At 47.2% G+C, this 242,251-nt stretch overlaps 10 protein-coding genes and 2 non-coding genes across 29 annotated transcripts; 7 read left to right on the top strand and 5 right to left on the bottom strand.

Moving 5' to 3' along the window:
• The first annotated feature begins 22,658 nt into the window (after positions 1-22,658).
• On the top strand, positions 22,659-30,927 carry ZNF324 (zinc finger protein 324). The gene is made up of 4 exons (XM_049900417.1): positions 22,659-23,084; positions 25,667-25,793; positions 26,204-26,326; positions 27,115-30,927. The coding sequence occupies exons 1-4, from the start codon at positions 23,049-23,051 to the stop codon at positions 28,572-28,574; spliced, it is 1,746 nt and encodes a 581-aa protein (XP_049756374.1). The 5' UTR covers positions 22,659-23,048; the 3' UTR covers positions 28,575-30,927.
• Positions 30,928-30,961: 34 nt separating this feature from the next.
• ZNF446 (zinc finger protein 446) lies at positions 30,962-48,225 on the top strand. Of its 3 annotated transcripts, XM_049900422.1 has the most exons (9): positions 30,962-31,896; positions 32,241-32,372; positions 33,166-33,436; positions 42,999-43,379; positions 43,472-43,673; positions 43,922-44,016; positions 45,676-45,760; positions 46,047-46,136; positions 46,240-48,225. In XM_049900422.1, the coding sequence occupies exons 3-9, from the start codon at positions 33,167-33,169 to the stop codon at positions 46,743-46,745; spliced, it is 1,629 nt and encodes a 542-aa protein (XP_049756379.1). In that variant the 5' UTR covers positions 30,962-31,896; positions 32,241-32,372; position 33,166; the 3' UTR covers positions 46,746-48,225. The 3 variants fall into 3 exon arrangements, with proteins under 3 accessions (XP_049756379.1, XP_049756378.1, XP_049756380.1); XM_049900421.1 differs by having other exon boundaries at positions 30,962-32,372; XM_049900423.1 differs by lacking the exon at positions 46,047-46,136 and having other exon boundaries at positions 30,963-32,372; positions 46,240-48,223.
• A 7,497-nt stretch (positions 48,226-55,722) lies between these two features.
• LOC126086407 (U6 spliceosomal RNA) lies at positions 55,723-55,833 on the top strand. The gene has a single exon (XR_007519495.1). It is a non-coding gene; the product is annotated as a U6 spliceosomal RNA (small nuclear RNA).
• Positions 55,834-60,784: 4,951 nt separating this feature from the next.
• SLC27A5 (solute carrier family 27 member 5) lies at positions 60,785-67,732 on the bottom strand. The gene is given in 10 exon segments (XM_049902338.1): positions 60,785-61,014; positions 61,846-61,936; positions 62,039-62,233; positions 63,510-63,551; positions 63,553-63,629; positions 65,870-66,028; positions 66,415-66,624; positions 67,044-67,364; positions 67,367-67,673; positions 67,675-67,732. Coding segments are annotated over 10 exon segments (1,689 nt in total). The 5' UTR covers position 67,732.
• Positions 67,733-70,185: 2,453 nt separating this feature from the next.
• On the bottom strand, positions 70,186-76,825 carry ZBTB45 (zinc finger and BTB domain containing 45). Of its 3 annotated transcripts, none has more exons than XM_049900428.1 (3): positions 76,487-76,570; positions 73,362-74,661; positions 70,186-70,963 (listed from the first exon to the last, which is right to left on the bottom strand). In XM_049900428.1, exons 1-3 carry the CDS (start codon positions 76,487-76,489, stop codon positions 70,707-70,709), a joined length of 1,560 nt encoding a protein of 519 aa, XP_049756385.1. In that variant the 5' UTR covers positions 76,490-76,570; the 3' UTR covers positions 70,186-70,706. The 3 variants fall into 3 exon arrangements, with proteins under 3 accessions (XP_049756385.1, XP_049756387.1, XP_049756386.1); XM_049900430.1 differs by lacking the exon at positions 76,487-76,570 and adding an exon at positions 76,374-76,458; XM_049900429.1 differs by lacking the exon at positions 76,487-76,570 and adding an exon at positions 76,746-76,825 and having other exon boundaries at positions 70,187-70,963.
• Positions 76,826-100,268: 23,443 nt separating this feature from the next.
• Positions 100,269-106,413, top strand: TRIM28 (tripartite motif containing 28). Of its 2 annotated transcripts, none has more exons than XM_049900380.1 (17): positions 100,269-100,688; positions 100,941-101,053; positions 101,295-101,427; positions 103,186-103,321; positions 103,411-103,527; positions 103,607-103,721; positions 103,814-103,960; positions 104,061-104,175; positions 104,262-104,368; positions 104,455-104,491; positions 104,591-104,636; positions 104,722-104,974; positions 105,062-105,381; positions 105,460-105,583; positions 105,666-105,752; positions 105,842-105,979; positions 106,078-106,413. In XM_049900380.1, exons 1-17 carry the CDS (start codon positions 100,358-100,360, stop codon positions 106,252-106,254), a joined length of 2,496 nt encoding a protein of 831 aa, XP_049756337.1. In that variant the 5' UTR covers positions 100,269-100,357; the 3' UTR covers positions 106,255-106,413. The 2 variants fall into 2 exon arrangements, with proteins under 2 accessions (XP_049756337.1, XP_049756336.1); XM_049900379.1 differs by having other exon boundaries at positions 104,588-104,636.
• A 973-nt stretch (positions 106,414-107,386) lies between these two features.
• On the bottom strand, positions 107,387-110,799 carry CHMP2A (charged multivesicular body protein 2A). The gene is made up of 6 exons (XM_049900455.1): positions 110,691-110,799; positions 109,378-109,585; positions 108,110-108,289; positions 107,902-108,032; positions 107,753-107,814; positions 107,387-107,586 (listed from the first exon to the last, which is right to left on the bottom strand). Exons 2-6 carry the CDS (start codon positions 109,543-109,545, stop codon positions 107,459-107,461), a joined length of 669 nt encoding a protein of 222 aa, XP_049756412.1. The 5' UTR covers positions 109,546-109,585; positions 110,691-110,799; the 3' UTR covers positions 107,387-107,458.
• A 738-nt stretch (positions 110,800-111,537) lies between these two features.
• UBE2M (ubiquitin conjugating enzyme E2 M) lies at positions 111,538-114,199 on the bottom strand. Its single transcript, XM_049900461.1, has 6 exons — positions 114,018-114,199; positions 112,933-113,027; positions 112,762-112,800; positions 112,545-112,648; positions 112,185-112,248; positions 111,538-112,092 (listed from the first exon to the last, which is right to left on the bottom strand). Exons 1-6 carry the CDS (start codon positions 114,124-114,126, stop codon positions 111,952-111,954), a joined length of 552 nt encoding a protein of 183 aa, XP_049756418.1. The 5' UTR covers positions 114,127-114,199; the 3' UTR covers positions 111,538-111,951.
• Positions 114,200-115,935: 1,736 nt separating this feature from the next.
• On the bottom strand, positions 115,936-128,175 carry MZF1 (myeloid zinc finger 1). 2 transcript variants are annotated; one of them, XM_049900389.1, is made up of 6 exons: positions 127,933-128,175; positions 126,054-127,320; positions 125,419-125,584; positions 124,607-124,677; positions 124,358-124,478; positions 115,936-118,857 (listed from the first exon to the last, which is right to left on the bottom strand). In XM_049900389.1, exons 2-6 carry the CDS (start codon positions 126,447-126,449, stop codon positions 117,425-117,427), a joined length of 2,187 nt encoding a protein of 728 aa, XP_049756346.1. In that variant the 5' UTR covers positions 126,450-127,320; positions 127,933-128,175; the 3' UTR covers positions 115,936-117,424. The 2 variants fall into 2 exon arrangements, with proteins under 2 accessions (XP_049756346.1, XP_049756347.1); XM_049900390.1 differs by lacking the exon at positions 127,933-128,175 and having other exon boundaries at positions 126,054-126,514; positions 127,237-127,914.
• Positions 128,176-130,108: 1,933 nt separating this feature from the next.
• On the top strand, positions 130,109-137,287 carry LOC126086075 (tigger transposable element-derived protein 1-like). Of its 5 annotated transcripts, none has more exons than XM_049902128.1 (3): positions 130,109-130,234; positions 132,144-132,269; positions 133,826-137,287. In XM_049902128.1, the coding sequence occupies exon 3, from the start codon at positions 133,923-133,925 to the stop codon at positions 135,831-135,833; it is 1,911 nt and encodes a 636-aa protein (XP_049758085.1). In that variant the 5' UTR covers positions 130,109-130,234; positions 132,144-132,269; positions 133,826-133,922; the 3' UTR covers positions 135,834-137,287. The 5 variants fall into 5 exon arrangements, with proteins under 5 accessions (XP_049758085.1, XP_049758087.1, XP_049758088.1 ...); XM_049902130.1 differs by having other exon boundaries at positions 132,144-132,277; XM_049902129.1 differs by lacking the exon at positions 130,109-130,234 and adding an exon at positions 130,245-130,362.
• A 53-nt stretch (positions 137,288-137,340) lies between these two features.
• Positions 137,341-219,387, top strand: LOC126086076 (putative CENPB DNA-binding domain-containing protein 1). Of its 8 annotated transcripts, XR_007519407.1 has the most exons (9): positions 138,100-138,110; positions 146,830-146,909; positions 152,994-153,123; positions 156,648-156,797; positions 200,176-201,707; positions 202,498-203,016; positions 212,492-212,640; positions 215,860-216,008; positions 216,694-219,387. XR_007519407.1 is itself a non-coding variant. In XM_049902134.1 (4 exons), the coding sequence occupies exons 3-4, from the start codon at positions 146,874-146,876 to the stop codon at positions 151,128-151,130; spliced, it is 768 nt and encodes a 255-aa protein (XP_049758091.1). In that variant the 5' UTR covers positions 137,361-138,110; positions 138,685-138,810; positions 146,830-146,873; the 3' UTR covers position 151,131. The 8 variants fall into 8 exon arrangements, 3 of the variants coding, with proteins under 3 accessions (XP_049758091.1, XP_049758090.1, XP_049758092.1); XR_007519408.1 differs by lacking the exon at positions 212,492-212,640; XR_007519409.1 differs by lacking the exons at positions 200,176-201,707; positions 202,498-203,016; positions 212,492-212,640.
• On the top strand, positions 148,293-148,395 carry LOC126086403 (U6 spliceosomal RNA). Its single transcript, XR_007519492.1, has one exon. It is a non-coding gene; the product is annotated as a U6 spliceosomal RNA (small nuclear RNA).
• Positions 219,388-242,251: the final 22,864 nt, after the last annotated feature.

Raw genomic sequence — 242,251 nt, 5'->3', positions numbered from 1 at the left:
CTGGAAAAGGCCAGGAAACGGATTCTCCCCTAGAGCCTCCAGAAGGGAGTGCAGGCTGGCCAATCACTTGATTTTCCTCCAGAGTTGTAGGATAATAAACGTGTTTTAAGCCACTAGGTTTGTGGTAACTACTTACAGCAGTAGTAGTGGACTAATACAACCCCCTTCTATCTCAGTGGTTTCAGTTCACACAGTTCCCACAGACGATGTGTCTGCAGGAGTGGTAATGAGTGAGTGTCTTGCTGGGAACAAGAACAGTGACCCTGAGCATTCATCAGGTTGGGGCTCATGATCCTGTGTTTGTACCTGTGGCCTGCTGCCCTGAGGGATGGTGGGGAGCGCCTGGCATTGACGCCAAGTGACTACAAAAATCTGGGTGGGGTCCCTTTAAGAAGAAGCAAAGCCTGCCCCCCCCCCCCCCTTTGTCAATCTTGGCCAATTATTTCCCGATTCCCTAACCGGTCCGCCTGACTGTTGCCGGGGGGAACAAGTAGGGTGCATTTTTTGTCAGCACGGAGCGCAGGGCGAAAATTGCATTACCCAGAAGGCTGTGCCATGCACCTGGCTCGTTTCCGCCGGCCAGTGTCCGCGGGGCGGGACTTCTGTAATGGCCCTGGGGAATGTCACTGACAGCTGGTTTTTCCGCTGTATGAGATGGACGGAAGCGAGCTGGCTGCTGCTTCCCAAGAGGTTCTTGGCCGCGGCCACTAGATAAGAACAAGGCTGGCTGCCGCATCTTTGTGTTCCGTAACTTCCAGCGAACATCTTTGGGCAGGCAGACCACAGTGCCCGGTTTCCTGTCCCTGTTGCTGCCTCTCATGGTCCTGTTCCACCCACACGTTCCGATGGCGGCGACGGCACTGATGGATTCAGTGCAGGTGGCGGAGGGTCCCTCAGGCTCCTATCCAGCGGGATTCCAAGCCCTAGTGTCCCTGCAGGAAACAGAGCATGAGGGGAGAAGTCGTGCCTCCAGTGGCAAGCTGAGTAGCTGGACCTTCATCCCAAGGGTGCCAGGAGCCAAGAAGAATTTTGGAAAGGAGAAGGACATGATCTGACTTAAGATTTAGATTCTTCTGGCTGATTTTTAATGAACAATCTGTGGGGAGGTGGAGGCAGGGAGCCCAGTAAGAATGCTGTTGCACTAGTCCACATGAACAGGGATGATGGCTGGACCAGACAGGTGGCAGGGTAGTGGAGAAGTAATTGGATTCTGGATGGGTTTTAATGGTAGAGGAGGCAGGATTTCTTGCTGCGTCACAAGTGGAGTGTGCTTGAAGGTGTAGGGTGAAGGACCATCCCAAGTGTTTGAAAGAATAGAGATGCCAGAAGTTACTAGGAGAAGCTGAATTGTAGACATTGTGACCCCAATACCACCCAGCACGTTTTCTCCTTTTTCAAAACAGGCAACTGAGAGCTTAACTAAGGCCATGATAAACCTATAAATTGTTTTTCCTCTGCCTGCCTCTTTCATATACTTCTGTTAATGACTTTGTTCTTTGTTTTAAACTCATGCAAATAACCTTTTGCTCTGGCGGGACTACCAGTGGCATACAACCCCCACAGGAAAGTTGGAGCCCAGGTATCAGATATGTATGTCTAATAAAGAAATGTCTGGCAGGGGACTACAAAGACACTTGTAACCCTTGAAAGATTCTGTATAAGCTCTAATGTAAAACTGCTCCTGGGACTCCATAGAGACGGTCTGTGTTGCTGCTGGGTCCCCGGTGTTGTATGCATCTCCTTAATAAACTTTCTCACTCTTTCTGACTTGGTGTATGTTTCATTGGCTCGACTGTTCCAGGGCACGGACCCTAATCTGATAACAAATTTTTGGTACCCAATGTGGGGTCAAATTTTTCAGGCCCTAGTTCTGTCTCCCTAAGGACCGAGCCCTGGGATGGACCCGGAAAGAGAGAAGGTGCACCCCTCCTTGAATTGTGGAGGTCTCTCAACCTGTGGTGGCCCAGAAGTCTGGCAACGGGGGAGGACTCTACGGCAGCGAGCTCCAGACAGAGGGAGAAAGTTTCTGTTGACCATGGTAGGTAACTGGGCATCAGGTGGTAAATCCTCTGTAAAAGCCACAGAGGCGTCGGTTCTCATAGACTCCCTCCAAGAATGGGTGACTAGGTCCTGTGAGGTTGGACGAGAGACCGGTGAGGTTCCCTGTTGCAAGTGGGTATCCAGGAGGTAAGGTTCCGGCCAAGAGTCCACTAAGAATTAAACTTATTTAGGATGGGATTCCCTAACTAGGAGACATCTTAATATTTGGCATAATCAAGTGTGGTCTGTAAATGGTTCTGGAGATTTTGGTACTATTGTAAAGCTTGATCTGTTCTGTACTTGAACTAACAAGTGAGAGGAAAAACTGTATGCAGGATGTTTTATGACTTTATGGCATGGAAAAAGGATAAAGCCTCTGTTTTAGCCCCTCTTGTGCAGGTGAATGATGATGATGAGATAAGAGATGAAGAACCTGAGGATGTTCTTATTCCCCGACCTGGAAAAACCCCATTTGTGACCCCTCCCCAGTGGTATCAAAAGATGAGAATGGGAAGCCACTGAAAGGGGGGCACAGGAGGTGGGACAGATATGGCCTCCCCACCCCACACTAGCAGTGGGGTGGAATTCGGCCTAGTTCCCCCAGGAGGCCTTTACCCACTCCAGGAGGTGCCAGTCCCCGCTGCAGAAGGGCCACCTCAGATAATGTGAGTCCATAATCCGTCCCTGGCTTCTGAATGCATTTAAGGTTTTTACCAACAGAGATCAGGTAAAAGAGGTCGAGAAAAAGAAAGGAAAAGACCAGGACATAAAAAACAAGCCAATCTACTGGCCGCTGTTCTACGATCATCTGGAGGAAGACAATGAGACCAAGTACAAAGAGTGGTTGATGCTGTGACCCCCTGGGTTTGGGCCAGTGGCCAGCCAGGACGACCTCAGACGGTCCTCCCTGTGACTATGGAGCTGTACCTCAACGTCGTGCCTCCTCAGATTAAACAAATTGAGGCTCTGCTCGCCTAGGGCTGCAGGGACTGACCACAGGATACCTAGAGTGAGGACTGTTGTGGGAGTGCCGATCCCCATTCAACACTCCTGTTCTCCCAGTGAAGAAGACATCGACTGGTGAGTACTGTTTTGTTCAAGATTTCCTGGCTGTTAACAAAGTTGTGAAGATCTTATACTCACTAGTCCTGAACCTATATGCCCTACTATCAGCCCTTCCACCTTCCGGTACTCAGTTTACTGTTTTAGATTTAAAAGACTCTTTTGTATCCTGCTGACTGCCAAGAGTCAGCTAATCTTTGCTTTCAAATGGAAAGGGGACAAAACGGAAGAAACAATTCTGTTAGACTGTACTACTTCGAGGATTTAAGAACTCCCTCACTATTTCTGGAACAGTGCTGGCCCAAGGTCTAGAGCGATTACCTCCCTTCAGCTGAGGAATATTCCTGCAATATATGGACCTCCTGATAGGGAATAAGTCTGAGAAAGACTTTTACAAAAACTTTAACTGTCTTAAACTTTTTGGATGGAGTGTCATTAAGAAAGTTACAAGCTAACCTCTATCAGGCTACTCAGGGGGCAGGGAGAGATCCTTTCAAATGGATTCCTGAGTGTCAATGAGCCTTTTGAGATTTAAGGTCCCCCTTTTTTTAATAAAAGCCCCAGCCCTGGGGCTGCCAGGTTATCAAAAATCCTTTGAATTATATAAATAAAAGAAGAGGGGTAATCGTTGGTGTATTAACCCAGTTCTTGGGACCGTAGAGACACCCTGTCGCCCACCTATTTCTCTGAAAACCTAGACACTGTCTCAAAAGGTTGGCAGGCTTGCCTCCCAGCAGTTGCCACTACTAACATTATCAAAGGTGGTTGAGTTAATTTCTTTGGGACATGATACTATCCCATTTGTCCCTCATGCAGTGACTGTAGTATTGCAACAAAAAAGACATTTGTGGCTCACCGCCAGGCAGCTAACAGTACATCAAACACAGCTTTTGAGAGAAATCAAATTTAGCTTTTGTAAAGGGTTCAAAACTAAACATCGGATGAAATATTTACTGGCGTGTGTAGATTCTTTTTCAGGATGAGCAGAGACTTTTACCTGCCAGACCAAGACGGCTAGAGAAAGGTACAACAGGCTTTAACTGCCTTAAGAATAAAGTGGAAACTCCACACAACATGGAGATCTCAATCTATCGGAAAAGGGTGAAAGAATGAATCAGACCATAAAATGTCATCTTAGTAAACTGTGCCCTAGACAGACAGATGTTCTGCCACTGGCCCTCCTCTGAGTCTGTATTGCACCCGGGGGAAAACTTAAAATTAGTAATTTGAGATACTTTATGAGAGACCAGTTTGTCTCCACCAACTCTCCCCATGATCCTCCACCCAGCTCCTAATATAATGATGTCTAAGTATTTGCTTTCTCTAACGAAAATTCTTTCAGTTATATCAGATAAAAGTTCCCTCTTGAAATAGCTATGACCAGGTGCTCCTCTGGAAGTAAAAGGACCTCCTGTTACAACCTAAGTGGACTGGACCCTTCACTTCACCACACAGCACTGACACAGTTGTGAAGCTTGCAGGAGTCAAGCCCTGGATCCATCATTCCAAGTCAAGCCCTGCCGGGCCTACAGTGACAAGGAGTAGAAAGTCCAACAGATCAATGGCCTGAAGTTAACACTTTTTAGGGTTAAAAAAGTAAAAATGTTTTTAATGCTAACTTAAATGAGACTACTGTTAGGAGCCAGAGAGACTTTTGCCCAGGGAATCTTTGTCCCTGAGATAAACATACCCCAACCCCTTGTTAAAAAATAAAAATTTTTAGATCTATATTGCTAGGGAAGTGTTAAACATTACTGATTTCTGTCTGCCCTGTCTGGACATCGGGTTACATGGCTAACTCGGCCCTCAAGTCCTATCTCATCAAAGTTTGTACTCTTGTACACAGAGTTAATATTCTAATATTTATAGCTGAGAACTTACAAAATTCATGAAAAATTTAATTTTTCTTGACTGCCAGATTTTACATGGCTAAAAGCCTTATTTATTAATGAAATTAAATTGGTTGTTATAGGGCTGTTAATGTTACCCATCTCCAATTTATGCTTATATGTAAAATTACATTCTCTGTCCAATAGATAGCTCAAACCTGTCACAGGCAAAAGGCCCAGTTCTATCACCTGAAACACTGTGATCTATAAGGAATAGGTTGAAACTTGGGATAGGTGAATATGGTCACCCAAGTTTCAAAGGTGGGAATATGTGACCGCAATACTACCCAGCATGTTTTCTCCTTTTTCAAAACAGACAACTGAGAGCTTAACGTAACTAAGGCCATGATAAACCTATAAGTTGTTCTTCCTCTGCCTGCCTTCTCATATACCTCTGTTAATGACTTTGTTCTTTGTTTGAAAGTCATGCAAATAATCTTTTGCTCTGGCATGCCTACCTGTGGCATACAACCCCCACAGGAAAGTTGGAGCCCAGGTATCAGATATGCATATCTTTAGCCTAATAAAGAAATGCCTGGCAGGAGACTACAAAGACACTTATAACCCTTGTAAGATTCTATATTGGAAACCCTGGTGGCTTAGTGGTCAAGTGCTAAGGCTGCTAACCAAAGGGTTGGCAGTTTGAATCTGCCAGACGCTCCCTGGAAACTCTATGGGGCAATTCTACTCTGTCCTATAGGGTCGCTATGAGTCAGAATCTACTCGACGGCACTGGGTTTTTTTTTTTTGTTTGTTTTAAGATTCTATGTAAGCTCTATCTAATGTAAAACTGCTCTTTGGGACTCCATAGAGACAGCCTGTGTTGCTGCTGGGTGATATATGCATCTCCTGAATAAACTGTCTCACTCTTTCTGAATTGGGGTATGTTTCATTAGCCCCACTGCTCCATGGCACGGACCCTAATCAGGTAACATCTGTGACCTGTGCAAACCTGTCTTCAAAGAGAGTTTGCAGCTGGCTGAGGACCAAGGAATACACGCTGAGCAGAAACCATACATGTGGCAAGCATGTGGAAGAGACTTCTGGTTCAACTCAAGCCTTCACCACCACCAGCAGCAGTACAGTGGAGAGAAACCATTTAGATGTGATAAGTATGGGGTCTCAATTTTGACAAACTAGTTCAGATCAGACATTGCAGAGACCATATATCAGAGAAGTTTTTCAAATGTAGGGAATATGGCAAGGCTTCCTGGGACAAGTCTAGCTTCTCCCAGCACCATGCCACCCACAACGGGGGAAAGCCTTACGGGAGCATGAAGTACAAGGAGACCACACCCAACTCTAGTCTTGGGCAACAACCCTCTAAGTGCAACAACTATGGGCAAGCCCTCTGGAGGAGTTCTGCTCTCTTCAACCATATCAAAACACACAATGAAGAGAGACACTGTAGATGTGCAATATATGGAAAAGCCTTCAAGGAAAAAGCAATTTTTTTCATCAAAAAATTCATACCAGAGAGAACTCCCATGTGTGTAAAAAGTGGGGGAAGGTTTTCAATGACATCTCTAACTTGAGAAAGCACCAGGAAGTTCATACTGGAAAAATACCTTACAAATGCAGCTAGCTACTATGGGAAGGCATTCAGCTACAGTGCTCCTATTTTGACACCAGAAAATTCACACTGGAGAAAGGCCATATGAATGCAGCCAATGTGGTAAAACCTGTAACCATAGCTCCAATCTCACTGAGCACCAGAGATTTCATACCAGAGAAAGGTCTTAAAATTGCTCTGAATGTGGGAAAGCCTTTAGCCATAGTTCCACCTTCTTTCAGCACCAGAAAGTTCATACTGGAGAAAGGTCGTGTAAGTCATATAAGTCCTTGGTGTTCTTCATTCTCCTTTGCTCCAGTTGGGTTGAGACCAATTGATCCATCTTAGATGGCTGCTTACTAGCGTTTAAGACCCCAGACGCCTCTCTCCAAGGTGGGATACAGAATGTTTTCTTAATAGATTTTATTATGCCGATTGACTTAGATGTCCCCTGAAACCATGGTCCCCAAACCCTTACCCCTGCTATGCTGGCCTTCGAAGCATTCAGTTTATTCAGGAAACTGCTTTGCTTTGGTTTAGTCCAGTTGTGCTGACCTCCCCGTATTCTGTGTTGTCTTCCCCTTCACCTAAAGTAGTTCTTATTTATTATCTAATTAGTAAATACTCTTCTCTCTCCCTCACTCCCTCCCCCCTCTCATAACCACAAAACAATGTTTTCTTCTCAGTTTAAACTATTTCTCAAGTTCTTATAGTAGTGGTCTTATACAATATTTGTCCTTTTGCAACTAACTAATTTCACTCAGCATAATGCCTTCCAGGTTCCTCCATGTTATGAAATGTTTCACAGATTCATCACTGTTCTTTATCAATGCGTAGTATTCCATTGTGTGAATATACCATAATTTATCCATTCATCTGTTGATGGGCACCATGGTTGCTTCCATCTTTTTGCTATTGTAAACAGAGCTGCAGTGAACATGGGTGTGCATATATCTGTTCATGTAAAGGCTCTTATTTCTCTAGGATATATTCCAAGGAGTGGGATTGCTGGATCATATGGTAGTTCTATTTCTAGCTTTTTAAGGAAGCAGCAAATCGGTTTCCAAAGTGGTTGTACCATTTGACATTCCCACCAGCAGTGTCTAAGTGTTCCAATCTCTCCACAACCTCTCCAACATTTATTATTTTGTGTTTTTTGGATTAGTGCCAGCCTTGTTGGAGTGAGATGAAATCTCATTGTAGTTTTGATTTGCATTTCTCTGATGGCTAATGATCATGAGCATTTCCTCATGTATCTGTTGGCTACTTCAATGTCTTCTTTAGTGAAGTGTCTGTTCTTATCTTTTGCCCGTTTTTTAATTGGGTTATTTGTATTTTGTAGTTGAGTTTTTGCAGTATCACGTAGATTTTAGAGATCAGGCGCTATTCAGAAACGTCATAGCTAAAAACTTTTTCCCAGTCTGTAGGTAGTCTTTTTACTCTTTTGATGAAGTCCTTGGATAAGCATAGGTGTTTGGTTTTTAGGAGCTTCCAGTTATCTAGTTTCTCTTCTGCATTGTTAGTAATGTTTGTATGCTGTTTATGCCATGTATTAGGGCTCCTAACGTTGTCCCTGTTTTTTCTTCCATGAACTTTATCCTTCTGGATTTTGTATTTAGGTCTTTATCCATTTTGAGTTAGTTTTTGTGCATGGTATGAGGTATGGGTCTTGTTTCATTTTTTTGCAGATGAACATCCAGTTATACCTGCACCATTTGCTAAACAGACCGTCTTTTCCCCACTTAACTGACTTCAGGCCTTTGTCAATTATCAACTGCCCATAGGTGGATGGATTTCTGTTTGGATTCTCAATTCCGTTCCACTGGTCTATGCATCTGTTGTTGTACCAGTAACCAGGCTGTTTTGACTACTGTGGCAGTATAATAGGTTCTAAAACCAGGTGGAGTGAGGCCTCCCACTTTGTTCTTCTTTTTCAGTAATGCTTTACTTATCCGGGGCCTGTTGCCCTTCCATATAAAGTTGGTGATTTATTTCTCCATCTCATTAAAAAACGTCATTGGAATTTGGATCTGAATTGCATTGTATGTATAGATCGCTTTTTGTAGAATAGATATTTTTACAATGTTAAGGCTTCCTGTCCACAAGCAAGGTATGTTTTTCCACTTAAGTAGGTGTCTTTTGGTTTTTTGCAGCAGCGTCTTGTAGTTTTCATTGTATAGGTCTTTTACATCTCTGGTAAGATTTATTTCTAAGTATTTTATCTTCTTGGGGGCTACTATAAATGGTATTGATTTGGTGATTTCCTCTTCGATGTTCTTTTGTTGGTGTAGAGGAATCCAACTGATTTTTGTATGTTGATCTTGTATCCTGATACTCTGCTGAACTCTTCTATTAGTTTTAGTAGTTTTCTTGGGGATTCTTTAGGTTTTCTGTGTATAAGACCATATCATCTGCAAACAGAGATGCTTATACTTCTTTCTTGCCAATCTGGATGCCCTTTATTTCTTTATCTAGCCTAATTGCTCTGACTAGGACCTCCAGCACAATGTTGAATAAGAGTGGTGATAAAGGGCATCCTTGTCTGGTTCCTGATCTCAAGAGGAATGCTTTCAGACTCTCTCCATTTAGAATGACCTTTGCTGTTGGCTTTGTATAAATGCCCTTTATTATGTTGAGGAGTTTTCCTTCTATTCCTATTTTGCTGAGAGTTTTTGTCATGAATGGCTGTTGAACTTTGTCAAATACCTTTTGCATCAATTGATAAAATCATGTGATTCTTGCCTTTTGTTTTATTTATATGATGGATTACATTGATTGTTTTTCTAATGTTGAACCATCCCTGCATAACTGGTATGAATCCCACTTGGTCATGGTGAATTATTTTTTTGATATGTTGTTGAATTCTATCGGCTAGAATTTTGTTGAGGATATTTGCATCTAAGTTCATAAGGACTATAGGTCTGTAATTTTCTTTTTTTGTGGTGTCTTCACCTGGTTTTGGTATCAGGGATATGCTGGCTTCATAGAATGAGTTTGGGAGTATTCCGTCCTTTCCTATGCTCTAGTAGTACTGGTGTTAACTCTTCTCTGAAAGTTTGGTAGAACTCTGCAGTGAAGCTGTCTGGGCCAGGGCTTTTTTTTGTTGGGAGTTTTTTGATTGCCTTTTCAATTTCTTCTTTTGTTATGGGTCTATTTAGTTGTTCTACCATTGTTTGTGTTAGTTTAGGTATGTAGTGTGTCTCTAGGAATTCATCCATTTCTTCTAGGTTTTCAAATTTGTTAGAGTACAATTTTATGTAGTAATCTGATATGATTCTTTTAATTTCAGATGAGTCTGTTGTAATATTGTCCACCTCATTTCTTATTTGGGTATTTGCTTCCTCTCCTGTTTTTCTTTTGTGAGTTTGGCCAATGGTTTATCGATTTTGTTAATTTTTTTAAAGAACCAGCGTTTGGTCTTGTTAATACTTTCAATTGTTTTTCTGTTTCTATTTCGTTTAATTCTGGTCTAATATTTATTATTTGCTTTCTTCTGGTGCCTGAGGGTTTCTTTTGTTGCTGTCTTTCTATTTGTTCAAGTTGTAGGGATAATTCTTTGATTTTGGCCCTATCTTCTTTTTGGATGTGTGCATTTATTGATATAAATTGACCTCTGAGCACTGCTTTTGCTGTGTCCCAAAGGTCCTGATAGGAAGTGTTTTCATTCTCATTGGATTCTATGAATTTCTTTATTTCACCCTTAATGTCTTCTATAATCCAGTCTTTTTTGAGCAGGGTATTGTTCAGTTTCCAAGTGTTTGATTTCTTTTTCCTGTTATTGATTTCTACTTTTATAGCCTTATGGTCAGAGAAGATGCTTTGTAATAATTCAATGTTTTGGATCTTGCTAACACTTGCTTTATGACCTAATATGTGGTCTATTCTAGAGAATGTTCCATGTGCACTAGAAAAGAAAGTATACTTGGCCGCTATTGGGTGGAGTGTTCTGTATATGTCTATGAGGTCAAGTTGGTTGATTGTGGCATTTAGATCTGCCGTGTCTTTATTGAGCTTCTTTCTGGATGTCCTGTCCTTCCCTGAGAGTGGTGTGTTGAAGTCTCTGACTATAATTTTGGAGAAGTGTATCTCACATTTCAATGCAGTAAGAGTTTTGAAGCCCTCTTATTGGGTGCAAAAATATGTAATATACTTATATCCTCCTGGTATATTGTCCCTTTAATCATTATGTAGTTTCCTTCCTTATCCTTTGTGGTGGAGTTAACTTTAAAGTCTATTTTGTCAGAAATTAATATTGCCACTCCAACTCTTTTTTGATTGTTGTGTGCTTGATATATTTTTTTCCATCCTTTTAGTTTTAGTTTGTTTGTGTCTATCTAAGTGTAAGGTGTGTCTTGTAGGGAACACATAGATGGATCGTGTTTTTTTAATCCATTCTGCCACTCTCTGTCTCTTTATAGGTGCACTTAGTCCATTTTGTGCTGTCATTTTGATGTCATTTTTTGTGTGTTGTTCACAGTTTCTTTTCCCCCTTAATTTTTTGTGCTGAGTAGTTTTTCTTTATATATTCTCTTTTCCTCTTATTCATTGTTGTTGATTTTTTGTATTTTAGTTTGATGAGTAGGATAGTTGGCCTCTTTGTGGTTACCTTAATATTTACCCCTATTTTTCTAAGTTAAACCTGACTTTTATTTCTTTATATCACCTTGTCTTCCTCTCCGTATGAAAAGTCTATGACTACATTTCTTAGTCCCTTTTTATTGTTTTAATGTCTTCTTTTACATAATAACATCACTGTTTCCTCTTTTGAGTGTTTTTTTGTCTTGATTTATTTTTGTGAATTCTCTGGGTAGACATCTGATTGCTCTGCCCAGTGTTCTAGTCTTGGGTTGATACCTGATATTATTGGTCTTCTGACCAAAGAACTCCCTTTAGTATTTCTTATACTTTTGGTTTGGTTTTTACAAATTCCCTAAACTTCTTTTTATCTGGAAATGTCCTAATTTCACCTGCATATTTGAGAGACAGTTTTGCTTGATATATGATTCTTGTCTGGCAATTTTTTTTCCTTCAATGCTTTATATAAGTCATCCCATTACCTTCTTGCCTGCATGGTTTCTGCTGAGTAGTCCAAGCTTATTCTTATTAACTCTCCTTTGTAGGTGACTTTTCATTTATCCCTAGCTGCTCTTAAAATTCTCTCTTTATCTTTGGTTTTGGCAAGTTTGATTATAATATGTCGTTGTGACTTTCTTTTAAAATCTACCTTATGTGAAGTTCGATGAGCATCTTGGATAGATTCCTTCTTATCTTTTACAATATCAGGGAACTTTTCTGCCAACAAACCTTCAACAATTCTCTCTGTATTTTCTGTTATCCCTCCCTGTTGTGATACTCCAGTCACTTGTAGGTTATTTCGCTTGATAGAGTCGTGCATGATTCTTAAGGTTTCTTCATTTTTTCTAATTCTTTCATTTACTAGATGGTGCCTGGCTACAACTAATGACTGCCCTGACAGGGAACACAACAGAGAACCCCTGAGGGAGCAGGAGAGCACTGTGTTGCAGACCCCAAATTCTCATAAGACCAGACTTAATGGTCTGACTGAGACTAGAAGGACCCCGGTGGTCATGGCCCCCAGACCTTCTGTTGGCCCAGGACAGGAACCATTCCCAAAGCCAACTCTTCAGACATGGATTGGACTGGACAATGGGTTGGAGAGGGATGCTGGTGAGGAGTGAGCTTCTTGGATCAGGTGGACACTTGAGACTATGTTGGCATCTCCTGCCTGGAGGGGAGATGAGATGGTGGAGGGGGTTAGAAGCTGGTGAAATGGACACGAAAAGAGAGCGTGGAGGGAAAGAGCGGGCTGTCTCATTAGGTGGAGAGAAATTGGGAGTGTGTAGCAAGGTGTATATGGGTTTTTGTGTGAGAAACTGACTTGATTTGTAAACGTTCACTTAAAGCACAATAAAAATTCTTTAAAAAAATTATTTCATCTGATTTTTCTTCAAATATACTGGTGCCAAATGCTTTATCTTCAAGCTCTCCAATTCTGCCTTCCACTTGCTCAGTTCTACTCCTCTGACTTTCTATTGAGTTGTCTAATTCTGTAATTTTATTGTTAATCTTCTGAATTTCTGATTGCTGTCTCTCTGTAGATTCTTGTAGCTTATTAAATTTTTCATTATGTTCTTGAATAACCTTTTTAATTTCTTCAACTGCTTTATCTGTGTGTTCCTTGGCTTGTTCTACACATTGCCTGATTTCCTTCCCGATGTCTTGAAGCATTCTTTATATTAATTTTTTCAATTCTGCATTTGGTAATTCCAGGAAGGCACCTTTATCTAGATGATCCATTGATTCTTTTTTTCAGAGCTTGTTGAGGTGATCATGGTCTGTTTCTTTATGTGATTTGATATTGACTGTTGTCTCTGAGCCATCTGTAAGTTATTGTATTAGTTTATTTTATGTTTGCTTACTGTATCCTAGCTTATTGCTTTATTTGAGTGAGCTATTTAGATTATTTTCACCTTTGAAGCTCGGACGTCCTGTCACCAGATGGCTAGAGCTATTTTCAGGTATGTCAGTCTAAAAGTCCATTTACTTTTCTTGTATGAATTCAGCTCAGGTGTCCAGGTAGCTGGTTATCAAGTGTGTGGCACAGGCTTTGTCCTACAGTCTTAGAGGAGCAGGGTTGATTGGTGTAGGTATTGGTATCTGGTTGCAGCAGTGGATCATGCCCTGAACAAGGCAGGGGGCTGAGAATCGTCCCCCGAGTGTCTCTGAGGAAAGCGCATCACTCTTCTCTACAGCATACAGGTGGGTAGGTTCTGCAGACAGCATGGGCAAGCAATGCTTTTGGATGTAAGGACTGGGAGGTACCAGTTATCCCTGGACCCCTGTCACTGGTGGCTGGGTGACCTGAGTGGAGCCATCAGTCCTTAGGCCCCTGATGTGGGTAGGTGAGGACCCTGTTTAATAGGCAAAGAGGTGTCAAACATCAAAACCCACCTCTCCACCACACAGCTGAAACAGTTGTTGTCTGCCAACAAGGGCCTATTCTCCTGAAATAGGCCCACACAGGTTCATGCAGGGGGGAACGGTATTCAAATGTTTATGCTTATGCCTGGACAGGAGCCGCTTCTGTCCTGAGCTCCCCACATTAGTGGAACTGGCAAATTATCTTTTCCCCCAATTGTGTATTTATTCCTTCTCTAAGAATGGCTCACGGTGCTCAACAGGGCCTGTCTCAGGCCTAGGGAAATCAAGAGCCTCTGAGTCTGGCTTGGGGGTAGGGGGCACAGTAAAATATACGAAAGTACTTAGCTTTTGCTGAGAGCACCGTTCTTCTCTGGTTCTGGAGGTGTGAGTAGGCTGTGCGGCTGGCTGCTCCTCTGTGAGGAAACTGCAGCCAAAGGCTACTACCAGCCTGCCGCAGCCACTCCCAGGAATGGTGCCTGAGGGGTTCCGGCAATTCAGGTGAGGCAACTCCTCTCTGCTTCTGAACCGTCTCTCCCTTCCCCTGTCACTTAGTCTGTTTTCTAACTTTGCCTTTGATGTTCAGGGCTCGTAGCTTGTCATAAATAAAATTGTTTCACTCGTTTTTTCAGGTCTTTGTTGTAAGAGGGATCGCCGGAAGCGTCTGGCTATCCCGCCATCTTGGCCCTGACTCTCTCCTTGTACAAAATCTGACACCAACCATCACACCCACAGCCCTCTACTTCTCTCCTAAGTTCAACAATTTGTTGCAATGGCCACACAATACTCACAGAGACCATACTCACAGTCAAGAGGTTGTGGTTTAATGGATTGCTTTTTGTATGTCCTTTCTAGCCATGGTCTTATAACTTTCACCCAGGTGATTGGATGGGACTGTGTGATAGGGTAATTGTGGCCCACAATGGGGATCGGTCAGTTTTGCCACCCTGCTGGGCTTGAAATGAGCCACCCCAGAGACAGGAAAGAGAAGAGCTCGCTACGACCAAGAAAGGAGAGTCCTGCGGGAGAGATCTGTAGGAGAGATTGCAGTGGGCTTTCCAGCCCATGGAACAAGAAAGCTGAGTGGCTTTGGGCAGAGACTGAGGGCCAGGGAATAACCTCCACCTGACTCATTCATTTGGGACTTGCCAGCCTCCACAACTGCATGAGCTATTTCCTTCATAAGGTTTGTGAGTTCTGTGAGATATTGCAACAAATCAGGGAAGCCAAAGACAGACGGGAGAGTGCTGAGGAGAGAAGGATTAGTTGATGTTAGAGATGATGGAGTGATACAGCAGCTTGGAAAAGCTGGACCTTTGGGACATCGTTAACCTCTACCTTGTAGGAACCAGCTTTGTGCTGACACTTTTAAATAAATTATTCATTTAGGAGTTTATTAGGGAAGTAACAGGTTACAATTCAGGTTTAGGAACATTCAAGGTACAGTTCTTTCATCAGGATGGCCTCTTTTCAGCCATGCCTGCAGGCATGCCTCTCTCTGGCTACTGGCTTTTGGCCTCTCAGCCCAGCCTCTGCCCTGCTTGAGCAAGTTTTACAAAGTTCTTTTAGCTCTGCTGATAAGTGGCCAGAGGCATCTCATTCCACCAGGAAGCTTCCTGCCTGAAGGCACCCAGCTCTCTGGCTATATGGGTCACTGTAACCGCCTTGCTCCATGGTCCAGGAAGCCCACTGCGTGGTCTCCTGCAGTCTCCTGGTTCAGCTGCCTCCATTTCTCTGCTGCTGCTTCTTGCCATCTCTTGCTGTCCCTGGTGTTACAGCTCTCTCTCTCTCTGTCTCCTGGGTCTAGGAGGGTCTCAGTGCAGGGATCCTAAGTCCAATGAACATGCTGCTTTCCTAGTTCTTTCTTGGTAATAGTAGGTCCCCCTCTGTGTGGGATTGACTGTTCTTTTAAGCCTAGCAGGATGGTAAAACTGACCAATACCCTACATAGGGTTCCATATACCTTATTTGCATGGTCCCCCCTCCACAAGGTCCATGTGTATAGTTCCCACTTATGTTGGTGAAAAAGGTGTTTGTAATGAAGGAGTCGTTTCTCTTGCAAAATTCTATCATGCGATCTCTGGCATCATTTCTATCACCAAGGTCATATTTTCCAACTACAAATCCTTCTGCTTCCAACTTTTGCATTCCAATCACCAGTAACTATCAATGAATCCTGATTGCATGTTGATCAATTTCGGACTACAGAAGCTGGTAAAAATCTTCAGTTCCTTCATTTTGGCCTTAGTGGTTGGTGTGTAAAGTTGAATAATAGTTGTACTAACTGGTCTTTCTTGTAGGAGTATGGATATTGTCCTGTGACTGACAGCGTTGTACTTCAGAGGAGATCTTGAAATTTTTTTTTGATGATGAATGCAATGTCATTTCTCTTAAAGTTGTCATTCCCAGCATAGTAGACAATATGATTGTTTGATTCAAAATGGCCAATATCAGTCCATTTCAGCTCACTAATGCATAGGATATCGATGTTTATGCATTCCATTTTATTTTCAATGATTTCCAATTTTCCTAGATTCAGACTTCATAATTCTACACTCCAAATATTAATGGATGTTGCAGCTATTTTTTCCCATTTTGAGTGGTGCGAAATCAGCAGATGAAGGTCCTGGAAGCTTGACTCTATCCACGTCATTAAGATTGACTCTGCTTTGAGGAGGCAGGTCTTCCCCAGTCATCTTTTGAGTGCCTTCCAACCTGAGGGGCTCATCATCTGGAACTGTATCAGACAATGTTCCGTTGGAATGCATAAAGGTTTTCACTGGCTAATTCTTTTCAGATGCAGACTGCATGGTCCTTCTTCCTCATCTGTCTTAGTCTGGAAGCTCAGCTGAACCCTGTCAACGATGGATGACCCAGCTGATATTTGAATACCAGTGTCCTAGTTTCCAGCATCACAACAACACACGAGCCCCCACAGCAAGACAAACTGACAGACACATGGGGGCATCACTTCTTCATTGCAAATACCTTTTTTTTTAAATAATTTTTATTGTGCTTTAAGTGAAAGTTTACAAATCAAGTCAGTCTCTCACATATAAACTTACATACACCTTACTACACACTCCCATTTACTCTCCCCCCAATGAGTCAGCCAGCTCCCTCCCTCTAGTCTCTCGTGACTATTTTGGCAGTTTCTAACCCCCTCTACCCTCCCATCTCCCCTCCAGACAGGAGATGCCAATATAGTCTCAAGCAAGTGTCCACATGGTGCAAGTAGCTCACTCTTCATCAGCATCTCTCTCCAACCCATTGTCCAGTCCAATCCATGTCTGAAGAGTTGGCTTTGGGAATGGTTCCCGTACTGGGCCAACAGAAGGTTTGGGGACCCTGACCACCAGGGTCCTTCTAGTCTCAGACCATTAAGTCTGGTCTTTTTATGAGAATTTGGGGTCTGCATCCCACTGTTTTCCTGCTCCCTCAGGGGTTCTCTGTTGTGTTCCCTGTCAGGGCAGTCATCAGTTGTGGCCGGGCACCATCTAGTTCTTCTGGTCTCAGGATGATGTAATCTCTAGTTCAGGTAGCCTTTTCTGTTTCTTGGGCTCATAATTACCTTGTGAGCTTGGCAAATACCTTTTTTCACCAACATAAATGATGGCTATATAGGTAGACCTTGCCAGGTGGAACACATAGGAATCAAATTGACTACATCTGTGGAAAGAGACAATGGGAAAGTCAGTATCTTTACTCAGAATAAGGCCAGGGGCCAACTGTGGAAAAGACCATCAGTTGCTCATATGCAAGTTCAAGTTGAAACTGAAAATTAGAACAAGTCCACAAAAGTCAAAGAACAACCTTGAGTATATCCCACCTGAATTTAGAGACCATCTGAAGAATAGATTTGATACGTTGAACACTAACGACCGAAGACCAGTTGTGGAATGACATCAAGGACATCATGAAGAAGGCAAGAGGTCGTTGAAAAGAAAAGAAGGAAAAGACCAAAATGGATCTCAGAAGAGACTCTGAAACTTGCTGTTGAACATGGAGTAGCTAGAGCAAGTGGAAGAAATGATGAAGTAAAAAAGCTGAACAGAAGATTTCAAAGGGCAGCTTCAGAAGCCAAAATAAAATATTATAATGGCATGTGCAAAGACCTGGAGATAGAAAACCAAAAGGGAATAACACACTCGGCATTTCTAAAGCTGAAAGAACTGAAGAAAAAATTCAAGTCTTGAGTTGCAATACTGAAGGATTCTATTGGGAAAATATTAAACAAAGCAGGAAACATCAAAAGAAGGTGGAAGGAATACACAGAGTCACTGTACCAAAAAAGAATTCATAGATGTTCAACCATTTCAGGAGGTAGCATATGATCAGGAATCGATGGTACTGAAGAAACAGGTCCAAGCTGCACTGAAAGCATTATCAAAAAACAAGGCTCCAGGAATTGATGGAATACCAATAGAGATGTTTCAACAAATGGATGCAGTGCTGGAGGTACTCACTCGTCTATGCCAAGAAATTTGGAAGACAGCTACTTGGCCAACCAACTGGAAGAGATCCATATTTATGACAATTCCCAAGAAAGGTGATCCAACCGAATGTGGAAATTATCGAACAATATCATTAATTTCACACTCAAGTAAAATTTTGCTGAAGATTATTCAAAAGTGGCTGCAGCAGTATATCGACAGGGAACTACCAGGAATTCAAGCTGGATTCAGAAGTGGATGTGGAATGAGGGATATCATTGCTGATGTCAGATAGATCATAACAAATTATGGATAACATTGCGAAGAATGGGAATTCCAGAACACTTAATTGTACTCATGACGAACCTGCGCATAGATCAAGAGGCAGTCATTTGAACAGACCAAGGGGTTACTGCATGGTTTAAAGTCAGGAAAGGTGTGCATCAGGGTTGTATCCTTTCACCATGCTTATTCAATCTGTATGCTAAGCAAAATATCTGAGAAGCTAGTCTACATGAAGAACAGAGTATCAGGATCAGAGGAAAGACTCATTAACAACCTACATTATGCAGATGACACAATCTTGCTTTCTGAAAGTGAAGAGGACTTGAGGAACTTACTGATGAAGCGAAGACTACACCCTTAAGTATGGATTACATCTCAACATAAAGAAAACAAAAATCCTCACTATTGGACCAATTAGCCACATCATGATAAACAGAGAAAAGATTGTCAAAGATTTCATTCTACTTGAATCCACAATCAACATCCATGGAAGCAGCAGTCAAGAAATCAAAGACACATTGCATTTGGCAAATCTGATGCAAAGACCTCTTTAAAGTGTGAAAAAGCAAAGATGTCACCTTGAAGACTAAGGTACTCCTGACCCAAGCCATGGTGTTTTCAATAGCCTCATATGCATGCGAAAGCTGAATGATGCATAAAGAAGACTGAAGAAGGATTGATGCCTTTGAACTGTGGTGTTGGTGAAAAATATTGAATATAACATGGATTGCCAGAAGAAGAACAAATGTGTTTTGGAAGAAGTACAACCCGAATGCTCCTTAGAGGCAAGGATGGCAAGACTACGTCTCACATACTTTGGACATGTTATCAGGAGGGATCAGTCTCTGGAGGACATCATGTTTGGTACAGTAGAGGGTTAGTGAAAAAGAGGAAGACCCTCAACGAGATGGACTGATACAGTGGCTGCAACAATGGGGTCAAGCATTACAACGATTATGAGGATGGTACAAGACTGGGCAGTGTTTCATTCTGTTGTACATGGGGTAGCTATGAGCCAGAACTTACTAGACAGTACCTAACCTAACAACAACAACCCCCACAAGTGTACCATGCACCTTATTTATATTATTAGCAAACTATCAGATCCTCTTGGTGGGTCACAATCACTTCATTTGCACAGTCCTCACCCAATCATTTGGTGAAAATTACAAAGACTGTGGCTAGAAGGGCCATATTAAGTAATTAATTGCACCACAACTCTCCAGTCCCTCACCACCAAGATGGAGCTGGCTCATTCAAGGAGTAGGGAAAGAGACTGGAATTGAACATAGGGTCTTCTTTTTTTTTTTTTTTTTCTCCAAAGTAACTAAAATATCTAGACCTTATAGATTTAATAAGTGTTGGCCCCTGTATTTTTTTTTTTTAATATTAAATAGGATGTGAATTCAGAAAAACCTATATGTAGGCTGTACATAGATGCTTTGGTTGCACAGTGGTTACATGCTTGCCTGTTAACCCAAAGGTTGATGGTTCAAACCCATCAGCTGCTCTGCAAAGAAGGATGTGCCAGTCTGCTTCCCGAAACAATTATAGCCTGAAAACCCTATGGGGCAGTTCTACTGTGTATTATAGGATCACTATGAGTCTTTTTTTTTTTAATGAGTCGGAATTGATGGCAGTGGGTTTGATTTTTGGTTTAGGATGTAGATGTTAATTTTGGCTACTGGTTTTGGTCTCTAGATAAGAAAACCCCTCCTGGGATGCTACAACACAGGGGCTGAGCACCCACTACCTCTGTTCCCCTCATAGCCCCCAGTGATTTCTCTTTCATTTCCCAACCCAATGAGTGGCATTGTTCTCAGGACCTGGCACTTCTCAATTTCTCTAGCCTTATCTCTAACTGGTGACGACCTGGGAATCCCAGCTCCAGCCCCAAGGTAACAGGAGGAATCAAGGCTCCGAGGAAGTTTTACAGATTAAATCATTGCCAGATGTAAAGACTGTCCTCCAGGTTTTGGGTTTCTCTGGATATATCTAGCAGCAGTGGCCAGATGTCTATGGTGGTGTCCCCTGGAGAAAAGACCCTTACTCTGCAACTTACCATAGTTCCTACACAGCAACAGTCTACTGCCACACAACTCTGCCTGTTTCTGGGGTTGTGGAGTGAGTGACCCCTAGTTTCCCAGTTTCCCTTGCCCCTCAGGATGAAATCTAAACCTGACAAAGACTAGAAAGGCCCCTCAGTCTTCATCCCCTTTCCTCCTTTCATCCATGCTCACCTACCCAGCACAAAGGAAGCCACCTCAGCCACACGGACTTCTCACCTGTACAGACCCAGGCTATTCCACATGCAGACACTTGTTCAGATAAACCCTTCTGCTAGGATTGCTCCACCTCATTTTGTTCATGAGAAAAACCCCTATTCTTCCTTCCAACATAACAGAGACTTAAAACACACATACGCATGCATTTAAAATAAAACAAAATCTAGCTCCAAGTTAGATGGAACACCCCATTCTGTCTCTCTCACTGAATGCAGCTATAAAACCTAGAAGGAATGCATAGAGTGACTATTTGAAGATTCTGAAAAGTAAATAATAGCAGGCAGATTTGGGAAGAAGATCAGAATTCAAGTACCACTGAACCATCAGTGAATCTGTCATTTTTTTCCCTTTAGTATCCCCGGACCTGAACAGCGCCTCAGGGATCTGTGGAGGAAAAACAAAAGGTTTAACATTTGTGTCACTGGAATTCCAGAAAGAAGGAAGACAGAGTACGATGTAAAAAATATACACATGTTTTCAGGAAAAGTTTTATCGAAAGGACTAATGGACCACAACTACCACAGCCACCACCAGACTGAGTCCAGCACAACTAGATGGTGACCTGCTACCACCACCGACCGCTTTGACAGTTATTCATAATAGAAGATCCCAGACAGAGCTGTAGAAAAATGTAGAACAAAATTCTAACTCACAAAAAAGAGAGAACTTGCTGGTCTGATAAAGACTGGGCAAACCCCAAAAGTATGGTCCCCGGACATCCTTTTAACTCAGTACGGAAGCCACTCCTGAGGTTCACCCTTCAGCCAAAGATTACCCAAAAAATCCATTGCTGATGAGTCAATTCCGACTCATAGCGTTACCAATCGCCAACCTAACAGAAAGGGTCCTTGTCTTTTCCTGAGTAAGAATACATGCAAAAGACAAACATTATCTTCAGCAAGCTTTATTTTGCTTGAGTCAAGCACAAAGAGTCAGTGGGGGGCTAAGCCTCTCCAAAAGGCTGACTCCACAAGGGAAACAAGGCTAGAGCTTCCATAGATTCGGTGGAGACAACAGAGTAATGAATATTTAGCAGGCTTCTTTCAAGGAGCAGGTACTTCTCAGAATGGCGGTGCATGTTAATTAGGTTGCCCTGCATCTGGAATCCGAGATGGAACCCACTGATATTCAAGATGGAGTCCTCTCAGCAGCCCTTGGCATCACTTATTATGGGATATAGCGCAAGTGCACTTATCTTTGGCACTACATTGCCATTTTGGGAGGGCTAAGAAAGGTTAACAGCGGTTACACTTTGTTCTGGGAATGTGGGAGCTTGTAAAGGAGGAAGGGACTAGAAATACACTAAGAAGGAGATAGTAGCTGTTTCAACCTTATCTCATGTTGACAGAGTGTGGTTCCTGTTTACCCAACCTCTAGATGGTAATCTTTTAACAGCTGTTTTTTTCTGCCAGCACAGTTAACCCTATCTGTCTCAACAGTGACCCTATAGGACAGAGTAGAACTGCCCCATAGGGTTTCCAAGGAGCGGCTGGTGGATTTGAACTGCTGAGCTTTTGGTTAGCAGCCATAGCTCTCAACCACTGTGCCACCAGGGCTCCATTATGCAGATATGATCAATTAAATCAATATGCATGACTGCATTAGCACTGCCCCCCCGCCCCCCGAAGTTAGTTTTCCAGGGGCCTTTTGGTTTTTTGGAGTTGTACTTCTTCCCATAAATCAAAACCAGACTAAACTGGCACACCAGCCCAGAGGAAGGGACGACAAGGCCAGAGGAGACAGGAAAGCTGGTATTGGGGAATTCACGGCCAAGTACGGGACAGTGTTGACAGGGTTGGCAACCAATGTCACATGACAATATGTGTACTAATTATTTAATGAGAAAGTAATTTGCTCTGTAAACCTTCATCTAAAATACAAAAAAAAAAAAACTACTTCTGGAAAAAAATTAAGCATTAAAACTATATAAAAAGAAACAAAAATATACTTATATGCATGTTTTCAGCCATGGAAGTAGGAGTATGGCCTGGGGACTCCATTTCCCAGCTCCCGGCTGCAGGGGAGCTTGTTTGTTGCCATGGAGATCTGGCGGTGAGCCGGCCACCAGAAACAAGAACTACACTACCCTTAAGGCGTTGTGCGCGTGTTCGCGGCGCGCGTTGAACCAATGAGGCCCTGGAAGGGGCTGGACTTCCGACGTTCAGGACTGTCACTTTGCTACCCGGCGGAGGGCCACACCGGCAGTCGGTGTCGGAGCGCGGGGTAGGGTACAGTGTTACAGTAGGCTCTGAGGACCAGAAGCGACCGCAACGAGGAAAGCACAAGCGGAGGCCCCGCCTCTCTCCTGCTCCTGTACACGCATCGTTAGCGCAGGAGAGTGGCTCCTCTCCCCCAGCCTCGGTTTCCCGAGTGTACTGTGTGCGGCTCCGTGGGACTGTCGGTGCGCGCCTCGCCCCGCGTGCTCTCCGGGCCCTCAGCGGCAGCCGGGAAACATCACCTCGAACATTCTGAACACTTGACAGACGGGGAGACAGGCCCCGAGCTGCCCGGGAGTGGCTGCAGGTCAGGTCGCCTGCTCCTCTCTGCCCGCTTCAGGTATCCGATGGCGGCAGCGGCGGCGCTGTCGGACCAGGCGCAGGTGAGTGGAGGTAGCTTCATACACCCACCCGCCCGGACCCCCATCTGTCATGGACTCGAGTCCAAACTGAGGGAGGGAGTTTTTCTGAGCGTCTCGTCTTTCTCAATCGCTGCCCGGGAGGGACTTGCGTCCCAGTCCGTGGTGTTCAGGGCAATGGGCTGTGCTCGAGTTGGATCCCCACTTTGGCAGCCAAAGGTGTGAGCTCTGGCAGAAAATTCCAAGGAAAGAGTCCCACACATGTAAAGACTGGGAGGTGAGACTGAGCCTAGGTGGTTCTAGAACTGAGTGTTCTCAACGCATCTAGTGAGAGCCGAGCTGGGGAGAGGAGATACGTTTGGCTAGAATGAGTGGCCGAGGAGCTGGGACTTTATCCTGAGGGTGCCAAAAGCCATGGAGGGACATGCTCTGAGTTAGAATTTTAAAAGTATCCCAGCTGTTGCTGAGTGGAGAACAAACGGGAGGGAGGGAACAAGGAGGATACTAGTGAAATAGTGCTATTGTGGGACAAAGAATTTGGTTTGATTCCTGTGTCTGAAAATAATTCCAGCAATAAAGATGTCTTTGTTTTCCAAAATAGCTGGGCAAGTAGGCCCCTGGAAAACTAACTTCAGGAAGGGAGGGGGACCTAATGCAGTCATGCGTATTGATTTAATTGACCATATCCACATTATGGAGACCCGGTGGCACAGGGGTTGAGAGCTGTGGCTGCTAACCAAAAGGTCGGCAGTTCAAATCCACCAGCCACTCCTTGGAAACCCTATGGGGCAGTTCTGCTTTGTCCTATAGGGTCGCTATGAGTCAGAATTGACTCAACATCAATGGGTGTGTGTTTTTTGGGTTTGCATTAAGGTCCAACCATGCATATTCATCACGGTCCCAATGACTAAGGGACCCTGGGCCTTGGAACTCTGTTTTTGGGGCCTCCAGATTTGTGAGAACATCCTTGCATGGGAAGCTGAGTGGCATGTCCCTAGGAGCCTTGTGCTGGGAAATCTCCCAAACATTGCCTGATGCATCTCTTTGCTTTTATCCTTTCTGATTATAATAAATGAGTAATAAGTATAGATAATAGTCTCTGGATTTTGTGAGCTATTATAGAGAATTAATGTACCAGCAAGAGCAATGAGGCAGCAGCACATGGCAGGACAGAGTCGATTTGTGTAGACCCAGCTCCAGGTAACTAGGTGGTAGAGAAAGGCTGCACGTACAGTCAATGAAGGAGGATAAAGTCCTTCTAGCTTGTGACCTAGTCCCAGGAAACTGGAGAGAGAGAGGAGGCCACCAGCTGGTCTGATGTACAGGGAGTTGTGCAGACTCCTGAGCCTATAGCTGCTCCCCATGACCTGGCCTCAGGTGGCCAGGGATGTTTTGACCCTGCTCAGAATAGCTGATCTAACTCTGGGTTGTTAAGGTCAGAGGTTTTGCCATGGAAGTGCCTGCCAACAGGTGGAGATGCAGGAAGGTGAGGCCTGGATCCATTTCCAGGTGGGAATTAGATTCATGCTGATCCTTGCCATGAAATTAGTGATAAAAGTGGGAGCTGCCCACCTTGCCCCTTTTATAGTACACTTTGTAGCACAGTCTTGCACCTGATAAACCATGATGGCAAGTGGACTAGAGAGGGGCAGTGGCAGTGGGAGAAGTGATTAGATTCCAGATAGATCTGCTGATACATCAGGGTCATACCACAAGTGTAGTGAGTGGAGACCATCCTAAGTTTTTTAGCCTGACCGCCTGGAAGAATGAAGCTGCTCTAGACAGAAATGGGAATTTTGAGGGAAAACAGGTTTCAGAAGGAAGATTTGGAGTTGGATTTGAGACCTACTGTTGAGTGTTTGATGGCCCAGAATAGAGGCTTGTAGTTGTAAACATAGAAGACAAGGTCCTTGTGGCTTGGCCTGAGGCAGAGCCTGGGAATTAGATTTAGGAGGGAGGATCTTAGAAATTTTGTAAGGGATGGTGTGTTGGGGCTTGAGCGTGGGCTGAGGCTCTAAGGCCAATTGTCTGGAAGGTAGCCCAGGGAAGGGAGGCCAGAGGCTGACCAAGGAGATAGAGGGGTGAAGCTGTGGAGAGAGAAGGGGACTGACTTCTTGTGTGCCCACCACATCCTTGGGGCCACCCTTGTGAAGACTGGAATTGGGGATCTCTCAGGCCCAAGGAGTAGCCCTGGTGTCCAGCAAGCTTCAGCCAGGGATGGCCCCAGGGCTGGGCTTGGACAGTTGCTTGTAGCAGGAGCAGGAAGAACCAGTCTGACTACGGAACAACCTGTGCAAAGGCTGAGGCATGATTGGACACCTGGGGATTCCGGCTGTCTTGTCCAGGGATTTGCTTTGGCCACCTTGTGCAGAGTGGCCAGCGGAGAGGCTGAAGTAATGACTGTGGCCTGGACATGGAGGTTGGAGGGGTGGAGGTCTGGACAGATGAGAGAAGTGCCATCCATAGATAGACTAGCCTGGGACAGGGCCTGGGGGAGGAGGGTAAATGTCTGAGGGACATCAGAGGAAGTGGTCACTGGAATGGGGAGCAGCATCCTGGGTCACAGAGCTCAGACTGTGTTCATCTCCTCCTGCCTGCCATTGTAGGGCCTGGTGGCCTTTGAGGACGTGGCTGTGTACTTCTCCCAGGAGGAGTGGAGGCTCCTTGACATGGCCCAAAGAGCCCTGTATCACCACGTGATGCTTGAGAACTTCGCCCTCGTGGCCTCACTGGGTAAGGCCCTGAGTCCTCCGTGGGAGGTATGGCTGGTGCTAGGCTGGGCCACCAGCATGGCCCCCTCACCTTGCTGGTGGCCCTTGAGCAGCCCCCATCTCCACTACCTGGGGGCCATGTGAGGCAGTGGTTGGGACCAGGGAGCCTCGAAATCTGGCCAGCTCAACTACTCCTTAGCTGAGTGTCCCTGTTTGCACTCTGCACCCTTCTTCTGACACCATCAACACAGTTGATGTCTAGGGGGACAGCTAGGCTGTTACTGTGAACCCCACCCCATGGTGCATGGCAAGACATGATATGACCCTTGGGTTTCCTGGTTACACAGATGACACGAGTTTCCTGCTATCTGTTGAGAGGTGAATTGTCCTGAGCAGGGGCCAGCCCCTCTCCCGCCTTGTCCTCCCCCACAGGGCTTGGAGCTTCCCGACCCCGAGTGGTTGTCCAGCTTGAGCGTGGCAAGGAGCCCTGGGTTCCCGATGGGACGGACACGGCCCCAGTCACAGCAAGGGAAGTCCAGGGGAGGCCTAGCCCTGGTGAGTGGGGGCTCAGGGTGTGGGTGAGCTTGGCACTTGACTTGGCTGAGCCTCCATCTCCCTTTTCAGGCCCTTCCTAACACTCTCCTCTTCCGCCTTCCCGCCCAGCTTCCTCTTCCTCTCCCTCCACTATCCTCTCTTGGGAGCTCCCACCTTGGCTGCTCTTGAAGGTCAAGCTGAGGGTACCAAAGCTGGGTTCAGACACAGGTCACTCCCAGGCCATGGGGAGGCTTGTTAAGAGCCCAAGAGGGCTATACAGCCTCAAACCTTCCCAGTCTTGTTGCTGTATCTGTGGGTCATTGCTTCATTCCCTCATGTATTTGTTCATCAGTATTTCTTGAATACTTGTTGTGGCCACACATGTTCCAGGCACAGAGGACACGGCCTTGACCAGGACACTTGTAGCACTGTCTTTGGGAACAGCAAACACAAAGTCTGGGTACCATGAGGTAGTGCACCACCCATCTCCAGTGGTGACCGGACCTGGCCTGCAGCAGCTGCTCAATGGCTAGTGTCCTTCTCGGTTGGGGCCAGGGCCAACTCTGCCCCTGCCCCTGCATTCTGGGCTTCAGGGCTAGTGTCTTAACTATGGGGGTCCCAGATGCCATGGGTGGCATGCTTGTCACAGCAGATGCTTTTCTCAGCCTGGTCAGGCCTGGGCCCGTGCTTTTCTGCCTGTTAACACACCTACCTCCCAGGGTGCCCACTTTGCCCTGTGTGTTCTACCTGCCCTGGCCTCCGCCTCCTGGCTGGGATGACCCAGATAACCACCATTTCTCTGCTTTCAGGTCCGCGGTGTCCAGCAGATGATGGGGATGTTTACGGAAAAGCAGCATTGCTTGGGGCCTTCCTGGGTAGCCCCCCTCTGACAACGCCTCCCAGAGTCCTTCCCTCTCCTGGTGCCTGTGACCTGGGGAAAATCCTGGAGGGACAGCAGGGTGCCTTTCCATCTGGGGAGAGAAAATCCACTGGGGTGTCCATGATCTATTGGGAGAGGCTCCTGTCGGGCTCCGGCAGCGGGGAGGAGAGCATCAGCTTGAGGCTGACTGCACCCCTGAGGGCTGCAGAGGGCAGCCTGCCCAGGGGAAGGGCCCTCACAGACTGCCCAGTGCCGGGAAAGCAGCTGAGGGTGCAGGAGCAGCAGAAGTCACATATGAGGGAGGCTCCTGGAAGTGCCCTCCCTTGTGTCCCAGTTCACGCTAGGGGGGATCTTCCCACATTCAGGGAGGAAGAAATGGCAATTCTGACCAGCAACCCTCAGGCACTTCCCACTGGCCAGGTGGCCCCTGCTAGGGACGAGCTGAGGGAGGCCCTCCACACTGGCGCTTGCCTCCTCCCTGGAGATAAGCCCTTCGAATGCAGGGCCTGCAACAAGGTGTTCGTCAAGAGCTCTGACTTGCTCAAGCACCTGCGCACCCACACGGGGGAGCGGCCATACGAATGCGCCCAGTGCGGCAAAGCCTTCAGCCAGACGTCGCACCTGACGCAGCACCAGCGCATCCACAGTGGCGAGACGCCCTACGCGTGCCCGGCCTGCGGCAAGGCCTTTCGGCACAGCTCATCGCTGGTACGCCACCAGCGAATCCACACAGCCGAGAAGGCTTTCCGCTGTGGCGAATGCGGGAAGGCCTTCAGCCACGGCTCCAACCTCAGCCAGCACCGTAAGATTCACGCGGGCGGCCGGCCCTACGCCTGCGCGCAGTGCGGCCGCCGCTTCTGCCGGAACTCACACCTGATCCAGCACGAGCGCACGCACACGGGTGAGAAGCCATACGCCTGTGCGCTCTGCGGCGCTGCCTTCAGTCAGGGCTCCTCACTCTTCAAGCACCAGCGTGTGCACACGGGCGAGAAGCCCTTCTCCTGTGCTCAGTGCGGACGAGCCTTCAGCCACAGCTCCAACCTCACGCAGCACCAGCTGCTGCACACCGGCGAGCGGCCCTTCCGCTGTGGGGACTGCGGCAAGGCCTTCTCTAAGGGCGCCGTGCTCATCAGCCACCGCCGCATCCACACTGGCGAGAAGCCTTTCGTGTGCTCGCAGTGCGGCCGCGCCTTCCGCGAGCGCCCGGCCCTCTTCCACCACCAGAGGATCCACACCGGCGAGAAAGCTGGGCGGCGGCCCAGGGCAAGCACTGGACGGCCCCCTCAACCCAAGCCACTATCCATATTATCGGAGGGTGCGCAAGGGAAGGAAACCGATCACACTGCCCCCTCAGGCCCAGCCGCAGGCCCAAAGCCCATGGAGGCCTGAGATCGCAACTCCGACCTAACATGAACGCAGGGAAGGGAACCCCAGGCAAAGGACTACAGATCCACACAGGGGAGGAGCCCTGTGCCTGCGAGCCAGGGACGCAGGAAAGCTTTCGTGTGCACGTGGAGACAGGATTTGCTGCTTAGCCAGAGTGCATCACACCTGCTCCAACCCCAACACTGCACAGAAGTCACCAGAAGGACAGGGCAACCGGGAATTTGCTGTCAGAGCTGGAAAGGGCATGTTGGGGCTAGGATGAGGGCAAGGGTGAAGGGAGGAGGAGACTGGAAATCATCCCTGGGCTTTCTGGGTCAAGATAGCAGACTGGACACATTTCGTCTGTCTTGGCTCAGAAACAACACTAAAACCAGAAAAGAAAAGGCTTAAAACATAAACCCACAAGTGTGCGGATGGTGGAAAAGGGGCTAATAGTAACACCATTTTGAAGTCAGAAGCAGATGGGGATATTGTCACTAATTTAGAGAAAGCCAAATACAGCATTGGCACTGGAGGAAATGGAGGGTTGTCTAAGCAGGCTTATACTGCAGAATTCCAGCGGCTTGAGAACCAAAGTCCAGCACTTATGGAATGAGAAGCCAGGGGACCTACGACAAAGAAGACTGGGAGAGACATGAGAAGCAAATAAACAATAATTAGAACACTTGATCTTTCCCTACGTGGTGTGCAGTGGAAGATTCATCTCTGGGGATTCTACACAGTCTCAGAGAAAAAACGTAAGGATACTCCCACTGGGGTACTTTCCCTTCCAAAGGGCGTATGCTGATAATGCTACAGAGAAGCTCAAGGTTGACAAGTCCCACCCACACACAGGCACAGAGCTTCCAATCAGTGGAATTCATCATGGGATTATCAGAGGACACCAAAATGGAAACAATTTAGGGTTGGCTAAATAAGTCACAGTTCAGCACTTGATGTGGAGAAGCAAAACTGACCCTGTCCCACAGTCAGACTTAAACAGTTACATTGCCTATTGAGATGAACTAAAAATACTGCATGGTTTAGAGTCAGGAAAGGTGTGCATCAGGGTTGTATCCTTTCACCATATTTATTCAGTCTGTATGCTAAGCAAATAAAATGAGAAGTTTGACTATATGAAGAAGAATGGGGCATCAGAACTGGAGGAAGACTCATTAACCTGTGATACGCAGATGATACAACCTTGCTTGCGGAAAGCAAGGAGAACTTGAAGCACTTACTGCTGAAGATCAAAGACTACAACCTTAAGTATGGATTACACCTCAACATAAAACAAAAATCCTCACAACTAGACCAATAAACATCATGATAAATGGGAAAAAAATTGAAGTTTTCAACAATTTCATTTTACTTGGATCCACAATCAATGCCCATGGAAGCAGCAGTCAGGAAATCAACTGACATATTGCACTGGGTAAATCTGCTCCAAAAGACCTCTTTAAAGAGTTAGAAAGCAAAGATGTCACTTTAAGGACTAAAGGTTTGCCTGACCCAAGCCATGGTGTTTTCAATCACCTCATAATGCATGCGAAAGCTGGAAAATGAATAAGGCCGAAGAAGAATTGACGCCTTTGAGTTGTGATGTTGGTGAGGAATACTAAATATACCAGGGACTTCCAAAAGAACAAACAAATCTGTCTTGGAAGAAGTACAGCCAAAATGTTCCTAAGAAGGGAGGATGACAAGACTTCATCTCACATACTTCAGACATGTTATCAGGAGGAAACAGTCCCTGGGAGATCATGCTTGGTAGAGGGTCTGCAAATAACAGGAAGACCCTCAATGAGATGGACTGACACAGCAGCTGCAACAATGCACTCAAGCATGACAATGAACATGAGGATGTCCAGGACTGGCTAGGGTTTTGTTCTGTTGTACACAGGGTCACTAAGAGTCAGAACTGACTCAAAGGCACCTAATGACAAAAATAACAGGTCACCCTTCTAGTTCTGGTCCCCAAAATAAATGAAACGTTGAGCACCTCCCCTAAGTCTAGGCAAAAGCCTGCACTCTACTTCGGATAGCTGAAGGTATGATAATCATGGGACAAGTGTGCTACTTTCCTGCCACCAATGGGCTAATGCAATCTCAGTCACTTTGGTAATTGTGCAATTTTTGTTTGGTTTCTTTAAATACCTGCTGCATTCTGCAGGTTGCCCCTCTTTGCAAGTAAATTTCTTTTCCAAATGCTTTTGTCTCTAAGCTTTCCTTCTAAAGATATACAGGCTTGTGCTGCCTATCATGTCATGTTTACTGGAAATACTGAAATTAGTACGTAAATGTTTATTAGATATGAATATACTAGTTTAAGGGGTAAAAAACAGCACAGAAAAGCATCCGAGTTTGAAGAGTGGCAAAGTGGGTTGTGAGATTACTTTTGAACTTTTCTGTTTTCCAAAGTCACTACAATAAGCCCATATTGATTTTTTACTATAATCTTATAATATCAATTTTATTAAAAATGGTCTGAAGAATCATGGCACACAGTGAGGGCCTTATGTAACTGTTGAAGCAGTTTCCTCTTCAGTAAACTGGCGCCTACCGGAGTCCTTGTTACCCCGCACGTCCGCAGGGTGCTCAGTGGAGGTCAAATGTCAGGGCGGAGGAAGTCTACGGATCAGGACTGACGACCCGAGCCTAGCCATTCCCAAGCCCACTTACACGCTCGTCTCAGTCTAACTAGACGTAGCGGCGGAACCGCCACTTCCGGCCTCTCTAGGGGCCGGGGCGACTCTAGCCGTTGCCGTGGAAACAACTAGAGGCTGCAGAAAAAGCACTAGCAGTTACTAAGTGGACCGCTGGGCTGCAAGGAAGAAGCCTCACGGAGAGCTCTAGGGGAATGGCTCGGGCGAAGCGCCAGTTCTGACTGGTCAGGACGTCAGCCTCCTCGTCCGTCACCTCGCCTGCCAGTAGGAACCGGACCCGTTGTGCACATGCGCGATATGCCAAAGTACTGTCCAACTTGACAGTTTGTAAGTCCTGGGGTTCGGGTTTGAGCGAAAAGCGACCGCTGAGGGGGTGGGCCGCAAGCACTTTGTGACCCTTCGGGCCCCATCGTAAATGGGACACCTCTCAGGCATAAGAAGCCTCTGGAAATGAGCTCCCACTGGTCGAGACTGGGACTCCGCTTTTTTGCTGAGGCTCAAGGGAAACGTAGTCCGAAGGGAGAGGACGGTGCCTTTGGGGTAGGCCCCTGATTAGCCAGGGCAACGCGTGGGAGGGGCGAGTCGGTGCGTTCTACGCAAGCGCGTGGAGAATGGCGTGCGGAGCTGGCGCGGCGCCATTTCCCGGAAGTTACCTACGGGGCACCGGCGCCGCGGTAAAGGTGAGCGTGGCCTTTCCCACCCCCTGGAGCGGCGCGGGGCCTACTTTCGGGACCCGGCCGTCCCCTACGCTCGGCCTTGAGCGTCAGTTTCTGTCCCGACGTGCCGTGCGCGTCCGCACCATCGAACGTAGTCCAGGCCGTTCCTGCCTCCCATGAACACCATTCTGTATACCCGTACCTGGGCCCCCGCCTCCGTGAAGACCTCCTCCCTCCTTTCCCTTTTTGGGCGCCCGCAAGGGACAGACAGCAGAGGTCAAGGGCCCCTCGGACAGGCCGGAGGTTGGGCCTGAGCTGAACAAACCTCCTCCGAGCTTAATTTCCGGTCCATGCTTGACTTCTCACAGTAAAGCGAGCTGTGCCTACCTGATGAAGATGTGAGAAACGCTCGACGATTGAGAACTCGTTAGGATTCTGAAAGAGCTGGTTAAATTGCATCGAGTTCTGAACAGAGTTTTGTGTGAACGGAAATTTGCCAGGTGAGTGTAAACATTTTAAACGTACATTATTCACATTTTTTAAGTGTGATATTTAAATTCAAGAAATAGAAAATGCCATGTGATTTATTAATGGTTCCTTTCTTGTATCCAATGTCGATTTAAATGTACTATCACACATTGTACTTATATGTTTGAACTGGGTATTTATCTCGCAAATTTAAATGTTAACAAACATAAGCAACTAGTGGAAAGAAAACGTTTCCGTTCTGATAGAGGATTATTTCACTGAAAACAACTTGATGGCGTCACTATTAAGTGAGATTTTCTTCAAAAGGTGCCGAATAAACATACGAGAATGTTGTAAAGTGGGACTTTAAATGTAGGAAGTTAGCAAACCCTGTGAATGTAAAAACAAAGTTATTGCGTTTTTTCTAATATACTGACAGCTCGTGACTAGAACCGTTGTAATATGTACCGGCTCTGATTCATTTCTACAAATGTATTTATGCATTCTTTTTATGTCATCAAAGTTTAATACTCATTTTTAACGTAACGTGATAAAAACAAAACTGCTTGCCGTCAGATGGGTTTAGACTTATAGCGAGTCTATAGGACAGTAGAACTATCCCCATAGGGTTTCCAAGGCTGTCATCTTTACGGAAGCAGACTGCCACATCTTTCTCCTACACAGCAGCTGGTAGATTTGAGCTGCCAACCAGACACTTAGAAGCTGACCACTTTAATGACTGCGCCACCAGACCTTTTTAAATGTAATATGGTGACTATAAAATATGCTCTAATGTTAATATTATTTTTTGCCCTTGAATTCTAGTATGGGACGAACCAGAGAAAACCCATGTCGAGAATTTTTCAAGTATGAAAAGATTGAAAATAAAAGCACGTGTAAAATTTGCAACACAGATATGGTTGGAGACCATGCAGCGAATTTAGAGAGACACCTGAAGCGTCACCATACGGATGAGTACAATGCAGTGCAAAGCAAGAAGACAAAGAAGATTGAAGAAAGTGTCAGAAGCGTTCCGAATAAGCAACAAAAAACTTTAGAGGAGTTTATGGAGTGTGCTGTTCCAGAATGCCTTAAGGTGAAATTAGATGAACAAGTAATTGTTGATGCATGTGTTGAATTAGTTACTGTTAGGGGTTGTTTGTTTGAGTTAATTGAATATTCAGGATTCTGTAAAATTTTAAATCTAATTACAGGTACGTCTCCCATCCAAAAGTTTGCCTTATACCACTTCGTTTTTACAAAAGACCTACATTAGTACCTGTTTTCGCTAACTGAAAGGAACCAGAAGAGGATTTTCTCTTTTGGGAAAATAGCATTCTTGTATGTAAACAGCTAATTTGGGGGTGTGCACATGCTGCTGATTGTGGGCTTAGTAGGTGAAAACCAGGTCAGTGATGCTATATGGGTGCCAGTTCTCTGCAATCATCTTGCCAACTTTGGGGGTGCAGTAGTCTGGGAACTCGAAATACAACATGCCTGAAGGGGGTAGCAGGTCCAGGTCAAGGTCCAGTGCCCTCCATTCCAGGCTGGCAGGGCCAGGGGCCAGTGTCTGTAGTGCTGCTATAACAGAAATACCACAAGTGGATGGCCTTAACAAACAGAAATTTATTCTCTCACAGTCTAGTAGGCTGTAAGGTCAAACTCAGGGCATTAGTTCAAGGGGAAGGCTTTCTGTCTCTGTGGGCTGTGGAAGAAGCTCCTTGTCATCAGTCTTCCCTTGGTTGAGGAGCTTCTCAGGCTCAGGGACCCCGGGTCTGAAGGACACATTTTTGGTTGTATGAGGTTTCCCTGTCTTTCTGGTGGCTTCTCTTATATCTCAAAAGAGATTGGTTTAGGACAGAAATTAATCTGGTAGACCTCATTAACGTAACTGCCGCTAATCCATCGCATCAACATCATAGTGATAGCATTTACAACACATAGGGAAGTCATATCAGGTGACAGAATGGTGGACGATCAGTCACACAGTACTGGGAATCATGACCTAGCAAAGTTGACAGGTACTTTTCAGGGGAACAGTTCAATATGTGACAGGCAGCCTGGTCAGAAAGTCCAGCAGCTCCTCCAACCCAATGCCACCGTCTCTTCCTCACCTTCCTCTGCTGCTACTCCCTCCTCCTCTTTCTCTGGCACCTCTCATTTTTCAGTGGTGATAGCTGCCACCGCCTCACCTGATGGCCCCTGGGCGTGCTCCAGTGGTCCCCAGGTGGACCACCCTGCAGGGACCATCCTTCACAGCTCAAGTCTAAGTTTTATGTGTTAATTGGTAAGGTTGGTAGGTTATTTTTTTGAGTCTAGGAAAGCTCAGAAATTTTTCCCATGTGAATTAGTGGTAATTATTTCTTCATTTTACATCTCTTTGGCTTATGGAAAGTTTCATAGAACTTTTAGATAGTGGGGAAAACCTGTATCGCTTCAGTTGTTCAAAAAATTTCAGTCAACTCATAGAATATTATGGAAATGATACATCAATTGCCCTTTAAATTTAGCTCCAAAATGAGTAGTAATCTAGAAAAATAATTCTCTTGGAAAGTGGATGATGCCGGTAGATTGAATCTGTCAATTCTAGGAATTAATGCTTAGTTTGCGCAAGACAATAAGATGCTTCTGTTGACACTGGGAATGAAAGAATTGAAAGACACAGATCTGTACATAAAAAACACTGCGTATCAAATTTTAGAGAAGTGCAGGGTTGATTTACAAGAAATTTATTGTATAACCATGGTGAATGGCTCTAATATGATTAAATTTGACTTGCTCAGAAATGATAGTGAAATTGAATGGCAAATGTCAGGGAAAAATAACTTTGAAGACTAACTTGCAGACATTAGCCATTGCAGAGTGCGGTGAAAGTGAAAAAGTTTATAAGATTGCCTGGTATAAAGCATGTTGCACAAATGCTCCAGGTATCAAGCAGCAGTAAAGGGTGCTGAACTGGAAGAATTTTTAGGAGACTGTCATGGACTCATCAGAATACTTCATTTTCCAACATTGTATACCAAATTTTCAGAAAATCAGGAAACCTGTACTGGTGTGGTTCAGTGGATATCACTTTTATATGGTTTTTCTAGCCACGGTCTTGTAACTCCCACCAAATGGTTGGGTAGGGCTATGCACATAAGGTGCTTGTAGCCCACCGAGGGGATTGGACAGCTTGCCAATAGTGCAAATAAGGTGCATTGCACCTACGTTGGGGTGGGACCGTGCAATAGGTATATGGAACTCTAAGGAGAAGACACGAATCAGGGAGAAGCCGTGGTAGAGAAATGAGAGCAGCAGAACCAGGAGATGACACGTTGGGCTTCCCAGCCCAAGGAGCAAGCTGCTTATAGTGGGTGTGCTGATCCACAGAGTGAGAGAGAGCTGAGGATCCTCAGGCTGAGGCCTACTGGCAGAGTCAGGTCCCCCTAGACACTTACTGACAGTGGTAAAGAGCTTTGTAATACTTGCCTCAGCAGGACAGAGGCCAGGCCAAGGACCAGAGAGAGGCTGGCCTGTGGATATGGCCAAGGAGCAGTCTTGACGGAAGAAATGCATCTGAGTCATTCCTGATCCTGAATTGTAACCTCTTACTTTCCTAAGACACTCAATAATCATGGGTATGGTCTGTGAGTTATGTGTGACCATTTCAGTCAATTATTGAACCAGCAGAGAAGTAGAGAGTGCTGTGGGAGGGACAGCAGGTGCCAGAATTGGTAAAAGGGTTGGAGAGAGAAAGGGCTGTTGGTCTGAAGTACAGGGAGTTGTGTAGACTCCTGAGCCTATGGGTGTTGCCCATTGACCTAGCCGGTGGGGACTAGGGATGAGAGAGCGAAAAGGGACTGACTGGTCCCTATTGGCCTAGCCCATGAGGGTTATCGATGAGCTGACCAGATCCTGACTGAATGAAGAGAGAAATGTTTGACACCGTGAGCTAATGTAAATTGCTGCAATTTGATGGTTTCCTCTGGACCGGATTTTGTTTATGGATGCAGGTGCTCTAAGTTCCAACTGGAATAGAAGATTCTTCAGATCAAGGAACGTGCTTGTCTTCTTAGTACTGGCTTGATAAATGGCTTGATAGGTATGGGTAATTTGAATAGAGGCTATCTAAAACAGGAGGAGATAAAAGCACGAATTGTCTGGCTTACACGCTTTCATGAGTGTTCTTTTTTTAAATGAGGGGGACAAGGGAGTATCCGCACTGGATAATTTCCCTTTTTCCTGATGGGTCTGGTTAGGAGACCGTGGGGGAAATGCTGATATGTTTACATGATTCAGTTGCGAGTGTTGATTGTTAACAGAGTTAATTGTGGTTGTAAAGACTGTAATTGTAGAAGGAGTAACTAAAAGAGTGGACTGAGGGGAGGTACTGCTGGACCAGAGTACAGAGGCCAAACATAAAGTCCCTCTTTAAGCTGATACCTCATGAGGCTCAGAGCAAGGGAGTAATCTCTCAGTTAAATTTTATCAGACACCAGAAAGGGTGAAGCCCAAGATGACTTTTGGAGAACCTGACCATATCAGGTGGACACCTACAGCAGACCTGAATGGCTGGTACCTGAGTAACCTCAACCTGAGAACTCTTTGTGCTACTGAAGGACTAATTGTTAATGACTGTTTTGGACTGGAAAGATGATAGGGAGGGGAAAGTTATCCTCCAAGTATGAAAGAAGGATGACTAGAAATGCCAGGGTGTAGCCTGCAGTGCGATGGATTGCTTTTATATGGCCTTTCTAGCAGTTGTCTTGTAACTCCCACCAAATGATTGGACAGGGCTATGAAAATAAGGTAATTGTGGCCCACCAAGGGGATTGGACAGCTTGCCAATAAGGCAAATAAGGTACGTGACACCCTTGTGAGGGTGGGACTGTGCAGCAAGGTATATGGAACTCTAACAAGGGGATTGATCAGTTTTGCCATCCTGCTAGGCTTAAAATGAGCCATTCCATATGTAGAAAGGAGGGACCTAACTAGCACCAAGAAGAAGAGAGCAGAGTGTGTCCTTTGTATCCGGGGTTCCTGATCTGAGAACCTCTTAGGCCCAGAAGAGAGACAGCTTGTAACACTGGGTGCTGCAAAATGGTGAGAAACAGCAGCAGCAGAATCAGGAGATCGGCAGGGCTTCCCAGCCCACAGAGTAAGGTGATTACAGTGGACATGCTGACCCACAAAGCTAGAGAGCTGAGTGCCTTCAGGCTGATGCTTACTGATGGAGTGCAGTGCCCCAGACACTTACTGGCAGAACAAAAGAGCTTTGTAACACTTGCCCAAGCAGGGCAGAGGCCAGGCTGAGAGGCCAAGGGTCAGAGAGAGGCCTGCCTACAGGCACAGCCAAGCAGCTGTCCTGACTGGAGAACTGTATTCTGAGTCATTCCTGATCCCGAATTGTAATTTGTTTACTTCTGTAATAAACCACATAATTGTGAGTATGCTCTGTGAGGCCATTGCAATGAACTGTCAAACCCAGCAGAAGAGTAGAGTGCGCCAGGGGAGGAATGGCTGGTGTCAGAATTGGTAAAAAGGTTGGAGAGAGTAGGCAGGTCTGATCCCCACCTCACAGGAATCAGCCTTTGGCTGTTGATCTTGATTATCCTTTCTCATTATGAAGTTAGAGGACATCAGTCGCCCCTGCGCTACTATTTTTACAACTGGATGCTCAATAAGATGGAACAGTATAAAAACCATATTAGAAACCTTAGTAGGAGGCAAAAATCTCTGTGATGTATTACCTGAGAATAGTATGAATAGTTTTCTAATAATGGGCATATTTCAATTTAATCTTGGTAACTTTAAAACCTTTACAGAAAGTTCAGTAAGATTGCAAAGTAAACAGTTAACCATGAGTGATGTTGTTGGTATGTGGAAACTAAACTAAAATTAAGAACTCTTAATAATACATTTGGAAACATATTGATTGAAAAATTTCATGGCCGGGAAAAAGTTAACATTGAAAATGATAGTGTATTAGGGGCAATTTATTTAGATTGACATTATCAAATTCTAATTAGTTCTGAACTTAGTCTGAAGGCCATGTTAATGTTTAAAAAGCATTTGGGAAATGGTAGAAAATCTGAATTCTGTGAAGAAAACCATTCACAATATCCCCGGTTATATGCAGTTGCTGTAGTAATTTTGGGTGCATCAGCTCCTCACCACTCGTCTGTCAGTTTGACATATTGTGGTCTGTGTTGCTGTGATGCTGGAGGCTATGCCACTGGTACTTCAAAGACCAGCAGAGTCACCCATGGTGGATGGACAGGTTTCAGCGGAGCTTCCAGACTAAGAGTAGCAAGAAGGACCTGGCAAGCTACTTCCGAAAAAATTGGCCGGTGAAAACCTTACGAATAGCAGCGAAATGTTGTCTGATATAGTGCTGGATGATGAGTCCCTCAGGTTGGAAGGCACTAAAAATATGACTGGGAAAGAGCTGCCTCTTTAGAGTAGAGTAGCCTTAATGACATAAATGGAGTCAAGCTTTTGGGACCTTCATTTGTGATGTGCCATGACTCCAAATGAAAAGAAACAGCTGCAAGCATCCATTAATAATCAGAACATGGAACATTTCTTAGTTGTCTAGGGAAATTGGAAGTCATCAAAAATGAAGTGGGACACATAAAGATTAATACCCTTAGGCATTAATTAGCTGAAATGGATTGGTATTGGCCATTTTGAATTGGACAATCACATGGTCTGGGAAGATACATTCAGAGCATCAAAATGTGTTCTTGAGATGGTCTCTAAACTCAGGTGGAATACACAGGAATCAAATCAACAACACCTGTGGAAAGTGACAATGGGAGAAGCTCGGTATTGTCAAAAACAAGGCCAGGGCCAGACTGCAGAACAGACCATCAGTTGCTCATATGTAAGTTCAAGCTGAAGCTGGAGAAAATTAAAACAAGCCCATGAGAGCCAGGAATGACCAATTGAAGATGAATAGTATTGCATTCGTCTTCAAAAAGAACATTTCAAGATCTATCATGAAGTAAAACACTGTCTGCGATAGGATAATATCCATATATCTACAAGGAAGACCAGTTAATGTGACTGTTACTCAAATTTACGCACCAACCACTAATGCCAAAGATGAAGAAATTGAAGATTTTTACCAACTTCTGCAATCTAAAATTAATCAAACATGCAATCAAGATGCATTGATAATTACTGGTGATTGGAACGTGAAAGTCTTTCAGCAACATAAGCGGGACTGTACACGTGGACCTCGCCAGATGGAATACACCAGAATCAAATAGACTGTATCTGTGGGAAGATGTGATTAAGAAGCTCAATATCATCAGTGAGAACAAAGGCAAGGACTGGCTATGGAACAGTCCATCAGGTGCTCCTGTGCAAGATCAAGTTGAAGCTGAAGAAAAAAAACTAGTCCATAAGAGCCAAAGTATGACTTTGAATATATCTCACCTGAATTTAGAGACCATCTCAAGAATAGATTTGACACATTGAACGCTAATGACTGAAGACCAGACAAGTTGTGGGATGACATCAAGGACATCATACATGAAGAAAGCAAAAGATCATCAAAAAGAGGAAAGAAAAGACCAAAATGCATGTCAAAAGAGACTCAGAAACTTGCTCTTGAACATAGACTAGCTAAAGCGAATCGAAGAAATAATGAAGTAAAAGGGCTGAACAGAAGATTTCAAAGGACAGCTTGAAAAGACAAAGTATTATAATGAAGTGTGCAAAGACCTGGGGTTGGAAAACCAAAAGTAAGAATACACTCAGCATTTCTCAAGCTGAAAGAACTGAAGAAAAAATTCAAGCCTCGAGTTGCAATACTGAAGAACGCTGCACAAAATATTGAATGATGCAGGAAGCATCGAAAGAAGATGGAAGGAATACAGTCACTGTACAAAAAAGAATTGGTTGACGTTCAGTCATTTCTGGAGGAAGCATATGATCAAGAACCGATGATATTTAAGGAAGAAGTCTAAGCTGCACTGAAGGCATTGGTGAAAAACAAGGATCCAGGAATTGATGGAATACCAGTTGAGATGTTTCAACTCCTCGATGCCAAGAAATTTGGAAGACAGCTACATGGCCAGCTGACTGGAAGAGATCCGTATTTGTGCCCATTCCAAAGAAAGATGACCAACAGAATGTGGAAATTATTGAACGGTATCATGAATACCACATGCATGTAAAATTTTGCTGAAGATAATTCAAAAATGATTGCAGCAGTATACTGCCAGCGATTCAGCCTGGATTCAGAAGAGGACGTGGAACGAGGGGTATCATTCCTGATGTCATATGGATCATGACTGAAAGCAGAGGATACCAGAAAGATGTTTACCTGTGTTTCATTGACTGTGCAAAGGCATTTGACTGTGTGGATCATAATAAATTATGGATAACATTTCGAAGAGTGGGAGTTCTAGAACACTTAATTGTGCTCATGTGAACCCCATACATAGACCTAGAGGCAGTCGTTTGAACAGAACAAGGGGATAATGACTGGTTTAAAATGAGAAAAGGTGTGCATCAGGTTTGTATCCTTTTACCATACTTATTCAATCTGTATACTGAGCAAATCCAAGAAGCTGAAGTATATGAAGAAGAACAAAGCATCAGGATTGGAGGGACTCATTAACAACCTGTGATATGCAGATGACACAGCCTTGCTTGCTGAAAGCTAAGAGGACTTGAAGCACTAACTGTTGAAGATAAAAGACTACACCCTTCAGTAGGATTGCACCTGAACATAAAGCAAACAAAATTTCTCACAGCTAGACCAATAAACAACATGATAAATCGAGAAAATACTGAAGTTGTCAACAGTTTCATTTTACTTGGATCCACAGTTAGTATCCATGGAAGCAACAGTAAAGAAGTCAAATGATGTATTGCATTAGGCACATCTGCTGCAAAAGATCTCTTTAAAGTACTCAAAAGCAAAGATGTCACTTTGAGAACTAAGGTATGCCTGACCAAGCCATGGTATTTTCAGTTGCCTTATATGTGTGTGAAAGCTGGACAATGAACAAGAGTGAAGAAGAATAAGGAGGACCTTTGAACTCTGGTTTTGGCAAAGAATATTAAATATATCATGGACTGCCAGAAGAATGAATAAATCTGTCTTGGAAGTATAGCCAGAATGCTCCTTAGAAGCAAGGATGCAAGACTTTGTCTCACATACTTTGGACATATTATCAGGAGGGACCAGTCCCTAGAAAAAGACATGCTTGGTAAAGTAGAGGATCAGCAAAGAAGAGGAAGACCCTCTATGAGATGGATTGACACAGTGGCTGCAACAGTGGGCTTAAACATAGCAGCAGTTGTGAGGATGGCACATGACCAGGCAGCGTTTCATTTTGGTGTACGTAGACTCGACGGCAGTGGCAGTAGGGTTGCTATGAGTTGACTGGCCGGCACCTAGCAGCAGCAGCAGCAGCTACTTAGGTCAGTGTTGAGAGAGCTTTCGCAGGTTTGAAATTCATCTTGGGAGACAAGGATAGCTTCGATGCAGAAATATCAGAGGATGTTCTTTTAATTAGGTGTGATTTTTGTTTATTGCAGTGGTTTTTTAGTGTTTTTTTTTAATGAATTGTGTAATTGTGTATGAATTAAATGTGTATGTGTAATAAAATGTTTATTTTATGTAATGTTATGGCAGTTCTTCAGCTTAGAACTGGAGTGAATATTAAAGTATTAAGTATTTTCCTGCGCTTTGCATTTATGTATTGATGTATTTGGAGCCCTGCTGGCACAGTGGTTAAGAGCTCAGGCTGCTAACCAAAAAGTCAGCAATTCGAATCCAGCAGCTGCTGCCTGGAAACCCTAAGGGGGAGTTCTGTTTTGTCTTGTAAGGTTGCTGTAATGGGTTTGGTGTTTTGTTTTGCCTTTTTTTTTTTTTTTTTTGGTATTAGTGATGATAGCACACATTGTATTTGTACTATTTCATTAATAAGTTCTTATCGGTTTTGTGTGTTTATCATACATTAGTAGCGAAATGTTGCCTATGTCAAAATTAAATTTGTTTTCAGTGTATTTTATAGTATTGAGAATTTTCTACTAAAAAAGTATTTAAAATCTTCAATTTTATATTTATAGGGCATGTTAGGGGTATTTTTATCACAATATTATTTTTAAAGTGATTCAGTGCTGCAGTGAATTCTAGTGTATTTTTTAAAAAAAAGAATTTAAAAAAATTAATATTTTACATTGTGTTTTTCTTTGTATTGAAATGTTTTGAGACAGCAATTAAAATTGAACATCATTGTCACTTTAGATTCAATTATTAATGAATGTAGAAAGAAATAATTTAACATTTCTACTTTCAAAACTATAAAATTTTGTCACGAACATAATTCATGTTATTATAAAAATGCAATATTATTTGCAGTATAAGCAACCAATTTCTTGGCCGTATTCTTCAGATGAAATTGTTCCAGGTTTACCATTTGTAGAATACAAATTTGAGATCGGAGAGTGAAAACCAGGTTCGAACCGGTTCAGTCACGGTCGACAAAGCAAAACTAGAACAGAACCAAATTTTTTAAATTTTGGTGAACCAGAACAATAACTAGAATGGAAAAAATACAGTTTGAAACCCTGAGGCTGGGCCTGGTTATACCCATGTCTGTCTTCCCTAGGCGAGGTCCCTGGCCAGGAATCTGACTCACTTTTTTCTGCAGGTCCCTCCTGGCAGCTCCAACAAGACCTCCCACACAAGAATGCCATCCCCACTGGGCCCCCTGCGCCTACCCACTCTGGACCCCACAGCTACCCTGGAGGAGCTTGAGGCTGCACGCCTGAGCTTCCGGCAGTTCCGCTACCAGGAGGCAACAGGGCCCCATGAGGCCTTGGCGCGGTTGCGTGAGCTCTGCCACCAGTGGCTGCGACCTGAGGTGCACTCCAAGGAGCAGATGCTGGAGCTGCTGGTGCTGGAGCAGTTTCTGGGCGTGCTGCCCCTCGAGATACAGGCTTGGGTGCGGGAGCAGCTACCAGGCAGCCCTGAGGAGGCCGTGGCCCTGGTCGAGGAGCTGCAGCATGACCCAGGGCGGCTGCTGGGCTGGGTGAGTATAGCCGGTGCTGTTCCAGTCTTGCGAAGGCTTTTGGAAGGGACAAAGCAAGGCTAGAACCCCGTGACTTGCCTATTCCTCCTCAGATCACAGCACATGTCCTGGGGCGAGAGGTTCTCCCAGCAGCCCAGAAGACAGAGGAGTCCTCAGGGAGCCCCCTCCCCTCAGGTACAGTGGAGTCCTCTGGTGCAGCCCCTGGAGAGGGGCCCCAGGTTGCCCAGATGGAGGGGCCTGCCCAGCTCATCTGCAACGTGAAGGAGGAGCCAGATGCCGACGGGCAGGAGATGGGTGAGGCGGGACCACACTGGCCCTGGGGGCTCATGGAGGGAGCTTGGACATCTCCGACTGGGGTGGGATCCTGGGAGGGGCCTCAGAGTTGGGTCCCAGGGTGTCAGGAAAAAAAGGCAGGTGGCTGGCACAGGCAGTGGTCCTGCTTACTGGTGGAGGAGGCTGAGGTAGCAGCACCAACACTGGCAGCTCACCTTCCCCAGCTCCCGTAACAGCCCTTGACACTCTCTGTCAACCTTGCTTCTTAGCTCTCCCAGACCCCCCGCTTCCAGCCCAGTCCCCCGAGAGGCACCTTGAACATCAGAAGCCAGCCTCCACATCCTTCCTCCCTCCCAGGATTCAGGTAGGAAGCCCCATATGGGAGGGGAGTGTCCCTAGCAGCTGCCCTGTGCCCTGCCAGGCTTCGTGGCTGGTGACTCTTGTGCTCTGTGCTGCCCAAAAGTTGAGTCTGTGTCAGCAACGCTGGCCACAGATCTTGGAAGATAGAGCAACAGACTGATGGTCTCTACCGTGGGAAGAATTTTGACCTCAGGCCCTGGAGACCCAGTTTAGAGTGGCTGAATCTTGTAGAGGTTGGTTTTCTCATCTAAAGAGAAGTCTGGAGGTTCACAGCTCCCGCAGTGCTGGGCTAGCTCCTGGTGATTTGATGCTACGTGTGCAAGTGGGGAGGGGCCAAGATGATGGACCGTGATGGTGGCTCCTGAGCACCATGAGGCAGCCCCTCTTCCCTGTCACACCTGAAACTGGTACGTGACACTGTCCTTCCTGAGAAATTCCCACAACTGCCTTTTTCCTGGGGGCTTCCTCAAAGGCTGAACAGCTCAGCTGCAGCTGTTGAGGCACAAAAGCTCAGCTTGAGGTCCCTGCTACTGTGACAGGCGCTTGGTTCCTGAGAATATCAGTGAGTGTGGGTATCGAGGAGCTCTGTCCTATCCTGGCTTCTTTGCTTTTAAGCCACTTCACATGGGAGTGTCCCCAGCTGAAGAGCTTGTCGTTAACAGGCTTTGAGGCTGAAGTCTGGTCTCTTCCCCCATACTCCCTCCCTGGCACAGTGGGAAAGGCTGAATACTCCACAGTGTCCTGTCTTCAGCTGTGGTTGTTCCTGCCCTGCTGCTGGGACCACTGTGGCTTGCTGCTCAGGGTTGTTTGTCTCAGTCCAGGAAGGCTTCAGATGATGGGACTTGGGTGGCACAGTGGCAGAGCCTGCAGGCAGGCAACACCTTTCCTGGCAAAGCCAGGCCTCCATCCCCTCGTGTCCACACCAGTCCCTGAGGCCGGGCTCACTGTCTCAAGACGGTGCTGAAATCAGCATGAATGAGCCAGCCCATGCTGACATCCTGAGCTTTCCCCAGCATGCCCCTCCCACACACGTGCTGTGTCCTAAGGTGCACCAGGCAACACCTCTTAACATGGATCCTCCCCACCCTCTACCTCCATTCAGCCAATCTCCCTTCAGTGGCTCGAGCGAGAAGGGGTCTGTTTTTCTTTTAAGAAGTGACTTGCCAGGAGGTGGCTCAGTTGTTTGGGGCTAGGGTCTCTGCAAGTCCCCTGCTGTTCCCTCTCCCTGTAGCACACCCTGTTCAAGGCAGGGTGATGGGGAGGAAGGCAGAGCCAGCCGTATCTGTCTCTGCCCCCTGTGAGGAGTGCCCTTTCTTGAAGCCCTCCCAGGTGTCATCAGTTGCAGGCTGTCAGGCCAGAGCCTGGGGTGGGAAGAGCCAAAGTGGGGAGGGGGCAGGCGGCAACGACCCAGGGGACCCGAAGGAAGCCCCCTCCCTGTGCTCGGCATCTGCACCCCCTATCCACACTTCACACTCCCTACCCACACCCCATACCCGTGCTTAGCACCATTACAACTTCAGCTTTATCGTGTTTAGGCAGAGGGTGCTTAGATAATCTGCCTGCATCCTCAGATAACAAGTAAGGCTGTTAACAACTAGACTGAGGGAACCGAGGATGGGACCTGGGGTGGGCAGGCACAGACTGACCAGCTGCGACCCTGCAGGAGGAGTGGGGGCTGCTGGACCCGTCGCAGAAGGAGCTGTACTGGGATGCGATGCTTGAGAAGTATGGGACGGTGGTCTCCCTGGGTGAGGACCTGAGCTTCCTGGTTGCTGCATCCTACCCCCACTGTCCCCCTGCATGTTCTGGCCTAGGCCTTATCACTGGCCCTGAGGGCTTAGCATCTGCTGGAAATGCCTAGAGAGGGGGGTGTTCTCACAGTGATGCCCTTCCCCATTCACAGACGCCTCCCAGTCCTTGCCCACATTCTCTCTCCTTCCCAAGAGGCACCTCTGTCACCTTTCTCAGCCCCCACACCCTGCCCCCGTTCCCAGTTCCAGCCCCTCTCCTGACTGCTCTGCCCCACTCCGGCAGGGATGCCGCCCCCCAGGCCAGAGGTGCACGCTTTGGCCCAGCTGGGGGCCCCGCATGTGGGGATGGGGAGCCGCCCAGGCCTCCGCCCTGGTGAGTGCTACTCCGTGTGCCTGCCACTCCTGCACGCACGTCCCGGGTCACAGGGGCTGGCTTAGGACCCCAGGCTTATGGTCCACCCTCTCCCCTCCCCCAGGAGACGAGGGCAGGAGCCCCTGCGAGGCCCCCCCTGGCTGTGCAGAGGCCCAGCCACCGTGGGGTCCAGCTGCTGTGCTTGTTTCGCTGCCGCAAGCGCCCCCTGTGCAAGTCCAGGCCTCATCCCCTGGGCCTGGTCCAGAGCCAGGTGTGCTGCGCAGGAAGGCCTACACGTGTGAGCAGTGCGGCCGTGGCTTCGATTGGAAGTCAGTGTTCGTCATCCACAGGCGGGCGCACGCAGGCGGGCACCCAGCTACAGGGGACATGGAGAGGCCACCGCCAAACACCCGAGAGCCACTGCGCTACCCTCGGCGTGTGCCTGCAGGCCCCCACAGCTACCCATGTGAAGAGTGCGGGCGCAGTTTCAGCTGGAAATCGCAGCTGGTCATCCACCGCAAGAGCCACGTTGGCCAGCGGCGTCACTTTTGCGGGGACTGTGGCCGTGGCTTCGACTGGAAGTCCCAGCTAGTCATTCACAAGAAGAGCCATCGGCCTGAGGCCCCATGAATGAACAGAGGACAAGGCCCGGTGCAGCTCCCAGCCCCTGCTTCTCAGCCTGGGTCTGGGAGACTGAAGGTGGCAGAGGGTCTCTTGCACCAGGCCCTGTCAGACCTGAGGAAAAGAAGCCTCTGACTCTCCTTCCAGCTCCTGCCCTCTGGAATGAAGCCTGAGTTCAAATCTACTGCTAATTGGAGACCATGGGGTAACCTGTGTGCCAGCCCCCCAGTTGTGACAGGGTATAGGCCGAGGATGTTCAGAAACTGCCCTTCCCTGCCTTTCTGGGAAGTGGCTAAGCTTAGGTCTGTGTCAAAGGCAGCAGAAGCCCTGAAGGTAAAACCGACTTCTCCCTGGGGAAGAGGCAGCCGAAGATGTGGTTCTGCTGGGCCTGGAAGGCCCTAGGCAGCTCCATGTGACCTGTGGTCCTCCTGGCCCTCAGCGCGTGTTTTAGATTTTTTAAACTCCATCGCCTGCTTTTAAAACCAGGAGCTTCTGGATAAGAATCTCAATTTCTGACTTCTGGAAGGTCAGAAGATCTAGCAATGCTCTCCTGACAGCTGGATCTGCAGAACAGCTGTGCCCAGGAGGATGGCCATCCCCCCCCCCACCCACACATGGTCCCTGAAATCCCCCAGCCACCCCCTGCCCCCACTCCCACGTGCCTTCTTGCCCATTGGCCTCTGGCCTTGAGTCCTGCTTAGGTGGACAGTTACAGGAGTTCCTCCCATAGCTAAACTAGTGTGACCACCAAGAGGGGCCCAAGGGTGTGAAGTGGGTTGTCAGCCAGGCTTGGATAAGGCCATCAGCACCTTTGGGGCAGGCGTTTGCTCCCACAGCCCACATGATAACCCAGAATAATCTCCCCCTCTCAGGAATCTTAATCACATCTGCAAGTTCCCTTTTCACAAAATGAGGTAACTTACGGGTTATAAGGATTAGGACGTAGAAATCTCTATGGGACCATTATTCAGAGACAATAAGGATGGTGGTAGGGGGTAGTAACCACACTGAGGGAGGATGGGTAGTTTTTTAATAAAGTTTTTCATATTTAAAATTATGTTTCCTTAGAAAAATTTGAAATATACAAGAGGGAAAAGAAGAATATGAAAATGGTCTCTAGTTTCACTGTCTCAAGTTAACACTAATTCCAGGCAGGAGCGTTTTTTTATATAGCATCCTGTGAGGTTACGATATATTGTTTTAAGTCATATTCTTTTCATTCCCTCATTTCCCTAGGTTATTGAAAACTTGTTTTTAAAGGCCTGGGTGAATCTTGCATTTTTTGGTCCGTGCCGTCATGTCTACCAAGCCCAGAGATTTGCCTGATGTACCCTGTGGCACACAAAACTCTAAGGCACCCAAGTGTGTACCTCGGGTATAACTCTGGCTATCTCCTTAGGACAAATTTCCCAACGTGTTTTTCTCTGTATAAGTCTTTTACATCCCTAGTTAGATTTATTCCTAAGTATTTTATCTCTTGGAGGGGCTATTAAATATTGTTTTCCTGATTCCCTTTTCTGAGTCATCCTTGGTAATGTAGATGTTTGTATGTTGATCTTTTACTTTGCCACTTTGCTGAATCCTTTCTTTCTGTTTCAGTAGCTTTCATGTGGAATCTGAGATTTTCTATGTATAGAATCATATCTGTGAATAGGGATAGTTTTACTTCTGTCTTACCAAATTGTTGTTAGGTGCCATCGAGTTCACTCTGACTCATAGCAACCCCATGTTCGACAGAATGAAACACTGCCCTGTCCTGTGCAATCCACACAGTTTTTACTATGATTGAGCCCGTTGTTGCAATCACTGTGTCAATCCATCTCATTGAGGGTCTTCCTCTTTTTCACTGATCCTCTACCAAGCATGATGTCCTTCTCCAGGGACTGATCTCTCCTGATAACACGTCCAAAGTATGTGAGACGTAGTCTCGCCGTCTTTGCTTTTAAAGGGCATTCTGGTTGTACTTCTTTGAAAACAGATCTGTTCGTTCTTTTAGCAGTCCCTGGTATATTCAGTATTCTTCACCAACACAATTCAAAGACATCAGTTCTTCCTTATTCATCGTCCAGCTTTCTCATGCATATGAGGTGATTGAAAACCATGGCTCGCGTCAGGTGCACCTTAGTCTTCAAGGTGACATCTTTGCTTTCTAAAACTTGAAAGAGGTCTTGCAGCAGGTTTGCCCAGTGCAGTCTGTCATTTGATTTCTTGACTGCTGCTTCCATGGGTGTTGATTGTGAATCCATGTAAAATGAAATCCTTGACAACTTCAATCTTTCCTCCATTTAGCGTGATGTTGTTTATTGGTCCAGTCGTGAAGATTTTTCTTCCCTTTATGTTGAGATGTAATCTATAGTGAAGGCTGTAAGTCTTTGATCTTCATCAGTAAGTGTTTTAAATCCTGTTCACTTTCAGCAAGCAAGGTTGTGTCATCTGCGTAATCCAGGTTCATAATGAGTCTTCTTCTGATCCTTATGCCCAATTCTTCATGTAGTCCAACTTCTTGGATTACTTGCTCAGTGTAAAGATTGAGTAGGTATGGTGAAAGGATACAACCCCGATCCACGCCTTTCCTGACTTTAAACCACACAGTAGCCCCTTATTGTGTTTGAACGACTGCCTCTTGATCTGTATACGGTTTCCTCATGAGCATAATTAAGTGTTCTGGAATTCCCATTCTTCAAAATGTTATCCATAGTTTGGTATGAATCACACAGTTGAATGCCTTTGCATAGTCAAGAAAACGCAGGTAAACATCTTTGTGGTATTCTCTACTTTCAGCCAGGATCCATCCGATATCAGCAATGATATCCCTGGTTCCACGTCCTGTTGTAAATCTGGCTTGAATTTTTGGCAGTTCCCTGTCAATATACTGCTGCAGCCACTTTTGAATGATCTTTGGCTAAATTTTATGTATCCATTTTACTTACCAATTTGGATGCCCTTTGTTTCCCTTTCTTGCCTTACTGCTTTAGCTAGAACTTCCAGTACGGTATTAAAAATAAGGGTGGTGATACTGGGCATCCTTGTCTGGTTCCACTTTTCAAGGGGAATGCTTTCAGTCTCTCTGTTGAGACTAATGTTGGCTGTTGTATGCCCTTAATTATATTGAAGGATTCTCCTTCTATTCCTATTTTGCTGGAATTTTTATCAGGAAAGGGTGTTGAATTTTATCAAATGCATTTTCTGCACCTATTGAGATGATCATGTAATTACGCTCCCTTTGTTTTGTACCTGTGGTGAATTAACACTGATTTTCTAATGTTGAACCATCGGTGCATACCTGGTATAAGTCCCACTTGGTCATTATGTATTATCGTTCTGATATGCTGTTGAATTCTATTGGCTAAAATTTTGTTGAGAATTTTTGCATCTGTATTCATGAGGGATATTGGTCTTTAATTTTCTTTTTTAGTGGTATCTTTTTTTTTTTTATACCTGGGTTTGGTATCAGGGTTATGTGGGCTTCATAGAATGAATTTGAGAGTATTTCTTCCTTTTCCGTGGTCTGGAATAGTTTGAGTAGAATTGATATCAATGTTTGGTAGAATTCTCCAGTAAAGCTTTCTGGGCTGGGGCTTTTTGTTTTGTTTTTTAACTGTGCTTTAAGTGAAAGTTTACAGCTCAAATTAGTTTCTCATACAAAAATTTTTACACACACTGTTACGTGACCCTAGTTGCTATCCCTATAATGTAACAGCACACTTCCCCTTCCACCCTGGATTTTTCATGTCCATCCAACCAGCTCCTATCCCTTTCTGCCTTCTCATCTTGCCTCTAGACAGGAGCTGCCTATTTAGTCTCATGTATCTACTTGAACTAAGAAGCACAGTCTTCACAAGTATCATTTTATGTCTTATAGTCCAGTCTAATCTTTGAAGAGTTGGTTTCGGAAGTGGGTTTTAGTTCTGGGTTAACAGAGTCTGGGGCCATGTCTTCTGGTTTTCCTTCAGTCTCAGTCAGACTGTGAAGTCTGATCTTTTTACTAGAATTTGAGTTCTGCATCCCACTTTTCTCTTGCTCTGTCAGGGACTCTTGTGTTCTCTGTGAGGGCGGTCATTGTTGGCAGCTGGGCACCATCTAGTTCTGGTCTCAGGATGGTGGAGTCTCTGGTTTATGTGGCCCTTTTTGTCTCTTGGGCTAATATTTTCCTTGTGTCTTTGGTGTTCTTCATTATTCTTTGCTCAAGATGAGTTGGGACCAAGTGGTACATCTTAGATGGCCGCTCGCTAGCTTTTAAGACCACAGACGCCACTCACCAAAGTGGGTTGCAGAATATTTTCGTAATACACTTTGTTATGCCCATTGACCTAGATGTCCCCTGAAAACATGGTCCCCAGGCCCCTGTGGGGCTTTTGTTAATTGGGAGTTTTTTAATGATCTCTCCAGTTTCTTTTTTATGGGTCTATTCAGATTTTCTATCTCAGTTTGTTAGTTTATGTAGGTAGTGTGTTTCTAGAAATTTGTCTTACAGGTTTCCAAATTTGTTGTACAGTTTTTCACAATATTCAGTTATAATCTTTTTTGTCTCATTTGGTTCTGTTGTAATGTCACCCATGTCATCACTTCCTTGAGTTATTTGCATCGTCTCCTTTTCCTTTGTCAAGCTGGCCAGTCAAATTACTGCAACGACAAACACATAGACCAGTGGAATAGAGAACCCAGAAGTAAATCCATCTACCTATGGACAGCTGATCTTTGACAAAGGGTTGAAGTTCATTAATTGGAGAAGATTAGGTTCCGTAATGGTGCTGGCAAATTGCAGAAAAATGAAAAAGGATCCATATCTCACACCATCCACAAAAACTAAAAATGGATCAAAGACCTATGTGTAAAACCTAAAACTATAAAGTTCATGGAAGAAAACATAGGGACAGACCTAGGGGCCCTAATTATGTCATAAATAGACTATCAAACATAACTCAAACTGCACGAACAGCAGAAGATAAACTAGATAACTAGGACCTCCTAAAAATTAAAAACAAAAGACCACCAACAGAATAAAAAGAGAATGTATAGACTGGGGAAAAGATTGTGGAAACACATCTGACAGTCTGATCTCTAAAATTTATAGAAAACTTCAGCACCTCAACAAGACAATTAAAAAATGGGCAAAGGACATGAACAGACACTTCAACAAAGAAGATATTCAAGCAGCTAACACGTGAAAAGATGTGATCATTAGCATACCAAGCCAAGTTAATTGCTGTCGAGTCGATTCTGACTCAGCAGTGCTATAGGACAGAGTAAAACTGCCCATAGGGTTTCCAAGGAGCAACTGGTACACTCATACTGCTAACTTTTTGGTTAGCAGCCAAGCTCTTAACCACACTGTGCTACCAGGGCTCCCATCATCCATTTGAGAGATGCCAATCAAAAGTACAAGGAGATACCATCTCACACTGGTAATAATGGCACTGAAAAAAAATAACATGTTACTGGAACCCTAAATGGGACTGGTCAGTTTTGCCATCCTGCTATGAGTTGGAATCAACTCGACAGTAATGGGTTTGGTTTTTGGTTTTTCAGGGATGGGAGGGGAAGGGAAGGAAAATTGGATTTTTTTTTTATACTATCTAGTTAGTGAGTTTTCATCCCTTTCCCTCCCATCCCTAAAAAACCAAACCCATTGCCATCGAGTTGATTCCAACTCATAGCGACCCTATAGGACAGAGTACAACTCCCACATAGGGTTTCCAAGGAGCATCTGGTGGATTTGAACTACCAACCTTTTAGTTTACAGCTGTATCTCTTAACCCCTATGTCACCAGGGTTTCCAACTAGATAGTAGACAAGTGTTAATTCTGGTGAAGGAAAAGGCAATACACAATATGAGGGAAGCCAGCACAACATTACCCAGGCAAAGGAGGACACTGAGAGGTACACAAGAATAAACGGCAACTATGGTAAATGCTGTAACAGACGATCCTGCAACAACAGTAATAATTTGTGCATAGATGCATAGGCAAATATGCATGTCAGATAGATGTGGGAAGTCATGGGAGTATACCCGCGTGCATATATAGGTATGGTTGTGGATATTTCTACATAGTTGTAAATGGTGCATGTATATTCATATATATATATATCAGCACATAGAGAGCATGGTTGTAGAATCTACTTAAAGACATCAGGACTGAACTACTGGGCTTGAAGGCTAAGGACCATAGTCTTTGGGGACATGTAGGTCAGCTGGCAAAACAGTTCATTAAGATAATGTTCTATATCCTGGTCTGGTGAGTAGCGTCTGGGGTCTTAAAAGCGTCTGAGTGGCCATCTAAGAAACAACTATTGGTCTCTTCCCACGTGGTGCAAAGAAAAATGAAGACTCAAGGAAACAACTAGTCCAAAGGACTAATGGCCCACAGGAACTACAGCCTCCTCTATCTAAACTAAGATCTGAAGAACTAGATAGTGTCTGCCTGGCTACTGCTACCAACCTCTCTGACCGGGACCACAAAAGAAGGTCCCAGTTAGAATGGGTAAAAATGTAGAACAAAATTCAAAGTAAAAAAAAGACAAGACTTACTGGCCTGATAGAGACTGGCTGAACCCCTGAAACTGTTGCCCTAAGACAACCCTTTGACTTGAAGACACTCGTGGAGGCCACCTTTCAGCCAAAAAATAAACAAGCCTGTAAAATTAACACCCATGAAAAATGTGCTGCTTAGAACAATTGAGTGTACAAGACTAAAAAGGACAACCAGAGATGAGACTGCAGTAAGGGACAGGGGAACTGGACGAATGGAACTGGAAACCTAGGGAGGAAATGGAGAGTGCTGACACATTACACGCCCTGTGACCAATGTCATGGAACTATTTGTGTTAATTATTGATCGGAAACTAACTTGCTATGTAAATTTGACCTATAGCACAATAAAATGTTAAAAAAAAAAAAAAGTCCCTAAGTGGGATAGTTGAGTCACAGAGGGCATGGGTTTGTTTTTGCCTTAAGACAAGTTTTTTATAGCTTTGGAAGTCATCTTCAACATGGGTTTCATTGAGCTAAAATCAAGATGTTGGCAGGCCTGGTTCCTTCTGGAGGCTCTAGAGGAGTGCAGTGCAGTGGATTATTTAATATGGTCCTTCTAGCCATTGTGGCTCCCACACAATGATTGGGCAAGACTGTAAATAAGGTGTTTGTGGCACCAAGGGAATTGGAAAGCCTGCTAACAATGCAAATAAGGTGCATGGAACCCTTGTGGGGTAGGACCATGCCAATAAGGTGTATGGAACGTTAAAGGGGAGTCAGTTTTGTCATCCTGCTAGGCTTAAAATGAGCTCATCCTAGAAGTGGAGGGTGGGGGGACCTCATTACCATCAAGAAGGAAGAGCCAGGAGTGAAGTATGTCCTTTGGACTCAGGGTCCCTGCACTGAGAATCTCCTAGACTCAGGAGATGAAGACAGAGAGCTATAACACTGGAGAAGGCATGAGATGGGGAGAAGCAGCAGCAGAACCTGGAGACTGTCAGGAGATGGCACGGTGGGAATGCCAGCCCACGGAGAGAGCAAGCTGAGCACCTTCGGGCAGGAGGCTTACTGGCAGAGTAGGGTGCCTCTAGGTACTTGGCGGAACTGTGCTTGATGACCCATGGAGAGAACTGAGCCCTTTGGGCCCAAGGCTTACCAGCAGAGTTGGGTGCCTCTGGACACTTAACAGCAGACCTAAAGAGCTTACCAGAGCAGAGCAGGCCCGAGAGAGAAGCATGTCTGAGGTCATGGCAGAGAAGCTGTCCTGACTGAAGAACGGTATCCTGAGTCGTTTCTGATCCCGAATTGTAACCTGTTAATTCCCTTATAAACCCCATGACTATGAGTATGTCCTCTGAGTTCTGTGTGGCCATTGCAATGAATTATCAAACTGAGAAGTAGAGTGCCATGGGAGGGACACCTGGTGTCAGAATTGGTAAAAAGGTTATCTTCACCTCATAGCAATCAGGCTTGGGCTGATTTGTTCTTCCCCTTATGAAGTTAGATAAGGAGGTCAGATGCCGCCATCACACCATTTTTACAGGAAGAATCCATTCCCTCGCCTTTTCCACCTTCTAGAGATCCTCTGCATTCCTTGGCTCATGGCCTTTCCTCCATCTTGAAAGCCAGCAATGGCCAGTTAAGTTTTTTTCAGATTGCATCACTCTGATTTCTCTCTCCTTCCCTCTTCCACTTTATAAGGACTGTTGTGATTACATTGGGCGCACCTGGATAATCCTGAATAATCCCTTCATCTCCAAGTCAGCTGATGGGGTATGGGATTTTTAAGTTCCTGATGGGTGTGGTCAAAGTGCCTTAGTTATCTAGTGCTGCTATAACAGAAATATCATAAGTGGATGGCTTTAACAGATTTATTCTTTCACATCACAGTCTAGGAGACCGGAAGTCTGAATTCAGAGCACCAGCTCTAGGAGAAGGCTTTCTCTGTCAGTTCTGGTGGAAGATCCTTGTCATAAATCTTCCCCTGGTGTAGGAGCTTCTCAGCGCAGGGACCATGGGTCCAAAGGATGAGCTTTGCTCCTGGCACTTCTTTCTTGGTGATATGAGGTCTCTCTCTCAGCTAGCTAGCTTCTCTGACCTTTTATCTCTTGTAAGATAAAAGGTGATGCGGCCACACCCCAGGGAAAGTCCGCCTACATGGATCAGGGCTATGACCTGAGTAAGGGTGTTGCATCCCATCCTAATCCTCTTTAACATAACCTAATATTGCCCCATTAACCACAGGCAGAGATTAGGAATTTACAAGACAGGAAAATTACATCAGATCAAAAAATGAAGGACAACCACATAATATTGGGAATCATGGCCTAGCCAAGTTGACACATTTTGGGGGGACACTATTCAACCCATAACAGTGCCTTAAACAAAGTGGCGGGGGGGCGTTTTGTCTTCCCTCCAAAAGGGCTTCTAACACCCTTTTCAACCTTGGGCTCTCATTCTTTACTGTCCTCCCTTCACTAGAATCCAGGGAAATGGAAATTTAAGTGGCTGTGAGTGCTCATTTTGGCAGCACATATACTAAAACTAACTGGAATCATACAGAAAAGATTAGAATGGCCCCTGCAAGAGGATTATACCTAAAGTTGTAAAGTGGCTGCAAGCTGTGACTCCCCCTAAAAAAAAAAAAAAAATTTTTTTTTTTTTTTTTTTTTTGAGGGCAGAAAATAGGATAACCTCTTGCTGTGAGTTACCAGGAGGACTGTGACCTACTGCAGCCCTTTTGGAAACCAAGCTAGCAGTACCTATTAACATTTGTAAATTGACACTTTGACCCATCCCTGCAACTTCTCTTCTTGGACTTTAACTTACAAAATACATCAGTAAAAAAAGATAGGTGTTTGGGGTCGCTATGAGTCGGAATTGATGGCAGTGGGTTTGGGTTTTTTTGGTTACTGTGTAGGATTTGTTAAGGCATCCCTAGGCAGGGCTTCAAACTGGTTTCTTCTGGTTTGACCCCTTGCTGAGAATTTTAACTTTCACCCCCAGATATACTGAGTCAGAATCTACATTTTAACAGGATCCCCAGGTGATTCATATCTGAATCTGGGGTGGAAATGTAAATTTTTTAGCAGGAGGTCAAATTGGAATGAACCGGTTTGAAGTCCTGGCCCAAGGAAACTAATACACTTGGTAAGTAATTTCTTGACTGCATGGATTTCTTTTGTTCACATCCCAGATGCTGGTTTTGTCTGATGGTAGGAAATACAGTGATAGGGCCTCACTAGGTAGGGCTTGTTGAACTGGGCACCCCAGGAATGCAGTGTTCCTCACCACGGGGATGGCAGCAATTTAATGCCCACTCAGCATAGTATATGCAAGAGTGATGGAGACATGGGTTCAGGCTGGCCTCTAGCACAGAGGGTGGAATGGCACAGAGACCCAAAGAAGTATGGAGGACAGGGCCCAGCAGTTCTGGAGAGATAGTAATACAAAGTGGCTGGAAGACTGGGCCTCTGTGGCCTCTGCTGTTTCATCCACACATTCCAGGCTCCCTTTCTGGCTGACCTCTGTCCCAGAAAGAACAAAGACCTTAACAAAGACGTACTGTGTGTAGAGGGAACCCTGGTGGCACAGTGGTTAAGCGCTGGACTGCTAACAAAGGTTGGCAGTTTGAGCCCACCCATCAGATTCTCAGAAGAAAAAGGGTTGTGATCTGCTTCTGTAGAGATTACAGCCTTGGAAACCCTATGGGGCAATTTTACTCTGTCCTATAGGGTCACTATAAGTAGGAGGAACTGACTCTAAGGCAACGGATTTTTTGCTGTTTAGGACAGAACTGGGCCCCTGGGGGATGGGGTGGGGAGGGCGCCAGCTGAGCTTTTCCTGCTATGTGCCAGCTGGGGTCCCCCAGGGTGTCAAATAATATTGGGCCTACAGTACACCAGAGGAAGGCGGGCCTGGGCCGAAGCAGGAATGGCAGAGTTCTATGTTCACGAAAACCCCAAGCTCCCTTCTCTACCTGGAGTTCCTCCTGGAGGCGCTCTCCTGGAGGCAACAGGAGTGTGAACTAATCTTACAATCTATGGTAGGGGAAGAGAGCTGGACCACAGGGAGCCTGGATCCAAGTACGCTGTCTGCACCTGTGTCCGGAAAGGGTTGCGGTCCTGCAGTGAACACAAGACCCCCTCTGCCACGTAGGGCATAAAAATAGCAAATGGCGGCTAGAACGACCATTTCGTAGGTAGTAATCACAAGCAGCCTGCTTCTATAAAGATTACAGCCTTGGAAACCCTATGAGGGAAATTCTACTTCATATAGGATAGGTATGATTCAGAATCGAACTGACCGCAACGGATTTTGTTTTTTGGAATCACAGGCCTGGTCCTGTGGTGCCCGGCCTCCACTGAGCTCATGACTGCGCCCAGACCGCAGTCACCACCAACGACAAGATTCTCATAGCTGAAGCCGAGCGACCAGAGAGGCTCCAAGTGGGAATGATAAGGCAGGGCTTCGCTTGCGCCAGGGCTCGCAGACGCATTACACGTCCCCATGATGACTTCTGTGCGGCCCCACTGCGCCACTGCTGTAGCGGTTAATACCGTCACCTTCACCGCGCCGGCTGCGCGACGAAGACCAGCCCATACTCCAGGTACCGGACGTCAACCCACTCTCAATCTTGTGGTCAGCCACATCAACTGCACCGCCCCGCCGCAACTGCACTTGCGCAAGTCACTCCGCCTACAGTTCCCACAATACCCGGGCGGTTTTTGCGGCCTCGGAGGCGGCACGGAGTACGCTTCCCGGAGGCCTGTGTGCCCGCTACCTTTTGCTACAGCTCAGCAAGGCCCAGAGCGACAATTCCGGCTCTTCAGCCAGCGGACTCCATTTCCCAGAGGACTCGGCGCCTTCGGGTCCCTGCTTACAGCTCCCACAACTCACCAGGCCTCACTTCCGGTTCCTGAAACAATGTGGACTCATACTTCCTAGAGCTCTCGGCGTTGGCTCATTGCCTTGCTCCCTCCCACCCCACCTGCAATGTCCCGAGCTTTACTTCCGCTGCTGAAACAAGGCGGACTCCATTTCCCAGAGCCCTCAGCGTTTGCGTCTTCCCTTATCCCCGTTTACAGCTCCCCCAGTGACAGCACAGCATTTAAAGCTCCTGACACGATGGGAAATTCACTTCCAAAAGGCTTGGAGCCCACGGTGACCCAAGATTTACTTTCGCCCCATGAAACACCGCGGACTCCATTACTCAAAGGGCTCTTCGCCTGCCAGTCCCTGCCAAAAAAACCCAAACCTGTTGCCATCCAGTCGATTTTGATTCCTAGTGATCGCATAGGGCAAAATAGAACTGCCCATTGGGTTTCCAAGGCTGTAAACTACGAAAGGAGCGCTGGTGATGTAGTGGTTAAACGATTTGGCTGCTAACTGAAAGGTGGGCAGTTAGAACCGACTAGCTGCTCCAAGGGAGAAAGATGTGGCAGTCGTATTCCATAAAGATTTACAATCGCGGAAACCCTATGGAGCAGTTCTATGTTCTACAGGGTCGAAATCAACTTGAGGCAATCAGCTTCGTATTTAAGCTTAACGGAAGCTGACTGCCACATCTTTCTCCAGCAGAGTGGATGATGAGTTGAAACCGCCAAACTTTCAATCAGTAACCAAGAGCTTTACCCACTGCAACACCAGGGCTCCCTGCCTATGTTGTTTGTTGTTAGGTACGGTGAGAGCAGTTCTACTCATAGCCCCTTACGTACAACAGAAGATACACTGCCTGATCTTGCACTATCCTCACAATCATTATGCTTGAGCCCATTGCTGCATCACTGGGGCAATCCACCTTCTCGAGGGTCTTCCTCTTTTTCGCAGACCCCAGGTCCAAAGGACACACTATTCTCCCAGCTCTTGTTTGTTGGTGGTATGACAAAATGGTGGACAACCACACAATACTGGGTATCATGGCCTAGCCAAGTTGACACACATTTTTGGGGGACACAATTCAATCCATAACAATGAGTCTTCCTCCAATCCTATTGCTGCGCTCTTCATAAAGTCTATGAATCTCCGTAGAAGATGGGGCCTGTGGGTGGGGGGCCGAGGTCATGGGGCTTCTAGATCCTGGCGGAGGCGAGGCTGGAGAAGCCAGAGTTCCTGGTCTCTTAGGAGGTGATTCTTGGCAGACATGAACAGAGTTCCACCCACTCCCAGGGGCATGGTCACAAACGCTGGCTTCTCCCCCGTAGATGGAAGGGGGGAAACGTGTCCACGCAGGAAGTGGAGAGTGTGTTGCTACTCTTGGACTTCCTGCAGGAAGTGAACCTCTACCGCGTGTCTGTGCCAGGTGCGGAGGGCTCTCCTCATTTTAATCCTCTAACAACCTTGTGGATGGAGGGTTATTATTCCCATTTTACATGCGAGGGAAACTGCGGGGCACAGAGAAGTGTAGAGACTTACTTGCCCAGTGGACCAGTGATCGATTGGTGGAGCTGGGCCAAGCAGGAGGATCAGCCGTTGCCCTCACAGAGGGCTTGCAGGTGAGGCAGGGACGAAAATGATGGGGACAACAATGGCTGGTGTACTTCCTAGGGTGTGAGGGCAAGGTGGGCATGGCTGCCGTGCAGTTGGCCCCCAGCCGAAGGTTCGACGAGCAGCACCTGTACCAGTATGTCCGCACTTGGCTCCCTGCCTATGCTGCCCACCCCCACCCATTTCATTCGTATTCAGGTGAGCCCAGGATAGCAGAATTCCAGAGCAGGTGGGTGGAGGTGTCACAGCTGTGGGGGTCACAGTCGAGGGTTTATGGTTATCCCTGCCGGATGTCCTAAAGATCACAGGCACCTTCAAGCTGGCAAAGTCTTGACTGGTGCGTGAGGGCTTCAGTGTGGGTATCATTGCTGACCCTTTTCATACTGGGCCACCAGGCCCAGGCCTTCCAGTCCCTGACGCCAGTCATGTACAAAGCTGCGTGCAACGGAACCTGGAGACTGACCACATGGTGAGCCCGCAGGACACCCAAAGGGGCAGGGCACCATGCCAACCACCAGCCCAGCCTACAGTGTTACCTCCACCCTGTACCTGCATGGGGTCTGCATGATTCCCAGACTGGCCAAATCCCCAGCCACACTGTGAGACATAAGGACACTGGACCAGGAGACAGAGGGAGAATAAACTCAGATGTGTATACAGACGTCTGCTTGTCTCTAAAGTAGGAGTGAACATGCAGGACTCCCCCCCTCCCCCCCGCCCTTGTCTCTCCACCAGGGACCTCAGCCTGCCTGGAGGGGCAGCTCCATCTGGGAAAGGCCAGGGATATGGGGAGGATCTGGCCAGCCTCACATCCACACTGGGGTGCACATATAAGAGCTCTGACTTCACAGTGATCGCACAGGACAAAGCAGAACTGCCCATTGGGTTTCCAAGGCTGTAACCCAACCACCCACAAACCCCATCTCCTACGGAACCGAGTAATCCTGAGTCCCCAGGTCTCTTAACTACCAGAAGTCCCGCCTCTCAAGCCCTGCCCCCTCCAGGAACAGGAAGTCACGCCCTTTCAGCCTTGCTCTTTCCAGGCTCTGAAGCCCCGGGGGTTCCGCCCTTACCCGAGAAGCCCCGCCTCCTAGTCCAGCCCACAAAACCCCGCCTCAGACCGGAAAGTGTCACTGAGGCAGTCTAGGAAGTAGAGGAAGCCCTCGCGGTCCGTGGCCAGCAGGCCTCCGGTGTTATAGTAAACGTCGCCCGGGTGCCTCACGTCCCGTACCAACTTCCGTTCTAACAGCTCTCGCGGGCCTCTGTAGCCCATAAAGGGAGAGAGTTTCGTCACCCGGGTCACCAGCAGCCCCGCCTCCCCTGGGGATCAGAGTAACCAAAGAAAAAATAATAACTATGAACTAGAATCCCAGGAGCCCACCAGCCCCCCGCCGGGGGTTTCCAACAACAGTGGACTCTTCATCACCTAGGACTTGCCAGAGACAGAGACAGAGACAGAGGCAGAGAGAAACCCAGAGTCAGGGAGATCCAGAGATGGGAGAGGCACAGAGACAGATACCTAGAGATGGGGAGACAAAGTGACTCAAAGAGAGACAGGGATGAAAAGTGATACGGAAAGCCATGTAGAGAAAAACAGAGATAGGTAGAGACACAGAGATGGGAAGACCCAGAGACTGGTAGAGACATAGAGACACAGACAAGGGCAGGGAGACACAGAAAGCAAAAGACAGCAAGAGAGAGAAGGCAGCAGCAGGGGAGCCCATAAGAAACAGGGAAAGAGTAACAAGGGATGAATGAGGAACAGAGACAAATGAGATGAGAGGGACACAGAGCCTTGTAAGGCCCTATGAGAGAAGACATAGGAGAAAGTTCAGGACAAGAGGAGATTAATGACTCAGAAGACATAATCCTAACAGAAAGCTCAAGAGAACAATTTAGAGACAGATGCCCAGAGACCCAGAAGACCAGAGTGAGAAATTGAGTCAGTGGGATCAGAGGGAGCACCAAGAGACAGATGGCTCCAGAAGGGTGGCCAGACAGGCCAGGGACTTGGGGTCTGAGTGAGAGCTGTAAATACCCTCGCTGGGGTGACTAGTGAGTGTTGGGACTCTGGGTGGCTTGTTGCAGTCAAGAAGGAGCCTGAGGGTACCCGCTTCTCTCACACTCAGGGAAGATTCCCCAACCCCATACCTGGCTCTGTGGGGATGCACAAGCGACGATCATCACTCATGGCCTCCACAGCCTCCGTGTCAAACTGCATGAGCTCAAAAGGGGACAGTAACTGTAGGGGGTGGGGAGGAAGGTGTAGGGAGCTGTCAGCAGAGTCTCTGTGGGCTCTGCCCCAATCAGGGACACTGTCTTATTAGGCACCTGACCTACTCACTCAAAGGAGGGAGTTCACCTTGCCCAGGGCCCTGCAGTGCCCCGGGTGGTTGACGAAGCCACTGTTGTCCTCTGTGGAGCCATAGCCTTCCCAGATCTGAATGGGACCGAAGTGCTGCTGAAAGGTCTTCCACACTTCTGCCCAGAGTCCAATGTCCACAGCCAGACAGACCATGTGTTTCCTGTCTTTGGGTTGCTGCAGAGATATCCCGATGGGTGTGAGGAAGAGGCACTCTTGGGGCATGCCTTGAAACCCTTACCTTAGGGGAATTACCTAGGGGTGCTACTCTCAGATTCTTAGCCTGGGTTGCAACCTAGGGAGATGACTGAAGGCCTATACTTAGGGAGCTATTTGGGCTTCTTACATGAAGGTAGTTACCTGGAGTCTTTACCTGGAGGGTTACCTGCAGTGGGGTACCTGAGACGCTTGCTTGGGGGGGGGGTAGTTACCTGGGAGTTACTTGGGGGAGTTACATGGGGTCCTTTATCTGGGTGAAATAATCTGGAAATTTGCATGGAACTTTTACCTGTAGGCCTTACCTAGAGGTTACCTGAAAGATATGTGGAAGCCCCATCTGGGTGGTTCCCTGGGGCCCTTTACCTGAGGGTGGAGTACCTGGGGTTTTACCTGTAATTACCTGGAGGGATTAGCTGAGGAACTTACCTAGAGACAATTACGTGGGTTCTTTTCCAGGGAGGTTACTTGGGAGCCTTTACCTGGGGGTTATCGGGGGGATATCCAGAGGCCTTATCTTGGGAGGGATTACCATCATCTTGGGAGGGATATTGGGGAAATATCTGAGATCTCACCTGGGGAAGTTACCTGGGGGCATTACTGGAGAGTTACCTGGAGACCAGACCTCAACTGCTCTGTAAGGATGAGGCTGGCTCACATCTAGTGAGTTTACCCTGAGTCACACCCTGTTCTAGGTACTTTACATATATTTAAAACCACTTGCTCTTGAGCTGATTCTGACTCCTGGTGACCCCGTGTGTGTGAGAGTAAACCTGTGCTCCATAGTTTTCAATGCCTGGCTTTTCAGAGGGAGATCACCAGGCCTTTCTTCCAGGCACCTCTGGGTAGACAAACTTTTAAACTTTTGGTTAGCAGCCACGTGTATTAACCATTTGCACCACCCAGGGACTCCTACATATATTTAACTTGTTTAATTCCCACAGTACTCCTAGAGGTAGGGGCTATTATTATCCCCATTTTCCAAATGAGGACACTGAGGCTGAGAGAGGTACCCAAAGTAGCACAACTGGTCAATGAGTGAGCCACAGTCAGGTACTTTGTGTGGGACTCATTATCTGGGGCTTTTCCCTGGGGTGTTTTACCAGGGGGACCTTGCTTAAATCCTGTACCTTGGTTTATACCTAAGACCTTTATTTGGGATGTCAATAACTGGGGTGTTCACCATGGAACCCTAATCTTACAGCCTCACTGGGGGTCCTCTCCCAGGAGCCCTCACTTGGGGACCATTACACAGGTACTGCAGGATCTCGCCCACATAACAGGATCACAGTCACACCATGCTTCCGACAGTCATCCCAAAAGCAGGAGGCAGAGAACTTCGGGGCCAGGATGGCTCCTGAGGGTAAGGTTAAGGGGAGTTCAGGTCACGTTTCTAAGCCACTGTGAGAAAACACTTTGATTCTCTGAGTGTGGCCCCCTGAGCACAGGGACAATGTTGGGTTTATCCCTGTGTTCCTGGCCTAGCCAGGATTGCATCCATGGCAAGAGTTTAATGAGTGGCTAAGCACACAGCTGCTGCACATAGACAGGGCTGGGTTTGAATCCCATCTGCAGGATGTGTGAAAAGGGTGCCTGGTACAAAAAGAGCACCCACTAAATGAGGACTGTGAAAATTAATCACTATTGAAAATGATAAATGTTTTACAAAAGCCCAGCTGGGCTAATGGATGGCTTTGAGCATGGATGGGAAATATCTGAGGTCTCACCTGGGGGTGGTTATCTTGGATGTGTAGATGAGAAGGCAAGTGAGTGGGTGAATGGATGGATGGATGAGAAGGTAGATAGATCAATGGATGTCCACTTGGGTGAATATATTTCAGGGGTCACCAAAGTCACTCCAGGAAAGTGATTCCTTCTTTTCTGATCTCCTCCTATGAAGCTGTCTCTGTGGAAGGCATTCTCCTTACCTTATCTCTAACCTACACTAAAACTCTGCAAGCTAAATGTCATTATCCACACACCCAAAGGGGCAACTGCTCATGTGCTTGTGGGGGTAACAACTGTGGGTCTTATTTGAGGCCATTATTTTCGGCGAGGAGGTAAAATATAATGGCCTGTCTGTGAAAATGGATGAAAATGTTTCCAATGCCAAGTCCTTGAAAAAAAAAAACAACCAGCTCTGTTTGCAATCCTTAATAAAACACCTGACACAAGAAAGGCTTTCAAGGGCAGGTAAAACCAACAGGGGAAAGGTTGTTACTCAGTTTTTCAATGAATGGTCCACCTGTTGTCACCACCTGAACCTCCCAGTCCATCTTAGCGTCTCTAAGGTAGGACAACAGGCATGAGCTGCTTCCAACGTGATGAGTTAGGAAGCACACAGCACCCCCTGGAAGGTTCTTGCCAAGAATACTTGAACCTGAATCTAACAACGCCTCTGAAGGGAATTTCCAGTCTAGCAGAAAATGCAGGGAAAAGAGAAGGAGAGACCTAACAAGTAAATACAATGGGGAGACTTTGTTTAGCTGCAAAAAGACAATTAGACAATTGGGGAAATTTAACCATGGATTGGGCTGTAGATGATATTAAAGGGTTACTGTAAATTTTGTCAGGTATGATAATCACTTTGTGATTACATTTTTAAAGTCCTTATATGTTAGAGATACCTGCAGTAGTTACAAGCAAAAAGATACAATGTCTAAGATTTGCTCTAAAATAGTTTAGGAAAAAAAGAGGGAGTGCATATAAATTGGCCACATGTTAACAGTTGTTGAAGCTAGATGAGGATATGTGGGATATCATCAAACTATTTGCTCTACTTTTGTGTAAGTTTGAAATTTTCCATGATAAAATGCTTTAAAACAAACAATAGAGTAAAAAAGACAACAACAAAAAAACCCGGTTGCCATCAAGTAGATTCTGACTCATGGCAACTCCGTGTGTGTAAAACTGTGCTCCATAGGGTTTTCAGTGGCTGATTTTTCAGTCGTAGATAGCCAGGCCTTTCTTCCGAGGTGCCTCTGTGTGAGCTCGAACTTCCAACCTTTCGGTTAGCAGCAGAACCCGTTAAGCATTGTATCACCCCTGCACTTCAAAAAAAGGCAAATGGGAGGGAATAAATGAAACAAGCGCAGCAAAATGCTGATGGTGGCTGAAGCTGGATGGTAGGTACATAAGGATTCATAGTGTGTGTGTGTTTAGAAATGTACATAATAAAAATTTGAGAAAAAAGACAATGGAGAAGTCCAAGTCTGAACTCCAAGTCAGGTGTCCAGGTAGACAGCCCAAAGGAGACTTTGGCAAGCATTCCCTCACTGGCTTCTCTTTGGGCCATGTCACAAATCTGTCACCAGCATCTCCATTGCCTACCGAGTACCTTCAGAAGCTTCCCTGATGCCTGTGTCTGTTACTCATTTCAGCTTTTGTCACCTCATAACCAAAGCACAGCCATGCTGGGCTGTGTGAGGGTCCAAACCTCTCTTCCAGTAGCCCTGGGACTCCTTTCTTTGAGTTCCTTCTCAAAGCTGAGAACCCGGGGTGCTGGGTAGCCTATATGGTTTTGTCAACTTGATAGCCCCACCTTGAAGCCCACACTGGGATTCTGTGGATTGGAGAGGTCCTCGGGCAAAGGCTTACCGAGCTCCAGGCAGCCAAGGACTCCAAAGACAAGCCCCATCACATGATGCAGAGGCAGGACTGTGTAGATCACATCATCACCTGTGACCCCAAACAGGGACAGCATCCCAAACATACACAGCAGCTGCTCATGTGTGAGGATAACCGCCTTTGGGAGTCCTGGAGGATGAAGGAGTGGGAAGGGTGGGGTAGTGAATGGTCAGCACAGAAGCAGGGTGGGTCAAAGATGGGCCAAAGGTGGTAGACAGGGGTGGAATCTCCACCACCAGGGTTGTATTGGGGTTTGAGGATCTCAGAGTGTGGTCAAGTATGATTCATGGTTGGGTTTGGGGGGACAAATTTGATTTTCACTTCAGAGGCTAAAATCCAGCTGTGGGTAATCAATCAAGAACAGAGGCAGTATTTCAGTGTTGAACACTGGAATCACGCTGGGAGTCAATTGAGGTGAGGATTAGAGGGCAGGGTGGGTTTCAGAGGACAACTGTGAAGCACAGGTCAGGGTCAGAATTCAGAGATTGGGGACCAGGGCTGCTGGGCACCCTTACCAGTGGTTCCTGAGGTGTAGATGTACAGGGCAGGGCTTCCTGGTGAGATCCCTGCACGTAGGTAAGCAGGCACTGGGTCTGAGGGAGCAGCAGCTAAGATGGCCCCCAGAGCCTCCATGCCCAGCATTGGGGATGAGTTGCTGAGGTAGAAGCAGCACATGTTCTGAGCCTGCAGCTTGGGAAGGACTTCCTCCAGGCTCTCCCGGAGGTCTGTGGGAGCCAGTGAGAGGGGAAAGTGAGGCAAGAGGGGAAAGTGAGGCAAGGCCCACCTCGGGGGTTGGGAGTGGGGAACCTGAGACCCAGAGTTGGCAGTAAAGGAGCCTCCTGCCATGGAGGAAGAAGTTTGCCAAAAAAAAAAAAAAAAAAAAAAACGCTTTGAGATTCTTCAGTGGAGAATCCCATAGTTGGTATTTTTTTTTTTTTTTTTTTTTTGGCAAAAAGGATGGAAATAGCCATTGTGAAAAAAATAAAAATTGGTACTCTCAGAATATTTCCTGATAGATTTAACTTTAATTGCCTGTGAGAGTGAGTGGGAAGCAAAGGAATCTTTGCTCAGCCTCCACCATCACCACTGCCCTTTGAACTGCCATCCTCCCTGTCCCCTTCCACTGACCCTGAAGGGCCCTCACCTGGGTTGACCACCAGCAGCCCCGCTCCAGAGCTCAGCACAGTATGGACCAGAGGTGCCCCCTGGCTGTGCGTGTTGATCCAGGCTGCAGGGCAGCCTAGCTTGGCCAGCCCCAGCCACAAGCCCAGGGCAGGAATGGCCTGGATGGCCAGTACCAGGAGGGCGGTTGGCTCCTCAGCAGACAGGCCAGTGTGGCCACCCAGCTTGGCCTTCAGGGCCCATGCCACCCGGCAGGCCTGGGTGTCCAGCTCTCCGAAGGTGACCTTGCAACCCTCAGGCCCCATGCACACCAAGGGCACGCGGTCCAGCTGTGCTCATGCCACTGCTCAAAGGCATCCATAAAGGTGCGGGATGGCCATTGGTTCAGCTGTGCCCATATCTGCAACCCCAGGCGGATGACCCAGACCACAAAGGCAACGTCAGCTGGCAACCAGCACAGCCCTGGGGGTAGCCTGGCTGGCAACAGGGTTAGTGTGGCAGCTGCGGCCACTAGGCTAACCGAGTGGGGCACCCAGAGGCCGAGCCAGGGTTGCACCAGAACAACCAGGCCAAGCAGCACACCACAGGTGGGGTCTCCCAGCAACCAGCGCAGCACCAGGGCCATGGCAGCCGGCCATGCAGACTGCCGCAGGGCCCAACAGCAGCAGCAGCAGCAGCAGCAGCTGGACCAGCCTTGGTCTGACGCCCATTGCACTGGCTCCCTCCTTGAAGTGGCAGCGGTATGCATAGTCTCACCTCTACCACCCGGGCTGGCTGTCCCTGACCTCTGGACCCCCCAGGCCAACCCACCAGGCCCACTTCCCTGGAAGTTTCCCAGGAACTGTTGACAGTGGCTTCTTCTGGTCAGGCCTCTGTTCCTGACCCTGCTGTGATTGTCTGTTTTGCTCTGCTGGGGATTCTGCCTGGCTCCAGTTCCTCTGAGTTTGTCCCTGCCCACCTGGGCCCCTCTTGTCTGTCACATTTGTCACTCCTTTGCCTCTGCCATCATCTATAGGATCCCCTTTCCTCTCCCTGGCCTGTCCCCCCATCTGGTGGCCTGTCTTCCCTCTGCCTTTGTGGCTAACTTCTGTAGACCCAGTTTTCTGCCCCTTCATTGGTACCACCAGCCTCCTCTGTCATCCCTCCTAGCTGTCCTTTGGACCCAGCCCTGACTCGCTCTAGAGGTCTCTGCTCCAGGACTGGCACCTCCCTCTTCCTTCTCCTCATACACACGCTGTGCACCAGGTCCTTGGGCAACAGGCAGAAATCCTGCCCTCAGGCAGTTGACGATCCAGTTTGGGAAACTGAAGATAAACAGGACCAGAAGTCAGGCCTTGCCAGCAGCACTGCCCACAATCTGCACACCTAAAGAGGTTCTCCTGTGGTGTCCACTTAACCCATAGGGAGATGGGACTCAGCCAGGCTACACCCCTATCCACAGGACCCTGGACCACGAGCTGCCGAGGGAGCAGGAGTCACCTGCAGCCTTGGTGCCATGATCCCAGGAGCTTAGCCCCCTGCCAGCTACCCAGGGGATACTCAGTGAATGAGCACATGCAGTGTCAGAGCTCAAACCCAGCTCTATAGCCCACCCTTGCTTCACTGGGGGCCAGGAGCTTAGACATCTGTGTGTGGTTGGAACTGAAAGGCCTTGGCAGTTAACCTCTGGGAGTGGGCTGGGCTCCAAGATCTGTGATTAGCTAAGGACTCCAGGAAGGTTCAGCTGGGCCTGTTCCTCCAGGCTGCACTCATGTCCCTCACCAGCTCCACATAGGCTTGGCATTCAAGCCAGAAGCCTCCCACCGTGCTGGAGGAGGATGAGAGGTGCCCCCGGGCAGGCTGCCAGCTTGATGATGTGGCCTGTGAAACTGCAGGCCTGTCTTCAGCCACCCACTGGGCCCAGGGATCCTGGTCACTGCTTGTTATGGATTGAATTGTGTCCCCCAAAAATGTTTCAGCTTCGCTAGGGCATGATTTCCAGTATTGTGATTGTCCATTTTGTCATCTGATGTGATTTTCCTATGTGTTATAAATTCTACCTCTACGATGTTAATGAGGCCAGATTAGAGGCAATTATATTAATGACGCAGGAATCAATCTACGAGATTAAGTTGTGTCTTATATCAATCTCATTTGAGATATAAAACAGAGAAGCGAGCAGAGAGACATGGGGACCTCATACCACCCATAAACAAGAGCCCGGAGAATAGCACAGGACCTGGGAGCCCTGCGCAGAGAAGCTCCTCCACCAGGGAAGAGTGATGACAAGGGGCATCCCCAAGAGCCAACAAAGAAAGCCTTCCCCTGGAGTTGGCACCCTGAGTTCAGACTTCTAGCCTCCTAGACTGTGAGAGAATAAATTTCTCTTTGTTAAAGCCATCCACTTGTGGTACTTCTGTTATAGCAGCACTAGATGACTAAGACATTGCCCATGCCCCACGTGGCCACTGTGCTCAGCCCCGTTACCACTTCCCAGAACTTGTGCTCTCAGTGGCCAAGGCACATATCCTGGGGCTTGTACCACTTCAAAGCATCCTGACCTCAAAATCCCTCATAAACCGCCCCCAAAAGTCAGGTGCTCAACCAAAATACCTATCAGAATGGGGACAGGGGTGGGGTGGGAAACTGACATCCCAAAGATCCGACAGTCTAGTTGGTGGATCTGGGAGGTGGGGCCTCGAAATCTGCATTGTGGGCAGCAGCCAGGAGTCTGAAAAGAGGGGTTCCCATATGTGACCTCCATCTCCGAGACCCACCTCAGTCGGGGCAGAGCCTGCCCCCTCCCCACAGGAGCAAAGGTTCCAAGAGAGCCAAGCACCAGCCCTATGCCCATTCCTTACCCAGTCCCCCAGAACAGAAGCCCAGGATGGCGGCAGGAGCCTGTGGTTGAACATGGAATAAACTCAGAGATGGATGGGCTGAGCCCTACACACACAGCCTAGGGGAGATACCCACGGTCCCGGCGCTCATGGCTTCATGTCTCAGGCCCCATGGCTCACTGTCCTTTATTACATCCCAAGACCCATCCTCAAGTCCTTGGTGGGTCCACCTGACTCACCTAGGCATCTGACCAAGGAGGGGATACCCTGGTCTTCGTGGGATATGCTGGGCCCCCACCCAGTCCTCCACTGGGGCTGGACAGCAGCCCCAGACTTTGCCCCTCCCCACCCCACCCACACAGGAAGGGGAGATGGAGATGCGAACCAGGTGTAGGGCCACCAGTCAGTGCCCCACGTCCAAGGGTCTGAGTGCCCTGTTCAGGATGGAAATGGTCCAGTTCTCAGAGGTGGTCAGGTTTCTGAAAGGTCCAAGTATGTGGGAGGAAATGAGAAAGAAGGGCTGGCCTCCCATCAGGTCTGGAGAAGGAGTGGAGGCAGAGAAGGGGTACCTGGGCTCAGGTGCGAGCGATCTGATGGTGGAAGCATGATTAAGATACCACTGCGGGTTTGGCTTGCCCTGGGCACGCAGGACAGGTGTGAGTAGACTGCCTCACTCAGGGACATGGTGTGACCCGTATCCACAAGGGTGTGCACTGACTCACGGGACATGATAGATCCTGCGGTGGGTGTGGCCAGACTGTGCAAGGCGTGGCTGAACGCACTGTGGGCGCGGTCTGGGACCGTGGGGTGTGACTGGGCCTGCAGTGGGCGTGGCCTCAGTAACCGAGGCGTGAGTGGGCCCCGGATCAGGGAGCGGGGTGCGCCGCCAGGTGGCGCTCGAGCAGCGCACGGTGCGAGAAGACCTTGCCGCAGGCTGGGCAGGGCGCACGCTCAGGGCGGTGCGTGCGCATGTGCACGTTGAGTGAGCTCTTCTGCGTGAAGCGTTTAGCACAGACAGCACACTGGAAGGCTCGCACTCCCGTGTGAGTGACCATGTGCTTGAGCAGGTAGTCGCGTAGCGAGAAGGATCGCCAGCACACGGCGCACTGGTGCGGCTTCTCCCCTGTGGGCGAAAGGACGGGCCGTACATACACGTTAGCCGGGTGGAAGTCCCCGGGACACCCTGTCGTACAAGGAACCCCCCTCCCCTGGGGTCTGCCCCTCACCCTAGGATCATCCTGACCCGCAGGGACACCCTTCTCACTCCCAGACTACTTCTGTCATCCCGAGATCCCACTGCCTCACAGGGACCCCTACTCCCCAACTCCTGACCTTCCCTCCACCACGGGCAGAGATAAACATCAGGGTCTCCGTTCACCTCTGCACTCCAAACTGCACTGTGCCTGCCTCAGGGAGATACTTGGGCAGGCCTTGCTTCGCCACAATTCCCTACCCCATCCTCCCCATGCCCACAGAGTGCTCCTCAACTCTGACAACTAGTCTCAATTCTGAGGACACTATGGAAAGGCCCCTCACCCCTATGTGAAGACAGAACCTGACACACCTGCCTCCTTCCTGCAGGAAGCCCCCGTTGCCCGAAGCCCCTGTTGCCCAAAGCCCCTGCCTGATGTAACGTAACTGCAGCACACAGTGAGCTGTACCCCTCACTCTGGATCAGAGGAGGGTAGGCAGGCTGTATCAGCATCAGAGGACTTCCGGGCACAGCCTGCCAGGAGGCCCCCCAGACCAACCAGGTCCCAGCACCTGACTCAGACTACACACTTCAGGCAAAGTGTGCACTGCCTTGGGGACCCTGGAAGGTCCTCCACATGCTGACCACCCAGCACCCCTTCTTCTGCCTGTCCCCTTCCTCCCCCTGCCCCCTTCCTTTCTTCTCCCCATCCTCCCCAAGACACCCAGAGAGAGGTTTTAAGATGTAAGTCACATCTCATCACTCCCCAGCCCAGAATATTCCTCTCCACTAACGGTGAAATCCTAAATTCCTGCCCTGCATGGTGCGCACGCACCCACACACCCACACACCCACCCACCCACCAACACCCACACCCACACCCCCCTCCACTGTGGCATGGTCTTCCAGCCAAATCTCTGCTTTCCTTGACAACACCAAGCTCAGCCTTGATCAAACACCCATCCGCTCCCACCTCAGGCCTGGCTCAGCACAGCCAGCCACACTTCTGAGCTCCACCCTTGTGCTCCACTGGTGGCCCTGTGGTTAAGAGCCTTGGAAACCCTATGGGGTAGCTCTACTGTGTCCTATTCAGTCCCTATGAGTCAGAATCAACTCCATGGCAATTGGCTTGGTTTGGTTTAGTCGCTTCACAGCAGTCCCTCTAACCCATCCTAGCACTGGTCTGAGGGAACTTTGCTGCAGTCTTGGTGAAGCCCCCTCTTCCCTCCCTCCTGGGCTGTGGGGTATTTACATTGCAGCACCTGCCTCCTCCTGCCCCAGGTGCAAGGGCTCCTAAGGCCCTAATCTTGCCCCCTTTCTGCAGGTTCCATATGCTCTTCTTAGGCCTGTGCGCTCCTCCTCCCCTTCGACCCCTGACCTGCTGTCCGGAGAGGCCCAGTCCCTGCTCTCCAGCCTGGCCTGGGCTAAGCCTACCAAGGGCTAAGCCTCCCGCTCGTTCCGGGTTCCTGCATGGGGAGCTACAGCTCCCACCGCCACCACCCTTCCGAAGGTCCTGGGCAGGTTCGTGTTTCCCCCACATAGCCTCAGGATCCCCACCTATAAATCGAGGTGGCAGAATGGACAGGAAGGGGCACTCCATGGCCTGCTCCCCAAAACTGAGTCAGCCCACAAGGCATCCACTTGGGCTCAATATTCAGGCCCCCTGGGGTCACCAAAGAACAGGGCTAGATGGATGAACAGTTTACCGAAGGTGCAGCCAAGGCCTGGAGCCAGGCAGCCCCCTCATTATCCACCAGTCTGCTGCTTCAGGCCCCCTGGAATCACATGACGAAAAAGGGCCAAACCAGGGCCGCACCCGAGCCCCGTGGCCCCAGGGCCCGCCCCTCCCGTGACCAGGGACCGGGGGCTCAGAGCCCCGTGGCCCCAGGGCCCGACCCCTCCCGTGACCAGGGACCGGGGGCTCAGAGCCCCGTGGCCCCAGGGCCCGACCCCTCCCGTGACCAGGGACGGGGGCTCAGAGCCGCGGGCGGCAGGGCCCGACCCCTCCCGTGACCAGGGACCGGGGGCTCAGAGCCCCGTGGCCCCAGGGCCCGACCCCTCCCGTGACCAGGGACCGGGGGCTCAGAGCCGCGGGCGGCAGGGCCCGACCCCTCCCGTGACCAGGGACCGGGAGCTCAGAGCCCCGTGGCCCCAGGGCCCGACCCCTCCCGTGACCAGGGACCGGGGGCTCAGAGCCCCGGGCCGCAGGGCCCGACCCCTCCTGTGACCAGGGACCGGGGGCTCAGAGCCCCGGGCGGCAGGGCCCGACCCCTCCCGTGACCAGGGACCGGGGGCTCAGAGCCCCGGGCCGCAGGGCCTCCCCGCTCACCCGAGTGGATGAACATGTGCTTGGTGTAGTTCTTCCGAGAACTGAACGTCTTGCGGCAGTGGCTGCACTCATAGGCAGGCGTCTCTGCGGCGGAGGGGCGCGCCGCGGCGCCCAGTGTGGCCGGAGCAGGGGCTGGAGCCGGAGCTGGCGCGGGGGACGGGGCAGGAGCCTCCCCTAGCTGCGCAGCAGCACCCACAGAGGTACCCGGAGCTGTGTCAGGCTGGAGAGCCGGGTAGAAGGCGGGTGGGGGCGCAGGGGTCGGCGGTCCCGGAGCACCCAGGTGAAAGGGGAAGAGTGAGGCGGTCGGCCCGGCGGTCTTCACGCCCGGTGGGCGGGGGCCGGCCAGGACGCAGTCAGGTTGGTCAGGGGCAGAGGTCTCCACAGGACAGGCCTCGGCGGCAGTACCATCCTCATCGTGCCAGGCGGAGATGTAGCTGTCAGGAAATACGTCCTCGGCCGCTGCAGCTCCCCGGAAGTCCTTCCCAGCGCCGCCGTAGTCAGGGAGGCCAGTGGGCGCAGGAGGGTCCTCGCGTGCACTGCCTGCGGTGGTATCCAGGAAACCAGCGGTGCAGTCAGCAAAGGCAGGGGGCGCCTGGCCTTCACCCGGGCCACTGCCACCCGCTTCTCCATCCTCGCCATCCGTCTCATCGTCTGTCTCATCGTCGTCGTCGTCGCCACCATCCTGGGGGGGTGCAGGGACTGCCAGGTCAGCGTCAGGAGCCTGGACCTTGGCGGGCACAGGGGGCGCTGGCAGCTGCAGGCGCGCCGGCTGGCGTTGCTTGCGGCTGTGTGCCGTACCGGAGTGGCCTGTCGGGCGAGCGGCCAGGAGGTGGCGGAGGCGGTGGCGTAGCTGCGCGGGTGCAAGCGGCGGGGGCACTGATGCGGGCAGGGGTGCAGGCACCGGGGTGCCTGGGACAGGGGCGCGCCCGCGTGCGATGATCTGCGTGCATTCGTCAATGACCGTCTGGATGCGCAGCACAGATGCGGCCGTGAGCACCTGTAGCGCTTCGCCTTGTGCCACCACCAAAGAGCCGCTGTAAAGGAACTCCACGAGCTGGCGCACCGTCTGCGCAGGAACCACCGGCGGCACGCGGATCTCCGAGTGGCCTAGCAGCAGCTTGTCCTGGAAGAAGGGCGAGCCGGCAGCCAGCACACAGCGGTGTGCGCGCAGGGAAGCCTCGCGGATGCGCACGGTCACATCGCAGAAGTGGCCGCCCAGTCGCTGGCCGTTTAAGGTCTCGAGCAATGAGCGAGAGAAGTTTTGCAAGTGGATGTGGTGCACTGCCTCCGCCGCAGCCATCTGTGCAAGACAGGGAGGAGGGAGGAGAGGTCAGCTGGGGATCATCCTCTGTCCCAGCACATGGCACAGCCAAAGGCCCAACCCTGCGCCCTCAGACTTCCCCAGGACCTCAGCAGCTCCCTCTGCCTCCGCAGCCCCCAGCACACCACACCCCCGAAAGAGGATGAGATACCCCCCCATGCCAAACGTCTGCCTTCTCCCTTCCCCCTCCTTACTCACTGCTCAGGGCCCAGGACTCAGCCTGCCCATCCCTGGCCCACGTGCCTCTACCTCCAGTATGAGTATGCTTTCCCCATGTTCCCTTCTCAGGGGCAACCCTGTGGAGAAGAGGCCAGGGACTGTATCCAGAGCTGGCTGCCCCTCAACCCAAACAGCAGACCAGGTGGTGGAAACACTGGACCCTGTCCCCACTACCCTGGCTGCGACTCCTCCCACTCAACCCAACCCCCAGACTCCCGAGCATCTAAGGCCTTTTGTAGACCCTGGGGCTGCTGATTTAGAACAGGGTTATGTTAGATAGTGTATGGAGAAGTCCTCCTGGGGGATGGGAGATGGGGTGGGTGAGTCGGGGTATGCGTGACACAGAGTTGAGGATAGGCTGGGCATTAGTCTGGCAGACACCCCACATGAAGCCAGATTTTGGTCCCTGGCAGACCCCAGCCCAGCTGGCAGGGAGGTGCCTCTTGCTGCCTCTTGGGGTCTTAATGGGGCCCATGGGACACAGAATATAGGTATGGCAGAGAGGGTGTGGGTGGACAAGCATAGGGGTGTGTGACCAGGTGGGCAAAGGTGCGCTAGGTCAGCATGGCTGGGCAATCCAGAGCTTTTTGTGAATTCTCATCCAGTTATCAGGGCATTTACCACCCTCCAGCACTGGGAAGTGGAGGGGGTACCCCCAGAGGGGACTTTGCCAAGCCCCTGCTACCTCACATGCCAGGCAGGTGACCCCACACTCGCTCCATGGGCTTCCCCTGACAAACAAGGATGGAGCAACTGGCTCACCCCACACCCAATCTGCACACACCTCCAAGCTTCACCTACAGTCTGGGGAAGAAGAGTCGGGACATGGCGTGTATCCTGAGATCCACCCACTCTGGTGCTCAAGCAGGGTCTCACAGCCCCAGAGGGGTTCCACTGAATCCCGTCTCTACATCTTCGGGGTCTTTTGGGGTCTCAGCCTCAACCCCTCTGGCTCCTGATGCCCCCCTTCCCCGCCTTCCGGCTGCTCAGGCCAGACTCCTCTTTCTTGCATCCCCCACATCTGACTCCCTGGTCCACTTTGCACACTTTTACTGCCCCAGTTATCACCGGCCTGTACTGTGGCAGTAGACTCCTCACCGGACCCCTCCACGCCCACTACCTCCTCGTTTATTCCCCACACAACAGCCAGAGGGAGCCCGCTGAGACCTAACTCAGATCGGGACTCTCCTCTGCTCAGAACCCTCTATGACGATGAATTCTTGGTATTCCTCAAACGGCACGTGCCATTACTTCAGTCAAAAGAACCCTTCCCCGTCTTTATTCACCAGGTATCTAAACGACTTCAACTCTGGCCCAGGTGATGGAGGCTGAAACCTGTGCATCACATTAAAGGGCATTCCTCAGCTGGCTCGCCGCCCTGCCCCCCCCCGGCCCCGCCCCGCTCCTCTGCGGGCTCCGATTCCTCTTTCCAGATACAGGGCCTTCCTGGATACCTCAGAACAAAGGCCCACCTCTGAGACCCGCCACCCAGGTCCATCCTCCGGGTCTGACGTCGCGTTCCTACCGCCACGCCTTTGCCCATGCCACGCATTTTACTCAAAGCATTCTCTCCCATATTCCGTACCATTGCTAGCGCCCCAACCTGCGCCCCGAGTCCCCTCTCAGGTCCGCTGCGGCTGCACGGGTGCAAGCCCCCTACCGCCCTAAGTCTCCCGCCTCCGCGCCCTTGCTAGCGCCGTGCTCCGGTCCTGCAGCGCCCCCTCGCGTCCGCCGCAGCGTACGCTCTGCAGCTCTCCGAGCCCAGTACGAGCGCCTCTCCCCTGGCACACCCGGGCATCGTTGCGGGCTCAGCAGCAGGGGGATGCCCGCCCGCTCGACCCCACCTTCTGCTCCTCCTCAGACACCAGGCTGGGCCGTGACCTCCTCCTCCTCACCGCCACCAAGGCCGCACTTCCGGGCCACAACCCGGGCGGAACACAATTCTACTGCGGCCGGGGCGCTGGGGAACGCCGGCCCGAAGCACGTTTCCGGCATTTCCATGGAAATCAGATGCGCCGACTGGCAGCACTTCCGGCTGCCTACCTGTATGGAACTAAAATTTTGGAAACGGGGGCTGACCAGGCGCTAGGAAGCTGTCTGTCAGAGCAGGGTTCCGCCGTCCCCGTGGAGGCAGGGTGGAATTTGGGAGCTGTGTTGTTGTCAATCCCTTGCTTGCACACCCCACGGTGAAGATGGTGGACTGTAATGGAGAACAGGCGCGTAGTCCAGGCTTAAGCACTCATGGCCCATCCTGGCCAGCTTAAACCCCGCTGCAACATCACATCAAAGGGAGGCGGCATTTTTCTCATAACACAGTGGGGACAGGAGTCGCGTTTGCCCCCTAGCCCGTCCTGTTGCTGGGTGGAAACCCCAGGTTCTGCTGGGTGTCACTCCTCTCAGCCAATAAACGAGAGTCTGAGGTGGGAGAGGAAAATCTGGTGGTGTAGTGGATAAGTGCTATGGTTGGTAGCCAAAATCCGGCAGTTCGAATCCACAAGGAGCTCTTTGGAAACTCTAGGGGGCAGTTCTCCTCTGCCCTAAGGGTCCCTATGACTCAGAGTCAACTGGATGGCAACAGGTTTGGTTTTCTGGTTTTCGTCAGGTGAGAGATCAAGAAAGGTGATTTTATTTGGTTGCACAAGGAAAGGAATAGTTAGGGTTGTTGCCATCAAGACTACCTAGTGAGGGCGAGAGGGAAGATTACTTTTATGGGGTTGAAAGCAGGAAGTTCTTACAAGTTACATCAACAACATTCTTAATCATACTACATAGGCCCAATGGGGTTTACATATAACTTCATTCCTCAGGTGTTCAGAAAATGGTGGTTAAAATTCACCCAGAATTGGAGAGTTGCTGTGTGTGAGGTACCAAATGAGATAAAAGGTTAACCTGAATGTCAACATGGTGCCTCGACCAGTTTCCACCAATTTCCTCTATTTTTTGGCAGAAGTTAAGGAAAGGGGAACCAGGATGTTGACTTAAAGCTACAGGGTGTGTCAAGCAAGTTACTTGAGGCAGTGAAATTTTCTGAAGCCTGGGGACCTCTGTTTTAGTCCTACCCCAGCTATATGCAGGGCATAGGTGAGCATAGGGGAGCCAACGCCACCAAGGCCATGGCTACCATCCCCTGCCCAGAGCCTAGGTCCCAGCTGGAAGGCAGAGGCAGTAAGACCCCACACACCCCCACCCCACAGGACCACCAGGCTCATCTGCCCTAAGGCGAGGAGTGAACAAATGAATGGATGTAAGCCTTCTGCATCCCACACCCTGGGCCAGAACTCAGAAAAGTAAGGGAGGTGAGCTGTGGTTGCATAAGCCAGGAGAGTGGCAAGTGGCCAGACCTCAAAGACCAGAAAGCGTGAGATGGGACAGAATCTATGGGAAGAGCCATCCAAAGGAAACAGCCTCTTGTCTGCAAGGCCCTGAGATGAGGCAGCTGTGCAGGATGCCCAAGAGCCAGGCCCACTAGCCAGTGAGGTTGGAATATTGGGCAAGCTAGGCTTTTGGCTCTACTTCTGGGGGCTGAAGGGAGGTAGGAGGTCCTGGAGCTCAAGTTCAGAAGACCTCAAGGCCCCAGTGGATCACATGCCCTAATCCCCTGGAATCTGTGAATGCGATAGTACCTGTGAATAGTTGTACTGCATGGCAAAAGGGGCTTTGCAGATGTACTTGTATGGTCCCTGAGTGGCCCAAAAGGTTCGTGTTCAACGGCTGATTCATCCAGCAGTGCTGCAGAAGAAAGGCCTGGCGATCTGCTTCCATAAAGAGTACATTCAAGAAATCATACGGAACTCACTTCTACTCCATAATACATGATCTTCATGAATTGGAATCGACTACACAGCAACTGGAAACCCTGGTGGCATACTGATTAAGTACTACGGCTGCTAAGCAAAAGACTGAGAGTTCAAATCCACCAGGCGCTCTTCGGAAATTCTATGAGGCAGTTCTATTCTGTCCTATGGGGTCACTATGAGTCAGAATCGACTTGACAGTAGTGGGTTTTTTGGTTTGATACAGCAACCAGTAATCACCTGCCCTTAAAATGAGATGGTCCTGAATTAATTGGATGGGCTGAATAATTCCTGGGTGGTGCAATGGTTTGCTCTCAAGTACTAACCTAAAGGTTTATGGTTTGAACCCACCCAGTAGTACGATGGGAGAAAGACCTGGCAGTCTCCTTCCATAAAGACCACAGCCAAGAAAACACTACAGAGCAGTTCTACTCTGCAACATATGGAGTTGCCATGAATTGGAGTCAGCTCAATAGCAATGGGTTTTTAGAAGGTAACCATGAGGTCCTTAAAGACAGAAGGGGAAGGCAGAGAGATTTGAAGTAGGAAAAGGACTCCACAGGCTTTGAAGGTGGAAGGGGCCACAGGATGAGAAATGTAGGCAGTCTCTAGAAGCTGAGAATGACCCCTGGCCAACAGCCAGCAAGGAAATGGGGGCTTCAGGCCTACAACCACATGGAACTGAGTTCTGCCAATGACCTGAATGAACTTAGAAGCAGATTTTTCCTCCAAACTTCCAGATAACAGCCAAGCCCAGCCAACACCTTGATTGTGGCCTTATGAGTTCCCGCCTAAGGAGCAGCCTGGACTTCTGACTACAGAACCGTGAGCTAATAAATGAGTGTTGTGCTAAGCTATTGGGTTTGTGATAATTTTTTACAGTCCCATTTGCACACTTAAAGGGCTGTGGGATGGAAGGTGGACCCAATAGTATGGCAAACACAGGAGGCCAGGTAGGCAGCAATGGGAGAACACGGGACAGATTCAGGGTAGGACGGAAAGGACAGGGCTTCAGAGGAGGTATCAGCCTTGAGGGGAGAGACTGGGAGGATGCTGGTGAGATGAGGGCATGGCCCAGTATCCCTGGGTATTGTTAGGTGAATGGAGTCAATTTCAACTAATAGAGATCCCATGTGACAAAGTAGAACTGCCCCATAGGTTTTCCTAGGTTGTAATTACAGGAGCAGATAGCCAGGTCTTTTTCCTGTGGAGCTGCTGGGTGGGTTCAAACCGCCAACCTTTCCGTTAGCAGCCAAGCGTTTAACTGTTTTGCCACCAGGGTTCTTTTTAGGCCTGAGTAGGCAGGAAGAGAAAGGAGCCCTGGTAGTGCAGTGGTTGAGTGCTCAGCTGCTAATTGAAAGGTCAGAGGTTCAAACCCCTAACCACTCCGTGGGAGAAAGATGTAGCAGTCTGTTTCCGTAAAGATTTACAGCCTTAGAAACCCTATGGAGTAATTCTACTCTGTCCTATAGGGTTGCTATGAGTCGGAATTGACTCAGCAGCAATGATTTTTTTAGGCAGGAGGAAGAAACTGAGGCCCAGACCCCTCTGGCAGAAAAAAGAGGTGGCAGCTGAAGCTGCAAGAGTCACAGGCCTTGATAAAATGTCTATTTTGCTTTTCTGTCCAAAGACCTTGTCATGGTGATCAGGGGGCATGTGGATGAATAAGTACAGCTGAGGGCACGGGTTAAATAAAAGTGGGGTGGCAGGTCAGGGGGCTGGGGTTGTGGCCTGCAAATGAAAATCCCAGGCCGAGCCGCAGAATCTGGGGGAGTGATGAGGGATAGAAAGGGCAGGCACCACCAGCTGGGCATGGGGAAGAAGCTGTGAGACTCCAACTGCCTCAAACACATGAAAAGAGCACAAGAAATCGATCGCTGGGGTGGGCCAGGGAGAGGTACAAGCCCCCAGATACCAAGAGCCCTCCAGGGCCCCTCAGCCCTTTCTGCTGCCAGCTCCATCAGGGTCCCTTACCTCCCTCCCTGCTCCATTCTCATCTGGTGCCTCCTTCTGTGGCAGCCGCTGTCCAAGGGTAAAGCCCAGTGCTTGGGGTCCCAATGCCTACAAACCCAGCCCCAACCTGGCAGGCCTATGCCAGGTGTGGGGTCTATGGTGTGTCAAGTGTGCAGTCTGGGCTATGCCAGCTGTGGGGTATGAGCTATACCAAGTCCCGGGACCCAGGCACACACCTCTGCCAGCCAGGAGCATCCACCTAGCAGAGGGCAGAAACACTGAGCATGCCCACTGAGAAATGCTTCCTGGCCCAAGGCAGAGGGGTAGAGGTGAAGGAGTTCCCTGGCAAGGTGGATACCTACAGCTGATGGTTGAACGGTTCTGGGAAGCCATGTCAGAGGTGGAGGGAAGGACATGACAGATCTCAGAAGCTGCAGCTTGGGGAAGGGGCTGGAGGGGAGACTGGACCCAGGCCCAAGTGGAGGCCATGGAGGTGACAGGAGCAATGGGGTTAAGTATGTGGTAATTTATATATGACATACAATAAGTGGCCTTCAGGGCCAAGATGGTGGAATAGTCAGACACTTCCTGTAGTCAGTTTTACAACCAAGACCTAAAAAAAAAAAGTGAATTGATAATATATACCAATCTAGGAGCTGTGAACATCAAAGACAACGTTGAGGAGTGGGACTGAGCGGCAGGGGGAGGGAAAGACAGTTCAGAAGCAGCAAGGATTTGCCAGACCTGACCTGGCCAGCACACTGCAGGCTGGATCTGCTGGCATGCTTGGGGTGAGGCAAGCAGTAGCGCTCGGGACACGTTTTCCACACCGAGAGAAATTGAGCGGCAGAGAGTCTGCACAAACCTCCGGAACCAGGGAGAAGCAAAGCTAAATCTGCGAGAAAGTTAAGTGCAAGGGTCTAACCCACCTTATGGGATCAAAAAAACCCTCTCCCCTCTGAGAAGTACCTCTTTCCCACTCCCGGGTCTGCTCTGGTCCAGTCCAGCTTCAGCAAGTGCAATTGCCATGCCCCTGGGCTGAAAGTGGGACCTGTCCATCACGTGAATAAATATATGCACACTCATGTTCATAGCAGCACCGTTCACAATAGCAAAAAGATGGAAACAACCTAGGTGCCCATCAACAGATAAATGGATAAACAAATTATGCACGCAACGGAATACTGTGCAAAGATAAAGAACAATGAGGTATCGGATAAACACCTCACATCATTGATGAATCTGGAAGGCATTATGCCGAGTGAAATTAGTCAAGCACAAAAGGACAAATATTGTATGAGACCACTATTATAAGAACTCAAGAAAAGGTTTAAACACAGAAGAAAACATTCTTTGATAGTTATGAGGGTATGGAGGGAGAGGAGAATTTACTAACTAGATAGTAGACAAGAGTTATCTTAGGTGTAGGGAAGGACAACACACAATACGGGGGAAGTCAGCACAACTGGACTAAACCAAACACTTCGAGGGACAGAGTAGCAGGGGCAGGGGTCTGGAGACCATGGTTCCAGGGGACATCTAGGTCAGCTGGCATAAAAAAGTTTATTAAGAAAACGTTCTGCATCCCACTTCGGTGAGTGGCGTCTGGGGTCTTAAAAGCTAGAGAGCGGTCGTTTAAGATGCAGCAATTAGTCCGAACCCACCTGGAGCAAAGGAGAATGAAGAATACCAAAGACATAAAGAAAATTTTAGCCCAAGGAACAAAAGGACCACATAAACCTCCATCAGCCTGAGAGCAGAACTAAATGGTGCCCAGTTACCACCAATGACCGCCCTGACAGGGAATACAACAGAGAGTCCCTGATGAAGCAGGAGAAAAGTGTGGTGCAGAACTCAAATTCACTTAAAAAGACCAGACTTAATGGTCTGACTGAGACTAGAGGAACCCAAGAAGTCATGGCCCCCAGACTCTCTGTTAACCCAGAACTAAAACCATTCCCAAAGCCAGCTCTTCAGACAAAGATTATACTGGACTATGAAACATAAAATAATACTCGTGAAGAGTGTGCTTCTTAGTTCAAGTAGATACACAAGACTACATGGGCAGCTGCTGCCTGGAGGTGGGATGAGAAAGCAGAAAGGAATAAGAGCTGGTTGAATGGACGAGGGAAACCCAGGGTGGAAAGAGGGAGTGTGCTGTCATATTATAGGAATTGCAACTAGGGTCACATAACAATTTGTGTATAAATTTTTTGTATGAGAAATTAACTTGAGTTCTAAACTTTCACGTAAAGCACAATAAAAATAAATAACAATGCCCAGACAAGCATCCAGATCTTTTCTCCGAAAGGGGGCAGAGGGTAATTGCAACATAAAAAAACCAACAAACAAAAAACAAACCTGTTGCCTTCAAGTGATTCCAACTCATAGGGACCCTAAAGGACATTGCAGAACTGCCCCATAAGGTTTCCAAGGAGTGGCTGGTGGATTTGAACTGCCAGTTGTTGGTTAACAGCCAAACTCTTAACCACCATACCACCAGGGTCCCATTTGCAACACAGAAAAGGTTGAATGTGCTTTCATATGTAAAGACAAAAAAGAACACCTTTCCAGCCACATGGGCAGGGCCTGAGCATGCCCAATTAAAAAAAAAATGGAAATAAACTAATAAACAAAACTAGTTGCCCTCATGTTGATTTCAACTCATAACGACCCCATGCGTGTCAGAGTAGAACTGTTTTCACGGTTGTGATCTTTCGAAAGTAGATTGCCAGGCCTTTCTTCTGGGGCGCCTCTGGGTGCATTCGAACAGCCAAGCTTTTTAGAAAAACAAAGAGCACTTTAATTGCTCAAGCTATATGCAGAAACCGGATACAAAAAGTCAAATGTGGTTCATTGTCCCATAGCATGGCACATTAAGAAGCGAGGAAGCTTCTAAAGTTAGTCTGGCTACTAGGAAATCTACCCTTGTTTTCAGAAGATGCAGCCTAAGGATAAAAGTAACAAGTTAATCAATGTCCTAAACACAGAGAGGGCAGGGCAGGGAGCAGGTGGGGGTGTTGTCATGAGGGAGGGGACGTGGGCAGGGTGTGGTGAGCCTGGGCTGATGGCTCTGGATCTGTGGCCTTGGCCACTGCGACCTAGCAGGTGGGCAGCCAGAAAGAGCAGGGCTGGGGGGCCGTTCTGCCTGAGTTCCCCCCCGCCGCTTGTAAAGAACTTTTCAGGCCAGAGGCGAAGGGCATAGTTCCTAACAGAAAGCACTGAACATTCCGACCAGACAAATCTCAAAACTTCTGGGTGACACAGGAGCACAAGGTAAAGAGATGGCCAGCGCAGGCAGGGACTGAGACCATGTATTGTATGATCCCACTGATATGAAACGTCCAGAAAAGACAAACCTACAGAGACACGTTATCAGTTGGGGGTGGTCGCCTGAAGCAGGGATTGGGAACCGGGATTCATAGCAACAAAGGCGCTTAGGGATCTCATTGGGGATGACGGGAATGTTCTAAAACAGGGTAGTGGTAATGGTGTATAACTTGGTAAATTTACTAAAAATGATTGAACTGTTCACTTGAGATGGGTGGAGTGTATGAGAGAGCTGGTGTTCCAAGGGGGATGGCAGTACAGACACTACTTGGGTGGTAAACCTGCACAGGTGCCAGTTTTCACCTACTCGGGCTACTGGAATTCCCAGTCCCAGGGTGCCAGCAAAGCAGCTGATATAATGGGGTATGGTTGAGAAACATCCTTTAATAGAAACATTTTAACCAAGGTTCAGTTGGATGTGATAATAAACCAAGAGCCTCACCATGGCCTTGACTGATGACAAAACTAGAACATTTGCTAATTTGGGGATGTGAGCCCCTGGTGTGTGCTATATTGTTCTCTGTGTTTTTCTGGGATTTTAAAACTTTTCAAAATTAATCCAAGGGCAGCATACGGGGGCCAGGAGACTGGGACCCTGGAGAAGCAGCAGTCTTGTTATGTTGTTATTATGCCTCTTTAGGAGTTCCAGGGTGGTGCAATGGGTTTTTATCAAATCCACCAGGAACAGGGACAGTGAGAGCCAGCAGAGGGTTGTGTTTGCCTATTTGGCAGGGGTTGGAAGGACAGAGTCCTAATTTTTGGAGACCCAGCTCTGGGTAGTTAGAATCAGAGAAAGTGTCACGTAGGTGCCTGTGTCACAATGATGAAGTGGGAAAGTGGGCATATGAGTTATCTTCACGTTTTGGAAATGAGCCTTATGTCAGCTATTATTCAAACACACGCTTGTATTCCCAAATGCAGGCTCCAAAAGCAGGTTTGTCTTTGCCAGGGACCTGTTCAGGATTGCTGGGCATCAGGTATGTCCTTTGGTCACTGTGAATGCATATGTCCTCCCCCCGATAAATAATTGTGTTCAAGTATAATTTACATATATAAAATACACACATTATGGGTGTACCCATCAATGATTTTTAGTAAAATCATATTTATCATTGTGCAGCCATCACCACTATCAGGTTTTAGAACAATTCCCTCCATCTTAAACAACTTCCTTCATTCTACTCTACTTCCTTCACCACTCCACCTCCAGCCTCAGGCTACAGATCTGGTTTCTGGCTGTAGAGGTTCTTAGAGCCTTTTGTGATGCCTAGGGGAGGACATTGGACCCTGGTTTCTGGCAGAACCTGCCCCCTTCTGGATTGGATCCTTGGTGTTCTATGGGGTTTGACATCATCATGGTCAAGTTGATAACAACTCATGACAACCCTATGCAACAAAGTAGAACTGCTCCATTGGTAGCTTTTTGCTGTTGTTGTTTATTTTTTGTTCTCTTTTTTTCACAGGGTTTTCTTGGCTGAAATCTTACGGAAGCGATTCTCAGGCTTTTCTTCTGGAACACTGCTGTGTTTGAAACGCCAACCTTTAGGTTAACAGACGGCAAACTGCTTGCATTTATCTTCCACTGCAAAAAACCAAGCCAAACCTGTTGCTGCTGAGTAGATTCTGACTCATAGTGGCCCTATAGGACAGAGTAGAACTGCCCCATAGGGTTTCCAAGGAGCAACTGGTTGATTCAAACTGCCGACCTTTTGGTTAGCAGCCAAATGCGTAACCACTGGTGTCACCAGGGCTCCTATTTTTCACTGAAGCTCCTGTGAAATTAAATCAAAGGACCTATTGGGATTCAGGCCAAACAGTTTTGGCTAAAGCCCCTCACAGAGGGTATTGGGTGAGTCCCCTTGTGTTCACTCAGGCTTCTCCAGCCAGCGGCCATGTTGACACTACATACTACAAACACCTTATTGTGTGAACACCAGCAGATAAACCTCCCCTTGGCCAAAATTTCATTAAGGGTTGAGAAATGGTGTTTTTCCCTGCTGAGAGGAACCAGAGCTTCTGGGAGAAATGGCTAAGCCTGGAACACTTTGTTATGCCACAAAGAAGTGCCCAAAGAATGTCAGGACATGTTAAAAAGGACACAGGAGCCAACATCAGAATGAATGATGATTTGTTGACTGACACACGGAGCCCTGGTTGCACAGTGGTTAACTAACTCGGCTGCTAACCAAAGTTGGCAGTTCGAATCCACTAGCCACTCCTTGGAAATCCTATGGGGCAGTTCTACTCTGTCCTATAGGGTTGCTATGAGTTGGAATCGACTTGATGGCAATGAGTTTGGTTTTTGGTTTTTGACTGACACACAGTGAATCCATGGCCATCCATGAGTCTATAATGTTTCTCAAAAAGAGAGAAAGCCAGAAACAGTAACCCATCTGTCACCATTGGATGCAGATTTTAAGCCAACTGCTTACTCTGACAATTCAGCATCAATTCTGCCTTACCAGGGGAAGCTGTATTTCAGGGGAAAACATGAACCAGGTTTTTCCGTACGGAAGAACATCAGCCCTGGTTCCTCTCAGCAGGGAAAGGGATTTGACTCTGGACTCTGGGCGCCTTCTGCCCTCTCCCTGTCCCAATCCCTAATCCTGTAATGTCAGGTGATGGTCTGCCCTCTTCTCTCTCTGTCCCCCCCCCACCTCCCGGGGCCACAGAGTGCCTCTGATAGACATCAAAGACAAAGGGTGAGGGCACCTGCTGCGTCCAGGCCTGGGTTGAACTCATACAGACTGTGGGGCTCTGGACAATTTTCACATGTCTAAGGGGATCATTAAGGGGATCAGTTTTCCCACCTGTGAAATGAGGACTGTAATAGGCTGAAAAATGCCCCCTTCCAAAGACAGCCATCTCCTAATTCCTGGAACCTGTGTTACTGTATAAGGAAAAAGCGTCTTTGCAGGTGAGATTAAGTTCAGGCTCTTGAGATGAGGAGATTATTTTGCGTTATCCAGGTGGGCCCTAAATGCAATCTGGGGCATTCTTATGTGAAATAATAAAATTATTATAAGTTTTGCTTTTTGAAAACAGAGCTCTCTTACCCACGACACTAAAGATCATCCTATTAAATGTTAGATACCTATGTGCTGTATAATAAGAAATATATATGTATATAATTTTTTAAAGTTTGTAGTTATGCCTTGAACTATAACTGACCTTTAGAAGTAGTTTGTTTGTTTTCTATGTTATCGCATCTAGGCAATCAGGCTTGCTGGAAACAAAGAAGGGCTGGTTTAATTATTCATTAACTTTCACTTAAAACCTATTTTTTCAGAAAATAATTGAAGACTAATGAACATGTTCTGTTTTTAAGACTCCAGAGGTCTTGTAACCATGGCTCACTGATCTTGTGATTATCTGAGTAAGATTTCAGTTTAAGCTTCGATAATGTTTGAGCACACACTGGTCTCTTATGAAATTTATGTATTCTAAGGTAATTGTTGGAAACTCTGGTGGTGTAATGGTTAAGTATGACAGCTCCTAACCAGAAGGTCAGCAGTTCGAATCCACCAGGCACTCCTTGGAAACCCTACGGGGCAGCTCTCCTCTGTCCAGTAGGGTTGCTGTGAGTCGGACTTGATGACAGTAGGTTTTGGTTTGGAAGAAAATTGTCAACTGGTAAAAAATTTTGTTCAAAGTTCCTGATAAAATTGTATATAAGCACCCTGAAAATCTTATTTAATTGGAGCACTGATATTATGGATTGAATTATGTCTCCCAAAAATATGTGTCGTAAACCCTAACCTGTGGTTATAATACCATTTGGGAATGGGTTGTATTTATGTTAATGAGGCAGGATTAGTATAGGGTATATCTTGAGTCAATCTTTTTTGAGATATAAAGAGATTAGAAAAAAGGATGAAGGAAGAGAGATGCCAGGCCACATGAAGATCACCCAGGAGCAGAAGCTCAGAAGAGAGGTCCTCCTTCACACCCAATAGAGACAGAGAACCTTCCCCCAGAGCTGGCACCCTGAATTTGGACTTCTAATTTCCTAAACTGTGAGAAAAAAAATTTCTGTTTATTGAAGCCACCTACTTGTGATATTTCTGTTATAGCACTAGTAGGTAACTAAGACAACTGATTTGCTTGGTAATGATGTGCTGCCGAATTTGCAAATTAACTATTAAATCAGTACAGCAATCTTTTAATGGTGTTCTGAGTTGTTTTTGTTTTGTTTTCTTTTTAGCACTTAGGAGAGGGAGGCAGAGGGAGATTTTACACACACACACAGAGGAGAAAATGATGTGAAGACAGAGCAGAGAGAGATTTGAAGATGCTGGCCTTGATGATGGCAGTGATGTAGACACAAGCCAAGGGATGCTGCCAGCCACTGGAAGCTGGAAGTAGAAAGGAATGGATTCTCCCCTAGAGCCTTGGGAGGGAGTGCTGCCCTGCTGACATTCATTTTAAACTCTGGCCTCCAAATTGTGAGCAAATAAATATCTGTTGTTTTAGGCCAACAGGTTTGGGGCAATTTGTTACAGCAGGCACAGGAAATTCATACAGGGACCACAGTGCTTCCAGAGAACGGTTGAGATGATCTAGTGTGTTCTTGGCCTGGCCCACTTGGATGGGTTTCTCCTTCTTCCCATCCTGCTCCCCTCCCATTCGTTCCCTCCCAGTGATCCTTGAAATAGGAATAATCAGATCATGCTGCCTTCTGCTAAAACCTTCCATTAGCTCCTCATTAAACGTAAAGAAAAACTCAACCAAAGGCCAAGTACAGCAGTGCTCAGGGCTGTAACAGCACGATACAGGATGAGACCTCAACGTGGTCAGCAGGAGAACAGTGTAATGCCACTGAATTGTATACTTCATAATGGTTCAATGGTAGAGTTTGTGTCATGTGTATTTTACCACAGTAAAAAATATAGCACAATGACAAACTAAACCTAACTTTATCAGTAAGTACAATAAATGTGAATGGTCTAAAGATCCCAAATGTAAGACAAATAATGAGAAAATCAATAGAATAACAAAACACACCTATGTGCTGCTTACATGAGGCACACACACACAAAGTATAGAAAATAATAGAACCCAAACGTCATCTCGTGGCCTACCAAACCAGAAGAGTGCAGATGGTCATTGACTTTGTACACTTGTTCATCTCTTCACACCTTTACTGAGCATCTGCGTGCCTACCATGGGGTGGGCCCTGGGGTACTTACTTAGGGAAGATGCAGAAGTTGGCACGGATCATTTGGAGCTCAAGTTCTCATGATTCTCTGCAGCTGAAAGGAAGGACAAGAAGAAGACGGCCAGGCAGGGAGTTGAAGTGTTGGGAAGACAGTCTGCCTCTATGATTTTCACCCATGCCATCTAGGCTAAGTCCCTTCTTCTTGCTGTTGTTGGGTGCCCTAGAGTCAATTCTGACTCACAGCCACCCTATATGGCAGAGTAGAACTGCCCCATAAGGTTTCCTAGGCTGTAATATTTATGAGAGCAGATCACCAGGTCTTTTCTCCTGTGGAGCAGCTGACTGGTGGGTTCATACTGCTGACCTTTTGATTAGCAGCCCACTGCTTAACCATTGGGCCATCAGGACTCCTTAAGCTGAGGCCTTGGGCTCAGAATATTCTCTGATAAGGAGGCTGGGAATTAGGTCTCTCTGTCTCTCTCTGTCCTAATTCCTTTTCCTTATTAGAGAAGCTTTCCTCTGTGTTTTGAGCTCACAGTAACTTTTTCTGTTGCTTATCCATGGGTACTATCTGGCACCTGGCCAACCTCACCATCTCCAAGATTATGGTAACATAAAATTCTGTGCCCCATTTGAAACTGACCCCTTGGTATTCTCGTAACCGTTTGTATCATTAATTAGAAAATGTTGGCTTACAAAATTAATCTTGGATCAGAGGGGAGGAATGTTCTTTCTAGTTACGCACCTTGCTTATAGGATGGCTATGCTGTGTGTGCCTGAACAAAAGACACCCTCCTTGTAACCGGGTGGCCAAGCCATCTCCAGCAAAGGCCCCTTCGTCTTACCCCCTTCCCTTTTCCCGTGTTATGGATTGAATTGTGTCACCTAAAATTATGTATTGTAAATCCTAACCTCTATGCCTGTGGTTATAAGCCCTTTTGGGAATGGGTTGTCTTTGTTATGTTAATGAGACTGGATTAGTGGTTGTATCTTGAGTCAGTATCTTTTGAGATACAACAGAGATTAAACAAGCAAGCAAGAAGCAGAGATGAGGAAAGAGAATCCAAGTCACATGAAGATCTCCCAGGAGCAGAAGCTCAAAGAGACAAGGACCTTCCTCCAGATCCAACAGAGATGGAAAGCCTTCCCCTAGAACTCACACTCTGAATTTGGACTTCTAGCCTCCTAACCTGAGAAAATAAATTTCTGTTTGTTAAAACCACCGATTTGTGGTATTTCCGTTACAGCAGCACTAGATACGTAAGTCACCACGCGTGCCAAGCACATATATGGGCAGAGGAAGCAGCAAATGCAAAGGCCCGAGCAAGGTGGGACCAACAGGTCAGACCATGTATCTGGTGCAGACCCCAGGGCCCTCATCAGAATCTGATTTTTTTTTTTAATTGGGATAAAAATACACCAACATAAAATTTACCATTTCAAAGTGTGCGATTCAGTGAGATTAAGAACATTCAGTGTTAATCAATCATCTCAACTATCTAGGTCCAGAACGGAATCTAATTTTTATTCTAAACCAAAAGGGATCACTGGAGGGTACAGGACAGTGACAATTCCTCATCCAGGTATAAACCCAGGGATATACCTACATAAGTGCCCTAGGTCATATGAAGCTGTCAGTCAAAGAATTGCAGGAACCACGGGCAGAGGGAGCAGCCACTTGATGTCTATCACTGGGCAAGGATCTATATGGTGGAGGCTGGCATGGCATTCTCCATAGTAAGGGGAAGTCCAGTCCATGGCCACTGGGATGCTCACATCCATCCACCAAGCCAGAGAGGGTGGGTGGTAGCACATGTGGAAGCCCAGAGAGGACAACGCTGGCCTGGGGAGGACAGTGGCGGAGAGTGAAAATGATGAAGGCAGAAAAATAACTGAATAAAAATACAAAGAAGAATTCCAGAACGGGCAAGTCCATTAAGAAAGTAGTATAGCGAGTGGCAGGAGCCATAACAAACGAGGCTGAGGGTGTAGTGGGTTGAATGGTGGCCCCCAAAAAGATATGTCCACATCCTAACCTCCAGATCCTATAAGTGTGACCTATTTGGAAATGGCTTTTGCAGATATAATTAATGATCTTGAGGTGAGATCAGCCTGGATTACTTGGGTGGCCCTAAATCCAGTGACAAGTGGAAATAAGAGCCAGAAGAATAGAAGGCAAAGGTCGGCAGTTTGAATCTGCCAGCTGCTCCTTGGAAACCCTATGGTGACATCTACAGGGTCACTATGAATTGGAATCAACTCGATGGCAATGGGCAGCATCCAGAAGTGAGGGAATGAATTTCTGTTGTTTTAAGCCTCTGAGTTTGTGTTAATTTGCTATAGCAGCTCTAGGAAACTTAAAAAAAAAAAAAAAAAAATTTTTTTTTTTTTTTTTTAACTAACACAGGGGTAAATGGGCGGGTGTGTGGGGGGGACGTGACTGCTCATACACATGGGATTTTGGGGGGGTGATGAAAATGTTCTGGTATTAGTGATGATGGTTGTTGTAAAAATGGTCAGATGAAGAGGCCTGAAGCCAGGAGGAGAGACAATCAAGATTATCTGCATCAGCCCAAGGCTGATTCCTTTTTATGTTGGTGAAAAAAGGTGTTTGCAATGAAGAAGTCATTGGTCTTGGAAAATTCTATCACAGGTTCTTCGGCATTGTTTCTATCACTGGGTTTGATAATTCCTTGCAATGGCCACAAAGAACTCACAGACAATAGTCACAATTACGGGGCTTATTAGGGAAGTAATAGGTTGCAATTCAGGTTCAGGAACACTCAAGATACTGTTCTGCCATCAGGACAGCCTCTTCCCAGCTGTGCTCACAGGAATACCTCTCTGGGCCTCAGCCTCTGCCCTGCTGGGGCAAGTGTTACAAAGCTCTTTTAGCTCTGCCAGCCAGCAAGCCTCCTGCCCGAAGGCACTCAGTGTTCTTGCTCCATGGCCAGGAAGTCCACTGAGCCATCTCCTGCCAGTCTCTCCTGTTGGTCTCTCCTGCCGCTGTTTCTTGCCATCTTCAGCATTACGGCTTTCTCTCTCCTTCTCCTGGTTCCTGGAGCTTCTCAGCGCGGGGATCTTGGATCCAAAGGATGCACTCTGCTCTCGGCCCTTCTTTGGTGGTGGTGAAATCCCCTCTCTGCTCCTGAGTTCACTTTCTTTTTAAGCCTAGTGGGGGATGGCAAAACTGAGCAATCCCCTTGGTGGGCTGCAATTACCTTATTTACACAGTCCCACCCACTCAGTTGGGTGGGAGTTACAAGATCATGGCCAGTAAGACCATACAAAAGCAATCCATTACACTGCACCCACCCAATCATTTTGTAGGAGTCAAAGACCATGTCAAGGAAGACCGCATAACAGGAATTCACAGCACTGCAGTTGTACACTTCTGTGAATATACTAAAAACCACTGAATTGTACACTTTAAAAGGATGACCTTTATGGCATGTGAATTATACCTTAATAGAGCTGTTATCATCATAGGGTCGCAATGAGTTGGAATCAACTCGATGGTAATGGGTTTGGTTTTCTGGTTTTGTAAAACTGTTATGGAAACCCTGGTGGCATAGTGGTTAAGAGGTATGGTTGCTAACCAAAGGGTCGATGGTTCAAATCCACCATACACTCCTTGGAAACTCTATGGGGGCAGTTCTACTCTGTCCTATAGGGTTGCTATGAGTCAGAATCGACTTAAGGGCAGTGGGTTTGTTTGTTTTTTAAAGCTGTGGGGTGGGGGAGCCTCAAGCAGACACAAGATGCCATCTGCGGGCAGTCCTGGGTATTCACCTTGGATGAGAACTCAAGCTGGTGTGGGGGGCCAGAGGAGCCTCCTCAGGAAGCAGCTTTGGGGGTAACATGTGAGAGTGGGCAGGAGAGCTTGGGAAAGGAAAAGAAGGCAGGGGTCAGGTGAGGCCTGATCCTGCTGGGGTGGTGGGGAGGTCTCACACATTGCTTCACCCCTTGAAGAAGACCAAGCCTGTATGCAAAGCAGGAATGTGGATTGTTGCCAGTGGTCCAGAGCTGGGAAGGGAGAGACATTGTAAAGGGTCACCAAGGAACATGGACGATAAGAGTGCTGGGTGCACAGGTGTGCTGTACAGCTTTACTATAATAGCAACTAATGGACACAAAGTAAAGTATGTGCCTTAGGGGGAGATGATCGCCCTCTGAGAGGCTGAAACATTTATTGTCTATCTTAGTGGGGGGAAGGAGAAAGGCTGGTTCACCGAGGCCAGTGAATCTAGAACTGTTAATCAGGGGATGGTCACGTACTCTGAGCAGAGGCAATGAGTACCGTCCTTGCCCACAGGGGGCTTTGCCTTTTATTCCCCTACTCTCTGTACATGCTTTTTGGCACATAGTCATTGAAGCTTGAAGCTCGCTAGTATATTAACTCTGGGTGAGAGGAACTTCGGGGTTCCTCACCCATGGTGCAAAGTGAGGCATGCTTGGATGCAATCATAACATTTCACCCTGGGATGGGAACCTAACTTTGGAGAAACTTGGCTGCTGCTGCTGTTTTTCTGCTCTACTCATTGCTGTCCTGTATACTCTGTGAATAATAAACACCCATTGATCACACAATTAGAACAGTGTCTGGTCCATGCTCTCCTCCAAGTAGTTCTTCATACTAAGAACTTGTGAACTTGGTACATTGCAGACAGTGTGTAAGGTGACAGTGACTGCTTGGCTGGGCCCCACTGGGGGACTGAGCCAAGGTAAGGAAGCTAAATGGGGTGTCTTCCCACACACGTGTTCATGCCACGCACCTCTGGACCTCGGAACAGTCTGGCTCCTCAGACAGGACCCCTCAACAGAAGGTCCTGCCCTTGCCCCACTCTCCTGTCTGCCTAGACCCTGGGACACCTCTGCCTTTCCTGTGCCTGCTTGACTCTGGTTCCCAGCTGACTCCCACTCCAATGTTGTCCTGGCACTTCCCACAGCCTCAGTTTTCTAATCTGGACAATGGAGTTGGCAGTGACCCAGTAGCTAGTGGCCAGCGAACCCTCCAAGGACTACTACCAGGTAATATCCTGCTAAGTGTGATTGTCACATACTGGAGAGAAAGGTCCTGGGCCCAGAGAAGTCGGGAGCTTTAAAGATTACTGTACAGAAGGAAAACATGTGTACCCTGGGCCCGGAAAACTCCAGGACCGGTGGTCAGGGTCTAGTATTGAGACATTGCACTGGTGGGGTCACAAGGGACCCACCTATTCGCCCTCCTAGCTGTCCAGCCCAGCTCCCACCACTGAGCTGTCCATCCTGCCTCAGGGCCTTTGCACTTGCTGTTCCTCCTGCCTACACTGTCCTTCTTGCAGGTGTTTGTGGGCAGTGCTCTTCCCTGAGGGACTCCATCCCCATGCTTTAAAAAAAAAAATTTTTTTTATTGTATCTTCAGTGAAGTTGAATGAATAATTTCTTTTAGAAGGATCAGCACAAAGCTAGTTCCTATGAGGCAGAGGTTAAAGATGTACCAAATGTCCAACTTTTTTCAAATTGCTGTACCACTCCATCATCTCTAACACCAACTACTACTCCTCCCCTCAGTACTCTCTCTCCCATCATTGGATTCCATAATTTGCTGCAACATCTCGCAGAACTCATGAACTGTCAAGGAAATGGCTCACGCCGTTATGGAGGCTTGCAAAGTCTGAAATATGTGATTCAGGCATCAGGCTGGAGGCTTATCCTGACTCACATGGTTCCAGGGGCTGACAAACTCATATAGGCATGTCAGATGACAGGCTGCTCGCTCACAAGGCTGTGGAAACTGGCAAATCAGTGAAAATAGGCTGCTGGCTCAAGTTCCAAGAACTGGAGGTCTGATGATGACAAGCTAGATGCAGGATTCAGAGCAAGACAGAGAGCTTTGCCAGAGCATTCACATATATTTTGGATGCAAACCATACCCTCAAGGAAATTCCCCTTACTTGAGCAAGGATGTGACTTGAATAAGGGTGGTGACTGGGGTATGAATGGTAACTTGAGTCACACATTCTAGTAAAGTGGTGACCCAAGACACATCTCACCCTAATCCTCCCTTATTAACATAATGGACAACTTACTCCAAAATGGGACCATAACCATAAGCATAGAGGCTAGGATTTACACATTACAAAATGGAAAACAATTATATGAGATAAAAAATGGAGGACAATTATATCAGACCACAGAGGATGACTACATCATTACATAACTGCCAAATTATATTATTACATAAATGCCAAACCACTGAAAATCATGGATCAATGAAGTTGACACATAACCTTAATCATCACAGGTTCCATATACCTTATTTGCATTAGCAGCAAGCTGTCCAATCCCATTGGTGGGGCTACAAGCACCTTATTTGCATAGTCCCACCCAATCATTGTGTGGGAATCACAAGGATTATGGCTAGAAGGGCCATATTAAGTAATTCACTGCACTGCAGAAGATTTATACAACAGTTTTTTTTTTTTATTTAGGTTCCCATTCAACAATTTCTACACAAATTGTTCAGTGACATTGGATCAAGTACTTCATAATGTGTGAACATTCTCATTATTTTCGTTCTGGTCGTTCAGCTTGTGCTAGCAAATATTCAAAGTACAGAAGTATTCAGACTGAACTTACAAGGAAGGGTTACCCTGGACTACTCTTGGCCAACACATGGTGTTTTAGTTTGTTTTTTTTTTTTAGTGCTGCTATAACAGAAATACCACAAGCGGATGGCTTTAACAAAGGAAAGTTTATTCTCTCACAGTCTAGTAGGCTTAAAGTCGGAATTCAGGGCCCCAGCACTAGGGGAAGGCTTTCTTTCTCTGTCAGCTCTGGAGGAAGGTCCTTGGGATGCATCAGTTTTCCTTTGGTCTGGGACCATCTCAGTGCAGGAACCTCAGGTCCAAAGGGAGGAACCTCGGGTCCGAAGGACATGCTCTGTTCCCTGCACTGCTTTCTTGGTGGTTATGAGGTCCCCCACTCTCTGCTTGCTTCCTTTTCATTTTATTTCTTGAGAGAAAAAAGGCGGTGCAGGCCACATCCCAGGGAAACTCCCCTTACGTTGGATCAGGGATGTAACTTGGGTAAGGGTGGTGTTAGAATCCCACCCTAATCCTCTTTAACATAAAATTACAATCATGAAATACAGGACAACCACAGAATACTGGGAATCATTGGGGGACATAATTCAATCCATGACATGTGGGACAGAAGGAGACATGGTGTTCGTTCTCAGAAGATATGTACCTAGAATGTTCCAGTGTGGTGCACTGGGTTGTTTTATATGGCCTTTTGGAAACCCTGGTTGCATAGTGGTTAAGTGCTACAGCTGTTGACCAAAAGGTGGGCAGTTTGAATTCACCAGGCGCTCCTTGGAAACTCTATGGGGCAGTTCTACTCCGTCCTATAGGTTTGCTATGAGTCAAAATCAAATTAATGGCAACAGGTTTTTTTTTTTTTTTTTCTCACCATGGTCTTGTAACTCGCACCAATAGACTAGTGGGACTATGCAAATGAGGTGCTTGTGGCCCACTATGGGGATTGGGTAGCTTGCTAATAATGTAAATAAGGTGCATGGCACTCTTAGGATGGGATGATGCAAAGAAGATGTATGGAACCCTAATGAGGGGATTGGTCAGTTTTGCCATCCTGTTAGGCTTAAAAGAGAGCCAATTCCTGAGCAGAGCAGGGACTTGACTACCACCAAGGAGAGATGGGTGTGGAGCACATCCTTTGGACCCAGGATCTCTGTGGTGAGACCCTCTTAGACCCAGGAGACAGAGAGAGCAGTGCAGAGAAATGGCGGCAGCAAAGGCAGCAGATGCAGGAGACTAGCAGGAGACAGACTGCTGTGTGTGCCAACTCAGTGAATGAGAAAGCTGAGCACCTTCTGGCAGGAGGCTTGCTGGTGGAATGGGGTGCCTCTGGGCACTTACTGGCAGAGCTAAAATAGCTTTGTAACACTTGCCCGAGCAGGGCAGAGCACAGGCTGAGGGGCCATGGGGCAGAGAGGCCAAGGGCCAGAGATAGACATGCCTGCAGGTACAGCGGTAAAAAAGCTGTCCTGACGGAAGAACTGTATCGTGAGTTGTTTCTGATCCTGAATTGTAACCTGTTACTTCCCTAATACACCGCTTACTCATGAGTATTGGCTGTGAGTTCTGTGTGGCTGTTGCAAGGAGTTATCGGACCTAGCAGAGGAGTAGAGGGTGCTGTGGGAGAGATGGTTGGTATCAGAACTGGTAAAAAGGTTGGGGGGTGGAAGCATGAAGGCTTCCTCCTCAAAGGAAACAGCCTTGGGCTGTTGATCTTGATTCTCCTTCCCCCTCCTGAAGTTAGAGGAGGTCAAACACCACCCCCACACCATTTTTACATCCAGGAAGCATGTGACAAAACTGTTCTAGAAAATTGCTTGTACAGACCGTTCTTAGAAAATGTATGTTAGAAAATTAACTGCTATGTGGAAAAAATTGTTCTGCAAGATATTTACGGTTTTAGCCATGTTGAACTTTAAGTATAAAAACTCCATCTTTTGTTCTGCTCAAAGGAGCACCTTGCACTTTCACCTTGAGCTGCCCAACTTGAGTTGCTTTATTCCTCAGTAAAACTTATTGTCTCTTACTCTAATAGAGTATAAGAATTTCTTCTTTCATAAGCTCCATTCCCACATCCTCTACCATCAATCTTTTTGAAGAGTCTCTAGGTGGTGCAAATGGTTAATGTGGTTAACATGCTCAGTTGCTAACAGAAAGGTTAGAGATTCAAGTCCACCCAGAGGTGCCTCAGAAGAAAGGTCTGGCTAATTACTTCTGAGAAACCATCCATTGAAAATCCTATGGAGCACAGTTCTACCCTAACACACATGAGTTTCCATGAGTTGGAACTGACTCCAGGCCAACTGGTATTTTGATCGCCCTTCCCTCCCCAGTGTCTGGTGGTGCAGTGGTTAAGTCGATTGACTGCTAACCAAAAGGTCCGTTGGAAACCACCAGAGGCTTCGTCGGAGAAAGATGTGGTAGTTAGCTTCTGTAAATATTTACAGCTTTGGAAATTCTATGGGGTCACTCTGAGTTGGAATCTACTCCATGGCAGTGGGTTTGGTTCTTTCCTCAGTGTTTGCCCCAGGGCTCAGGTTAGGGCATGGGTCACCCCTTCACCCCTGTGATTTTGCGGTCCAACACGCTCAGTGAATATATCTAAAGGATCCCCCACCTCACCCTGTGCGCCGCCAGCCATTCACATTCGTTCCGAATTATCAGAGGTGGCTGGGAGGAGGTGAGAAGGGGCCGGTCAGTGGGGCGTGGCCTTCACCGCACCGGGTGGAGCCGGGCAGCCTGCGGAGGGGGCGTGGCGGGCGATGACGCAGCGCAGAGGCGGGAGCAGGGCGGGGCCCGAATTTGGGGGGCCGGGCGCTGGGGCTGGAACAAAGGCAGGGGCGGGAACAAAGCTCTGCGGACCCCGAGCCCCGGAGAGGAACAAAAGGCAACCTTGGGCCAGCGGCCAGTCGCCCCTCCGCCACCGCCACGTGCGCCCGCACGGCTTGGGGAATGGAGGGTAGATGGCGCCCCCCACCCCGCCCCAAGACTGTCCGGCCCCCGCCTTAAAGTGTGCGCACTCTGGGGCTCCGGCCTGGGCTCGCTGACCCTGCTGGCCTACCCCATCCTCCAGGAAGCCTCCCTCCCCCAACCTGCCGTCGCATTTCAGACGCGAGGCCTCAGGACCCGAGGGTACAGAGGCAGGCCTTGTCATGCGCGCTGCGGTCACTGCGCAGGGGGCCAGGGCCCACTCCTAGCGCCATGTCCATCCCTCGTGTTTCTTGCGCCACTCTCTTCAGACAGGATTTCCCCTACGCCCCCAAGGCCGTGCGCTCCGTTTAGCACTCCCTCCTTAGCATTTTAGGATTCCCCTTCCCACAGGATCTGCCTCTCCCTCAGGCAGAATTCCACCCAGACAAACCCTGCTTCCATTCTCAGACAGCCTTTCTCCCCCCTCCCTGCCCCGACAGGATTTCCCACCACACACACCCGTTTCCACCCTCAGACAGAATTACACATACAGACCCTATTCCCTCCTCAGAGGATTACCCTCCCACCCACACACACTCAGAGTCTCTGTATCTACTGTCAAGATTCTCCCCTCACAGAGACTCTTTCCCCTCTCAGACAGGATTCTCCCCACCCAGATTCTGCTCCCCCTTCAGACAGGATACCCCGCACACACAGGCCCAGCTTCCCTTTTCAGACAAGATTTCCCCCACTGTTGAGGGTCGGGATGTCCGTCCCCCTAGAGGACAAATGGCAAAGCATCAAAGTCAGGAGAGAGGCTGGCTAGGAGATGGGGAAGGAGCGCCAGTGGAGGGCCGGGTGGGATTTCACGGACTCGCTGCTCCGTAACCCCTTGAGTTCTACATTTAATTTAAGTAGCTTTCTGTGTTTCTCATATTTATAGCAGAAAGGTTAAAGCCCCGAAGTGGCTCGCCCCTTTAGGAGCTGCCTCCTCCTCCGATGGAGCCCCGCCCACAGGCCCGGGCCCTTCCAGGAGCTATTGGTGACGCAGCGGCTTGGCGATATCTCTCGCCGGCCGAAAGGTGGGGTAAAATGGGGGGGGGGGGGTCCCGGGCTGCCCACGCACGTGCGCAGTACAGCGGGTAGCCTCGGTGCGGTCTGGAGGTGGGTCTGGAGGGGCGGGTAGCACGCGCAAGAATCGGTGCTTTCGCCCCGCCTGCCGCCGAAACTGCGGCGGTGACGTCTTGCGCCCCGCCCATGCCGCTCGAGTCGCGCCGAGGGGATGGTTGGTGGGGGGTGAGAGGGGCGCTTGCGTACTAGCAACCTCGCAGTCGGCGGCAGGCTCAGACCCCGCCCCCGGGCCGCAAGGTGCCCAGCGCGCGTGCGCGGAGGCGTCGGCGCCAGTTATTTCTGTCCCGCCCCCCAGCCGCGGCTCTTTCTGCGAGCAGGCGCGCGGGCGAGCGGTCGTGTGCGTGGAGCTGGGCTCGAGGGCGGTGTCGGCGGCTGTGCACGCGGCGGGCCGGCGGGGAGCGAGCAGGCAGCGGCCGGCCGGGCCTCGGCAGCGCCCCGCGCGCGGCGGGCAGCGGCCCAGTCGGTGCGCAGCAGCGCTCGGCCTCGCGGCGGCGGCGGCGGCCCAAGCAGCGGCGCGGCCGTTGGCGGCGAGCCTGTCTGCGCCTGCGCGGCAGGCCCCGTGCCCCTCCTCCCCCCTGGGCGCCCCCGGCGGTGTGTGAATGGCGGCCTCGGCAGCGGCGGCGGCGGCGGCGGCCTCGGCTGCGTCGGGTAGCCCCGGCCCAGGCGAGGGCTCGGCGGGTGGCGAGAAGCGGTCCGCCGCCTCATCGGCTGCAGGCTCGGCTTCGGCCTCGGCGTCGTCGCCCGGTTCGGGCGGTGGCGAGGCGCTGGAGCTGCTGGAGCATTGCGGCCTGTGTCGAGAGCGCCTGCGGCCCGAGCGGGAGCCGCGCCTGCTCCCCTGCCTGCACTCGGCCTGCAACGCCTGCCTCGGGCCTGCCGCACCCGCCGCGTCCAATAGCTCAGGAGACGGCGGCGCGGCGGGGGACAGCGCGGGTGAGTTCGCGGAGGACGGCCCCGGGCGCCGGAAGCGCTGCTGGAGGGGAGAGGTGGGGTCGGGGGTGGAAGCCTGCCTGGGGTGGGAATGGGGTCTGGACGCTGATATGGGGGCTTGCACGGGGGCTGCGTAGCGATGTGGGATTATCCGAGGTAGAGGATGGGCTTCCTGGTTGGGTGTGGGTACCCGGTTTCAGAGTCTATTGTGAGAATGGGACCGCCCAGACACGGTGTTTTTCTCACCTTTTGCAGTGGTGGATTGTCCCGTGTGCAAGCAGCAGTGCTTCTACAAAGATATCGTGGAAAACTATTTTATGCGCGACAGTGGTAGCAAGGCTGCCACCGATTCCCAGGATGCTAATCAGGTGTGTGTCTTGTTCTCGTCACTTCCAGGAGGCCTGTGGCTTTGGGTAGGCCCCGAGAGGAGGGGTCACCAGGCCAGGAGGAACATAACAGCAACACCAGGTGTTATTCTCCACCCCGCTTTTTGCTCTGGGCAGGCTGCCTTGGCTTGAGAAAGGGTTGCACGTTGTCTCAGGTAGTGCTTTGTTAGACAGGGAATCATTAGGTGGTCCCACTCCTTCTGATTCTGTCTTTGCCTAGCAGTGCTGCACCAGCTGTGAGGATAATGCACCCGCCACCAGCTACTGCGTGGAATGCTCCGAACCGCTTTGTGAGACATGTGTGGAGGCACACCAGCGGGTGAAGTACACCAAGGACCACACTGTGCGATCCACTGGTATATGGGGCAGATGGGGTGGCAGGAACATTCCTGGGTCTCTAGAGAGGGACGTGCAGAGGAGGCAAGTGTTTTAAATCTTCAGCTGCTGGTCACATCTCATGGCTGATTCCCTACGTGTTTCTTTAGGGGCTAGTTTCTGAAGGGTCCCAGGGCTAAGACTGCTTGAAAGCAGGAAGGTGGGGCTCTGGTGTGCAAGTTCCAGGGGTCCTGGTGGTAGGGAAAAGATCTTGGAGGATCACAGTGGACGTCAGTGAGCTTCATGGCATGAGGGAGTTGGTGGTCCGGGTGATGCTCATCATAGAGGCCTCCAGGCAGGGAGGAAGTGTGCTGTCGGAATAGGGCCTTCCAGGTGGAGGGAACAGCTTGCATAGTTGGGGAAAGGTGTGGTGTTTAATGAGGGATGTGAAGGGTCACTGTCTTGGGGTTCCCTGGCACCCTGGCTCGAAGCTTTATGTGGAAAGTGAGTCTTTGGGGCCAGGGCACATTGTTGAGCTGTGAGCGCCCATGAACTGTCAGTGACGGTGTGTCCCAGAGGCACTTCAGCTGCGTTCTGCCCAGGGTTCAACTAGATATTTACAGATTTTTTTGTGCACTGGTTCCTATGTGAAAAGGGGCTCGGGAATCTATTGTAGCTGGTTTTTATCCCCAAATTCCTCATGAGATGGGTTTTCAGGAGGTATCTTGTGATTCGTCATAGCTTAGCGGACAGCATCTGTGGGAAGATGAGAATGGAGGTGGCTGAGGGATGGACAGGGCTTTGCTGCGGGACCTGGGTCTGGTTGGAGATGTTGGTACAGTGAGGGGTCTAGGACCAGGTGGCCTATGCCTTGTGCTTTAGATTTGACAGGTGCAGCCAGGTTGTGATTGGCATTGGAAAAAAGGAAAGGGAGCATGTATAAGCAGCTCTCAGGGGAGGGGGCTGGGTTCATCTTTGTTCCTTGGGTGGCTTTACTCTGAGCACTGGGAATTTCTCCCAGAATGGCCTGATGCTGTCTGCGGGGTCCCAGTCCAACATCTTGTTTTTCCTGGATTCAGGTAAGCAGCTGTTAGGGTTCCTTTGGCCCATGGCTGGTAGGTTGCTTGTGATCTTAGAGAGCATGGTTTCTAAGGAAATTGTTCATGAATGAGCTCAGGCTTCTTTAGGCCCCCAGTTCACTTTTAATCCTGCACTTGGGGTGATAGCTCAGTGGTCAGAATCCCATTCTGTGGTGAAAGGATATTTGTTGTGGATGACATTGTTAGTAGGTGGGTTGGAGGAGTTTTTGGAGTCTGTCTGCCTAGGTAGGACGTATCCACGGAGGAAATGGCACAGGGAGGTGTCTTCTGGTAGAAGCCGTGTTGTTTGTTAGTGTCGTCCAGTTGGTTTCTTCTTACAGTGATTATTTGTGATGGGGTAGAACTGCCTCATGGGTTTTTGTAGGATGTAATCTTTATAGGAGCAGATCACCAGGTTTTATTCCTATGGAGTTGCTGGGTGGGTTTGAACTGCCAATTTTTCAGTCATGTTATTGGGTCTACCTCTGTTTATTCTGTGTTGTCAGCCCTACAAGTGGGAGGGCTTATAAAGATTTTGCTGGTCAGGTTGGGTTAGAGGGTGCTGGAAGCAAGATCAGGTTGCAGAGCTGCAGTCCCTGCCCCCACACTGCCATGTGCCCAGACTCCAAACCTGGCCAGAGGCTGCTCTGCGTGGCTCCGGAGGTGGGGGTGGCCCAGGCCAGGGTTCCCTGTGTCTGCCTCACTGTGTTCACTCCACAGGGCCGGCTAAGACGCGGGATGGCGAGCGCACTGTGTACTGCAGCGTACACAAGCACGAGCCCCTTGTGCTGTTTTGCGAGAGCTGTGACACCCTCACCTGTCGGGACTGCCAGCTCAATGCCCACAAGGACCATCAGTGAGTTTCGAGCCGGACCACGGTGGGCTGGATGGGCCAGTACCTGCTCTCAGCACCCTGTCCCCGGCTCGTCTCTTGTCATTCCACAGGTACCAGTTTCTGGAGGATGCAGTGAGGAACCAGCGCAAGCTCCTGGCCTCGTTGGTGAAGCGCCTGGGGGACAAGCATGCCACGCTGCAGAAGAGTACCAAGGAGGTTCGCAGCTCGTAAGTTGGGGGCACCGGGGCTGTGGAGGGGGGCGGCCCCTTGCCTGTCCAGTCTGACCCGCCCCAACCTTGTTCTCAGAATCCGCCAGGTGTCAGACGTGCAGAAGCGTGTGCAGGTGGATGTTAAGATGGCCATTCTGCAGATCATGAAGGAGCTGAATAAGCGCGGTCGCGTGTTGGTCAATGATGCCCAGGTGTGTATCCCAGTCCCACCTAGGGTGGGAGAATTCCAGCTGCTTTTCTCCTCCAGCCTGTTGATCCTGTGTCCCACCCCGCAACCCTGCAGAAGGTGACCGAGGGGCAGCAGGAGCGGCTGGAGCGGCAGCACTGGACCATGACCAAGATCCAGAAGCACCAGGAGCATATCCTGCGCTTTGCCTCCTGGGCCCTGGAGAGTGACAACAACACGGCTTTGCTGCTGTCCAAGAAGCTGGTGTGCTGGCTCTGGGGGGCTGTGGGGAGGTGGCCCCCCCATGCACAGGTGGCTTGCACTGCCCAGAGCACTGACAAGCCACCCATCCTACTCTGCCCAGATCTACTTCCAGCTGCACCGTGCTCTCAAGATGATCGTGGACCCCGTGGAGCCACACGGCGAGATGAAATTCCAGTGGGACCTGAACGCCTGGACCAAGAGTGCTGAGGCCTTCGGTGAGTCTTGCTTCCCTGCTTTTCTTCCCCTGATCCCATTCTTCAGGGAACTTTCTCTGCCATTGCTTACTCTTTGTCTCCCGAAGGCAAGATCGTGGCAGAGCGCTCGGGCACCAACTCCACAGGCCCTGCACCCATGGCCCCTCCGCGGGCCCCTGGCCCACTGAGCAAGCAGGGCTCGGGCAGCAGCCAGGTAAGGAGGGCGTTGGTGGGAGGAGGGAGAATGGAGCACAGGATCCTGAGGGCCATCACCTGAAGTCCCCCAATCTCTGCCCACAGCCCATGGAGATACAGGAAGGCTATGGCTTTGGGTCAGGTGAGTGGGTCATCAGCCTGGGCCCCAGCGCTGCTTGGGGGGAGACTCACACTGTTCCCACGCCAATCTAGTATCTCCTTTCCTCCATCTCCCAAGTAGATGACCCCTACTCCAGTGCGGAGCCTCACGTATCGGGTGTGAAGCGGTGAGTGGTGGCCTTGTGGGGCGGTAAGCAGGCCCAGTCGTTGGCTTGGTCTGGACTTAGCCTCATGGCAAGTTGTGCCTTGCAGGTCTCGCTCTGGTGACGGTGAGGTGAGCGGCCTCATGCGCAAGGTGCCGCGGGTGAGCCTCGAGCGCCTGGACTTGGACCTCACAGCCGACAGCCAGCCACCCGTATTCAAGGTGTTTCCAGGCAACACCACAGAGGACTACAATCTCATTGTCATCGAGCGTGGTGGTGCTGCCGCGGCTGCCGGTCAGCCAGGGACTGCACCCCCTGGAGCCCCTGGAGCTCCGCCCCTGCCTGGCATGGCCATTGTCAAGGTGAGTGTCCCCTGTGGGACAATCGCAGTAGGACAGCGCAGGGTGCCAAGCCCTGCTCACCATCGCTTATCCCTCTTACTGTCATAGGAGGAAGAGACAGAGGCAGCAATTGGAGCTCCGCCTGCTGCTGCTGAAGGCCCCGAGACCAAGCCCGTGCTGATGGCCCTGGCAGAGGGCCCTGGTTCTGAGGGCCCCCGCCTGGCCTCACCCAGTGGTAGCACCAGCTCGGGTCTGGAGGTGGTGGCCCCTGAAGGTGCCTCAGCCTCATCTGGTGGCCCAGGTGCCCTGGACGACAGCGCCACCATCTGTCGCGTCTGCCAGAAGCCAGGTGACCTGGTCATGTGCAACCAGTGCGAATTTTGCTTCCACCTGGACTGCCACCTGCCGGCTCTGCAGGATGTGCCAGGGTGTGTGGTGGGCTGGGTATGGGGCAGGGTGGGCAGGTCGGGGTCCTGTGCAGGCTCCTCATTGTCTCCCAACCCCAGGGAAGAGTGGAGCTGTTCACTTTGCCATGTGCTCCCTGACCTGAAGGAGGAGGACGGGAGCCTCAACCTGGATGAGGCCGACACAACTGGTGTGGTGGCCAAGCTTTCACCGGCCAACCAGCGGGTGAGGACCAGGGCTGGGGCTGGGGGCTCAGGGAAGTCTGAGGGGGTGGGAGTGCCGGCGGCTCTGACAGTGTTATCTGTAGAAGTGTGAGCGTGTCCTGCTGGCCCTGTTCTGCCATGAGCCGTGCCGGCCCCTGCACCAGCTGGCCACTGACTCCACCTTCTCCTTGGTGAGTCTGCCTGGGACGGGGGAAGACGGGCAGGAAGGGGTCTGCTAGCCTGGCACTCACCATGTGATGCCCTGTCCCCCTGCCTGCAGGACCAGCCTGGGGGCACCCTGGACCTGACACTGATCCGTGCCCGTCTCCAGGAGAAATTATCACCTCCCTACAGTTCCCCCCAGGAATTTGCCCAGGATGTGGGGCGTATGTTCAAGCAGTTCAACAAGCTGACAGAGGTGAGCCCCACAGAGGGAGGATGTATGGGATTGGGTGGGGGGCTAGGGGGCCAGGCAGAGCCCAGAGCCACTACCCACTGCACCTGCCTCCTGCACAGGACAAGGCGGACGTGCAGTCCATCATTGGTCTGCAACGCTTTTTTGAGACGCGCATGAATGAAGCTTTTGGCGACACCAAGTTCTCAGCAGTGCTGGTCGAGCCTCCACCACTGAGCCTACCTGGTGCTGGCCTGGGGGCCCCAGAGCTGTCTGGTGGCCCCAGTGATGGCCTCTGAGGCTGGTGTCCCCATGGCCAGCCTGGCGTGGCTCTGTTCTGTCCTGTTCCCCCTTCCCTGCCTCCTGGTGGCCTGGCTCCCACTCCCTGGTGGCCCTGTCCCCAGTTCCTCACATTATGGTTTTTACTTCTGTGGATTTAATAAAAACTTCACCAGTTCCTTGGATCTCACTATTGGGGAGTTTGGGACGCAGTAGTTGATGGGGTATTGGTGGTTGTAGAGCCACGGTGGCTGTAAGGGGCCTCATCCCCAGACTACCTGATTGTGTGTCTGGGCTGATGGGGAAGAATGAGCATCATGCCTGGGTCAATCTTGCAGTGGTTTCAAGACCTGTGCCAGCGTCTGTAGAGTGGGTCACATAGGATGAAGGATGCTATGGGATACTGAGTGAGTAGGTGGGCTACAAGGCTGACCTCTGGTGCTGGGTTGGGGAGGCCCCAGGTACACTAGCTTCGCAGCCCATTAGCACTTCCTGGCTTTGGGGCTGTAGCCATTGGGTGCAGGCTGCTAGGCGGCTGTGAGACCTGCGGGTGTTTTTGTCCACATCCTTGGTCTTCTTTCTAGCTGAGGTTCCTTACACCATTCTTTTTCCCTTTTTGAATGATTCTTGGCTGCTCACCAGCTAAGTCCCCCCAAGTAGAAGCCTCCCTCACATTTCTACATGTTGGCCTGACCTGTTCCCAAGTACCCTGTCAAGCCCACTGCCAGGGCTGGGCACCACAGGGTGCCAGGGTGAGGGATAGGGGTAGGGTGTCAGAGCTTGGAGGGAGTCTGCTGTGAGCGAGCCACGTTTGTGTCCTCATGTCTGACACCGACCCTGGAGATGCTGGCCAGCTGGCCTTGAACAGACGGTACGTGAGGAGGCATCAGGACTGCTACCAGTCCCTGCATTAGGCTCTGGTCACCCATCGGGCTGGCCTCTCCCTCAAGCCCAGGCCATGCTGGGTGGCCTCATTTCTGTTTCAAACAGTTTGACAGTTGATAGCCTTAGGACCATTCTTCCTGTTCCACACTTCAACCTTGGCACGTGGCCTGTACCACCCGTGCCTCCGTCCCCAGTCCTGCCTGAATGATCCTACATCCCACCCCAAATCATACATCATTGGGGCAATCATCACACAGTCTTCAGAGCTAGTGTCCACTCTTCTTTATTCCAGAGGGAGCATCTCTGGCCCCCCAGGGTGGCAAGGTAGGGATTGGTAGGTCAGTCCCTCCGCAGGTTCTTAAGCCGTTCCTCCAGGTCTGCGTCTGCATCAGCCAGGGCTGAGGCTGCAGCCTCCGCTTTCTTCCCACCGGCAGCTACGCTGAGTGAGCCCCCTGTGGAAGGGAGATCTGCAGGGGGAGAGAGGATCAGGGAGAGAGTCCCCAGTGGGAGGGACATGTGCAGGGGGAAGTGGGGCTAGGGAGAGTCCCCTGTGGAGGGAAGATGTGCAGGGGGAGTAGGTCAGGACTGGGGCTGGGCTTTGGTGGGAAATGCCCCATGGTTTGGAGCACTCACTGGACAGCTCGTCTGTCAGGCTTAGTCCTAGCTCATCCAGGACTTGGGACACGACAGCATCACTATGGAAGAGAGTAGAGAAACTGTGAGGTCAGGCACATCTGAAGGGCAGGTGTGCTTCCTTATTCTCCCACCAAGTGTCTCCATACCTCTCCTCCTCATCTTCCTCATCACCCATGGCATCATCAATGGCGTCGTTCATCATCTCCTCCTTCATGTCCATAATCTCTGCCTGCCGTTCAAACTCCATCATGATCTTCTGGATCTGGGGAAGCTTCAGCTGGAGAGAGGGTTGGGGAGGGTGAGCCTGGGTCTGGGGGTTAGCTCAGGTGGAAAGGGGTGAGGGGAGAAGCGGACCTGTCTGTTCATGGTGCCCATAGCCTTGGTGACGCCCTTCATGGCTTGCGCCATTGAGTTGTTGGACTTGAGTGTCTGGATCTTGAGGGACACGGCCTGGATGTTGGCCCGCATCAACACGAATTTGCGCACGTAGCGCCGGGTGCGTACCAGATCCTTGGCCATGATACGCACGGCATCCTGCAGGGTGGACAAGGGTGGGGTCATGGGGTCCTGGTTGCTCCCGTACTCTTTGACACTTCATCATTTGGGGTTTGTGGCACCCCCAACCCCCACCCAACCACTCAAGCTGTCTCCAAACTCCACACGGCTGAACCTATTGGTCACCACTCGTCTTGGGCTGCCATTGCTTAGGCTTTTCCATGGGCTCCTCCTCTCTGACTTCTAAGTGCTGGGAGGGATGGGTTCCCTCCTTGATCCTTTCTGTTTCACATCGAGTCCTTCCTGAATTTCTATACCCAGTCTGGATAAAGAATCCACCTCTTCCTCTACCTCAGGCTCCTTGCCCAGAATCCCAAATAGACATACCCAAAGCTCAACTTTGGATTTCCTCTCCGAACCTGCTCTTTCTTGCCTTGCCTATCCCAGGAACTGGTACCTTCTCTGCCCAGCTGCTCAGGCAAAAACCTGTTATTCATCATCAGTTCTGCTCTCCCTTTCATGTCCCACTCTATACCTTGAGCCCCATGCCCTCAAGTCTTATCCCTTCTGCCTTCAAAGCAAGTCTCCAATTCTCTGCTTCCCTCTCCATGCCCTTCCCACTGCCACCAGTCCAAGCTATCTCCTTTGTCTCTTTTCTCGCTGGCCTCCTAATCAAAGTGTATCCAAAGCCATGCCCCTCTCTTACCTTGAAACCTAACTCCACTCCCACTGTGGCCCATGTTCCCAGAGGCCTGGCCGCATTGACCCTCTGAGCCCCACCCGCATTGACCCTCTGAGCCCCACCCGTTACTCCCCTCATTTTACTGAGGCTTCCTCATCTAACACTTGCTGTTTCATCTACTTGAGACACTCTCCCTCCCCAGATCTTCGCAGGCTCACCCTCTTCATTATCTGAGCCTTGGCTGTGACATTGCGTCCTCAGAGAAGCCTTCCTAGACCCCAAGCTAAGGAAGCCCTGCTCACACCTCACTCCATTCTGTTCTCATTGAAGCACCTGTCTGCTGGCGTCATAGGTGTCTCTCTTTCTGCCATCTCCCCATGACAGCAGAGCCTGACTGTGCGATGGAGCCTCCCCCCCGTCCCAGCCCCTGTCCTACTACACTCACCATCTGGCCTTGTTTGGCCATCTTCTTAATGTCTGCAATGATTTTCTTCTCCTGGGTCTCCAGCTTCTGTCGCTCCCGGTCCAGCTCCCGCATGGCACGGTTCAGGGCCCGCTGGTTCTGTCTCAACAGCTCCTCTGGCGTCTTCCGGCGCCCAAACAACAGGTCCATGGCGGTAGGAGGCCGCCAGCGGGCCTGGGTCAGGTGAGTCCTAATGGTAGGGCATGAGGCCCAAGTGCAAGGTGAGAGGCAGGGCTGGGATCATGCAGGGCTTGCAAAATGAGAAGCAGTGAGTGGGAAGACGACGAGTGAACAGGTGGCCAGAAGGGCACACTGGGAACTTTGCGGCAGCCCGGGGGATGGAGGAGGGTAGATGATGAGACCTGAAAGTCATCCACAGGGCACCTACCCAGCCCCTCCTCCATCAAGGTGCCCCCAAAGGGGTTAGGACACAGAAGGCCCAAGTCTTCAGCTTTCCTCTTGGGACCCAGAGGGAAGTCCTGGTGTCTCTGATGGACTGAGACTGAAGTGGATGTGAATGGGTGCACTGGGGGCATTTGGGGCCCCAGCACCGAGGAGACAGGGCTGTTGTGGAGATTCTGGGGTTGAGGGCAGGGTGTGGGATGCACGAAGATTGGGGCCAGAGTGCCAAGGGAACCCGGACACCAAGGACATAGTCTGGGGCACTAGGGGACCCTGACCGAGAGGAGGAGTCCTGGTGGAGCAGTGGCTAAATGCTCAACTGCTAACTAAACAGTTGGCAGTTTGAACCCACCAGCTGCTCTGCGGGAGAAATTTGTGGCAGTCTGCTTCCGTAATGATTACAGACTTGGGAACCTTATGGAGCATTTCTACTCTGTCCTGTGGGGTCGCTATGAGTCTGAATAGACGCGACGACAACGGTTTCTTGTTTGTTCTGTTTTTGGTACACCGCAGGCAGGACAATGGGCGTCATGTTACAGGGTTCACCAAAGACAGAATCTGGGGGCGCTAAAGGACCACATATACTAACGGGGCGATGGACAGCAAAGCACCGTGTATATTGAAGCCCATGATTTGGGGCGTTGTGGGGAATCTGAGCACGGAGAACAGAATCATTGGTGCCAGGCGCCCTGTACATCGAGACAGGGTGTGGGCGTTAAAGGAACCTGGGCGTTAGAGGAACCTAGGCGCCAAAGACAGTGCGACGTCCGCGGTCCCCGAGGGCTGAGGACCGGGTTCCATAGAGGGGCGGGGCACTTGGCAACCCGGCCAAGAGACCTCCCCCCGCCGAATGCCGCCACCCGTGCACCCGCGGCCCCACCAGGACCACTCACCGGAGCTGGGACGGGGGCCCGCTTCCGCTTCCGGGTCACGCTACCTTCGTTCGGCTAGCCGGAGCACCCACCAACGACGGCCCCCTCGGTCTGTAGCCTCTGCCGCCGTCGCCGTTTCCGGATTAAACGATCTGACGTCACGCGCCTCGCCCACGCCCGGAATGCTGAGAGGCGGGAGGGGGGGTGAACGCGCGTGCGCACTCGCCCAAAGCCGACCAGGGAAACGCATGCGCATGGGTTCTGCTCTTCATGCTTCCTGCCCCAAGCTGTTTCGCAGGTTCGATTCCTGCCTCCGACTCCACCCAAACTGGTTAATCCAGTCCTAGGGTCTTGGTCACCGTGAAGGTGGCATACCTTTGGACACCTTCTACTCAGTCATTCTGGAGACTCCATATCTTACCGTCTCAAGCTGGGCTCCCTCCTATCACATGAGTGCCCAGCCTCCTCCCTGTACGGGGAAGCCACCACAGGGGTCTAACACCCCTGACATCAGCCCAAGGGCCAAACTCAGTCCCCCAGTGTCTCAAGCACTAGTCGCATTAGGCAGGGTCCTCCCCACAAGCTCAACCAAGGTAGAAGGGGGCAGAACTGGGAGTGGCACATATCTACCACCATGGCCCCATGCCAGCTCTGCTGGCCAGCTGGTGATCACCAGCTCCTGTCCCTCATTCATCCCAAGATAGGCTTCATCCCAGCCACCCCAAGAATTTCAGGTCCTACTCTCCCCATGGCTGCCCCAGGCATTGCATGGCCTGCTCAGGGTTCCCCAACGCCATCTATAACCACCACACACTGGCCTGTTGAGCCAAGGCCCCACAACCAGGTATTGGTGGTGGACCCCACCTGCCCCTCCCGCCCCACAGAACGAAGAAGATACAGAGGCCATGCAGTAACATTCCCCTTTAATAGCCAGGTGGGACCTCCAGTGGCAGAGGGGTAGGATGCTGGGGCCCCAGCTACACAGACCCCCTTGTCTACCCATCCCAGTGCCCAGTGTGGGGGGCTGGACAGCACCCAGCGGGGGGCTAGACAAGCCAATTCATTTCCCATCGCTGAGCAGGTCGGGGGAGGCAGCGCTGACCTTAATCACATGGTGGTTAAAAAAAAATAACAAGGGGTAGGTGGCAGGGAGGGGAGGCAAGGCCAGGGTGGGCGACAACCCCCCACCGGCCGCCCCACATCCCCCACCTGTGGCCCCCAATAAATATTTGCAGGGGACGCCGGGGTGGTAGCCCTGGCGGGGGTGGGATGGGCGCCAATCCTATTTGAGGCAGCGCTCGAAATAGGTGGAGCCGATGTAGCCACCCCGCATAGAGCGCTGCACATTCTGCTCAAACAGCCGTCGGTTGTTCTGCAGGACCTCAGCAGCTTCCTTGTTCAGTGGGTCCTCGGGGTTGGGCTCCTGCAGCCAGCAAGGAATGGGTCAGCAGGCTGAAGGGGCAGAGGGGCCAGGTCAACCTCCCACAGCCCCAAGCCTTGCCCGCACCTACTCACCAAGAAGAGATACTGCAGACCATAAATTATGGAGTTTATCGTAAGGACTGGCTTCCAGTCCTCTCTGCGGACAGAGTATCAGGGTCAGGGGCTGCTAAGCAGGTGGCTGCTGTGGTCCCTGTTGGGACTCCACAGATGAGGCACAGGGCATGGGAGAGTGGGGATGTGAGGCTGGAGGGAATGTGCAGAGTACAGGCCAAGGAAAAAACCAGGCCACGAGGAAGAATATGTGGAGATGGAAGGGACAGTGGGACACAGACTGTTAAAGGAGAGAAGGAAAAGAGACAGACCTAGAGCCCATGAGGGAGGTCTAGAGGCAGGGCTGGGGTACAGGAGGGCAGCAGGGGGTCAGCACCTTACCTGAGGATGTTGAGGCAGACATTGCCCTCGAGGTCGATGTTGGGATGATAGACCATTGTCTCACACTTCACCTTGGGGGGGTCATGTGGGTAACCCTGACCCACCTCGGGGGAGAAGAGAGAAGAGGTGGGTAAGGTGCCTGTCAGGGCCTGGTTGGCGCCTCAGCCGCCTCCTCCTCAGCCCAGGGAGCTGCTGCCCCTGCCTGCCTGGGACTCACCTTAAAACTGAACACAAACTTCCCACTTTTGTAGAAGCCCTGTCAGTGGGAGAAAAGAAGAAACGTCAGGGCCCAGTTGTGTATGGGCCTGGCAGACAGGCTGGGTCCCCCTCCCTGTGGTGGGGCCACCTAGGGTCTGTCTAGGGGACCCAGGCAGATAGGGTCCCTCACCTCATCGGGACAGATGACCAGCTTGAAGTTGAGGAGATCGTCCGGGTCTGAAAAGTTGATATCACAGGTCTTGGGCAAGTTCAGCTCGTTTATGTCTGGGTTTGGGCAGCAGAAAAGGGGGACAGAGAGGAGGGCACTCAGGGCAGGTGCCAGCAGAGGCCCCATGGTCTCCTCGTGGACTCCTGGGCCTCATTCTGAGCCCTACACCCCCAACCCTTGTCCTGTCCTTGCTGGTGGGCCTTCCCTCATCCCAGAGATGGGATCTTCTGGATCCACAGCATACCCCAATTGTGCACCTTAAGATGCAGCTTTGAGTCCTGGCTCCTGACCCAGGCTGAACTCCCTGCTCTTATGTATGTTTTCAGTCTCCAATATTTGAGTCCACCAATTGAGATCCTAAGTGTACCCACCCCCATGCGGCCCACCCACCTGCTGCCCAAGTCCCCGGTCCCCAGCACCCTAGGTTGAAACAGCCTCTGACCACTCCAAACGTCGGGTTCCCCAGCCATGACTTCTCTCCAGTGGACACTGCCCATCCCCCCATGCCCAGCCAAACTCAGGAGACCTGATTCCCCACTCCAATTCCCTGAATTTTCCCTCACCACAGTCAGAGGCCTCCATCATCCCTCCCTCATCTATCTGTCACCCCAAAGACCCACAAATTCCTGGCACCCCTAACCCGACCCCACTCCATCTGACTCCGAGATTCTCACTGTTTCCAACATGATACTCTAAATCTCCCCCGCCATCCCTCTCTCACCCCGAACTCAGGTTCTCGCCTGAGTCCCAGACCTGTGAGTTCCCAGCCGCCTGTCTCCCCTCCCTCCCCTGCCCCTCAGATTCCCGAGTCCCTCATACCCTTCCTCACTTGGCCTTCCTCATATCATAAATCTATCCCCGGCCCCCATCTCTGACCGCCCCCACGACCGCATCACCCCACCTCTCACCCACCAGATCACCCTACCCCCCACCTCTGACCTCCGACCCCAGGTGTCTGCATTACCCAGCTCCTGATACCCCATCCCTAGAACCTGACCTCCGACCCCCCGGTCCCCACCCCCCATTGCCCGATCCCCACACCCTACCCTTCTGGATCCGCAGCTGCGCCGCCGACGCCTTCTTGCTGCTGCCCTTGGTGCCGCCGGCCGACTCCTCCTCCTTCTTCTGCTGCTTCAGCGAGAACAGCTTGATCATCCTGCCGCCGCCGCCTCCGTCGCCGCCGCCGCGGGGCCCGGGACCCCGGCCACCCGGCCCCCCGCCGCCGCCCGAGCCGCCTCCGCTTCTCAGACCCGCCGCTGCGGCCTCCTCCGCCGCTGCCGCCGTCTGCCCGGCTCGCCGCGCTGCTCCGCGCCCACCGAGCGGCCCGCCTCGGCTCCCGTAGTCCGGCTCTGGCCTGGTCCTGGTCCTCGGGAGCGCTCGGGTAGACTCGGCGGTTCTCGGGTCGACTCGGCTGTTCTCGGCGGCGCTCGGCTCCGCCCCCACCAGGCCGCTCCCTCCTCCCCCTCGCCGGCTCAAGTCTGTTCAGGCCCAGCTGCAGCTGCGGACGCTGTGCTTGCTTACTCGCTCCTTTCGCGAGGGGGCTGCGGTTCGGCGTGAAGGAGGAGGCGGCGGCCGCGGTGGCGGCGCACGTATCCTGGAGGAGGCTCCGCTTCGCAGGCAGCAGCAGGTCCAAAGCGGAGGCCGGCAACGGCCTCGGGCGCCCATCCACTTCGGGTATTTCCGCCGCCTCCCCGCTTCGGCTCTTTCCGCCCGGTCTGTGCTGCGCCTGCGCAGCCGCTGCTTCGGGCGAATGGCGTTGCTCAGTGGAGTTTGGAGTTCGGGCTCCTTCGGCTCGGCTCGGCTCGGGTATTTCCGTTCATGGGGTCCTAGACTAGGTCTCCGATCCCGCGAACGGTTCCGGAGATAATCTTGGGCCCGGATAGGAGGTGCCCCGGCCATGTTTGAATGGGGCAGATACTCGCCGCCTCTCTCGCTGTGCGGCCATCCCCACTTGTGCATGAGCGTGGAGCACCTTCGCTTGCACGCATGTAGAGAGCGGCTGGTGTAGGTGAGACGATGTCTCTATTCCCGGATGCCACATAAACAAGGTGATCGCGCCGACCAGAGCCTGGGTGAGGCTGGGGGCCCTGCCAAGAGGGTGTGGTGTTGGGCACCCTTAGTGTCCCATCGCAAACTCAAAAGACCCCTACTCATGGACGTTTTAGCTGAGGTCAACTAACAAATAAAACATATATTATGGCAGAGAGCGGTAAGCACTATGCAGATCGTCAGGGGTGGTCAGGAAAGACTCCGGGGTGGACTCGGACGAGGGAGTTGAGGGGGCTGGCGCGGGCTCGATCTCCAGCGCAGGCGCACTCCGGCCTTTGGCGACCCTTCCTTGCTGCCAGAGGCGGGGCGTTGTGTACGGGGGCGTCATGCTCCTCTCCAATCACAGCTCGGCGTCCGTCAGAGGGCGGAGGAAATGAAACCCACTAATCCACTGCGGTCGAGTGGATTCCGACTCAAAGCGACCCTATAGGACAGAGTAGAACTGCCCCGTAGAGTTTCCAAGGAGCGCCTGGTGGATTTGCACTGCGGATCTTTTGGTTAACAGCCATAGCACTTAACCACTAGGCCACCAGGGTTTCCGGGAGGAAATGGTGCCAGGAGATTCTGCTACATCCGGCCGTCACCACGGCAACCGCGGGCTCACCGAGAAAACCGTTTAGTGGGTTAGACGCGCCGCGAGGCTCTGCCGGTGCTGGGAGCCGGGCGGGGTGGGTGGCCGAGGCTGGACCGCTCAGCTCTTCAAGAGTCCGAAGGCAGCTTCGGGAGTGCGTCACCGTCGCGACGCGACGTCGCCGACGGGAGCATTGTGGGAGACCTAGCGCGGGCAATCCCGGGCGAGGGGGCGAGGGGGAATGGTGTGGTCGAATGGTGTGCTCACGGACCCCTCCCCTGCTGTCTATCCTCACCTCGGGAGCTGCCCCCACACTCCTTAACCCTGGCGTGGCATCCACACTGACTCCCTGTCCTCACCTCGGTGGAGTCGCCCCCACTTTCTCGGACTTTTGCTATTCCCGCCCCCACCTACTCGGAGGTGTAGGTGTGCCTGGGCACCTCTTGGCCACTTTGGGCCCTTGGTCTGATCCCACCTGCCTCTTCTGTCGCTCTCCCCTGAAGGCCTTTCTCCTCTGTTATCCATGCTGAGTCCCAAAGCTGTCCGGAGCCGCCTAAGTTGTCCCCCAAAGGTCTATTTCCCCACCCCCAGGGCTTCAGGGCACTTCCAGGCTGATGCCTCTCAACCGAGCCTTTAGTCCTCTGATTGTCCCAGGCTCAGTACGCAACCATCATTTCTAAGACTGAGTGCTGGGGTGAAGATGGGGCCTCAGAGGTCTCAAAGAGCTCAGATGTGAGGTCAACATGGCTGGAACTTCCCCAGTGTCCCCTGGCTTCAATACTGGACTGCCTGTTAAGTTCCCTCGTTTGTGCTCCAGATCTGCCCACCTTGGCGTCACAGCACAGGGCGGGGGCCCCACAAACACACCCCTCTTGGCCAGCAGCTCCTTGTTAGGGTCTGGGCACTACAGGGCATAGAAAAGGAGAAGGTACTTCATCCCCCGTTAGGCAGCCAGCAATACCTTTTCCCCCTGGCTGCAGCAGGTCCTTCCAGAGACATGAGTTGGTGCCAGGTTGTTTCCACACTTCCCAGAACTAGGTTCATCAGACTCCTTAGAGACACACCAGTGCCCCCTCCTCAAGGGTCTCATCCTAAGCCCATGGTGCCTCCTCCTCCTCAAGGACCTGAGTTTGAGCTCCATGAAGAACTCATCGAAGCTTCTAAGTTACAATACTTTCCTTTGTTCTTCCAGCCCTAGGAGTGCAGCTGCTCCCTGTAGTTCCTACCTCCACAACAGCTTAGTTTTTTTTTTTTTTTTTTAACCCTTTTCAGTTTCCCATCAATAAGCTAATACCTGGTATTCTTCATATGAAATTCCCTGTTAAAACACTTCTTGTAGCTTGTCTCCTGACTGGACCAAGACTGATGAAGGCCAGAAGTGGCGGACTCTCTGCAGGTGCTCACATGCTACATTTCCTCTTCTGTGGGTTTCGGAGACAGGGCTGGTGTCTAGGCAGAGCTGAAGCTGGACTGCTCTGCCACTTCCTGTCTACACCACTATTTCTGGGCTATTCACCCTTCCTAAGCTAGAACTGCAGGTGGGGCCCTGGTACCAGGGGTGTCTACGCAGGTTGGGGAAGGTGACAGTAGGAGCCATCTCCACCTTTTCAGGGGCTGTGGCCTTCAGAGGAACCATGTGGGTGGAGAGGACCCAATTTTCTTTTGGCTTTATTGAGCACCTACTGGGGCCGGGCACTGGGCTGGCCAGCTCATGCCTATACTTGTACCCATGCAACAGCTGGCCTCACAGCAATCCTGTGAGGTAGGTGTTCTGCCCCATGGACAGAGGAAGAACTGATGCGCAGAGAGGCAAGCCCTGCTTGCTGGGCTGGGTTACTCTGCACTGTGGACACGCTGGTGCTGGATGAACTTGGTACTCTGGTGGAAGCGGCGGCCACAGTCCTGGCAGGCAAAGGGCTTCTCACGACAGTGGGTACGCAAGTGCTGTGTGAGTGTGGGCCGCTGACGGAAGGCCTTGCCGCACTCCGGGCAGGCATAAGGTCGCTCGCCCGTGTGGATGCGCCGGTGCTGCGTTAGGTTGGCGTGCTGTCGGAAGCTCTGGCCACACTCAGGGCAGGCAAAGGGCCGCTCTCCCGTGTGGATTCGCTGGTGCTCGGTGAGCCGGGAGACCTGTGTGAAGCCCATGCCACACTCGCTGCAGTGGTAGGGCTTCTCCCCGGTGTGTGTACGCTGGTGGCGCGTGAGCTTGAGGCGCTGGCTGAAGCGCTGGCCGCACTCGGGGCAGACAAAGGGCTTCTCGCCCGTGTGAACGCGCAGGTGCTGTGTGAGCGTGGGTCGCTGGCGGAAAGCCTTGCCGCACTCCGCGCAGGTGAAGGGCCGCTCACCGGTGTGGATGCGCCTGTGCTGTGTGAGGTTGGAGCGCTGCCGGAAGCTCTGGCCGCACTCGGCGCAGGCGAAGGGCCGGTCGCTGCTATGCACCCGCCGGTGCTGCAGCAGCACCGAGCGGCGGCCGAAGCGCTCGCCGCACTCCACGCAGCCGAAGGACTTGTCGCCTGTGTGAACCGCCTGGTGCTCTAGCAACACGGCGCGCCGCGTGAAGCTCTCACGGCATTCGCTGCAGGGGAAGGGGCCTGGGGGCTCAGGCGCGCTGGGCGGTGCAGGGGGCGCGGCGCCGGGGCCTGGGGGGTCGCCGTGGATGCGCTGATGCTGCAGCAGGTTGGAGCGCTGCCGGAAGCTCTGGCCACACTCCGTGCAGCAGAAGGGCTGCTCGCCCGTGTGCACGCGCCGGTGCTCCTCCAGGCGTGCGCTGCGCACGAAGCCCCGACCGCAGTCGCTGCATACGAACGGCCGCTCCTCGGTGTGCGTGAGCTGGTGGCGCAGCAGGTGTGAGCTGCGGCTGAAGCTGCGGCCGCACTCACCGCACACGAACGGCCGCTCGCCTGTGTGGATCTTCTGGTGCCGCAGCAAATTGCTGCGCTGGCTGAACACCTTGCCGCACACCTCACAGCGTCCGTCCCGCACTGTGCCGGCGCCGGTGCTGGGGCGGCCCCGGCTGCGGCCCTTGGGGGCCCGCCAGCGGGCAGTGGCCGGTGGGGGTCCGGCATCCTGGCTGGAGTCCTTGCCCCCTGACTCCTGCTCACCTCCTGGGTCACTAGGGAGCATAAGCGCATGTGTGAGGCCGCCTTCGGGGGAGGGTGACCGGATCTGGCCTGTGAGGCCGGCCACTCCAAGGTCCCAGGGGACGTCGAGATGGGGGCTTACAGTGATTGGACCTGTGGGGACACCGTCCATCCGAAGAGCAAACCCTGTGTGGCAGAAAGGGATCCATTCACTCGTTACTGAGCGTCTACTGTGTTTGGGTATCTAAGCCCTTCTGATACAGTGTGAACTAGCCATATTCCAGGGGGCAGAGGTGACAACAGTGAGGAGAGGGGCTCTTTATCTGTGCAGGCCTCTTTGAGGATGTCACAACAGGATGTAGCCCTTAATAATAAGAAGTAGCCTGTGTTAAAACCTAGGGCCGAGCTTTCTGGATCTGACTCAGGTTCACGAAATTCCTTTTTCTGGGAGGGTCAAGGTGGACTCTGCAGCTGAGAAGGGGGCAGGTCTGAGGGAGGTTGGAAGTGGAGCCAGCAGGATGTGGTGGGGGTGTGGGGAGGCCAGAAATGCAGGCTGTTCCCCAGGACTGTGGTCTGAGGTTTGGACACGCTGTGCTTGAGATGCCCACGAGGCATCCAAGGGACAGAGAAGTCGCAGGTGTAGGAGCTGGGGATTCAGGGGCACACTCTCTGGGAACATATGAGCGTGGGTACCTTGGTGTATACATGGCACACAGAGCCCGGGGCCTACATGCAGTCTACGTGGCATGAGTGTCAACAGAAGAGAAGTGGGTCTCCAGCCATGCTGTGAGCACTCTAGCATTAGATACTGGGTGAGGGAGAAGGAGTCAGCGAAGGCAACTGAGAAGCAGGGGCCGAAGGAGGAGGAAGCTGGAGGATTTTAAACCATGGAGACCAGGACAGTAGAGAGGGGCTGCAGTGGGTGACAGAAACCCACAAATCACCAAAGAAACATCAAATAAATTCTATTGCATCAAAGTAAACAATTTATGCACCACAAAAATGACCTCAAACAGAGTCAAAACACAAACTGAAAAATTCACCAGAAGCAAAGGGCTAATTAACCTCAGTAGTAATGAGCCCTAACAAATCAACAAGAAAGACCAACAACATAACAGAAACATGGGTAAAAGATGTGAACAAGAAAGGAAATGTAACTAATACTTTAAATCCCACAAAATATATTCAGCCTCCTCTGCTGTGCAGTAAATTACTTAATATGGCCCTTCTAGCCATAGTCCTTCTAACTCCCATCAAATGATTGGGTGGGGCTATGCAAATAAGGTGCTTGTGCCCTACCAAGGAACTGGACACCTTGCTAATAACACAAATAAGGTGCAGGGCACCCTTGTGGGGGGTGGGACCATGCACATAAGATACACTGAACCCTAATGAGGGGACTGGTCAGTTTTTACATCCAGCTAGGCTAAAAATGAGGCATCCCAGAGGCAGAAAGAAGGGACCTGACTACCACCAAGAAGAACAGACGAGACGATCCCTGTGCTGAGACCTTCCTAGACCCAGGAGACAGAGAAAGAGAGCTGAAACACTGAAGACGGCGAGAAGCAGCAGCAGAGAAACAGCAGCAGCAGAACCAAGAGACCTACAGGAGATGGCACTGTGGGCTTCCTGGCCCATAGCGCGTGAACGTTGACTGCCTTTGGGCAGGAGATTTTCTGGTGGCATGGGGTGCCTCTGGGCATTTGGCAGCAGAGCTAAAAGAGCTTTGTATCATTTGTTTGAGAAGGGCAGAGGCTGGGCGGGCTCAAGAGGTCCAAGGAACCAAGGGCCAGAGAGAGTCCTGCCTGCAGCGTGGCTAAGAATAAGCTGTCCTGATCGAAGAACTATATCCTGAGTGTTCCTGAATCTGAATTGTAGCCTGTTTCTTCCCTAATAAACCTCATACTGTAGGTATGGTCTGTGAATTCTGTGTAGCCATTGCAATGAATTACTGAACCCAGCAGGGAAGTAGAGAATTGGTGTGAGAACTAGTAAAAAGGTTGGACGGCGGAGGCATGTCTGACCTCTGTCTCATAGGAATCAGCCTTGGGCTGCTGATGCTGATAATGATTTTCTTTCCCCCTTGTGGAGGTCAGACAACCTGCCACACAATTTTTACACCCTCCTAATAAGAAAAATGCATATTGGAGCTCTACCTGTCCACCATTTCTATATCTGCATTGCAGGGACCCAGTGCTCACATGTATTTATGGTGAGTGTAAATGGGAGGCCAGTGTGGCAAAATCCAAAATGACAAATGCCTTGCACTTTGACTCAGCAATTCCGTTTTTAGGGATTCCTATAACAGTCATGCTCCCCTATGTGCTAAATGACCCACGTACGAAGTTCCTCATAGCATCGAGAAGCAATCCAAAGGAACGCCAATAGGAGCCTGGACAGATAAACAATGGTATGTCCACTCACTGGGGCTCTATGCAGCTGTACAAAGACTGAGGGCACTCAGTACTGTGTGCTGAAGTGAGTAGATGCGTGACAAATGACAAGTATGAAACAGAATGGAGATTAAGCATCCATGTGTTTTAAAAAAGGAAAATGAGGATACATCAATATATGTTTGTTCCTTTATGCAACAAACAGAATCTTCTGGAAGGACACATAAGAAACTGGTATTGTTGGCTGTTGGGGAGCAGGACTGAATGGTCCAGACAGGGAGGGAATCATTCTACTCTATATTCCCTTGTGCCTTTTGAATTTTCTAACATGAATGCATTAACTGTTCATATATTCTAATCATGAAAAAAAAAAGAAAACATTAAAAGATTTCTCTGCTGTGCAAAAGATGGATATTGGGGAGCAAGGGGAGGAACCAGGTGACCTGATGTGGAGTCCAAGGTGGCCAAGGGGAATTTGTGTTTGAAGCCAGTAGCTGTAGTCATCTAGGTAGAGACTGCAGCCTGGAGGGAGAATGGGGTTGCATAGAAGGGACTGGCCAAGAAGCCTGAGGTGGTCCTGATGGTGGGCCTGGGTTGTGAACTGAGAGAAGCAGGTTCAAGCAGAAGGGTGTAGTCAGTCATGCAGGGTGGGCTGGGCTGGCAGGAGGCTTGAGGTAGCAGAAACGGCATGTGCTGGATCGCTCCCTCTGTTCCAACACGTAGAAATGACAGACAAAATACAAGGAGAACTTAAAAAATACCTTGGACAACTCCAAAGCAAGAAAGGATAGTGAGGTTTGAAAACCAAGAGCCTCGTGCAGTGAACTCCGCAGAAGCCCTAAGGCGTTGAAGACCCAGGGACAGGAAGTGGCTCAGTCATATGAAGCTGGGGCCAAGAGTGGGGACAGGGTTAGCCCAGTCCACCTACAGACTTAGCCAGGAATAAGCTGCATGCCTTTGGCTGGAAGGGCAGGCAAGCTGACAGTATAAACCCAAAGCAGTGGAAAAATGCATATCTGAGAAAACTAGGCTAACTGACCAGTCTGGGAAGGACCCTAGACAGCACAACCAGTGGAAGAATTGACCATCCAAGAAAAGAGAGCTAACAACTAATCTGAACAGGAGGACCCTGAAGTATTTCCAGATCCTGCAAGGAGGGATCAGCTTCTGTGAAACAAGGACATTGTGAAGAAAAAAGGATGACTTACGATCCTTAGTAATAAAAAACATAGCAAATGGGAACATCTAGATAACAATGGCATCTATCTAAATTTTTGAAAAATGTCCCATCTTGAAACCCCAGTGAAAACTACAACAAAGTTTTTTTATTTTCCTTTTCTTAAGGCATAAAATACACAAAGGTGGGAGAAGAGGAGAGGAAACAAACAACCCTGAAATTTTCCACTCTGGAAAGTAGATGGGCAAAGGGTAAATGGTTTAACAGATCTGAGAAAATATTAAGCCAGCAGTAGGGAAAGCTGGAAAAAAGAAAACAGAAAAAAAGAAAGAAAGAAAATCAACCTGTTTTGCCCCCAAGAACGTCTAAAAGCTCAGGAGTGGGAGGGGCCAGGTACTCTGCACCTGTGGGTGAAGGAGCAGCATTCAACAGGCTGGGGAGGCTGTTTCAGCAGCAGAGGCTGAGTGGGGCAGCTTCACCGCTCAACTCTGCTTGCTATATGCATAGAATTCTGAGCCAACAGGTGTGCACTGCTGTGCTTCTGATTCCTGGATCTCTTCTTCCATCCTGGCAAAAGACTGGGCCAAAGGTGAGAGACTTTACTGAGGAAATCCAGATGATTAAGTGAACAGTCACATTGGGTGCTGAGATGCTAGCCTCTCCTCCAGTTTCCAGCATGCTGGCAGGAGGGCCGAAGCACCTTGGAGGACTCAGACCCACCCAAGAGAAAGGATCTGAAGATACTCACGTGGAGGGGGTACCCCCAAAACATTCCAGTTAGATCACCCTATGGATCCCTCCAGAGTGCCCACCCACATTCCAGCTGCCCCTCGTGTCCTGAAAGTGCATCTCCTTGGGAAGTAACCCACATGCCTCCCACCCCTGGTTTGTCGTCACAGATGATAAGCCCCTCACTTATCTGCTCAGAGCTGCAACCAGATTTTTGGTGCTCCTCTCTTAAGCAGACAGATTGGGGGAACAGACCACACTGGGGGAAAAAAACTTAAAAGCAAATTATTACTATTCTCAGAGAAATAATGAGAGGCAGTACAACTGAAAGAACAACAGGAAGCTACATAAAAATGAACATTCAGAGAAGAAAATGTGCTCTTGACTATTAAACCTATGCTAGCAGAAGTGAAAATCTCAACAGGAGGTCTGGAAGATAAAATTGAGGAAATTGCCTGGAAAGCAGGGAAAGACAAAGGGATGAAAAGAACATTAGAGGACCCATCCAAGGGACCCAACAGCCAGATAACAGTCATTCCTGAAAGAGAAAACAGAGCAATGGAGGGAAAGAAATCAAAGAAACAATTCAAGGCAACTTCCCAGAACTGACAGCAAAAATTTCAGACTGAAAGGGCTCACCAGCAAAGGTGACATAAACGTTTGGGGTTGAATCAATAAAAAGAATTCTTCATCCAGCCAAACTGTCAATCCAACATGAAGGTTAGACAAATGTGTTTCAGATATATGTCTTAGAATCTTACTTCCACTTAGGAAGTAACCAAAATGAGAAGTAAACCAAGAAAGAGGAGTCCAGGGATCCAGGAAGCAAAAGAGGAGCACCTGCCCTGTTTCTGACCTGCTTTGTCCTTATTTAATCTTCATCATTCCCATCCTGTGTCAAGGTTGCTTCTATCCACCTGCCTTATCTTCTAACCTGTTCTGACCTACCTATCTTCTAACCTGCTCTGACCTTGTCCAGTTCCAACCCTGTGCCAAGGCTGCTCCTGCCCACCCACCCACCAAGTCTACTAGTTTGCTCTGTCCTTGCCCAATTCCACCTCACCTCACTCTGCAATAAGCAGGATGCAAACCCAGAGTCGAGACCATACAACGTTTCTGGGACAGGGAGAGCACATGGACATGGGGAATAGTCTTGGCTATTGGGAGGTTTTACTGTGACATAGAGCAGTAGCCAAAAAAGCTATAGAGTCAGTGGAGGGGTTGGGTTTTGAGAACAGGAGACGCTGGAGTGGACTGAACACTGCAGGAGATGGTCCAGGGAATCTAAGTAGGGTCAGGAGTGGATCAAGAGTGGACATGGTACTGTCCATGTGGAGGGCTAGGGGTGCTCAGTGGCCCCACCCCCACCGTGCCCCATCTTACTTACCTGGGGAGAAGATGCCCCCAGCTTCTTCCTGCCACAGGGCCCCTGGGTGTTCCCTCCACGAAGGCCCCTCAGGTGCGGCCTCACTGTGGGGAGAGGCCTGGCCCAGCACTATCTCAGAGCCCTGAAAACACAGTGGTTATAGTTTATTCTTGTCTGGCTGGGCTGGGCCCAGGGAAGGCCCTAACCGATTCCCTATCCACTGTGACTCGCAGGGCAAGGAAGAAGGCCATGCTGGCATTGGGAGCTCACCTGGGACTGCTCAGGCAGGAGGACAGGCATGGCTTTCTGGGAGGCTGCAAGGGGCTTGGACTCCAGGAGCACTGGGGGAGAAGGTGGAGTCAGACAGCCCCAAGGGCATTCCTGAACCCCTGCCCTCCACAGTGGTATGCCAGAAAGGGGGGAGGGGGGACAAATGTGGGCATGAATAGTCCACCCAGGGAGAGAGGGCTGAGCAGCTCCCTGAAGGGATCCAGGCAGAAGGGGTGTGGGCTTGGTCCCAGGGAGGTCAGGGACCCCTGGAAGACTGCTGGGTAGAGCTGTGGTGGGACAGGTGGACTCAGGTTCATGCTCCTGCACCCCTGGCAGGGAGACTAATGGGAGTGGGGCTGAGGGGTACTTCACAAGGGTGTGTTGCAGGAATATTGGAGAGAGTAGGCAGCTGGCTCTTGTGGCAAGCCCTCCCTAACACTGGCAGGATCCATACTCCACCCTGTGCTGTCTGCTTCCCAGCTGCTGGTTCGTGTCCACCAAGAAATGGATCTCCTTGGAGAGTGAACCCATGTGCCTCCTGCCCATGGAAAATCCCAACAGCCCACTCTATGGCAGGGGGAGAGCCATGGAAACATTCTGTGTCAGGCTTGGAGCATGGCGGACAGTGAAAGCCACTAGCTGGGCCAGAGTGGATATCTGTTGGGGCAGCTGTGGGGGCCGCCAGCATGTGGGAACTGCTAGTCTGGCTGGGCCTGGCTGAGTGGGCTTCAGCTACTCACGCCAGGCCCACCCCAGTCCACCCAGCCAGGACCTGCCACCCAAGTCTGGGCTTGGACCCTGTCTGCTCTCACCTGGTTCTTCTGTGACCTCCGGCTCCTCTTTCACCTGAAAGCCCAGAGGTGACTCCGGCATGGCTCCAGGGGTTATCTCAGGCCCAGGCTCTTGAGTCTGGGGCTGGAAGTTGGAGGGCTCCATCTTCTCTGATAACACCTCCTGGCCCTGTAGTTGGACTGTAACCTGGGGAGATGCCGGCCATCAGGGGCCCAGGCAGGACGTGGTGACAGGCTTTGGCACAGGGAGCTCATGGGTGCTCACCCCACTGCAGGACACCTAGGGGTCTGCCTGGAAAATGCCCACTGATAAGGTCCTCCAAGAACCCACCTTCCCCCAGGCCTGAGCAAGGAGCCAAGGAACAACCTGCAGTCATTGCGCCTCTGAGCTGCTGATGCGGACAGCTGCCTGTGGCCTCTCAGATGTACTTGCCCAGGAGGTCCTCCACACCCCAGCCCTTCCCATGTCCACATGACTCCAGGTAACTGAGGCCTGGGTGAGGGAGGGCTGGCCCTGCAGACTCTCCTGCTGGCGACCATTTCATCTCCCCACAGAAAGTGTCTGAGCACGGAGCATCCCAGGGAGAGGCAGAGCCAATTGTGCCCCTGGACACTGTTCCCAGGCCTGAGCTCCCCACCCAGGGTTGAAGACTCACCCATCTCCGCGGGCCTCCCTGCTCTCGGTGCATCCCCTCAACAAGAGCCACAGCCTCCTCTGGGCTGCTGGGCCACTGCCCCTGCACATGGGCCTGGATCTCCAGGGGCAGCGAGCCCAGGAACTGTTCCAGCACCAGCAGCTCCATCATCTGCTCCTTGGAGCGTGCCTCGGGCCGCAGCCACTGTCGGCACAGCACACGCAGCTGGGCCAGGGCCTCATGGGGCCCTGCCATCTCCTGGTAGCGGAAATGCCGGAATCGCAGGCGTGCGGCCTCAGGGCTGGGGTCCCACGGAGCAGCCTCGCTCTCCTCCTCAGAGTCCTCCAGCTTCATTGTGATGGGCCCTTCGTCCTCCAGGGGTGTGGGGCCCGGGGGCCCCAGTGCAGCAGGCCTCATTGGGAGGATGGGGAGGGATCTCTGAGGCCAGTGTCCACCCCTGGGGGAGGAATGGAATGAGGGCCCTGGGATAAGGACAGACAGTGGTAGTGAATGTTACTATATGTTGCACTGGTCGGTTCTCAGACAGATGTGGAAGGCAGATTAGGAAACTGAGGCACAGAGAGACAGGTCATATGCCAGGCACCCCTGGACACTGAAGCTACCCTCGTTCTTGTTCTCCTCTCCAACTGTGTCCACGAAAGGTCCCTTGTAGTAGTCTTCTCCAAGCAAAAGCTGTTTTTTGGGCCTAGAAAGCACTTCCCCTAAATCCTACCCTTGTTCTACACGTGCTACCTCACACCTGGCCTGCACCCCTCCCATTCAGAGGTGGGTGGTACCTATACCACTCACCTTCTGGGCATTGGCACCACTGGATGTCCCCCCTAATGCCCAATGCCAGCCCATCACTTTGATGCCCACTGTCCCACACAATCTCCCTCAGATCTGGCTCCTCACTCTGGCCTTATTATTTACTTCCCCTCCCAGCCTAGTCCCACAGGGCAGCCTTCCTTCACCTGGTTCCTGCCTTCACCTGTGACTCAGCCCCCAGGTAGCACCTTCAGCTCCATCCTCTGAGCCCAACTTATCACTCCACGCAATGCCCCACCATCTCCTGCGTGGGGCTTTAGGCCTCAGCGCCCTGATTCAGGTGGGGCTGGGAGGTGATGGGGTAGTTTTAGTGGCATTTATAAAGGCCCAAAGAGCACTGGACCGGGAGCCTGCTCTCGCTTATTTGCTATGTCACCTTAACATGTCCCTGTGCTTCTGTAAGCCTCCGTTTCCTCATCGGCAAATGGGGATGACTTCCGCCCGCGCTGTGCTCATGCAGCTGCGAGGAAAACACGGGGTTTGTGGAGTGATGTTTATTAAAGGGATGGCCCGTCAGAAGTCACCCCCGTCCGCTGAGTCGATTTCGGGGGCCGCCTGACACCATGGATCAAACCTCCGCACCTCGAGGTTCCAGGTCAACCTGAAACCCTGCGAGAAAGTTAGACCATCACCAAGCCGGTCGGACCGTGCGGAGACTCCCGGACAACATTTCCCAGCAGACTTGGAGGGCAACTTCTGCTTCGGAGAGCGATGTCAGCTCCTGGCGGCGCCCTGGCAACCGGAGGCTGGGTTCATAAAACCTGTTGCCATGGCAATGCGCGGTGATTGACGAACCTCGCGCGACTTCGCCGGGCCGGTCTGCCGGGAATCCTCAGGTCCCTACCCCCCTTTTCTGGTCCCGCTGGGCAGCCGGAACCCCCGAATCCGGAGCCGCCGCCCCTGTTCCCCTACGAATCTTCCCGGTTGCGTGGCCCCCGCCCTCACCTCCGCACCCAACGAGCCGCGCCACGCTCCTGAGCATGCGCAACGGCCAACCTTCCCTCCCCGGCCGGACTACGTTTCCCAGAAGGCTCCGCGCGTCCACTCGGGCGCCCCATTGTCCCTCCCCCACCTTCGCCTCCGCTCCCGCCTCCCCACCAGTCCCCAGGACAGCGGTGGTCGCAACGATCAGGTTGCGCTCCGGATCGCTTCTTTCTGCGCTTTCTGCCCCGGATCCAGGCGTCCGACGCCCGTCGACGTGCGCAAGCTTCTTGGGGGTCAACGTCCAGCAGCGCCGCCTTCCCGACTGCGCCTGTCTGTTATCACGTTTCTTTCAATTCTCTACGGGCCTTCAGCGATTAGCAGGGCGCTGCACCAATCACCACCTTCGCCAGGATGCCGTAAACTCTTTCGCCTCCCGCGTCTCCATGGCAACCGTCGTCCAAGAGGTGGTGCCTTCTTAGATGCCTCTGGGCAGCACAATGGGGAGGCTCCGACCGATGCTCTCTGGGAAGTGTACTCGGCGCGGCCCTCGGTGTATGGGTCCGTGGCCCAACGACATTCCTTTCTGCTCTCGGGCGGTGGGCGGGCCCGGGCATCTCCAGAGCAATCTGGGGCCGAGAGCGACCGTCTCACAAGTGGGATGAGAGTGTTGAGAGGGGGATGGAGAGATGGAGAGACAGTGATGAGACAGAGAGAGTTGCGGAGACTCGGGGCCAGGTAGTGATATGAGGCAGAGACAGAGACCCAGAGTCTGGGAGGGCAAAAAGAGATGTGAAGAGAGAGAAAACCAGAGCCTGAGAGGGCTGAGACTCTGGACAGGGAGAGATAGTGATGAGAGACCGTGACACAGAAGCAGAGACTCGGAGGAAGGACAGACAGATCCAAAGTTTGTGAGGGCAGAGAGTCAGGGTAGAGAGAGATGTGAAAGAGACAGAGACCCAGAGCCTATAAGGGCAGATATTTGGGGCAGAGAGAGAAAGAGAGACTCAAAGGCTCAGGGGCAGGGAGAGTGATGAGAGACAGAGAAAAAGACATGCAGACACTCAGGGCACAGAGAGACAGAAACCCAGAGTCAGTAAGGAGAGATGTGAGGCAGAGAGAGATGTGAGGGGCAGACAGTAAAAATAAGCGAACAAGACATAGAGATCGAGAAACACAGGGTCAGAAACATAGGGACAGTGACAAGGGTCAAAGGGAAAGACGAGAGAAATTTCAATTCTCATAGACTTAGTATGGTAAGAAATCAAAGGATCAGAGAGTCAGGACTGGGGAGGCAGGTGTATCAGAAGAGCGAAAGCGAGATCAAGATAGGTCAGGAATGGATGAAGAAGAGAGGAGAGACAGGGAGAGGGAAGATGGACCTACAGAGACGAGGTGCATGAGACTCAAGGGACAGTCGGGGTTATAGGAAGACAGAGGCAAGAGAAGAAAAAAAGGGTCAAAATTAGAGGTACGGTAAGATGAGTTGAAACTTTTCAAAGATCTGGAGAAATGACAGCAAGAAGAGAGATGGGGAGAGTTAGAGGGAGTCTTGATAGGAAAACTCATCGAAAACGTGAAAATCAGGAAAAAAAGATGGGTGAGAACTCTCACTGAGTTACGTAGCATTGTCCACCAAACTTGCCTCAGATTATCTGACTCTGTAATAAGCAAAGCAACTCTTTTTTTACTTAACTGCCTTTCATCAGAATCCAGATGCTGTGAATTTAGATGCCAACTTGTAAAAGGTTGGTAAGTTGCAAATGCTCTCCTTCTGGTTGAAAAGAGAACCCCAAAAGCATATGGTGTATCACCTGTAGGACATTAACCAGTTTTGTATTCCACATTGCGCTTCTAATTCAGTGTCCTTTTTTTTCCACTCTCTCCATAGTTCCTTCTCTCCTTTCTTTCTGAAACCATCTAAATCATTTTGCTGTCTCCCTCAGTGAGGTAAATAAAATTTTCGGCACATGCACACTGCGGATTTGTATGAGCATGTTTTCAACTTTTATGAAAATTATATTTTGACAGTCTGAAGGGAATCAGGATGGGGGAGTCACGGACAGAAAAACGGTGAGACAGAACAAGGGAAGGAGGTAGGGAGGAAGGATGACGGAAAGTAGACGGAGAGAAAACAAGCCTCGTGCAGAAGCAGAATCGGGCGCCCCCGCCTGGATGCTGTGCGCAGCAGCCACGCCACCGAACTACATTTCCCGGAAGTCCTCGGGGCGCCGTAGTAGGGGTTGAGTGCCCCGTCGGGGGCGGGCTCGACATAGCTTTCTGCAAGTCCGGACGTCGCCTGGCAACCGAATCCCGCCTCCCCTCCGCCCCCTCCGACAAGATGGAGGCTAGGCTCGTCCGCCTCCAGGAAGCGGCGCTGTGAGGTGGAAAAGGAAAAGAGCCGTTAATCCGCTTGCCCAGCTGAAGCACACGGCCCATGTCGCGGCCCAGAGGTGAGGGCCGGCGGCTGCGTGGTAGCCTGGGCTCCAGGGACAGGAGCTACAGTGCCGTCTTACTCGGCACCGGTCGGGGGAGGGAAACGATGTGAGGACGCTGCGCGCGCAGCCCGTGACGCTCAGAGGTGAGCGAAAGGACGATTTCGGCGGCCCCACGGCCGTCTGGGAAATGTAGTCCAGCTGGACGGGACACCAGCCCTCCTGGTTCGTCCTGCGGAATGTACTGACACTATTGCTGTTCTTTCTTGGGTGGGGGAAGGGGCTTTTCCGCTCACGACACCGAGAGTCGAGAGTGCGGTGACGTCCTTTCTTGCTCCACTGTCCCCTCGCGGGCCTTTTCTGTCTCAGAGCGCGTGCGCGCTTTCCGGCCGTCCTCCAGACCTCTGGGAAATGTAGTCCCGAGGGGCGAGCCCCCTTTTCACACAAACATTGGGCGGCTAGTCTTCCCCGGGCGGCGGGCTTGGGGGCTATCTCCCGAGAGGGGGAGCCCGTGAGTCCCTGGGGGATGGGAGAGAGAGGGAATGAATGAATGAATGAGTGAGTGAATTAAATAGTGGGTGAGCAGGGGAAGGCGTGGTGGGAGAGGGATGGATGGGTGTGTAAGTGCTCTGAACACGGGTCTGCCTTCTGGCAAGAGTCTTCTTCACGACCACCTGCCTTTCCCTGCCTCCCTGGGGTGAAGGGCTTTGTGGGCTGTGCGGTGCTGGGTGGCCTTGTCTCTAGCCAGGTGCGTCCTGGGTTCCTGAAGGTTTTTGTCCTAGGTGCTGTAGCCACTGGACAAATAAGGATCCATCGTGTGTTTGTGCTTTTCACAAGCACTCATTTTTTAAATTTATTCTTTCATGAGGTGCTATATTCACATGATTCAAAGTACAAAAGGGACAAAGTGAGAAGCCTGCCTCCCACTGCTGTACTTCTTTTGAGAATTACTCATCAACTGGCTCTGGGTGTCTCCTGTGTGCTAGGCACTGGGAAAACAGAGGGCTTAGCTCACACAGCTCTGACCCTCAGGCAGCATGTGACAGAAACACAAAAAAATACAAATGTGTTTGTGGGGGGTGGCTGATCAAGTCATATTTTGGCAGAGACTTGAAGGAGGTGAGGTAAAAAGCCAAGCATCTAATAGGGAAGAGTGCTCGACTGTGCCAAAGGTAACTGCAGGAGCAAAGGCCCTGAGTCAGGAGCATCCTTGTCCTGCCCCAGCAATGTGGCCTGGTGAGGGAGGAACTGGAGGCTTCCAGGACAGAGGGAGCTAGGGAGGACCTTGACTCTTACTTGGAGAGAGGTGGGAGGCATGGGAGGGCTCTGAGTAGAGAGGGGACAGGATCTGACTTGGGTTTTATTAAATCACCTTTATCACAGAATACTCCACAGTGGTGGCACTGATTAAGGCGATTCCCTTCTGTGTTAGTTTTTTTAACAAATTTCTACCAACATATGGCATAAAACAATACGAATTAATTATTTACATTTCTGGAATTCAGAAGTCCAAAATGGGTCTTAAAACCAGAAAAAAAAAAAAAAACCCATTGCTGTCAAGTTGATTCTGTCTCATAGCAACTTATGGGGCTAAAATCAAGGTGTTGGTGGGGCTGGCTCCTTCTGGAGGCTCTAGAAGAATCCATTCCCTTGCCCTTGCCTTTTCCAGCTTCTAGAGCCCACCTGCATTCCTTGGCTCATGGCCCCCTTTCTCCATCTTCAAAGCCAGCAATGGCTGGTTGAGTCTTTCATGATGCTGTCTTTCTGGTTCTGAGTCTTCTATCACCCTACTCCACTTTTAAAGACTCTTGTGATTACATTGGGCCCACATGGATAATTCATGATAATTTTCCCATCTCAGATCTGATTAGCAACCTTAATTCCATTCTTAACCTTAATTCCCTCTTGCCTTGTAATATATTTATAGGTTCCTAGGATTAGGACATGGACATCTTTGCTGGCTACAAAGATTTCCCGCTGACCACACCTTCCTGCTCAGGGCTCTGAGAGGTGGCTCCCACCAGCCTTCAGCAGATGTATCACTAAGGAGCAGGTGGGCAGGTATTCTAATGTGGAATAACAGACAAAGGCATTGCAGAACATCCTGACTTTATATAAATTGTCTCTTGGTTTTGAAAAATCCTAGTTTTGTGGCACCAATCTCTCCCATTGGTAGTTCACAAAATCCGCCTTTTTTCTGAGAGAGAGGGTAGTGGCCAAAGGCTCCCTGGCTAGGGGGAGGACTCTCAGGGGTGTTCTTTCCCTCAGTCACTGGGCAGGTGCCCCATGCATCAACCCTTCCAGAAGTGGTGTGAAGTGCCTCTTCTGAGACTGGGGAAGCCCTTCATGGTCTTTCCTCTTGGGCTTATTACAGCAGCTTTGTACTAATAAGAACGAAATTCTCTCACTCCCACTTCTCTGCACTTACCCATTTTCCTTCTAGTCTTCCTTCAGCCATCTCTAGAGAGTGTGTCTCTATTTTACATTGGCAGAGTTTCCTGGCTCTGTGGTCCTCGAGATCCGTCCAGAGCCTCATGGACTCAAGTACCTGGGGACATTTTCATGGATGCCAAGGGGGCAATGCTCTGGAGCAAGGGACTCCCCTCTGGGATCCTCTGTTTGTGAAATGGGCTAATGATGCCTTGCCTTTGCACTGTGGTGAGGGTGAAATTAAATGATATCTGTAAGGTGCCTGGTCCTTCACAGGTGACTAGGAATCGTGAAACGTGGTTGTCATTATTCAGACACTTATCCCTTCAGCTCCTCCAGGAGCAGAGTTACAGCCAGTATCTGTCAAAATGTGTTTGGCTGCAAGTAAGATATAACCCAACAGCAGCTTAAATAGCACTGGCTGTATTCGTTTTCTATTGCTGTTGTAACAAATTACCACAAATTTAGTGGCTTAAAAACAACACAAATTTATCATGTTACAGTTCTGGAGGTTGGAAGTCCAAATGGCTTAGCAGGGCTGGTTCCATATGGAGGCTCTAGAAGGCTACTTGCATTCCTTAGCTTCCTCATATTACTCCCTTTTTCTTCTTCTGTCCTCACATTTCTTCTGACTTTGACCCTTTGCTGACTTCCTCTCGTAAGGACCCTTGTGGTTATATTGGGCCCAGCCAGATAATCCAGGATAATCTCCCCATCACAAGAACCGTAACTTAACCACATCTGCAAAGTCTCTCTGCCACGTAAGGTAACATGTTTACAGGTTGAGGGCATGGACATTTTTGGGAGCCACTATTGGGCCTACCATACTGACCGATGTCCTTGAGCAAGGAGCATGGAGATGGGTAGCTCATCTCTTCACCAGTGTCTGGGAGGTGGTCAGGGTCTTCTGACTCAGCTTTCATGCGTGGTTGGGAGATAGTCCTGTAGCCCTGTTGCTGGGGGAAGAGAGTAAAGTCCCCCAGCTGACCTTTCTTTTGGTTTCTTTAGTCAAAACTGAGTGACATGTTTTTGCAGCCCCAAGGGAGGCTGGGAAGTGAGTGTGCAGTGGCTCCAGTGGCAGAGAGAGAAGGGGCTGGGCATGCAGCTGGGTGAAGGCTGGGCAGTGCTTGGGACTCCTCTGTGCTCACACATCAATGCCCATGTGTTCCCCCCTTACAGGCAGAGACAGGTGTGGTCGGAGAGGGCAAGAGGCTGCCATTGTGGGGACGGCGGTAGCTGCGTGGATGGGCAGGAGGTAGGAAGCTCATTGAGGTGCATGGCTCGGGTAGGTGGAATGAAGACAGCCACCCCACCGGCAGCCCCCGACCTGCAGGTGTCGGGGATGGCTCCCCTCAGCAGGATCGGCATCCGCCGCAGCACCAAGCGAGACCGGAAGTCCATCACCCTGCATGTGAAGCTGGAGGTGCTGCGGAGGTTTGAGGAGGGTGAGAAGCTGACGCAGATCGCCAGGGCACTGGGGCTGGCCACCTCCACTGTGGCCTCCATCCGCGTCAACAAGGAGAAGATCCAGGCCAATTCACAGGCAGCCACGCCAGTCAGTGCCACTCAGGTGACACGCTGCCGGAGTGTGGTGATGGGCCACATGGAGCGCCTGCTAAGTCTGTGGATTGAGGAGCAGAAGCGACAGAACCTACCTGTCACCACGCTGCTCATCCAGGACAAGGCACGCCGGCTGTTTGCGGAGCTGCAGCGTGAGCAGGGCGAGGGTGCCCAGGCCGAGACCTTTGGGGCCAGCAATGGCTGGTTTGCCCGCTTCAAGGCACGCCACAACGTGCTACTGACGGATGAACCTGCTGTGGCTGATGCCCAGGCTGCTGCCCGCTACCCTGCAGTGCTGCGTGGCATCCTGGAGGAGGGCCATTACTTGCCGCAGCAGGTCTTCAATGTAGACGAGACAGGCCTGTTCTGGAAGCGGCTGCCTGAACGCACACTATTGGCATTGGAGGGGGCAGCCGGGCCAGGGCCCAAGGCATCCAAGGACCACCTGACCCTGCTCCTTGGTGGCAATGCAGCTGGCGACTTCAAGCTGAAGCCCCTGTTGGTGTACCCCTCAGAGAACCCACGCGCCCTCAAGGGCTGCTCTAAGGCCAGTCTGCCGGTCATCTGGCGCTCCAACCGCAATGACTGGCTGACGCCTAGCATCTTCCAGGAGTGGTTTACTGGCTGCTTCTGCCCGGCCGTTGAGAATTACTGTGCCCAGAATGGGCTCCCGCACCGTGCCTTACTGCTCCTGGACGTTGCACCCTGCCACCCCGCCCACCTGGATGGTCTCTCAGCCCATGTGCGTGTTGAGTTCCTGCCTAAGAACACCTCAACCCTGATCCAGCCCATGAACCAGGGTGTCATTGCTGCCTTCAAGGCGCATTATCTGCGTCGCACACTCAGCCAGCTGGTGCAGGAGACAGCTGGTGAGGACCGACCCTCTGTGCAGGAGTTCTGGCGCAGCTATACTGTCATGACCGCTGTGGACAATATTGCTGAGGCTTGGGCAGAGCTGCAGCCTACCACTCTGAATGGTGCCTGGAGGAAGCTGTGGCCTGAGTGTGTGCCTGACGGCATCCCTGAGCCCGATGCTGTGCCCCAGCTCCGCTGCAGCATTGTGGCACTAGCCAGCCACGTGGGCCTTGGGGACCTGGCTGAGGCTGATGTTGCCTGCCTGCTGCAAGCCCACGGGGAGCCCCTGCACCACAGCGGCCCCCAGTATGCAGAGGACGGGGATACTGGCTACTCTGGGCCACACTGGGAAGAAGGAAAAGGCTTGGCCTCCAAGAGACCAGAGCAGGAGCTCCCGGAGGCCAGGGAGGGTGCAGGGGCTGAGGAGGCTGGCTTGGGCAGGCTGAGCCCCGAGCACCTGGCCCAGGCTCTCTCCCACTTTGCCACTGGTCTGCGGGTCCTCGTAGACAATGACCCCAACCGGGAGCGCAGCCTACGGGTGTCTCGGGGTGTCCACAGCGCACTTGCCTGTCTCCGGGAGCTGCATCGAGACAGAAGGCGGCAGGCTCGGGTGGCTCTGGCAGCAAAGGAGTCGACTGGAGGACTCTCCTCACCTCAGGGGGGGCCCACGGAGGACACGCAGGCGGCTGAGGCCACAGACCCAGGAGGATATGCCGTGGCTGCCCTGCAAGTCCTTCCTGTGGATTCTGGGTTTGGGTCTGACCTCAGATGAGCTCTGTCCAGTGATAATTGTGTTTCTGGAGGGCAGATGCTGCCTCTTTACCACCCACATTTCTCGCAGCTTATGCCTTGTGGCCTTTCTACAGCTGTTCACACATGGTGCTGCTGGCTTGGGGGAACAGGAAAATGGTCCTTCTTGATTGGTTGGTAAGCTGTGGGGCCCCTGGAGTGCACAGTGACAGAGATGCACCCCTACAGGTGAAGCAGTTGCCCTCCTGGTGGCGCTGAAGGGCCAAGGCTGAGAGACTAGCCTCTTGGTTTTTCCCAATATCCCACTCCCTGCTCTGTTGTGGTCTTTTCCAGCCAGTGTTCAGAGGAGAGTTCCTGCACTCAGCATCTCCCTGCTCACCTCCCACGCTGTCTTCACCCCATTTTGTTCTCTTGTTTGGTCAAGGTGTCTGGTGCCCTTCTTGTGCCTGAATCTGGGGGCACATGTTAGCCCTTGTCCTTACCCCACTGTGGCCTTTGATACCAGGTACTGCTTCCATGGTTTGGAGATGTATTCTTCCCCAGGCTTCTGTGACGAAGCTAGTAGCTTGGTTTCTCTCCATTCTCTGCTGCTGAGCCTTCTACAACTCTGAGGATCTCGCTGGGTCTGGTGCTCTGGGAAATCTCATCCACTTCTGAGGGCTCAGTGTCCACCTCAGGGTTGGTTTCCAGCTCACTGGCTGCAGCCTACCCTCTCTCAGCTCTAGACCCACAGCTCTATCTCCAATGGACAGATCCCCCCACTCCCCTGATAGCCTTGTCATCTCCTCTCATTCCAGCTTGGTCTCCTGCCACTCAAACTGTAACAACAGGGGTGCCCATCCAACCCTACAGACACACCATGCTGACCACCAAAACACAGATCTTCAGCAAGGGAAGATGTTTGCTCTGTGAGCAACAGGTGGTGGGAAAAAGATATCAGGCCTCATGAGCACCTTTCAGCATGGGCACCTGTGCATGCATGTGTCTGTGAGCCAAGAAATAAAGATGGGAGAATGGATTTCTGCCACCTCTGTCTTGGCTAATGATTGAGTGTATTGATGGGGCCTGCTGGCAACATGTTACAGTGGTTGGGGGCCCAGCCTTGCTGGAGGTCAGATGAGGCCCCTTGCATGCTTCCCCTGGAGGAGTGAAGTGAAGAGTGGAAGAAGTGATGGAGCTTTTTTCCGGATCCTGATGACTGGGTTAATGCATTGTACGAATCATGAGCACTCCTAATGTGCTAGGTATTGGGGAGAGCAGTGTTGACGAGAGTGGCTTCAGGAGCTGCCAGCCGAAAGGTCATGATTTGTGTGATGGGGTACTTATGAGGGACCCAGTCCAATCGGGGCAGAGGACAAGACCCATCGGGGAAGACTTTATCGGGAAGTGACATCCTAGGCTTTGGGGACATTGCTGACAAGCTGCCAGAAAACCAGTCATTTCAGAATGCCACGTGTCAGAGAGGGGCTTGTCAGAATAAAGGGGCGGGGGGGGGGAGGGAAGGCAGCAGACCTGGGGAGGGAGGAGTAGACCTGGAGTGGCCCACAGCAGGTGAACGCGTTCCAGTAGCTGGAGGAGGCAGGTAAGCAGGCTGGGGATGGTGGGGCCAAATCCGAACGGATGGTGGAGAGAGGCCGGGCGATGAGCCAAGCAAATCCCAAGAGTTGGAGGGGGGAAGTGGGAGAGCTGCCAGCCCAGCGGGGGGAAGCGACTTGCCTCGAGGTCACGCTACCGTGCGTGGAGGTGAGGACACACGCGTAGACCTGTCGGGCTCCAGGACCCGTCTCGGAGCCTAGGACGGCACCTCGCCCCGACAAGCGCGGAGAAGAGCGCTCTGGACCACCTCGAAGAACGCCCTCTCACAGGCCCCCGGAAGACTACATTTACTGGCACCCCTTGCGGTCGATCCCCTCCTCGAGTGTGGGTGCCAGCTGCATCCTAGGAAATGTAATGTCTGAGACTCCGTGCTACGGTTCTCCAAATTCACCGTGGTGGACTACATTTTCCAGAGGACCTCGCGGAGAGTGCACGCCCTCTGCTTCCTTCCCCACGCTCGCGAGTCGTTGCCATAGAGACACTCCCGCGCCTGACCTGTTCCTCCCCCCAGCTTTGCGCTCCAGCGTGGAACGTTGGTTGGGGGGGGCACGTGAGGGGTCGAGGGGAGGGGTAGGAATGACAAAACGCCGGAAGTGGCGCGCGAAGCGGCCGGGAGCTCCCCGAAGCTTCCCTTCCTGGGGCTCCAGGGGTAGTTGGTCGTCGTTCCCTCGCGGAAAGGCCGGTAACGCGATTCCCGGGGATGGTGAGTCCGGGCGCGGGAAGGCCGGAGGTATCGGGAAGGCCCAGGGCAGGGTGTGCGGCGGGCCGGCGGGCGGCCCGAAGGGAAGAAACACCATCCGTCTCCATAGGAACCCGAACGGCGAGTCCTCTGAGAAGGGCGGAACGGGGACCCCTGGATCTGGAGTCTGGCGGGGTGGGGCCAGCCCCGGAAGTGGTTTCTGCAGTCAGGGTGTGTTGGGGGTGCCTCCACTCACTTCTCCCCGATGTCTGTACCCCGGAACTGGCACCCACCTGGCGCCCCAGCAGGTGTTTCTGAACCCTCTTCGTCCTTCCAGCCGGTAGTCCTGGCCTCCACGTCGCTTCTGTAGCTGTTCCTGGTTACCTGTGCCTGCTATGTTTTTCCTGGACCTCCCCCACTGGTGTCCATGCCCACTCACCCGGTCCACTTTCCCGTTCAAAAAAATAAAAAACTAAACCCGCTGTCGTGCAGTCGATTCCGACTGGTAGTGACTATACAGGACAGAGTAGAACTGCCCCACAGGGTTTCCAAGGCTGTAATGTTTAGAGAAGTAAGCTGCTACATTTTTCTCTTTCAGAGCGATTGGTGGGTTTGAACCACCAACCTTTTGGTTAGGAGCCAAGCACTTAACCACTGTGCTACCAGCTCCCTGTAAACGGTCCACACCTCCTCTAGAAAACTTTTCTGGATTTCAGCAATTTGGGTAAGGTTTTCTTTGGGACATACCCTTCCATACTGTGAGCATGTGGAGTGGAGAGGGGCTTTGTGCACACTGGGAGTAAAATTCAGATCCTCACCCTAGTCGAAGTCCCGGGAAGATCTCCCCTGGCTTTTGGATGTACCATTCCTTCCACCTAGATTGCTGTCTCTACAGCTGTCATCTTCTCAGGGCACCCTCCTGGAGAATGAGGATCATGGGATGGGAAGGGGCTGCCCTGGGCTGCGGGGCTGTAACCAGCCCCTTTAAAAACATGCATTATCATTAAAAAAAAAACTTTTTTTTTTGAAGTCTCAGCGGTAGCACGATCGTTGGGAAGAAAATTCAGATGCTATACAGAGATTTATAAAGGAAAAAGTGGATGTTCTCCCCAAGTTGCTTTCCCTAGAATTACCAGCCAGGTGTTTATTCTTCTAGAGTCTTCCTGAACACAGCAGTAACGTAACATAACAGTAACATCTGTGTACACACACAAATATGCATGAAATAGCTGTCTTAAAATTCTGACCCCTGTGAGATCACTTCGGATAAGGAGGGTTATGGCTTACTCTTTTGTTCAGCAGTGCAGGGTGGATGGCTTTCTCCAACCACTATACCTGTAAGTCTCAGGTGGTTGAGCTAAGCCTCGTGGACTCTGAGAGTTAGTCATGGGGGAAGGGAAGGCCTCCCAGTGGAGGAGCTATCCCTTGCCTTCAGGGCGCCTGGCCCACCATGACTGGACTGCGGCTGCCGCAGGTCTCCATCTTGTCCTCTCAGCTCATCGCCCTTGTCAGTTTTCCTAGTGCCCTTAGACTGTGTCTCACTTGTTCAGACTCCCTGTGTACTGACTTTCTGCTAGCTCCTGCCTGCACTGTGCCCGGCTGCTGGTGGGCTTCTCTCAGTTCACCAGAGACACTGGGCATGCCCACACCTCCCATCCTGGGAGGAGCTCTGATGTTCACGTCTCTAGAGTCCTAGCCCCCAGGACCATGCTTCTTGTCCTGGGTGTCCCAGTCTGGCCCAAGCATCTGGATGCTGCCTGGCAGGGGTGGGCCCGTTCTCCACTTGCGTGGGTTCCTGATGCCAGGTGTTGTGAATGTCCTTTTGAGGGCTTAAAGATGAAGGAGCTCACCTGGACAGGGAGGAGCCTGGAGAGGTCATTCTGCAGGGTATGGATGGGCAGAGGGGTGCAGGCGTCCACAGCCCTGATTGGATGGGGGCGTGTGTCTCAGGCAGGCGGTGTGTGTGGCACAAGTGAGGGGAAAGGAGGCCAGCTTCCTGTGGCCTCACCATGGCAACTGGCCCAAAGCCCTTTGAGCAGGAAGGTCTTGTGATTGTCAAGATGGAGGACAATGAGGCCGTCCCATAGGAGCCTGGATCCCTCCCGGACCCTGAGCCCCCAACCCTGCCACACAGGCGTGGCAAGGACCCCCAGCATCGATTCCGTAGCTTTCGCTGTGAAGAGGTCTCCAGCCCATATGAGGCCCAGAACCAGCTGCGCAAGCTGTGCTACCTGTGGCTGAGGCCTGAGGTGCACTCCAAGGAGCAGATGCTGGAGCTGCTGGTGCTGGAGCAGTTCCTGAGTGTGCTGCCTCCAGATACCCGGGTCTGGGTGGAGGCCCAGTGTCCCGAGAGTGGTGAGGAGGCTGCAGCGCTTGTGGAGGACCTTGCCCAGATGCTTCGGCAGACTGGTGAGCGCTGGGAGTCTAGGAGGTTGGTTAGAGGGTCGAGAGGGCAGGTGATGTGGGAGGGGACACAACCCATGATCCTGGGTCCTAAGTGCCCTCCAGTTCTGCCCGGTCTCTTGATGTCCCTGTTGTGGGGACGAAGATTCAGAGGCACCAATAGGTTTGGAGTCTTCCAACCTCTGAGGAGCTTGCCTGAGGTGTAAGCTTAAGGTTGGTGTGACTTTTCACCCTCCTAGTGTTCCCCAAGCCTCCTTTTCCTTCCTTCCCTCCCTCCTTCCTCACGAGGTCGGTGAGTGCCTGATGTGTACAGCAGGGAAGGAGACAGGCGAGGTTCCTCACTCGTGGAGCCTGGTCTGGTCAAGGAGATGGATGATGAGACACCCACTTATTATTCAGGGTGCTTTTCTCTCCCTGGAGGGGATGGGGTCAGAGTAGGAAAACACAGAGGACAGCCTGGCCAGGGGTAGCTTTGCAGTTCCTGCTGCTGTGTCTTCACCTTGGGCTCCCTATGTGTGTGTGTCTGTGTGTGTGGAGTGGGGGGTGGGTCTGGGGGTGAGAGATGACAACTGTGAAATAGACAAGAGAGAAGGTGGGTTCCAGCCATCATTCATCCCTGTATTTGTTCTCTGTCCATGCTTGTTCACTCGTGTACGTTTATGTAGTACTTCCATGTGCTTCCTTTGTGTATCAGTGAGGAGGCAGAAACCACACTTTTTTTTTTGGTAACAACTTCATTGAAACATAATTCACATACCATTTGTTGAAAGCGTATAGTTCAGTGACTTTTAGTATGTTCAGAGTTGTTCAGTCATTACCACTATGTAACCCCAGGATACTTTCATCACGGCCAAAAGAAACCCTGTACCCATTAAGCAGCCTGTCTCCATTTCTCCCTCCCCACAACCCCTGGTAACCAGTAATCTGCTCTGTGTCCCCATGGATTCGTCTTTTCTAGGTATTTGTTATAAATGGAGTCGTAGAACATGTGGCTTTTTGTGTCTGACTTCTTTTACTGAGCGTAAGGTTTTGAAGGTTCATCCGCATTTCGTGTTTCGGTTTTCATTTTTATGGCTAAATAATATGTATTGTATGAATGTAGCATGTTTTGTTTATCATTCATCCATTGCTAGACATTGGATTGTTTCTACTTTTTGTCTGTTAGAAATAATGTGTTTATAATTACAAGTTATCGTGTAAAGTATATTGTCATTTCTTTTGGGTATATACCTAGGAGTGAAGTTGCTGGGTTATATAACTTTGTGTTTACTCTTTTGAAGAATTGCCAATGCAACGCTTGTTTTAACAAGTGATTTAATGTAAAGGGTTTTACCTAGATGTTGAAAGAGTGAAAAAGTAAAAAAAAAAAAAGAACACTAAGTGTCATGACACTAAGAACTGCACCAGCAGTGTCAACTCCTAGAGCTGGGGGAACAAAGGGAAAAGGTTGGAATTCAGGACAATTAGAAGGTCTGAGGAGGAACCCTGGGGCTAGGACCCAGACTCCTGAGGAGGGGCCATAGTTGGCTGGTGATAAAAAACCCTCTGAAAGGACATGAGGAAGTTCACTTTGCATGTGTTGCAGGAGCCGCAAACTGGATTAAAATCTTGCCAAGGAAATTGAAAATCTTAATAAATCAAGACTGGTTTTTGCCTAGGCATGAATGTGAGGTCCAAACAGATGTCTCAGGATGTGTACATCTGTAATCCCCCTGGGGTATTTCTGCTGGGGTGTTGGGCTCTGTGTCTTAAGGCTGCTGGTGTTTTGAGTGATGGCCAACATTTGCCGCCTCCTGAGAGCTCTGGCTCTGATTTGGTTCCTGGGGGCTGGGGTTGCTGGCTCCTCAGAATGAATGCTCCCGCGACACACATTATAAAAAGATATTTTGCATCAAGACACTGTGGATGTTAGAACAGCATTCTGCAGGTTACATAACGAGCTCAGGCCTAGCACTCATATGGATCTCTGTGAGTGTGCACAGCTACATCCACTCAGCCTTGAAACCACATGGTTTCAAGTTCACGTTTATTACATTTCAGTATTGCACATTCACAGCAGTTCACATTTACATAGAGACTGCTGTCTTCTTCCTGTGCTCTGAATGACAGCGGTGCCACCCATTGCGGGCCCCTCTGATGCCCCCATGTGAGATTGGAGAGAGGGGCCTGTGTTCTCTGCCCTGCCCTTTGGCTGAGCTTTCTCTGGGTGATCTTGGTGATGGCAATTGTGATGGTGTTGGGGAGCCCAGGACCCTGGTGTCCCAAGCTCTTCTCTGGCTGTCACTGTCTTTGGGTAGTGATTCACTACGGGGACTCGCAGAACTCACTGAAAGCTATTATGCTCATGATAAGTTTATTACAGTGAAAGGATATGGGTACACAGGGCAAGGTCCAGGAGAGATCCAGCAGGAGCCTCCACATGTTCTCTCCTACTGGAGTCTTAAGGACGGTGCATAATTTCACCAGCAATCATGTGTGACAAAACGTGTGAAGTATTGCCAACCAGGAAGTCTGAGTCTCAGTGTCCAGGGTTTTTATTGGCAGTTGATCATATAGGCATAGATTACTTCTATGGCTAACCTTAGTTACTCAGTCTCCTGCCTCTCCAGAGGAGGAGCCCAAGGCCTCTACTATAAATCACGTTGTTAGGTAAACTATCTGGTGTGGTCCAGCCAACACCAATTGCTGTCTAGTCGATTTTGACTCATGGCGACCCCAGGTGTAGAACTGTGCTACACAGAGTTTTCAATGGCTGATTATTCGGAAGTAGATCACCTGGTCTTCATCTGAGGTGCCTGTGGGTAGACTTGAACCTCCAGCCATTCAGTTAAGTGCATGGCGGTTTGTACCACCAAGGGATACTGGTGTGACCCAAGACGCTGGGTAAAGACACTCAGATTAGGCAGGGTATTCCAAGGGCTTAGAAGTTATCTCCACCACTTGACTGTCAGTTTGTCATACGGTAATGGCTTGTGTGTTGCTATGATGCTGGAAGCTATGCCACTGGCATTTCAAATACCAGGAGGGTCATGCATGGTGGACAGGTTTCAGTGGTGCTTCCAGACTAAGACAGACTAGCAAGAAGGATCTGGTGAGCTACTTCTGAAAAAATTGGCTGGTGAAAATCTTATGAGATAGCAGCAGAACGTTGTCTGATACAGTGTCGAAAGGAAGGTGCTCAAAGTATGACTGGGGAAGAGTGCCTCCTCAAAGTAGAGTCGACCCTAATGACATGGATGGAGTAAAGCTTTTGGGACTTTCATTTGCTGATGAAGCACAACTCAGAAGAAACGGCTGCAAACATCCACTAGTAATCGGAACATGGAATGCACGAAGTATGAATCTAGGAAAATTTGAAGTTGTCAAAAATGAAATGGAATGCTCGAAGGTCTGTATCCTAGGCATTAGTGAGCTGAAATGGATTGGTAATGGTAATTTTGAATCAGGCAATCACGTGGTCTACTATGCTGGGAATGATAAATTGAAGAGGAACAGTGTCACATTCATTGTTAGAACATTTTAAGGTCTGTTTTGAAGTACAGTGCTGTCAGTGACAGGATAATATTGGCATGCCTACAAGGAAGACCAGTTAATATGACTGTTATTCAGATTTATGTACCAACCACTAATGCCAAAGCTGAAGAAATTGAAGATTTTTACCAACTTCTGCAGTCTGAAAGTGATCAAACTTACAATAAGGTGCACTGATGATTACTGGTGATGGCAATGCAAAAGTTAGAAACAAAGAAGAAGGCTTAGTAGTTGGAAAATATGGCCTTGATGATTGATAGAAATGACACTGGAGATCTCATGATAGAATTCTGCAAGACCAACAACCTATTAATTGGAAATACCTTTTTTCAACAACATAAACAGGACTACATATGAACCTTGCCAGATGGAATACACAGGAATCAAAGCAACTACATCCGTGGAAAGAGACAATGGAGAAGCTCAGTATCATCAGTCAGATTAAGGCCAGGGAACAACTGCAGAACTGACCATCAGTTGCTCATATGCAAGTTCAAGTTGAAGCTGAAGAAAATTAGAGCAAGTCCATGAGAGCCAAAGTACAACTTTGAATATATTCCACCTGAATTTAGAGACCATCTCAATAATTGATTTGGCACATTGAACACTAATGACTGAAGGCCAGATGAGATATGGCATGACATTAAGGACATCATAAATGAAGAAAACAAAAGGTCATTAAAAAGACAGGAAAGAAAGAAAAGACCAAAATGGGTGTCAGAAGAGACTCTGAACCTTACTCGTGAACATAAGAGTAGCTGAAGTGAATGGAAGAAATGATGAAGTAAAAGAGCTAAACAGAAGATTTCAAAGAGCGACTCAAGAAGACAAAGTATTATAACGAAATATACAAAGATCTGGAGTTAGAAAACCAAAAAGGAAGAATGTGCCCAACATTTCTCAAGCTGAAAGAACTGGGAAAAAATTTCAAGCTTCAAGTTGCAATATTAAAAGATTCTATGGGCAAAAAATTGAATGGCACAGGAAGCATCAAAAGAAGTAAAGAAAACATGGAATCACTGTACCAAAAAGAATTGATCGATGTTCAGCCATTTCAGGAGGTAGCACCTGATCAAGAACTGATGGTATTGAAGAAAGAAGTCCAAGTTGCACTGAAGACATTGGCGAAAAACGGATCCAGGGATCTGTTTCAATAAACAGATGCAATGCTGGGGGTGCTCTCCTATCTATGCCAAAAAGTTTGGAAGACAGTTACCTGGCCCACTGACTGGAAGAGATCCATATTTATGCCCATTCCAAAGAAAGGAGATCCAACATAATGTGGAAATTATTGAACAATATCATTAACATCACACACAAGTAAAATTTTGTAGAAGATAATCCAATAACGGTTTCAGCAGTACATTGACAGGTAACTTCCAGAAATTCAAGCCGGATTCAGATGAGGGCATGAAACCAGGGATATCATCGCTGATGTCAGATGGGTCTTAGCTGAAAGCAGAGAATACCAGAAGGATGTTTACATGTGTTTTATTGATTGTACAAAGGCATTCAACTGTGTGGATCATGACAAATTAAGGGTAACATTGGGAAGGATGGAAATTCCAGAACCCTTAATTGTGCTCATGCAGAACCTGTGCATAGACCAAGAGGCAGTTGTTCGAACAGAACAGAGTAATACTCTGTGGTTTAAAATCAGAAAAAGTGTGCATCAGTATTGTATCCTTTCACCATACTTATTCAGTCTGTATGCTGAGCAAATTGGAGAAGCTGGGCTATATGAAAAACATGATATCAGGATTGGAGGAAGGCTCATTAACAACCTGTAATAGGCAGACAATACAACCTTGCTTGCTGAAATCGAAGTGTACATGAAGCAGCTACTGACTAAAATCTTTTCAGTATGGATTGCACCTCAACATAAAAAAAACAAAAATCCTCACAACTGGAGCAGTAAGTAGCATCATGATGAAAAGATTGAATTTGTCCAGGATTTCGTTTTCCTTGGATCCACAATCAATGCCCACGGAAGCAGTGGTCAAGAAATCAGAGAATGTATCGCCTCGGACAAATCTGCTGCAGAAGACCTCTTTCAAGCGTTAAAAAGCAAAGATGTCACTTTGAGGACTAAGGTGCATCTTACCCAAGCCGCGATATTTTCAGCTGCCTTGACGGGGAATAAGGGAGACCGAAGAAGAATTGATGCCTTTGAATTATGGTGTTGGTGAAGAATATACCATGAATTTCAGAAGAACAAACAAATCTGTCTTGGAAGAAGTACAGCCAGAATGTTCCTTAGAAGTGAGGATGGTGAGACTTTGTCTCAGGTACTTTGGACATGGTATCAGGAGGGACCAGTCACTGGAGTAGGACTGACCTTTTAAGGTCACTATGAATCTGAATCTACTAGATGGCATACAACAACATATGTTATCTCTTGGGAGCCAGGAAGGGGTGGAGCTTTTCTTTGGTATGGGCAGGGTGTGGACAACAGAAACCTGCTGAGTTAATCCTTTTCTACACAGCCTGCCACAGTAGAAGGTAGCTTCTAATCTTGTGACCCTCTCCTTGGTGTCCAGTGACTTCCTGGCCTGGGTTTCAGGGGCCTTGGGTGTCCTCTTGGTGTGTGCGTTTGTGTTAACTCGGATGGGGTGTCCTGTGTGATCTGGAGGTCAGGGCCACGTCCTGTCTGGTTGGAGTCCTCAGCCAATGTCCAGCCCAGGCTGGCTCAGCGGGCACTCAGGGGCGTGGCACACCCTTTGCTGCCTGTATGATTGATTGTCCTGGACACTGACTCTAAAGTGCTCGGAGCAGGGCTCTGGACGCTAATGCTCTCCTTTCCCCCTAGTGCTGGCCCAGGCCCCTCACGAGGATGGGCAGTCTGGAGACCCAATGGAGCCAGCCAAGCCCTTCTTAGACGGAGCCCAGGTGAGCTGTGAGTCCTCTGAAGTTGAAGGTACCACATCCTGCTGCCCTCCCCCAAGCCACAGCCCTGTCTGTCTGACCCCCTCCCTGCCCTGTGCCCACAGAGCGGAGAGTCTCCTGGGGCAGAGACCCCTCGTGAAGGATGACTGACACCCCCCATTCTTTGCCTGGCAGTGTGTCCAGAAAGTCATGACAGGTGGGCAGATGGAGGTGTCCTGAGGTGGGGAGAGCTCCGGCAGGCAGGGGACAAGGTACCGGCTTGGAGCGCTCTTATTTTTTTATTGTGCTTTAAGTGAAAGTTTACAAATCAAGTCATTTTCTCATACAAAAGTTTATATACACCTTGCTATGTACTCCTAGTTGCTCTCCCTCTAATGAGACAGCACACTCCTCTGCACCCTGTATTCCCCATGGAGCACTCTTCTAAACACAGCAAGTCTTGAAGGATCCTGAGCCCTATCCTGGTCTCTGCGTGGGCATTGGGGACGGGCTGTGTGTTTGCTGCTTGGGCTCCACGAGCAGGGGACAGGGCTGCGTGTGGGGCAGCAGTTGGTGTGGTCAGGGGACACAGGTGCATGGCAGCCTGCAGGGGCAGAGGGGCAGTGTTCTCTTGCAAGGCAGTGTGCAGCCCCTCCTTACACTAAACTGTGCAGCAGCATGTTCAGACCCCCTTTGCCTGCAGGTTTGGCAGAGGAGCCTCCCATGCAGCCTCCCCTGGGTCCCAGTTCCACAGGGGCTGTATCTGAGGACACAAGCTCCAGGCGGGGCCTCCCAGGCTCATGCTGTCTTTACAGAGGAGTGGGCCTGGGTCTTGGGACCTCAGGACACAAACCCACACACACTGGGGCCCGACCAGGGCCAGAATAGGCAGAGGGCACAGGTGAGGCCACCAGGTCTTAGCTTATTCTGACTGGTGACAGATGTTGCGGCTAGAAAAGCTGGAAATCCAGGATTTAATGTTGACACTCAGTTCACATTTTAAAACAGAATTGAGTGGGCCCAGGGGGCACATCCATAGGCGGGAATGACAGAAGTAACCTGCAGCCAGTGGCTGGGGCTCCTCACCTTTTTCTAGGGCTTCTTGGCTGTGCCTCGAGGACAGGCTTTGGTCTTTGCTTTACTTCTCTTGGTCTCCATGCAGCTCCTAGCCTGGACTGGCCCTGGTGCCTCCTGGCATGGGAACCAGGCACTCCAGGTGGCCTCCCTGCTGCCCATGCAGCTCATTCTCATTCTTGTCTCTCTCCACCTGGGGTTCTGCCTGATTTTCCAAAAATGGGTTTTCTTTTATTAATTTAGCCATAACGTCTGTTGCACAGAGAAAGAAAGGAATGCACTGATCGTTAACCTGTTCACCTTCCCTTTTTTAAAATTAAGGTGTGTAATACAGTGCTTGCTTTGGTGGCACATATAGTAAATATGGAATTATAGAAGATTAGCAGGGCCCCTTTGCAAAGATGACATGCAAACGCATGAAGCATTCCATAGTTTGGTAGAAACTGTTGATTTGGTGTATGTTTTGCTGTGTATATCCTCAGCAACAACAAAACAAATACAAATTTTACAAATATATGCATATTATAAAATGATCCAACCTTACATCTTAATTATCTAGTGCTGCTATAACAGGTGGGTGCCTTTAACAAGCAAGTTTATTTTCTCACAGTTAGGAGGCTAGAAGTCCGAATTCAGGGGTGGCTCTAGGGGAAGGCTTTCTCTCTCTGTCAGCTCTTGGGGAAGGTCCCTGTCTTTTCAGCTTTTATTCCTTGGCTTCTTGGTGATCTTCATGTGTTAGGGCATCTGCCGTCCCCCGTCTCTGCTTCCATGCTTGTTTGTTTAATCTCTTTTGTAGTTCAAAAGAGACTGATTTAAAACATGCCCTACACTAATGCTATCTCATTAACATAAGAAAGAAACCCATTCCCAAATGGGATTATAACAACGGGTATACAGGTTAGGATTTGCGACACATATTTTTTTGGGACACAATTCAAGCCATGACACTTCACAAAAGCAAGCAAAGTTAATGTGCCCTGGGTGGCCCCCCTCTTCAGAGGCGACTACTTTTGATGGTTTGCTGTGTGTTCTTCCTCCCTTCCCTTACGTACATATACATGGCACATGCACGTACATGTATTTGTACATATGCACATAGATGTCCCCAAAGAAACCCTGCTAACGCTCCGCAGCCTGCTCTTTTCCCTTATTTCGGGGCCGCTTCCAGGGGCACATGCAACTAACCCATTCTTTTAGCAGCTTCTTAGGAGTCAGTGCAACTCCCTCATGATCTGTTGTCCTGCCCAGCTGGAGTTTTGGGCTGCTGCTGTCCATTCCTCACCCTTCAGAGCAGTGAGGTGGGCACCGAAGTTTGTCCCTAGAAGGCAGTCCCAGTGTTTCTGGTCCTGGTGGGTAACCCAAGGGCTTCCCAGGGGCAGGGAGGCCATTGCTCACAGACATTGACCGAACACACAGAGGGAGGGCGCAATGGCCAAGGAGCATGTCCACGGGCTCCTGCAGGTAAGTGGGGAGGCTGGGCCACACTCTGCCTGTCAGAGTCAGTGCCCTACCCTCAACTCCATCCCTGGGTTTCCTGAAAAGCCTCAAGGCCTGGGAATTCCCATGGTGGCACTGCCCAGCCGGCTTACTGGGTGTTGGAAGGCTAGCAATGTTTAGAGACGAGCCAGGGGTGCATTACCATAAAACTCTGATGGCAAATAAAAAGCACAAAGCTGAATCCAGAGGGATGCTGTTCATGGAAGAAGCAAGGAGCCTGGCCTTCCCCCGCTGGGAGAGGATGCATGGGAAGCTGGTCTCAGTGGCTACCTCTGGGCCCTACTGTGGGAGGCAACCCTTGCCTGGGTCTCCCTAGCCTATTGGGGTGGTTTATTTTACCATGTGCATGTATTACCTTTAAACATAAACCACCAGTAAAAAACAGCCCCAGTAGTCCTGACATCCCCGGTTGTGTTACTGAAGGTCTCTCTGAGCTCCAGGCCAGAAAAATGTATTTCCTGTAACTGGACAGCTTCTTGTCCCTCCTCCTGGCTTCCCTGAGCATTTGGACTCAGTTTTATGCACAGTTGCAATAAGTTCCTGTGCTGAGGGGCTGGGATGTGGAGAGACTTCTCTTTTTTCTTTCTACTTTTTTTGATTCTCAATTTTTGCAATTGTTCTGGATCAGCTTATTGTGCTTCGTGTCATCCCAAGGCACTAAGGAGTCCTGCAAGTCGGTGACTTAGGATGGTGGGAGCCTGTGGTATGTCACTGTGGGGGGCGTTGTTGAAGAGTCCTGGTGGGTGGAGAGCTTGCTCATTCCTGGGTGTGAAGTTAACTTAGTTCCCTGGGCCAGAATTCGCCCAGTGGCAAGTGTACTGTCACCAAATACTGGATCTGAATCTGTTCCCTAAAGAGAGAGACTCCTACATAATTCTTAACAGGTTTCACCCAAACTTGTCAGCATTTCCCACCAATAAACGCTGTCTCCCCATTTTACAGCGGGTCAGGGCCCGGGCTGCAGCAGCACTGAAAGCCCTGGGCACAGGGCAAGGACACAGATATTCTCTGAAGATGCCAGGGGAGAGTGAGGTAGACAGTGCCTCTCTGCCCCCTGCCTGGGGCTTGAGGATGCCACTCAAGAGGCCACCGAGCACTGGTGAGTGCCGGGGCGGCAAGCAGGACTGCAAGGCCATCAACCTGCAGGTGAAGCTGGAGGTGCTGCGGCGCTTTGAAGCCGGAGAGAAGCTGAGTTGGGTTGCCAAGGCCCTGGGGCTGTCCACCTCCACCGTGGCCATAATCCGAGACAACAAGGACAAGATCCGGGCGAGTTCCCAGGCGGCCACGCCACAGGCAGCCACCAAGCTGACGCGAAGCCGCAGCCTGGTGATGGAGAACATGGAGCGGTTGCTGAGCGTGTGGATCGAGGATCAGAACCAGCGTAATGTGCCCATCAATGTCATGCTCATCCAAGAGAAGGCGCGTAGCTTGTTCGAGGACCTCAAGCGGGAGCAGGGTGAGGGCGCAGAGTCCGAAACGTTTGGGGCCAGTCGCGGGTGGTTTGCCCGCTTCAAGGCACGCCACAGCCTGCAAGGCATTGGAGCGAGCGGTGAGGCCGCGAGCACCAATGCAGAGGCTGCCAGCAAGTACCCTGCTCTGCTGCAGAGAGTGATTCAGGATGGTGGCTACACGCCCCAGCAGGTGTTCAATGTGGACGAAACCGGGCTTTTCTAGAAGCGGCTGCCGGATAGGACGTTCATTTCCCTAGAGGAGAAGTCGGCTCCCGGATTCAAGGCCGTCCGGGATCTCCTGACCCTGCTTCTCGGCAGTAACGTGGCCGGTGACTTTAAGCTGAAGCCCTTGCTGGTGTACCCCTTGGAGAACCCGCGTGCCCTCAAGGGCTTCTCCAAGCCCAATCTGCCTGTGGTGTGGCGCTCGCACAAGAAGGCCTGGGTGACCATGGGCCTCTTCCAGGAGTGGTTTGTACACTTCTTCTGCCCGGCTGTGGAGAGATACTGTGCCCAGAACGGCCTCCCGTACAAAGCGCTGCTTGTCCTGGACAGTGCCCCTGGCCACCCCGGGAACCTGGACGACCTCTCAGACCACGTGCGCGTGGAGTACTTGCCCAAGAACACCACGGCCCTCATTCAGCCCATGAACCAGGACATCATCGCCACCTTCAAGGCTTGCTACTTGCGGAGGGTCTTCCGCCTACTGGCAGCCAGGGCAAGTGGGCTGGACAAGCAATCTACTATCCAGGACTTCTGGCAGGATTACACCATCCTGGACGCAGTCTACAATGTCTCCGAGTCCTGGGAGGAACTCCTCCCGGCGATGCTGAATGGAGGGTAGAGGAAACTATGGCCCGAGTGCGTCCAGGGTGACAAAGACACCGTGCATGCTGATACCCTTCTGCAGATCCGGCGGGACATTGTGGCGCTGGCGAAGAGTGCGGGCTTCTTGGAGGTGGCTGAGGCCGACATCGTGGAGCTGCTGCAGTGCTGCAGCGTGGACCTGTCCAATGAGGAGCTGATGGGGCTGGAGCAGGAGCGCGCAGCCGGGGAGGAGAGTGAGGATAGCCCGCCTACCCCCCGCCAGCTCACGGCCAGGCACCTGGCCAAGGCCCTAGCTCACTTTGACGCTGGCCTGCAGATCCTCAGTGACAACTACCCCAACCTAGAGAGCAGCCTCAAAGTGAATCGGGGTGTCAACAACATGATCAGCTGCTACCGGCAGCTCTTTAAGGAGAAGAGGAGAGGCCCCAAGTAGTGGTGTGGGTGGCGGGCTGGGAGTTTGAGGCCACAGGACCTGGCGGGGACCCTGCTGCCTTCATGTGGAAGTTAGAGTGGTTCTGAATGTTCCTATATTGTGGTATTTAATTCTCCAGATGTTTTTTTATCATCACTAATTTATTATCTCAAGTGAACTTCTCTCAATACATGGTTCTAGAAAGCCTGAATGAACTCTCACGTGTGATTTTATTATATGCTGGGGCCCCGGGAGCAGTTTTGTAGCGAAAGTCCTTGAGAAATCCAGGTTCATGATGCCACATCCCCTTCTGTCATTCCTGACACCTATATTTTACACCTTCAGTGTACACTGGATGCAGATCCCATCAGTGGAGGGGTCGCACATGTTTTCTGATCTCCCCAGTGGTCTGCTGGGTTCAGGCCTTCAGACCGTGAGGGTTGAACCCATCAGAGCCCCTAAAGAGCCTCAGAGAGTAGACGAGGGAGATACAGCTGCCTGGACACACCTCCCAGCCCAGTTCCTCCAGCACCCTGGATGCTTCTCACCTCCCTCCCTGCACCCAAAATGATGCTGTGCACTGGCTGGCTGGGAAGAGGGAGAAAGGACTTCGGCCAGGGGTGGTTGAGCATGTGCAGTGCCACACTCCTGGCTCTGCCCACTAAGCCTCTCAGCGCCGTCATGGCTCAGCTGCAGGCATTCCAGGCCAGACCCTGAGTGCTTGCTAATTCTTCCTCTCTCCTCTTGTCTCTTCCCCTTTCCCTGCTTTCTCCTCCCTGCACTCCCTCTGCCCACGGTCTCCTTTTGACTCCCACCACACCCCTTTGAATCTCTTCTTCCCCTGGCCAGTGGCTCATCCCAGGCATTTGAAGATGAGGCCAGGATCTAACGTGGGAAGACTGGTGGCTTCCAGATGCCCCTCAGGAGGAGGCCTTCAGGGACGGCACATGGGAAATCCATGGGGAAGCGGCCCATTTGGGTAAGAACACAGGTTATGGGGGATGCCCTGGCCTCATTGCAGGACATGCAGGTCCTCAGGTGAATGGCCTCTGTTTCCGGCCTTTACCTGAGCCTGTACCCCTTCTTCAGGAGCAGGGAGGGGTTAACAAACCAACCACTTGGGGATTAGGGCAGGGGATTGCCCAGGGTATAACCCTGGCCTGAAGGTTTGGCTTGGGAGCATGCCTCTCATCTGCTCTCCATACACACGTGAGCACACCTGGTTGAGGTCCACCCAGATCCAACCTTGATCACACATGTGAGAAAGCACACCTTGCTGGCCTGGCCTCTTATGCCTGAGCAGGTGGTCCTTCTGCCTTCTGTGCCTCAACTCTTGGGCTGTCTTGGGGATTCACAGTTCAGGGCTCTCCTAGGAAGGTCCATCATGAATGTATCTCTGGATCTTAGGATTGCTGGTCTATGCCTTATGTTAGTTGTCTGCACTATTCACTGTAGAATCAGGGTCAGATGAGAGATCAACTTCAAATACTACCTCTGGGCATGTTAATCAGATGAAGGGGAAGATCACCTTGACGATGATGCCTAATTATGGTAGGTCAGTGTTACATCTCCACCCATGAGTCCAAGGTAGTGGGTCAGTGTGCGCCTGGCTGCCCTGGCAGGGAGGCCTGGCTAGGTCTTTTCAGTAAACTGAAATCTTCCTTGTGCATGCGTTACAGTTTCCCACCATTACAGTTTCCTGTTGTCCCAGCTCTGAACCACATCCGGGAAGACTTCAGGTGGAATACCAAGGGGCAGTTTTATCACTGTTTTAACCTTTTCCTCTCTAAAAAGAAGACAATTCCATGTATTTTAGAAGCAGTGAGATAGTCAAGCAAGTGACGAAGGCCAAGCTAGAAAAAAGGAAGTCTCCCCTTTAGCTCTGTCGGCTGAAGCGATTTGAAGCTGTTGGCATCGGGAATGAAGAAATGTTGATCATCGCCTTATCAGAAGGCGACACCAACTTTCGCTACTACATGCAAAATGAGAACATGTATGATGTACTGCATGAAGCTCACATTAGTATTGGGCATGGAGGGAAACACAGGATGCTGGCAGAGCTGGAGAAGTACAAGAATGTGACGCAGGAAGCCATACTCTTGTACCTGAAGCTCTACAGCCCCTGGGAGGAGAAGTTAAACCCTGTGAAGAAAGGCATTGTGGTGAAGTCCATGGTGTTTGTGCAGACCAGGAGCCAATGCCTGTGGACCTTGTTGACATGAGTCTGAGAACAAGAGCAGTGGCATTCCTGACTTGGAGGTACCAGGAACCAGAGTGGAGCTATGTAGTATGTGCCACACAAGCTATCAGGAAGCCCATGCATGTGAATCATGCACCACAAATGTGCACCTGTCCTGTGGACAGAGAAACTCAGGGCGCGAAGATGATGATTTGAGGAGAGCCTTGCTTCTTCAGAGAAGCTTCACTGCCTCCATGTAAAAAGATGAAGTAGGACTCAAAGCATTCCCAGGTGCTGGCATTGATGACACTGTCAGAATTCCTATCTTGGATTTAAACAGGGGAAAGGCTGAGGTCAGAAACATCTTGTGTGTGATGCTTTCCATCAGAGATGGGCAGTTTTATTGATAAGGCCGGGAACAACTAGCCAGTTTTTCACCGGGTATCAATTCATGGTGTGCTCAGAGCCTTCATTTTTTATCGAGGAAGTCTCACCTGAGGAATGGTCCCTGAGTGAACTTGCAAGTGTCCCGTCTCCTGGCAGGCAGGGACACAGGCAGTGCATGTGCGAAGCCAAATGTGGGACCAGTAAGTCCCTGCAGGTCCTCCCCAGCCTTCCGTTCCTCCAGATGTCATTTGGGCTTTTCTGCTGTAATAAATGAGATACTGATGGGGTTCTGTCCAGTCTCTTCCCCCAGGAATTAAAAACTTCCAATATGAAGTGGTATGGAGACCTGGAAACCTGAACTTCCATCTGCCTCTCCCTGCCTTACTGTACTGACCTCTTCACAGGCTGTCTCCATGGTCAAGAGTTGGCTGACTTCAGTGTAAACATGTTCAATAAAGAACCAGTTTTATTTGAGTGTGTGATGATTTGTAAGGTTCTATCTAGGATTTGTTTTATCAGAATTGGTAAGGGACACACCCATGAATTAAAAGAAAGAGGAGAGGTGAGTGATTAGTGTCCGGGAGGGGAGATGTGGTGGGTGGGAATGGGCAAGTGATGAAGACATTATTGGGACAGGGAGGAAGAGCCCGTCTTCCTACAGGCTGTGAGGAGCTTGTCCTTAGGATGTGGCATCCAGGTGGAGATGACACATGGCTCTTCTAGGAAGAGACTCACATGGCAAGAGGCCTAATGAGCAGGGAAGATGACCTATGGGAAGGGTGAACATATCTCGGGCTTTACGGATCCCTGGGTTTGTCCCTTTCTATAGGGTCTTACGTGAACTCCTGGGACTTCTTTCCTCCCGGGCACCCAGTCTGCATAGAGACCTCTCTGTGGAACTTCTGAACCTATAGGAAGGTGGCGTGGGCCCCAGGGGGTGGGGGGCTGAGGACAGAGGGAACCCCCATGAGGTCACCCGAATGAAGATGTCCATCTTTGTTGTTGGACCTGGAGGTGAGTGAGTGGGTACCTTGCCCAGCCCTGCTTCAGCTGCTTGTGCTGGGCTCCTGGGACTTAGTCGTGAACCAGCAAGTATTCCTCTCTGGAGGAGCTCATGGAATACCACTGTGTGAGAAAGTGCAGGTATTTTAGGGGCACTGAGAGAGGCACCCACCAGGGAAGGCTTTCTGAAAAAGGGTGAGAATGAGGCAGTTTGGGTTGAGAATGGGTACAGGAGAAGACATGAGCAAAGGAATTGGCATGAATGGAGGCCCAGAAGGCTAGATGCAGCTTGCTGTCCGTTGAACATTCAAAAATTCCAGTTTTTCTGAAGCAGACAATGTGTTGAGGAACAAGGCTATACAAAAGTACAGGGGCCAGGTCACAAAAGGTCATGACTACCAAACCAAGAATCTTGGAATTTATCCTTTGGACCATGGTGTATTTATCTATTGCTGTGTAAAAAATTACCCCCAAAATTAATGGCCTAAAACAATAAACTTCTCACACGGTTTTCCTGGGTCAGGAATTTGGCACTGCCTTGGCTGGCTGGTTCTGGCTCAGGGTCTCTCATAAGGTTGAAATTAAGATGTCAGCTGGGACTACAGTCATCTGTGGCTTAACTGAGCTTGGAAGACCTACTTCTTAGTTCACTCACATACTTGGCAAGTTAGTGCTGATTGCTGGTAGGTTCCTTGCCATGGACCTCTCCATGGAAATTCTTGTATGTCCTCACAACATCTCTGAGTTCCCTTCATGCCCAACCCACTGACTGCACATGACAGGTATTAGTAGAACATATGTCAGATGCTCTAATTGTGTGGTGACCTCATCTAGTCTCATCCACCCTAGCCTCATTCAAGCCAGTTCCTCTGCTCATAATGTTCCCTCATCCACACCTAGACTGGCCTAGTCCAGTCCTTGGTCTCTTTTTTCAGTATATTACAGTACATGGAGAAAGCCACAGCTGTCTCAGAGAAGGCCCGGAAGAATGCAAGACAGGGCACTGCTCTGAGCTCTGATTGATGGGAAATGAGGCCGTGTGGGATAGTGGTGAAGAGCCCAGGCTGTGGGGCAAGAGGACTGAGGTAAGCCCAGCTTCGCCACTTACTAGACTGGACAAGTTATTTTATGTTTCTCTACCTCGGGTTTTCTCAGTGATAATGGGGATAAAAACACCTACCTCAAATATTTGTTGTTCGGATGAAAATCTGGGGCATGTAATGTGCTCACTTGGCACATAGTAAAAAAAAAACATAGTAAGCATACCATAATTGAAGGTTAAATAGAAAAACGGTGGAGATTTATGTCTCTAGAACTGGAACAAGTGTGCTGTGTGAGGGAGACCGTCAATAACTCACTCAAATGCTGACTTTGACTACGTACTGTCTTAGTGTAAACACTAGGCTGGTGCTGCAATAGAAATTAAAAATTTTATTGAATAATTTCGTTCTGTGGAATGGAGAAACATTTGGCATTCAAACAGACTGCATAGTGTGTTCTGCCTTGCAAGTAAAACAGTGGGGTACTTAACAGGCAGAGTAAACAAATGCAAATGGTTTCCCATGAAAGAGGATGCAGGGGAAAGAAGAAGGAATTTATAAGGAGTTGTCAAACTACAAACTTAACATCAATTTGTAACCTAACACAAACCTTTTATTCATGGTACAATTTGACTAAGGCAATATTTCTAAAGTATTAAACATTCTTGATGTGGAGATTTAGTGACGGATTGCAGGCTGAGTCAAACCTGGTTGGAGTCCTTGAAATATAAAGTCAACCATTATTTAGGAAAGAGTGAAGATTAAATCAGCTCTAAATCTGAAGTCTTTTGAAAAGTAAACATCGCCCATCTGGCTAAGAGGGATGAGTTAGGCTTAGTCATTCAGTGGGTGAATTCCTTGAAAGTAGTTAAGATATCAAGTTTATTTACATAAGTTAACACCCAAATTTTTGCACTCTTTGTGTTGCAGACAGTCAAGACTTTTATAGCTGCAAAGTGCCTTTTTATTTTAACAAACTTAATTTCTACCTAGTTTCAAAATTTGCAAAGAACTAGCAGAAATACAACGGGAAAATCTAATGAGTGAAGATTAATTTGGGGGTTAAGATGTAGGACTAAGGCTTGATATATACCTCTGTTGGCCATAGAGATATTTACAAGTTCTAACCTCATTTAACATTATCAGTCCTATTTTATACCCTCTTTTTTTTTGTTGTTGTTGAACAAGGCACCTTCTGTGGGGCCAGCTGCATAAACATTTCTAACAGGCACTGAGCAAATGTTTATCTAGGTAAGAAATTCTGGTTCTTGTCTTCAAAGTTTTTCAAGCAGTAAAACTGTGACAAAAGGCTGAATGGTTTCTTTAGAAGGGTAGAAATGAAAATCTTAGTTTAAATTAGAATTTTGATCTGAAGTCACTCAATTTAGATGTGCTAGCACCTCAGTTTCTAAAATTTACATCTATGTCTCCCCATTTTGATCAAGGTAGGCAGTGGAAGATCACACACAGAGAAATTTTCTGTCTTCTGCAAAGACTTGGAGTCTCTAGAATGGCTGCTCTGTGTGAGTCTTTAAGCTACTGTTTTCAGGTGACTTCTGTCTACAGGGAACTGGATTTCATCTTGTTTTCCTCTGAACTCTATACACAGGAGTTTTTGCTGCAGCTGGGCCATTCTTCTGGCAGTTTTCAAGATTGTGAATTCTGTCTTTTAGCAGTCAGACACCATTTGACTTTTTAGCAGCCAGTTGGGTATCATCTAACTTCACCTTGCCATAGTTCTGGTTTTTATTTTCAGGGTGGATAAATTCTGATTAAGGTGAGTGTTGTGAACAGGGCTGTATTAGAGGAATAATTGGCATTTTAAAAAGAATTTGTAGAATTGAACATCATTTTCCTTAAAAAAAAAATTAGTTTTTCTAAATAATTTGTCACATGGCTGTATGTCTCGAAGGTTGGCTGTGGTAATTACAAACACAGTGTATAATACATTTAATAAGTCCTTTAATAATAATAATAATCCCAATAATTAGAAGAAGGAGGCAAGTTAGCAGAAAGGAGTGTATCCCAGGTCCATTGTTTTGGGAGTAACCAGGTAAAAATATCAACGAAGGAAGGAGATGTCATGGGAGGAATGGTATGCAACTGAGAGGCTTTTTGGTATATTTTAGAGATACCTTGTTCTACTTCTTCGGTGGTATTTATCCACAAACAGCAAGAGGTATTGGTAACAGTACAAACTCTTCTTTGCTGAGCTAAAAGAAAATCCAAAGCAATTCAGTCATCTGATACAACCTTTGCAAAAGATTCTAAAGACTCTTGATGTGCGGCTATTCCATGAGTGACACTATCAGCAATTTGAGCCATGGTGCAGATAGATTGCCAAAGGGCATTTCTAATTGCCCAATTCCATACCATGGTATAGTAGTGCATTAGAAAGACTATCTCTACTCTGAGTTATCAGCTATGGGATATCCTGAAAGGATGAGGTCTCTTTTCTGTATGGATATTAATTTTAAATTATTGTTTAATAAGCAATTGTCGTTGTATGAATGGATACTTATGGGAACTTCTAATATTCCTAAAGAACATGGGCCTATCATACCTCAACCATCTAAACATGGCAAAGCCCAACTATAGGATGAACTATTGAAATTTTTTGCTGCATAAGTTGATCCTCTACACAAAAAGACATATCTAGATGGGGTACATAAGATGCCTTTTCTGGTTTAGATATTGGGGAATGGAATGGATTGCTTATCTCTCTCAAGCTAGGTTGTAGTTAATGAGTCATCACAAATGGACAATTCAAAATTTAGGGGATCCTGGAGGTAAGCACAAATAGATTTGGATCAAATTTGATATAGTTATTATTAAGAGATAACATTGAGCATTGTTAACAAAAATTTCACATGATGTGGACAGAGTAGAACATTCTCCACGGGAAAGATAGAAACAGGGAGCTGATAGATAAGTGGACAATTCTAGGGGTAGCTATAGTTTGACATGGATGGTTTGTTTAAATGGTTTTTCAAAATCAATAGTAAAATTAGTTGTGAACTTATTATCTAAAACTGACATAGTGAGAGGATCATTGTGGTCCTGTGTGGATCATGGGGCAGAGTGACATACCCAACATTCTGTTAATTTGTTGGGAGTCGATTGAGCTAATCTGATAAAATCATTTTCTTTCCAGGCATCATGGCAGTTATAACAAATAGAAAGAGAAAACTTATTAGAAACTTCATAATAAAAGTTTAATTAAAATGATATAGTAAAGCAAAAGGAAATTAATGAGTGTAGGTCACATTTTTTTTCTAGTAATTTACTAAGAGATGGATGCAAGTAGGTAAAATAAAACTATTTCAAAAAGGTTATATGCATTGAACTATTTCAATTACTGGTATAAGGAATAAAAAGGTTAAAATTCTGGGTTTAAAGATAATAATGACTAGAGTTACTGAGGAATAATTCCACAAGTGAGCAAAAATCATTAAAACCATTAAAATGCTAACAGTTAAGAACCAGAGTTGATAGATTTCAGCAGCTCACATGTGATTCCACTCTGTGACTGGAGTCAGCTGCTTGGCTTTGAAGTGGCTTGCTTCTGGTTACTAAGGCATAGCATTAGCCTGAGTTTCAAATCTCCAGCTGTCCAGACATACTAACTTTTTTCAACTGTGATAAATGAATCCAAGGGTCAATTCCTTCTAGTGTAGCTGCACAAGGATTAGTTGAAAGGACAAGATAAGGCCCCTTCCAGTGGTGTTCCAAGGAATCTTTTAGTTGGTGTCTTTTCTAATAAACATAATCTCCTGGAGTGATATTAATTGATGGAGGAGAGTCAGATTTCTGCTCCTTAAATGCCTCATTAACTTGTGAAAGATAGTTCTTAGGGTATTGCATTAGAGATCGACAATATCTTAATATCTTGGGTTGCACTAAGTTAGGATCAGTAGAGGCAATGTAGGGAAAGATTATGGCTTTCCAGCAATTATTTCATAAGGAGTAAGTTTATGAGATCCAAAAGGAGTGCTTCTTAAATTTAGAAGGACTAAAAGGGAGAGCTTTAGTCCACAGCAAATTTAAGGATTTAGAAAGTTTAGTAAGTTGAATTTTTATTATACCTTTAGTTCTTTTTACAAGCCTAGATGATTGTGAATGGTAAGGACAATGTAATCTCTGGTATATGAGGAAAACTTCAGCATAATTCTTGAATAACTTGTCTAGTAAAATGAGTTCCCCAATCAATGCAAAGAATTTTGGGTGCTCCCTATGTAGGTATTACGTTTTCAAAGAACTTCTTTGCCACAAAAGAAGCAGTGGTCTGTCGACAGATAAAAGCTTCTATCCAGTGTGAAAATCTGCAAATCATTATTAATACATATTTGTAACCACTCAAAGGTGGAAGCTGGATAAAGTCTAATCGTCATTCAAGCATAGGCCAGAAGGCAAAGGGTATTGTTCAGAGGAAGTCTTAAGATCTTTCCTAGGATTATAAAGGGGGCAGATAGTGCAAAGGGTGGCTACATGCTCAGCTGCTTCAGAAAATTTTCTCCACCAGTATTTCTTTAAAACGTCAATCATTTTATTTCTCCCTAGATGAGTATTCTCACATAGAATCCTCATCACAGGGACGTGTAAATGTTTAGGAACAGCAGTTTTGGCATTAGATCCTAACTGTAGCTTAGTGTCAGGGCCTTGATAGCAGCTTGATTTTTTTCTGTGCTAATTTCTTTAGATTGAGCCAGCTGCTAATGTTTTAAAAGCTTTTCTTTGGTGGGTGCAAATGCATTAGTTATTTTATGAGAATAATTCTTTATAGGTTCTTCTAAACACCCACTATACAGTCCTTTGCTATTACGGGGCAACAATAATTTGGGAAGTAGCTTTTTTTTTTTTTTTTTGGCAGTTGCATCAGTGAAATTATTTTCTCTAATTTTTTTTTTTTTTTTAGTTTGGGGCATTCCCTTTGGCTGGTGTGCTTGTATTTTAACTACAACAATTACAGAAGGGAGCAGCAAGACATCCAATAGGTCTGTTACTAAAGCCCATTTGTAATAGTGTTACCAGGGGAGGTTAAAAAAACCTTTTTGTTTTCATAATGTTCCAAAATCATGAACAACTCCACGTGTATATTTAGAATCTGTAAAAACAGTTACAGACTTTTTAAAAGCCAGTTTACATTCTCTGGTGAGAGCAATAAGTTCAGCTTGCTGAGCTGAAGTAGCTTTGGGGAGTAACTGGCTTTCAAGGGCTTCAGTAGAAGTTGTAACAGTGTAGCCAGTCTGATGAGAGCCATCTGCAAATCATATCGGAGTTTGTCAAAGGAGTTTCTGTTAAATCACTCTGAAGAGTCAGAAGCTGCTCAGTTAGGTCTATACAATCACAGGAAGGACGATCATCCTTATCAACTGTAGGGAGAAGGGTAGCTGGGTTTACAGTAGCTACCATATGTAACCTAATAATAGTGACTGCCAGAAGAGGCATTTCATAAGAAGTCAGTCTACTGGCAGATAAATCTTGAGTTAAAGCAAAATTAAGTGAAGCAGATACAGCATGGGATACACATACATTTAAAAGCTTTGCCAAAACTATATCTGCTGTGTTTTCTACGAATTTTGCTGTAGTGGCCACTGCCACAACATGGGGTGTAGGCCCTGGCTACAAGGTTCAGCTTCAGGCTATAGTAATTTACAGGCTTATTTTGTCGCCAGTGTTTTTGTGTAAGAACACTTAATGCATTACCAAAAACTTCATGCACAGAATTATGAAGTCCAAATGATAGGGGATCCTAAAGTGGGTTTCTTTTTTTCATGATAAAGTATCAGAATTTTATTATTTTTTTACTTCAGAAATGACTTTTCTAAAATTGTACTTTAGGTGAAAGTTTATAGCTCAATCTCATACAAAATTTTATACATATATTGTCATGTGACACTACTTGCAATCCCTATGATATGATAGCATAATACTTGAACAATTTGTCTAGTAAAATGACAAATTTCCACCTCAGGTTTCCCGTGTCCATCCAACCAGCTCCTGTCCTTTCCTGCTTTCTCATCCTCGCTCTGAACAGGAGCCACTCATATGGTCTCGTATATCTGCTTGAACTGAGAAGCAAACTGTTCATGAGTACTATTTTATATTTTATAGTCCAGTCTAATCTTTGTCTGAAGAGTGGTCTTCAGGAATGGTTTTAGTTCTGGGTTGACAGAGTCTCCCAGGACCAGGGCTTCAGGGGTTCCTCCAGGCTCAGGCAGATCATTAAGTCTGACTGAGTTCTCTTCCACACCTTCCTCCTGCTCTGTCAGGGACTGTCTGTTGTGTCCCCTGTCGAGGCAGTCATTGGTGTTAGCTGGGCACCATCAAGTTCTTCTGGTCTCAGACTGATGGGGTGTCTGATTTATGTGGTCTTTTTGTCTCTTGGGCTAATATTTTCCTTGTATCTTTGGTGTTCTTCATTCTTCTTTGCTCCAAGTGGGTTGGGACCAATTGATGTACCTTAGATGGCCGCTTGCAAGTTTTTAAGACCCCAAAATGCCACTCACCAAAGTGGGGTGCAGAACATTTTAATAAACTTTGTTATGCCTGTTGACCTAGATGTTCCCTGAAATCATGGTCCCCAGACCCCAGCCCCAGCTACTCTGTCCCTTGAAGCGTTTGGTTGTGTACAGGAAACTTCTTAGCTTCTGGTTTATTCCAGTTGTGCTGACTTCCCCTGTATTGTGTGTTGTCCTTCCTCTCACTGAAGGTGATTCTTGCCTACTGTGTTTTCCTCCCTACCCACCCTCGTAACCATCAAAGAATGTTTTCTTCTGTGTTTAAACTATTTTTTGAGCTCTTACAATAGTGGTCTCGTACAATATTTGTCCTTTTGCGACTGACTAATTTCACTCAGCATAATGCCCTCCAGATTCATTCATGTTGTGAGATGTTTCACTGATTCTTCATTGTTCCTTATCATTGCATAGTATTCCATTTTGTGTATGTACCATAATTTGTTTATCTGTTGTTGGGGACCTAGGTTGCTTCTGTCTTTTTGCTATTGTGAACAGTGCTGCAGTGAACATGGATGTGCATATATCTATTCATGTGACAGGTCTTATTTTTCTAGGATATGTTCCAAGGAGTGGGATTACATGGTACTTCTATTTCTAGCTTTTTAAGAAGTACAATTGATTTCCAAAGTGGTTGTAGCACTTTACATTCCCACCAGCAGTGTATAAATGTTCAAGTCATAGGGTTACTGTTTTGATTTTGGCCCTTCTTTTTGGATGTGTGCATGTGTTACTATAAATTGACCTCTGAGCACTGCTTTTGCTGTGTCCCAAAGGTTCTGGTAGAACATATCTTCATTCTCATTTGATTCTGTGAATTTGTTTATTCTGCCCTTGATTTCTTTTATAACCCAGTAGTTTTTGACAAGGTGTTGTTTAGTTTCCATGTATTTGATTTTTTTTTTTTCTTGCTTTTTCTGTTACTGATTTCTACTTTTATGGCTTTATGGTCAGTAAGATGCTTTGTAATATTTTGATGTTTTAGATTCTGTTAAGGCTTGCTTTGTGGCTTAGTATGTGGTCTATTCTAGAGAATGTTCCATGTGCATTGAAAAAGAAAGTATACTTGGCTGCTGTTGTGTGAAGTGTTCTGTATATGTATATGTATATGAGATCAAGTTGGTTGATTGTGGCATTTAAATCTTGCGTGTCTTTACGGAGCTTCTTTCTAGATGTTCTCTCCTTCGCCAAAAGTGGTATGTTGAATTCTCCTACTATTATTGTGGAGCTGTCTATTTCTCTTTTCAGTCCTGTTAAAGTTCATTTTATGTGTTTTGAAGCCCTGTAGTTGGGTGTGTAAATATTTATTATGGTTATGTTCTCCTGGTATATTGGCCCTTTAATCATTATACAGTGTTCTTCTTTATTCTTTGTGGTGAATTTCACTTTAAAGACTAATTTGTCAGAGATTAATATTGCCACTCCTGCTTTTTTTATTGTTGTTTGCTTGATGTATTTTTTTCCCATCCTTTGAGTTTTAGTTTGTGTATTTGAGTCTAAGGTGTGTCTCTTGTAGGCGGCATATAGACAGGTTGTGTTCTTTTTATCCAATCTGCCACTCTCTGTCTCTTTATTGCTGCATTTAGTCTATTTACATTCAGTGTAATTATTGATAGGTGTGGTTTAGGCTGTCATTTTGATTTTTTTTTCGTGTGGTGTTAGCAGTTTCTTTGTTCTGGTTAATTTTCTGTGCTATGTTGTTTTTCTTTATGTATTTTTCTTCTCATCTTTTTCACTGTTGTTGATTTTGTGTTTGCTGAGTCTTTATGTTTTTCTTCTTTTTTATTTTGATGTTTAGATTTTTTATTTTCCTTTATGGTTGCCTTAAAACTTACCTCTATTTTTCTAAGTTTAAACCAATCTTTTATTTCTTGATATCATCTTAACTTCCTCTCCCTTTGAAAGTCTATGTAAAGTGGGCATTTTAATCAAAGCTTCTTTTTAATTTAGTTATCATCCTTTGATCTTCTGGGGTCAGATAGAATGGATCAGCCTCAGAGATTTTCAAATATTTATGTAAGGACTGTGCTATAAGATATAAGAGAATAATTAGGAATCCAGATTTGACAATAACCACAAAGATCTAGATATTCCCTTAATTGTTTCCTTGTTTTAGGCAGTGGAAAAATGGCAATAGCCTCTTTTCTCTTACGATCAACTGAAATGTCTTATGCAAAATTAAATGACCTAAGTATTTGAAAGAAGGCTGAGCAATTGTAATATTTATTTTGAAACTTTATGTTCATCAAGGCTAAATATTTTAGCAATGCAATACTGTCCTCCAGGCAAGACTTCTGAGAGGAGGAACAGATGGGCAAATCACCAACATACTGTAACAATGTAGATTCATTTGAAAATTGCAAAGATTGCAAATTTGCATGCAAAATTTGAGAAAAATAACTGGAAGCTTCAGTAAAATCTTGGAGCGTGACATCCCAAGTAAATTGTTGATTTTCTTAAGTAAAAGTAAACAAGTATCGACTTTTGGGTTCGACGGAAATGTTGAAAAATGTGCTACCAAGATCTACAATAATAAAGTATACTGTTTCAGGGGGAACTTTGGAGTGGGTTAGGGACAATAGGATAGTTAGGAATAGCAATGTGTCATATTGCACATAAGTTCTGAACAAAACACTGACTTCTACTTTTTTTTTTAATTGTGCTTTAAGCAAAACTTTACAAATCAAGTCAATCTCTGTCATGGATTGAATTATGTCCCCCCAAAAATGCGTGTATCAGTTTGGCTGGGTCATGATTCCCTGTATTGTGTGATTTTCCCATATGTTGTAAATCCTGCCTTTATGATGTTAATGGGGGAGGATGGGCAGCAGTTGTGTTAGTGAGGCAGGACTCAATCTACAAGATCAGATTGTGGTTTAAGGCAATCTCTTGAGATATAAAAGAAAAAAGTGAAGAGACAGATGGGGGACCTCATACCACCAAGAAAGCAGTGCTGGGAGCAGAGCGCATCCTTTGTATCTGGGGTCCCCGTGCAAAGAAGCTCCTAGTCCAGGGGAACATTGATGAGAAAGCCAAGAGAGAGAGAAAGCCTCCCCCTGGAGCTGACTGACACCCTGAATTTGGACTTTTAGCCTACTGAGAAAATAAACTCTTTGTTAAAGCCATCCAATTGGGGTATCTCCATTATAGCAGCACTAGATGACCAAGACCATCTCTCATACAAAAACTTATATACACCTTGCTATGTACTCCTGGTTGCTCTCCGCCTAATGAGACAGCACACTCCTCCTCTCTACCCTATATTCCCCATGTCCATTCAGCTAGCTCCTGTCCCCCCTGCCTTCTCATCTTACCCCTAGACAGGAGTTGCCCACATAGTCTCATGTGTCTACTTGAGCCAACAAAGTCACTGCTCACCAGTATCATTTTCTGTCTTATGGTCCAGTGCTATCCCTGTCTGAAGAGTTGGTTTTGGGAATGGTTCCAGAATGTGCTAACAGACGGTTCGGGGACCATGACCTCCAGGGTCCTTCTAGTCTCAGTCAGACCATTAAGTCTGGTCTTTTTATGAGAATTTGAGGTCTGCATCCCACTGCTCTCCTGCTGCATCAGGGGTTCTCTGTTGTGTTCCCTGTCAGGGCAGTCATCGGTTGTAGCTGGGCACCATCTAGTTCTTTTGGTCTCAGGCTGATGTAGTCTACCATGAGGTTTCTTAATTGGAAGGATAAGGGTGTTGTAACGACTGGTGCAGGGGACAATTAACCTTTTAAAAACAAAATCTTGAATAGTAGGAGTTATTCCTTCTTTTGCTTCTTGTTTAAGTTAGTATTGTGGTATCTTAGGGAAAGGCTTACATGTGTCCACTTGAGTTTCAGTAGGTTTAGAGGACATAACGCTGCTGACATCTGTAGAAGTCATGGCCCACAAAGTTTTGGGGACCTGAGAAATAACTTCAGGGGGGAGAGAATCTGTAGGAACAGAATTTTGAAGAGGCATCGTAAGGGCTTGCGTGTGGCAGATAGCTTCTTATTTTGAATGTTGTCCATTCTTGAATTTTGGTTATTAGGCAAGATTAATATTTCCCCCTTTTCATTAAATTGTAAATGGCAATTCTATTTAGATGAAATATCTTTTCCTATTAAATTAACAAGAGTTTCAGGACTTGGCAAATCTTCTGTTGAGCCAAAGGAAATTTGCACAGGTTGAGAATGAAACAGTTTTTGTTTCTGATTTGTAACTCCCACTATAATTGAAGTCTTTTTACTCCAGAACAGGGGCTTTTTCATGCACATGGGATTAATTGTGGTTAAGGTAGCCTCCAAATCAGTTAAAAATTTACAAGATCCTTTATTAATATTCATAGTTATTTCTCCTTGAGAGATTAGAGCTATCATAGGTTAAGTCCCTGTTTTGTCCCTTCATTCTGAATCAGGGAAACGAGGAGTGGTTGAGGTGGAAAACTTCTGTTTATTTTTTAACTAAGGCATGAGCTTTTCCAAATGGCCAGTATTTTGTTTGTTTGTTTTTACAATAGTTGTAGATCACAGTTTTAGGTCCATTGGAGGGTTTAAAACCCTTTTTTTTGAGTGGGCCCTTGTAACTGTTGTAATTGAAGGGCCAATAATTAATTTGTTAGTTTGAGCAGTCTGCTTTGTCTCCAAAGTTTGGGCAAGCTCATGAGTTAAAGTAGTTAATTTCTCCATGGGAGCAGCCGTCTAATCTAAATTATGTCACTTTACTAATGCTGAAATTTTCAGACTTGAGGCTAGAAATAAATAACTGCATTAAAGGCCCCCTTTTTTTCCCTCATTTGAAGGGTTCAACTCAGAATGTTCTGAAAACTTCTGCAATACTCTGGTTTAATAATCATAAATGCTTTTATCTTTGTTTTCTGTATATGAATGTACACAGTTGATTTTTGGGAGAAAGACCTTAAGGATTGCATCATGTAGCTTACTGGCCTTGTCTTTAGCCTCTTTGAGAAAGACATCAGCCATTTTGTCTTTATCCAGAATTAAATCTTCTTGGGGATTTTTCCATTCAGCACATTCTAACCATAATTTAGCTTCCCCAGGGGCAACTCACATATAGATCAATTGATATAAATCAGCCAATCTGGGCTGGTAAGTATTAATAAAAACTTTGAATTCTCTAGCAAACCTATGAGGATCCACATGTAAATTTGGAAAATTTTTAGCAATGCTATGTAATTCTGTACAAGTACAGGGAATGAAAGTAATAACAGTGCAGATTTTCTCTAGTACCTACCCCAGGCTCTGCACAATGAATTTTGAAGGGCATTTTGAAAATAGGCTTTGAACTTTCTAACTTTGGTCTAGCAAACTTTGGGCTCTTTGACATTGCATTCTCTGGTTTAGAAATTTTATGAATAGGATCATGTGCCTTTGAATCTTTAGTAGAGTCTTGAAAAGAAAGGAAATGCAGGCTGAGGGTTTTTAGAAGGATAAAGAGGCATAGGAAGATATAGAGAAGAGGTTGCCAGCCAGGGGACAGAGGGAGATGCAGCGAGCGGTGTAAATACAGCAGAACTCTGGCTTTCTAATTCTTTATTTTTCCTAGTTAATTCAGAAACTGAATTCTGCAATTCTTAATTTTGTTCAGTGAATTTAGGTACAGAATTCTGCAAAGAAATTGTTTTTCTTTGTTGATGTCATTTAGAAGCTTCAAATTGCCAATCAAAAAAAAATGTCCCATTGAAATTTTTTATCTAGGACCCTTTTTGTTCTAATTCACTGCACAGGAAATTTATCTTAGAAAGTTAAAGTGTTCTGTAAAACAGCCAGTCATCTAATCTGTCTTTCATCAAACCATGCCAAGCAGACAAAAATAAGCAAGAAGAAGAACCATAATACTTATTCATATAATGAGTAGGAGTTTTCAGAGGAAGCTCAACATTGCTCTTAGATTTGGCATTTCCCATATTTTCAGAGACAGTGTAAGGTTAGCTTCAGGAGTTTTTCAAACAAAAGTTCAGAGCTCTTAGTTTCTCAGAACTGGCTAATTTCCTTAACAAAGGAGGGCCTCGGAGTTTGGAAATGTGGCCTTTTATGTTCTGAGATCCCTAAACAATGACCATAGGGTACCTAAAACAAAGGAACTTATGTTCCATTTAAAAGACAAAGAGAAGAGGGGAATACAAATCCTTCAACAAAGGTTGGGGCCCCTCCACACAACATAAGTGGGACTTGGACCTGAGAGGTACCTACCACAACTTCTGGGATCTCATGAAAAGTGGACAGACCTAAGAGGCTTTTGCTGGCGTCAGAAGTTCCAATTTTCTTGCTGCCTCATATGCTTCAGAGGTAAAATCCTTTGGGTCCCTTCGTGGTAGTCACCAAGAAAAGTCTTAATGTAAACACTAGACTGATACTCTGATAGAAATTAAAACAAAAATTTTATTGAAGAAATAATTTCATTCTGTGGAATGGAGAAACGTGGAATTCAAACAAACTGCATTGCATGTTCTGCCTTGCAAATAGAACAGTGGGGTACTTAACAGACAGACTAAGCAAATACAAATGGTTTCACATCAAAGAAGATGCAGGAGAAGGAAAGAAAAATTTACGAGGAGTTGTCAAGTCACAAACTTTATTAACATCAGTTTGTAGCCTAACACAAATCTTTTATTCGTGATACAATTTGACTAAGGCAATATTTCTAAAGTGAGATGTATAGGCATTCGTGATGTGGGGGTATAGTGATGGATTGCAGGCTGAGTCAAACCTAGTTGGAGTCCTTGAAATATAAAGTTGACCATTAGTTAGGAAGGAGTGAAGATTAAATCAGCTCTAAATCTGAAGTCTTTTGAAATGTAAACATCGCTCATCTGGCTAAGAGGGAGTGAATTAGGCCTAGGCATTCAGTGGGTGAATTCCCTGAAAGTAGTTAAGATAGCAAGTTTATTTACATAAGTTAATGACCGAATCTTTATATTCTTTGTGTTACAGTCAAGACTTCTATAGCTACAATCTACCTCTTTATTTTAACAAACTTAGTTTCCACCTAGTTTCAAAATTTACAAAAAACTAGCAGAAATACAGTGGAAAAATCTCAGTGAGGGAAGGTTAATTTGAGAGTTAGGATGTGGGACTAAGGCTTGATATATACTTATATTGGCTATGGAGATATTTACAGGTTCTAACTTCATTTAATGTTATCAGTCCTCTTTTATACCCACCTGTTGAATAAGGCGCCTTCTGTGGGGACAGCTGCATAAAATTCCTAACAGGCATTGTGCAAATCTTTAGGTTAGAAATTCCGGTTCCTGCTTTCAAAATTTTTCAAGCAGTAAAACTTTGGCAAAAGGCTGAATGGTTTCTTTAGAAGAGTAGAAATGAAAACCTTAGTTTAACTTAGAGTGGAGTTTTTAATTTAGGTCTGAAGTCACTCCATTTAGATGTGCTAGCGCCTCACATTCTAAAATTTACATCTACAGTACATCCGTAACAGAGTTCCCAAGGAGCTGCCAATTTTTAATAACATCAGAATCTGACATAAGGAACAAAATGAAAACGAAAGAGGAAAAGCTTATTCTCTTCTCAATATCTACCATGACTCTTAATATTTATGCATTTTAGGTTGTTTATTTGTGATTCTTCAAACTGCGTTAAGTCTGAAAAATTCATTTCCAGGTAAAACTAGAGCCCTCCTCTAGAGGGAAGGGTCTCTGCTCTATCTCTAGGATCACAGATTCCAAAAGGCCTAATGATTCAAGTCTGTGTCCTCTCAGCCATCACCTTCCATACCCAGCCCTGGAGCCCCTTCCTAAGCAAAGGCTTCTTCCTTTCAGTTCAGATTATAGTACACAGTAGGACCTCTTTGTCTGGGAATCTGATGGCTTCCACACAAATTATTTAAATGACTTTTATGTTTTAACTCACTTACCTTCAAGCCTTCATCTTGGGTGTCCCCTCAACTCAAGAAACTTCCAGGGGAATAATAGGTTTTCATTCATAGTCTTATGTTTATTTGGGTTAGTACAATATTGTGTTGCAAAAGGAACTCAATAAAAAATTGAATTCGCTGAAATCATAGATTCTTCAGGATAAAATTTGGGGAGTTAGGTAAGTTATAGTATTGAAGGTTTTCTCAAGATCATTGGATCCGGTTATGGGTTGAATTGTGTCCCCCCCAAAATATGTGCTTTAAATCCTAACCTCTACGCCTGTGGTTACAATCACATTTGGAAATGGGTTGTGTTTGTTATGCTAATGAAGCAGAATTAGTGTAGCGTTTATCTTTGTCACTCTCTTTTGAGATATAAAAGAGATTAACAAGCCAGCAGGGCAGAGATGGAGGAAGAGAGGTGCTAAGTCATATGAAGATCACCCAGGAGCAGAAGCTTAAAGAGACAAGGACCTTTCTCCAGAGCTAGCAGAGAGAGAAAGCCTTCCTCAAAGTCAGCACCCTCAATTCAGGCTTCTAGCTTCCTAAACTGTGAGAAAATAAATTTCTGTTTGTTAAAGCCATCCACCTGTGGTATTTCTGTTATAGCAGCAATAGAATTAGAACAGATCCATATAGTATCAATTATCTGCTGTTGATTCACAGATAAGCTGGGGAATGCCTAAGGATTATAGTTTTAAAGTCACTTTCTGTGATGAACTATATGATGTTTTTAAAGATATGAGTTCTGGTTGAAGGCTTTGCCACATCTGTTACATTTCTATGATTTTTCTCCAATGTAAATCGCCTGGTGATTTGTAAGGCATGAACTCTGACTAAAAGATTTTCCACATTCATAACATTTATAGAATATCTCTGTACTGTGAATTATCTGATGTACCGTGGGGTATGAGCTCTGACTGAAGGTTTTGCCACATTCATTGCACCAAAGAGTGTCCCTGTCTTGAATGAACTGCCTGATGTGTTTTAAGTTGTGTGCCTTTTCTGAGGTGTTTTCCATATCCATTACATTGACAGAGTTTCTCTCCAGTGTGAATTCTTTGATGTATTGTAAAGTTGGCACTTTGACTGAAGGCTTTGCTACATTCATTGAACTTGTAGGGTTTCTCTCCTGTGTGTATTTCCTGATGATTAATAAGGCAGGAACCTTGTCTGAAGGCCTTCCCACACTCAATGCATATGTAGGGTTTCCCCCAAGTGTAAGTTTTTTGATGTTTGCTGAGGTCTAAGTGGGCATGGAAGACTTTTCCACACTCAAGACATTTATAAGATTTATCACCTGTGTGAATGTACTGATGTTGATTATCTGCTGAGAGGTCGCTGAAAGCTTTTCCATACTCACCACATTTATAGGGCTTTTCTCCAGTGTGATGTCCCTGATGTTGAATAAAATAGGAACTTGTGGTGAAGGCATTCCTGCATTCGCTGCACTCATAGGGTTTCTCCCCAGCATGAAGCCTTTGATGCTCAGTAAGAGACCAACTTCAGTTGAAAGTTTTCCCATATTCACTGCATATATAGAGTTTCACCCCAGTGTGAACTCGATGGTACTCAATAAAGGATGAACTTTGGCTGAAGACTTGTGTGGTGTAATGAATAACTTAATATGGCCCTTCGACACACACAATGAGTGGGACTATGCAAGGTGTATGGAATGTGTAATGGTTGGGGTTATGTGTCACATTGGCTAGGCCGTGATTTTCAATATGTGTGATTGACCTCTATTTTATGTATTGTGGATCCTGACCTCTACATGCTGATGAGGCAGGATTTGTGTAGGGTGTGTCTTAGGTCACAGCTTTGCAGAAGGGCATGACTCAAGTACCATCCTTACTCAAGTTATGCCCTTCCCTGGGGTGTGGCCTGCATCTAAGATATATGTGTGAATGACCTGGCAGGGCTCTCTCTCTCTGCATCTGGATCCCTCATCTGGTTTGTGATCAGTTCACCTCTGGTTCTTGGGGCTTGAGCCAGAGGCCTGCTATCTGATCTGCCAATTCTAAGATTCACTGACCTCCATCATCTGACCAGATTTGCCAGCTTCTGCAGCCTCCTGAGCCAGCAGCCTGTGGTCTGAACTGCTGGTTTGGGCTTGTCAGCCCCTGCAGCCACATGGATAGGGAGAAGCCTATGCCTGACCCAGGGATTTGGGACTTACCAGCCTCCACAAGTATGTGAGCCATTTCCTTTATACAATTTGTGAGTTCTTTGAGACGTTGCCTTGGATTATGGAACCCAAAGATGGGAGGGAGAGTACTGAGGGGAGAGGGAGTAATTGATAGTAGAGATGATGGAGTGGAAAAGATGGACATTTGGGACATCTTTAACCTCTGCCTCATAGGAACCAGCTTTGTGCTGATCCTTATAAAAGAGATTATTTGTTTACGTTGTCTACATATACTGCTTTTATGGGGTTTCTCTCCACTATGAATGCACTGATGTAGAGTAAGGTAGGATTTGTGGTTGAAAGATTTCCCACATTCAGTGTATTCATAGGGTTTCTTTCCAGTGTGAATTCTCTGATGTTGAGTAAGGGATTTGTTGTGACTGAAGATCTTCCCACATTTGTTACATATATAAAATTTCTCTCCAGTATGAACTAACTGATGTTGAATGAAAGTTGTAGTGAGGCTGAATGCTTTCCCATATTCATTACACTGAAAATGTTTTCCTCCAGTATCGACTCTCTGATGCTGAGTAAGGTTAAGTTCTGTGGCTGAACACCTTGCCACATTCTGTACATTCAAAAGGGTTCTCTCAGACTGAATTCTTTGATCTTGAGTTAGCCATGAATTGAAAGTGAAAGCTTACCCACATTTGTTGTATTCAGAGGGCTTTTCTCTGGTATGGACTCTCTGAGCGTGAATAAAGGAAGAGGTTTGACTGAAGGCTTTCCCACATGTATTGCATTCACAGGATTTCTTTTTGGTATAATTGTCTGTGATAGAATAAAGAATGTTCTCTGGTTATGGGCTTTTTCACATTGATGGTGATCCTTTTGAGCATGAGTTCTCTGATGTTGTAAAAGAAAAATGCTCTGGATGCAGGCTTTTCCACATTCACTACATGCATACGGTTTCTTTCAAGTATGAATTCTGCACTGTTCAATAGGGGCTGAGCGGGCACTGAATTCATTGCCACATTCACTGCACCCCCAAAGGTTCTTCCCACAGCTGGCTGTCAGGGCATCACGTTACAGAAATGTCTTTCTTGTAGGCATGCTGGGCTGTGAACCAAGGCATCTCTCAAATTCATGCATTGGTAGCCTCTCTGTCCATCACTAATGTCTAAGAGGGAATTTGTCACTTGCCCCAGATATCTATCCTTGGTTCCCTTTACCCCCACAAATGATCCTGGTTTTCCCAAGCCTTGTCCACTAGGATGTCTTGGAGATGGTTCTTGGTGAGAAGTGATGATCTCTCATCGTAAGTAAAGTCTCTAGCCTGAGAAAAAACCAAGAAACTAAAAGATTTCTTGAGTACTGTGTTGGGAATTAGATAATATGGTAACAATGAGATAATAAATGAGAACTTAATGTGTAGTGATATTCATTACCTTGTTATTAACATCCACAATTAAAAGAACTACTATTAAGTAAATGCTTTCTATGTGCTAGACACAGTTCCTAGTACTTCATAGGTAATTAATACGTTTGATTCACAGCACCACCCTGAGGTAGATGCTATTATTATCTCCATTTTATGGATGATGAAATAGAAGTAATTTGCCAAATGTTACACAACTAAGAAAGTTTAAACAGAAGCAGTGTGTCTCCAGAGATGGTGCTTTAAGCCACTTCATTTCACTGAGAAGAATTGGAAGCAACCCAAATGTCCAATTGATGTAACATTAGGAATTTCATAGATGTTTTGAAGATAATGTTACATGTGTACATGTTTAATGTTAGATTAAAGCAGCAGAACACAAATTGCTTTTATGTACACTTTTGAAAGTTTTGTTAAAAGTCATTTGAAAAATGAGAACAGCTCCTGTTTTGGGTTGGTGATGAATTACGGTGACTTTTCCATTTTAAAACTAGTCAATTTGTCTTCTACTTCTAGGAATATGGCCAGCTAGGTTATTCAGACCAATCTTCACCTTGAAGAAAACTAAAAGTTCTGGGTAAAATGAATGAAACTGGGAATCATAATGGAAATTTGAAAATATTTAGAAATGAACAGTTATAAAAATGATATATTAAAATTTGTAGAGTGAAGTTCAGTCAGTATTTACATGTCCTTGTGTGTATGATAGAAAAAGGAAATGCTTAAAAATAATTCAACTCAAGAAGTTAGAAAAAGAAGACGAAGTTAACCTTAGTGACAGTAGAAAGAAATAATAAATAGGAGAAATTAATGAAACAGGAAAATATTTACAATAGAGGATCAACAAAGCCAAAAATAGTTCTTTGAAGAAACAAAACTCATAAACTTCTATTGAGATTGATCAAAGTAAAAAAAAAAAAAAAAGGCACAAATAGTTAATATCTCAAATAGAAAAATGCTGCAGGCACTAGAAAGATAAGATTACATGATTTTGTGCACAACAGTAAAGTGGTATGAGCTTCTGTGAGAGTGGAACTTATGTCTGGAATCAGAGAAGGCTTCTCTGAGGAAGTGGCCTTTATGGTGAGAATGAAGAGTGTGGTGGAGGGGCTGTGTGTATGGCAGTATGAATATGTGTGGGAGTGTGTGGTAGGCAGAGGATTTCCTGGCAGAAGTAACAGCATGGACAAAGTCACTGAGGTGAAGAAGATTCCAAGTGCACTGGAGGAAGGGTAAGAAGTGTAGCCTGTCTGGCAGGAGCAAAGAGTAAGGGTGTGAGAGGATCAAGGTGAAGATGGTGGAGTCGTCAGGCCCAGATCACACAGGGATATTGAGAAACAAGGATGCTGGCTTTATTTCAGGGTATGGGAGGCCACCAGCCATCTTGGGTAGGGAGGTATCATTTACAGAAAGATTTATATTCATATACACAAAGAAGAAAATTTGAAAATAAATGTTATAAGCATCCTGAGAAGCAGTTGTGTGATAGCATAGTAAATGACCTACCGTAAGCTACTGGGATATGAATCCCTGCAAGGTTGGAAGTGGGAGGAGAAACACAGTTTGAAGCATATTCAGTAAACCAACAGTCAGTACATGGTGCTACTCCCCCATAAATAGAGCACGAGGGCCAGGAAGCAGGGATAGAAATAGGAGTGGTCCATTTCACCATCGCATGTTAAAACACACTCATGGAATTTTTGCATTATGTACTAAGAAATTTAGGCTCAGTGAGTCTGGAGATTTTGGCAAGATGCACAAGGGCAAAGAATGTCTGTATTTCATGTTTGATTAGAGACCCATTTCCCTAACTTGTTGCTCCAAAATTCCCCTCGGCATAGGTGCCTGACCAGAGGGCCTCTAATGAATTAGACACTTGGCCAAGGTCTCATTCTTTACCACTTGTATGTAGGTGTGTCTCTGGGCTCTGCATTTTGTTCTGCTTGTCTCTTTATCATTCCCCAAGTCAAGGCCACACTGAATACTACAATAGGTTTACAGTACAGCCCATACCCTCCCTGTTCTTCCTCCTCCTCTTCTGTATTCTAGTTTAGGAGTGTGTCTTAGGCTAGGTTCTCTAGAGAAGCAAAACCAGTAAAGCATCTATTTATCTATCTATTTAGCTGTCTGTCTACCTGTCTATCTATAGAGAGACAGAAAAAGAGAGATTTATACCAAGGAAATGCTTCATGCGTTTGTAGAGGTTGGGAAGTCCCAAGTCCGTGGTTCAGCCTGGAGGCTTCTCCCAACTCATCTAGCTGCAGGGGCTGGTGAATCCAAGATCCAGACTGAGGAGGCTGATGAATCCCAAGATTGGCAGGCAAGCTCAAGTCAGAAGAGCAAGAGCCAGCTGTGGGATACTGAATAAAAAAAAGCCAGCACGCCTCGCCAGAAAGTCCACCTATATTGGATACAGGCCACACCCCCAAGGAAAGTCCCTTTCAACCAGTTGGCTACGCAGAGCAGATCCCGTCATGGAGGTGATCATTTTATATCAGATCTCATCATAGAAGTGATATATTACATCAATATACCACTGTCAAACTATATTGTAATTGCCAAATCATTGAGAATCGTGGCCCAGCCAAGCTGATACACAACCTTAATGATCAAAGAGTGCATTGGCTTTATTTTGGTCCTGTTATCTTTCACATAAATATTAAGATTAGATATGTAAGTGTTGCATTAAAAATGTGGGGGTTGTAAATTACTGTTTTTGTGGTTGGGGGCCATTAAGTCAATTTTTGACTTATAGTGACCACATATGACAGCCCATAAGGTTTTCTAGGCTCTAATGTTTACAGAAGCAGATTGCTGGGTCTTTCTCCCACGGAGCTGATAGGTGAGTTCAAACCACCAACTTTTCAGTTAGCAGCCAAGTACTTAACCATTAGACCACTAAGGTTCCTTGTGAAGAAGTATTCACAATAAAAACTTGTCGGATTTTTTTCCCCATGGGGGATCTTAAGTGGCTCTTGCTTTATTTTATTTTAAATAATTTATTTTATTTTTTGTTGAGAATATACACAGCAGAACATACACCAATTCAACAGTTTCTGTATGTATAATTCAGTGACGTTGATTACATTCTTCAAGTTGTACAACCATTCTCACCCTCCTTTTCCGAGTTATTCCTCCCCCATTAACATAAACTCACTGCACTCTAAGTTTCCTGTCTAATTTTTTTGAGTTGCTCTTGTCAATTTGATCCCATATAGATAGCTCTTAAAAGAGCACACTGCTCACTGCAGACATTCCTTGTTAAGTTAAACTGTAGTTTGGTTTTAAGATTTTAGGTGATATTTTTGGTTTAAGTTTAAAGATTAAGTTAGGGCAATAGTTTCGGGGGTTCATCCAGCCTCCATGACTCCATAAAGTCTGGATTCCATGAGAATTTGAAATTCTATTCTTTATATTCCACCTTTTGATCAAGATTCTTCTATAGAATTTTGATCAAAATGTTCAGTAATGGTAGTCAGGCACCATCCATTTCTCCTGGTCTCATGGCAAAGGAGGCAGTTGTTCATGGAGGCAATTAGCCACACATTCCATATCCTCCTTCTATTCCTGACTCTCCTTCCTTTGTTGCTCCAGGAGAATAGAGATCAATTTTGGTGACTTGGATGGACCCTTGCAAACTTTTAAGACCCTAGGCACTATGCAACAAACTAGGAGATAGAACAGAAGCACTAAACATGTTACTAGGCCAATTAACTGGGATGTCCCATGAAACCATGACCCTAAACATCCAAACCAAGGAACAAAATCCCCATGAGCAGCCTTACATAAGCAGCCTTAGCAGCCACTCTTTTTTGTTGTTGGTGTTGTAAATACATCTATCACCAATTTTTGCCAATTAAACTTTTTACAAGTATGCAACTTATTGACAGAAATTACATTAATCAGCTATGCAACCCTACCCTTAATGTGATTTTTCCATCACCATAAACAGAAACTCAATACTGTAAGTAATAACTCCCCCACATTTTTCCCTCCCTCTCACCCCTGGTAGCAACTAAGCAACTTTGATTTTTATATGGTTGTCTGTTGTCTTTTTATGTGAGATCATAAAATGTCCTTTTGTGATTGACTTATTTCACTCAGCATGAAGTCTTCCAGCTCCATCCATATTGTAGCATGTATCAAGGCTTCATTTCTCTTACTGACTGAGTAGCATTCCGTTGTATGTATGTACCACATTTTGTGTATCCATTCATCCATTGATGGGCATTTAGGTTGTTTCCACTTTTTGGCTACTGTGAACAGTGCTGCAAGAAACATGGGTGTACAAGTATCTGTTTTCGTCTCTGTTTTCAAGACTTTTGGGTATATAGGAGTGGAATTGCTGGGTCACATGGTCGTTCTATTTTGTTTTTTTGAGTACCTGCCACACTATTTTCCACCATGGCTGTACCATTTTGCATTCCCATCAGCAATGGATGAAAGTTCCAGTTTCCCCACATCCTCACCAACATTTGTTATTTTTTTACTTTTATTATTTTTTGAATCTTAGCCATCCTAGTGACAGTAAAATGAAATTTTGGTTTTAATTTGCATCTCTCTAATGGCTAATTTAATTTAAATTTAGTATTCACCATAACCTTAAGGGGGCCTTGGTGGTGTAGTGGTTAAGCGTTTGGTTGCTAACCAAAATGCTGGCAGTTCAAATCCACCAGCCACTCCTTGGAAACACTATGGGGCAGTTCTACTCTGTCCTATAGGGTCACTGTAAGTCAGAATCAACTCGAAGGCATCTGACGAGGTTACTCCATCTTTGTTGGCTAAGCCACCCTCCCCAGTAAAACCATTAGCTCCTCCACCACCATCTGATGAGATTAACCCAGCTGTGTCTGAAAAGCCTTAGTCTGAGTCATCCGGTGGGGATGTTTCTGTGTCATTGCCTGGATCTTATAAGATGCCTTATAAGACATTGCTGAATGTTCTTAGAGTACATCCCCACTACCCATTTTGGCTTCTAGACCTATAACTAGTCTTAAGTCCCAGTGAACCCCTAAAGGTAAAGTACTAAGTGTGACCGAGGAGGAGGTACAGTATACTCCAAAAGAACTGCTTGACTTTTCTCATATATACAAACAGAAACCTGGGGAATATGTGTGGACATGTCTATTAAGGGTGTGGGATAATGGTGCAAGGAAAAGTTGGGTCAGTCTGAGTTTATTGTTAAGGGCCACTAAGCAAAGATTAATTATTCAATGTTTCAGCTCAAGAGGTTAGGAAAGGATCCAATAGTTTATTTTATTGGTTCTCTGAAGCATGGATGGATTATGCAGTGGCCCACACTAAATCAAGTTGAAGTACCAGACCTGCCTTGGTATACTGTAGGAGAAGGAATTCAAAGGCTTAGGGAAACTGCCATGTTAGAGAGGATTTATGAGGTTAAACCCAGAGATCCACACATGGAGTGCCCAGAGGACACACCTTTTACCACAATGGTGAGGAACAAATTTGTGAAGGAGCTCCAGCATCCTTGAAGACTGCTGTGATTGCTGTTTTATGAAAGTCAGATTTGACAGTAGGAACTGCCTTAGTTATCTAGTGCTACTATAACAGAAATACCACAAGTGGATGGCTTCAACAAACAAATTTATTTTCTCACAGTCTAGTAGGCTAGAAGTCTGAATTCAGGGTGCACCTCCAGGGGAAGGCTTTCTTTCTCTGTTGGCTCTGGAGGAAGATCCTTGTCATCAATCTTCCCCTGAGCTAGCAGCCTTTCCACGCAGGAACCCTGGGTCCAAAGGATGCATTCCCAGTGCGGCTTTCTTGATGGTATGAGATCCCCATGTCTCTCTGCTCACTTCTCTCTTTTATGTCTCAAAATAGATTGACTTAAGACACAAATTAATCTTGTACATTGAGTTCTGCCTCATTAACATAACTGCCTCTAACCCTGCCCCATTAACATCATAGAGTCAGGATTTACAACCCGTAGGAAAATCAAATCAGATGACGAAATGGTGGACAACCACACAAAACTGGGAATCATGGCCTAGCCAAGTTGAAATGCATTTTGGGGGGCCACGATTCAAATCAAAACACTGTCCTAACTGAATTAAGACACCTAACTACAGTGGGAGTCCCTGGTGGTGCAGTGGTTAAGCATTTGACTGCTAACCGAAAGGTCAGCTGTTTGAATCCTTGGAAACCCTATGGGGCAGTTCTATTCTGTCCTATAGGGTTGCCGTGAGCCAGAATTGACTCAACTGCAATGGGTTAACTTCAAGGTGGCTGATTGGACACAAGTGGCAGCACTCAATTGACAAAGACAATATGGGCATATTTACCATAATGGACAGCAGATTTAAAGCAGCAATAGGAGTAGTCTGACTTGTGTGGACTTATACCATTGGCTAATTAGTCATGTTGTCCCTAGGAGTGAAATAGAGGGGAAATCTACTAAATGCTTGATCTGTACAGATGGAAGAATTCTAGGTCAAGTGAATGACAGCCTAACTCCAGTCGTCAGAATAGAGTGTCATGGCCCCTCAATCAATTCCCGAACTTGAGCCAGTTTACAGACACAACCCCTTGAATGAATGGGAGGCTGGGTCCTCTTGAGGAAGGACCCCACTACACTGCCAAAATTTTATGCTGTTAACCTTTCTCCCAGGCTTCTCCAAAGGAATCTACAGCCTTTTATGAGAGCAACTGTTCATTGGGGAAAAGGAAATAATCAGACTTTTGGGGAATCACTGATACTGGCCGTAATCAACACTAATTCCAGGAGACTCAAGATGTCACTGTTGCCCACCACTCAGAGTGGGAGCATATGGAGGTCAGGTTATCAATGCAGTCTTAATGCAGGTTTGTTCACAGTGGGTCCAGTGGGTCCCTAACCCATTCTGTAGTGATTTCCCCGGTTCCAGAATGCATAATTGGAATAGATATACCCAGCAACTGGCAGAACCTCCACATTGGATCCCTGACAAGTGGAGTAAGGGGTATTATGGTAGGAAAAGCCAAGTGAAAGCCATTAGAATTGCCCCTACCTAGGAAAATAGTAAACCAGAAGCAATACTGCATTCCTGGAGGTATTGCAGAAATTATTGCCACCATCAAGAACTTGAAGGATGCATGGGGGTGGTGATTCCCACCACATCCTCATTCAACTCACCTATTTGGCCTGTGGAAAAAACAGATGGGCCTTGGAGAATGATAGTGGATTATCAAAAACAACCAGATGGTTACTCCAATTGCAGCTGCTTTCCAGATGTGGTTTCATTGCTTGAGATAATTAGCACATTTCCTGGTAACTGGTACGCAGCTATTGATCTGGCTAATGCCTTTTTCTGAATACCTGTTTCAAAGGACCACCAGAAGCAGTTTGCCTTCATCTGGCAAGGTCAATAATACAACTGTACTGTCCTACTCTCTGGCCCTATGTCATAATTTAGTCCTCAGGGACCTTGATCACCTTTCCCTTTCACAAGATGTCACACTGGTCCATTACATTGATGCCATTATGCTGATTGGACCTAGTAAGGAAAAAGTGTCAATGATTCTGGACTTCCCAGTAAAACATTTTCGTGCTAGAGGGTGGGAAATTAAAAATTCAGGTGTCTTCTGCTTCAGTGAAATTTCTAGGGGTCCAGTGGTGTGGGGCATGTTGAGATATTTGTTAAAAAGTGCAGGATAAGTTATTTGCATTTGGTCTCTCCTACAACTAAAAAGGAGGCACAATCCCTGATGGGCTACTTCGGATTTTAGAGACAACATATCCCTCATTTGGGTTTGCTACTCCGGCCTTTTTATCAAGTGACTCAAAAAGCTGCTGGTTTTGAGTGGGGCCCAGAAAGGAGAAGGCTCTGCAACAGATTCAGGCTGCTGTGCAAAACACTCTGCCACTTGGACCATATATTCTGGCTTCCAATGGTGCTTGGAGTGGCAGTGGCAGATAGAGATGCTGTTTGGAGTCTTTGGCTGTCCCCTATTGGTGAATCACAGCACAAACCATTAGGATTTTTGAGCAAAGCCCTGCCATCCTCTGCAGAGAACTACTCTCCTTTTGAAAAACAGCTTTTGGCTTGTTACTGGGCCTTCTCAAAACAACAACAACAAACAAAAACCGTTGCTGTTGAATTGATTCTGACTCATAGCAACCCTATAGTATAGAGTGGAGCTGTCCCATTGAGTTTCCAAGGAGCACCTGGTGGATTTGAACTGCCAGTCTTTTGGTTAGCAGCCGTAGCTGTTAACCACTACACGACCAGGGTTTCCTAATGGGCCTTAGTAGAGACTAAATGCGTAATCATAGGCCACCAAGTCACCATGTGGTATGAGCTGCCCATCATGAACTGGGTGTTGTCTGACCCACAGGCCATAAAATTGGATGTGCACAGCAGAACTCCATCATTAAATGGAAGTGGTATATATAAGATCGGGCCTGAGCAGGACCTGAAGGCACAAGTAAGTTGCATGAGGAACTGGCCCAAATGCCCACAGCCTCCACTCCTGTCACATCTGTCCTCTCCCAGTTTGCACCTATGGCTTCATGGGGAGTTCCTTATAATCAGTTGACTGTGGAAGAGAAAACTCGTGCCGGGTTTGCAGATGGTTCCCTATGGTATGCAGACACCACTTTAATTTGGACAGTGGCGGCACTACAGCCCCTTGCTGGGACCTTCCTGAAGGGCAGCAGTGAAGGGAGATCCTCCCAAATGGGCAGAATTTTGAGCAGTGCACCTGGTTTGCACTTTGCTTGGAAAGAGAAATGGCCAAATGTGTGATTGTGTACTGATTTATGGGCCATGGCCAATGGTTTGGCTAGATGATCAGGGACTTGGAAGGAACACGATTAGAAAATTGGTGACAAGAAGGTATGGGGAAGAAATATATGCATAGACCTCTCTAAATGGGCCAGAGAAGTGAAAATATTTGTGTCACCAAAGGATGACCTTGGCAGAGGAGGATTTTAACAATCAAGTGGATAGGATGATATGTTCTGTGGAAACCAGCTACCCTTTTTCCTCAGCCACTCCCATCTTTGCCCAATGGGCTCATGAAAAAAGTGGCCATGGTGACAGGGATGGAAGCTATAGACAGGAGGTCAGCAACATGAACTTCCACTCCCCAAGGCAGACTTGGCTGCAGTCACTGCTAAGTGCCCAATCTTTCAGCAGTTGAGACCAACGCTAAGTCCCTGATATGGCACCGTTGCTTAAAGTGATCAGCCAGCAACCTGGCGACAGGTTGATTACATTGGACTGCTTCCATCATGGAAAGGGCAGTGTTCTTACTGGAAAAGACAATTGCTCTGGATACAGATTTGCCTTCCCTGCATGGAATGCTTCTGCCAAAACTACCATCTGTGGACTTACAGAATGCCTTATCTACCACCGTGGTATCCCATACAGCATCGTCTCAGATCAAGGGACTCACTTCACAGCAAATGAAGTGAGGCAATGGGCCGATGCTTGTGGTCTTAACCGTATTCCCCATCATCCTGAAGCAGCTGGCTTGATAGAATGATGGAAGGGCCTTCTAAAGACACAGTGATGGTGCCAGTGCCTTGCAGGGTTGGGGCAATGTTCTCCAGGATGCTGTATTTGCTCTAAACCAGTGTCCAATATATGGTGCTCTGTCTCCCATAGCCAGGATTCATGAGTCCAGGAATCAAGGGCTGGAAATGGTAATGGCACTACTCACTATTACCCCTAGTGACCCACTCACAAGATTTTTGCCTCCTGTTTCCACGACCCTATGCTCTGTGGTTCTAGAGGTCTTATTTTCAAAGGGAGGAATGCTCCCACCTGGAGACATATAACTGATTCCATTGAACTGGAAGTTAAGAATGCCACCTGGTCACTTTGGGCTCCTCGTACCTCTGGATCGACAGGCAAAGAAGGGAGTTACTGTATTGGCTGGTGTGATTGACCCTGATTACCAAGAAGAAATAGGATGGCATTACATAATGGAAGTAAAGAAGACTATGTCTGGAACATAAGTTAGGACATCTCTCAATACTACCATGCCCTGTGATTAAAGTCAGTGGAAAACTACAGCAACCCAACTGAGACATGACTACTAATAGCCCAGACCCTTCAGGAGTGGAGGTTTGGGTCATCCTACCAGGCAAAGAACCATGACCAGCTGAGGTGTTTGCTGAGGGTAAAGGGGATACACAATGGGTGGTGGAAGAAGGTAGTTCTAAATACCAGCTACGACCACGTGACCAGTTGCAGAAATGAGGATTGTAATTGTTTTCAGTATTTCTTCCTTGTGTGTGTGCATCAAATATTTTTGTTTTTCTCACTTATAAAATATAAGATGTAAACAGGACTAGTGCGTATTTGGTTGTATTTGTGTTAGTTGTATCATGTTAGGTGCAAATGTGACTTTAAAATTGTCTTTATTTAGAGATTGTATATGGTTTAGGGAGATGTGTACTGGTGCCAAGATGACAAGTGGTGGACTGTGATGGTTAAGGTTGTGTGTCGATTTGGCTGGGCCGTGATTCTCAGTTATTTGGCAGTTATGATGTAGTTTGGTAGTTATGCAATGATGTAATCACTTCTATGATGAGGTCTGCTATGAGCAGCCAGTCAGTTGAAAGTGAGTTGGGGGTGTGGCCTGCATCCAATATATTTGGACCTTTTGGCAAACTGTCTGACTTCTGCTCACTCTGGATCCTGCATCTGGCCTCTGGTTCTTGGAATGTTAACTAGCAGCTTACTTGCTATTCTTCGGATCCGTCAGCCTCAGTAACCTGTGAGCCAGTGGCCTGCCATCATACTTGCCCATCTGGGGATTCATCAGCATCCATAGCCTATGAGTTAGTGGCCTGCCATCTTACCTGCTGATTTTGGGTTCATCAGCCCCTGCAGCTATGTGAGTGGGTAGAAGCCTCCAGCCTGACCCATGGGCTTATGAATTCCCAGCCTTGAAAACAGCATGAGCCATTTCCTTAACATAAATTTCCCTCTCTCTCTTTCCTTCTCTCTCTCTCTATATATACGCTTCACTGGTTTTGCTTCTCTAGAGAACACAGCCTAAGACAGGTTGACATCTTAACAATATTGTCTTAGAATCCATGAACATGGGAGATTTTTCCATTTATTCAAGTCTTCTTTAATCTCTTTCAGCTATGTTCTATGATTTTCTTTAGGAGTCTTTACATTCCTGGTTAAATTTATTCCTAGATATTTTATTCTTTTAGATGCTATTGTAAATGGAACCATTTCCTTAATTTCCCTTTCAGATTTCACATTGCTAACATTTTCCCTGTAGAATCCTTCAATATTGCAACTCAAGGCTTGAATTTTTTCTTCAGTTCTTCAGCTTGAGAAATGCCGAGTGTGTTCTTCCCTTTTGCTTTTGTATCTCCAGCTCTTTGCACACGTCATTATAGTACTCTATTTTGTCTTCTCGAGCTGCCCTTTGAAATCTGCTCAGTTCTTTTACTTCATCATTTCTTCCTTTTGCCTTAGCTACTCAATGTTCAAGAGCAAGTTTCAGAGTCTCTTCTGACATCTATTTTGATCTCTCTTTCTTTACCGTCTTTTTAATGACCTTTTGCTTTCTTCATGTATGATGTTTTTAATGTCATTCCACAACTTGTCTGGTCTTTGGTCATTAGTGTTCAATGTGTCAAATCTATTCTTGAGATGGACTCTAAGTTCAAGTGAAATATACTCAAGGTAATGCTTTGGCTCTCACAGACTTGTTCTACTTTTCTTCATTTTCAATTTGAACTTGCATATGAGCAATTGATGGTCTGTTCTGCAGTTGTCCCCTGGTCTTGTTTTGACTGATGATGTTGAGCTTTTCCATTGACTCTTTCCACAGATGTAGAAAATTTGATTCCTGTGTATTCCATCTGGGGAGGTCCAAGTGTATAGTCACTGTTTATGTTGTTGAAAAAAGGTATTTGAATTGAAAACATCTTTGGTCTTGCAGAATTCTATCATGCGATCTCCAGCATCATTTCTATTACCAAGGCCGTATTTTCCAACTACTGATCCTTCTTTGTTGTCAACTTTTGCATTCCAATTACCAGTAATTATCAATGCATCCTGATTGCATGTTCAATCAACTTCAGACAGCAGAAGTTGGTAAAAATCTTCTATTTCTTCATCTTTGGCATTAGTGGTTGGTGTGTAAATTTGAATAATAGTCATATTAACTGGGCTTCCTTGTAGGTGTATGGATATTATCCTATCACTGGCAGCGTTGTACTTCAGGATAGATGTTGAAATGTTCTTTTTGCTGATGAGTGCAACGTTGTAACTCTTCAAGTTTTCATTCCCTGCAATAGTAGGCCATATGATTATCTGATTCCAAATGGCCAATACCAGTCCATTTCAGCTCACTAATGCCTAGGATATTGATGCTTGTGCGTTCCGTTTCATTTTTGATGACTTCCAATTTTCCTAGATTCATACTCTGTACATTCCACATTCTGATTTTTAAGGATGTTTGCAGCTGTTTCTTCTCATTTTGAGTAGTGCCACATCAGCAAATGAAGGTCCCTAAAGCTTGGCTCCATCCACGTTCATTAAAGTCGCAGGGGATATTTATTTATTTATCTCAAGGAAATGGCTCGTGCAGTTTGAGAGGCTGGCGGGTCCCAACTTTGTGAGTCAGGCATCAGGATGGAAGCTTCTCCTGATTCACGTAGCTGCAGTGGCTGAGGAGCTCAAGATCGCCAGGCCAGATGGTAGGCTGCTGGCTCACAGGCTGTACAGGGCAATGAATCCCAAAATCAGCAGACAATATGGCAAGCTCCTGGCTCAAGTTTTAAGAACCAGAGGTCAGATGATGATGAGCCAGATGCAGGATCCAGGGTGAGCAAAAGCCAGCAAGCTTTACTAGAATGCCCATATATGCAGGCATATCCCCAAGGAAACTCCCCTTACAGCTGATTGGCTGATCACATCATGGAGGTGATTACATTATATCACAAAGTGGAGGCTAACTTCATGATTACATAACTGCCAAACTACATCGTTATATAACTGCCAAACCACTGAGAATCATGGCCCAGCCAAGTTGACACACAACCTTAACCATCACATACAAGGTCAGTTCCACTGAAACAGATGAGGAGACACTTGGGTGAACTATCAGGGAGAATCCCTGTGCCACACTTAGCAAACTTTACCTCCCCATGCTTGGCTTGGACGTTCTCCTGAGCTCCAGGGAGTCCAGAAAAGTTTTCTTCTCAGCTGCTCACATTGCTCATTAGGCCTCTTTCTTAACCACTGGTAATTACTGCTTCAGATTTGCACCTGGGACACAAGTTTGCTCCTTCCCTGGGAACGTTACAGACTCCCTTTACAGACTGTGTCACCACATTTGCAGGTGACATGGTGATGGGGGGATGAGCTCAGGGATTCCATCCTTATATCTGTGGCCCCAGATGCCTCCTGTGTATCTGATGGTCATTCCCCTGCCCATGGCCACAGCAACACAGGTGAGCTCTGTGAGTGTTCCTGTGGCCTAGGACCAGCAGCTGGGTTGGTGGGAGGTGGGGGGTGTCCTCCAACAGAAGGGGCCAGGGCTTAGAGCTAACTGAGCCAGGGTTTGTCCCTCCAGTTCCAGACCCCACTCAGCTTTATGTGGGGCCCAATTCCAATTCTGGCTGCTATGGCTTGTGATAAGGAGAATGTGGGCTGAGGGGCCTGTGATATGGAGAATGCGATGGTGGGAAGGTGATGTCAGGGACTCTGACATCCAGCAGCTCAGGGAATCGGTTGTGGCTGGAGTAAACTATGTGTGTTTGTGTGATCCTAAGGGCTGCATGGGAAAAGCTATCACTGCTGAATTCGAGCCCGTCTCTGAGTCTCTCAGCCTGCCTACCTCCTCAATTATCACTTCTCAATGAAGAAAGAGAGAAGCCATTTATTGGCTCACCCTCACAGACTTGACCTCAAAAGTGGGAACGATTTGCTCTTTAGCATTTAGAATAGGGAATGCAGCCCCTAAATCCTGATAAAGTCTATGTGTGTGTGTAGATGCATGCACCCACACACAGTTACAGACCTTAGATTACTCACAAATATTCCCTTCAATGTATAGATGAATGGGAGTAAGTGAAGGACTAGGTAAATATCATGTATGTGCATGTGTGGTTTGAACTGTGTCATTAAAAGGGACTGCTTATTTAACTTTCTGCCAAATGAGAAAGAAAAAGATGTTAGAGACATACTGACAGACTGACATAAGGTCAAACCCAGTACTGGCATGGTTTGGACTGTGTGACTTTGTGCAAATTATTCAAATTCTCTGATTCTATCACCATGCCTCTTACATAAAGATGAAAATTGCAGTTTTCAGGCAGTTAGTGAAATAAGTTGACAATACAAATCATCTCTCAGGTATTTGAAAAATATCTGGCAACCGAGAAGCTAGAAGCAAACTTATCCTGACTTCTGACCTCTGCTATATGTGTGTGTTTCCACACTGATTTCCTTAATATTTTTCTCCTCCATATCTTTGGATATCTCTATGTCATCTTCAATCTGTGTCACTCTATAGCTCATCCTGTAATTCTTGGCTTTACCTGAGTGCTTTTCAGTTACGTTGAGTTTTTTGCAGGTCCAATTTTCAGAAAATTGAGTCTGTGGTGAACTTCCCTTATTTTTTACTCTGTGTATCTGTGTATATTCCTAATCCTTGTTTCCATACACCTTATCATTGTCCCACTGTCTCCTTTTGGACACAAAAGGTGCTCAGGTGGCACATGGAAGTTGGACTAGGAGAAAGACCCAACATTTGTCTTGCATTGGGCACCATAGCAGCTGTCTGTTCCCTGGTCTCAGGCAGTAGAGGTGCAGGTTTCCCCTGTCCTGAGGGTGTACCCAAGGCCTAGGGTCCTGTAAGGTCTTGTAGCTTCCAACACTCCAGCATAAATGGCCCCTCTTATATGATCTCATAACACCAGGGACTTCCTGCTTTCAGTGCAGTGTTCACAATGCACTCATGGAATCTATAAAGAGTGAAAATGGTGTTTCTGTTCACCTACTTTATGTTTTTGGACATGAAACCAGAATGGGCTAAAATTATTTCCTCATTATTCTATTTAATTGGAAGCAAGATGAATATGCCCTAGCTACTGCACTCAAATAGTGGTTATGATATTAATAAAAATGCCCCAGCATGAAAATGGAGTTTTTTACTAAATGCTAGGAAACTTATCTGCATTTTCCAGCTTAATCCATCAAGAAAGGTGGTATGGAGGATTCTGTTATCAATGCTGTTTTTACACTATAGACCAAGTCCCTAAATATTAAGCCTAGGTATTCTATAGACTCAACTTCTTAGCCAAACGTGACTACTTTTATTTTCCTAACGAGCAGCATTTTTACATGTTCTGATGCATTGCTCATGTAGTACTTTTGGTTAAAATGTTGATCCCATTGGTTTTCTTCTCATTAGTCTGCTTTTCATTCTCCAACTAAATAAAAATATAATGGGCTCTGGGCCACCTTCAAATATTCCTTGGTATAACTTCCTTCAGAAGTTTGAACATTTCCTTATTCAAATACTTTAAGGTTAATTGTAATCATTGGTGAGTTTCTCCCATCACATCAGAAATAAGTCTGATCACCAATTGTTGAGTTTAAAATTAATTATGAGTTTGATGAAGATAGAGAAATTGGGGAAATTCAGAGCCTCGGTGGGTAGAAGCTGTCACATGACTGCTCAGGATTAGAAGAAATATTAACTGGCAGGTTGTTTTAATGGGGTTGTTGGTTTTTCCAGCATGAGTTATTTTCCAGGGTGTTCGTGTTCTGGTCTCCAGTTAGCACAGATGATGAAGATCCAAGATCCATTTCACTCCTGGTCTCATTGGATAGCTGTGCCACAAGCATGGCCATGTCAATTTTATTGTTTTCCAGGAGATCACCTGGGTGTTCCAGGCTAGATACCTCCATAGACATGGTGCAAATGACTACTGGTAATGTGGTCCTGAAGGTTGTGTTCCTGTTGCAGCTGGGAATTGGTATTCAGGGAAATGCCTTCCTTCTCTCTATTTACAGCTCCTTATTTCTCACTGGGCACAGGCTGAAGTCCACAGACCTTGTTCTCATCAACTTGGCTGTGGCCAACTCCTATATTCTTCTAAGGGGACACATCAAATAATGAAGATTAAGGGCTGTCACATGTCCTCGGAAATATTGGTTGTAAAGTCATCTATTACTTCCACAGGGTGTCCTGTGATCTTTCCTTGTGCACCGCCTGCTTGCTGAGTTGCCTTCAGGCAGTCATAGTCAGCCCTAAAAGTGGGATGTGGGTAGTCCTCAAAGGCAGGGTATCAAAGGATATTGGCTCCTCCTGCCTTTTCTGCTAGACCTTCAATCTGGCAATCAGTACTGTCTTTCCCTTTCAATTAAGTGTCTCCTTGGATAATAACAGTGGTCCTGGGACAGAGGAAGACACGTTTTGCCAGTACAAGAACTCCCTGTCTGGACTGTCTATAATCCCAGTCAGCTTTCTGGGCATCGTATTAATGATCCTCATGGTTGTGGCCAGCATCCATGTGGTGTGTCTCCTGCACAGACACCACCAGAGGGTCCAGGACATCCACAATTTCAGCCTCGTGCAGAAGACCTCACCTGAGATGAGGGCCACCCACTTCATCCTCCTCGTGGTGGCCAACTTTATCCCTTTTTACTTTCTTAATTCCATGTATATATTTTATAGTTCTTACTTGTGGTTGCAGCACACTCTCAAGTTTCTTTCTGTCTGTTTTCCTCCCTCAGCACCTTAGCTGTGATATTTCAGAACTCCAGAGCCCTAAGGTCTTGCTTTTAGATCATGGGAATGTCCAGTCTGTCCACTGACCCCCCGATGACTGGAAGGGTCTTTCCTCTCCCATGTGTATTTTCCTTCCTGCTTGACATAGACTTCCTCTTACAAGAGTCTGGGTACAAATAGATACAGAACATCCTTGCCTTGCAGGAACCAAAGGCTTGTCGAGGAGGCAGACTCTCAAACCAATAAATGCAGTACAATACCAAACCATTTTTAAATTATGATATTTGAGAAATAATAATTTATCACCAATGTTTTAATATTGATGCTTTGCTTTCTCTTCTATGTGTAATAGGGAGAAAGGTAGATGTATTTGGAAGAAAATTATTGCTATCTCTAATAAATTTCATTGTAATAGGAAATTGAATGAAATAAAGCTCATAAGAGCATAAAATTTTGATTTGGGGTTGGCCAGGTGCCATTTCCCTATTGAAGGATATCTTGTTTGGTTTCAACTTTTGACAGTTATGAATACATAAACATTCATGTCCAGGTTTTTGTGAGGACATGTTTTCAATTCATTTGAGTAAATGCCTAGAAGTGCAATTGCTGGATAGTGTGGGAAGCCTGTATTTAGCTTTGCAAGTGACTGCCAGACTGTCTTCCAAAGTGGCTGTACCATTTTGCATTGCCACTAGCAATGAATGAGAGTTCCTGTGGCTCCGTATCCTTGCCAACATTTGGTGTTGTGTTTTGGGTATTATCCATTCTAATAGGTGTGTAGTAGTAACTTGTTTTAATATGCCTAATTATTTACGATGTTAAGTATCTTTTCATATGCTTATTTTCCATCTGTATATCTTCTTTGGTGAGGTATACATATCTTTGCCCACTTGTTGAGAAAACATATGGTCGAGCAAACACCAGTTGAACAATTTCTACATGTACAGTTTGGTAACATTGATTACATTCTTCAAGTTGTCCGACTCTTCTCATCCTTCTTTTTCCAGTGGTTCCTCCCCCATTAATGTAAATTCAAAACCAAAAAACCAAACTCGTTGTGGCCAAGTTGATTCCGACTTATAGAGACCCTGTTGGACAGATGAGAACTGCCCCATTGGATTTCCAATGAGTGGCTAGTGGATTTGAACTGCCAACCTTTTGGTTAGCTGCTGAGCTCTTAACCACTGTGCAACCAGGGCTCCTTAACATAAACTCACTGCCCCCTAATTTTTTTTTTTTTTTGGCTTTAACAAAAATGAATTTATTTTCTCACAGTCTAGTAGGTTACAAGTCCAAATTCAGGGCATTGGCTCCAGGGGAAGGCTTTCTCTCTCTGTCAGCTCTGGAGGAATGTCCTTCTCCTCAATCTTCCCATGGTCGAGGAGCTTCTCAAGTGCAGGGATCCTAGGTCCAAAGGATGTGCTCTGATCCCGGTGCTACTTTCTTGGTGGTACAACGTCCTCAACTCTCTGCTTGCTTCCCTTTTATCTCTTGAGAGGTAAAAGATGGTGCAGGCCACACCCTGGGGAAACTCCCTTTACCATGGATCAGGGAGGGGACCTGAGTAAGGGTGGTGTTACAATCCCGCCCTAATCCTTTTTTTTAATAATTTTTATTGTGCTTTAAGTGAAAGTTTACAAATCAAGTCAGTCTCTCACACAAAAACCCATATAAACCCTGCTACACACTCCCAATTACTCTCCCCCTAATGAGACAGCCTGCTCTCTCCCTCCACGCTCTCTTTTCGTGTCCTTTTCGTCAGCTTCTAGCCCCTTCCACCCTCTCATCTCCCCTCCAGGCAGGAGATGCCAACATAGTCTCAAGTGTCCACCTGATCTAAGAAGCTCACTCCTCACCAGCATCCCTCTCCAACCCATTGTCCAGTCCAATCCATGTCTGAAGAGTTGGCTCTGGGAATGGTTCCTGTCCTGGGGCAACAGAAAGTCTGGGGGCCATGACCACCGGGTTCCTTCTAGTCTCAGTCAGACCATTAAGTCTGGTCTTATGAGAATTTGGGGTCTGCATCCCACTGCTCTCCTGCTCCCTCAGGGGTTCTCTGTTGTGTTCCCTGTCAGGGCAGTCATCGGTTGTAGCCGGGCACCATCTAGTTCTTCTGGTCTCAGGATGATGTGGTTGCTGGTTCATGTGGCTGTTTCTGTCTCTTACCCCCTAATTTTATATCTAATCTTTCGAGCTGCTGTTGCAAGTTGAGTGGTTTTGTGTGAGCGGGCGTGTGAGAATATGTGTGAGTTGAAAGTGCATATACATGTGCGCGATCATTGTATGACTGTGTCTGTGTGTGAGAGAGACTGAGCCAGGATTCCTGCTGCTGATTCTGCCTTCTGTGACTCCAGGGCCTGCCTTCTCTGTGACCCTGTTAGCACATGGATGGCTGTGTAGCCATCTGATTTTCTGGCCCTCACTGCCACTGCTGCTTTGAGTCTCTGGCCAGGTCCGCTTGGCCATGGGCACAGTCTTGACTCTGGCTCTGCAGTGATGGCCTGTGGCCAGCAAGGATACCTTTGCCCGACCACAGAGGCCCCCTGGGGAGTACAGTGGGCCAGGAGCAGTGTCAGGGGTGGGCTCTGTGGAGACGCCAACTGTCCCCAGGATTGCACATGAGTTACCTGGGCTGCACCTCTGCCCGGCCTGGACCTGAGCCAACCAGCTTCAGAAAACACACTGAGCTCCCCTCCTGCTGGTGCCGCAAGCATGATAGACACAAGCCTGTGGTCCCGCTGAGTCCTGCAGAGCAGCATCACAGAGCCAGAGCTGACCTTCAGGTGTGCCCTGTCACACACCGTGCCCTGCCTTCCCTGTGTCCCCAACGCCAATGCCTTCATGACCAGCTGGATGTTGATGGAAGGCTTGGACTCACTGAGGACTCGGGGAGAAGAGATTCTAGCCAAGGTTCCTGCCCCTTTCTTTCCCCATCAGTCACCTCTGCATACTCCCCTTCATGGCCCTGGGTTCCATTTCTGCTCCTGTGTTCACTGGGGCGTGTGTGCCTCCTGCTTGGCCAGACTGTAGATCAGCCTGGCCCCCAGGGCAGGCCTGCCCTGCTCTACCCCTGCTGGTCAGGCTGTGTGACCTGCTAATGATCCCTCCTGGCTGAGCAAGCTGATGGGAAAGCTGAGACAAGAGGGCCAGAACCAGGAGGTGACCTGTGGTACCCTGCACAACAGTTAGGAGGAGGGCAGCCAGTAGGTGGGCCAGGAGTTGGCCAAGATGCAGGTCTGTTGGCTGCCTGTGCCCCATGCAAGTCCTCAGTTCTAGACTGCCACCAAGAAGGTTAACCTGGGGAGACGGCCTGATGCCCATGTTGGCCTCTCACTGCAACAGGCTCCTCCTTTGCTCCCACCTCTGCCAAGTACATGGTTGAGCTCAGATCATGGAACCTGAGATCAGTTGATGATTAATCAATCAGTCAAACACAAATGAAAAACAATAGATACATAAAAATAAAACAATCAGCCAGTCAAGTTAATCAATCAACTAATCAATCCACCAATCAAGTCTTAAGCAAGCCAATCTACTAATCAATGAAGCCAGTCAATCAACCAATCAATCAAGCAAATCCATCAAGCCAATCCAAAAACTAATCAGTCAAGCCAGCCAATCAGCCAATCAACTAATAAATCAAGTCAATCACACAACCCAGTCAAGGCAATCAATAGACTAATCAATGAAGCCAACCAACCAACCAGTCAAGCCAATCAGTTAGGCCTGTCAATCAACCCAATCAATAAACTGATCAATCAACTAATCAATTGCAAGATCAATCAAGCCAGTGAAACCATCGATTAATCAATCAACCACAAGTAAAACAAAAAAATTTAAGAATAAATAATAAATGCAAATAAAAACAAATAATAAATTAAAAAATACCAATAAAATTAAATAAAAAGAAAGCAATAGTAAATAGTAATGAAATTCCAAAATAAATTTAAAAATACTTTAACTTATTTTATTCAATATTGTATTTAATTTTTATTGTATTTGATATATAATTTTATGTAACATTTAGTTTAGTTTAATTTCAATTTTGTATACTATTTCGTTTAATATTTATTTTATTTACATTGGGAAACCCTGGTAGCATAGTGGTTAAGTGCTACAGCTGCTAACCAAAAGGTCAACAGTTTGAATCCACCAGGCTCTCCTTGGAAACTCTATGGGGCAGTTCTACTCTGTCCTAGAGGTCGCTATGAGTCAGAATCAACTCAACGGCACTGGGTTTAGTTTTTTTTTGGTTTATTTACAGTTTCATTTTATATTTAGTGTAAGTCTATTTTCACGATGCCTTGAACTTTCTTTTCAATGTTCAAGTTTCCCTCGTGGTACTAGTTCACTATCAGTGTCTTGTTGGTATTTAGCCTCAGATTGAGTTTACCATTCACATTGCACTGCATTCCCAAGCAACACGACTTTGGCAAGACCCAGGCCTGGAGCACAGGGACCGCTACCAGCCTCACACAGTCCATGGGTACCTCTTAATGGTTAGAAAGGTGATCCAACAGAATGCAGAAATTATCAAACAATATCATTAATATCACACACAAGTAAAATTTTGCTGACTATAATTCAAAAGCAGTTACAACAGTACATCGACAGGAAACAGCCAGAAATTCAAACCAGACTCAGAAGAGGACGTGGAGCAAGGGATATCGTTGCTGATGTCAGATGGATCTTCTGAATACTGGAAAGATGTTTGTTAGGTGCTGTCCAGTCTGTTCCGAATCATAGTGATCCTTTGTACACAGAAGGAAACACTGTCCAGTCCTGCACCATCCTCACAATCATTGCTATGTTTGAGCCCATTGTTGCAGCCACTATTGTCAATCCATCTCATCTAGGGTCTTCCTCTTTTTCCATGACCCTCTACTTTACCAAGCATGATGTCCTACAAGAACTGGTCTCTCCTAATAACATGTCCAAAGTATGTGAGATGATAATACATACTGAAGGCTGTAGTCTTTCATCTTTATCAGTAAGTGCTTCAAGACCTTTTCATTTTCAGCAAGCAAGATTGTGTCATCTGCATAACACAGGTTGTTGCTGAGTCTTCCTCCAATCCTGGTGCCCTGTTCTTCTTAATATAGTCCGGCTTCTCCCATTTGCTCAGCACACAGATGGAATAAATATGATGCAAGATACAATCCGGATCCACACCTTTCCTGATTTTAAACCACACAGTATCCCATTGTTCTGTTCAAACAACTGCCTCTTGGTCTGCATGTGCTCAAGTTCTGCATGTGCACTATTAAGTGTTCTGGAATTCCCATTCTTCCCAGTGTTATCCATAATTTGTTATGATCCACAAAGTCGAATGCCTTAGCATAATCAATAAAACACAGGTAAACATCTTTCTGGTATTCTGTGCTTTTAGCCAAGATCCATCTGATATCAGCAATGATATCCCTCATTCCATGTCCTCTTCTGAATCTGGCTTGAACTTCTGGCAGTTCTCTGTTGATGTAATGCTGCAGCAATTTTTAAATTATTTTCATCAATATTTTACATGTGTGTGATAGTAATGATATTGTTCAATAATTTCTGCATTCTTATTTATCACGTTTCTTTGGAATGGGCACAAATATGAATCTCTTCCAGCCGGTTGGCCAGGTAGCTGTCTTCCAAATTTGAAATCTCCTCTTCAGCCCTTTTACTTCATAGTTTCTTTCACTCGCTTTAGCTACTCTATATTCAAGAGCGCTTTTCAGAATCTCTTCTGATACCCATTTTGGTCATTTCTTTCTTTCCCGTCTTTTTAATGACCTTTTGCTTTTTTCATGAATAATGTCCTTGATGTCATCCCACAACTTGTCTTGTCTTTGATTGTTAACATTCAATGTGTCAAATCTGTTCTGGAGATGGTCTCCAAATTCAGATGGTCTTATTTTTGTTATTGTGAACTTGTTTTAATTTTCTTCAGCTTCAACTTAAATTTGCATATGAGCAATTTGCCTTGGGCAAATCTGCTGCAAAAGACCTCTTTCAAGTGTTAAAAAGCAAAGCTGTCACTTTGGGGACTAAGGTACACCTGACCCAAGCCATGGTATTTTCAATCACCTCATATGCATGTGAAAGTTGGACAATGAAGAAGGATGATTGAAGAAGAACTGACACCTTTTAATTATGGTGTTGGCAAAGAATATTGAATACACCACGAACTGCGAGAAGAACAAACGTATGTGTCTTGGAAGAAATACAGCCAGAATGCTCATTAGAAGGGAGGATGGCAAGAATTTGTCTCCTGTACTTTGGACATGTTATCAGGAGGGACCAGTCGCTGGAGAAGGACATCATGCCTGATAAACTAGAAGGTCATCAAGAAAGAGGAAGATCCTGAGTGAGATGAATTGACACAGTGGCTGCAACAATGGGCTCAAACATAGCAATGATTGTGAGGATGGTGCAGGACAGAGCAGTGTTTCCTTTTGTTGTACGTAGGTTCACTATGAGTTGTAACTGACTTGATAGCACCTAACAACAACAACAATTATTAGTCTTTTTTTTTTAATTTTTATTGTGCTTTAAGTGAAAGTTTACAAATTAAGTCAGTATCTCACACAAAAACTTATACACACCTTGCTACATGCTCCCAATTGCTCTCCCCCTAATGAGACAGCTGCTCCCTCCACTCCCTCTTTTCATGTCCATTTTGCCATCTTCTAACTCCCTCTACCCTCTCATCTCCCCTCCAGGCAGGAGATGCCAACATAGTCTCAAGTGTCCACCAGATCCAAGAAGCTCACTCCTCACCAGCATCCCTCTCCAACCCATTGTCCAGTCCAATCCCTGTCTGAAGAGTTGGCTTTGGGAATGGTTCCTGTCCTGGGGCAACAGAAGGTCTGGGGGCCATGACCACCGGGTTCCTTCTAGTCTCAGTCAGACCATTAAGTCTGGTCTTTTAACAAGAATTTGGGGTCTGCATCCCACTGCTCTCCTGCTCCCTCAGGGGTTCTCTGTTGTGTTGCCTGTCAGGGCAGTCATTGGTTGTAGCCAGGCACCATCTAGCTCTTCTGGTCTCAGGCTGATGTAGTCTCTGGTTTATGTGGCCCTTTCTGTCTCTTGGGCTTGTAATTACCTTGTGTCCTTGGTGTCCTTCATTCTCCTTTGATCCAGGTGGGTTGAGACCAATTGACTCATCTTAGATGGCCGCTTGGCAGCGTTTAAGACCCCATACACCTCTCTCCAAGGTGGGATGCAGAATGGTTTCTTAATAGATTTTATTATGCCAATTGACTTAGATGTCCCCTGAAACCATGATCCCCAAACCCCCGCCCCTGCTATGCTGGCCTTCAAAGCGTTCAGTTTATTCTGGAAACTTCTTTGCTTTTGGTTTAGTCCAGTTGTGCTGACCTCACCTGTATTGTGTGTTGTCTTTCCAGTCACCTAAAGTAGTTCTTATCTACTATGTTATAAGTATTTTATTGATATCATTTATTTATTGGTTGAATATTTTATTTTCTTATTTAATTTAAGCTATTTAATATTTTATTTAATTCTGAGTCAAAATATTTTAATGTTTAATTTTCTATTATATGTTTTGTTTTAAATTAAATTATAATTTTGTATATGTTTTATTTCGTTTGATATTTAATCTAATTTATCTCTATTTTAATTAAATTTTATTTTTTATTTAATTTTAATATTTTGTTTAATTATGTTTACATTTATCTGTTATTTAATTTTTATTTTATTGTACTTTAAATAATATTTTATTTAATATTTAATTATATTTATAGTAATATGGGAGCCCTCCTGGCACAGCAGTTAAGAGCTCAGGGTTGTTACTGGGTGGAAACCCCAGGTTTTGCTCAGTGTGACTCATAAAAAAACCCAAAAAACTGGAAACCCTGGTGCAGTAGTGGTTAAGTGCTACGGCTGCTAACCAAGAGGTTGGCAGTTCAGATCCTCCAGGTGCTCTTTGGAAACTCTATGGGGCAGTTCTACTCTGTCCTATAGGGTCGCTATGAGTCGGAACCCACTCGACGGCAGTGGGCGGTATGACTCATATCAGCCAATAAATGAGAGATCAAGGTGGGAGAGTGTAAAGGTGTCTTTTATTCCGTTGCAAGGAAGGAAGCAACCTGGGCTGGTGCTGCCAAGACTGTTTCCCCAGAGTGAGGGGAAAAAGTTCCTTTTAAGGGATTTACAAGTTAGGGGGTTCATAGAAGTTAGGTCAGCAACATTCTTAGCCATACCACACAGGTGCCAGGATTTTCAGGAGGCAGCCCAAGCAAAGGAACTGCACTTCTGATGCAGACTTCGAGGGTGGACAAGCAATGGTACTGGAAATGGCAAGGCCACCTGAGCAAAGGAACTGGAATTCCAATGCAGATTGCAAGGCTGGCTAAGCAAGCTGCAGTGGAATTTTCTGCAGCCTGGGAACCTCTGTATTAGCTGCTAACCAAAAGGTCTGCAGTTTGCTCCTTGGAAACCCTATGGGGCAATTCTACTCTGTCCTATAGGGTCAGTCTGAGTTGGAATGGACTCAATGGGTTTGACAGTAATATGTGATGTAATTTAATTTTAGTTATATAATTTTGTTTAATGTTATTTAGTATATTTGATATTGCTATTTTATTATTTAATTTTATTTAAAATTAATTTTATTTATTTAAATCTGATTTTATACTTAATGTAATTTTTTAGTGTTTTGTTTTGCTTCATTTTATTTTACTTTATATAATATTAATTTATTCGATGTTGTTTAATTTGCTTAATATTTTATTTTGTTTTGTTTGTGAGGAACCTGTACATATATCAAGAGGCAGTTATTCGGACAGAACAAGGCGATACTGAGTGGTTTAAAGTCAGGAAAGATGTGCGTCAGGGTTGTATCCTTTCACCATACCTATTCAATCTGTATGCTGAGCAAATAATCCGAGAAACTGGACTATATGAAGAAGAACCGGGTATCAGGATTGGAGGAAGACTCATTAACAACCTGTGTTATGCAGATGACACAACCTTGCTTGCTGAAAGTGAAGAGGACTTGAAGCACTTACTAAGGAAGATCAAAGACCGCAGCCTTCAGTATAGATGACACCTCAACATAAAGAAAACAAAAATCCTCACAAGTGGACCAATAAGCAACATCTTGATAAATGGAGAAAAGATTGAAGTTGTCAAGGATTTCATTTGACTTGGATCCACAATCAACACCCATGGAAGCAGCAGTCAAGAAATCAAAAGATACATTGCATTGGGCAAATCTGCTGTAAAGGACCTCTTTAAAGTGTTAAAAAGCAAAGATGTCATCTTGAAGACTAAGGTGCGCCTCACCCAAGCCACGGTATTTTCAATAGCATCATATGCATGTGAAAGCTGGACAATGAATATGGAAGACCGAAGAATTGACACCTTTGAATTGTGGTGTTGGGGAAGAACTTTGAATATACCATGGACTGCCAAAAAGAGGAACAAATCTGTCCTGGAAGGAGTACAACCTGTTGTAGGGGGAAAACATCACAAAGTTTAATAAGGCAAAAAGAGAGTTTTATTCGGCATACATTCAAAAAGGCAAAAGTGGGAAGCAGACAAGCATGCTGCCAGAGCTGATGTCTGCCCGAATCCAAGGAAATATTACAGAGTAAGCAAGAATGGGAAAAGGACAAGCATGCTGCCACAGCCATGTTTGCAGAGTCCAAGGAAGGTTACAGAGTCATCAGTATATATTAACATTACAAATGGGCAAAATCATTGAAAGGGTCACCTTTTCACAGATTGGCTAGAAACTGTCATCTACATTTTGAATTGTCTAAAAGATCATTGGCACTGATTTCAGTAATGACAGTCAGGAGGGTCTTCATTGGTCCAACAAATTTCTATTCACTGTATGTTAATAGAAAAAGGTAAGAGTGGACGGTCTTGTGTTCTGGCTTATGTGAATGGTTCCCTAAGAGATATTTTCCAAGATTTTTCTATCTATTGTCTTTATACCTCAGGGCCTAGTTGATGTGTTCCTGTTAGTCTTGTTGAGCTCTTGTGAGCCCAGCTCCAGCTGGGTCACATTCTCTATGCTCAAGTATGGGGAATAATGTCTCCAATATTATTTCCTAAATCAAACCAGAATGTTCCTTAGAAGCAAGGACAGTGAGACTGCATCTTACATACTTTGGACGTGTTGTCAGGAGGGATCAGTCCCTGGAGAAGGACATCATGCTTGGCAAAGTACAAGGTCAGTGGAAAAGAGGAAGACCCTGAATGAGGTGGACTGACACAGTGGCTACAACAATGGGCTCAAGCATAACAATGACTGTAAGGATGGCGCAGGACGGGTCAGTGTTTCGTTCCGTTGTGCATGGGGTCACTATGAGTCGAAACCGACTTGGCAGCATCTAACAACAACAACATTTTATTTTGTTTTATTTATGTAATCTTTTAATATATATATAATTTTATTTATATTAATTTAATATTGTTTCATATTCATTTTAATATAAGTCGATATTTTATTAAAATTTATATCATTTAATTTTCTTTATTATTTAGTTTAGTTTTATTTTATATAACATTTAATTTAATTTAGTTTCATTTTATTTTATGTACTAGTTAATTTAATATTTTATTTCACTTTTAATTGAATATTAAATCTTTTTTTATTTTGTTATGTTTTATTTTTTATACATAATTTAATTTTGTTTTATATAGTATTTTGTTTTAGGGTTAATTTAATTTTAAATTTAACTTAGTTTAAGCTTGTTTTATTATATTTATTGTAATTATTCATTGTATTTATTTACACCAGTCACAGCTGGGTGCTGCAAAAGACATTTCCATAAGCCCAAGGTAGTTTAAAAAAAAAAAAAAAAAGGTAGTTAAAAATTATTTAAGATCCTCATCGGGTCTTGAGAAAATGTCAAATATGGCAATACTCTCATTTGAAAATAAGATAAGCTAAGAAAAAAAAATTTTTTTTTTTTAAGAAGTATGTTTGTAAAATATCACTGATGAATTAGCTTCGTTGAAGCCAGGGAAGTTAAATTATAATGAATTCTGATTTGGGAATAAAAATTTAAATGTAAAATAATGTGACTTTGAATAGCGTTTCTGTGTTCACTATTGAAGAAAAATGTCTTGTGAGAAGCTTGTCCGACCGAGCTCCCTCTTCTGCATTCTGGGTTGTGAAGAGTGAGCGTTGCCCTCACTGCTGACTTGGCGCCGGTTTGGCCCGAAGCAGCTGCGGCTCTCTCCCTGAGGCGGTGGGTCCGGCCGGAAGAAAAGCGTCTGCTCTCGGGAGCTGCTCCCAGGCTCTTCGTGCGGATCACTAGGCGGTTCTCACGCTCGGGTGGACAGAATCGGCGGTTCGCGCGCCCTCTGGCGGTCTTCAGCCGAATCTCTGAAATTCAGTTTCAGATGATCCTGAGCCATGGTTTTGGAAGTTGAAACTAAAGCGGGCAGCGTGATCTTGTGCCTTGATGGAAACAGAGGAGACAACAAGAAGTAAAGCACGAGCTCAGTATTTAGAAGTACACTAAGGATACACAGGTGGAGAACAGATGGGCCCAGAAATGGAGAAGGCTGGTCATTCTCTGGCCTGGACTCTAATTTTCGTGCTTCACACACCTGCCTCCTCAACAGCGCCAGGTGAGTCACCGGTTAAGCCTCCAGAAAAATTTCCAAGTTCCCTTCTGGTGTCGCAGACCAGCCACAGCCTACAGGGAATGTCCTAGGGATAGTGGTTGTTATTATTATTAGCTATGGTGGTGGTGATGATACTGAATAGTTTCTCAATTCACAGAGTACTGTAGGCGATGATGGGGCTCTGCTGCGCACTCCATGTGCGCGCGCACACACACGCACACGCACACACCAGGTGTCCGGGCTCCTGCGCTGTCACTGGGTGCCTGTTCCTCAAATGTTGTTGTTAGGTGCGGTCAGCTCATAGCAACTCTATGTACAACAGAATGAAACACAGCCCGGTACTGTGGCATCCTCATGATCATTGTTATGTTTGACCCCATTGTTGCAGCCACTCTGTCAATCCATCCTGTTGAGGGTCTTCCTTTGTTTTTGCTGATAAGGCTTTGGAAATTTCCCAAGTCCCTGTATGGAGGCCGGGACCAGTCTGCGCTGACCTGAGGGTCTTGGGCAGGGTGTCCACCACCTGCTTGAGCCTCCAGAGAATTTTTCTAAGGCCACTCAGGGACCTGGAAACTACTGAGCCTCTGGAAAACTTTTCTCAGTGCACTGAGGTGCCCGGGATCACTTGTGCAGACAGAGGAGTGGGTTAGGGGATGAGACAGAAATGATGGTGTCATAATATGTTTACCAAATTGGCCCAGCCTCCATAAGGCCAGTGTTGTAGATTGAATTGTGTCCCCCAAAAATATGCGTATCAACTCGGTTAGGCCGTGATTCCCAGTATTGTGTGGTTGTCCTCCATTTTGTGATTGTAATTTTATGTTGAGAGGATTAGGGTGGGATTGTAACACTACCCTCAGTCAGGTCATCTCCCTGATCCAAGGTAAAGGGAGTTTCTCTGGGGTGTGGCCTGCTCCACCTTTTATCTCTAAAGAGATAAAAGGAAAGGGAAGCAAGCAGAGAGTTGGGGACCTCATACCACCAAGAAAGCACCAGGAGCAGAGCACATCCTTTGGACCCAGGGTCCCTGTGCTTGAGAAGCTCCTCAACCATGGGAAGACTGAGGACAAGGACCTTCTACCAGAGCCGACAGAGAGAGAAAGCCTTCTCCTGGAGCTGGTGCCTTGAATTTGGACTTTTAGCCTACTTTACCGTAAGGAAATAAATTTCTCTTTGTTAAAGCCTTCTACTTGTATTTCTGTTATGGCAGCACTAGATAACTAAGATAGCCAGGTATTCACAGAGGAAATAAAGAAGTGGTTCTTTTTCCTTCAAGTGTAATTCATGAAGGGGAGATAATTCACACTTCAACCATGTAAATGACTGCAACGTGTGTAGACATATAGTTAAGCCAGAGTATAGAGATGAAAAAAAATTTTTTTTTTTCTACTTTATAGAGATGAGTCAGAGATCAGAAGCTCTGACTCTGGCTTTTCTCACTTAAGAATATATCTTTTAAATCATAGTATTAGTAAATATGGTAAACAGTTTCTGATTTTCCTTATATAGATAGGAACTTTTCTATACTGAATATAACATTCTATCCCTAGGAGATCTTATTTAGACTATAAAACAATAGCAAAAAAACCCCAAACCCATTACCGTGAAGCTGATTCCAACTCATAGTGAGCCTATAGGACAGACTAGAACTGCCCCATAGGGTTTCCAAGGAACAGCTGGTTGATCCGAACTGCCAGACTTTTGGTTAGCAGCCGAGCTCTTAACCACTACACCACCAGGGCTCCACTGAGATTACAGTGACATCAAATCCATTATAGGCTGATATTCTCCAAATCCTTAGTTAGAACCTAGAAACTACTCTACCTGTTCACCATACTTGGATGACTCCAAACATTCAAATTTAACACATCCAGAAAAAATCTTTTGGTCATTTTCCCAAGCTTTTTCCTCTGTGGTTTTGCACATTGTAAAGAATAGCTCTGGTGGCCAGGCTCTCACTGTAGCCTGAATTCTAGGAGTCACCTTTGATTCTCCATTTCTCTCATTCCATACATCTGATCCACCAGCAATTCTTGGAAGCTCAGGCTCCAAAGTATACCTCAAGCCTGCCCACTTTTCCATCTGCACTACCACCATCATTCCTCACTCTACCCATGACAGAAGCATCCTGACCAGTCCTCTGTATTTGCTGTGCTCAAGTTATCTTTATATGCCAAGTGGATAATCCGAGAAGTTGGACTATATGAAGAAGAACTCGGCATCAGGATTGGAGGTAGACATTAATAACCTTCGTTATGCAGATAACACAACCTTGCTTGCTGAAAGTGAAGAGGACTTGAAACACTGATGAAGATCAAAGACCACAGCCTTCAGTATGGATTACACCTCAATATGAACAAAACAAAAATCCTCAAAATTGGGCCAATAAGCAATAAGCGTCATGATAAACGGAGAAACGATCGACGTTGTCAAGGATTTCATTTTACTTGGATCCACAATCAACACCCACGGAAGCAGCAGTCAAGAAATCAAAAGACGCGTTGCATTGGGCAAATCTGCTGCAAAGGACCTCTTTAAAGTGCTGAAAAACAAATATGTCACCTTGAAGACTAAGGTGCGCCTGACCTAAGCCATGGTGTTTTCAATGGCATCATATGCATGCGAAAGCTGGACAATGAGTAAGGAAGACTGAAGAAGAGTTGACACCTTTGAATTGTGGTGTTGGCGAAGAATATTGAATATACCATGGACTGCCAAAAGAATGAACAAATCTGTCTTAGAAGAAGTACAACCAGAATGCTCCTTAGAAGCGAGGATGGGGAGACTGCGTCTTACATACTTTGGACATGTTTTCAGGTTGGATTAGTCTCTGGAGAAGGACATCATGCTTGGTAAAGTATAGGGTCAGTGGAGAAGAGGAAGAATCTCAAGGAGATGGATTGACACATGCAACAATGGGCTCAAGCATAACAATGATTGTGAGGATGGCACAGGACCAGGCAGGGTTTCGTTCTATTGTACACAGAGTCGCTGTGAGTTGGAACTGACTCAATGGCACCTAACAACAAGTTACCCTGGCCTGTAGTCATAAGTTCTTACTCGTCTGAAGATGATTGAACAATAGGAGGTCATTTACATGTATATGTGCTTCCTCCCTTTGAGCTGCAATGCCCTCAGAAACCACTGCTTCTTTTCACTCTCCACTCTCTCTGATTTTCTGTCTTTGGCCACACTGCTTTGATTGTGTGCATACATGTGTGCTTCAGGGGTGATGCAGACAGATGCTTGGACAGAGTGTGAGGAATGCCCCCTGCCTGTTTTCCCTCCAGAATTCTGTTGAGGGATTTTAGTGTTTATGAGGAGCCCTGGTGGCATAATGGTTAAGAACTTGGCTACTAACCAAAAGGTCAGCAGTTCAAATCCACCAGGTGCTCCTTGGAAATCCTATGGAGAGGTTCTACTCTGTCCTATAGGGTCGCTATGAATTGGAATCCACTCGATAGCAATGGGTTTTTTTTTTTTTTTTTTTGGTAGTGTCGGTGGGGACATGGGGAACCCTGGTGGTGTAGTGGTTAAGAGCTACAGCTGCTAACCAAAAGATCAGCAGTTCAAATCCACAAGGCAGTCCTTGGAAACCCAAGGGTCAGTTCTACTCTGTCCTATAGGGTCGCTATGAGTCAGAATCAACTTGGCGGCAGTGGGTTTTTGGTTTGGTCTAGGGGCATGAGGGGTTGACTTGATCTTGGCAGGGAATTACCAGGTGAAAAAGTGCTTGGGGTTATAATGTACAGGAATTCCCTCCTTTGTTCCACTCTGGGAAGCATTCAAGGCACTTTTCCATAAATTAGCAACACTCATCAGATATTCATATGTGTAATATCAAATGAAGAAATACATTAGGCTGAAATCCAAACATCTAGTTGCAAATAGGCTACCAATTTTTATGCAGTTATCAGTGTGGGACAATATTTTAACCCAAATGGTAATAGTTAATGAGGCTCTCCAAAGAAAATTCCTGAAATTAAAGCTGTACGCTTGTTAGAAGTCCTATCCCCTTGCTTACAACCAATGAGAGACGGTAATTTTGAAAGCATGTTACATAAATGTAAAACTTTTAACAAGGCATACGAATGTACTTTCTTAATTTGAAAAGAAATAAGAAAAAGGAATTGCTGGATCGAGGTATTGATTATTATGGGAAAAAGACCAATAACATACAAAAAAAGGATATTATAGACATCCTAATTTCACCTTTCCCCCATGGATCTGTCAGTTTGTTGTACTGTGGGAGCAGCATGTTGCCGTGATGCTGGAAGCTATGCCACTGGTATTGAGACACCAGCAGGGTCACCCATGGGGGACAGGTTTCAGCTGAGCTTCCAGACTAAGGCAGACTGGGAAGAAGGACCCGGCAGTCTACTTCTGAAAGTAATTAGCTAGTGACAACCTTATGAGTAGCAGCAGAACATTGTCTGATATAGTGCCAGAAAATAAGCCTCCCAGGTTGGAAGGGACTGAAAAGATGACCAGGAAAGAGCTGCCTCCTCAAAGTAGAGTCGACCTTAATGACGTGGATGGAGTCAAGCTTTCAGGACCTTCATTTGCTGATGTGGCATAACTCAAAATGAGAAGAAATAGCTCCAAACACCCATTAATAATCAGAATGTGGAACATATGAAATATGAATCTAAGGAAGTTGGAAATCGTCAAAAATGAAATGGAACGCATAGACATCGATATCCTAAACATTAGTGAGCTGAAATGGACTGGTATTGGCCATTTTGAATTAGATGATTATGTGGTCTACTATGCCGGGATGACAACTTGAAGAGGAATGGCGTTGTATTCATCATCAAAAAGAACATTTCAAGATCTAGCCTGAAGTATAATGTTGTCAGCAGTAGGATAATATCTATATGACTACAAGGAAAACCACAAATTTACGCACCAGCCACTAAGGCCAAAGATGAAGAAATTGAAGATTTTTTACGAGCTTCTGCAGTCTGAAATTAATCGAACATGCAAGCAGGATGCATTGATAATTACTTGTGATTGGAATGCGAAAGTTGGAAACAAAGAAGAAGGATCTGTAGTTAGAAACTATGGCCTTGGTCAAGAGACAGAAAGGGTCACATAAACCAGAGACTACATCAGCCTGAGACCAGAAGAGCTAGATGGTGCCTGGCTACAACCAATGACTGCCCTGACAGGCAACACAACAGAGAACCTCTGAGGGAACAGGAGAGCAGTGGGATGCAGACCCCAAATTCTCGTAAAAAGACCAAACTTAATGGTCTGACTGAGACTAGAAGGACCCCAGTGGTCATGGCCTCCAGACCTTCTGTTGCCCCAGGACAGGAACCATTCCCAAAGCCAACTCTTCAAACAGGGATTGGACTGGACAGTGGGTTGGAGAGGGTTGCTGGTGAGGAGTGAGCTTCTTGGATCAGGTGGACACTTGAGATTATGTTGGCATCTCCTGCCTGGAGGGGAGATGAGAGGGTAGAGGGGGTTAGAAGCTGGTGAAATGGACATGAAAATAGAGAGTGGAGGGAGGGAGCGGGCTGTCTCATTAGGAGGAGAGCAATTGGGAGTGTGTAGCAAGGTGTATATAAGTTTTTGTGTGAGGTACTGACTTGATTTTTAAACTTTCACTTAAAGCACAATAAAAAAAAAAAAATACTGCCTTGGTGATAGAAAGGATGCCGGAGATCACAATCTTGCAAGACCAACAACTTCTTCAGTTCAAACACATTTTTTTCAACAACATAAATGGTGACATACATGTGGACTTCCCCAGAAGGAATACACAGGAATTAAATTTTCTACATCTATGTAAAGAGATGATGGAAAAGCTCAATATCGTCAGTCAGAACAAGGCCAGGGGCTGAATGTGGAACAGACCATCAATTGCTCTTATGCAAGTTCAAGTTGAAACTGAAGAAAATTAGAACAAGTCCACGAGAGCCAAAGTACAACCTTGAGTATATCCCACCTGAATTTAGAAACCATCTCAAGAATAGATTTGACGCATTGAACACTAATGACTGAAGACCAGACGAGTTGTGGAACGACATCAAGGACATCATACACGAAGAAAGCCAGAGGTCATTAAAAAGACAGGAGAGAAAGAAAAGACAAGAATGGATGTCAGAAGAGACTTTGAAACTTCCTTTTGAACGTCGAGTAGCTAAAGCAAAAGGAAGAAATGATGAAGTAAAAGAACTGAACAGAAGATTTCAAAGGGCAGCTCGAGAAGACAAAGTATTATAATGACGTGCAAAGAGCTGAAGATAGAAAAGCAAAAGGGAAGAACATGCTTGGCATTTCTCAAGCTGAAAGAATTGAAGAAAAAATTCAAGCCACGAGTTGCAATAGTGAAGGATTCTATGGGGAAAATATTAAACGATGCAGGAATCATCAAAAGAAGATGGAAGGAATACAGAGAGTCATTATACCAAAAAGAATTGGTCAACGTTCAACCATTTCAAGAAGTACCATATGATCAGGAACTGATGGTACTGAAGGAAGAAGTCCAAGCTGCACTGAAGGCAAGGCTCCACGAATTGACAGAATATCAATTGAGATGTTTGAACAAACGGATGCAGTGCTGGAAGTGGTCACTTGTCTGAGCCAAGAAATTTGGAAGACAAATACTTGGCCAGGCAACTGGAAAAGATCCGTATTTATGCATTTTCCCAGGAAAGGTGATCCAACTGAATGTAGAAATTATTGAACAATATCATTAATATTACATGCAAGCAAAATATTTGCTGAAGATCATTCAAAAGTGGCTGCAGCAGTATATCGACAGGGAACTTCCATAAATTCAGGCCGTATTCAGAAGAGGACGTGAGGCCAGGTGTATCATTGCTGATGTCAGATGGATCCTGGCTGAAAGCAGAGAATACCAGAAGCATGTTTACCTGTTTTTTATTGACTATGCAAAGGAATTTATTATGTGGATCATAATAAATTATGGATAACATTGCAAAGAATGAGAATTCCAGAACACTTAATTGTGCTTTGTTGTTCGCATTTGGAGTTGTTCAGACAGAACAAGGGAATGCTGCGTGGTTTAAAGTCAGGAAAGGTGTGCATCAGGGTTGTATCCTTTCACCATACCTATTCAGTCTGTATGCTGAGCAAATAATCCAATAAACTGAACTATATGAAGAAGAAGGGGGCATCAGGATTGGAGGAAGACTCATTAACAACCTGTGTTATGCAGATGACACAACCTTGCTTGCTGAAAGCGAAGAGGACTTGAAGCACTGATGAAGATCAAAGACCACAGCCTTCAGTACGGATTACACCTCAACATAAAGAAGACAAAAATCCTCACAACTGGACCAATATGCAACATCATGATAAATGGAGAAAAGGTTGAGGATGTCAAGGATTTCATTTGACTTGGATCCACAATCAACACCCATGGAAACAGCAGTCAAGAAATCAAAAGATGCATTTCATTGGGCAAATCTGCTGCAAAGGACCTATTTAGAGTGTTAAAAAACAAAGATGTCACCTTGAAGACTAAGGTGAACCTGACCCAAGCCATGATATTTTCAGTTGCATCATATGCATGCAAAAGCTAGACAATGAATAAGGAAGACCAAAGAAGGATTGACACCTTTGAATTGTGGTGTTTGTGAAGAATATTCAATATATCATGGACTGCCAAAAAAAACCCCAACAAATCTGTCTTAGAACAGGTACAACCAGAATGCTCCTTAGAAGCAAGGATAGTGAGACTTTGTCTCACATACTTTGGGGATGTTATCAGGAGGTATCATTCCCTGGAGAAAGACATCATGCTTGGTAAAGTAGAAGGTCAGTGAAAAAGAAGAAGATGGATTGACACAGTGGCTGGAACAATGGGCTGAAACATAACAATGATTGTGAGCATGGTGCAGGAACGGGCGGTATTTCATTCTGTGGTACGTAGGGTCCATATGAGTAGGAACCAACTCAACAGCACCTTACAATAACAACAGTTTCACCTTTAAAATAGAGATATACAAAATTGAACTAGGTACCTTCAGATTTTGAATTTTTAAAAAGAGGAACATTATTTTCAATTAATACATCTGATTTTCAAAAAGTAGCCACTGTCTTGGCTCTTTGCTCTCAAATATTCTGACAGTGTTAAGTCCTGTAGCGATTTCATTTTAAAAGGTTTTAAGTAGCATATAATAAACTCATTGCCTTCAAGTGGGTTCCAACACATAGCGACCCTACAGGACAGAGCAGAACTGCCCCATTGGGTTTCCAAAAAATGGCTGGTGGGCTTGAACTACCAGCCTTTTGGTTAGCAGCAGAGTTCTTAACCACGGTGCCACCAAGCCTCCACAGCATGTAATAAACCAAAAAAACTCAATCAAGTCTATTCCGACTCAAAGTGACCCCATAAGGTTTCCAAGGCTACAAATCTCTATGGAGGCAGACTGCCACGACTTTCTCCCGAGGTGCCGCTGGTGGTTTTGAACCATGGACCTTTTGGTGAGCAGTCCATGGATTCAACCGCTGTACCACCAGGACTGTAGAAAAACCGTTGCCATGGAGTTGATTCCAACTGATAGTGATCCAATAGGACAGAGTAGAACTGCCCCATTGAGTTTCCAAGGAGCAGCTGGTGGAGTAGAACTGTCAACCTTTTGGTTAGCAGCCGTAGCTCGTTACCACTGCACCACCAGGGCGCTACCAGGGCTCCACCAGGACTATTGTTGGTATTAAAAAATCACTATCTTGATGATTTAGGAATTTTCCTGATGCTCCCACCTGCCCTTCACTGAAACAAGCCCCTCCCTTGGTCTTTTGGGCTCCATCCACTAGACCCTAGGCGCGGGAAGATTGGGGCCCTTGCCTACCACCGGTAGCTCTCTGATTGGGCTCTGCCTAGTTACTGACAGACTGGGCTCCACCTCGCCCCCAACAATGTCCCTCCTGAGCGCCCCCCACCGGGTGCACAGCATCCGAAAGGAGACTCTGACAGAACACCGTGTGCATCGCCATGCTTCAAAAACCCTCCTAAGCCCTCATAAACAGCCGGAGGCGTTCAATTGTCAACCTAGGTGACTCCAGATCTCCTCAACCCAAGAGACTCTAAATCCCGTCAGTCTGAGACCTCAAATCCCTTCAGCGCCAGAGACACCAAATCCTTTACCCTGAGGAGTCCTGAATGCCGTCATCCCTTGTTGTTGTTAGGTGCTGTCAAGTCGGTTCTGACTCATGGTGATCTTATGCACAACATAAGGAAACACCGCCCGGTCCTGAGCCATCCTTACAATCATTGTTATGCTTGAGCCCATTGTTGCAGCCACTGTGTCAGTCCATCTCGTTGAGGGTCTTCCTCTTTTCCACTGACCCTGTGCTCTGCCAAGTGTGATGTCCTTCTCCAGGGACTGATCCTTCCTGACAACATGTCCAAAGTATGTAAGATGCAGTCTTCCCATCCTTGCTTCTAAGGAGCATTCTGGTTGTACTTCTAAGACAGATTTGTTCGTTCTTTTGGCAGTCCGTGGTACATTCAATATTCTTCGCCAACACCACCAGTCAGAGGCGTCAATTCTTCTTCAGTCTTCCTTATTCATTGTCCAGCTTTCACATGTGTATGATGTGACTGAAAATATCGTGGCTTGGGTCAGGCACACCTTAGCCTTCAAGGTGAGTTCTTTGCTTCTCAACACTTTAAAAAGATCCTTTGCAGCAGATTTGCCCAATGAAGTGCATCTTTTGATTTCTTGACTGCTGCTTCCATGGGCGTTGATTGTGGATCCAAGTGAAATGAAATCCTTCACAGCTTCAATCGTTTCTCCGTTTATGATGACTTTGCTTATTGGTCCAGTCGTGGGGATTTTTTTTCTTTATGTTGAAGTGTAATCCATACTGAAGGCTGTGGTCTTTGATCTTCATTAGTAAGTGCTTTAAGTCCTCTTCACCTTCAGCAAGCAAGGTTGTGTCATCTGAATAACACAGGCTGTTAATGAATCTTCCTCCAATCCTGATGCCCCTTTCTTCTTCATTTAGGCCAGCTTCTTGGACTATTTACTCCGCATACAGATTGAATAAGTATGGTGAAAGGATACAACCCTGACACACACCTTTCTTGACTTTAAACCACACAGTATTCCCTTGTTCTGTTCAAAAAACTGCCTCTAGATCTATGTACGGGTTCCTCTTGAGCACAATTAAAAACCTGAAAACAAACCCAGTGCCATTGAGTTGATTCCGATTCATAGCGACCCTATAGGACACAGTAGAACTGCCCCATAGAGATTCCAAGGAGCACCTGGCGGATTTGAACTGCCAACCATATGGTTAGCAGCCTTTGCACTTAACCACTAGGCCACCAGGTTTTCCGAGCACAATTAAGTGTTCTGGAATTACCATTCTTCACAATGTTATCCATAATTTGTTATGATCCACATCCCTAGACCCTCAAATAGCCAGAGCCTGGAGAACTCCAGTTGCCCTCAGCCTGTTGTTGTTGTGTGCTGTCAAGTCCGTTCCAACTCCTAAATCCCTCACCAAAAACAACAAACAAAAAATACCAAACCCACTGTTGTGGAGGTGGTTCTGACTCATAGAGACCTTATAGGACAGAGTAGAACTGCCCCACAGGGTTTCAAGAAGTAGCTAGTGGATTGGAACTGCTGACCTCTTGGTTAGCAGCTGTAGCTCTTAACCACTGCACCACCAGGGCTCCCTCTCACCCATGTCGTTGTTGTTAGGTGTGGTCAAGTCAGTTCCGACTCACAGCGACCCTGTGTACCACAGAACGAAACACTGCCCCGTCCTCCCCCATGCTCACAATCATGCTTGAGCCCGTTGTTGCAGCCACTGTGTCAATCCATCTGGTTAAGGGTTTTCCTCTTCTCTGCTGACCCTGTACTTTACCAAGCATGGTGTCCTTCTCCAGGGACTGATCCCTCCTGACAACATGTTCAAAGTATGTGAGACACAGTCTCGCCATTCCTGCTTCTAAGGAGCAGTCCAGTTGTACTTCTTCCAAGACAGTTTTGTTATTCTTTTGACAGTCCATGTTATATTCAATATTCTTTGCCAACACCACCTATAAAAAAACCTATAGGGACCCCAAATTTCCACAGCTTCAGAGATTCTATATCCCCATCTTCCTGGGAACTCTTAATCTCCTCAGCTTTAAACCAAAAAACCAAATCTGTTGCTTTTGAGTCGATTCTGACTCATAGTGACCTCATAGGACAGAGTAGAACAGCCCCATAGGATTTCCAAGGCCGTAATCTTGATGGAAACCCTGGTGGTGTAGTGGTTAAGTGCTATGGCTGCTGGCCAAGAGGTCGGCAGTTCGAATCCGCCAGGCGCTCCTTGGAAACTATGCGGCAGTTCTACTCTGTCCTGTAGGGTCGCCATGAGTCGCAATCGGCTTGATGGCAGTGGAAAAGAAAGAAAGAATCTTGATGGATTACACAATCAATGCTCGTGGAAGCAGCAGTCAGGAAATCAAACGATACATTGCATTGGGCAAATCTGCTGCAAAAGACCTCTTTAAAGTGTTAAAAAGCAAAGATGTCACCTCGAAGACTAAGGTGCGCCTGACCCAAGCCACGATGTTTTCAATCACCTGATATGCATGAGAAAACTGGACAATGAATAAGGAAGACCGAAGAAGAATTGATGCCTTTGAATTACGGCATTGGACAAGAATATTGAATATACTATGGACCACCAAAAGAATGAACAAATCTGTTTTGGAAGAAGTACAGCCAGAATGTTCCTTTGAAGTAAGGATGGTCAGACTTTGTCTCACATACTTTGGGCAGTTTCAGGAGGATCGTTCCCTGGAGAAGGACATCATGCTTGGTAAATTACAAGGTCTGAGAAAAAGAGAAAGACCCTCAATGAGATGGATTGACACAGTGGCTGCAACAATGGGCTCAAGCATAGCAATGGTTGTGAGGATAGCACAGGACTGGACAGTGTTTTGTTCTGTTGTACACAGGGTTGCTATGAGTCAGAACTGACTCAGTGGCACCTAAAAACAATAGTCTTGATGGAAGGTGTCTACCACATCTTTTTCCCAGGGCTGGTGCATTTGAACTGCTGATCTTTTGGGTAGTAGCCAGAGCTTTAACCACTAGCCGCCAGGGCTCCTCCTCAGCCTTAAAGATCCCAAATAAGCTCATTGTTAGATACCCGAAGTCTCCTTAATGAGACCCCAAATCCCCTCAGCCTACAAGACTCTAGATCTCCTGAGTGAGCCTGAGGGACCCTCCAATCGCCTTAACCTGGGAGATCCCAAATCCGCTCAGCCTAAGTACCCCAAATCTCTTCAGTCTGGAAAGACCCCAAATCCCCTTCTCCCAAGAGACTCCAAATCCTTGACCCCAAGGGACCCCAAATTTCCACAGCATCAGGACCACAAATCTTCTCATCCTGAGGGACCCCAAAATCTCAGCCTGGGTGACACAAGGTCCCCTCGGTCTAGGAGACTCCAAGTCCCCTCATCCTGAGAGATCCTTAAATTCCCTCACCCTGAGGGACCCCAAGTCCCCTCAGTCTGAGAGGCCTCACATACCCTGAGGCTGAGAGCTCGCTGCTGTTAGACATCTAGCCTGCTTTATTCTCAGATTTTTCCAGAATCCCCAGGTGGAGACCCCAGATGATTCTCTGAGAAACGCCGTTTCCTCTCACTGGAGCAGGACTCCAAGGCCCCAGTCTGACCCCTTCTGACCGAGTTGCAACAATGTAATGTGTTGGGGCCTGTCCTCTCCTTGAGGATCCTCAAACCGCCAGCACCTTGACCTCCGCAGCCTTCATGCTCTCTCTTCCCAGCTCCGGACAGACCTGCACACGGTCAGTAGTCCTGGCAGTTGCCTCTCCTAGAACATTTTCTTTCCACAGGTGTTGTGGCCTTGGGCTAGGACACTCAGGACCTGGTGGCAGTGCCGGCACCGTAATCCCTGCCAAGGCTGTGGAGGAGAGACCTGTGGGAGACTTGCGGAGCATGTGATGGATGCCCACAGTGAGAACAGAGGTGGTTCACCTGGAGGGTAAGGGAGGGTTCCATAGAGAGGGTGAGGAGGGGATGGTCCATAGGGAGAATGTGGTGGACGACTGCAGTGAGGGTGAGGGTGGGGATCGTCCGTGGGGAGGGTGGGAGAGGGTGTGGTCCATGGGGAGTGTAGGAGGGTCCTTGGGAGGGTAGGGGGCAGGAGTTCACTGGAAGGGCAGGGGAGAGGTCCATGGTGGTGGCAGGGGAGGGGTCCATGGTGGTGGCAGGGGGAGAGGTTCCATGAGAAGGAATGGGCTGGGGCTATGGGAGAATCAGGACACTGGCATCAGCACCTGCTCTGTTTGGAGAGTGCTAGAAGGTGCCCAGTGTCTGCTCAGTTCATCAGGATGCCCTTCAGAGGGAGGGAGGGTCATTGTCCCCCAGGTGCTCCCTGCTCAGGTGGAGGAACAGGCTGGCTGGATGTGTGCTGTGTACTAGTGAGTCATTTCAGGAATGTGTCATTTCTCTAGGCCAAGGATGCCTTGAAAGACATTTCCATATACTTCTCCAAGTAAGAAGGAAGAGATGGGAGAGGGGAGAAATTCCCTACAGGAACATGAAAAGGAACGATGAGGGGCTGATTACTGTAGATAATGGGAGGTGCTGGTTCTCTTGTGTCTGTGCCCCATCCACTGAGCCTCCCAACTTTTCCCTTTGAAGACAAACATTTCGTTTCTTTCCAGAACTCAGAGCTGCTTGCCCAGCTTTCATGTGTCACCACAGGCAGGCCATCAAAGCCCAGATGTATGAAGCTGAGAATTTGATGAGGAATAGACACCTAAGCAGCAAGGTGAGGCCAACAGAAATTTGAGGGGTCAGGTCGCAGTCATTCCTCAGGAGTTAAAAAGGAAAGGGCTTGTTCAATCAAAGATGTAAATGTTCAGCAAACAAACAAGATGCAAAAGGTTGCATACAATAAGAGGCCATTCACCCAAAGTTTTAAAATGTGCAATATAATGTTGCTGTTCTGTGCCCTTCAGTAGCCTGAGCTCTTAAGCACTTCACCATCAAGGAAATGGCTAACGCGATTGTGGAGGCTGAAATGTCCTATGTCTGTGGGTCAGGATAGAGGCTTCCCCTGCTTCATGTAGCTTCAGGGGCTGGCGAACCCAAGATTGGCAGGTCAGAGAGCAGGGCTCTTGCTCACAGGCTGTGAAGATAGATGAATCCCAGTCAGCAGGCAAGACCACAGGTAAGCTGCTAGCTCAAGTCTCAAGAACCAGAGGTCAGATGAACAGGAGCCAGCTGCAGGATCCAGAACAAGCAAAAGCCCACAAGCCTTGCCAGAATATCCACTTATATTCAGTGCAGGCCCCATACCCAAGGAAACTCCCTTTCAACTGATTGGCTATTCACAGCAGATCCCATTATGGAGATAATCACGTCATATCACATCTCATCATGGAAGTGATCCCAACATCATATGACTGTCAAACCACAGAATCATGGCCCAGCCAAGCTGACACACAACCTTAACACAGTCCACCCTTGGCACCTGTATACATCTTCTTAAAGTATACGTAATCTCTGAATAAAGACAATTATAAAGTCATACTTGCACTTAACATGATACAACAAATACACATGCAAAGTAGAAATACCCGTAATAATTACAGTCCTCATTTCTGCAACTGGTCACATGATTGTATCTGGTATTTAAAGCTACCTTATTCCACCACCTATTCCATATTCCCTTTGCCCTCAGCAAGCACCTCAGCTGGTCGTGGTTCTTTGCCTGGTGGGGTGACCCAAACCCTCATTCCCGAAGGGTCTGGCCCATTAATACTCATGTCTGAATTGGGTTCCTGTAGTTTTCCACTGACTTTAATCACAGGGGATGATAGTACTAAGAGACATCCTAAGGGATCTCTTATGTTCCAGACATACTCTTCTTTACCTCCATTATGTAATATCAATCTGATGTCCTCTTGGTAATCAGGATCAATCATACCAGCCAATACAGTAACTCCCTTCTCTGCCTGTTGATCCAGAGGCATAAGGAGCCCAAAGTGGCCAGGTGGCATTCTTAGTTTCCAGTTCAGTGGAATCAGTGAAGTGTCTCCAGGTGGGAGCACTTCTGTCTTTGGAAATAAGACCTCTAGACCCACAGAGCATAAGGTTGTGTGGGGACAGGATGCAAAAATCTTGTGAGGTGGGTCACTAGGGGTAATAGTGAGTGGTGCCACACCCATTTCCACCCCTTGATTCCTGGACCCATGAGTCCTGGCTATGGGAGAAACAGCACCATATATTAGATGCTGGTTTAGAGCATATACAGCCTCCTGGAGAACACTGCCCCAACACTGCAAGGCATTGTCACCTAGCTGGCACCACAACTGTGTCTTTAAAAGGCCATTCCATTGTTGTATCAAGCCAGCTGATTCAGGATAAGGGAGAAGATGGTAAGACCAGTGAGTTCCATGAGCATGGGCCCATTGCCTCACCTCATTTGCTGTGAAGTGAGTCCCTTGATCTGAGGTGATGCTGTGTGGGATAAGGTATTCTGTAAGTCAATGGATGGTAGTAGTGGCAGAAACATTGTGTGCAGGGAAGTCAAATCCATATCCAGAGTAAGTGTCTATTCCAGTAAGAACAAAACACCTTTCCATGATGGAAGTAGCCCAATGTAATCAACTTGCCACCAGGTTGCTGGCTGATCACCTTGAAGGATGGTGCCATGTTGGGGACCCTGTTGGCTTCAGCTGCTGGCAGATTGGGCACTCAGCAGTGGCTGTAGCCAAGTTGGCCTTGGTGATTGGAAGTCCATGTTCCTGAGCCCATGCATAACCTCCCTCCCTGCCACCATGGCCCACTTTGTTCATGAGCCCATTGAGCAGGAACTGGAGTAGCTGGGGAAAGAGGATGACTGGCTTCCATAGAACGCATCATCCTAGCCACAGGATTGTTAAAATCATCCTCTGCTGAGGTCGGCCTTTGGTGAGCATTCACATGAGACACAGAAATCTTCATTTCTTTGGTCCATTCAGAGAGGTCTACCCACATACCTCTTCTCCATGCCTCCTTGTCACCAATTTTCTAATCACGTTCCTTCCAATTCCCTAACCATCCAGGCAAACCATTGGGCACAGCCCATGGATCAGTATACAATCACACATCTGGCCATTTCTCCTTCCAAGCAAAGTCGACGACCAAGTCTACTGCTCAAAGTTATGCCCATTGGGAGGATTTCCCTTCACCACTGTCCTCAGGGATGTCCCAGAAAGGGGCTATAGTTCTGCTGCTGTTCACTTTAGAGTGGTGCCTGCATATTGCACAGAACCTTCTGTAAATGCAGCATGAGTTTTCTCTTCCTCAGTCAACTGATCATAAGGAACTCCCCATGAGGCCAGAGGTGCAGACTGGGTGATGAAAGGTAATATGACCATTTGGGCCACTTCCTCATGTAACTTACTTGTGCCTTCAGGTCCTGCTTGGGCCCAATCTCACATATACCACTTCTATTTAATGATGGAGTGCTGCTGTACATGTCCAACTTTATGACTGTGGGTAGACAACACCCAGTTTATGATGGGCAGCTCAGGCTGCATGATGACTTGGTGTCCCATGATTAAGCGTTCAGTCTCTACTAAGGTCCAGTAACAAGATAAAAGCTGTTTCTCAAAAGGGGAGTAGTTATCTGCAGAGGGTGGCAGCGTTTTGATCCAGAATCCTAAGGGTCTGTACTGTGATTCACCAATAGGGGCCTGCCAAAGACTCCAAATAGTGTCTCTATCTGCCACTGCCACTTCAAGTACCATTGGATCAGCTCAATCATATGGCCCAAGTGGCAGAGCAGTTTGCACAGCTGCCTGAACCTGTTGCAGAGCCTTCTCTTGTCCTGGGCCCCACTGAAAACTAGCAGCGTTTTCAGTCACTTGATAAATAGTCACTTGAGTAGCACACCCAAATGAGGAATATATTGTTTCCAAAATACAAAAAGTCTCCATAAGCATTGTGCCTCCTTTTTAGTTGTGGAAGGAACCAGATGCAATAACGTATCCTTCACTTTAGAACGAATATCTAGACACACCCTACACCACTGGACTCCTAGAAATTTCACTGAGGTGGAAGGCGCCTGAATTTTTGTGAGATTAATTTCTGCCCCTCTAGCACACAAATCCCCCATGTGTCTGTCAGTTTGTCGTACTGTGTGGGCTTGCGTGTTGCTGTGATGCTGGAAGCTATGCCACCAGTATTCAGATACCAGCAGGGTCACCCATGGACGACAGGTTTCAGCTGAGCTTCCAGAATAAGACAGACTAGGAAGAAGGACCTGGCAGTCTACTTCTGAAAAGCATTAGCCAGTGAAAACCTTATGAATAGCAGTGGAATATTGTCTGATATAGTGCTGGAAGAGGAGCCCCCCAGGTTGGAAGGCACTCAAAAGATGATTGGGGAAGAGCTGCCTCCTCAAAGTAGAGTCGACCTTAATGACGTGGATGGAGTAAAACTTTCAGGACCTTCATTTGCTGATGTGGCACAACTCAAAATGAGAAGAAACAGCTGCAAACATCCATTAATAATCGGAACCTGGAATGTATGAAGTATGAATCTAGAAAAATTGGAAATCATCAAAAATGAAATGGAACACATAAACATCGATATCCTAGGCATTAGTGAGTTGAAATGGCCTGGTGTTGGCCATTTTGAATCAGACAATCATATAGTCTACTATGCTGGGAATGACAACTCGAAGAGGAATGGTGTTGCATTCATCATCAAAAAGAACGTTTCAAGATCTATCCTGAAGTACAACGCTGTCAGTGATAGGATAATATCTATATGCCTACAAGGAAGACCAGTTAATAAGACTATTATTCAAATTTACGCACCAACTACTAGGGCCAAAGATGAAGAAATAGAAGATTTTTATCAGCTGCTGCAGTCTGAAGTTGATTGAACATGCAATCAAGATGCATTGATAATTACTGGCGATTGGAAAGCGAAAGTTGGAAACAAAGAAGAAGGATCAGTAGTTGGGAAATATGGCCTTGGTGATAGAAACAATGCCGGAAATAAAATGATAGAATTTTGCAAGACCAACGACTTCTTCATTGCAAATACCTTCTTTCACCAACATAAACAGTGACTATACACATGGACCTCACCAGATGGAACACACAGAAATCAAATTGACTACATCTGTGGAAAGAGACGATGGAGAAGCTCAATATCATCAGTCAGAACAAGGCCAGGGGCCGACTGTGGAACAGACCATCAATTGCTCATATGCAAGGTCACACTGAAACTGAAGAAAATCAGAGCAAGTTCACGAGAGCCAAAATATGACCTTGAATATATCCTACCTGAATTTAGAGACCATCTCAAGAATAGATTTGATGCATTGAACACTAGTGACCGAAGACCAGACAAGTTGTGGAATGACATCAAGGACATCATCCATGAAGAAAGCAAGAGGTCACTGAAAAGACAGGAAAGAAAGAAAAGACCAACGTGGATGTCAGAGGAGACTCTGAAACTTGCTCTTGACCGTTGAGCAGCTAAAGCAAAAGGAAGAATTGATGAAGTAAAAGAACTGAACAGAAGATTTCAAAGGGCCTCTCGAGAAGACAAAATAAAGTATTATAATGACATGTGCAAAGAGCTAGAGATGGAAAACCAAAAGGGAAGAACACGCTCAGCATTTCTTGAGCTGAAAGAACTGAAGAAAAAATTTAAGCCTCGAGTTGCAATAGTGAAGGATTCCATGGGGAAAATATTAAACGATGCAGGAAGTATCAAAAGAAGATGGAAGGAATACACAGAGTCATTATACCAAAAAGAATTAGTCAATATTCAACCATTTCAAGAGGTGGCATGTGATCAGGAACTGATGGTACTGAAGGAGGAAGTCCAAGCTGCTCTGAAGGCATTGGCAAAAAACAAGGCTCCAGGCATTGATGGAATATCAATCGAGATGTTTCAACAAACAGATGCAGCGCTGGAGGTGCTCACTCGTCTATGCCAAGAAATATGGAAGACAGCTTCCTGGCCAACTGATTGGAAGAGATCTATATTTATGCCTATTCCCAAGAAAGGTGATCCAACTGAATGTGGAAATTATAGAACAATATCATTAATATCACATGCATCAAAATTCTGCTGAAGATCATTCAAAAACGGCTGCAGCAGTATATTGACAGGGAACTGCCAGAAATTCAGGCCAGTTTCAGAAGAGGACGTGGAACCAGGGATATCATTGCTGATGTCAGATGGATCTTGGCTGAAAGCAGAGAATACCAGAATGATGTTTACCTGTGTTTTATTGATTATGCAAAGCCATTTGACTCTGTGGATCATAACAAACTATGGATAACACTGCAAAGAATGGGAATTCCAGAACATTTAATTGTGCTCATGAGGAACCTTTAAATAGATCAAGAGGCAGTTGTTCGGACAGAACACAGGGATACTGATTGGTTTAAAGTCAGGAAAGGTGTGCGCCAGGGTTGTATTCTTTCACCATACCTATTTGATCTGTATGCTGAACAAATAATCCGAGAAGCTGGACTATATGAAGAAGAACGGAGGAAGACTCATTAACAACCTGCGTCATGCAGATGACACAACCTTGCTTGCTGAAAGTGAAGAGGACTTGAAGCACTTACTGATGAAGATCAAAGACCACAGCCTTCAGTATGGATTACACCTCAACATAAAGAAAACAAAAATCCTCACAACTGGACCAATGAGCAATATGATAAATGGAGAAAAGATTGAAGTTGTCAAGGATTTCATTTTACTTGGATCCACAATCAACAGCCATGGAAGCAGCAGTCAAGAAATCAAAAGATGCGTTGCATTGGGCAAATCTGCTGCAAAGGACCTCTTCAAAATGTTGAAAAGCAAAGATGTCACCCTGAAGACTAAGGTGTGCCTGACCGAAGCCGTGGTATTTTCAATCGCACCATATGCAGGTGAAAGCTGGACAATAAATAAGGAAGACTGAAGAAGAGTTGAAGCCTTTGAATTGTGGTGTTGGAGAAGAATATTGGATATACCATGGGCTGCCAAAAGAATGAACAAATCTGTCTCAGAAGAAGTACAGCCAGAATGCTCCTTAGAAGCAAGGGTGGGGAGACTGCGTCTTACATACTTTGGACATGTTGTCAGGAGGGATCTCTCCCTGGAGAAGGACATCATGCTTGGCAGAGTACAGGATCAGCAGAAAAGAGGAAGACCCTCAACAAGGTGGACTGACACAGTGGCTCCAGCAATGGGCTCAAGCATAACAACGACTGTAAGGATGGCGCAGGACCGGGCAGTGTTTCGTTCTGTTGTGCATAGGGTCTCTATGAGTCAGAACTGACTCGGTGGCACCTAACAACAACAACAGCACACAAATGTTTTACCAGTAAGTCCAGAGCCATTGACACTTTTTCCTTACTAGGTCCAATCAACATAATGTCATCAATGTAGTGGACCAGTGTGATGTCTTGTGGAAAGGGAAGGCAATCAAGATCCCTGTGGACTAAATTATGACATAGGGCTGGAGAGTTGATGTAGCCCTGAGGTAGGCAAGTGAAGGTATACTACTGGCCTTGCCAGCTGATGGCAAACTGTTTCTGATGGTCCTTTGAAACAGGTATGGAGAAAAAAGCATTAGCCAGATCAATAGCTGCATACCAGGTACCAGGAGATTTTTTAATTTGCTCAAGCAATGAAACTACATCTGGAACAGCAGCTGCAGTTGGAGTCACCACCTGATTAAGTTTTCGATAATCCACTGTCATTCTCCAAGATCCGTCTATTTTTTGCACAGGTGAAATAGTTGAGTTTAATGGGGATATGGTGGGAATCACCACCCCTGCATCCTTTAAAAAAAAAAAAACCCAGTGCCGTCAAGTTGATTTAAGTCCTTAGTGGCAGTAATCTCTGCAATTCCTCCAGGAATGTGGTATTGCTTTTGGTTTACTATTTTCCTAGGTAAGGGTAGTTCTAACGGCTTCCACTTTTCCTACCATAACAGCCCTTACTCCATTTGTCAGGCATCCAATTTGGGGGGTTCTGCCAGTTGCTGAGTATATCTATTCATACGACAGCCAAACCACTGAGAATCATGGCCCAGCCAAGTTGACACAAAACTCTAATGATAACATTCATTTAGTACTTAATTTTTATTTAATATTTTATATAACTTATTTTATTTAACATTTCATTTCATATTTAACTTAAATTCTTTTTAGGTTTGTGTTTTGGAGACTTTTAGAAAATAATAAGAGATACTCAGGTTTGACATATATAAACTTGTTTAGTTTATTGCAAGGTAGCCAGGGCAAGGCATTTGTGTAAGACCTCACAACATTAATTAAGAGCCAGAGAATCAGAATTAACAATTACAATATTTGTTCAATAGGTAGAGTCCAAATCTTTAGACTTTGGGCTTTTAGAGATCTCTGGAGGAAGGGTTAAACTAGGTGGTGGTCCCTTGTAGCTAGGGTCCAAGGTTGAAAGTGGCAGACAGAATCTCAGTGGCATCTCTGCCTTCTCTCAGTGAGTGGGCAGAAATTTCAGGTTTTATGTGTTGTAGAGGAAAAGTCCCCTCAGCCCTTGAAATAAGCTTAAGGGGATTTATTCAGTAAAATAAAAATATATATATTCGCATGCAGAGAGACACCAGTGCGCATAACTTAAACTGTTGACTCCCAGGAGAGAGCTTCTAATGGGAACAGATATAATCCAAGGAACAAAGGAATTATAATATGATCATTTGATTGATTGGTTGAGGTCACAAGAAGTGTGGATTAGTAGGTGGGCAATGGGCTTCTACTGGATAATTGGGTACAGGGGGAAAGGCTTACAGCGTTGGGTTTCAGGAATTAATTACAGAAGTCTTCAATCATGATCACGAATGCTTACATTGCATATCCTTCAGAAGGGATCATAAAAAAATCACAGTTTGAAGTAAAACCGTCCTAAACAGATGTCTCAGAAATTAATGAGAACCACTTCGTACCAAGGTCTCATTTCCCAGTACAAGCTTGTTAAAACAAAATCCTTTTAAGTTGCTTGGGAAACTTTTAGATAAGACTAACCGCATGGCCCTTTCAAAACAACTTTTCTTACGTCCCTGTCATAAAGAAATATCTCTCAAACCACTTTAATCAAAAGACCCCTGTATAAAGATTCCTCTCCTTGGAGTATGTTTCCTTTACATTCTAACTTTATAGAAGAGATACAAAGCTTCCTTAGTTACTGACAATTAGAGGGAGAAATGGGAGGTATTGGTCAGGAAGTCTGGCTGTTTCTATTGAAAAGCAGCTAGACAATTAAACTGTTCCAGGCAGGGATGTAGAGGACCAGCTTAATTTAGCAAAAACTGAATTTCAAAATGTCATGAGCTTCTCTTTTGAGTGTATTATTTTCTTTTTCCTTTTTCCTGATGATAACAGAGAAAGGTAAACTATATTTTTCTTGATTCCCATGGTAGCTAACTCAGGGAGCTCAATGACACATAGTTGTGAAAATTTTGAGCTAACGCTGTTGGTCATTGTTGTTAGGTACCATGGAGTTGGTTCTAATTCATAGTGACCTTAAGTACAATAGAATGAAACACTGGCCAGTCCTGTGCCATCCCACAATCCTTGTTATGGTTGAGCCCATTATTACAGCCACTAGGGCAATCCATCTCATTGAGGGGCTGCCTCTTTTTCACTGACCCTCTACTTTACCAAGCATGATATCCTTCTCCGGGAACTGATACCTCCTGATAACATGTCCAAAGTATGTGAGAGGTAGTCTCATCATCCTTGCTTCTAAGGAGCATTCTGGCAGTACTTCTCCCAAGGCAGATCTGTTCATTCCTTTGGCAGTCCATGGTATATTTAATATTCTTGTCTAGCACTATAATTCAAAGGCGTCAATTCTTCTTTGGTCTTCCTTATTCATTGTCCAGCTTTCGCATGTGTATGAGGCAACTGAAAACACCATGGCTTGGGTCAGGCTCACTTTAGTCTTCAAGGTGGTGTCTTTGCTTTTAAACATTTTAAAGAGTCTTTCACAACAGATTTGCCCAATGCAATGCATCTTTTGATTTCTTGACTGCTGCTACCATGGATGTTGATTGTGGATCCAAGTAAAATGAAATCCTTGACAACTTCAGTCTTTTCACCTTTCATCATGATGTTGCATACCGGTCCAGTTGTGAGGGTTTTTGTTTTCTTTATGTTGAGGTGTAATCCATACTGAAGGCTGTGGTCTTTGATCTTCATCAGTAAGTGCTTCAAGTCCTCTTCACTTTCAGCAAGCAAGGTTGTGCCATCTGCATAATGCAGGTTGTTGATGAGTCTTCCTCCAATCCTGATGCCCTGTTCACCTTCAGATAGTCCAGCTTCATGGATTATTTGCTAAGCATACAGATTGAATAAATATGGTGAAAGGATACAACCCTGGCGCACACCTTTCCTGACTTTAAACCATGCAATATCCCCTTGTTCTGTTTGAACGACTGCCTCCAACTATGTACAGGTTCCTCATAAGCACAACTAAGTGTTCTGGAATTCCCATTTTTCCCAATGTTATCCATAATTTTTATGATCCACATAGTCTAATGACTTTGCATAGTCAATAAAATACAGGTAAACATCTTTCTGGTATTCTCTGCTTTCAGCCAAGATCCATCTGACATCAACAGTGATATCCCTGATTCCATGTCCTCTTCTGAATCCAGCCTGAATCTCTGACAGTTCCCTGTCGATGTACTGCTGCAGCCGCTTTTGAATGATCTTCAGCAAAATTTTACTTGTGTGTGATATTAATGATATTGTTCGATAATTTCTGAATTCAGTTGGATCACCTTTTTTGGGAATAGGCATAAATACGGATGTCTCCCAGTTGGTTGGCCAGGTAGCTGTCTTCCAAATTTCTTGGCCCAGGCCAGTGAGTGCTTCCAGTGCTGCATCCATTTGTTGAAACATCTGAATTGGTATTCCATCAGTTCCTGAAGCCTTGTTTTCAACAATGCCTTCAGCGCAGCTTGGACCTCTTCCTTTGATACCATCATTTCCTCATCATATGCTACCTCCTGAAATGGTTGAACATTGACCAATTCTTTTTGGCATAGTGACTCTGTGTATTCCTTCCATCTTCTTTTGATGTTTCCTGCACCATTTAATATTTTCCCTGTAGAACCCTTCAATATTGCAACTTGAGCCTTGTAGTTTTTCTTCAGTTCTTTAAGCTCGAGAAATCCCCAGCATGTTCTTCCCTTTTGGTTTTCTAGCTCCAGGTCTTTGCACTTGTCGTTATAATACTTTACTTTGTCTTCTCGAGCCACCCTTTGACATCTTCTGTTCTGCTCAGCATTTCTTCTGTTTGCTTTAGTTACTTGACATTCAAGAGCAAGTTTCAGAGTCTCTTCTGACATCCATTTTGGTCTTCCTTTCCTGTCTTTTTAATGGCCTCTTGCTTTCTTCATGTGCGATGTCTTTGATGTCTGTCATTCCACAACTCGTCTGCTCTTCAGTCATTAGTGCTCGACGTGTCAAATCTATTCTTGAGACGGTCTCTAAATTCAGATGGGATATACTCAAGGTTGTACTGGGCACTTATGGACAGAGCTAAAAGAGCTTTGTAACAATTGCCTCAGCAGGGCAAAGCCCAAAGGGCCAGTAAAAGGTATGCCCGTGGGCACACTGGAAAAGAGGCTGTCCTGATAGAAAAGCTGTATCCCAAGCATTCCTGAGCCTGAATTGTAACCTTTTACTTCCCTAATAAACCCCATAATCGTGAGTATTGTCTGTGAGTTCTGTGTGGCCATTGCAATGAATTATTGAACCCAGAGACAAGTAGAGAGTGCCGTGGGAGAGACAGTTGGTGTCATAATTTGTAAAGATGGCGGAGAGAGGAGGCATGTCTGATCTCTGCCCCATAGGAATCAGGCTTGGCCTGTTGATCTTGATTTTCCTCCCCATTTGTGAAGTTAGATAAGGTCATACACCACCCCTATGCCATTTTTACACTTTGTTACTAATAATTAGGGGGAGAAATGGCAGGCATTTGTCATGAAGTCTGAACTGTTTCTACTGAAAAACAGCTAGACAAGTGTTCCAGGCAGGGATGTAGAGACCAGCTTAATGTATCAAAAACTGAATTTCAAAATATCATGAACTTTCTTTTGAGTGTATTATTTCATTTTTCCTGACTTGATCACAGAGAAAGAACTATGTTTTCCTTGATTCCCATGGTAGCTAACTCAGGGAGCTCAATGACACATAGTTGTGAAAATTCTGAGATAACGGTGTTGATTACCCAGAACCCAGTGCCGTGGAGTCAATTCCGACTCATAGCGACCCTATAGGACAGAGTAGAACTGCCCCACAGAGTTTTCAAGGAGCGCCTGGTGGATTTGAACTGCCAACCCTTTGGTTAGCAGCCGTAGCACTTAACCACTGCGCCACCAGGGTTTCCTCGGTGTTGATACAGCTGAGTAAATAATGGGCCCAAATACAGGCCTCTTCAAAGAAAAACTTTAAACTGATTGTTGCGTTGGAATCAGTAGAAACAAGGAATTTTAGTTTTAGACATTTTACTCTGGCAAAAGGTTTACTGGAAATTTCTGTGGTCCATATGTTAATTTTTCACCTTGCATGCACACAAGAAGGGTCAATGTGACATCAAAGGCTAATATGTTTTTTGCCCCAGGGTTAGAGAGCCGCTAAATGAGGTGTGTTGTCTTCAAGGTTAGAGATTACGGAGGTTGTTTAGAGATTAACCATGTTATGTTTTCTTCTGTCACAGCATGCTGGGTCAAAAAACAAACGAACAAACAAACTGTTTGCTGTTGAGTCAATTCCAACTCATGACAACCCTATAGGACAGAGTAGAACTGTCTTATAATGTTTCCAAAGCTGTGATCTTTACAGAAGCAGACTTCCACATCTTTCTCCTGCAGAACCTTGGTGTGTTCAAACTTCCAACCTTTCGTTTAGCAGTCATACTTTACATGTTTCTATGTCTAAATTAAAAAATTTCTGAATAACTTTCTAATGACTTACAGGTTTCAAACGACTTATAGCTAATGTTAGAGAGCCTCAAAAACGTAGATATAGTTCTGTTTCTAAATTTATATTATGAGTGCTTGTACATGTGTATTTTGAAAGCATAATAGTGTTTTCTACCTGATGGGATTTGAGATCAGTATGGACACATATAGGACAGTTTGTTTTGTTGCATTTTTTATATACATTCACTCACCAGTTCAGTCAGGTTCTACAAAAGACATTTCAGTAAACTGAAGTTAAATAAAAATTATTTAAGATCATCGCTGGATCATAAGAAAATGTGAAATATGGCAATACTCCCATTTACAATGAAATAAGCTAAGAAGTATATAAAATAGTATGGATGAATTAGCTTCCTTTACAGCCAGGGAAGTAAAAGTATAATCAATTCTGTTTGGGCAATAAAAAAATTAAATATACAACAATGTGACTTTGAATAAAGCCTGTGGCCGTGGAATCCCTTCTGACTCATAGTGACGGTATAGAACAGAGTAGGACTGCCCCATATGGTTTCCAAGACTGTAATCTTTATGGGAGAAGATTGCCAGATCTTTCTCTCCCAGAACAGCTGGTGGTTCAAACCTCTGACCTTTCGGTTATCAGACAAGCGCTTAGCTCCTGCGCCACCAAGAGTTTGACTTTGAATAAGCCTACTTTTAAAGTTGACATGGAAATAGTCTAAAACACGGAGGGTTCTGTGCTCGCTGTTAAAATGTCTGGAAGAAGCCGCAGCCGAGCTCCCTCTTCTGCTGTCTGGACGTGAAAAGTGAGCGTTTTCCCCACTACCGATTCAGCACTGGTTTAGTCCTGGAGCAGCCGAGGTTCCCTCCCTGGGGCAGTGGGTCCCGGGGATGAAAAGCTCCTCCTCCTCCTCTTGGGAGTCGCGCCCAGGTCGGTCCAGGCGGTGCACCAGGCGGTTCCCAAGCTTTGTCAGGCAAGTGGGCAGAACTGGCGGTTCGCGCGCCGACTTGCGGTCGTCTGCCGAATCGCGGAAATTTAGTGTCATGGTTCTAGGGCATGGTTTTAGAAGTTGAAACTGAAGTAGAGCGCACAATCTTGTGACTTGATGGAAATGGTGGAGACAAGAAGTAAAAGACAAGCTCAATATTCAGAAGTTCACTGAGTGTTACAACTATCTGGAGGGAAGAAACAGGTGGTGAGTCGAGGGGCCCAGAGACGGAGAAGGCTGGGCCTCCCCTGGCCTGTACTCCAACCGTGTGGGCTCCATGTACCAGCCTCGCAACCAGGGCCAGCTAGTGTGAATGAGGAAATATTTAAGAGGTGCCAAGAAAGTCAGTGGTGAGGACTAACACTTTAACACAATGTATTTTGAAAATTAAAATTGGTGAAAACAATCCACGATGAACAAAATATCACAAAATTTTAGAGATAAGTACGTTCAGTAAGTTAAAGTTAATTAAAAATTAATGAAGATCATCACTTCGTCCAGAAAAATGATCAGACTTGGCAGTTCTGTCATTGCAAAGAAGACAGGTGGATTTTCAAAATATTATTGATGAGTTTACTTCCATTAAGTCCAGGAAAGTAAAATTATAACAAATTCTGGCTTGAGTGTAAATAAATGACTTAAACTTAAAATAATTTTGAGGGTTTTAATACACCTACTTTTCAAGTTATTTTTTCAACTAGGATTTAAGGCTTAAGGGCTGGGGTTGGGGTTAAAGATTAGAGGTTGGGGTCATGGTCAGAGTTGGGGCCAGGAGCAAGGCAAGTGCTGTGGACATAGTAGAGCCAGTGGCAGGGTCAGGTCCACGGTCAGGATCAGAGTCAAAGTCAAGGCCAAGCCCATGGTTAGGGACAGGACCAGGGTAAGGGCCAGAATCAGGCTCAGGTAAGAGCCAGGCCCAGAGATAAGGCTAGGGACAGGATCAGCACCAGAGTCAGTCTCATGGTCAGAGTTAGAGTCAGATCCAGCACCATAGTGGGTATCAGATTCAGGATCAGCCCAGAGCCAGTCCCCATGTTCAGGGCCAGGGTAAAAGCCAGACCAGCACTGAGACCATGGCAATGGTCTGTGTCATGGTCACTGTCAGAGTCAGGTCTACATTCAGCAAAATCAAAGTTGAGGTCTGGAAAGGTCCAGATTTAGGGCTAGGGCCTGAGTCAGGGCCAGGGTAGGGGCCAGGGCAGGAACCAGTGCTGGTGCAAAGTCAGGGCCAAGACCAAGAGGAGCAATTTTGGATCGTCTGGCTGTTCAAGGCAGGTTACAGAGCTTTATCCCCAGTGAAAGATCCTTCTAGTTCTCTAGGCACTGGGGAGGGGTCTCCGGAGAAGCACTGTGGGCTTCCAGCCCATGGCTACACTTGAATAGTTTGATTGGCAGCTCCCTGTATTGGAGGCAGTATTTGAAAATGTTCATGAAATCAAAAGTTAAAGGCAGTGTTAAGAATTGAATTGTGTCCCCCCAAAATGTGTGTTAACTTGGCTAGGCCATGATTCCCAGTATTGTGTGATTTTCCTCCCTTTTGTGATCTGATGTGATTATCCTATGTATTGTAAATCCTAATCTATATGATGTTAATGAATCAGGATTAGAGGCAGTTACATTAATGAGGCAGGACTTGATCTACAGGATTAGGCTGTATCTTGAGTCAATGTCTTTTGAGATATAAAAGAGCAAGTTGAGCAGAGAGGAGAGGGATCTCCTAGTACCAAGAAGGAAGAGCCAGGAGCAGAGCACATCCTTGGGACCTGGGGCCTCTATGCTGAGAAACTCGTAGACCCAGAGAAATATTGATGACAAAGACCTTCCTCCAGAGCCAATAGAGAGAAAGCCTTCCCCTGGAGCTCAAAAACCAAAACCAAACTCACTGCGGTTGAGTCGATTACCGACTCGTAGCGACCCTATAGGACACAGTAGAACTGCCCCATAGGGTTTCCAAGGAGCGCCTGGTGGATTTGAACTGCCGACCTTTTGGTTACCAGCTGTAGCTCTTAACTACTACGCCACCAGGGTTTCCTCCCCTGGAGCAGGCACCCTGAATTTCAATTTCTAGCCTCCTAGGCTGTAAGAGAATAAATTTCTGCGTGTTAAAGCCATCCATTTGTGGTATTTCTGTTATAGCAGCATTAGATAACTAAGATAGGCAGATTTGTTCCCACTCAGGCAGTGACAGACCAGGGTCCACCTCCTGGGACAAGTTCTGTGCAGTTCATGGCTTTTTAGAGAGAGAATGTGCCACTGCTGGCTACCTTCCCACTTACCCTATGGCATAAAGTAAAACTCCTGCACCCAGTTCACTTTGTGAGTGCATGTTGGCAGCGTTCTGACATTTTTCTGTGTTCATGGGGACTTCTCCCTTGGAGACAAATGTAGAGGCAAATCTGTTTGTAACAGTACTAGATTTTTTAAGAGGTGGCTTGTATGGGGGCCACCTGGGGCATGAGGCTTAATGGGACGCCAAATTCTATATGTGTCCAAATTCAGTTTGACTAAAATTTTATCAAAACAAATAAATATCAAGTAGTTGGCATAAGTTTACATAGATATTCCCAAACTATGTGCCTTTGAGCAGTGGTCTAAGTAGGGTGTGTGAAACCTTGCTGTTGAAAATACTCTCATATTTAAGCTCATTACTGTTTTAGTCTTGCACGAAAAGTTCACTACTATGCTGGGTGAACTCCAGGCAACTTACAAGGGAGCACCCCAAGTGGAAGCCCCCCCCCAAAAAAAGGGGCCCTGAAATCAACTTGGACAGATGTGGATGTGTCACCTGACCACAGCGACAGGTGGGCAGAGGAAGCTGTGAGGAAGCATTCGTTGACAAGGGAAAAAGATTATTTTCAGTTAATACGTCTGATTTATAAGAGTGGCAACTGTCTTGTGTCTTAAATATTTTGTCAATTTAAATCCTGTAGATATTTCATCTTAAGTGGTTTTAAGCAGCATGCAATATTTGGTATGAGAAGATCATCATTGAAATGATCCAGGAATTTTTCTTAGTTCATAGTTGTTGTTGTGTGCCTTCCATTCAATTTTGACTCATAGCAAACCTATGTGACAGAGTAGATCTGAATGAGTAGATCTGCCTTATAGGGTTTCCTAGGCTGTAATCTTTATGCATGATTCCTTTGAATTGTGGTGTTCATGAAAAATATTGAATGTACCGTGGACTGCCAAAAGAACGAACAGATCTGTCTTGGAAGTACAGCCAGAATGCTCCTTAGAAGCAAGGATGGTGAGACTGCATTGTACACACTTTGGACATGTTGTCAGGAGTGATCAGTCCCTGGAGAAGGATATCATGTTTGGTAAAGTACAGGGTCAGCAGAAGGAGGAAGACCCTCAATGAGATGGATTGACACAGTGGCTCCAACAATGGGCTCAAGCATAAAAATGATTGTGAGCACAGCACAGGACCGGGAAGTGTTTCATTCTGTGGTATGTAGGGTAGCTATGAGTCTGAACTGCCTCAGGGGCACATAAGAATAACAACAACAACCTATGGAAGGAGCCCTGCTGGGGCAGTGGTTAAGAGCTCCGCTGTTAACTGAAAATTCTGCAGTTGGAACCCACCAGCTGCTCATCGGGAGAAAAGACCTGGTGATCTGCTCCCATAAATATTACAGACTCGGAAACCTGTGGGGAGTTCTACTCCATTCTGTAGGGTCGCTATGAGTCCAACTGACTGGACGGCACACAACAACCTCCACCTGGCTGCGGAGGGTCTGCCGGGACAGGGGAGGAAGGGGTCCCCACCTGAGTGCTTTTCAGGAGCCCAGACACACCACATGCCCATGCCAGCGGGTCTGCTCCCCTCTGGGGGTCAGTGCAGCCCCACCCGGGAGGTGGGGAGGCTGGGAGTCTTCAGAGCAGCTTGGAGATCATGCCTTGTGGAAAGTATATTCTTAGTGTCTGTTCACAATGTAGATGTCCAGGTTCCACTCCCGCTGTGAGTTGGCTGGGTGGCAGCAGGGAGGGGGTCCTGAGCACCCATGTTATTTGTGTTGTTTATTTAAACACTTGTGTGGTGTCACCTGTGTGCCAGGCATTGTGTGGACTGGGGTCTCTGAGGCTGAGGGGATTTGGTGGCCCCTCAGGCTGGCTGAGCTGGAGAAGCTCAATATGTTCAATCAGAACAAAGCCAGGGGCCGACTGCAGAACGGTCTATCAATTGTCCATATACAAGTTCAAGTTGAAGAAAATGAAAACAAGTCCATGAGAGCCAAAGTACGACCTTGAGTGTATCCCACCTGAATTTAGAGACCATCTCAAGAATATATTTGAAGCGTTAAACACTAATTAACCAAAGACTGGACAAGTTGTGGAATGACATCATACATGAAGAAAGCAAAAGGTCATTAAAAACAGGAAAGAAAGAAAGGCCAAAATGGATGTCAAAAGAGACTCTGAAACTTGCTCTTGAATGTAGAGTAGCTAAAGCAAATGGAAGAAATTATGAAGGAAAATAGCTGAACAGAAGATTTCAAAGGATGCCTAGAGAAGACAAAGTAAAGTATTACAATGAAATGTTCAAAGATGTGGAGTTAGAAAACCAAAAAGGAAGAACATGCTTGGCATTTCTCAAGCTGAAAGAACTGAAGAAAAAGTTTAAGCCTCGAGTTGCAATATTGGAGGATTCTATGGGCAAAATGTTTATGGGCAAAATGTTGAACAACACAGGAAGCATCAAAAGAAGGTAGAAGGAATACACAGAGTCACTGTACCAAAAAGAACTGGTTGACATTCATCCATTTCAGGAGGTAGCATATGATCAAGAACCAATGGTACTGGAGGAAGAAGTTCAAGCTGCACTGAAGGCACTGTCGAAAAACAAGGCTCCAGGAATTGGCTGAATACCAATTGAGATGTTTCATCAAAAGGATGCAATGCTCGAAGTGTTTTCTTGCCTGTACCAAGAAACTTGGAAGATAGCTACGTGGCCAATAGACTGGAAGAGATGCGTATTTGTGCCCATTCCAAAAAAGGTGATCCAATGGAATGTGGAAATCATAGAACAATATCATTAATATCACACTAAAGTAAAATTTTACTGAAGATAATTTAAAAAATGGTCGTACCAGTACATTGACAGGGAACTGCTGGAAATTCGAGTGGGATTCAGAAGAGCATGTGGAATGAGGCATATCATTGCTGATGTCAGATAGATCTTATCTGCCAGCAGAGAATACCAGAAAGATGTTTACCTGTGTTTTATTGACTATGCACAGGCATTCGACTGTGTGGGTCATAACAAATTATGGATAACACTGGGAAGAATAGAAATTCCTGAACACTTAATTGTGCTCATGAGGAACCTGTACATAGACCAAGAGGCAGTTGTTCAAACAGTGCAAGGGGATACTGCGTGGCTTAAAACCCGGAAAGGTGTGCATCAGCTTTGTATCCTTTCACCATACTTATTTAATCTGTAAACTGAGCAAATAATCCAAGAAGCTGGACTATATGAAGAACTAGGCATCAGGATTGGAGGACGACTCATTAACAACCTGTGTTATGCAGGTGACACAACCTTGCTTGCTGAAAGTGAAGAGGAATTGAATCGCTTACTGATGAAGATCAAAGACACAGCCTTCAGTATGGATTACACCTGAACATAAAGAAAATAAAAATCCTCACAACTGGACCAATAAGCAACATCAGGATAAACGGAAGAAAGACTGAAGTTGTCATCGATTTCATTTTACTTGGATCCACAATCAACACCCATGGAAGCAGCAGTCAAGAAATCAAATGACATATTGCACTGGGCAAATTTCTTGCAAAAGACCCCTTTAAAGTGTTAAAAAGCAAAGATGTCACTTTAAGGACTAAGGTCTGTCTGATCCAAGCCATGGTATTTTCAATCACCTCATATGCATGTGAAAGCTGAACAATGATTAAGGGAGATCAAAGAATAATTAATGTCTTTGACTGATGGTGTTGGCAAAGAATATTGAATATACCATGGACTGCCACAAATTCGAACAAATCTGACTTGGTAGAAGTACAGCCAGGATGCTCCTAGAAGCGAGGGTGGCAAGACTTTGTCTCATGTACTTTGAGCCTGTTATCAGGAGGGACCATTCCCTGGAGAAGGACATCATGCTTGGTAAAGTCTAGAGGGTCAACAAAAAAGAGGAAGACCCTCAATGAGATGGATTGACACAGTGGCTGCAACAATGGGCTCAAGCATGACAACAATTGTGAGAATGGTGCAGGACCTGCCAGTGTTCCGTTTTGTTGTACAGAGTCACTATGATTCGGAACTGACTCGAGGGCACCAAACAGCAACCACCACCAAAGAAATTATAGTATAATTTTTAAAAATTCCCTTTGCATATGTAGCTATATGTGTATGAACTACATATGTATGAACTGATTGGCGAATAGTGCTGAGACTTATTTCTTTTTTGGCATGGGGAAAAATACAATCAGGTCCCTATCTGTCAATATATATGACACTGTATTCCAGAATGATTAGAAGCCCATGTGTAGAAGGAAAACTTCTAAGCTTAGAAGAGCATGAAGTAAAAATGTTTTATTTTTATTGTGCTTTAGGTAAATTTTACAGCTCAAACTAATTTCTCATACAAAAATCTATACATATTGTTATGTGACACTAGTTGCAATCCCTGTAATTTGATAGCACACTCCCCGTTTCCACCCCCAATTTCCCATGTCCATTCAACCAGCTTCTGTTCCTTTCTGCCTTCTCATCCTGCCTCAAGACAGGAGCTGCCCATTTAGTCTTGTGTATCTAAAAAAAAAAAAAAAAAAAATTTTTTTCTTTTTTTATCTACTTGAACTAAGAAGCACACTCTTCACGAGTATTATTTTATGTTTTATAGTCCAGTCTAATCTTTGTCCGAAGACTTGGCTTTGGGAATGGTTTTAGTTCTAGGTTAACAGAGAGTCTGGGGGCCATGTCTTCAAGGGTTCCTGTAGTCTCAGTCAGACCATTAAGTCTGGTCTTCTGTGAATTTGATTTCTGCACCATACTTTTCTCCTGCTCCATCAGGGACTCCCTGTTGTGTTCACTGCTGGGGCAGTCATTGGTGGTAGCAAGGCACCATCTAGTTCTTCTGGTCTCAGATAGATGGTGTCTCTGGTTTATCTGGCCCTTTTTGTCTGTTGGGCTAATATTTTCCTCGTGTCTTTGGTGTTCTTGATTCTCCTTTGCTCCAGGTGGGTTGGGACCAATTGATGCATCTTAGATGGCCACTCGAAAGCTTTTAAGACTCCAGACGCCACTCACGAAAGTGGGATGCAGAACATTTTCTTAATAAACTTCATTATGCCATTTGACCTAGGTGTCCCCTGAAACCATGGCCCCCAGATCCCTGCCCCAGCTACTCTGTCCCTCAAAGTGTTTGGTTGTGTTCAGGGAACTTCTTAGCTTTTGATTTAGTCCAGTTGTGCTGACTTCCTCTGTACTGTGTGTTGTCCTTCCCTACACCTAACTATCTAGTTAGTGAATACCCCTCACCCTCTCTCCCCACCCTCGTAACCATCAAAGAATGTTTTCTTCTGTGTTTAAAACTTTTCTTGAGTTCTTACAATAGTAGTCTCATATAATATTTGTCCTTTTGAGACTAATTTCACTCAGCATAATGCCCTCCATGAGGAAACCCTGGTAGCACAATGGTTAAGAGCTACGGCTGCTAACCGAAAGGTTGGCAGTTCAAATCCACCAGGTGCTCCTTGGAAACCATATGGGGCAGCTCTATTCTGTCCTATAGGGTTGCTATGAGTCGGAATCGACTCGACGGCAACGGATTTGGTTTTTTGTTTTTTTTTTAGTAACCTCTATATTCATCCATGTTGTGAGATGTTTCACGGATTCCTCATTGTTCTTTATCTTTGTGTAGTATTCCATCGTGTGTATATACCATAATTTGTATATCCATTCATCTGTTGATGGGCACCGAGGTTTTTCCATCTTTTTGCTATCGTGAACAGTGCTGCAGTGAACATGGGTGTGCATATATGTATTCGTATGAGGGCTCTATTTTTCTGGGATATATTCCAAGGAGTGGAATTGCTAGGTTGTATGATACTTCTATTTCTTGCTTTTTAAGGATGTGCCAAATCGATTTCCAAAGTGGTTGAACCATTTTACATTCCCACCAGCAGTGGATAAGTGTTCTAGTCTCTCCACAACCTCTCCAACGTTTATTATTTTGTGTTTTTTGGATTAGTGTTAGCCTTGATAGGATGAGATGGTCTCACTGTAGTTTTGATTTGCATTTCTGTAATGGCTAATGATTGGGAGCAGTTCCTCATGTGTCTGTTAGCCGCTTGAATGTCTTCTTTGGTGAAGTGCCTGTTCATATCCTTTACCCATTTTTAATTCGGTATTTGCCTTTTTGTTGTTGAGGTTTTGCAGTATCTTGTAGATTTTAGAGATTAGACCCTGATTGGATATGTCATGGCCAAATTTTTTTTCCCAGTCTGGTAGGTTGTCTTTTTACTCTTTTGATGAAGTCTTTTGATGAGCATAACTGTTGATTTTTAGGAGCTCCCAGTTATCTAGTTTCTCTTCTGGTGTTTGTGCATTGTTAGTTATGGTTTTTATTCTGTTTATATCATGTACATGGGCTCCTAGCATTGTCCTTATTTTTTCTTCCATGATCTTTATCGTTTTAGATTTTATATTTAGGTCTTTGATCCATTTTGAGTTAGCTTTTTCACATGGTATGAGGTATGGGTCTCGTTTCATTTTTTTGCAGATGAATATCCAGGTATGCCGGCGCAATGTTGAATAAGAGGGGTGATAAAGGGCATCCTAGTCTGGTTTCCATTCTCAAGGGGAATGCTTTCAGACTCTCTCCATTAGGATGATGTTAGCTGTTGGCTTCATAAAAATGCCCTTTGTTATGTTGAGGAATTTCCCTCCTATTCCTATTTTGCTGAGAAGTTTTATCGTGAGTGAGTGCTGGACTTTGTCAGATGCGTTTTCTGCATCAATTGATAAGATCATGTGATTCTCGTCTTTTGTTTTACTTATGTGGTGGATTACATTGATTGTTTTCTAATGTTGAACCATCCCTGCATACCCGGCATGAATTCTGCTTGTTCATGGTGAGTTATTTTTTTTTTGATATGTTGTTGAATTCTACTGGCTAGAATTCTGTTGAGGATTTTTACGTCTATGTTCATGAGAGACATTGGTCTGTAATTTCATTTTTTTGTGGTGTCTTTACCTGGCTTTGGTATCATGCTTACGCTGGCTTCATAGAATGAGTTTGGGAGTGTTCCATCCTTTTCTATGCTCTGAAATACCTTTAGTAGTAGTGGCATTAACTCTTCTCTGAAAGTTTGGTTGAATTCTTCAGTGAAACCATCAAGGCCAGGGCTTTTTTTTTGTTGGGATTTCTTAAATTACCTTTTCAATCTCTTCTTTTGTTATAGGCTTATTTAGTTGTCCTACCTTTGTGTTAGTTCAAGTAGGTAGTGTGTTTCTAGAAATTTGTCTATTTTCTCTAGGTTTTCAAATTTGTTACAGTGATTTCTCTATCTGGGTTGACATCTGGTTGTTCTGTCCTGTGTTCTAGTCTTGGGTTGATATCTGATGTTATTGATTTTCTGACTGGAGAACTCTTTTTAGTATTTCTTGTAATTTTGGTTTGATTTTTACAAATTCCCTTAACTTTTGTTTAGCGGGAAATGCCCTAATTTCACCATCATATTCGAGAGACAGTTTTGCTAGATATATAATTCTTGGCTCGCCATTTTTTTCCTTCAAGGCTTTATATATGTTGCCCCATTGCCTTCTTGCCTGCATGGTTTCTGCTGAGTAGTCCAAGCTTAGTCTTGTTAACTCTCCTTTGTAGGTGACTTTTCATTTATCCCTAGCTGCTCTTAAAATTCTCTCTTTATCTTTGGATCTGGCAAGTTTGATTGCCTTTTGAGATCTACCCTGTGTGGGGTTTGATGAGCTTCTTGGATAGATATCTTCTCACCTTTCGTGATATCAGGGAAGTTTTCTGCCAACAAATATTCAACAATTCTCTCTGTATTTTCTGTTAACCCCCTTTGTTCTGGTACTCCAGTCACTCATAGGTTATTCCTCTTTCTCAAGTTCCACATAATTCTTAGGACTTCTTCATTTTAAAAAATTCTTTTTATCTGATTTTCCCTCAAATAAATTGGTGTCAAATCCTTTATCTTCCATCTCACTAACTCTGACTTCCATTGCCTCAATTCTGTTCTATGAGTTTCTATTGAGTTGTCTAATTCTTAAATTTTATTTTTAATCTTTTAGATTTGGATGTGTGTCTCTCTATGGATTCTTGAACCCTGTTAAATTTGTCATTTTGCTCTTGTATAACCTTCTTAAGTTCCTCTGTTGTTTGTCTGTGTGTTCCTTGGCTTGGTCTACATTTTGCCCGATCTCCTTCCTGATCTCTTGAAGAGCTCTGTATGTTAATCTTTTGAATTCTACCACCAGTAATTCCAAGATCTTCTCTTCCTCTGGGATGTTTCCCGGTTCTTTGTTTTGGTCACTTGCTGAAGCCGTCATGGTCTGCCTCTTTATGTGTTTTGATATTGACTGTTGTCTCCAAGCCATCAATAAATTATTGTATTTATTTATTTTGTTTGCTTACTGTGTCCAAGCTTCTTGTTTTGTTTTGTTTTGATATGCCCAAAAAAGCTGGTTGTGTGAACTACTTTGATTATTGGCATGTTTGAAGCTCTCACACCCTGACATCAGGTGGTTAGAGCTGCTACTAAATATGTGAGCCCAGGAGTCCATTTACTTTTCTTGTGTGGATTCAGCTCAGGTGTTCAGATCGTCGGTTACTGAATGTGTGGTGTAGGCTCTCACCTACTGTCCTTGATGGGCGGGGCTATGTATGGGTGATTGGAGTAGGGACAGGTATCTGGCTGCAGTAGGGGGTTATGCACTGAGCAAGGTAGGGGGCTGATGTCTGCTCCTGAGTGCCTGGGTGGAAGGCGTGTCCCCATTCCCTAGAGCGCTTAGGTGGGTGGGTTTTGCAGCTGAACTTTGAGCACTCGATACTGTTGGCTGTAAGGACTGGGAGGCACCACTTATTCTTGGACCTCTGTCTTGGATAGCTAGGTGGAGTGGGTGCAGCCATCACTTCTCAGGCCCCTGATGTGGGTAGGTGAGCACCCTACTTAATGGGCAGGGCAGTGTCAAATGTCACAAATCTGCCACTAGCTGTTGCAGTTGGAAATAGGCTTCAGGTGTATACCCTGTTGTACTATGCTAATAAGGGCCTGTGCTATTGAAATGGGCCCATACAGGTCTAGGCAGGGGTGAAAGGCATTCAAAGTCCATGGACCCTTTATGCCTGTCCCTAGGCAAAGGAGCTGTGCCTACCTTGAGGTCCTGGCTTAGGGGAGCTGGCAGATTATTTTTTCCTGTTTGATATTTGTTTGTTAATTTGTTCTCTCTCCAAAGCTGGGAGAATGGCTCGGGGCATGTGATGTGTCCCACTTCTGGCCCAGGAGCGTGGCAATTGCTGAAGTTGATCCAGGACCTGAGCAGTGCAGGGAGGGCCTGGGTGAATGGAAAGAGGTACTTCGTAGAGGCGGAAGGGTTTTTTTTTGATCCCGCAAGGTAGTTTAGGCACTTGCACTTAACTTTTGCAGATCCAGCACCACTTTCCCCTGGTTCCAGAGTCTTGTGCAGACTCTCTGCCACTCAGTTTTTCCCAGTGTGGAACAGGCATCCCGAGTGCTATTACTTCCTCAGCCTGTGCTTACTGGCCGATCCAGCCTATAGGGTGCTGGCCGGTCAGATCCGGCAAATCCAACTGTCTGTCTCTCTACCTGCCACTCAGTCTGACTGCCCAACTTTGTCTTTGATGTTCAGGCTCCTAGATTGTAATAGATAATCTTTTCACTTGTTTTTTCATGTCTTTGTTGTAAGAGGGACCATAGGAAGAGTCTGGCTACTTCACTATCTCGGCCCCACCTCTCAGTAAAATGTTTTTATTACATCAAGATAAAAGATAATTTGTTTTAAAATGCCGCAAAAAAGAATAATCCATGGGGGGGGGGAGCATACAACATGAGGAAAAGAGTGATATATGCACTGCTTCTTTTTGCCAAAAGACACCACAAGCTAAGTTATGAAACAGTAACTCTCTGGGAAAATATATTTACAATGAACATGACTGACAAAGGATTTTCAACCACAGCCAGAGGGACACAACGCAAATACCAGTTAGATGATGGCATTCTGGTCAAGCCCTCCAGTGGCTCCCAGTCTCACTGGGGTAGAAAGCAAGCTCCACACTATGGCCC

This window comes from Elephas maximus, chromosome 11, assembly GCF_024166365.1.
Source record: "Elephas maximus indicus isolate mEleMax1 chromosome 11, mEleMax1 primary haplotype, whole genome shotgun sequence".
Classification (NCBI taxonomy): domain Eukaryota; kingdom Metazoa; phylum Chordata; class Mammalia; order Proboscidea; family Elephantidae; genus Elephas; species Elephas maximus.
Note: the sequence above shows the minus strand (reverse complement) of the source record. Positions and strands in the feature narration are given on the sequence as shown.

Coding starts and splice junctions, on each gene's coding strand:
- ZNF324 (XM_049900417.1), top strand. CDS start 23,049: ATGGCGGCAGCGGCGGCGCTGTCGGACCAGGCGCAG. Junction 25,794..26,203: donor CGCCCTCGTGGCCTCACTGG/GTAAGGCCCTGA, acceptor CCTCCCCCACAG/GGCTTGGAGCTTCCCGACCC. Junction 26,327..27,114: donor CCAGGGGAGGCCTAGCCCTG/GTGAGTGGGGGC, acceptor CTCTGCTTTCAG/GTCCGCGGTGTCCAGCAGAT.
- ZNF446 (XM_049900422.1), top strand. CDS start 33,167: ATGGGACGAACCAGAGAAAACCCATGTCGAGAATTTTTCAAGTATGAA. Junction 43,380..43,471: donor CAGGGCGGCTGCTGGGCTGG/GTGAGTATAGCC, acceptor ATTCCTCCTCAG/ATCACAGCACATGTCCTGGG. Junction 45,761..46,046: donor TGGGACGGTGGTCTCCCTGG/GTGAGGACCTGA, acceptor CCACTCCGGCAG/GGATGCCGCCCCCCAGGCCA.
- ZBTB45 (XM_049900428.1), bottom strand. Junction 70,964..73,361: donor GCACATGTTCATCCACTCGG/GTGAGCGGGGAG, acceptor TTTCGCCCACAG/GGGAGAAGCCGCACCAGTGC.
- TRIM28 (XM_049900379.1), top strand. CDS start 100,358: ATGGCGGCCTCGGCAGCGGCGGCGGCGGCGGCGGCCTCGGCTGCGTCG. Junction 103,722..103,813: donor TGTTGGTCAATGATGCCCAG/GTGTGTATCCCA, acceptor GCAACCCTGCAG/AAGGTGACCGAGGGGCAGCA. Junction 104,369..104,454: donor AGGGCTCGGGCAGCAGCCAG/GTAAGGAGGGCG, acceptor CTCTGCCCACAG/CCCATGGAGATACAGGAAGG.
- CHMP2A (XM_049900455.1), bottom strand. CDS start 109,545: ATGGACCTGTTGTTTGGGCGCCGGAAGACGCCAGAGGAGCTGTTGAGA. Junction 108,290..109,377: donor TGGCCAAACAAGGCCAGATG/GTGAGTGTAGTA, acceptor TCCACCCTGCAG/GATGCCGTGCGTATCATGGC. Junction 108,033..108,109: donor TGGGCACCATGAACAGACAG/GTCCGCTTCTCC, acceptor CCCTCTCTCCAG/CTGAAGCTTCCCCAGATCCA.
- UBE2M (XM_049900461.1), bottom strand. CDS start 114,126: ATGATCAAGCTGTTCTCGCTGAAGCAGCAGAAGAAGGAGGAGGAGTCG. Junction 112,249..112,544: donor GTCTGCCTCAACATCCTCAG/GTAAGGTGCTGA, acceptor CTCTGTCCGCAG/AGAGGACTGGAAGCCAGTCC. Junction 112,093..112,184: donor GTCTGCAGTATCTCTTCTTG/GTGAGTAGGTGC, acceptor TGCTGGCTGCAG/GAGCCCAACCCCGAGGACCC.
- MZF1 (XM_049900389.1), bottom strand. CDS start 126,449: ATGAGGCCTGCTGCACTGGGGCCCCCGGGCCCCACACCCCTGGAGGAC. Junction 124,479..124,606: donor TCCTGCCTGAGCAGTCCCAG/GTGAGCTCCCAA, acceptor CTGTGTTTTCAG/GGCTCTGAGATAGTGCTGGG. Junction 118,858..124,357: donor TGGGGGCATCTTCTCCCCAG/GTAAGTAAGATG, acceptor TCTGCCACACAG/GGTTTGCTCTTCGGATGGAC.
- LOC126086075 (XM_049902131.1), top strand. CDS start 133,923: ATGGCTCGGGTAGGTGGAATGAAGACAGCCACCCCACCGGCAGCCCCC.
- LOC126086076 (XM_049902133.1), top strand. CDS start 137,762: ATGTCTGAGACTCCGTGCTACGGTTCTCCAAATTCACCGTGGTGGACT. Junction 138,111..146,829: donor TAACGCGATTCCCGGGGATG/GTGAGTCCGGGC, acceptor CTTTCCCCCTAG/TGCTGGCCCAGGCCCCTCAC. Junction 146,910..150,398: donor CCTTCTTAGACGGAGCCCAG/GTGAGCTGTGAG, acceptor CCCATTTTACAG/CGGGTCAGGGCCCGGGCTGC.